At 40.7% G+C, this 288,358-nt stretch overlaps 2 protein-coding genes and 1 long non-coding RNA gene across 6 annotated transcripts in view; all 3 read left to right on the forward strand.

Annotated features, from left to right (window-relative positions):
* The first annotated feature begins 3,925 nt into the window (after positions 1-3,925).
* Positions 3,926-171,448, forward strand: UST (uronyl 2-sulfotransferase). Its single transcript, XM_065835205.2, has 8 exons — positions 3,926-4,545; positions 67,822-67,865; positions 81,837-81,992; positions 89,897-89,976; positions 107,555-107,708; positions 135,497-135,594; positions 137,893-138,050; positions 168,294-171,448. The coding sequence occupies exons 1-8, from the start codon at positions 4,296-4,298 to the stop codon at positions 168,572-168,574; spliced, it is 1,221 nt and encodes a 406-aa protein (XP_065691277.1). The 5' UTR covers positions 3,926-4,295; the 3' UTR covers positions 168,575-171,448.
* Positions 171,449-203,395: 31,947 nt separating this feature from the next.
* On the forward strand, positions 203,396-221,197 carry LOC139827728 (uncharacterized). Of its 2 annotated transcripts, none has more exons than XR_011738646.1 (3): positions 203,396-203,547; positions 216,657-216,770; positions 219,657-221,197. It is a non-coding gene; the product is annotated as an uncharacterized lncRNA (long non-coding RNA). The 2 variants fall into 2 exon arrangements; XR_011738647.1 differs by lacking the exon at positions 203,396-203,547 and adding an exon at positions 215,952-216,021.
* A 17,577-nt stretch (positions 221,198-238,774) lies between these two features.
* Positions 238,775-288,358, forward strand: part of TAB2 (TGF-beta activated kinase 1 (MAP3K7) binding protein 2) — a 63,164-nt gene continuing 13,580 nt past the window's right edge. Inside the window, exons 1-3 of one of the 3 annotated variants that reach the window (XM_065834438.2) lie at positions 238,775-239,234; positions 282,407-282,596; positions 287,617-288,358. The exon at positions 287,617-288,358 is cut by the window's right edge and continues 771 nt beyond it. In XM_065834438.2, the coding sequence (XP_065690510.2) occupies positions 282,495-282,596; positions 287,617-288,358 (844 nt within the window). In that variant the 5' untranslated portion in view covers positions 238,775-239,234; positions 282,407-282,494. Of the gene's footprint in view, positions 239,235-254,598; positions 254,674-282,406; positions 282,597-285,409; positions 285,697-287,616 lie in introns of those variants that run through there. The other 2 variants (XM_071806413.1, XM_071806414.1) reach the window with 2 other exon arrangements.

Genomic DNA, 288,358 nt, shown 5'->3' on the forward strand with positions numbered 1-288,358 from the left:
CTCAGATTACGCGTGCTCAGTAACAGAGAGCTGCAGCACCCCAGCAGCCTGGTGCAGGCATTCCCAAACAAGATACTAGCACGAGCACACAGCCCAGTTAGCAAGATGTTACATCCAGGCCAGCTGAACAACAGAACCAACTGATCTGGGGTAACTTACATTGGCATGGCCAAATGACTCTCTCTGGTGAGTGCTGCCAGATGTAAAACCTTCACGTGCTCCTTCTCTTGCTTGTTGAATTTGTTTCTGAATCCATGCATTTGGAGTTAAGAATTATCTTGGAAATTACCAGGAGCTCTGTTCTCCACCTCTTTGATTGCACTGAGCATCTTTCAGCCCTGGGGAAGCGCCTCTGTGTTCATCGTGTCCTTTTTGTTGGAACCATTGCAGCCAAGAGGGGGATTCAGTCTGAGCAAAAGCTGGACCTAAACTGGATGAGGTCATGGAATGAAACAGACTTGGACAAAGATCCTGGAGCTGAGACTAGATCCTAGGAGGAAAACCAAGAGAGGGACAAGGTCAAGGCAGGCAGAGGATGAGGACTGCTGCAGTGAATAGTGCTCTGAAAATGATTCTGTGTCTGCCAGCACCACGGCACTCCTCTATGATGTCAAGCAGACGACTTGAACTACAGGTGGCCACTGAGCGCTCTTTTTATGCTCAATGCTCTGCTTGGGAGCCTGGGGTCTGATTTGTAGAAGTAGTCAGCGTTCACAGCTGCATCTGAAATCAAAGGGAGCTACGCTTTGAACATACAGATAATGCCACCGATTTCACCAAGGCAAACCCCTGTCATCTCAAGGCTGACAACCAAAATTAATAGACACATTTAACCTTAATCTCTCTGTGTCTCAGTTTGCAATCAGTAAAAAGATTATATTAGCTATATCTCATGAAAGTAATTCATAAGCATTCATCATATGCTCAAGGTACTGTGACAATGAATGCTGTAGAAAAGCCTGCCATGATGTTAACGATTCCACATTACCAGCAACTTTGAACAAAGCCCAAGGACATATGCTGAACAAAGGATTAAAAATAAACTGAAAAGCTACACAAACAGCAAACAGTGTCTGTCCAGTGCGCTGTACAAGGCAGCAGTCCTCTAAGCAAAACAATATTATTGCACAATTAAAGGCTAAAGTCATACCCTCTACAAGTCAAAACAAGTTTGTCTAATAAAATCCTACCTTTGGATTTTCCTAAAGTGTTAACACTTGGCTATTCAACCATAATATTCCTTCGGTGTGGGGATTGTGTTTTGGAATTCAGGGGATTTTTTGTGCAGATGGGTATGTAATAAGTTAAGGATGTATATACATTTGAAATGCTTTATGCTGTGCATGCAAAATTATCCTGGTTTTATTCAAGTCACGGGAAAATTAAAAATAGGGAAACAGTTGCACTGTATCAAGCTAAAGTAAATAGTATTTATTTTCCTACTTGTTGTCCTAGGGTTAATTTTGGCATTTTACTTGATAGCAAAAAGTAGGTGTGATAGTTCATACATGTGAAAGTACTTAATTTTACAGCTAATTCATACATCTAAGTATATGTTCCAGCAACAAAGATTTCTATTTCTTCCTCTTCCCAAGAGAATTTTTTTACCTGTTGACACTTAGAAATACATCAAGGACTCTCTCAACACCGTAGTCTTCCCACTTAAATTTTACTCCATTGATTGGTCTGTTTTTCTGTCTTTTCTAAAAAATAAAAAAGAAAATATCTTCCTAGAGATCAAAGACATTCTTTGCAACAAGAAAAATAAAGATTTATTGATTCACCTTACAGGTGTTGTCTGTCTTCTCATCAAAGCACCCATTTTTCTCAAATGCTCAGTGTAAGTGCTTACTTGTTTCTCATCTGCAACAGCAACCAGCACAATAAAATGAATCTGCCATGCGGTCCTTGCAAGCAAGCCAGTAGATATGGAAGCATTAAAAAAAAATGAAACAATGTAAAACATCCATGGCAGCAGTGCAAGACAAAACATCCTCGGCAGCAGAGCACATTAAGTAAGCCACCGATACTTCCTAAGTGTTTCAAAGCAACATTAATGAGAATTAAGAAGTGGTAGTTTAACTGTGTAATTATAGTTATGCCTTTATCTGGTGAGAGTTGGCGGGTATTTCTGTTTAAAGTGAACTGCAGTCTTAAAAGTGTTACCTTCTGCTGTTTCTTTTTTTTTTTTTTTTTTTTTTTGGTGTCTAAACACTAGCCCAGGGTGGAATATTTATTGGTATCATATTACTTTTCTCCTTTTCAAAGATCAGGTGTCATTCCTAACTTTGTCTTTGCTATAGGTTTTCTGTAAGATTGTGAAGAATCTGTGCAGTGATGCCATAAAACTGTAGCTAACAGGAGATTCTTCTCCAAATGGTCTAAGAAAGTCTGTTCTGTTTGCCAGTATGTGGATGTTTTTTTTATTGAGGAATGCAATGGGATTGGTTATTGTCAGATTCTGGCTTTGTGCTCTTGTCTACACCAGCAACGTTAATTTCCATATTTCAGCACATGCCCTTTGCTGCTGGATGCCAGCAACAAAGTGAAGCCAGTAGTGTAGGTAAGATTTAGGCATTCACCCAAACCTTTCAATGTAAGTGGCAAAAACATCTGAATGCATTCACCTGAGCAAAATTTCCAGCTTCAAGCGTGCAAAGATTATGAGTCAGGCCTCCTAAATCAGGATGCATTTTTTTTAAGCCTAAAAAGGAAAAGGGTGATTGCTTTTTAATTTCTGACCTGGCAAGTTGCACTTGTGTCATGATTTCCTACTTTTATCCCAAACCACAGTGGATACAACTTGCTGCTGCTTGGAAATGAAGAGTCGTGTGTGATCCCACGAGAGAGATCTTGAGGAAGGCCCTCTCCCCGCCTCCAGACAGGTCCATAAAATGAAGCCGTGTCCTGGCAGTACCACCTCAAGGCCTCCTCCCTCCACTGCTGCATGGGCAACACAGCCACACAAGGGAATGAAATGTATTTCTGCTTCAGACAATGCCCAAGGACAAGAATGGCTCCAAATAAGCCATTGGGACATATTGGGGACATATGCTGTATATATAAAGAGGATAAAGCTATTAATCAGCTCAGCGCTGAGTGAACGCCATTCACCCTGTGCATGGTAGGAAGTGGTTCTCTAGGAAAAAAAAAAAAAAGCATGATTGAGTAATTAGAGGCTGCATCATAAGCCATATGTGCAAGGGGGTAAAATTAAGGTTGCATGAGCAATCTTGTGATTTCCATACTTGTCTAAAGCCTTGTCCCCAGTAGACAATAGCCCTGTTTTCATCATACCAGCAAAGCAGCAGCCATGCTATAGGAGGATAGAGGTGCGGGAGCTTAATGCCGCATTAGGTTCATCTAAATCACCTTTCTACCGCTGTCATCGCTGTAACGAGAGATACGACAGCCCCAATGCAGCGTGTGTGGGCCACTGGGGCCCTGGTGCCCAGCAGGTGGGCTGACACCCCTCGGCCGGCCCCCGGAGGGGTGTCCCGAGGCCCGTCCCCGCGGGAGAGGTGCGGGCAGGGGGCCGTGGCAGCGCTTTGGGCAAGCCAGGACCGATCGCTGCACCTCACGGGGCCGGCTGCGAGCACAGATCCCTGCGGCGGGGGATAGCGAGAAGCCCTGCCACAGCCCCTGCCCCACGGGCAGCGGCCCCGCTCCCCGCGCAGCCCCACGGCCCCGGCGGAGAGCCGGAGGCAGGGGCGGGCCGGGGCAGGTGGGCTGGGTCGGCCGGGGCGGGCCGGGCCTCTCGGCAGCCAGGACGGTGGGGCGGTGGCGCCCGCAGGGGTCGCTCGCGCGGAGGCTACGGGCGCGTCGCGGGGACCGGGGCCGGGCCAGGCCGGGCCGGGGGGTGGGCGGGCGGCGAGGGCCGGGGCGGGCGGGGGCGGCGGGGCCGGGGCGGGCGGGGGCGGCGGGGCCGGGCGGCGCGCACAAGTCGGCCGCGAGTTGCAGGCGGTCGGTGGCGGAGCGCTGGCTGTAACTTGACACCGGAGCGAGAGGCCGAGTGGCGAGAGGGAGCGAGAGCGGCGGAGGAGGAGAGGAGCCCCAGGGAGCGGGATGGTGACCACCTCCTTCCCCTCCCCTTAGCGGCGCTCCGCAGCAGCCGCCGTCGCAGCGCCGGGGACTCTCGCCTGCCTGCGGGGCCGGGGGCAGCCGGCGATGAGGACGGGACGGGTCCCCTGAGCTCCCGGGAACTTTGATTGCCGCGGGCAGCGTGAGCTGAGCAGGCGGATGGAGGATGCGCTTTCCCCGGCGGGCTGTGTGACCCGGCGGCGGCGAAGGGGAGGATGAAGAAGAAGCAGCAGCACGGTGGCGGCGGGGACTGCCCGGCGCCCCGGCCCCCCGCGGCGGCGGGAGGGGGCCCGGGCCAGGGCGGGGGCTGGAAGAGGCGGCGGCCCCTCTCGCTGCTGCCGTTCCTCTCGCTGCGCGACTACGGCTTCTGCATGGCCGCCCTGCTGCTCTTCTGCCTGGGCTCCCTCTTCTACCAGCTCAACGGGGGCCCCCCGCACTTTCTGCTGGACCTGCGGCACTATCTGGGTAAGGGCGGCTGGAGGCAGCGGGGACTTGTTGCGGTTCCTCGCCTCCCGTGGCGGCTGGGCTGGGGCCTCCCTCCGGCGCCGGCGGGAGGGGCGGCCGTGCCCCCCCCCGGGCTTCCCGGGCGGCGGGAGCGGGGCCGGGGGCAGCGGGAGGCTGGGGCTGCCCGGCGGGGGTGGGTAGGGGTACGCGGGGCCGTGAGGTCTGACACCGAGGTGAGAAAGGCCGGCGGCGCCCAGGGAGGCGGGCGGTGGGGTGCGCCCTCTCAGAAGTTAATTTTGGTGAAAGACAGAGTCCCCTTGAGACCCTGCCTCAAACCCGAGACAGGTCGGTGGCCGGAGGCGGCTCCTTGCCCGGTGGCCGCGGCCGAGCGCGATCCGCTGGCTGCCGCTCGCCGTCAGGTGGGTGCGAGGCGGCAACTGAGGGTCGCGCTTCGGGGGCGCCCGGGCGTTACCCGCCCAGCGCTTCGCAGCCGCGCAGGTGCGCACAGGTGGGGGCTTTGCCCGGCGCGGGAGGAACGGGGTTACGGATGGCTCATGGCAGACGGTGCTGTTGTAAAAAAAGCCAGAGCAAATACTCACAAATAAACAAAAGCGCCACACACATACACTTGGTGAACCGAGCATCCATCCGTGTGCAGCTGATGTGCTTCTGGAGAGAAAGGTGTGTTAGTAGGGTCGGAGGGGCAGCACTGGGACACTTGAGCTCACTCCCGTACTCTGCTACAGCCTGCATGACCCCGAAGGAGGTGCCCCGGCAGAGCAGGTACAAGCTGTGTGCTGTGGCCTGTAGTCTTCATCCTCATGTTGACCACAAGTCTGCACGTGATTTTTCTTCATGCCCAGTTTCCACATTGCTAATGTCGCTTCCCTGCTTAACCAAGAAGTTGTGAAAAACACAGTGCATCCTGAGGTCGTATAAGTACCTCAGACTGGCAGGACTGTTCAAATAGGGAACAAAAATTAAGGGTTTCCCCTTATGGGAGGATTACCACGGAATAATTTGTGGTGTGAGTTCCCACGTTAGCTGTGTTGCTTGCCTGTGAAGGTAAGCTTTTGGTGGTGAACGCTGTAGAAAGGCAATCTGTAAGAGACAATGTTAGGTTGCATACAAGAGTACAGTACTTGTATGTTGGAAAAATAAGGTGAAAATGCATATATGTTTGTACTTACTAACATATTGGGAATACAATTGTATGTATGTGTTGCTTTTCTTTAATGGAAAACTATCCCATGTCTTCAGTTAACTGGTGAGAGGGTATGAAGAGGACACAGCCAGGCTCTTCTGGCAGGTGCATGGCAGTAGGACAATAGACCAGTTACAACAAAGGAAATTCCATTGTGATATTTGATAAAAAAAATTCAATGTGAGGGTGGTCAAACATTGGAACAAGCTTCATAGGGAGCATAGGGAGGCTGGGGTGTCCGGGCAGATACTGAGAATTCAACTGGACATGGTCCTGAGCAAACAAGTAGAACTTTTCCCTGCATTAGCAGGAAGGGAGGGCAGGGTAGTACCAGGTGAACAAAAGTCCCAGTTCACATTATTCCATGATTTTACTGTAACTAGAGAAATACATAAATGAGAATTCAAATAAGAACAGGAGAACATATTGCCTTTCAGGCTTGGATTTTAATGACTTTTTTTTTTCTTCCTTTAATGTTACAATTAGGAAGAAATTTCTCAATTGTAGTGGAAAAGGACAATTTTTCCACCAAGGTGGAAGCAGGTTTTGTTACAATTGATTGACTCTTCAGTTGGATCAAGCACAGATATTTTTCAAAGCAAAGTCAATGTCATTTTTTTATTTTATTCTTCATCAAGGATGAACATTTCTTGGCTTGTGTGGGAACAGACTGTGAGAAATACCAAGTTATGCAGCTTTTCACTTTGTGGCCTTTTGAGAGATCTAGGAAATAAAACTAGAATCTTCTACCTTAACCCCTCTAGCCAGTAGTTGTGACTCTGCTGGAAAGTCTTCTGAGGCCTGTAAATGAAAGGCTTGGAAACCACTGCATCTTGGTGAATGGGTTGTGATCATTTTTGTGCAAGTGCAGAAAAGCCTTTATTGTGTGTGCTTGAACGTGATGAGCCCCTGGGGAAGGACTGCAGTCTTCTTTGAAAATGATCTGGTTGGTGGTGTTTTTTTTTTTTTTTTTTTAAAGTGTTGGCTCTTCTCAAGAGAAAGTAGACAGATCTATTAATATCTAGCCATTAATGAAATTCTGCACTTGTTATCAGTTAGTATAGGAATTTTCTGTCTGTGCCTGAGTCGCCTGGGATGTTAAGAAGACAAGGACTTGTCTAGCACTCTGTAGCAGACCAGTGGCTGAGAAGAAGCAGAGTCCTTGTGACTAGAGTCTTAGTACCCACTGAGTAAGCTGTGCTGCTGGCTTTGTGGAGAAGTGGAACATATTTTGCCTGAATGCTAAGGTGCATTCTCCTTTCTAAATTTATTTCACACTTCATAGAATAGTTTGGGTTAGAAGGGACCTTTGAAGGTCATTTAGTCCAACGCCCCTGCAATGAGCAGGGACATTCTCAACCAGATCAGGTTGTTCAGAGCCCTATCCAGCCTGGCCTGAAATGTTTCCAGGAATGAAGCATCTACCACCTCTCTGGGCAACCTGTGCCAGTGTTTCACCACCCTCATTGTAAAAACAAAAAAAAGAAATCTTATGTTTAACCTGACTCTCCCCTCTTGTAGTTTAAAATCATTATCCCTTGTCTTGTCATAACAGACCTTTCTAAAAAGTCTGTCGCCATCCTTCTTATAGGCTCCCTTTAGGTACTGAAAGGCAGCAGGCTGAACAACCCCAGCTCTCTCAGCTTGTCCTCGCAGCAGAGCTGTTCCAGCCCTCTCATAGTTCCTGTGGCCTCCTCTGGATCCTCTCCAACAGGCCCACGTCTGTCCTGCACTGGGGGCTCCAGAGCTGGACGCAGTGTATCCTTGGTGTACAGTTTCATTTGGGCTGTCAGAGGGGATCTGTGTGAATGACATTGCTAAAGAGTGGGTGGCTTTATGTACTCAGTGTAGGTTTTGCAAGAATGGTGGTACCCAGCTGGCAAGGTTGGCGAACTATGAACAATTTTTTTGTAAGGAGGTATTCTGCTTGTTTTCCAGGTGACTGACAGAAGCATTTGGAGGAATAGGTATTGGACGTCCGGCCCAGCTAACCACCAAAGCCCTACATATTTGCATGTGTGTTTCATGCAACAGTTGGACTAGTCAAGTCTCATGACAATTAAAAAAATTTAAATCCCCAAGCAGAAAGGAGCAATTAATTTGCAAACCATGTTTGCAATGTGTTAATTTTCCAGTTTCCCTTATTGCATTTAAATCTACAAGAACTAAGAAGGACTAGATGAAAAGAAAAATTGATTTCTCTGTTTAACCACTTTCTGGCCTCTGCAGTGTGGGAGGGCTCATCTTGTCTGGCTTTGGGTTTTTTATTTGCATTGCAAGTTTCAGTGCGCAGCTTGTGGTTGGTGGTGTTACTCTGGAGGGAATGCTTGGATGTTTTTTACCTCAGAAGTTGAAAGGGTGTTCCTAAGTAACAACACAAAAGTTCATTAGCGATCAGGAGAGAAATCACACCTGCATCAGGCAGGTGGGTGCATAAAAGAAAATCTAAGCAGTGTGAAAACACTTGAGAAGCTTTCATTTTGTTCTTTGGCCTGCATCATATGCTGTGGAGGAGGAAGAGGAATAAGATTATTTTTGAAGGAATTAAGTGTAAAGATCGAATAGTTCTGTGGACTTTCCTTTGATCATGATGGGGATCAATGTATTTTTACAATATTCAGGCTATTAGTGATATATATATATATTTTTTTTTTCCTCTTGAACCAGCTTCTCTGGTGTCCTGTCCATATGCACCTCCCTTTTTGATTGCCATACTGACTGGGGAGAATCTGTTGGAAAAAATATTATGGCAGCTCATAGGGGAAAAGGTAGCTGTATTCAGTATTTCCACTTTGCATTGACTTTTCTTCTCTTGTAAAGCTCTAGCAGAGTCATGTGGAGGAAATGAGCGTAGATTAGTAGATATGAGGCTGTGTTTCATTATTTATCCTGTTCTGACATAAAGCTCATAATATAATAGGACAGAAAGGTCTGTGGAAAGCTGATGGCTTCTGCTGTTGGTTCTGGCTGCGGTTCATGAGAACGTGGCTCAGGTTTCACACTGTAGTCATGCCATCAGGATGGATCTGGGGCTCTGCTTTTCAGTGTGTAATCGATGGGGGCATGGATGTTAGTGGTTTATTTCTAAAGAATCTGTGTATGATATTTAAAAGCATGCTGTTTCCAGTAGGCTTAAATTTGCTGTGTGGAGGTGTGTACCAGTCCTGGACCATCTATGAGCTCCAAAAACCAGAAAATTTAAAAACTGCCAGGCTTTCCAGTAATAAACTGGAGTACTGGGACTTGCACAGCATCTATGAGGTCTTGCTTGTTGATTCTGCCAAGGTAATCCTGGCTCCCTAATTGAAACCCAGCTCCAGCAGTGGGAGGAAGTGAGAAGAGTCTTCCCTTAGATGAGTAAGACAGAAATCATAAATCTTGGACAGCCCTGTGGCTTTTGGGGAATGCACTGGGGACTCCATTCCCCTGCAACTGCAGTGGTTTTGCATTGCTTTATTCTTCCCTTCTTTGACGTGTGATATACACATGCTTCAAAATACAGAAATGAGTATTTCCAAGGCTGGTATCAAGCCTCTAATGGCCAATAAAAACAACTAAAGTATTTTGATCTTTAGTATTTGCAATGCAAACTTTTTGTTTGTGTCAATTAAAGCATTTCACCTGTTGAACTCCCCAAGAGTACCTGGTTTGATTGCATATGGAAGGTGCATGTGCTGTGGCCTATTGTGCAAGACAAAAGACTTAAGGTGGCCACTTGTGCTCTCTAAATTGCACCTTACTCTCACACTTCTTGCTACTGGAAGCTCACTATTTTGGCCAGATATCCTCAATAGGCTTAAATTTGTCACAACAACATTTCTGTTTATTTAGGACACCTGTGGGAATACAAGCACAATTTGTTCAAATAGAAGCAGCAAAAAGGAATCTGATTATTTGGAGAGGTTATAAGAAAAATCTTCAGATTATTTAAAACTAAACACGAAATGAAACTTTTTTAAATTGCGGTAGAATGAATTTGCTTTGTTTTGGGAGGGTGTTTTGGGGCTGGTAGTTCTTTGTTGTTTGGTGTGTTTGTTTTCTTCTGAAGCATCTGGCTTTTTATCTTAGATTGTTAAGAGTGGGACAGAAGAGAAAAACTGACTATCCAAAGCAAATAATAAAAGTGACTGACAGTGTTTTGTATACAAATTTTGTTCCTAAGCTGTGTGGAGGAGGAAGCAACAGTTGGTGCTGGGGAGGGAGGGATTGGTTTGGATTTTTTTATTCTGGTAATACTGCATTTATATCTAAAGTGTTGGAAAACAGAATTGTTCAGGGCCAGCTTTTCTAAACAACAGAAGTACCTGGCATGCTCCATTGTAGGTAGATGGCATGCTGATTTTCTGTGGCTGAAAAGAGTTGTCTCCTCCAGTTTTGTTTTGTACATGCATCATGAATCCTTTACAGATTTGAATGCCCTTCAGGTGTGTGAGTAGAAGAAGCACACTCAAGCAAAGAAAGTCAGGTGTAAGGCTGTGATTTACTGTATGGTGACACAATCCCTGTTTTTGTAATGAATATGCTTTTAACAAGGCCCTGGTTATGTTCTTATAGGCAGCTTTTCTTATTGTTTTCAAGACTGCGTAGCATTCTCAAAAGAGGTCTTCTGTACTTTAAAGCATTTTGATTTTTCTCTGGCTTTTCAGTGGATTGTTAATTCCATTGCACTTGGAATTTATTACATTTTAAAATTCATTAACATTGTAAGGAGCTGACAAGTCATTTTAGAAGCTGCTTCCTGAAGCCTTGAAAAGAGATGATCTAAACCAAAATGACAAGTCTTTAGCTATATCTTGCCTAATTAACTTTTCTGTCCTCTTTGGAATTCCTTATCTTTTAGATAAAATATGTTTGGACTATTTATGTTGCTAAGCTCTCCAGTTATAAATCAGCTTTTCTGGAGGACAAAAGATGTGCCTCATCTCCAAGAATCTTTTGTTAAAAGGCTGAATGACTTGCTTATCACTCACAGCTTGTCTGATTTTGAGATTAACAAAGCTCTACCTAATGCATGATGCTGTCAAGGAATACTTTATGGAGAACCAGAATGCACCTCATTATATGACCAACTTGAGCCTTATATTTTTTTGAAAGATGAGGTGGCCACGGGACTGGATTATCCTGGCTGGCCATAAAACACTGTGGACAGTGAAATCATAGCCAAAGTGTTTAAGGCTGTGTGAATGCATTGTGATGATATTCTAAATCTATTTGGAAAATTGGACAGCATTTATTCAGATAAATTTTCGTCTTTCAAAATCAGATTCTGATCTGGCAGTCAGGTATTACGTATATGCAGCTGTGTACATTTTTCTCTTTCGTATTGTCGACTTTGTTGACAAGGGTTTTAAAGGATACATTCAGTTCCTGATGAGAAGGAATACCAATACAGATTTTTCAAAAATGTATTTGGTTTTGGTGTACTTCCAGGTTATATGACAATGAAGTATACACACCTGTGAAAGGCTAGGTCTACTGGTTAATGGAATGCTCCACCTGGGCTCGGGAAGATGACGGAGGCTTCAGTTCCCTGCCCTGACAGACATCAGGTGCCACTGAACAAGTTGTGTGTTAATTCTGTCTGCCTTTAATCCTATTTTGTCCAAAGGACATTTTGAAGATAAATGTGTAACATTTATCAGATATTATCAGATATTACAGTGATCATAGCAGTAGAAATACCTAAAGGAAGAAGATCCTTGTGATAAATCACATTGTCATGGAGGGACTTTGGCCATGTCAACGGGGTGAGGCAGAGCGTGTTAGAAGGGAGCTCCTGTGTAGGCTGAGACAAAGTAAATGGTCCAGCTACTTTTCTTTCAAGGGTATTGCCACTGGTCATTAACACAATCTATATGCAGTTTTACTTCAGGAGTTATTGCTATAATTGGTTTCCAGAGCCTCATCAAAAGGCATCAATTTTTATATTTCATGTGCAGGAGAATGTAACTGGGTCACTTATTTCTTGTTTTTAGTGGTGCTACTTATACTTGATTTGCAAAAATGAAAGTAAAAATACAATTTCTTGAAGCTTTGTTCACCGAAGTGAATGGCAAGCACTTTGTGCTTTATCAGCGAATACTCAGCCAAAATGACTTGAGGCTGTCATGGGGTGGGGGAAATGTAGCTGATGCAGTACTTCTCATAGTTTCATATGAAGTTAGGAAGGGGAAAGATTGCTTTTGCTTAGGGTTTGACGAAGAAAGGTAAGCATTAAAGCCTGCCAGAAAGGGAGGCTCTCTAGCAAAAGTAAATCACAGAAAAGCTTCAACCCCTAATGGTCTGTGAAGAAAATAAAGGCTGTCTTTTTTTTTTTTTCTTAAATCTAGTAAAGGATCTGAGGTTAACTCTACTGCAGTGATTCCTGATAAAACTATTTGGAAATTAATAGCATGTGTCAAAATCAGCAGTGACAGTAAGTGGAAGTTTTTAATTAGTTGTTTAAGCATAGGTCTATATTGTGAAAATAGGTAGAACATATGATGAAGTGGAGGGACTTGATGTGATTTTTTTGGTGCGAATATTCTGTAAAATGGTTGAACAGGTCAAATAAGATCCTAGGACCGTCCCGAGATAAAATCTTGAAACAGTAAATACAACAGGATAAAAAGAACAATGCATTTATTTTTTCACATTTTGTATTTTTCCAGTATCCTCTTCTACCCCTTGTTTCCAGCTGGTCATTGATTCTTTGTCCCCCGTCTTCTTCTGATCCCATCATTTAAATTCATATATTAATAACATGAGAGAGTTTCTAATGTCTTCTGTGTCTAGCAAGATACTGCAATTACTGAAATTTCTTGAGCGTGTTTTGTATGATAATCGCTGTGTTTTTTCGAATATAAATTTTGGGCACTTAAGAGAGCCCCTCCTTCTGGGTTGTTGTCTTGGCTTCCTGTGACAGCACCTGCACATAGTTAGCTCTGGCTCCTGTAAGCCATTCAAGAAGAGCACTGGTGGCTGCTTCAGTCTCATACCTGTCTCTCTGTGTGAAGCCAAGTTTGCAGGTGGGATGTAAGAGTTATGTTTTCATCTTGGACTGGAGAAAAAAGTTCTGTTTACTAGACTGTGGGGGGGAAGTTGGGTTTTTTTTGGAAGTTGTGACTTTGCACCTGCTGCTGCTGCCCGTGAGTGCTGGCAGTGACAGGCAGCCCTCTGCTTCCGCCTTGGGGAGCACGGCCAAGGGGGAGAATGGCCACTCTGTGTGCTCAGGCCGGTGTCTGTGAGCGCTCTTTCCAAAATAAATGGCTGCGCTGTTTTTCAGGGCAGATAGTTTTAAGGATGCATTTACAGCCCTCTCGAATTGGATTGTCTGTCCTGAAGAACTGAGTGGATGAGGAAGGTCCTCCTACTACCCCTCTGTGCTGTGGTGCTTTTGGAAGAGTAAGTTTTGGAGCCAGGGCTTGAAATGGTCCAGGTGCTGCTCATTCTTACCACAGGGGCAAGAAAGGGATGCGCATCCTATTGACATTGGTGAGAATGAGATTCCTCTTTGATCTTGCTGTAAGATTCATAATCACTCTCAGCTGTTTATCTACATTTCCTGTCTTATCAGTGAGGGGAGAAAATCACTTCCAGGCCGTTACAGTTTGTGGTAGGCATATGATAGAAGTCGGATCAGCCCTTTTCAGAGAAGCGAGTCGTCTGTAGCCTGTTGACACTAACTTGTAAGGGAACACCAGGCCTGAGCACGTTGCTGCTGCTGCTTTAGCTGCTGCTGCCACCTTTCCCTGGGCAGCAGAGGTGCTTGCCTGTAAGACTTAATCTGACTGGTGGAGCAGTAGCTCAAAAGCATAAGCTGAAAAGCCTGTAGATTGTTGGGTTTTGCTTGGTTTGTGTTTTTTGGTGGTGTTGGTTTTTTGGTTGTTTTTTTTTTTTGGGGGGTGGGGGGAGGGTAACTTTCAAGTGAAAGCTGTGGAAAATGATGACACATGGCTTTGCAGCAAGGCAAGTTTCCCCATCATTATTGGTGAGAAGGCAAGTAGATTTTCAAACATAGCTTATGTTTATATAATGAGGCATTTGTTTTTCTTTGTTTTAGAATCTGGGTTAGAGAATGTTTGGACACTAGAGGGGTGGATAGGAAGTGGAGAGCAATTATTTGACTGAAATTTATTTAACTCTCTTGCTGTTTAGAGCTGTATTGAGGGAAGCAGACCTTATTTTGTGGAAAATAGATGTTTGGCTTTGTTTGTAAGCATGGAAGCACAATAATTAGGTTTGTATTAGGGTTTCTGAGTACTAATGCTTTAGAAACAGACATTTGGATGTTTGCCAACACTTTCTTCTTACCACACTTTATGATTCAGGGTGGGAGCCATCAGGAGACTGAGATGGAGATCATGGAGCTCATGACAATTTGAGTAAAGCAGCAGTGCATCTCTGCAATTTGTAAACAGTATGTTTTAGCACCCCTAAGAATGTTTATTTTAAAAAGCCTCTACTGGTGAAGTGGATGGCTGGTTCAGATGTTCTGCTCCAGAGAGAAGATGCCAACCAAACATTGCACTCATACAGGGTCACCAACCTGCTAGCAAGTAGCAAATCGCTGAGATGAGCTGCCAGTGGCTGGATTAAAAGCTGCTGGCCAAGGGGATTTGAGTCATCATTTCCATTTTTTTCAGTTTGGAAAGTTGTAGATGTTTGAGGGGAGAAGGTTCTCCCTACAGCTCTCTTGGTAGTTTGATGTTAAGTGTTCCTAAAATACATACAATGTATTTGTGACATAAGTGAATGTTTCATACCTTTTGTGTCATTACTGCTAGAGACTGTCATAAAGTGTCTGTTGCTGCTAGGCAATTGATCAGAATGGCTGATTACTTTGGAGGAAACTCTGGTCATCCCAAAGATTTTTATGCAATATTTCAGCCCAAAATTGAAAGCCTGCGCATGAAATCTAAATTCCAGCTGTGTGCCTTCTTATCTTGTAAGATCTCCTAAACTTTCTTTGGAAATTCTTATGTGGATTAGAATGTGCGTTGCTTTTCTGAATATTTTTTTAATTGTCTGTTCAGATAATTTGCTCCATGGTAGTGACTTGCGTTAAAACAGACATGAGACCTGAAGGCATTAGGTCAGATGGGGAGGTGTGAGAAGAAATGAAGCCTTATGATGTTGTTTCAGAAAACATTTGAGAATTTGTCTCACAATATACCAGTTTCAGTTTCAGATGGCAGAGTAATTTTGTGAATGCCTACAGTAATTAGTGTTATTATGACTTTATATCTCATAACAATTAGCAGGAAATACTACTAAGTATGGCCACTTTTTTGTGTGTGTCAGAAAGGAGTTAAATGCACTACTGATGTAGACTGTTTCATTGGTCTCATGTTCTCTCATTTGTTTTCTTATTGCTCTCCAAGATTTGAACATGTCCTTTTCCTTCTACTTCTCTTGTATTTACAGGTAGTTACTCAGTCCTCTTGTGAATTTCTTACTGTAAAACACCAGACCATGTTTAGCAGGGGATGGTTTTGTCTTGCTGGTGGTCCTGCTTCCTTCAGCCAGGTATTCTTTCCTTAGTGGCTTGTATTATAAAGCAAATACCCTTGCCTCTGTTGTTTGACCTACATCTACAGAAGAAACATCTGAGTCTGTGCATTCAAAATCAGGAGTAAGTAGCATCTTAGAAGTGTCCCATGAGTAGCCCGTGCCTTTGCATTCTTAATAGATAAGGAAAAATGCTGATGAGGTACTTTGAAATACATGGAAAGACCTTGGAGCTCAGATGTTGGTAGACCTCTTCTGTACAAGTTTGATGAGATTGCAGGTAGAAATTGCATTCAGATTGGGCAGTATAGTGTCTAGAAGAGATTTTTAAGTGGGAGAGAACTAGTGGGGGGCTAAGGGGATGGACAGGTGTCTTGTTGGTCAGAAAAATTTTCATGAGAATTAGACTGTGTGGGACTTGTCTATAAGGCCCTGACTCCTTTCAGAGGTTCCCGCTGAAGTCAGCAGGGAGAGGCAGAGAGAAATGCTTGAAGTTAGGTGGGAAGAATCCGGGTCATCATAGTATTTATTCTTAAACATTGGTTGATGACCAGTGGAAGACTTCCAAATGGAAGGAGGAGGAGGGGTAAGGCAAACCTGGAAGTTACAGTAGCAAGATTTTTAGATGGATAGGTCACTTCGTGTCAGTGGATCATTGAAACCCGAGTGCTTGGGATGCCTAAAAACAAAGACAACATAAGGCACTGCAAAAGTACCACTGTGAGGGAATATATGTCCCAACGTGATGAGCGGATTTGATGCCATGTTTGTTTCTTCGTGAATCTTGTAGTTGTGTGAAAAGGGTGTGTGACAATAGCTTTGATATAATTTGAAGTGTTGCAGCAGATATTGTAAGGCAAAGGCTGTGAAATTGCTGACTTCTCAGTTCCTTTCATATCTGCAGCTGATTGTTATTTGCTAGCAGATCTCCCCATACAAATATACAAATTTCTTTTGTGTTGCCCAGTGGGAGATATCACAATAAGTAAATGAAGATGAATAACAAAATAGAAGGGCTTAAGCCCTACCACCTGTGGTTGTTTGAGTTTGTGAAGTTTTTCATTTGTTTTGTTCTGCCGTTTGTGTTTTTTTCCAGTTGTGTCATTTTGGTCATCACTGCATCTGTACAACAGGAAAACAGAGGTAGCTGTATATGTAAGTAAATGGTAGAAAATCTATTTGTTACCATTAGGAACAGGTATGGAGGCAGGAGAGACTGAGATTTAGCTATAATCTGAGGATGCATTGTCACTTACTGGCTGAGGAAATGTTGAAACCAGAGGCAGTTTGGTAAGAAAGAAAAATTTGAGGTTTTATGAATATCAAGGAGTAGCTACTGCAGATTTGCATCCTATGATTATTTCTCAATTAATTCAGTTTTCTGACAGAACTAAATAATTTTCAGCCACCTTCACAGAATACAGAGTGGTTGAGCTTGGAAGGGACTGTTGGAGTTCATCTGGTCCACCCTCCCATGCTCAAGCAGGGCCACCTAGAGCTGGTTGCCCAGGATGGTGTCCGGGTGGCTTTTGAATATCTCCAAGGATGGAGACTCCACAACGTCTATAGGCAGCCTGTGCCAGCACTTTGTCACTCTCACAGTAAAAAAGCATTTCTTGATGTTCAGAGGGAACCTTTTGTATTTGAATTTGTGCCCGTTGCTTCTGGCCGTGTCACTGGACACCAGTGAAAAGAGCCTGTCTCTGTTTTCTTCCCCCTTCAGATTTTTATACACATTGGTAAGATCCATCTGAGCCTTATCTCCAGGCTGAACAGTCCCAGCTCTCTCAGCCTTTCTTCATACATGAGGTGCTCCAGTCCCTTCATCGTCATGACCCTTTGCTGGGCACTCTCTAGTATTTCCATGTCTTTTGTACTGAGGAGCCCAGAACTGGACACAGAGTATTCCAGGTGTGGCCTCACCATCTGGACAAGGCAGCATGATTTGAGAATGTGTGAGGGTGTCCTTTGCAAAGTAGTGGCTTCTTTGAAAGTCTTTTTCAGCACACAGGGAGAGAAGAATCAGGGTAAATACCACATACTTGCATATTGTCTTTCTGTTGCAAATTTGTTCCTTAAATCACTTTGGAGCTGATGGAAGTTCAGCTTGAGAACTGGATAGTACTACCACTCTTTTGCATATGAGGTAGCCATTCTCAGAACTGTGGTTAAATGAAAGCTGAAGTACTAACTGCTTCTCTCTCTTTGAGCTCTTTACGTGCGTCGCTAATGATGAGCAAAACCAATGACTTGATTTCATCCATTCAATAATATTTTTCTGGTGAGTCAGTCAAATCCATCGTGAATTATTTAATATTCTGATAAACAGCCTTACTTTATTAAGCCTGTTGCATTTTCCCCTCTCTAGTTTTGAATTTGATAGTTGTTTCATCTCATCAATGAGGCAAATTTTGGCAAAGCTCTGGGATTCGTTATATCCCAGTGGTCATCTGTTTTTTGCACTATGCTATGTGGAAAGAGCTGACAGCTTCAGTTTGGGGTTTTTTTGTTGTTTTGGGTTGGTTTTTTTGTTCTTGGTGGTGGTGGTTTTTGTTTTTGTTTTCCCCCTGGAACATTTTGGTTACGAATGTTAGAAGCTGAAAGACTTTTGAATAGCATGTAGTATCTTTCACCTTCTGACCCTGTCTCAAATGCAGCTGAGGTTGACAGTAACTGGATCTTATTACCACACTGAGGTGTTCAGTGGCTCATGTGTGGCAAGTTCGTTGTGCCAATGGTTGTGATGCCACTGCCGGCACTGCCACTTTTTTTGCTTCTCTGGCTCAGGGATATGGCATGCCAGGCCAGCATGGGAGCATGTAGCAACAGTGAAGGATCCGATGGGTTTTATCTGGTGGGGAATCTCAGTGGGCTGGTGTGCTTCATTCCGCGTTTCTGTGTGCTTTGATGCTGGCATGTGTGCTGCACAGACTTAGTGCAAGAGGAAAATGAGATTCAGAAAGATGTCACTGAGGGTTAAAAAGCTTTTTGGGGCCCATGGACCCAGCTGTCCCCAAGGTAGGAGCTGTGCCTGTAAAGTAGATTTCTTTGTGCTACCTTGCTCCATAGTTAGAGGTGTTCCTTTGGAGCCATTTTTTCATTGATACAAATATATTACTTAAAACAAACAAACAAACAAAAACCAACAAAATGAAGCAAGCTTGAAATTTTCTGCTAGGTGTCATAGACCAAGAAATGTTCCATCTTCTGCAAAAGAAGCTCCTAAGTGTCCTACTCACGTCCTCTTCTCTCTGCTACTGCTGACTGGAGAGTAACAGCTTTCAGTTTTTATCCTCATACAGCAGTCACCATATAGCTGGTCGAAGAGGAAGGTAAATATTAACACTGTTAGTTTTTTGGTGGTGGTGGTTTTTTTTGAAGGGCCTGGATAGGCCACGTGCCTTTCTTGGTGTCATTTGGCTGATCAATAGCATATCAAGAATAGAGCCATGTTTCCCTGCATTCTTAGAAGGACAAGGGTTTGCCTGGAAACGTACAGCACATCTGACAAAACACTGGCAGCCCAGCAATAAGGAAACTCTGCTGCTTGCCCTTATCTCAGCACTTACCTGCCTCTCCTGGCTGGGGTGGTTTGAGTTTGCACAATCTGTGGGGCTCACATCTGCACAACATTCCTGAAAAGTAGTGAAGTTGGGTTGTTTTGATGGAGCTTCTGATGCCAAAAAAGGTTCAGTGAAGCGTGAAACCAGGTGTACCAAACTGTGGAGTGGCTTTTAGCCAACAGAGCCTCCATCCAGCACAGGTGTGGAAACTCAAGTTTCCATGTCTGCAAGCAGCAAGTTTTAGAGTCTTTCCTCACCCTGTTCCTGTCAGCAGGAAAGCCCACTGCTGCAGAGCTGTGCATTAGGCTCAGGACTCTTGGAATGGCAGGGAAGCATGTGGGAGGCAGTGATAGCTGAGAGGGGAAAAAGTGGGGTGAGAGGAGGACAGGTTGCTGGGTAATGCTTTCCCTATCTAAGCAAGAACAGCATACCTTTTAATGTATTCTGCTTAAAACGAGCTTGCCAGAGACGGGAGTAGTACTGCGGGAGCAGGTAAATGATAAATAGCATGTTAAGGAGCCTGTTCCCACTGAAAAGTATTTCTTCCTGCTTTCTGCAGCTGTCTTCAACACCTCTGTGGAATTTGCTCACTGAAGCCTCTGCTGTGGATGGAAAAAGTTGTATTTGTGGCATAGGTAGATGTTAAAACAGCTGCTTTATGTAGCCAACACAGCTTGAAAGCTGTATAGTCAGCTTCAGAAATGTTTCCTTATTTATTCTGAAGATGGAAATATCTTTAATACAAAGGAGCTCATAATACAGGGGAGTCAACGAGAGGCTTATGCAAATTTTGTCCATCTATTAGGCCCTCTGGCTATTTTTGGCCAAGATTTACACTCACAAATTTCCTTAATTCTGAGCTAATGGTTGCATTGTATGAGAAAAATGATCAGAGAACTTGTTTTCGCATTCTAACAGAATCATTACCGTGTCACAAGCACAAAATAATTATGAAACTTTAAGGCAGATTAGTTAAATGGCTTATGCTCTAGCTCTTTGCTCTTGCAGCGTGATTATGTTTTGGCTCACAAAGTTTGAAATTTTTCTGTTTGCAGGCAGAGCACTGGATCGTAATTCAAGCTTGAAATTTCATTTCTGTAAGAAATAAATGTGGTGGTCTCACATTATTCCGTTGTGAATATGGTCAACATCAAAGAAAACAGGAAACCAACAGTGCTTCAATGTATAGTTAATTCCAAGTTAAAAATGACTGGTTTAGCTATTCAGTTGTAATATGGCCATGGTTAAAATATTTCCTTACTCATACTTTATAAATAACATCATAAGTACGTTTTACACTCTTTTTCTCCAAACTCCCATGCTTTACTTCTGTTCTTGACCGTTTGCACTCCTGATCTCTGACTGCATTGGATCCTGCTCACTGGCCAGGCATCTCTCTTATTTTCAGTAAATCTCTTTGTTTGTTTTAGTGGCATGGTGGTGCATGGAATAGTTTGTGGATTGTAGAACCAAGGACCTCTAGTTCCTGATCCCACATGACTAGACAGATTTCTTAGTACATACCTGTGTATTGCATTTGGTCATATTGCACAGAGGCTCTTAGTAGTATACTGGTTGCACCTGTAGTTTGGAAAATGCTCCTGCTCAATTGGAGGAGAAGGTTGGAGGGAAGAACAAGGAACTGGAAAATTGTAAGCATTTTTTCTCTTCCTTCACTGTGTTTTTGGACATTTACAACAAAGTGGTGTTAACACTAATGTGAGACTTCATGTGTTCTGACTCCTGCAGCTGGAGTTCTTTGTGAACCGCAAAGAACAATTTATAGAAAGTATAAATTTGTGAAACGTTCTTTTGTGTGCTCTTGAATGCATTGCAATTTCTTTGACAAAAAACAACAGCAACAAGAAATTGCTTTACTAGCTTAAAAATCCTGGAAAGAAAAGGAGTTTAGAACTGGGAAATTTTGTATTAGGCAACAAAAAAGTCAGAGTTTGCATTAATGGTTCTTATGTGAGTTTTCCTAGCTTCAGTCTGTCTGTGACACAAAAGTTAAGTTCCTGCTGAGAATTACAAGTTCAGTAGGGCCTGATGTTTATTTTCTTTAACTAGAAATAACATAGAGTGTGTGACCAAAGTAGGTTTATTATGCTGGCATATATTGAAATGTCTTAGAATTTACATTTCATTATTTAATATTATTTTATTTATGCAACTCTATCTTCAGTTTGTTTTATCTGGAGTTCAGTCTGTAGTGCCGTATTTTCTTTTTTAGGAGGAAGGTCTGCTAGATTTATTTCTTCAATGGTAATTTCTTTCCTGCATGTTTTTGACTGTAGAGGTGGTGCAAAGCTTAGATGCTGGGTTATAGGACTTTTTCCATAATAGAAATAAGACATAATCTGCTTCTGGAAAAAACAATATCAACAATACATGTGTGTGAATATATGCATGAAAATAGTTCCAGGTTACACACAGTTTGATCAACATGAAAAGGATGCCACTGTTCATGCACAACATAAAGCTGAAGTGTGTGTAATACATTGTTTAAACCCGTGATTTCTTCTTTGCCTTGCTACTTGTCAGTGTTTGTGTCTTCCCTCTGAGCTAAAAATGAATAAGGAATGAGTATAATGGGCATTAGATCTGCTTTATTCATGTGGTTCAGGTGTGAAATGTTTATCAGTCTCCTGCATCTGTGGTGATCGCTGGCATTAAGCAAGGGTTGAAGTAATTAATAAGTTTGTGTATAAAAAGGACTAAATAACCCAACAGATAAATCGGAGTATTTTGGATCAATCTGTTTCATACAAATTCTTCTCAAGATGAAAATGACTAGGTTGCCTGTGAATGTAGATGCCAATGTGCCTATGAAGCAATTGGTCTGAGTTGCTGTTGAAAGTAACTTTGGTTTGTCCGGGTGCTTTCCTCTTGGAACTTAGGAACTTAGGCAGCAATGAGCATGTCTTGCTCCTGTAAAAAGTTGCTTTATACTTCAAACTTCTTAAATATTTTCATCAGTTGCTGCATGTGAACTTGCTGATGACTTTCTGATAAGATCTGTATTGAATTCTTCCTAGGTGGAGTACAGAGAAACTGTTTAAGCATGCAGGGATGGGGTTAGCCAAAGGGAAAGCCAAAGCCCAGCTGCAGCTGAATCTAGTGAAGGATGTGGAAGGGAACAAGAAGGGCTCCCACAGGCATGTCAGCAGTAAAAGGAAGAGCAGGGGAAAAGAGGGCCTCTAGCTGGATGGGGACAGAAGAGGCTGAAGTACTTAATGCCAGCTTCACCTCAGCCTTTACTGGTGAGATTTTCCTTCAGAAATCTCAGGTGAGAAGACTCAGCCTTGGATGCAGAAGATCAGGTTAGAGAACATTAAAAGAAACTGGACATACACAAGTCCATGGGGCCTGGTGGGATGTACTCATGAGTGCTGAAGGAGCTGGCCAGTGTCACTTCAAGGTTGGTTTTGGTTATCTTTTGAAAGGTAGTGGTTCCTAAGGGGTGGAAGAAGTAAAAGTCAATCCTACCATTAAGAAAAGCAAGAACAGCCAGCCAGCCTCACCTTGATCTCTGTGGTGGAGCAAATAATCCTGCAAACCATTTCCAAAGATTTGAAGGACAAGAAATTGATTTGGAATAGTCAGCATCAATTTATGAGGGGAAAATCATGCCTGGCCAACCTGATGGCTTTCTGCAGTGAGACAACTATCAGTGGATGAGGGGAGAGCATCAGATGTTGTCTGTCTCAGCACTGGCAAGGCTTTTGACTCTTGTCTCCTCTGGCATCCTGACAGACAAACTGATGAAGTGTGGACAGTGAGGCTGACTGGCAACTGGCTGAACTGCCAGGCTCAAGAGGTTGTGATCAGCAGCACGAAGTCCAGACAGAGGCAGTCACTGGTGATGTATCCTGGGTTCACTGCTGGGTTAGCACTGTTCAACGTCTTCATTAATGACCTGGATGATGAGAAAGAGTGCTCCTTGAGCAAGTGCAAGAGAGATGTGGGCTAAGTGGAGCAGGTCCAGGATAGGGCCACTAAGATGATCATGGGACTGGAGCATGTGTCATATGAGGAGGGGCTGAGATAGCTGGGGCCATTCAGCTTGGAGAAGATGTTAGCAAAGTGTACAAATACCTCGTGTGGGAAGTAAAGAAGATGTAGCCAGACTTGTCCCAGCAATACCCAATGACAGGACAAAAGGCAGTGTGCACAGAATGAAATACAGGAAATTCCATTTAAACATAAGAAAACACTCTTTTACATGAGGGTCATTGAACACTGGCACAAGTTGGCCCAAGATACTCAAAACCCATCCCTGAGCACCCTGCTCTAGCAGTCCCCGCTCTGAGCAGGGTGTCAATGCAGGCCAGAGGCTCTGCTGAGTTGCCTTCCTGCTGCTCCATGGGGCTGTGCTCCTGGAACCTGACGGTGTGTCCTGACCCTTCAGAAACTTGGCTAGAGTAGGAGTGAAAAGTCAGCTATAGCGTGAAGCATGGAGAAAATGTTTCCCATCTGGTGCTGGGAAATGAAAGGGCATAGAAAAAAGCATTCATCGTAGTACTGTATTTCTTGCTGTAGATGTCATTTTATAAAATTAAGACTTTGCACATTGAGAGTCTAGTCCATGTAGCTAGCTTTCACTATTTGTGGTGCTGTACTTTATGTAGACCTGTTTAGACTTTAATACATGCAGGCGTTAAGGAAGATGGACAAGATGTTGCTGATTAGTCTAGGAATAGAGTTTGGATCCTACTGTAAGTCTCAGCCTAAAGGAGATTGATATGTTGAAATTGTATGTTGCATTCATGAATCGCTTCTATGACTTGAATTTTTTTTTTCAGGACTCTAGAAAATTATTTTCCAGGAATTGATTAATTGAATGTGGAAAAACATAAATTTTTCTGTTGCAAAGGGAGGAACAGACTGCTTGGCTGCTAACTGCTTAACTGTGGACACTGAATCTTACTCATTTTTTTAAGCTGGAAGGTGAAATATGCTACTGCAAACTTTTCTTGATGGTCGTGTTCTTTGCATAGGTTTCTTTTAGTAGCTGATTGAAATGTACATGTCATTGTGCATCATATCATTCTCAAAGGGTATAGGTAGTGATTAAAGAGAAAAATATATGGTGACTTTGGTAAGAAACTTGGGTTTATGTTTTACACACAGTTAAATATCTAGTTGGACTTGAGTCTAGGAATCAAAGTAAAATGATTTAGACCTACAATTTAGCTGAAAAACCTTTAGTATTGTTTGATTAGCTTCTGTATGTATGCTACAAAATAAAATTTTTCCAAAAAAGAGTCTTGAGTAATGTGTCTGTCTGAGTGGGAGAGAAAGAATAGATAGGAAGTTCAAGAGAGGACGTGTATATGATCATGTTGCTCTTCAGCAATTCCAGTTATCTTTTACCATTTACTGTGATCACTTCTTTTTCCCTTTTATTCTTACTTAGTGTTTTTCCTCTTGGGTCAGTAGGAGAGCAATTTCTTAGAACGGGGAGATAGTACAGTAAATCCATTGTGCCTCTAGGATGTATTAACTCCAGAAGATGATGCTTCAGTCTCCTTGCTAAAGTTGGACAGAATCTAGCCTTCTTGTTTTTGTTTCCCTGACTCCTGTGTGATTCTGTTGTACAAAGGCATGGTCTAATTTCTTTCAAGTGAAAAAATATTGAAGCAGATTTGTTTCAATGAAATTGATACCTCTGGCAAGTTGGATCTAATTCAGATGGCTGTGCCAAGGATGAGTCTCTCAAAGTTTAAGGAGACAAAAGAAAACAAATCTTTTTTTCAATTACAGTTTAATTAAAAAAAAATATAGCAAGCTTAGCTTAAAATTACATGTGGATTGAGAGTGGAATTGCTGTTGTGTAAATCAATTTACTGACATGAGCCATAATGTTCTGAAATTTGCCTTTACACATGTGACATTAATATTTGGCAGTGGTAAGCATTCCTATCTGAAAGAATTTTTCTTGTTTTTTTTCTTTTTTTTCCCCCAGCACTTTCTGTTTCCTGGAGTGAAGGAAGAACAACTTGAGTACTTTTGCATCCCTTTTCCTACAGTCCCCCTGTAATTGTGTCTGTTAACTACATCTAGTTAATTGGTTAAGAGGCTGTAAGCAAGGTTTAAATGAAACCATAAAAGGGTCAAGACTTAAAGGATCTGTGCTGTTTCTGATATCTTTGCAGAGGTTCAGTAAATGCAGTGGTGTTGCAAATTGACAAAGAATTTGTTTGAGTAATTCAAAATTGAGGTGTATAATTGCATTTCACTGTTGTTTTGGGGTTTTTTTCTCCCACTTCTGCTTCCTCAAATGTTTTAATAGATCATAGAAGTCTTTCTTGTGATGTTCTCCTTTGCTTTCTTTATTCTCTGTAGCTCTCTACACTGAGTTGCCACCTGATTCCCTAAAACTCTGAATATTTGACTTAGAGTTACAACAAAAGGACAAACCAGCTAACAGTGACTTCTCTACCTTTGACTTGTAGTCTGCTACAGAATCACTGCTGGGTGAGCGGTGAAGAACACCTCCAAAAAAACCTGACACCCCAAAACTAGGAAAAAAAGGATAATAAAAAGAAAAATAAAATTGATTAAATACTTAAAAGATAACTGGTGACCTTTGTGGAAAGGTACCTGTCTGTTAGAATTTTAGTTACTCAACTAAAGAGGGTGGCAATTCTCAGATAATAGGTCCGTGTAATGGCCCTTTAAAAATGGCAAGTGCTTTGTTGCTCTGGGAGCAGGGACCTCCCCCGTTAGTTGCAGGCCATGCAAACGATCAGTTTCCTTCAGTGTGGTGTTTAAGAAAGAAATGAAAAGCTTGTCTGCAGTTTCGTTGTCACTTCAGCTGATGTAAACTGGGCTCAGTGACTTTACTGGTGGACAGCAGTAGCCAGGCTGCAAGCAAGAGCCAGGCGAGAGGGTCTTCTTGGGAGGAAGGGGCCAGCAGTACTGCACCACTGACCAGAGCTCATGTAAAGCTGATGATCCTCTGCTTTGAGAAATAAACAGCAGCAATAGAGAGAGTTGGGAATACAGATAAGCATTGATACTGTAAAGTGAATATTCAGTCCTGCTTGATTATGGTAGACTCTTGTGCCATTTTTGCAAAGCTACACTTGATTGTTCTGTGGAACTGTACACATGCTGTTGCAAGCAATAGGAAATTTTCCTTAAGTAACCTTTGGATAAGAGTGGTTTCTCAGTCCTTTGTGAGATGGCAACTTTATGGGGCAGCCAGCATTCCTTCATCCGCTGTGTTTGCTCTTTGAGTCTACCTTTTCTCAGAAATGCAGGAGTGTAGCAATAGCACAGAACATTTCTTCAGAAGTTGCACCAGAAATTAAAATTTGTCTCCTTAAAATACATACAGTACCTTACACAATGACTTAATTTTACTGTTTGGAAAAATGATAGTGATGTCTGGTTTTTACATGTAGGAGATTTATTTTTTTCTTAAGTTGTGTCCTACTTGGAGTGTAAGTTCCTTACAAACTGAAGGGAGAAGTTTTGAAGTTAAAAATCTAGATAATCAAAACAAGGTTGTAGAAACAGTGCCTATCAGAAACCAACAGTAAAAACCCAGCACAGATAAATTAAAAACAAAGTTTGAGACCAGAAAGAAGAAACAGCCTGGGAGATGATGTTCATGATTATTATTAAATACAAAGGAAGCTTCCTGAAAACAAACTTTTAGATAGACAAGAATCTACAAAGAAGGAACTTTTTATAGCTATAAGGAAGAATGAGAAATTACTTGAGTTTTAAGCTTATTTCTATCAGTGTCCCATTCTCTATACCACATGAACAAGTATCTAGAAACAACCAGGAATCAGATGATATTCTAGAAAGTGAGCAGTGTTTTAAGCTTCAAGGAGGAATGTTTGAAATTGCAGGAACTTCTGCATATCTCTTTTACTGTTTTCTTAAAGAATTTGGATGTGCATTTGAATCTGGATTTCTGACAGTGAATATCAATATGGTCTATAGATTTTGAAATATAATTGTCATCACATTGCTGACATTTGATACTAACAGTTAAGAAAACCCCATGATCTAAAGAGAACAAATAACCACTGCTTACTGTTGGACTTGCATCAAAATCCGTCTCTCTCTCTCTCTGAAAAATGCAACCGACTGTAGCTGCCAGCTAATGTACAAACAGAACCGAGAGAGGGAACAGCTGCGCTCTGAAAAATAGCATAGCTCAAAGGCAGAAGCGCCTGCCTCGGCTCTTCTGGTGTTTGGTTTCAGGCTAGAATTCTATATTTTGGGGTAATTGTACATACGGAAGTAAGCTTTTCTAGCTGTTTTGTAGAGTTAAAGATTTCTTGACTTAAAAAAAATGTTGTTTTTAAAAGTAACTTCATGCTGGGTTTTTTTTTCTTCTCTTATTTTTGTGATTCTAGCATTTCTTACACGTTTCTGTCACAGTCAGTGTCTGCTGGATAGGGATTGTAGGTCCAGTATTCTGCCATCAGCATCCCCAATGCTACTTTGGTGAGCATATGTTGACCAAAACGGCCTTCTGCCTGGTTTGCCTGGATTATAAGACATCTCATCTAGGTGGTGGTGGCCTAATAAAGTATCTCTACTTCATGGACTTCTGCATTGCAGGATGACCCTTTCATTAAAAAGCAAATAGTGCGTGTCACATTTCAGTTAAGACTGCAGCTGAATCTGCACATGGATTGTGGTTAAAATTAGGGGAACTGTACTATCAGGAAAAAAGAGGTGAGTATAAAGAGTGATACTTATGAAGCTGTGCGTTCATGAAGCTTTTTGTGTGCATGATGGTTTGCCAAATATCACTCTGTATATCACAGAAAGGTACTTAGAGCTTGTCATATGGCAGGAAGTTTTTACGAACTAGAAACTCTTGACTAACCATCTTCTAGCAAATAATAAATTCAATACTGCCTTAAAATCTGACTTCCAATGACTGTTTTAAGTGACTCCAAGTTTTTATATAGTATTCCGTCCATCAGTTATTACTGAGAACTGACAGCATTTTTCTCTTCTTCACGATTATGTGTTTTGTTCCACATGCCACAGGATACAGTATCTTATTTTCGAACTCCACAAAAATAAGTTTAACGCTTTATTTGCTCCAAGCCAAAACAACATTTATTTCCTGTTTATGTTTTAACCAATGTGCTGTATTTTAGCAAGGCTGTAACACTGACATTTTCTAGGTAGTGTAAATATAATTTGTCATGCAGGGAAAAAATTGTGGAGGTTGTTTTAGTTTCCAAAGAGGTAACTTGTTCCTGGGTTCATGTTACAAAGTTCTGGTTTGCTGAGGGAGTAGGTTTTGCTCCTCCCAAGAGCATATGGTGTTTTGTTTTCTGCATAAACCCTGGTAGTTTTCAAGGGCAAGACAATTACAAATTGTTTGCTGTTTCTAGAAACTTGGGTGCTGCTGTTGTCAAGCATGCAAAGTAATGTTTTACACTGGTTTTCAACAGGAACGCTAACATACAGCCAGGATCCGTCTGTCTGTACCTTCACTGATGCCTTGCTCCTGGAAAGTCTTTCCTCTCTGGGAAGGTGACAGGCAGGATCTGTCCCTGGCCTCACTGCCCTGAGGTCTGTCACCTCACCTGGCTGCAGGGCACCCCCTGGTCACAACAGTGGCCCTCATCACTGGGTGTAGCTTTAAGCATGATTTGTCTGATGTACCAACATAAGTGTTCCCCAATAGATGGAGAAATGGTACTAACATGGCCCTTGGTAACAAATCTTGTAAAGGATGTGGCAAAATAGGCATCTGAGTACTGTAACCGTGTCTTTTGGTAATTGCAGGCCATGTCCTGGTCATGTTGTCGGGTGAATGTCTCCTGTAGAGCTCAAGTGGAGTGCCATGTGTGAGGAGAAGCCACCTTCCCTCAGGCTGTGCCAATGGTGTGTGTTGGACTGGGGACGTTGTCCTGCCAGAGCTATGATTTTTCTGGTAACGCGAAGGGCTTACTTAGGAATAGTGTAGTCAGTACTATTGTTAAAACATTGAATTCTCTTAGCTGAGTAATACCAGTTGGATGGATGCTAAATCATCATTGTAGAATGATGAGATGCCATTGTAGGCTGCTTGTAGCTCTTAGGCTGTTGAACGCTACAATCAACATTGAAAATTACTTGAAGGTTGTGGGAGTAAACGCACAGTGGCTTTGTGGCTTATTTACCGGAAGGTGTTCATTTAATCTTACCAGCAGTGGACTTAAGCTACGTACATAATCCTTATCTTCTTCCAAAAAGCATGAACTCCATCTGCAAGGTTCCCAGTCTGCTCTGGGCTCTGACAGAGGCACTAGATGGCCAGCAAGTACCTCTCACCATGGCACTGACTGCGTTTGGACCTGCACCCCATAGCTCTGCATTAGCTTTTTTGGGGTGTGTATTAGGATAAATTGTGTATTGCAGTGAATCTAGAAGCTGTGTGTAAGGCCAGGGGATGCAGAGGTTGAAGAGGGTGCTGTTCCGTGCAGCACCTGGGTGCCTGCGCTGGTGCTGAAATGCACCTGTAGATGTGCGTCCTTTCTTCCCATCCCGAGTTATGGAGTTAACAGTGGCGAACTGATAAACTAACTGAACAAATTAACTGGTTTACTTTGTGAGATATGGAAATAAACTGTGTATTGGCTACATTAAGAATATGTAAACTACATTTACTTATGTTTATCCTTTGTCTTTGGATTTAGATGTAAATGTTGGGAGGCTGCACTTGTGAATTTTCTAAACAATGAACCTCCTGCCTGTCAAAAGGGAGACTCTGGCCTTGATTATGATACCAGATCCCATCTGTCCTAGCTGGTGTTATCCTGCTGCTTCAAATTGTGTTAACACTTGAATGGGAAAGTAAATGTTTGCTAGTTTGTTTTGTGTGATGATAATAAAACCGGCAATTTGAAATTCAAGAGATCAGTTACGTTACATGACTGAGCTCTTTCTGCAGATCTTCGAGAGTGGCATTTACAGAAGCTGGAGATGATAAACTGGATTAGATTTTGGAGTTGCTTTTTAGATCTGTGGAAAACTAATTGCAGCAAACTTCTCCGTTTGAGCACTGCCAAGTTCCCTGGGAGTGCTGTTTTGTCTTTGAACTTTGCAGATGTCAGATGTTTCTTCAGTACATTTTATGGAAGCGTTGAAAATACATGCGTTGAGTAGTAGCTTTACAGAAGCATTTGTAGCATAAAGCTAAAAGTGAAAACACTGTTCTGTCATGTGCCTCTTACCCAGATGCTTAGAGCCTTTGCAATACTGTGGTTAAGATGTTTTGTTTCAATTTTTTCCTGTATGTTAGAGCTGTTGACATTTTAGGAATTTTTGTAGCAACAATTTTGTGGAGGAAAACATGATTAGAGGCTTTGGGTGGGGAAGGCAACCCACATTCTATATATACCTATCCTGCTGGCTTTATTTGATACATTGTTTAAAATAGCTTACCTTTATTTTCCTTTTCGATAAGCATACGGGCTAAGCTGTTTGTTTTTGAATAGTAAGCCACACTGTGGTGGTTCTGGATGTGTAATTACTGGAAAGACTCTGAACATAATCAAAACTGCTTTTTTGGCGTGGTCTGAGTTGGCCCAAAATGAACAGCTTTTTAATAGCACATATCAGCAATCTTGCCTGCTTAGAAGTTGTTGACTTTATCTCTTACACATGAGTTTTAAAATTCAACTGAAGTTTCAAGATGATGTGACATAATTTGCTGAAAACATGAGGGAAGGGTTTTTTCTCTTTGTCAGCTCCTCTTGTGTTATCAAGAGTGGAAAGTTGTAAATAAGCTAAAAAAAATCTGATGCTGAACCACTTCCAAGTTTGGTTTTTATGTTCAGCACCATAAATGAGGCACTGTGTTTGAAGAGTCATTCCACCCCTCTTGTGGGGATTCTGGCCATCGGCAACAGCGTGTGGGAAGCCACCATTTGCCAGAAGTCTGCAGTGAAGAAATTCAGCTCCCCTATTGAGTGTTTGTGGATTAAGCCCAATTATTAGAAATGGTCTAGCTTGTAATGTTTTATTGTTACAAGTGCTTTTTTTTTTAAATGCAAATCACTGTACATCATTCGTTACAGATTGAAGAGCATAAAATTAAGTGCAACTTAAAGTGAAGAAAAAAATGGTGGTAATTGTTTTGGAAGTATCTGGAGTAGGTTTTATTGAAATGAATATGTGTCTCTAGCTGTGGCTTTTGTGCATTTCATACAATTGATGCCACTGCTGACTGAGCTGTATTGTGAAGGACTGGATTTGTGTGGGGAATGATCTTGTGCTGAATCCATGCTCTGCCTACCTAGACATGTCTCTGGAGCAGTGACCTGTGAACACAAGTGGCAGCAGTAATGGTATTGGAACTTTTGGGTGCAGGTCTTACAATTCCTAGAGTTAACCGAGGTTAGAAATCTCCTCTGCTTAGCAAATTTTTTTTTTTTTTTTTCTAATCATGGATCACTAAGTTTTTAGATGGTTGAGCAGAGGTAGAGAGGTGTGAGCTATGTATTAATAATACACAAATCAAAACTAGGACTACAAGAGGGAAGGACCCTACAATCCAATCCCTGACTACTGTAAGCAACTACCCCCTATAATCCATTAAAAAAAACCCAAAAGTTTTAAAGCTAGTTAGGTTTGTTTACTTTTGCATTCCTTCTGAAAGCTTGTTACCAAACAACATGGCTCTGATGTTTAGAAAATTCCTCTCATTTCCAGCTGAAACTTTTCACTCTGGCATCTTTATTCATCTTTGTTCTTGTGGTACAGTCTTTTTGTAGTTTAGATAGCTCTTGTTCCTCTGAGCTTGTAAAAGCTAATGTAGTCCTTTCATGTAAAGCAAACAAACAAAAACAACAACAACAAAACAAAACCCAAACAAACAAATCCAACCACACAGCAGGGTTTTTTTTTTCTGTCAGGACTCTGTTTCCTCTGGTGGTGCTAGTAACACCTTTTTCACCTGTTACAGGGTGAATTACTTGTTCTTTAACAAAATAGACAAGAATGGTTCATGGTATTTTATGTACAGTCTCATGAAAGGCTTTGTTCAGTCATGTTACTACTTCCTTTCCTCCACTGGACATAACTTTCCTGATGCACATTATGCTCCTGTTTGCCTTTCTTAACATTCATTATCATATTTTTTTATAGATATGGACATGGTAATTGATATCCATTATTTCCAGGTGAAAAGCTCTTGTCCTATTAGGGAGGGTCACTCAGCGTGTGGTTTTGTACTATTTAGTTTCACCTCATTTCTGTTATTCCGATCCTCAGCATCACCACAGTTCCCCACAGACTGAGTTGTAATCCTCCTCTTCTTGACAGTTCCTTCCAGCTTCGTGTCACCAGGAAGCTTCATTATAGCTGCCCTAACCTTTGTCCCAAACTAATTACCAAAATTATGCCATTCTGATTATAGATTGCAACATGTTCAAAGTAAGGTTTGTGCAACTTTTGGTTCGTATTATACAGTTACGGACTTCTTTTCTGTCTTTCTCAGACAGAAATGAGCACGTTGAGAGTAAAGGGCCATATTCTGTGTTTTGGTTTGGTGCTGATCTATGATCATTATGTGAAACTGTAACAATTCTGCATTTCTTCAAATATCAAACTAAGATCAAACAAGTCCTTCCCTCTGAATTTGTCATTTCAGTTCCTTATAACTTCAAATGTATTTGTAAAATATGAACACACAGTTGGAAGTTACAGAAGTCTGAGGCAGATGGTAGCAGGGAACACTTGAGGATTAGTAATTAGAATGGGCTAACTGTTACTGTTGCTTTTCACCTCTATTTTGTGTATGTGTTCTGCCCTGTACCTGAAGATGCTCTGTGGCGGCTTATGTATGAGGCTCAGTACATTCCTTCCACGACCCTGGCAGAGCTTGCAGGAGACCAAATTCAAGATAAAAGGATGAGATTCATGCATAAGTGGTTGCTCTGACTGGATCTTGAGACTTGTCAGATCATCAGTTACTTATTTCTTGAGTAGTAACTTAAAATATTTGGAATGTCCCAACATTGATATTTTTTTTTTAATATATATTGGAAAAATCTTGTAAATCACTGAACTAGCTGTATTTAATATTTTTTCTAATTCAATTTTTAAAATATTAAAGTGATATTTTTGACAAATGTCTGTTGAAGGGAGCTTACTTTTGTAGTCCACAATCTTATAAGATCATTATAAAGAGTAAGATTGCTGAACTAACTTAATATAAGTAATTATTTTCTGTCATGGCTGTTTCTATGTATGTGGTTTGGGTTTAGAGATGGTGTTGAACGGTTTAGTACCATAGCGTACTGAAAAGTTGTCTTGAAGGTATGGAGCTGTTTCAACAGTTGCTACAAGATCTGTGAATTTATTGGGGTTTTTTAATGGATAAATACCATGAGTAAAATATCACTGTATTAGGTATAAGCTGCTTACCTTTTCCTTTCCATGTTGGCAGATACATTGCATCTGACTCTGGATATTATTGCCTGCCTTCAGAAGACTGTATTTTCAGAGAAACATTTGGAGTCATTTATGTGAGATATCAAAGTATCTTTCCATCATTTGAAAATGTGATATATTTCTAACTGTTGACCTCTGTTTCCCCCAATATTTTTATATGTCTGCTAAAGCAAATGAGCTGTCACAATGAGGATAGATGTTTCTACCTCGTAAAATCTGTGAGATCTGATCTACTAAGCAAAAGGAGAACTGCACATCTGCAAGAGAAACTTTGTGTAGAGCTTTAATGTGTGGGTGGTCTGTTTTACCTTCTTGTGTTTTCCGAGGTTGCCAAAGTACCTGTTTTATAGCAAAGGAAGGCTTTCTGATGTTTTCTTGTGCTGTAAATAGGCAGTATTTGTCCCTGAATTTGGAGGCAGAGGAAGAGCTAGTGTGGGTTTCAAGCTGGGGCAAGAAAGCCCCAGTAAAAGGACTTGCAAGTGGGTTTTGTGCAAGATTTGCCTTAATTGAGATGTAGCCCTGGAGTGGCCGGATCAGCTCCTGTACCTCCTATTGAGTCAAGCAATTGATAACGTGGTGATGGGCTGCTAGGAAAGTAAGATCTGCTGTTTGAAAACTTTCTCAAATGCCCTAAATCTATTGGGTTTGCTTTCTTACAGCAATTGTGTCTACCTGTTAAAAGACAAAATGACTGTGTAGGTGCTGAGAGGTGCACTAAGCGTTTTGAATTACTGGGGCAATCTGCTCAGTGCTGCTGAAACTGAGCTACAGGTTTGTCCATTCAGGGGCTCCTGAGCTCAGTCCTGACCAGGTGGTTTGACCAGGTGGTAGTGTCTTACCTGATGCAGGAAATTGTGTTAGGTAGTCAGTTTAGGCCATTTTGAAAGAAGTAGTAGCTTAACTGGACAATCGGTATTCCTAATGTGATCATGGATGTGTAGGAAGGTGAATGTTAGATAAATGTTTTTTGGAAGATACGGAATTCAAGAAGCAACTTCTTTATGAGAATCTAATTGCAATGGAATCTGTACGTACATCCTGTGTGGCGAATGGTGTTTGGTGTTTTTAGCCTCTGGAAATCTCTGGAAGAGATTTGCCCGCAGTTCCATTGAGTGGATTCCCCTTTCAGTTCTGTGGTGTTCGCCCTCACTAATGAGGGGATTTGGGTTTGACTTTAGTCTGATGCCCTGAGGTTTGGTTATTGTTGCCTTTGTATTCTGCTGCTGCAGTGAAGTAGAGCCCTGTGCCAGGACTTCCTCTAAGAGGCTGAGCAGAGTAAAGCAGGTCCACAGTGTAAAAGGAAGATAGTATGTATTAATACCACCACCTTTTTATTCTCCGTGGTTGTCTTCTCAACTGTTGCTGTGCATGGATGGCCACCAAGCTCCTGCTTTGAACAGAATGAGTGGTGGATCAAGCTTCAGGGTGGAATAGAAATTGGAGGAGTGAGCTTCCTTAGCATCGGTGGATTTTGCTGATGTTCCTGGGTAAATGTGTCTCCATCTAAAATGGCTTAATACGGAGTTTGTTAAGCAGTACAGGCTAGGCCAGCCACCTTGTATCTGAAATTCTCCATTTTATTCTAGCCTGAAACTGATAGTGCTAAGCAAACTGTGAAAAATGACACTGCGTCATACTTGAAACTGGTTTATTTGAAGTTGCATTGAAGTAAAATTCTAATAGCTTTCACAATACTTCTCAAATCTCAGAGCTGAGGGCAGTAAAAGTTGTACAGTTTCTCCTTAAGAAATCTGACTGATATTTTTGCTGCTCAGTGCAGCACAGGAAGACAGGTCAGCTTTTTGCCTCTTCCCCATACCTTATGAAAAGTATAGATTATTCCCAAATAATGTCTTTGCTTTCTAGCACAAGAAGAAATTCAGTTAATGCTTTAGACATTAGTAGCTCATTCTCTTTGATATGCCTGAGTAATTGGTCTGCTAAGGATTAAGATGCGGTAGGATATCAAGAAATTAAACAGAGTCAGTCCTTTCTGAGGGAGAGTAATGAAGAAGCATTGCCCAAAATGTATGGTAAGGTTGATAGAAAACAATAACTGGAAAAATGTTTAGTCTAGCAACTCTTTCCTCAGCTAAGTTAGGGCTCTTCATTGTTTTTACTATATTTTCCCTAGTATTTAAATTTTGCTTAGAGGGTTTAGCTGGGGAGCAATATGAACTAATTGTGTTACATATCAGAACTTCAGAAATACAAGCCAGAGGACACGGCTCTACAGCCTAAACCGTAAGAACTAGGTAGAGTTTACTAATTAACTGATAGGACAGACAGATGAAAATAACGGTTTTTATTGCATTTAGTTTCACATCCCACTGCAGAAGTAAGAAAGCTAAACTGAAGAGGGTTGAAGAGCAGAGAACGCCATCTGTATCTGTCTTTCAGGATGTATCTGAATCAAGGCCTGTTGAGATCTTTAATGCTTAACAAAAATGACTGAAACAGTAGGAAATTCAGGCTGGGATCTGCTGGTTTTTAGATCTTGTGTTGTCATGTGTGTGCCATATGACTCTAATGATCAGATACATCTCAAACTCAACATGTATGGATGGATTTTGAAGAATTGCTAAGACAGCCTTCCTTATGCAGTGCTGATTGACTGTGCAGATTTAGTTGGTGGGGAAATGGATAATTTTGGTTTGATTGATGAAGCTGGATGGAAAGCTTTGTTCCAGTACGTGCAGGCACTGCGTATGTATAAACTTGCAAGTTCAGACAGAAGTATTGTAAAGCTGTGTGCTTCATACCATGTAATAAGGAAGATTTAGGCATGCAGTGGAAGTGAGGGCAAATAGTAGCAAGGTCCTGGGTTTTAATGGTCTCCAAGGAGATCCACTGTCATTCAGGAAAGCAGAAATCATGGCTGTACTGTTCTCAATAAGGGCAAGTATGTCTGTCATGTAAAAAGCTTACTGGAGTGCTGGAATGTCACAGTTCTACTGAAGATGAGAAGAGAATAATCTGTAGTCTCTCTAAACTTTCTTGAGTTAATTTAGTAATTTGTACACTAATCCAGGATAATAAGCTCAAGCAGGGTATTGTGCTAGTGCAATGAAATTGCTGCAATATCAGAGTGGCTTGTTTCCAGGACTAGCTGGATGTCTCCCACGGGACTTCACTTGGGAGTCAGTGCAAATGTGACCTGAGAGCTTTCTGGTTGTCTGGCCAGGCCACATCTCAGTTCTGGTGAGTGCAGCAATCATTGCATAAGAAAAAACAGTATTGTGTTTAGTTTGTCCTAAGCATAGTCTGCCTTTCTTTGGCTGGATGTTTGATTTTGCTGGAATGAGGAATGTCATTATCATGGCTATAGTCTGCAAATTCAGCCTTCATGGCAGCTAATGAGAGTAGCTGTTCAGGTCTCTCTGTGTAACTCCTTCAGTTAAAGGGAAGGATGAAAAACAGTTGAGTTTTTTAACATTTATCCACTGCTTGTGCTTGGAAGAAGCCTGTGATGTTAAATACTTCTCCCTCACATCAAGTAGTTCTCCCTCAGACCAGATAGCCCTTCTTGTGCAAAAAACCAAAAAAAAAACAAACAAACTTGAAAGGTTTCCCTGTCTGTATTCATGATACAGACAAATCAACATTTTAAAACTATTATATGTGGAGTTACTTATATTTGTAGAAATTGGTACTCCAGTAGGTAGAGAGCAAAGTAGGGATTTAGTTCTCGTAACAATCTATAAAGTGTTTGAGCATATGCAGCTTCTTCTTTTGCATTCTTACTTCCTTATGTGCAGGGAGAAGGATTTAAGCATCAGTGAATCTGCATCAGAGGTGTTGCTTCTGTCAAACAGGTGAAGGCTTCCTCTCTTGAAACAAGGTTTGTTCTCTTTGAAAGTTATTTCTTTGTATCTAGTTTTTCTTATTCCGAGTGGCATGTTTATTCCAGAAAATGGGGGCCTTTGAGTTGTATTGGCTTTACTGCTCGTTCTCTGGAAATTATTATTGTATGAAGCCAGCAGAAAGTTTTTCTGCTGTTAATGTGCTCGTTGCAGTTGTTTGTGAAGTAGGTCAGAGGGGTTTGAAGATACACAAAAAAGATGAGAGACACATGTTGGGCTTTTCATAGTTGGGCGATTAAGTAAGAAAGTTACAATAGCAACAAAGAGGCAATAAACTGCTGCGTGCTGGAATCCCCAGGCTGTGGGATTTCATGCATGTGCTTAAAGGTCTTATTGTAGATTCAAGTAACTTGTCTAAATAATAGGGATTGTATAATAATGAAATATATTACTTCAGTTAATGTTTCCTAGGAGGAAGAAAAAATTGAATCCTTTATTTAGGAAATACCTGTTTCAATAACGGTGTTGTCAAACTCTTGTACTGGGGAGGTGGAAGGATGAGAAGTTGAATTGGCTGTTCCAGGAGAGAGCTTGTGCAGATCTAGAAGATTATGCCAGGAGACCGAGCAATGAAGAATGTGATACTTGCAGTTGTGGCAGGTCCTCTCAGGAGCTGTGATGCCTGCCTTCCCTCCCTGTACCTCCTGCCTACACTTGTTGTTTATATAAGTAATTTTACTCACAGTGACTTTGAGGGCTGTGGTGGTAGCTATCCCATGACCTCTACTCTTCTAGAAGTACAGGCTCTGGGGAAGCATTTTTGTGTTTTTAGCCTTGGAAATAGTTAGGAATAGTTCTAAAACAGGCACTTAAGGTTTGGAGGGTTTGAAAAGGAAATGGTAGATAATAACATGCGAAACAGGGAGGAAAGAGAAGCCTTTGCAGTTGTCCCATCCTTTCTTTTATAAGCCAAAAAGACGAGAGAGGAGAAATGATCAGTCGAAGTTGAGAAAACAATGTTCTTTTAAACTTTCTTATTTTGCGTTCTTCACAAAACAAAAAAAGACTTAGAAAAATGATTGATAGGTTTGCAAGTAAAGACAAGTTGAACCTTTTGATCTTTCTACCACCGATATCTTGGGTCCCTTGTCTGAGGAGTGCTGAGAGTTTTCTGCATACTACTCATTCAGCTCTGGAGGCAGAGAAACCCCCTCATTGTGGGCTGGGAAATGCTGTGGTGGGAAGGAGATGGGCATGTTTGTCTCACTGGCTTCTGGTCATGGCCTTTGAGTCACTTCTCCTATATAGATTTGTCTTTTCAGTTTCTTTAAAAAGGTATGCATGTTTATAACTGTTAGAAACTGGGTGCTCAGCATCATACCACAGATTTAGATACAGCTTGGTTTTAAGTTTTGCTTTCTCTGCTAGATTCTTCATGTGTACACATGTTCTTGTTAGACTTAAGAGAATGTATTATAAAAGTGCAAATGCATAAGTATTGAAATTAGTTTTATTTGCAAATCTGAAAGTTATTATGTCTCATATCTTCCACTGTCTTAACTATGGACACTGTATCAGAGGGAGTTGCCTTGAAAATAAAAGGGGTGAAATCCATAGTGCTCTGCTGAGTGTCAGGTGCAGAAGCCATGTGTTTGTGCATCAGTGACACTACTGTTCAGGTAGAAGTACTGGAACTGTTCTACCTTGAAGACATGAAAAAATTTTCCATTTCTGCCACAGGATTGATGAAGATGAGCATTATGGAAAGAGGGCCAGGTTATTATTAGATAATGTTTACAATTGGGTTTAAAAAAATGAACTTATGTTTTCTAGCTGAGAGGAATAGTTTGTGAGAGCAGGATTTCTTATTAGCTCTTCAAATGAATTCAATATTTCTCTTCTCCAGTGTGTCAGAGAACCCGTTTGCTTTGCTTTGCAGCTTGCACACGCAGCCAGGAGCCCGTCCTCAGCTGCCATTGCCGCAGGGCTGAGAGAGACCAGCTGAAGGCCGTGTGGCAGCCTCCTCCTGTCAGACCCTGATGGTGGTACAAGGCCAGACCTGCAGTGCTGGGACACCACTAAGCATCCAGAGATGTCACCAGTGCTGGCAAGGGCAGGTGTTCCCCATGCGCATGCCGAGGGCAGTAGGAGTGTATCATGGGCAGCATGGCGCGTCCCGACGCACTCTGGCTCCGTAGTGTTTTAAGCCCAAGTGCTGGCCTGCCATCGAGGTTGTTCACTTTTCTTTTTCCAGATGTGGCTTTACTATCTGCACCACCCACTGTGGGCTACGAAGATGTCCACAGTTGCATGTTTCTGTTTTGTCATCAGTACGTATTTTGGCAAAATCTAGGAATGAATGTGTTAAAATGTATTCTTGCTTTCCCTCAGCTTTATGGGCAGCTATAATGATGTTCATCAGTTTTTACGAAAGTAGCTTGTCAACATGAGGGTCGTTCAACAGTGGCAGAAAAGAAATGCGGTTCTTAAGAAGGAATTTCTGATGGAAGTGGAACTGGCGACCTCTGGAAAAAGAATGTTTTTCTTGTTTTCAGGAGTTAAATGTCTGCCAGCAAATCAGTAAGAAACTGGTCCTTGCAGAGGCATTGTCCTGTTCAGCATCTCTTCGCTATTAGTGTTGCTAGTATCAAATATAGTAATTTAAGGAGTAACATTTGGAGAAATCTGGATGTGAAATCACTAGTTCAGATTCATTTGATCTGTATTTAAGAATAACTCAAAATACAGAATCTCTGATAACTTAAAATACAAAGGAGGAACTAAAAGATCTAAGAACCAGCTAAAAATTCTCTGAGCACCATCTTTAAGTGTTGAAAGGGCAGATGGTAAGTATTTATATTTTTTGCCTCATTTTAAAACCTAGGCCCAAGTGATGGCAGGAAGTCTCTGTGCCACTTCTGTGTACATTTGTCTAAGTCACCGTGATAGCACAAAAAAATATGTCTAGTTATGGAAAAAAGAAGGAAGAAATCTATAGAATGCTCAAACACATTAAATACAACAAATAAGGTTCTTTGGGGTTTAAGACATTGTAGTTTTTTTGGCTATGTTCAGTCAAATATTTCTTCCATAAAAAAGACTCTTCAAAAATCATGAGGATATATATGTTTCCATACAAAACATGATGCCTGTCTGATGACCAGAGATGTTAACAGATTTTGTTAAAAGTCATACTTTGACTTCTGCTCCTGTAGACTTAATTTTTTCAAACATAGATGTGTTATTTGGCTTCAGAAATATTTAATGATAGTGACTAACATGAGCTGTAGTTCAATGGCTGTTGACAAAATAGCAGTTTTAAATTATAGCTATTACTAACTTGGTACGGAGATACACTGCTGGTTCTTATTTACAATCAGTCAGTACCTGCTGTCTTTTTGACTGAGACACAACATTTAACATTAACATTTAGTGAGGTGGACTGCAAACTGGCTGAAGGAAAGAAGCCGGAGAGTCATGGTCAATGGGGCAGAGTCTAGCTGGAGGCCTGCATCTAGTGGAGTGCCTCAGGGGTCAGTACTGGGGCCAGTATTATTCAATATATTCATCAGTGATTTGGACAAGGGAATAGAGTGTACTATCAGCAAGTTTGCTGAAGACACCAAGCTAGGAGGAGTGGCTGACGCACCAGAAGGCTGTGCTGCCATCCAGTGAGACCTGGACAGGCTGGAGAGTTGGGCGGGGAAAAATTTAATGAAATATAACAAGAGAAAGTGTAGAGTCTGGCATCTGGGTAGGAACAACCCCAGGTTCCAGTATAAGTTGGGGAATGACCTATTAGAGAGCAGTGTAGGGGAAAAGGACCTGGGAGTCCTGGTGGACAGCAGGATGACCATGAGCCAGCCAGCACTGTGCCCTTGTGGCCAAGCAGGTCAGTGGCATCCTGGGGTGTATTAGAAGGGAGGTGGTTAGTAGGTCGAGAGAGGTTCTCCTTCCCCTCTACTCTGCCCTGCTGAGACCACCTCTGGAATATTGTGTCCAGTTCTGGGCCCCTCAGCTCAAGAAGGACAGGGAACTGCTGGAGAGGATCCAGCGTAGGGCAACAAAGATGATGAAGGGAGTGGAGCATCTCCCTTATGAGGAAAGGCTGAGAGAGCTGGGTCTCTTTAGCTTGGAGAAGAGGAGTCTGAGGGGTGATCTCATTAATGTTTACAGATATATAAAGGGTGAGTGTCATGAGGATGGAGCCAGGTTCTTCTCGGTGACAGCCAATGGTAACGACAAGGGGTAATGCTTTGAAACAGGAACATAAGAGGTTCCACTTAAATTTGAGAAGAAACCTCTTCTCAGTGAGGGTAACAGAGCACGGGAACAGGCTGCCCAGTGGGATTGTAGAGTCTTCTACTCTGGAGACATTCGAAACCTACCTGGACACCTTCCTGTGTAACCCCATCTAGGTGTTCCTGCTCCAGCAGGGGATTGGACTGGATGATCTTTCGAGGTCCCTTCCAATCCCTAACATTCTGTGATTCTGTGATTAAATATTTATGACCAAATGGAAATTAGTCCCAGTCCACAGGTCAGAATTTTTAAAGATTAATCCTGAAAATGAGTTGAACAAGTAGTACTTGGAAACCCCAGTAAACGGCATTGTCCTGTTCAGCATCTCTTCGCTATTAGTGTTGCTAGTATCAAATATAGTAATTTAAGGAGTAAAACTTATTTTGGTTGTTAAAACCTGGAAAATCTTCTTAGTCCTGCAAACATAGACTGGTATATATATAGATTATGTAGATATATCTGTTAAACAATTTTGACCTAAGCAGCAGCCGCTACATCACTAGTATAATTAATGCTTATGCTATCCAGCTTTAGAATCCTTGCAAGTACTTAAATATGTAGAACTACTCAATTGTGTAGGTCAACACTGAAGTTTAAATTTGTGTTATATATAGTGTTCTTTGTCCTGTGTATCAACATGCCCTTCAGACTGATGCTGTGTTAAAAAAGGAATTATTTGCTTCTGATCCATGTGAACGGAAGAACAGTGAGGTGACATTTATTTCTGTGCATACTATAGTTTTGAACGGACACATTTTTTTAGGAGGAAAAACAAACTGGAGGAGTACTGGAAAAAATCTGCAAAAATTATTTGAGGGCTGGAAAAAATACCTTGCAATGTGAAACTTGGTATTGGTTTAGCATAAAGAAGACTGGGACATAACTTGATCACAGTGGACAAGTACCTTTGAAAGGAGAAAATACCAAGGAAATTACAGTACATGAGAAAGTCATAACAGGAAGGCAATAGCTGGAAGCTGCAGTCAGATAAATTTGAATTGGAAATAGCAACAATAATGCAATTATGTGAAAAACTGGGAAAAAACGTAAGATATGTGAAGAGAAAAATCTGTTGTGGAGGATCTGGCTGTAACATTATCAGTAGCAAGTTCTTTGCTGGAAGTCATGTTATGAGAAACATTTTGGCTTTCCTATGCTGTTTGTGTAGAAGCTATGGAAAAAAAATCCACATTTTTTAATTAAGGGAGGAGAAAAATGTTCTGGGAGGTTATCAAAAATGTAGGACAGAAACATTTCTTGTGGCAGTGACTCAAAGATATGTCTTTTCTGGGAAAAAAAAAAAAAATCTGCTAATTTCTTCAGTGAATGCTACAGTTTTAATACTCCAAAAGTAAGTCAGTTTTTTACAACCTCATTGTGGCCCTTTAGTTTTGAAACAGAACTGGCTGTAACAGCCTTTGTCAAAATGTACTTGAACTGTTTTGAGCAGTATGAGCTGCTTTGCTTCTACCTTAAAAAATAGCAGCTCTCACAGAAAGCAAGTGGTCTCTGTAAATACTCTGAGTGGGAGACCTGGCCCATAATTTAGGGATAAAATTTCCTAACCTGTTATACAGGACTGTGATATGAGAATAACCTTCTCCAACCTTTGGGATGGGAGGAAAGGGAGATGTTTTTTTGATTTTTAGGAAAGAATCTGAACTTTATGCGGTGTTTTTGTCTGCCTTTGTTCATGCTACATACTTTGCCCAAGAACTAAACTCTGTGTGCTTGAGCTAGATACTTCTGAATTTACAGCATACAGGTGCTGCAAGGCTTGGTGTTGCAAACAACTGCAGATAATAGTTTATTCATGGCACAGCCTTGAACAAGTAACTTGTGTAAGAGCCAGAAAGAGGAGAGCTCCTGGGCTCTAACAAACTTTGTCACCAGCAGACCTGCAAAGCTGTCGGGGAAAGGAGTTTCCCATGAGCTCTCTGAACAAGCTGTGCAAGTTTTCACTGAGCAAGTTTCTTGACTAGAATGGTTTCCTATCTGCTTTTTCTCCTATGTGATACCCCTTCAAGACTATCATCCCTTTTGGCTGCAAAGGGAGGAAGAAAGGTTGTGGGTGCAACAAGTCTTGGAGACATAAGTGCAAAGGAGGATGCTTCACTGAGCCTCAACCTGATGGAGCCGGGTCGCATTTTGCAGGCGCAGACAGCAAGAGCCAGGGAGGCTGGCAGGGACACTGCAGAGCATGGACAGCAAGCAAGGGCTGCCTTGGGCCACACCAGCCAGCCAGGTCTTGCAGCTGACAGCATTGATGGAGTGGGGCTGCCCCAGACAGGGAGCCAAGTGACCAGCAAAACAATCGTAGCTGCTCCTGGGAAATTTTCGTACATGCCAGGAGAAAGTTTTGCTTGTGCTTGTTTTGGATCTCTGTCTTGAGCTTTTCATAGAAAACAACAAGAAGAGTTAGCACTGGATTGAGTTTGAAGTTTGACCTCCTGAAAAAGTGAAGTTGGAAATCTAAAACAAAACCTGTGAATTCTTGTGGCTTAAGAGCAGATATTTGGTTAACGTTATATACATCCCCAAAACACCTCATATGTCCAAGCGATTCTAAACCTGTACCAAACATCACCATCAGTGTTGATTCCCTGTTTCTGCACTGACCTTGCAATACTTGGGGTCTCTTCAAATGGGTGGCAGTTTTTTCTGCTAATGGCAGCTGAATCTTTTATTCCTCTGTTCTTAATGTTTTGAACAACAGGAAATACTGAGGGATTCTTTCTTCTTATATTCCTCAGTGTAAAACAGCAGGAAAAATAGGAGATTAGCCCTGTGTCATAATTGAATAATCCCAGCTGCCCTTTGTAGATATTGCAGTTAGTCCTGGGCTTTCACATGTCAGCGTGCATATGCCCAGCATTACCAGTGTTAGCTGTGAATTGGTCATCTGCTCGAAGGTAGACTAGAAGAGTGCTTTTGCTTGGGATTATCCCTAGAATGTCACTAAGCAGGCTAACTTTATAAATAGAATGGTTATAGAAAAACAGATGTACTTGTTCATGTGAATGTACTGTTAAGTCAGATGGGATAGGTAACAATTTGGGAAGAAATGTTTTTGTCATTTGAAACTGTGTGACCTGAGGCACAGAAATTATTTTTCTGAATTTAGAGATGACAGTTGCTTCTCACACAGACAACTCAAAATAAATTACATAGTGACTCTTCTCAACCTAACATGGAAGTTAATGATCATCTGTAGTACTTGATAATCTAATTTGAATGTGCATGCTTTGGTTAAAGACAGCATAAACTAATTTCTCACATTTTGAATCTGTTGATTTTGAAACGAACATTTGCTACTTTGGAGAAAACATAATGGTTTGAAATTAGGGTTGGGTTTACCGTGGCTCATAGAATCACAGAATTGACTGGGTTGGAAAAGACCTCAGAGATCATCAAGTCCAACCCTTGGTCCAACTCCAGTCCATTTACTAGATCATGACACTAAGTGCCATGTCTAATCTCAGTTTAAAAACCTCCAGGGATGGTGAGTCCACCACCTTCCTTGGCAGGCCATTCCAATGCCTGATCACTCTCTCTGTAAAGAATTTCTTTCTATTATCCAACCTAAATTTCCCCTGGCAGAGTTACAGGAATTGTGATAAAATTGTGTGGTTTGAGTATTTTGTTGTGGACTTTGTGCTGTATTTTCAGTTTCACAGAGGACTCACAGGTCACATCCCCACCCTTGTAATAACTCAGCCTTTTATTCCCATAAAGCTGGAGATATAATACGATGAGCGGTTTATAGATCTGAAGAAATTTGCCATAAATGCCTGCATTTAAATAATGGGGTACTACAAATGTTGCTGGATTTAGTTACTTTTATTAGACAGCGTAGAGACAACAGAAGCAGCTAATGGGCTTCAGCTGTGCAAAGAAAAGTATTCACGTGGACACTGATGAAAGACTTCTTGCTCCCACCCTGTGCTTGCTGAGATCTGTACTTCTGTCTCAGCTCTTGTTTTTGAGCAAATACTTTTGGAAAAAAATGTGGATATGGTACAAACAAGCAATTTGGTGTACTTTTATCAGACATTAAAAAGAATGGTGTTGTTTTTTGGTTTTTGTTTGTTTGTTTGTGGTTTTTTTAATTTTATTTTTAATAAGAAAAGAGTAGTCATGGTTCCTGTGCAAGGTACAACAACCTGAGACGTCTCTGCATGTACAGCCGCTGGAGGAGGAAGGATCTCATGATGCAGAACATTACATAGCACGTCAGCCAGGGTAGCACCCCTAAAGAAGCTGGGAGAAGAATCTAGTGTGATCTATTAACAGACTAATCCGTGTCTGAAAATATCTGAAACAGATATTTTATGTGTATTCAATCACTTGACTGTATCGATAGCTAAAATCCACTCACCTGCCACAGACTGCTTCTCTGTCTCATTGACAGTAGCAGCCTACCTACATTTTAATAGGGTTTAGCAAGACCATTCCATCTTCCATCTTCATTGTGGTCAATGGGGCAGAGTCTAGTTGGAGGCCTCTATCTAGTGGAGTGCCTCAAGGGTCAGTACTGGGGCCTCTATTATTCAATATATTCATCAATGATTTGGATGAGGGAATAGAGTGTACTATCAGCAGGTTTGTTGATGACACCAAGCTAGGAGGAGTGGCTGACGCACCAGAAGGCTGTGCTGCCATCCGGCGAGACCTGGACAGGCTGGAGAGTTGGGTGGGGAAAAATTTAATGAAATATAACAAGAGATAGTGTAGTCTGGCATCTGGGTAGGAACAACCCCAGGTTCCAGTAGAGGTTGGGGAATGACCTATTAGAGAGCAGTGTAGGGGAAAGGGACTTGGGGGTCCTGGTAGACAGCAGGATGACCATGAGCCAGCCAGCACTGTGCCCTTGTGGCCAGGAAGGCCAATGGCATCCTGAGGTGTATAGAAGGGGGGTGGTTACTAGGTCGAGAGAGGTTCTCCTTCCCCTCTACTCTGCCCTGCTGAGACCACCTCTGGAATATTGTGTCCAGTTCTGGGCCCCTCAGTTCAAGAAGGACAGGGAACTGCTGGAGAGAGTCCAGCACAGGGCAACAAAGATGATGAAGGGAGTGGAGCATCTCCCTTATGAGGAAAGACTGAGAGAGCTGGGTCTCTTTAGCTTGGAGAAGAGGAGACTGAGGGGTGATCTCATTAATGTTTACAGATATATAAAGGGTGAGTGTCATGAGGATAGAGCCAGGTTCTTCTCGGTGACAGCCAATGGTAATGACAAGGGATAATGGTTTGAAACAGGAACATAAGAGGTTCCACTTAAATTTGAGAAGAAACTTCTTCTCAGTGAGGGTGACAGAACACTGGAACAGGCTGCCCAGGGGGGTTGTAGAGTCTTCTACTCTGGAGACATTCAAAACCCACCTGGACACATTCCTGTGTAACCTCATCTAGGTGTTCCCGCACTGGCAGGGGGTTGGACTTAGATGATATTTTGAGGTCCCTTCCAATCCCTAACATTCTGTGATTCCTCCCATGTACTATGTCTAATACTGCCATGGTTTTTTGTGAGTGTTGAGGATTTTGTAGCTTTCAGTACATGTTGTCACGAACTTGACAGACCATTCTGCTCCTCAGTGTCTTGTCACAACTCTCTGTTTCAGGGGTAGTCGGGATTGTGGCAGGTTTTGGATGGTGTTGGGTGAGTTTAAGTGGTCATTCACACCTCTTAATAGAAGGCAAAGGAAGCCTTCTCTAGGTCACATCCAGCCTATAGGTTGCCTTTGAGACATACTTCAAATAAACATTGGAAAGTTGACACCAGGCTTGTGCTTCCAGAGAAACCAAAATTCCCACGAGTGACAACAGAGAGAAGCTACTGACTGTTTTTGCGTTGTCACATCAGAAGTTTGTGTATCGATCTGTGCGTATCAGGTGTGAAACAATATATGGAAATATTAGGCAAAAAACTCCTAGTTACATGCATTTTTTCAAAGTTACAGTTTTATTTGAGTGGCCTTTATGGTACCAGGAACAAAAAGAACCATAATCTGTATTCTGAAGGAAAGTCATTAAAGTGAGGTAGTTGGGAACACATTAGCCCATCATCTCTATCCTCAAGACTTTGAGGATAAACAACCACCAAAATTCAGAAAATATGAATCAGTAACAGCATAACTGTTGCATATCTCACTGCAGTATTTCAATGGGATCACATTCCACATTTATTTTGCACACAACTTTTCCTCAGAAGCTATTCAAAACTTGGATTATGCTTTTACCACCCCGTGATCCTGACATTCAGCAATAATGAGTTCACGTAGTTAAATTTTCAGTACTTAAAATAACAAAAGAAAACCACTTACAAAAGAAAAAAAAAAGCAACCCCCAAAATGAAACTTCTGTTAATTGAATTCAGATGTCTTGTCTGGAGACCATTCAATTAAATACAAAAATAGGATATTTTTTGGTTCAGCAAAAAGGTTCTTTTTGATTTAAATTTGTTTCTTGTTGTGTGTTTCTTGTGTGTACTAAAAACCACCTGGATAGCAAAATATCAGGCTTTTGTCTGTATGTGTTGTCTTGCTTTCCTTGCTTTTCTGCTTATTAAAAAAACCAGGTTGTGTTTCCAGCTGTAAGTTCCATGTCTAGTTTGAGGGTGTTTCAAAATAAATTGTCACTGTTTTTTTAAGTCTTCGTAGATTATAAAGCCTTAGAAGGAAAATGCTCAAAGTTGTCCTACATTCTTTAGGTTGCAGAAAATAATAAGACTTGAAAAAATTCACTTTAACTTTGTGTGTAACATGACTTGATGCCAGAAATTGTATCGCATTGTGAAATTAATTGTTTGGCTGGGAGAAGGAGGTGAGCAGAAGTGAGTGCATTTAGTTGCAAAGTTCTAATAGTGCCACATGAAGCTGCCAACATCTGATAGTTAAAACACTGTTTTCATGAAAAGTATTCACCCTTGTTTAGTAGTTATTTCGTTAAGCTGGGAAGGTTACCAACAGCAGGAGATGTTCTGTGCCCACTCAGGCAGTCACTGGGCAGTGTGGTGTGCTGTTGGGGCACCAAGGAGGGAAAATCAGGAGACAGCTTGTATTTAAAGTGTCAGTGATAGGTGCCAAGGAGTGTTAGTAGAGAAGTTGGAGAATAGGTGCAGAACCTTGTGTTGCATTAGTGAGGCAGACTGCCCTCGCATTATCAGATGCTGGTGTAAGACTGGTCCCAAATGAAGCAGAGAGTGGCTGGGTGGGAGAGGAAGACCTCCCGCCAGTGGGACTGGTGCCCCTCTGGAGACTGGTGTTGGTTCTTGCCTCTGCAGCGGATGCTCCAGTGGGCAGCTGGGCTAGGTCAGTGTGTTTGCAGGTGGGTGCATACTGGGTATTCCTTGTTTTCCAGACGGAAAGAAAAATGCTTCAGTTGTATTTTTGGGAGCTTTAAGCATGCAAATGACACCAGCTGTGGTTCAGGCAGAATGCTTCTCTGCCCTGTGTGCAGGGAGCAGGGAGCTCATTCATGGAGTAAAGCAGAAGATTGGAAATGCCCTATTTCGGATGGTGTCGTTGGGGTGAGGACGAGTCCATGGTACTCATTACTGTTCCTATTTCCCTGGTAGTTCTTTTGTACTTGTGGGGAACATAAGACAAAAGTGGAATTTACCCACTGCTAATGTGGATGGTGTGAAGTTTGATCTCTTGCTCAAACATGCCCAGTGGGTGAATTTACCAACATTGTTTAATTGTTTGCCCCATACCTCCAGCAGCTGCTGCGTATGTGTATTGCATGCTCACTAATGCTCTCCAGTTGCTTGGGTGCCTTGACCTGTCCTAGTGTCAAGAGGGCTTGTTCCCCTGAAGAACTTTCCTCGGACTAATTTCTGCTATGGCTGCCTGTGTGGCCATCGTGAATTCACCATGACTGCAGGTAGGACCGTCGTGCCTCCACATGAGGCAGAAAATCCTGCTGGCTGCCTGTGGGCATGGGCAACATTAGGTCTTCCATGGTGGGCTTGCACAAGGATCCCTCATGGCCAGACTTGCAAAATGCTGCTGTGGGGCTGCTAGCCAGGGCCCTGCAAGGTTTGGCTCATGCAGGTGTCAATGGGGAAGCTGTAACAGGCCCTCTGGAGGAGAATGTGATGGCTCAGCTTGGCCAAGGACTTCAGTTTCTATGTTGAGTAGGATGGAAGCTGAAGTGCTGATGGGCCTGTAAGACATAATTCATGCCCACCTGGCCTGTGTTGTACACTCGCCGTTACTTGTGACAAGAGGCTGTCAGGGGGTTTAGTTTCGTTTGTGTTGCAAGTGAAGTTTATCTGTAGTGCTTGAACAAAAGCTATAATTTTTAATAGTATGTAGTTGGAGTTGTGGATCAGAGCTTTTCTTTCTTGTTATTGCATTAAAACTGCATTCCTAACAGTTGAACAAGGTGCAGAATTGTCATGGCTAAAGTGTTTACAGGAAGTGCAAACATATGATGGAGTATACTGGAAGACCAATTTAGCTGACCTTTGTTTAATTTGGCAAAATCTCAAATATCATTGAGTGATAGTGAGTTATTCAGCTGTCGCTTGGAGTGTTTTCTCTCTCTGTGCTGTTTTCCACTATTGTTGCTGATCAGGTGAACGAATTAGGACGAGTGTTGGAAGACACAGACCAGCAGCAGTAGCAGCACAGCTCTCCCACTGTTAGTACAGGATGTTCTCATCGCACCAGAAGGGGTTTTTTTAAGTATTTATCAGAATAGGGATTTCTGCTAAAGTAAAAGCAATATTAATATGTGAACATACTTGAGTTTTTCTAAAAGCAGCAGTAGAAAGAGAATGCAAACAGGTTTCAGTTTCCATAGAAACAAAGAGAAGAATTACAGCTTTTGTAATTTCTATGTATCCTTTCACACTTGAACATTTAATCGTAAGACTCCAAAGTAACCAGCTGATCAGGGGTCCTACTTCCAAAATGCACGGTTTCAATTCAGGGCTGCTAGAAACAAAAGTACAGTACAGAATTTTGTCTCAATGAATAACTTAATATGTGCCACATCATAGTTTTGAAGCATTCAAAACTTCATTTGCTGATTCAGTCATAAACTAACTAATGTTAAAAACATAATCATATGTAGTATCACACAGTTTGCCATCAGTCATAAAAATGTTACTGTTCCAAGTGCTTCACACAATATGTGGAGAAGCCAGAGAGTGACTGCTGGGAGCAATGGTCTTGCTGCAGTGTTGGCAGCCGCTGGTGGAGCGAGTGGCACGATGCTTCCTAACTCTACTCAGGAGGGAAAGCGGCACCACTGAGGAGGGAGCAGAGGGAGGATGCGGCCAGGGTGTCGGTCTGGGTGCTGTGGGGTGGCACCAGGGGCTCAGTGATGCAAGTGCCGCATTTCGGGCCCACGTACAGCTTGGCGCTGGTCTGCAGAAGGCAGAGGGATGGCCACGTGCTGGTCATGATGGTCTCTTGCAGTGCTGAGGATGCTGTTGGTCTGGACTAGGGTCTAATTGCTGGATGTGGTTGTGTGTCGTTTAGAGCATTTTTTGAGTGTAAAACAGCAATTATAATCAGAAACCTGATAAAGTTTTATAGATGCAAATTTTCCTTACATCATTTATCCTTTATATTAGCACATATTTTTTACCGATGAGAATAATGATGAGTATAATGTTGTTCCTATACCATGGTGCTAAGCTGTAGTGGCAGATATACATGTTAAGGAAGGTGTCTATTAGGAATCAGTACTCTGTTTTTGTGCAACATCTGCTTTAATGCTAAGAAAGTGGAGAGCTAACATTTTGATTACATTGCAGATGATTCTGAAGTAAAGACATTGTCAAAGCCAGTAAGGGTAGAAATACTTTTCAAAACAACCTAGTAAAATAAGGTTGACAGTAAATAACAAGGCAGTTGTGGAAAAATATGTAACTGATGTAATTGCAGAAAAGTAGTTAAAAACCAGAACTGCACAGTGTTCTGAGTACTAAATACCATACTAACAGCGGAAGTAAAGTAAAAACAGGTTGTGTGCCAAATGGCAAAGAAATAAAAAAGACCATGATTTCAGCTGTATGAAAACAGTGTTATGTTAGACGTGAAGATATTCTTCCATTTGTAATGACAGAAATTTTCTGATCATTAAAGACATTGTAGCTGCGTTTCTGACATTTCTGTGCTGCCTTTATGAGTTTCCTGAAAAGTGTGAACTGCCTTCACTTATTTCTGCACTGGAGACAAATTTTGAAATGTAAAATGCCTGGTTCTCCGTGATCATTTTAACAGAGTGTGTAGCTCCTCCAGGATATTGGTCAGCAGCTGGGAGAAGTAAAATGGCCTTCCCTTTTGTGATCTTTGAGTGACTAAATTATTCCTAGGTCTTAGTTATACTATGAAATCACATTTCCCAACCTACCCTGACTGCTTCTGATACACACTGCTATCCTATTTTGTCTATGCAAAGCCATTGCTGGCTGGCAACATTGAATAGGGTAATAAATACACATTAAAGTTTTTGAAGCTTCAGAGTTACTTTATTGCATGTGGTACACTTATGGATGCATGCATGCTTCAGAAAGGGTGCCTTGACTGTCTGGTGTTTTTGTGTTAATATTGTCAAAATATTGCACGGAAAGTGAAGTGTCGGAAATGTCCACCTTATAACAGCTCGAATCTGTGCAGAAAATCCATCTTCAGAGGAGAAACTGTTCTGCATTACCAACACTTAAGTAGCTGGAAAAGTTTCTACTGTTTCAGCACTGGCTTCCAGCAGAAATTATTTTAAAAGTTAATTTTGGTTCTGATGACCTGAGTATCTGTTCTACAGAATGGCTAAGAAATGTAGATCAGGAGGTCCTAGGTAAATGGTGGGTTTGTTTTGTCTCTTTGGTTTTTGGTGGTGCAGTGTGTTTTTGTTTGTTGTTTGGGTTTTTTTTTGTTTGTTTTGGTTTGTTTTTTTCTTGTGATTTGTGCCTAGAGCACAGTTACCTAATGTGATCGTATAACCTGTTTGCTGCTTGTGCATCATATACCTTAGCCACAGCAATGATACCAATGTTGGTCAATGTGTTGGGTCAGCTCTGATGAATCTGTAAGTTGGAGAAACAACTATGGAAATCAAAAAACTCCTCAACAACTGTTTGGCTTACTAATATTTGTTTTCCAGTTCATTTTTGGTAAAATTGGAGAGGGATCCACTAGATTATGTAATGTTTTGCTCCACATTTCTTGGGACACATCTGCACTTCCATTTTTCTGTGTTAGCTCCCACAATAACTTTCAATGTGTTTACATTCAAATATCTCCAAATTACATGTCCAAAGAAGAGCAATGAAAGCTAATGAAGGATCTGGAGCACAAGTCTGATGAGGAGTGGCTGAGAGAGCTGGGGCTGTTTGACCTGGAGAAAATGAGGCTGAGGGGAGACTTTATCACTGTCTACAACTACATGAAAGGAGGTTGTAGCATGGAGGGTGTTGGTCTCTTCTCCCAGGTAGCAAGTGATGGGACAAGAGGAAATGGCCTTGAGTTGCACCAGGGGAGATTTAGATTGGATATTAGGAAAAATTTCTTTAGATCAAGGGTTGTCAGGCATTGCAACAGGCTGCTGAAGGAAGTGGTTGAATCACCATCCCTGAAGGTGTTTAAAAGACACGTAGATGTGGTGCTTAGGCCCATGGTTTAGCGTGGACTTGGCAGTGTTAGGTTTATAGTTGTACTCAATGCTCTTAAAGGTCTTTCCCAACGTAAAAGGTTCTATGATTCTACAGTCCAAACTAAGGCTTGCAAATCCTAGAAGCTGTGAATGTTGTCAGTTGTGAATGCCGTCTGAGACTCTGTAGACATTTAACTTAAAAGAAGTGGTCCTGCTGTTGCTGGTTGAGGATGTGGCCCAACCTCTTGAAGCAAGACTGGCAGTTTGCATGAGGTCTGGGCTTTTCCTGGGGTCTGTCAACCTGCAGCAGCCCAGCTGCCAGAGTAGCCCAGGAGGCTGCAGCGTAGGGCTGAGACTTTGAATGTCAGTGATGAGGTGCTGATATCCGTGTTTCTGTTTGTTTGTTTTTTCTTCTCTTGGGGAATTCATAAGGGATGACTTCTGTTAGTTAATGACTTTCAGTCGTGGTACTTAAAATTTGGCGAAACATTCAGTGAGTGCCATGAGAATACGTGGTGAAAATGTATCCTGTCATTCAGCTGCCATATAAAAAGGGAGAATATCATCAGATCCACAGTTTGAGTGCTACTAAGAAGCAGAAGGCCCTGAGATCTTTTCCTTGACTTGAAGGTGGTGGAAGAGAGTATGCTGAGCCTGCTGGCATCCTTCCCAGCCCAAGCAGAAATGTAGTAGCTTAACACAACATGATATATCAAGTGCAAATTTGCTTCTCTTCCCATGGAGATTACAGGTAGAATAATGTATGATCCCATTATGATGACGACACACTTCTAAAATGGTGAGTGAGGAGGGAGGAGAGAAGCAACAAACAAATCAAAACCAAAAAGGATGCATGAGGGCAAAGATGGCCTTCCTGGTTCTGCTGTCAAGCTTCAGGCTTTTTGTTTTGTGGATTTTTGTTTTGTTGTTTTGTTGGTTGTTTGGTTTTTTTTTTTTTGTTTTTTTTTTTTTTTTTTGTTGGGGGTGGGGAGGGGCAATGTGTGCTCTGGTTTCCTGGTGTGATTCGTGTGCCAAGCCATTTGTTTTAAAAAGAAAATGTAAGCAACCCAGCTACCCAGTTTTCCTCTCACAGTTGTATGTTTCTGGGTCTTGCTGTAAAATTGTGTAGTTTTATATAAGCCTTTGTGCTCACTGGCTACCTGTTCCAGCTGATGTCACCATATTTATGCCTTTCCTTTAAGTTTCCATGAGGTAAAATGGCAGCATATTTTGGGGTGTCTTAGGAGTCAAATTCAACGCTTGTTTACATCCCAAAGAAAGAGTAAAAAGAGTATGTGAAGTCCTGGACTTAAATAAATGAATTAAAAACTCCTAGTGATATTGGAAACTTTGTGGTTTAGTTCATGAAGCTGGTGAGTGCTTGGCCCTACATGACCATGTCAGAAGATTATATCTTCTTTCCAAAGAGGTACTAATCTGAAGGCTCAATCCTGCAAATGTTGCTGGTGTAAAGTTTATCTCATCAGTTCCTCTCATGGCTTTGCAATAACGATTGCACTAAAGTAGCCTTTTGCAGGGGTTTTAGATCAGTTTACTTCTATAATGGCTCTTAGACAGTATGTCAAATGATTATTTGTTTGATTTTTGAGATCACTCTGAAGAAGAAAGTTGCTCTTAGATGTTTGAAGGAAGGACTGCAAGGAAGAAGTGTGACAGAACATTGGAACAGGCTGCCCACGGGGGTTGTGGAGTCTCCTTCTCTGGAGGCATTCAAAACCCGCCTGGACGCCTTCCTGTGTAACCTCATCTAGGTGTTCCTGCTCCGGCAGGGAAATGGGACTACATGGTCTTTCAGGGTCCCTTCCAGTCCCTAACATTCTGTGATTCTGTGTGTTTCGGTGAAGGGAGGAAAACTGACTGGCATGGGAATAGGAGCTCTGGGCCCAGTGGAGTCATTTGAAGCACTTTATTGCTCGTGCCTTGGCTGCGAAGTCACATTTCAGCCTGAGTAAATACACTGATGTATTCTGAAATATGAATATTGGTAGTCTCAGTGCCACAGCATTTTGTCAAGTTTTCTACCCCAGTTTTACCTCCCTACAGTCCCATTTTCAGCTCTCTAATTTTCAACAGTTTGGGCTGGTATATTTTCAGTGCCAGAAGTCTGTCTCAGGCTGATTATCTTTTTTTTCCTTTTTTTTTTTTTTCATTTTTTTTTAATAATTAACTGTTTGTTTTAATATGAGTAGAAAATAATGTGGTGGTTTTGAGAAAACAGGGGACTGATATTGTTTCTTAATGTTTGACAAAAATAATTTCTAGAAGGCTCTTGATTCATAAATAATGTAATATAGTGGAAACTGCTGTGGGAAACAAGAAGAAAACACTGGAGACCTCTAAAATGACTTGTGTGAAGTTGCAATGGAGAGGAGGTATTTTCACAGCTGTGTTTTGTTTGGAGTTAGAGGAGCTGAGGAGCTGACACTCTGGCCGACCATAGCATGAGAGCTTCTGACAGTGGATCCACAAGGATGTCAAGACTTGGAACAAAATGACTTGGGTAGGAAGTATGAGAGGAATTTTGGGGGGCTAGAGAGGGAAATAATGCCACAAAAGTCTTGACATGTGTCCCAAAGCCTAGATTGTTTTCAGGCCAAATACTCTGCAGCCCTGAGAAATCTGCTACAACCATTAGCAAAAGGTTATTTCACCTTCATAGCAGGTTAGCAAATGGAGTGTGACTGCTGCTCTGGCAGTGCAATTCAGTGAAACGCACTCCTTTAAAGTGTGAAGGCTGCATTCAGATTGAAACAGTTTTGGTGTTGGCCTTACACGATTTTTGGGTGTTTGAAATAAAATCCCTTTCTCACAAGAGTCCATTTGAAGGAGAGTTCAGTATTAGTCAGAAAGTACTCTCTGTATTTGGATGAGAGGTCAGGACAGTCCACAGAAGTGTTCAATTCTCCATGAGTAACTAATATTGGTACTTCAGGTAGCATCCATGTATGTGTCTGTCCTGATGATTTTTACATTGCAAACCATTGTTTCTATGTGTGGAGATGCTGGGGTCCTTCATTTTTAGGTACCTCCCTTCAGAAAAATCTGAAAATTAATTCTTTCAAGATGCAAGGTATCCAACCTGCTAGATGCTTTAAAAACATACATATTAAAAAACAAAAACAAAACCAAAACAAACAAAAAAACAACAACAACAACAAAAAAGAGGGGAAAAAAGCCAAAATTTGGGAGCAGTGAAGACTTCAATATGTGGAATGAGATTTGATTTTTTTTTTCCCCCTGTGGTGTTTGTGTGAACCAGTCATGCTAAGTGGGGCTCACTTAGGAGAAGTGAGTTTTGCGATAAGTTGCTGAATGATTAACTCAATAGTTTAACTTCAGAATTACTGTACTTACAGAACCTCTGTTGTAATGGGACAGAAATCCATGTGAAGGAAGACAAAGCCATAAGGAAATTAATGACTGAGATCTGGATTAACTTGCCTTGTAAGAATGTTTTTGCTTAAGGAAACATATAGTATGTAACACTAAATTGAGCTATAATTTAAGTTTCTAATTTAAGTTTCTAATACATGGAAAAAGACAACTAAATGTTATGATTGGGTAAAAGATACTTCTTATATATTAAATTTATATAAGGTTAATTATTGTTTGTATTCTTCTTGCTTTCTCAGCTATAAGAAACTAGAAGAACCCATATTTAGTTGTTAGTCATGAACTTTCCATAAATTGACGTTCAGAACTGCTGCTGTTGGCAATTAGATAAAATTAAACAGTAAGCCTGGTTTAGCTCTAGAGTGTCTTCAAGTTTCTTTTATGTAAAACAATAAATAATTCTCTAGTTTAGATTGCTCTGTCATTATTGGTGACCAAATGTCACCTTTCTGAGAAATGTAGAATCTAATACAGAATAGCATTTTACATGAACCTGAATGTTAATTTCAGTATGCTGCAATTTCTTTACTCTGTACCTCAGCCAAGCTCAATGAGAATTTGTAGAAATGAGATACTGTCACTGAGATGATCCTTAGAAATGTTGTAGAATGATACCACTATTTCTGCTTTATGATTGAAACAAAAAGTTTAATTTAATCTTTCAGCAGAAGTTTAAAGTATTGCCAAAAAAGTTCTGGCATTAAAAAAAGCATTATTGCTCTTGCAAAGAAGGCTGACAGGCATGTCCTAAAAACAAAACACTACCTAATAATACAATAATACATCTAAGTTATACTGTCCTGTAGTATGTGCAAAATTAATACCTTTGTTTTAGCTTTTTTAAACAACTGATTTCATATTGGTTAGGAGTTTCCAAGCCATTCAAGCAAAGCAGAGATTGATGCTGATATATATTTTTCAGTTATGTGCAGATACAGTGTAAAAAAAAAACCAGCCTCCTAATGGAGGAGTACACTTAGAAGCTGAATTTAGACAATGGCTACTATACAGCGATAGTCTACATGGCACGGATGTTTCCTCATGTATTTTAAGATGTCTCTTGTAAGAAGCATAGTCTTTAGGAGAGCTGGTGAGTGGCAGTTAGAGATCTGTTAAACTACCACATCTTAGTGGTGACATCCTGATGTGGTTCTTCAAGCTAAATAAAACACAGGAAAATGATATAAAAAGAAAGAGCACGCCTAGGTAATTGTTACCAGTAGTGAATGTTTGCATCTCAGAGTTCATAAGCGCGGTCAAAGCACCCAAAAGCAGTACTGAATAAACAAACACTTATCCAAGTGAGTCAAAATGCATTTTAGGCCTTCTTAGTACCTTCATCAAGTGAACTACTCACCAGTTAAGTTAGTGGTAAATGTGGAAAGTGCAAATCTATCTGGGACAGGTAGAGAACACGAGAGAAAGAATGCCAGTTATTTCTGATGAGGTTGATGAAACTTGGACTGCTTTTGTAGTTGTATGACACTGAATCCAGTGTAGTTACCCTTTTAACATACAGATGTTAATGCAGAACATGTTATTGCTGAGACTTATGAGACACGGTTTTAATTGTTGGAAAGCTTAAGGCTGCCAGAATTAATCAATACATCTGAAAACTCTTCATGTGTCTGTTGTTTTCCAAATGTTTTCAGTTGAAATTTTGAAAAAGGAAAGCATACTAAATGCTTGATAGTTTATAGCCAAATCTTTGCTATTCATAATCTGGGAGAAAACATCAGTACATATTTATATTTACTGCTGAATACATTTATGAGTTGATGAAAGTCATGAGGATTGTCTTGTCTTTTTCATACAGGTAAGCTTTGTGTATGCATTTTGGGTCTTAGGCTTCAGTGATAAGGGCAGCATCAGATTTTGAAGAGCAAAAGTTCTTGTAACAATACATTCAATTATTTTTTTATAAGGCCTCCTACAGAATTTTTAAGAATCAATCTAACAAATCAGAAATGAGTACAAATCTTGTTTAAGATAATAAGCAATGAGACAGAAGCCAGGAAAAATCTAGAAATAATGATGTTTGTGCTGGACACTTGCAGTGCTTCGTAGAAGAAGAAAATTCTGTCAGAAACATTGAGTTTGAAGTTACCTATCCCATGTACTAAAATGACTCTTCTCAATAACAACTGAAATCTGAAGTAGAAGGTATGTATTGCAAGGGATTGGAATGACAGGAGTGGGATTAATCCTGTCCTCTTACAGTTGCAGGAGGTGAAGGGTGCTGAAATGGATTTAAGCCATGTCCAATGCTCTATGGTTGCTAAATCTTGCCTCTTATTTTTAAACATGCAGTTTCTATATAGAAGTTCTTGAAATACAAAACACTTGCCATGGGAAGTCTTTAAATCACTCAGACGCATTTGTTTGAGACATGGGTAGAAAGGAGTTAAAATGTCCTCATGAACAGAAGCCAGTAGCTGGATAGTGTGAAAATCAAGCAGTTCAGCCAAAGCATTTATAGTAATGGAAAATATTTGTATTAAATCATGTTGAAGTCTAGAAAACCATCTGAAGTTTTAGTATTCTTTTGTAATAGAGATTAATAAAATTTTATGCTAATGTGTCATAAAGAAGTAGTGGCTCATTTAGGTACAGTAAGGTCCTTATCTGACCTACTTATATATTGTTTTACAGTTATAGGCTTCTAACAGACCTTGGCAAGAAATGCTGCTTCTGGTTTTATGCCTGTTAAGCCTTTTGAGGATGGGAAGCTAATAATGGTTGAACAATTTATAATTTTTGAATTCAGAGAAGAAAATGATACAAAGATAGCCACTTCTTACATAGAGCACTCTTGATTTTCAAGAGGTATATAAGTATAGAGAAGAGTTTTACAGTTATTTTCTCAGGGAAAAAAAAAATGGTAGAGAGAAGGGAAAGGAGACAGACTTGTAAAAAGGCTCTTTTTTATTTTCAGTTGTGCTTTTGAGAGCAGATAGAAAGAGAACCTGTACTGTGAAGAAAGTAGAAAACCATACAGATACACAGCTCAATTCTGCAGGCTGCGTCATATGTGGGGACCATTATCCTTAATGCAACTGTCTCTGTAAGGAAGTATGACAACATCATAGCAACTGTATGACTGCAGAGATGTTGTGAAAAGCACATGCAAGGGAAACTCATTTGGCTTTAGCACATTAAAAGTATGAATAATTCTTTAAAGCTATATGTAAGCAGTTGTCTGTGAAGTGTGTTCATTTCTTCTCTGCTAGGAAGGTGCTGCTGGGGTCAGACCACAGACCTAGGCAGCTTCTCGGAAACGTGCCTCCAGGGACAGGAGCTTCAACCAAACGCCCAACAAACAGCCCATTCTGGACAGCATTTGCAGCATAGTACTTAATAATACTAATAATAGTAATAAAAGTCTTCCTTGAATAACTGGTGAATTGCCAGCTGGGTGTTTTCCAATATTCATTGACTTGCTGTTTTCCAAGATTGCCTGTGCAGGAGGGGAAAGAGAGGGATGTATCTGAAAATATCTGCATAAGTGCAATGGACAGGAATAAGCTTAACTCAACTTGGAAGCTTTAAATAATAAAATCTTTGTCTCTGGAAAAACGTCATGCAGAAGTGCACAGCCAGTGTCTGGTATTGAGGTAATAGGAAACTCTTGAGACTGGTATCATCTGAGAAGGTGTCTGGTCAGATACAGATTCCCTGGAGTTTGTAGCCTGAATGGCAGAGTAAAGTGAGACGAAGTGGCCTCAAAGTGACAGAGTCTTCATTGAAGCTTCAGCATTATGTCCTTTATCCAGCCCTCAATCCCATCTTTAACTTGTCATCATTTAGTAAGGAGAGCCTTGCAGGGAGAAGCTTTATGTGTGGAGTTGCAGCCCTGTACTTAGATGTGCAGAGAGAAGTCTCCTGCATTTGGTTTCGTGTGCCGTTCTCTGTGTGGGGCAAAGTGTGTGTGTTGAGAGGGGAAGTGTCATGGCCTTGCCACCATATTTTGTCACACAAAATTTCTTCCTATGCATTGTGCATTCTGCATGGTAGCATTCTCTGCATTTGCATGGTGCATTCTCTGGTGAAGACAAACGACTTGCAAATATTCTTGCACCTGTCTATCTTTCTGGAAGAAAAAGAGGAAACAGAGTAACCCTAAGCTTTAAAAAGTTTCTTCATATGACAATTTAATTAAAACAGATCTCTCGCCAAGCTGGGGAAACTGTCACTGTACATTCAACTGGAATGGAAAGATCTTCCTGAAAAGATTTCCTGGAGTCCTCAAACAGATCCAAAGGAAGGGGATTGGTATTCATCTCCCATCATCTCTCTCCATGCTCTTTTCTGCAGTTTCCCCTTTGTTTCCATTCTGATTTTATGAAGATGATACTCTTATCCAAGTTGAAAATATTGTGCTTGTTTTCACTGAATTGCATCTTGTGTTTTGAGACCATTTCTTTGAGTGAACAGTGTCTTTCTGCATTTGCCCTGGAGTTTCAGCAGATGCCAAATATTTTCATTTGGTATTGTTATCAAATCTAATTCCTGTGCTCTTTAATACATTTTTTCAAGTCATGGATGAGAATATTGAGTGATAGGACCCAGAACAACACCTAGTTGAAGTTTGCTTGATTTTAAAAAGAAAAAATTAATTGAAAACAAATAGGGCTGGCATAGGAGCTAGTTTAATTCATGTATTGCTTCTAAAGCAGCATGGCAACACCTGGGTCATCCCTGGCAGATGCCTGGTCCGGCCTGGAGTCTGCATCCAGTCTGCATCCTCCTGACTTACTGCAACACTTTTCTGTTTCCAGTTTGAGTGTTGGGTTTTGATAACTACTTTCAGAGTACTGTCTTTCAGCCAGATTTTCACTCATTCATTCTCTGTTAGTTCTCAAAGATATTTATTTGTCAATGAAGCCTGAAACAGGCGGTTTCCTGAGTGTGCTACCTGACTATCCTTAAGGCCAGCTCATTTCCAAATGTTTCTAACTGCTCTTTAACTCGCTAGTTTCTATGCTACACTGATCCTTTTTGTATCCAGCCGTAGTAATTTGACACAGTTTCCACTATTCTTCTCATGTTAGCTGGTACGGAAATGAAGTGGGGGCCAGTCTTTGTGTGATGTCAGTGGGTGGCAGCTTGTCTGTCAGACTGTACACTTTTCCCAACTTGCCCCTTAAATTTTGAACATCTTTGCTTGTAGTTGCCTACCTTTTAAGTGCTGCTTCACCACACATTTTGGGAGGAGAATTTTTCCCAGGGAGACCCCAAAAGACACTAAGAAGTGTAGTCCTGTGTGTATTTGTAGAACTCACTATGCATTTTTGTTAAGGTAAATCTTTCTAAGGAAATTAGGAAAAGAATAAAAGTCATTGCAAAATCTCTGGCACACGTTGCGACAGAAGGTGGGATAAAAATCTTTGGGAAAAAGAAAAAAAGGCCCTGTATTTAATCATTGTCCGCTTGCTATGTGATACCAGAAAGCTCAGTTTGAGAACCAGCTGAAAAGCAGAGTGAAGGTGAAAAACAAACTGGGATTTAGTAAAGAGTTAGCTGGCCACAGAGAGAGATCAGTCTTCATTCTCATAGTGAAACGCATAATGGAAATAGTTTGGTTTAATGGCACTTTTTTTTTGGTCATCAGGTTTTCTCTGCACAGTCATGATAGAGCGCTGCATATCTACTTTTCCTTTGAGTGCAAGAAAATACCTGTTGGGAGTGGTTTTATTACTTGATTGATTTTTTCTCTTCCTCCTGCCCCCAGTAGTAATAAAGCAGTTGATTGACAAAAGAAACAATAAAATAAAACACCTGTCTCTACATTTTGAAATGTTTGTCACTTTTCTGTATAAGGTGTGTTGAAGCAAGGCTTAACCACACACCTCGGAGAAGAGCTGTGATTTCCGAGTAGCTTTACCTTCTGGAGACTCCTCTCATTGCAGGAGGGCCATGCCTTGCATGCGCCTTCTCCATCCTGCCCTCACTTCTCTGCTGCTCCTCCTGAGACCAGGCAGGTCAGGCTCTTCCTGGGATAGCTGGGCAGGCAGTGGGCCCTGGTGGGTGCAGGAAGGATGACTGAACCTGCAAAGATCTTGGAGAAGGGTGAGGAGGACCTCAGAGGAGTAGAACAGGGCTGAGAACTAGTAAGAGGATAAGAATGCTGTTTGTAGGTGCGTTAGGCTGGGACCTGTATATACTGGGCTATGAAGTCTTCTGAGTGCTGAAGGCCAGTACACACCAAAAAAAAAAAAAGATGTGAACTGGTGGTCATGGAAGACTTCCAGAGTGAAGATTAGGAGCCAGTGTTTAACAACTGTTAGGAAAAGAGTTTTGGAAGAAAATGTTGAACTGCTTGATATGTATGTAGGACAAATTGACAACATGGGTGCTTGTAGGAGGAAGATTATGAACTTTCTGATGTCAGGCCACCTTGATCTGCCTTTGAGTTTGTAAGATGGAAGGATTTTTCTCTTTATTTGAGGGCAGTTTTAGCCAAGAGTTTCCCTTATCAGGTATTCAGACTGGACTTCATCTAGCCAATGTTTCTGAACATTCATTAAAATGGGTCTTTCATCTTGTAAAATTATAGGCTGGAAAGTCTGTTGTTAGAGGGCAGAAGCAAAAGCACCAGGAATATCACTGATAAACCCACTGTCTGTGATATTTCTGTCATAGTGCTTGCTATAGATCACATCATTTGAATAGATGGGGTCATATCAGAACTTTGATTTTGAATTTTTTTTTTCTAATTTGAATGAAACCACTGAAAGTTGTGAAATTCTTGTTTTTGAATTATAAATTTCAGTATGTTTGAATGTAACAAGTACAGTCAACGTGGAGATTTTTCCTAAGGAATCATTCTATGGAACAAGTTAAGACCCTTAAGTATGTTAAAAGGCAAGTGTATTAATATAAACCCTAATAGATTTGGACAAATTAACAAGTATACAGAAAGTCAGTATTCTTTAATATTTGTTTTCATAAAGGTATTTTTCTTCATTTAGAATTTTTGATGAATGTTCTGCATTGATTTAGAACCTACCATTTTCCAAGCCCTTTGCATCTGTATTCCAGTGTTATTTTTATATATATTAGATATGTGGAATTACCAGTAAGTTTTCAGAAACCATGCTTATGTCTGCCAATTTGTCTCCTAATTGTGTTAGAAGCAGTTGGGGTTAGGGTGTTTTTGGTGTTTATGATTTAAAAAATGAGGAATAACCAAAATGTTTTGAAAGGCGAGAAAGGAAGCAGAAGAAAATCAATTTCAGAATGTTTATTAAAAAAATAATGCTTACTGTACTTTTTTTGTGGTCAGAATGAAAATTTTGACAGGAAGTTAGTCTCGCACAGAAGAAACCGATTGTAGGTATACGGTCTTTTACATACAATGGAAGAAATTGCAATAAGTCACTTTGTATTCTAGTGCAGATTGGTCAGTGTGGTTTTGCTATGTTTTACTATGTTTATCTTCTCCACACACCTCTGAAAGCATTCCCTCTGTTAAAGCTGGTATGGCTCTGCTGACTTCAGCAATAGCAGAGTTTTCTTTTTAGGTTGGATTTCAGCTGCGCAATGTCGTTCTGCCTAAGCTGCTGGGTTTGAGTTTGTAGTCCTCTGCCCCCTTCCTGCCTTTGGACTGCAAAGGGCCCTATGATATGATGACTAGGGACATCATATTATTTCAGATGTGTAAAAATCTGTGAAATCTCTAAGGATGCCCACTGCTCCACTGGTAGGTTAAAAAAAAAAAAAAAAAAGCATAGGGAAAGAGAGACCAACGCTTATAAAATGTAAGAGGTTTAGAATAAACTGCAGAAACTGCCCCCAGCCTGTTGTTTTTGGCAGTCCTGTCTGGCCCAGGTACGTGTTGCCAGCCATAGGCATCCCGTTCAAGTTAATGTTCCTGTCAGTGGAGCCCCCCATGATGTTTTCTATATTGGGAAATTTTTTGTGCTGGAATGAAAAGAACAAGGAAATCGCATAGAATAAACTGATAACTGCCACTGGGGAGCCATGAACTGATTTTAATAGTGGGTGACTTTCCACTTTCTTGCTTAAATAGTTTTTTGTCTAGAAGCAGAGCAGAACTGATCATCTTCTGACTAGTCACTGGCACTTTCATCTATTTAGTTGGTGCAGTTCTTAATGATTAGTGGTTCTTGGTGGGAAAGTTATTCTTCAGCGTCTCAGTTTCTAGACCAGAAGATTCATCAGCCAACTGTTAAACTGTTCCCTTCCTTTAGACATCAGATGATCTAAGGGATGGGATGCCAGTAAAGGTTGTATTGGAATTTTGAGATGGTGACCCAGTGAAAAGAACAAAGCAGGATTTTCACGAAACACATGAAATTTGGCAGTAGCTGGATCCCAGCTCCCTTACACTGCTGCTTGTGACTCCCACCAAGGGAAAACCCTGCTCCAGGAAAACAGTCAAAACTCCACATTTTCCATGTTGGCTTTCTCCGTTCGTCTCTAGTCAGTTCTTTCCGCATGATATCTAAATTGTTCAAATGGAGCTATCCTGCTTTGTTTGCTATCAAAGGGTCTTCAGTTCATATACAGGCCCATTTACCACCTCTTTCCATACTCGTCAGTCATTTTTTGGAAAGATTATTTTTAGATTTTTAGATTTGTTTTTTTTTGTGTGTGTGATTCTGAACTGGACACAGTAATATTTGTCCTTACTTCTGGTCAGTGACCATCTTTCTCTGTATAAACTTGGCTTACTTCAAGCAAAACCCCCACACTTCAGTGATTCCAAGAAAAAAAGGAACATAACCATGAGGTTTCCCCAAAGATTTTGCATACAGCTGATTCACTTAACCTCAAAGATAATAAATTATGGAAAAATTTGGACTGCTTCCATGTATTCACCATGTTTTGTAATAAAACTGAGGGTTGGTTTTTTTTTTTCCTCCTCTGGCAGAGACAGGAGGAGACTGTGTTCAGTCAGCTCAAGTGTGCTGTTGAGCATGTTTGTGGAATGCATAATACCACTGTTTTGAGACTTGATTATTCTGTCTGACTTGTTTCAAATGCCTTAGACTTTCACACTATTACAGGAAGGCAGAATATATTGTAAGGCAGAAAAGGTCAATTTTAAAGAATAAATACTCCTCTCCGGGAAAAATAAAATAAATCTAGAAGTGTCTTGTAAAGCAGCAGACAAGGGCAATAATGTCTTTAGTAAAGCTTTATTAAAAGACTTCAGAGAAGTCATCCTAATAATTTAATGACATAGGTTGTTTCGGGACAATGGACTATATTCTTTATGAGGGAAAATGACCCCCTCTTCTATCCATTTATAATTTCCACCATAGAAAGCTTCTCCTCTTCTTGTGGTACTTAGTGATGTCAAACACATGTCTGTGCCAGAGCATGTGAAAGCTGCATAATAATGTTCTCCATCACAGATAGCTTGTCATCTTGGTATAGTTACAGTAAACACTTGAACTTATGAACAGTGGTTTTAGTATTTATGGTTTTCATTCCAAAGTCCCACGGTTTTACTGTGGGACTTGCTTGTTTTTACTACTTTGTCATCTCTTAGTGGACAATACTTCACAGGGTGACTTTACCTTAGTATTTCTCCATTGTTGCAATACTTGTAATGCTGAATTTTTCTTTTGTTTTTGAACTAACCCAGTATGATACGTATTCTCTGCAAAGCTGGTCCTATGTGTAAAAGTAGCATCCTGTCTGAAGTTCATAAGATTTGCAAATACCCAACAGGGGAGTCATGCTGAATAATCTTATAGCAGTCTCTACTTATATTAGAAAGTTATCTTTCCTGCAGGTTTTCCGCAGAAATATTCTGACCTAGGTGTGCATTTTTGGGGATATTTCTGCATGCATTGAGGCTCTTGCAGTGTGGCCCCTGTTTTGCAAGCAGCATGGAAGCCCAGTTCCATGATCCGATGATCAGTGAGAGCATGTGCAGGGCTGCGCAGGGTTAAGGAACTGGCCCATGTACTCCAGAGCTTGCCTGCTACACTCCATCGCAGCTGGATTTGTTGAGTTATTTTAGTGGTGTGGGGTTTTGTTTTGTTTTGTTTTTTACTCAGAGTAGGCTGTGAATCATACAGCAAAAGGTTTCACTTTTATTACCGAAAACAAATACTCATTTTATACTTGAACCCAAAAGAATTCAGACTATTGAATTGAAGTGGCGTGCTGTGGATGTTGAGATGGGCTCTACAGCACATACGAGCAGGAGCTCAGGCAGGGGATAGGAGCTGGCTTGGCACAGGGCAATGGGGCAGCATGAGGGTAATGTCTGCAGCTTTCCTTCCTCTGCGCTTTGTTTCTAAGTAATTCTGACTAGGTTTCAAATCATTACTCTTAATTTCTTTGATCACTTGTGTCTGTCTGGCAGTTAGTTTCTATCACTGCTAGTTGCTTCTGGATTTGAAGAAGCGACTGCCATGAAAAAAACTTTCATAAACTGGGCTGAAATTGGACTATTATCTTTCAAGTGGACATAGTAGTAACTAGACTGTGCTGTAAAACAGAAAAAGTTATCTCCATGTGACATCTTGTTATCTAGTAGGCATTTGTAAACATGATTCTCCTACTGTGTATTGATGTAAGGTTAGAACAGAGGTATTTTTGCTGTCTTTGGTACGAGGATGACTGAGAGGAGAGGTATGTGTGGCCCAAGGGCAACTTTTAGACGAGGATGACTGAGAGGAGAGGTATGTGTGGCCCAAGGGCAACTTTTAGACTTGCCGTGAGGTCTCATCTTCTGCTGGGACTTCTTGGAAAAGCTCCTTATTGATCCTTCAGGAGAAGGGTTCAGGAAGGACAGTTGCAGGCAAACAGCCTATGGGGTTGTGTGGGAAGGTATATTGTATGTAGCAGTGGGTGTTTGTAAGTAATGGGTAAAAAGTCTGAAATTGTTGCCTTTTTCATTATAGCTAACTAAAAAGGGGACACTTATAAATTTTAGAAGCTTTTTTTTTTTTTCTGAAGCTTTTCATCCAAATTAAAAGAGCATTTTGACAAGGCAGATGTCATTATATCAGAATGCAACTCTCAGTTGATACTGTTTGGGAACAAAGAATTAGCTTGAAGGTTGGTGAGAATCCACGTTAGAAGAGAGATAAGTGAATGCTTGTCATCTCCAAATCAGAATCTGGTGAAGGCCTTTGATACATATTATTTAAGATATCTTTGAGATTAACTGTGTGCACTTGCTTAAAATGTACAAGGATGCAGCTGACCATTTTGTCATGTAAATAATTGAATGCTGTGATTATTTAGTTAAAGTTGCCTTGGTCCATTTAGTTTTATACTAAAATGACAATGTGCATCTAATCTTTTATGAAAAAATATAGCCAAAACAAATTAGTTTTTTTTTCTTGCTAATAAGAAATTAAAACAGAGGGTATTTTGTTTTCTTTGAATTATTTGACATCACAGAACCACTGGAATAGAGATACACTGGTTCTGTGAACTGACAAGTTTTGAAGTTGTGTTGGATTACTTTTGTTTATCTGCATCCTTCTTCTTTTTGTAGGAAATTCCACTTATTTGGATGACCACGGACCACCCCCTCAAAAGGTGAGCTGCTGATATTTTGCATTTGCTTTCTTTTTGCTTTTTTGGTTTTGTTTTTTAACTAATTGTATGTTTACTTTTGTGCAAAGCAGCTCTGCTGGCCTTTCCAGCTTCCCCCCCCCCCCCCGCCCCCAGTGTTCTCAGACATTTGTAAGTAACTTGGGTTAAACCTCTGTGTGATTAAACTAATGAAATTTTTGTCATTGAGTCAAGGGGAGGTAGGATTTTAGTGATGTTTTGTCTGTCTGCACATTCATGCAAAAACATAACTTGTCTCTGTTGGACAAGCATCCTTTAATGGCTTTGGAAATTTCACCAATTGCTGCAATCATTGTTTTTCTTGTGAAGTATTTGCTTGCAAATGGAACCAGTCACCTCCTGGTGAACTACTTTCTTTTAGATGTCACAGGGAAAACAATCCATGCTAGGCGTGGGTTGAACCTCTCTAACTGGTTCATTTTCTAAATCAGTATGGTTATGGCATTGCAAGGATTGAGAGGACAGCCTGACACTGCAGTTGGAGCTATTAAGGCGAGTGAACATGGGCTTTTTGCTGTCAGTTCCTACAATATGGGCTCTGCTGTAGGTGCAATGCTTTCAAGCAAAGCAGTAGGGTATATTTAATGAATGTGCATAATGAATCCATTTATAGTGTCAGGGTACACTGTTCCCATCATGTGTGACTGTGCAGCATTGACTTGTCCCTCACCATCACCATGGCACCTCATGAAATTTTAGGTGAGGACCATCATCGTGATGGGTTCTTCAAGAGGAAAAAGTGAAAACAAGCTTTTAGGGTCTCTTGTTTTATTTTGTTCTACGCTGTGTTGGTTTATTCTCTATAACTTGGTACTATCTAGACTTGGTACTATCTCTCTAGTACTATTCTCTCTAGACTTGGTACTATCTCATGTCTGTCTTTCCAGACAGCTGTTGTAACTACTTTTGTGCAATAGCTATTTAAAAACAAAACAACAAAAAACCTACAAAAAACCAAAAAACCCCACCATTCTCTTACCACTTCTTTATTTCTCTAGACTCTTCATATCTGTAGGTACAGTGTGGTATTTTATTGAGGTATTTGAATAGAACAACTTGCATTTTTGAAGTCTTTATGCTGTGCAGTTGCAACACATGAAGGTGTAGTTTTCTGAAAGTTTCCTTTCCAAATTATGCAGAATTCTCACTGTTATATTGTTACCTATAAAATGCCAAAGCAGAAGCAGGGTGGGAGATTTAATAATTTGCCATAGGCTAATTTATATAATATGGCTTATGGCTTTCTTTAGTATAAAACCTTTCAAGCAATAGTGTTTTAATTGAGCTTAGATGCCTGAATGCTTTTTAAGTCCTGTTGGTCTGTAAGTAGAAATTTTACCTATTTTAAAGTACTCCCCATGAAATGGTGAGATTACTTGGTCCATTCAAGCGAAAAAGTGGAGTCTGATGAAAGTAGTGCAGGATTCCTGCTGGATGTTCATGTGGGTGAGCTAAAGCAGTTACCTGAACATATATCTGTCTTCTAGTTTGATTTTCAGACAGATTATTTGCCCCCCTCTGAGTGCTGGTGCAGCAGGAGTGAGTAGTTAGAGGTGGGGTGGAGTTGAAGAACCGCTCTGAGGATAGTCCTCACTCATCTCTGTTCAAACTGACCATGAAATCACATCCTGAGCCACCAGGCCTTGAGTTAAAATGCTAAACCACATGTGCATCAGTGGGGTGAAGCAGTTGGCTTTTGGTGAGTGGAAGGAGGGTAATGTGGAAAGCAATTCGACTCAGCTTAGTTATCAGTGAAAGCAAGCTGCAGTAGTCTGGGTTTCTTCACCTTTTTGCTGCAAACTCTGCGTGCAGGTGAGATCTGTAACTTTCAGCTGATAAGGTGGAAATTGGTGACATTCTTAAAGTTCAGACAGCTCAATTAAAGAGAGGTGATGTACATCTGATTTTCTTCTTCTTTAACACAGATTACTCACTTTTTCTGTATCCACAGTTAGAGAAACAAGTGGACATAGAAGTGACAAAATCAATCTTTTAAGTTTATTAACCGATATGGGGGGAATCTAAGGCTAAGCAAATGTTTTAGACTTAAAATTTATTTAGTACCCTTTATGCTCTTGAAAGATATTTTCTCTGTTATTTGGGTACCATCTGCTTCTCTTTCCCAGAAGTACAGCAGCTTGCATGGAGTAAAGCATTATGTTTGACAGTTCTCCACAGTGAACCCTCAGCTCCAAAGAGTGAGGCATTGCTGATTCCTGAACTGTATTTTTGCACTTGCATTAGCATTCAGGAATGCCCAGCTGTGCCAGTATGGAAAAGGCTGTAACCTAGATAAGACATTTTAACCTTGAAAACTTTGTTCAGATTTTGGTCTTTTGGGATTACCGATTAATGGTACCATGGATGGGAACCACGCTCCAGTGGACAGTAGCAGTTGGACAGATTTATGCAATTCAGACACTTTCCTGTTTACATTATGAAAATTTCTTTTGCCTGTCTAAACCTGTAATTTTGGGCTGTGTTCACACAGCTTCATCCAGCTGCAGTTCAGCTGTTTGTAGAAAGTCCAGCTGATGAGGTACCTACATAATTGATTGGTTGCATAGGTACTCTTTGATTAATTACTCACAATCAGTAAAGTTATTGGGCCTCCTCCATAATCATCCTCACTCCTACTCACTCCTGAAACTTTGGTGAGTAACTCAGTGGAATAACAGGCTATGGCCAGATATTTTGCTTTTTGAAGCACTTTCATGTGTTTAGAAACATTGATAGAAGATGGATGCACCTTTCAGTCATCTCTAGGACAATATAGGGACAAGCCTGCTTTTCTTGGGTGGGTTGTTTTGTTTTTCATTCTTCTAATCAAAACATGGGTGGGGATTGGTAAAAAGGGCAGATATTAGTAATTCCTGGTATCTGCTGAGGCTCATGTTTTGCGTGGGTATACTCTTGCTTTGTAAATCTCACACATTGCATTATTGGCTAAGTGTAATTATTTACCCTTCTAAAGCTTCAGCTCTGAACTGTGAACTCCGCCTGTGCGAGTGAAACTAAATTTACTGTAATTGTCACTATGTTTCAGGTAGCCTCTATTCATATGACTAGATAAGTGTCTACATTTAAACTAGTAGATGGCTGAGATCAATGAATGGTTTAATTTGACATATAAAAAGGTGTCAGAAGAAATCAATCCCGAATCCAACATTTAAAGAATTTCATTATAAATAGTATTTTCAGTTGTGATGCTCACAAAGCACAGATGACATGATGCACCTTCCTTTAGTAGCACATGCAACAGGCTGATGACAAAACCCTTGATTTGTTTCAATCCTGGTGGTGACTTACCCTGGGCAGCATAACTTTGCCCTGCTGCATACACCTGTGGTCAGTCCTATGTGGCACTATTATGTGAAGCTCTGCAGTGTTTTTCTAATGTCTGCATTATTCATCAGAGGGAATTACAGCCTTCCCTGAATGAAACAAAAATGTGCAAGGGATATTTGATATGTTTAGGAAGTAAGTTTTAGAGTCAGAAGGATTCTAATTTTATGTGTCTGTCTAAAAATGCTTTAAAAACTAGAAATTAAGATAATGAACAACTGTCCATTGCCCAGGATTGAAATGACTGATAGTTAATATTGGTGGTATGTAGTTAGCTGTAGTGGAAGGCCACCAACAGTTGATACACACTGGGCTGTAGCTGCTTTGCAGAATAAATTCCAGTGTTTTGTTGGAAATCGTATTAGTTTTGGCTTTGTGTCATGGCTAAGTGCCAAAACTTTTTTTTTTTTTTTTCAATACTATGTTGGCAGGGGGGTCGTGGTTGTTTTTTTCTCCCTGTGGAAGAACTGAAAATAGCATTTATTCTCTGAATAAGAAGTAGCGTTGTCACATTTCAGGAGATCAGGGTACTGGGCGACAGCAATTTTCTTAGTGTGAGTAGAGAAGCAAAGCTTTGCTCACTGCTGTACATGAATATCGCTGATGTGGTTCTGATTCTCCCTTTAAGGCCAGTTTATCCAGTTTTTCATGTCTTCCTCCGGTAAAGGTTTACCTGACTGTTCAAGATGAGCAGTGGTCACCCTTGCCAGTGGTCTGAAGGTAATGTGTCTGGCACAGGCTGCTTCTTTTGTCCTTAGGCACCAAAGACTTTACCAGAGACTGACTAATCCTAGATTTTCACGAGTTCTAAGACAGATCTGCATGTGCTTTTCTGCAGGTAGGTACAACCTCCAGTAACCCTAGCACACTCTCTATTTCACTACCTCCTGGGTTTTTTTAATACACATCTGAAAATATAAATTTTAAGGTATTTGCAAAGTGATCATTTACTTATCTTTTTTCTGTAGATTGGAGTGATGCCTATGGATGATGCTAGCCTGTTTTTAAATAACACTGTGGAATTGATGTTCATTAGTGACTGGTGATGTTCAGTTGATTTATTTCAGGTCTGAGCATTTCAGCTAATAAAACAGGTATATTTTGCTCCAACATTTGGGCTAGCTATTCCCTTAGCAAAACTCCCTGAGGTTTCTTCCTTCATCCAAGATGGTGAAGATGACCTTTGAAGACAAATTATGAGATCTTTATAAAACCTACTGTTGTTATTGATTGAAAGGTTTTCCCCTGGGCCTTGACAAGATCATCAGGGTTATGTCCCCTTTTTGATGCAGCTGATATGTACGCATAAAGGACCTGTGCACATAGATAAATTACATTCAAGGGCCCTAACCACAAAGATTCCCTTTAGAGTTTGAAGTACTGTTTAATTGTATAACTGAGCTTTTAGCATAGCACAGTCCATAAAATACTGTGATTAAAAAAAAGTAGTATCTACTTCCCTCATTTAGGAAAGTTGGTGAAAAATAATTGCAGAAATACTTGGAATAATTATTGTATTATTATTTTATGTTGTTTTTAAATTGTGTTCTGCTTTCTTATAAATGACAGTATCTCAAGAAAAGAAAAATGCAATTTTACAGAAGATTTCCTCATTGTTGGTAATCAGTTTGAATCCTGCTGAAGCCACAGTTGGTGAATGATATAGCACACTAGTATTACAGAGATATTGCTAAAAGCTAGAATCGAATCTGTACTATTAACTGTGAATGAGGTCATAAAAATATTTGAATAGTACTGAATTACTGATGTATGTTTCTTTTGTTCATATTAATTTATCGACACCATAGCCACTCAATCATGGCCACTTCCATTATCTTTTTATTAGAAAGTGCTGGATTATAATACTAAAGTCCAATTACAGCTGAGTCTGGATGACATAAACCTTTTAGCAAAAGCAAAAGTCTCCCATTTTGGATAGGGGTAGCATAACAGGGTATCTTTTGAGAGTGACAGACTGATTTGGTTGAAGTTGCTAAGCCTTGTGACTCAGTTTGAGTAGCACTCATGATTTTACCACAAGTCTTGTATTTTTGATGCTGTCCTTAAATTCCGAACTGTTACCATTAAACAATTCTGAATCTCAGTTGACCTGAAGGGAAAAAAAAAAAAAACAAACGTGGAACTCGGGATGCTGTGGAGGCTTGCAATACTGAGGGGAACATGCATGTCCAAAAATTCTAGTATTGTTTTGAAAGCCTCATGCTTTGGAGATGAGTTGGTAGGTCATGGCTTTACAAAACTACAAAGTTCAGGAAATAGTAAATAGTGGTGAAGTACTCTAGTAAGGGCTGTGAGCTTTAATCAAAAATGAGCTCGTGAATTCACCTATGAGTGGTCAACAGTAGTGTCAAAATATCAGGCAAATAGAGGGCAGTGTCTTGGCTGGGCTGAAGGGATCTGTGTGAGGCTGATGGTATCACAGTAATTCAGGTGAAGGAGGAGTTTGAGGGAATATTGTAAGGACAGGGCAGGGTGCATATGAACAGGTAACTCTCAGGACAGCACTCATGATGCCCCACCATCTTGGGGGAGCGTGGAGGCCTTTGCTGCTGCCACCATTGGGGATTTTGAGTCGACCCAGGAAGAAGCTCCCTCTGAAATGGAAAGGAGGCCTGCCTCAGTCTTCAGGAATGAGGTTTTGTTTGCCTGAGCAAGCCCGATTAATCGTTTCAGATTGCAGAAGGGTGAAATGGGAGAACTTGATGCCGAGACTCATCTATTATTGCCTTTGACATGCAGCATCTCCAATGTCGCAGGATCTACTTGTGACTCAGATGTGGGCCGTGGTCAGTCAGGGAAGGTATTCTGGGCCTGCAAGTAATTTGGAATGACACTGGGATTTCCACTGTGTTCTGGCTCTGCTGGAAGAGTTGATCAGCAGCACACTGTCCTTGCTGTAGGTGTTTCTTGGTGCTGCTCCTTCCAGGTGGTGACACATTGTCGTGGAGTAGATCTGAATCTGTTAACTGCACAAGCTGTGATGGAGATTCAGTCCCTTTGAGTTCCTCTGAGCATGTGGAGCAAGAGCATCTCGGAGCCAGCTCGTCAGTAACAAGTGTGTGGGTAACAGTCCAGCAGAACTGGCCTGTTTTACGAGTTAAAATGCAGTTACAGCTATAAACAACCTTTACTTCATACTGTAATTGACTTATAAAGTGCCTGTGCACAGTGCAGTGGAAAAGACAAGCATGCTGGAGACATGAAAATAAAATCTGAAACTACTGAAGGGAGCCTGAAGTAATGGGCAGGAGAGCAAACTGAAACACGGTATGACAGATCCTTGGCAATGGTGAAACGGTGACTTGTTGCACTAGCTGTAGCCTAATAGATAGCCAACCACAACAGGTACAAAAGGGTTAAACCTTAATGTGAAGAAAGACAAATGCATACAGAGGAATGAATTATTTAGTCCACCACTCACCACAATCAAATCCAATATTATTAGCTCGCAGGGTGAATTTATGAATTTGTGAATATTACATTGGAAGGATGGAAACTACTGTAAGGTAGTTAGGTTACTTAAGGGAACACAAGTGCCATGATGTATTATAAAAAGTTTTAAAACCAGGCTTAGCTACTTAATGTCTCTCACTTTGTAAGTATCCAATATAAACACGTGTCTTGGATGTGATAGGATTTACTACTTAAACAGAGAATAACTGTGCCAGTGTGTTCTAAGCACATCACAGAGTGTGCAAAACCCTGGACTCAGGAGGAAAAACAGCAGTTTTAAGCTTTACAGTTCCAAGATACATATACATATAATGTGAAGCTGCTCTGGAGTTAAAATCTGGCTTGCACAAATTCTGCAGCTTAAGGGTTTTTTTGATATTGCATGGAGAACCTTCCAATGCAAAGCTGGGTAATTAAAGTGACACCAAAATTCTTAACCTAGCTGTATTCATGGTAGTTCCCTCAACAAATGCCAGCATTAGTGAACCATGTCCTTATATCATTTATCTCCTTTATCTTGTTATGAGATAGGCGCATACCAATAAGACAATTTGATAATGTGATGAACTTTACAAGTAAGAGATGAAAATACCGCTTTTCACAAGAACACTAGTGAGGGTCTTGCTGTCCTTTTTCTGTTCTAATCTGCATACACTCATGTAGGGTAAAGAAGAAAAAGAGTGGCTTTGTTCTGCACCCCTCTCTATACCAGCAACAGTGCTATATGCTTTGATTCTTCTAAATGCCATCCTGAGATGTATTATAAAAAGGGATGTCTGCAAAATATAAAGAATAACTGCTCCATTTTTGCTGGTACTAAGGTGAAAAGATAAAGCATTGTGTCTAGTTTTGGTCCCAAAAGAGGTGAACAAGTTGCAAACTGCAGAGGAAAGCAAGAAAAGTGAAGAGGAGGTTGAAACGCATGCTGTGGTAAGAAAGGGTGAAAGGAAAATATTTGGTTAAGCAGTTACATGTTTGGTAGGGTGTTTCCTTCTCACCTGCTTCATCCCTGAGAAGCTGGAGATGCCATCCCTTGCACACAGCAAGTGTTGCCGAGTGATGAAATCCAGGAGTCCTGCTCATACCTCTGGAGGCTGCCTGACATCAGTGACCACCTGAAACTGCTGAGTGAATTGAGCATCTGCTCTTTACCAACCCATTTGTCTCTTTGAGTACATGTGCTGAATTTGAACGTTGCTGTGACTTCACATACCTGAAATACACCTGGTTCTGCGCTCTCTTAGGCAGGGAATCTTGTGCAGCAGATTGCAGAAGTAGAGGTTTTACCCAGCTGCGAGTGGCTGTTGTAGGAAGATAAATGAGGTGTAAGGTATAAAAATAGGAAAAGAAAATTTGCTGACAGGATGCATCCAAAACTGAAAGCTTGTTCTTTCACCTTTTCTTCATAATTTTCCCAGGTTGCTATTGATATTATCGTAATTCCAATTTGCTATATGTATATCCATATTATCTTGTAATAGGACCTGATCTGAGACTTAATAGGGAAATTTTACAATGCTTTGGACAGAGCTCTTTTTAAATTTGCAAGGGTGCAGTACTTCTTCACAGAATAATTATTGGAAATTTTGATGTTGGCTCTACGGATCTGTTTTGTGGGATGCATCAGGAACCATTAGCTTTGGCAGACGCTTCATAGTAATCCTTTTCTTTAGTTTTAATAAGTTTGAGGACTATGTCTACAACCAGCCTCCTTTTGCTTCTTGTGCTGCCTGCTTATGTTTTCAATTTTGGTACTTAGGGATGTTGAATCATTAGAGAACAGATTTTAACTTATTCTTCCAAATGCATCAGCTGCCGCACAGATGAAATGCTTTGTTTGTGGCGGGGGGTGGAGGGAGTCATCCTTTTTCAATTAAATTAGTTGCTTAATGAAAATTTAACAGAAGAATCTTCTGTTTCTTCTTCTGCCTTATTTTCAGCTCTCCACTGAAGTTGTATGGCTTTCAAACTTCGAAAACAAACAAACTTCATCCTTACCTTTCTTGCAGTTTTTAGTGTATTTTCACTGACCCACAGAGAAGATCATGCTGTCTGGTCTGCTTTAGAGTTGCTGCATTCCAAAAGCTTGTCTCTGTCCCATGTCACTGCAGTCCACACATGGATCTCAACATAACTGATCTATGTGGTTTGGCTGGGGAAGAAGGAGGCTAACTAGTGATTTATTTTGTTTTCTCTCTTTTTCATCTTTCAGTCGTGTTTTCTGCTGGCTTATCTCTGTGTTAGCAATTTTTCATTAAGTTACTATTTGTTTGGAATGAGATTTTGTGACCTGAAGTTAGGTTTGGAATATGTTATCTCTTAGTGGCCTTTGTGTTTGTCTTTCAATAAGCCATGGCAGGCTTGTGACAAACTGTAATTAAAAAATAGACATCCGATGGATCTAAGAAGATATCAGAGCTAATGACTGAACTATATGATCTGTCTTCATGAAACACACAATGCAAGAATAGGTATTCTCTGAAAGTGGTAGAAGATGAGCTTACAAACAAAACGCATGGTGGATAAGAAAATTCTGGAATTTGTTGGTGTAGCAAGTTGTGGCAGAAATTCTTCAGACAACATACAAGGATGTGCCTTCTAACATCCCATATGCAATATGCAGTCTCTGGAGGAGGAGGAGAGATCCTGGAGAGAACTACTGACGACGCTCAATTTTGTGGGTGCCTAACGAGCATCTTCCAGCATTCGTGAGCCAAATGGGCTGTTGCTTTGACCTAGTAAGCCATTTTTAAAATCCTTATCATTCTGTCTGAGTTGGACAGGAAGAAAAATTGAGAGTTTGTGAGATGTGTGGTGTCAGCAAATGTTTCATTGCTCACAAGACCTGACCAGTTTTGTCTGTGTTGGTTGGGCTCATTCATATGAAAAACATGGAACATTATGTGATCACAGGTTAGTGTCTGTGCAGAAAGGAGAAGCCAGGTCTGGCACCTACGTCTGGCCCCTCTCATGAATAAGGACAGGGGATGGTTGGTCATGTGCAGAAGTTGTGGAAATAATAGATTGCTTTCTGGGAATGTGTATCTCTGCTATGAGTTATTTGTCCAGGCAATTGTACCTGGGCTGTGAAATAGTTCACAAATTGACAAAATTATACTGGATTTGGTGCAGTTAAAGTGGAATTATTTAGTCCTTTGAATGGATCCCTAAATTGTTGACACTGCAAGTAATTATCCAGTCTGATTTTTTTTAAATGATGCAAAGGTTCACCTGGATACAGAGCCACTACTGAAGATGGAAGCTCCAGTTTTTGTCAGGCTGAGAAATGGTTCCCACCCTGACACCGGCAGACCTGCCCACAGAGCTACTTGAGCAGTTTTCATCCATAATGCAAATGTATTTTGGTATAAACTTGCCTTTTCTTCTTCTTGTTTTCATTTGCGATGGTTCTTGACATCTTTAACTGTGGAACAACAAAAAACCCACCTCAGTTTAAACTGACAAGTAAATTGCTATATAACTTTCTAAAACCCTTGGAGAGAGCTGTTGTAATTATACCGTGGGTTTTGCTTTTTTTACAGTTGTGAGTACTAATTCATATAAGTCCAAAGTGAATTACATGTTTGATTTGTTTATATTACCTCTGGGCATTGATGCAGTGCTCAGTAAAGTCACTCTAATTATTTTGTGGTTATTGTTACATGAATATCATGCTACCAGAGCATCACCTCAGCAGTCAGTCAGTCTACATGATACATATTCTTAGTGTCAAATAAAATGTAATCCAATTAGCATTTTGTAAACCTCCAACTGCCGTTTGCCATATTGTTTCTGCTAATATAGAGTCTTCTTTTCAAGTGCCTCCTCTGCCATCATCTCTTACATAGTCTGAGTCTTGCTGTTACGTGTATTGTGAGGGGTAAAAGTGCCTCTCTGAAAAAGTTTTGTCTCTTGTTTACTTTGCCTGATACAAACTCCAATTTCTGGAAAAAGCATTTCTTTTTCTAAGAAATTAATTAGAGACTTTCTGAAATGCGGAAAGCAGATTTGCAACATCCAAAGAGAATTGGTCACATTAAACAAATACTCGCTTTTGCACCAAAAGCCTGTGTACTGCGTGTCTTCGTGTATCGGGCACGCTCCCTGGTCCATTGAGGTGTGCAAGTGGAATGGTGACGTAAACAGATGAAACATGAGCAAACCTTCGGCAACATTTCCCTGAAGGTAACCACAACCATCAGCACTGCAAGTGAAGTTTTGATTGCTGTTAATGCTTGTGTTCTTCTGAAGTGAGCTTTGAGCTTAGCGTTTATCTCGAATCTTGTCTGATTTTACCTAAGTGTATTCAGATGTTTACTGAATCGAGGCATTGATATATTGGCCTCCATTAAGCTAACAGTTGTCTGAAGATAATAGCCCTTTATTTCAGTTTTCTCTATCTGCAGTGAGTATTTGGTTATGGTAGGTTTTTTTTTTTGAGGGTTGCTATGGTTATTGTCTGTGTGCTACACGGGAAGGTATCCCAAAAACAAAGGTGAGAACTGGACAAACTTGTTTTTTAGCTGGTAAAGTTGTTTGCATTTAGAATAGAGACTCTACAAAGACCTGCTTTGATTTTATTTCCTTTTTTTAAGAATGGTATTAATAAGATTAATCCAAAGTTACCAGCTAATTAACCCAGGGATTTAATTAGAACTTGAATGGGTGCAGCAAAATTCCACTTGAAATGAGTGAAGTACGAGTGAAGAAAAAGTTTTGTTCCCTATATTGCAAAATGCAACTCTGCTATGAAAATCAAAGCAGTTAATAATTACAAAGCACTTTTAAACATTTACATAATCCTACGAAGCCTTATCATTTATCACATTTCCAGGATGCTAAGCGAACACATGCTGTATGTGCTCTTGCTTATTCACTTGCACTTGTCTGCGTCTACTTCATATTTCTCTTGAAGACTTTTGCATACTTGGACAGCAAAATACACAAAAAGTGTTTGACTAGAGGACAAGCTCCTGTTCCACAAGTTACAGTCTTGTTGTGTGGAGGGCCATGGTAAATGCTGATGTTAGTTTTTGTCATGCAAAGAAATGAATCAAAAAAGGGATGATCCAGAAAACAGTTTGTGTGTTCTTGAATAGGAAAAACTTTCAATATGATGTCCCTGGTGTTATAATAAACAAAATGTGTTCACCTGTTAACCTTGCAGACATCACTAGCAGTTGTTTTTTAAAAGGTTTGCTACAGCTGTAACATAGAGATGTTACATTCGTCACCTGTGGAGTTTTCTAATCATTGAGGCTGGGATTTTGCATTTCCTAGGAAGCGAGGCTTCTAAAGGAAAGATTGATAAGGAATAAGGGGGCTAGGTTTCTCATAGAAAACTATGAAAAACATTACAAAATAGTAAGACTCAGTGTGTTTTGTGGGTGTTATCTGAGCCGAATCAGCAGATGTGATTTTCTGCAACTTGGAAAACCAAGGCTGTGATCACCAAATACCTACACTTTCCCCAGGTAATTTGGAGAATGATGGTTTCCATGTTTATGTTGCAGTGAAGGGTATCCTAAACGCTGCAGCTAGTAACAGTAGTAGTGTTCTTTTGGTCTTGAAATGTAATGCTGATAGCAAAGTGCCAGTATGTTCCCATTATACATAAGGGAATCTGGGAATCCAGATTTTTTCTTTTTTTTCTTTCATTTTTTTTTCCTCTGTCTTCCCTCTTCTCTTCTCTTTTTCCTTTTATTTTTTCTTTTTCCTTTTCTTTTGTTTTTCTTTTCTTGTTGTTGGTTTATTGGTTTTTGTTCTAGTTTTCAGTCTTATTTGAAAGTAATCTGAAGGGTTACCCAAGGAAAAATTTTTCTTCCCTGGTGAAGACCTGTTACAGTGAGAAGTGCCAGAAGCCCATATGCCTCATTTGACTGCTTGTACGCTAGAAATCTTTCTGATGGGAGACTGTGATTGCATCAACAGCAAAAGTAACTATAAGTTGACATGCAGTCACTTTGGCACATGAGCCATTCTTTGTGCTGAACACATGTCGCCTGAAACCAGAGCCCCATGTCAGGAAATATTTTGTGTCCTTTGTCTTAAATAGAAAAATGAGCTTTCCATAAGTGCGTGCCATGTATGTGCCGCTGTGGGTGAAGCTGTGAGCTCCTGACTCAGGCAATGTAAAAGGCTTGAAAACATTCCTCTTGGCCTATATTATCAAATACTGCTGCTGTATGCTATACATCAAATACCTATCTAGTGCAACAGTGTGACTTCAGAATGCCTTTTACTGGAAGAATAGCCCATGGGCATTGTTCAGGAACAAAACAAAGCTGGATACACTGCACTTCAAGAAAGTGAATTCCTGCTTGCTTATTTTAGTTATCCAGGGAGGAAAGCATAGCACAAGAGTTGGCGTGGGCTGGAGACCCTCCCTGGTAGGCAGGTTGGATGTGGCTGTTCTGCTTTGAGGTTTAGTGAGCGTTACCTGCACAGATGTGACCAGACTGTACCAGCTGGCATCCGGGCCACCTGTGGCACCTAGCATAGTTTATTCCACCAGAACATACCTAGCCAGTGGCATGATTTGTTCTCTGAGTGTTTTAGGAAGATGCTTATTTATATTTGAAATTGAAAGAGTTGATTAATTTCAGCTCTATACAACTGGTTGGTGGTTGTTTTGTGTTGTGTTTTTTTTTTTTTTTAAACTGAAGTTTCACAATTCGAGCATTCCTCTTACGTCAACTTCACTTTGAGTTGCCAAACTGTAGTGCAAATTCACTCCTCTTCGTTCTTTGTATGGGAGGTGTCACTAGAGCTGACAGTTTGCATTGCAGTTACAAGCAAAAAGCTTAATCCCTTCCTCATCTTCACTAGAAAATATCAGCAATGGTTTAGTGGTTCTGGAGTAGCTACCGATCGGCATTGTTACCTTAAGCTGGATCATGAGGGGGAAATCTCAGCATGCCATCTCCTGAGCCATGTGATTCTATTCTGAAGAGCTTGTAGCTTGCTGTTGGAAGTGAATTCTCCTGACCTGGATAGGCTCCTAGAAATTCTCCTTTATGTATCTGTTGATTTACGGTCAAAATATTCTGTGATTCAAAGGTACACAGAAACAAAAATACCAATATTCTGACTCTAATTTTTTTGATTTTTATTTAGGTACTTCCTTTCCCCAGCCAGGTGGTCTACAACAGAGTTGGAAAGTGTGGGAGTCGAACTGTGGTTTTGCTTTTGAGAATTTTATCAGAGAAACATGGATTTAACCTGGTTACGTCTGACATCCATAACAAAACAAGACTGACCAAAAATGAACAGGCAAGTGTCATCTTAAATCCTGTTTTCTTATTATGTTTGTGAAACAGAAACAAGGGCCTGTGCTAGCAGAAATCACATTGAAAAGGTGTACTGCTACTTTGACCTGAGTAATCAGCCAGAATTCATCATCCTCTAAGTGGCTTCAGTTAATAGAGAAATAGATGGTAGAGCCAAGAACAACAGCATGTGGAACTAACGAGAAAAACTACCTTCCAGTGAGCCAGCTCTTGAATTTAGTCAGCAAAGCAGTGAGTCCAGCAGAGAGGCAAGCAGGGTTAGTACAAGTGAAGGTAGGTGCTAACAGTTTCTGGGACCTGTATTAATGTATCTGCAGGGCACAGCCATTTATCATATAAGCAGGCCAGCTTATTCAGACCAGCCTTGGGTCTCTTTAAGCAGAGCAGGAGTAAATAATAGCTAACGGGTTGGGGTTTTTTTCTCACTTTCTTAATTCACTTCTAGTAACCACATGCTTCAGAAACTTGTTTCCCAGGGCCATGTTAACTCATGTTGCTATAATCTGACATGTCCTTGATCCTATCTCAGCCTCTTGCTCATCTGCCTTTTTCATGTTATTGCGCAACCCTTGCTAAATCAAGTGAAAATACCACATGAAAAGGGACACCCTTTTTCATGTTCCCTTAAAGCTGTAGAAGGCATTGCTTTTGCAGCTTTGATTCCACAGAAGATCCCGTTTCCAAATTCCTTTGTATTTAGAGTAAGCATGTGCCCTCTGTGAGTACCACTGCCATCAGTGGGTACTGGTGCAAGTAATATAAAAAAACCTCAGACTCCAAAGTGTACAGATATAGTCAGAGGCCATAGACTTGCACACATTGCCCACAGCTGCTATTTTGATCTGCTGATCAGGTAAATGTCTCAATAACTGCCTGCGTCACTCCTAGGAATAGCAGTCTGGAAACCACAAAAGGATGTCTGCGATGAAGAAAATACAGACGTGGGCCTGCCAGTGGCATTGTGCTGTGATTTGGGATGATTTATTTGTAGACTGTTTATGACCATAAGATTGTTACTTTAGATACAGCAGTTCATGGAAATATGGGAGCATGTATTGCTCCTGGAGGTCTGGCCTTCATCTCTTCCAAGGTGGCCACGAGGGTCCTGCCAGCAGCGGGCTCACCTAACCCTACCCAGCACTTGAATTCAGCCCAAGGCAGGAACCAGTTGGCCAGGGCTGTCACACCAGCCCAAAGGCTTCTGTGCACAACTGAGTGTGACACCCTAGCAAAAGGCTGTGGAGGAGGCCAGTGTCTCCCCCACTGCCCCTGTCTCTGGCTGAGGGAAGGGACAGAGCCTTGGGCTGCAGCTACTGCAGCATCCCTCTGTGTTTCCCACCAGCAGCACCACAGAGCCTGGGGAGTTCACAAAAAGGTCCCATTGAGTCTGGGTCAAACTATAATGTGCTACAGAGTCTACCTGGTTACTTTTCCTGCTTAACTGTTGAATATGAGGTAGAGGATTTCTGTGGGTATGCCTACTTTTGTGTTTTGGGTTGTTTGGGTTTTGTTTTGACTATGTCCTCCATTGAGTTTCAATGCTGATTGGGAGGCACGTCATAAAACAAAAAAACTTTTCAGGCATTAATCATTACTGGCTTTTACCTTCATCATCTGCTTTGTTTCAGTTCTGTTCTGCCTTTCTCAGCTAGGCGGATTGTCCTTTGTTAGACATGATACAAGATCACATCTCTGTGCTTTTGTCCAGCATCTTAAGATGCTCCTCCAGAGAGGCCCAGACTTGTTTTTCATGGAACAAGTAAACTGACAGAGGATAAATATCTGCATTACTTTTTGTACTCCAGAAACTGTTAGGTTACTGGACAGCAAATGTACTGGAACACAGATGGTGCTGGAAATATTGCTATAAAACTGATGATTTACTCTATAGATTGCCCTGCTATAACTTGAGTCTCTTTAATTTATGGGTTATTGCCATAGCTACAATAGGTTCATGATTTAATGAGTACTTTTACTGAAAAGTGCCTTTAATCACCAGGAAACATGCCTGGAAACAGTTTCTGTTCTGTCATTCAGGGTATTTGTAGTTGTCTTCTTATTTTCTATGAGCAGAATATGAAAAAATTCTCTCACCTTTGATGCAGTGTACACAAGAGGAAGTTAAGAGAATGAATGGCCTCAGGCTCCAGGTACTGAACAAGAGAAAAGAGAGCTGGGCTGGGCTATACGTTCCCAGTGGGAGCATGGGCTTCTCGCTCTTGATGATATATCTCTCTTCCTTCCATCACTTGTCTGTCCTGTGTTTGATTAAAGCCCTGATCAAGCCAAGACTTTTCTGTAAATATTTAGCTTATGCAGTCTGCTGTTGTTAAATAAATTTAAGCACGTAGGTGTTCTTAATGACTGCAGAGATTGCACATAACTAGAATCCTTACTCTCATTGCCTTTTCCAGTCTCCTTCCTACTAAGAAATTTTCCTGAGTTCTGTGTGCCTGCAAGCAATTAGAAGAGCAGCCTTTGAACATCCTATGGGCATAAGGGAGTGAGTTCTGGAAAGAGATGGATTAATTTGTGCCTTACTGTTTGCTGTAATATTTCTGAGTAAATTAAATACAGAAAATAATATGTAGTATTCATGTGTACAAACTCAGTCTAGTTGATGGTGGCTTTAAAATGACACATTAACTACTGCAAAATGACTTCTTCCTCACCCCTGGCTTCTTTCTCCACCCCCATTTTTCTGCATTTGGAGTAGTAAGAATGAGTATGCTTATAGGTATACAAATACCAATCACATATGGGAGTGACTGATAGTTTATCCTCATATTGTTTCCTTCCACCACTAATCCTTATGGCTGCGCAGCCAGCTTTATATATAATTCGACTTTAACACACTAAAAATCCATCACTAATTTTTCTTAAATGCTTTAAAAGAGAGAAAATTGGTCTTAGCAGCTTGGGGAGCTGAAGTAATTCTTGAAACCATTCCAAATTTTTGAGAGCTGAAAATGAAGACCTAGTCTCATTCCTGTGAGTTGTTTATGGAAATGAATACTGAGATGAAAGTGATATACAAAATACCTGTAGATACTTGTGCCTCCTGGACCCTACATGCCTTCAGTAGAGACTGAAAACAGTATAAAATGGTAAAGAACTTACAAGAAAGACAGAGACTTTTTTTTTTTGTCTTGTTTATATCAATGTTAGTGCAGACCATATTGTCATCCAGCTGACCTCACCAGAAAATCCCAGTTGCCTCACCATTCTTATATATTTTGACCTCAAATTCTCCCAGTGAAACACAGCAGCTTAAAAAAACTAGTAAAGTTTTGGCTGCTGTCTGTGTGAGTTTATTACCTGAATGTTTCTTTTTTTCCCAGCAGAATTTACCTATTGCAAATCTTGAACCAAATAGAACTGCTCTGAGCAGTCAGTGTCGGGGGCTGGCCGATTCCAGAAGAAGAGGGAAAGAAGGTGTCCTCTCTCGCAAGCCCGAGTTGGGTTTTTGTGTAGGGACGATGCCATGGCTGGAGCAAAGCCATCTCTCCACGTTTCTCCCCTTTCGGGGAGGGCCTTGTGTCTCTCAGTGTCTCTCAGAGTCATTTGACTGTGCCACCTGCTGGGTTGTTATTTGCAATGCAGCAATGGCTGAGTACAAATACACAGATTTTGCCGAGCCATTATGGTTTCTTCAGTATGGCCAACTGAGATCCCACAGTGGTGGGGTGGGACAGCAGGCAAGGAAGAACCCTTCCTCTTAGAGTATTGCCTCTTGGTGCTTTTACTCAGGTGGGCTATACAATTCAAAAATAGCTTGTGTTTTACAGGATTTTTCTGTGGATCTGGTCTTCTTTAAAGGTCCTGTTTAAAAGTCAGTGCAGAAAATGGATTTTAGAGAAAAATTTAGAATAAAAGCTTGAGCAAGGAGCCACAGTGACAGAAAGATTTACACTAGGGAGCAAATCAGCATTTAGGCTAAAAGCTCTGTTCCTTACAATGAATTGCTGTTTGAGGAGGAGGGGGTGAAATGACAGCAAATGTGTGTTGACTGCACCACAGAGGTCTTTGCTACTGCTTGCTGTGGTTTATCATCTCTGCAGACTCCTGCCGTGCGGTGTACGTGCTCCCCTTTCCTCAGGGAGCGCAGAGCGCCCCGTAATTGTGGTTCATTTGTGTGTGGTGGCCGAACTAAGGTGGCTGGGCTGTGCCCTGGGCTGTGCTGGTGGGTGCGGGTTGAGGCTGCCACCCCCTATCTCCCCCCATATGCTCTTGTGTCCTGGCACTCCACCCTCCTGGAATCCTGGTTTAGCACCATTAGCTCTCTGGTGCAATGTAATTAATTTCAAAAGCAAATTACTGTTTTTTTCAGCACTGTTTCACACAAACAGCCTAATACCCGCAGGAGAGATCCAGGCAGCAGCGAAAAAGAGGAATGGTTCCTTTTGTCCTCTTATCCTAGTGATCATGTGCTCCTTTTAGTCTTCCTCTGGATATTTTTACAGATTGTCCCTCCAAACAGGAGAGATCCAGGCAGCAGCGAAAAAGAGGAATGGTTCCTTTTGTCCTCTTATCCTAGTGGACATGTGCTCCTTTTAGTCTTCCTCTGGATATTTTTACAGATTGTCCCTCCAAACATGGGTTTATTCTGGTTCATATCTCTCTCTTTCGTCACTCATTCCATCCAAAGGTGCTTGCTTTCCTCAGCTCTCACCCTTAGCTCACTCTTCCTCTCTGTTAGTCCTCTACACTAGTCACCTTGTAAAAAAACAAACCAAAAAACAAAGGAAAAACAATACAAAACAACATCAACAAGAGAAGAGACCTTACTCTTCTGGGAGACATTGGAAGATTTCTCTTTGGGGCTTTTTTTTCTCTTTCCTTTAACATCATCTTAAAAGGAGGGGCAGATCACTAGGTTTTTCTGAACTATATGTTTGGCTTGTTAGGCTGAAATCAGTTCAGCACAGTGGGATCGGAGAGAGACACCCATGGGAAATATGGCCACAATTTGCATGTGGCCATGAGCCATTACAGTTATTTATTTTTCCCTCCTGACATCTGTGTGTTGTTTCTGTTGAACCTTACTTACCCTTTTGGCAGGGTTTTAAGAAGAATGTTTCTTTTTTTGTTTGTTCATATGCGCATTGTAGCTTTATCCACATCTGCTTACAAGTCCAGTTGATCATTAAGTGTCTAAATACGAAGGTACTTTAAGTCAAAACAGAATTCTTTGTCTGCTTTGGACTAAACTAATATCATAGCTCAAGTGGTTGAGTTTGGTAGCAAGAGATTAAAAAAAAAACAATACAGGAGCCAGATGCTGTCCCGCTCTCTGTGCATCTTTCCAGGCTCCCTTTGCACCTGAGGCAGAAGGGCCTGTGCCAGTCCAGCAGCAGGTTGACACAAGCCTGACACTGACAGCAGTTGAAGTGCAATGGGAAACATGGTGGTGGTACGATGTGAATCTTCCTGGTGTCAGCCAATCGATCATAGAATCATGGAATAGTTTGGGTTGGAAGGAATTTTTGAAGCTCATCTAGTCCAACCCCCCTGCAATGAGCAGGGACATCTTCAACTAGATCAGGTTTCTCAGAGCCCTGTCCAGCCTGGCCTTGATTGTCTCCAGGGATGGGGCATCTGCCACCTCTCTGGGCAACCTGTTCAGCCCCAGGGTGAGCTGAGGGGCAAGGGAGGCTTCGGTGGTACTTCTAACACATATGCCCACCCACACATTTATCTAGCAGTATTATATTAAAGCTTCCTGTCTTTCTAAACTCACTTGGATTACTTTGTATGGGTAGGTTATTTATCTTTATATCTCCACATTTATACTCTTATGATACTTTTTCATTTTTTCCAAGATGGAATTACAGTGATGACCATAGTGGCGTGAATAGAGTTTTTATCTCACATCAACACCTTCTTTCTGCCATCTTCCTTCCTTTCCTGATGCAGACCGTTTTTCTCTGTTTGTTTGTTTGATTTGGTTTTGTTTTGTTAAATCACACGTCATCTTTCCATCTTTCTGTTTTCTCTTGTTTCTCTTTTCCTTTCATATTGCCTTTCTTTTGGCAGTCTCTTCTTACATTCCATTTCCTTGGGTTTACAGCCTGTCTCAGACCTAATATGCCTTGATATACATGGTCTATACCCTAGTATAGCTTGAGGTACTTGAACTAGTTAGACAGGAAAAGCCTCATCCTGAGAAAATGGACAAACTGAACCATTTGCTTCAGTGCTTATCTTAGATGTATGTGTATAAAATTGTGAAAGGTAGAGCGAAAGTAAGGAAAAGCATTAGTGTGTGCGCTTTTTTATTCAGTTCTTGAAGTTAAATGGTGTTAACTTGTGTAGTCTGAAAGAAGACAGCAGGTTATGTATCCTAGGAAAAATGGCGAATGAAAGATGGATGAGAAACAGTAAAACCTGACACACAGTGTAAAAACCATGATAAAACATCAGTATGACAAAACTGGGAAATAGAAGGAGGAGAAAAAAAAGATAATTGATGTCACTTAAATGTAGTTTAATATTGGTTGTGGCAGGGACGTGCTACCATGGTCTTCAAGCTTTTAGTGCAGTAACTCATCACATGCCCGTCATTTCATCTTCACCATGTAACAGGCTGGACCCCGTGTTTTTCCTGATTTTGTCTATGTCAGCTCTAGCACTCAAGCTTTAGGAAATTTTTTTTGAAATTAATGTCTCCTTAATAGTGTTTAAGTTTAGTACATGAGTTGATATGACTCAAACAAGAATGTTTGATTCACCTTCTCTTATCTCTTTTTTTTTCCAGTTATGAATGTCTGTTACTTTCTATCTTACTCTATACTACTCAGTTTATAAAATCAGTAAACCTATCATTTAAAATGCATTTGTGTTCAGTGTTCATATTATAGGCTGCATTTAAGCCTGGAACAGGAAATCAGAAGATAAATCTTAGGAAGTTAATAGTAAGGAAGCAAAATTAACCGAAACATCTCAACTCTCTAGCATGATGCTCCAGTAGCCACTTTCAACTTTCTCTAGATCAGGGGCATCAAACTAATTTTCACCAGGGGCCACATCAGCCTCACGGTTGCCTTCAAAGGGCCAAAAGCAATTTTAGGACTGTACAAATGTAACTACTCCTACATTTAAACAGTCCTAAAATTGCATTCTGCCCTCTGAAGGCAACCACGAGGCTGATGTGGCCTTTGGTGAAAGTGAGTTTGACACCCCTGATGTAGATCATAGCTACAGCTCAGCTTACACAACACAGACATTCATACCCATGGTGTGCAGTCTTCAGTATATGCTGTTTACATTATTCCACTTTAGTGATCTGAAATTAAATCACTTATTAAAAACAAAAAAAAAAAAAATTGGGTGAATGTGCCTGAACTAGAACGTGGCATCATCTTCCTAAGACTGCCCATTTAATTTGGACTCTGAATTTGCTGTAATAACACAAGAAATGAAAGTGCTGATTCCTGTATTTAAACAACCTAGTCAATCAGTGCTTTGGCAATGTTGGCGATTTTTATTGTTATATGGTCATTGGCTCAGATCCCATTTTCTTTGACAATTTCAGACATTTGAATTTTGGCATTCTGATGTATAGAGCCAGTGTCTTCAGAGGGCAGCTGCCACTTGCAAAGCTCTGATGCAGATTTAGTTTATGCCTTTCTTTAAACTGATACCCACTTTTGGAAGTTAACAAGCTCTATGATAGCAGGATGGTGTCTTCAGCTTGACCTTTCTTGCTTAGACATGAAGTAGTAGTCATGCTGTCTTGATGACAGTGCTTGGGAGGAATAGTGGGGAAGGAGTCCCTGAGTAATTCAGAGTTGAGAACTACATCATCATATGTTGTTTGAGAGTTATATATGTCTTAACATGCACGTTGACGTAACATGGAAAATTTGATTTGTTAATTTTTTTTAGATGGAATTGATTAAAAACATAAGCACTGCTGAGCAGCCCTATTTATTCACTAGACATGTTCATTTCCTCAACTTCTCAAGGTAAGGCATTTTTTCAGTTAAAAGTCTTTTTCATTGATTTCTATTAATTGTAATGCATAGAACGTTTTCCCTTCTTCTTGGTATATGAGCAATACAATGTACTTCCCCTCCTTGTTTTCTTCTGGCACTGAAAGTCACATTCAGAAGTTGGAGTTTTTTTCCTGCAGTCTCTTTGCTACAGAACAGTTATGTGCAGTATGTTTGAGAAAAGCCAGGATGCTTTTGCATGCCTTTGCCTCCAAGATGATCTTGGTTTACGATGTTTCCAGCCAACACACATGAGATGATAACTTGGGTCTTTAAACTGTCCACTCATGTTTTAACAGTGGCAGCACACTGTTGTGAACGTTTCATCTCTGCATAGCCTAATACGAGACTGAAAACTCCACTGAGTTCATACATTTTGTACCTGCAATGACTCTTCACCAATTTAACCAATTTAATTTTGTTCTGACAAAACAGTCCCCCTTCCACAGGATGCAGAAGTATTTATAAGCCACACAGGCAGATCATGCTCTGTGTCATGGGAGTGCAGTCCCTTCTGGCAGCTATTTAAAACCATGCAGCATTTCTCTAGAGACATTTATAGCACAGAATGTGAAGAAAATTGAATTTGGATGAAACTTCTGAGGAATTTTTGGAAGGACACAAATGAGTGATGCCAGATAGCATTTAGCCAGGACACAGAGGTTAAAGCTGACTGCAGATGGTTATTGCCCAGGCTGTAAGTTGAATTTGGAAATTATATTCAGGAACTATGCCATCTGTGCCACTAGGTTGGACTCCTCACATTTAGATTTTTAAAAATCTGTAGAAGTGTGAATTTTCTACAGATCTTTGCAAGAGCTTGTCTAACTTTCCAGCATTTTGTTTACATGGTAATGTCAGTGCATGTCTTTTGAATGTATGGCTTCAGACATGGGCAGAGAGTGTAGTAGAAAATGAAAATTTGTGAGGGGCTGTTGTCTTGGTTTTTTTTAGAAAATAAAATATTTGCAGCAATTGGAAATTCACTTTATATATAACTTAACTATGGACATGATTTTGCTACATGACAACAAGGAGAGCTGAACAAAATTTCGATCTTCCATGTTATCTGTTCTGATTCCATAACAGTTTAATTTCTAATGTATTGTCTTTAAAGAATAAATCTGACTGGGGTGGGACTTCACATCTTTGGTAAATGATCTCTTCTCTCCACTGAAATGCAAGATCAAACAACTAGCCACACCTGAGTGTCAAAGGAATGTTTCTTGATTAAACTGATTTTTCAGAGATGGTACACAACATTAGGTACATGACAACAAGTTGAATATCGTTACCACTTGCTCCTCCCAAGATTTGATTTTTTTAATATATATATGGTACTTCCTTGCCACATAGGTAACATGTTTTTTTTCTGTAGTGTATCCAGGAGATGAAATCTCTACATTTTTCTTCCAATACAAATTTGTGAAAATATATAAAAATTATATAAGATGTGTAAAAGTATTTGCAGCTTCCTTTTTGGCTGTTCCTTGCAAATGTGGAAACTTCTGTTAGGAGGATGCTTGCTTTAGCTGTATAAAAGTGAAAAGGCTGAGTCTTTTAAATGAGATATCATTGAAGTGCATCAACATTGCTCACTATTGGTTTAGCATTTCCAAGTGTTTTCTGATAAATTAAACATTTATGAGACTTTTAGTCTATAGTTTCAAAATATGTTGGCAGTGTTACATCCAACAGTGGAGTAGCATGCTGAATATTTTCTCTCTTCCTTAATTCTAGGGTGATGTTTTTTAAAAAACTATATTTCATTGAGGAGTGATTTTGCATAAATTTCATAAATATGATTTAGATACATGTTATAAATATTACAGTGTTGTGAAAGTGGCTTAGTTTTACTTGATTTTTTTTTTAAACTTTTCCTTTATATACCATCTCTAGTGGATAGCTGAACTCAAATCAGCTATGAAATACGATTCTTTCCATTTGCCCCAGCCTTTCTGCCAGCTCAGCGCAGAAGCCATGCAATACCCTAGAAAATAAAGGAATGAGGGTTGAAGTATGGATGTGGTGTTTTCTGGCTGACAGCTGAAGACCTCAGCAGCAGCTTGCCATGAGTAGGCAGTGCAGTAGGAGACAACAGACTCCTGACTGCAGGCTTGGGGCAGCTTCAGATCCCTGAAAGGCTCAAAGTTCAGCCTGAAGAACCCCACTTTGGTCAAACCCCTTGCTCCTTCCCAAGGGAAGAGATGAGGCTTTTAACATAACATTGTAGCAGAGCTGTTACTGGAAACTGTGAATTTTTGCAGGAGCAGCCATCCTGGGGACTAGGGCAGTGAACGAACTCACTTCTCTTGTTTGGTATTTTGCACCTCTGAAACCAAGTTTTCATTTGTGGGAAGGCATAAGGAATGCTTTATTCTCCTTCCTTCTTTGCTGCTCTTTTGGTTAAGCTTGAAGGTTACTGTTTGGATAGAAACAGCCTCTTCCACTTGTCTTGCACTTCTCTGGTTGAGTGCTTTCAAGATCTGTAGGAATTACATTAAGCCATTTGGAGCATATCACCAAGGTACTGGAGAAGCAGAGAAAATGTAAGTGGAGTCGTGCAAAGCAGGAGTCTGCTTTGCTTTTGCTTATTGGTGCTTCTCAGCTTCCCAAACAGCAGTAAGAAAAATAAACTTGACTTTTATTTAACATCACTGATGTGAACAGCAGCAATGACAAATCACTTGGATTTCCCCCATTTGCATGCCGCACCTGCTTATAAACCTGTCAGCACTTAAAGCACTCTGATTATTCAGAAAAGCATCGTGGCATTTACTCATGTTTCCAACTGAAAAAAAAAAAAAATACTGTATTGTCTTTCCAGAAAAAAATCTCTAGTGGAAGTGAGCTAAGCCTTCCGTGGTGAGTTTGAGCACATGCCTGTTTCGAGGCACCAGTCGCCTTTTGCTGAACAAAGTTCTAAAAACTTGAAAATCTAATCCTGACCTGAATACTTGCCAGGGACATTTTCCCCTTGTTTCTGAACAGTGTTTTAAGAGGGCCTGCTGGTTCAGCTGAGTGAATGAATCCTCATTTATTCTCCTACATCTTTGGATTGAGAAAAGATAGTACTGAACTAAAAGACAAAGTAGTGCAAAGAGGCAGACAAAAAGGCAAATCCTGAAAGGACTCATTAAAGCAAATCTTACGTGAATTTTTACAGACATAAATCTAATTTGTTACAGCTTTGAACAGATGATGGAAAACTAGGTTCTTGTTCTTCTTTGATGTGAGTGAATATCTACATAGTGCTTGTCATCACTGGAAAATATTTTATTCCCAGTGGTTTGCAACTTCTGTTGCCAGTCTCTCCAGTGCAGCTAGGGCTGGCCTTAGGAGATGACCCAGTACCTCAGAAGGGTGACTGCTCCATCCAGTCCATTTTGGGACCATTTATTTTGGGGAAGGTGGCTCTATTTATTGAATTCTCTGTTACTTGTGAATCCTGAGCAAGGCTTTTCATTACAGCTCTATGGTCACCATCCCGCTCGTTTCATCCTAAATGCTGGACTGATCTGTCATACCTGGCTTTATTGTAATGACCCTACTTGGAAATGTTCTTACATGCAGAGGCAAATGTTTAGGTGCTTTTTGATTTCATACTGGCTGTTGCTACTGGGGCTAGCTCAGCATGGGGTTTTCTTGCTCTTGATTGGAAAAAAAGAGTATACTTCTCAGAAGTCTTCTGTGAAAGCATCCAGTCTGCGTTTGAAAGCATGGAGTTACACCAGCTCTGCCACTCCTTGGGCACTTGCTTCCAGTTGTCTGTCAGCTTTATTGTTGAATTATTGTTGCTAATTTCTAATGCGAATTTCTCTGGCTTTTTCTCCTTATTAACTGAAATGATGTTTTTGTTCCCTGGTGATCCCCATACTTCCACTACTGCCTACAAACACCTTTCACTATTCCTTTTTATCACAGGTATTCTCAAACCTCTTGCCACAGGTGTTTTCCTCATCCATTTAATAACTCAATGACTCTTCTCCCAGATTTCTCCAGTAGTTCCATAGACTTTAATATTTATATCAATGACCTGGATGAGGTGACTGAGTGCACCCTTAGTTAGCTTGAAGATGACACCAAGTTCGGTGGAAGTGTTGATCTGCTGGAGGGTCGAAGGACCATACAGAGGGGTCTGGACTGGCTGGATCATTGGGCTGAGGCCAATTGTATGAGGTTCAACAAGGCCAAGTGCCGGGTTCTGCACTTGGGTCACAACAACCCCAGGCAGCGCTACAGGCTCAGGGAAGAGTGGCTGGAAAGCTGCCTGGTGGAAAAGGACCTTGGGGATGTGGGTCAGCAACTGGCTGAATATGAGCCAGCAGTGTGCCCAGGTGGCCAAAAAGGCCAACAGTATCCTGGCTGGTATCAGGAATAGTGTGGCCAGCAGGAATAGAGAAGTGATTGTGTCACTGTACTCAGCGCTGGTGAGGATCCACGTTGAATACTGTCTTCAGTTTTGGGACTCTCATCATAGGAAGGACATGGAAATACTACAGAGTGTGCAGAGTGGGTGAGAAGCTGGTGAGGTGCCTGGAGCACAAGTCTGATGAGGAGCAGCTGAGGGAACTGGAGCTGTTTAGCCTGGAGAAAAGAAGGCTGAGGGGAGACCTGATCACTGTCTACAACTACCTGAAAGGAGGTTGAAGCATGGAGGATATTGGTCTCTTCTCTCACATAACAAGTGATAGGATGAGAGGAAATGGCCTCAAGTTGTGCCAGGGAGGTTTAGGTTGGATATTAGGAAAAAATTATTCACAGAAAGGGTTGTCAGGCATTGGAACAGGTGCCCAGGGAAGTGATGGGGTCACCATCCCTGGAGGTGTTTAAAAGGCATTTAGACGAGTTCTTTTTGGACATGATTTAATGCTAGAGTTAGGTTACGGTTGGACTCAATGATCTCAAGGGTCTCTTCCAACCAAAACGATTTTATGACTTTGTTAAGTATAAGGATCAAAACTGTACTCTGGATCTGAATCAGCATCACTAATGCTGTAGATGATAGACCAAAAAAACAAACAAAACAAAAACAAACAAGCAAACAAAAAGCCACCATTGCAGTCCTCATACTTACACCTTCTAAAACTACAGTTGTGCCAGAGTGATCTGGGCTTTCAGGGCAAGTTGTTTTTCCAGTGTGTTTCCTAGATCCTTCCCTAGTCACTGTTTACCAGGCTGCCATTTCCTATTATGTAGAAATGGCCTTCACTCCTTATTCTTAAATATGTTATCCAAGGGAAAAAAAATGAGCAACATTATGCATGCAAAATAACTAGCTGCCATCCTACTGCAGTAGATGTTGTTGAAGCAATAAATTCTTAGTATTAAAAAAAAGCCCTTGATAGTTTTGTGTTCTCTCAGAATACTGAGATCATTGGCTTATGTTTGAAAAAAACAATATATCTAAAATCTAAAATATATATCTACACAGCTTCTCACATGCTCAAGGAGCTCTAGAAGTTGCCAGTCATAACCTGTGCTGTGGTCTGCAGTGCACAGGGTAGAGGCACCCATCTTCACTTGTGCAGAATTCAGGAGGTTTGCCCCCACACAGATGTGTGCCCAAAAAGGACACATTGCAGGACCAGGGTGACAATTGTCATTTATCTTTCTCATATTCCTGTTCCTTTTCAAAGTCAATGTTGCATGTATTTAAAAATAAGTTTGGGAGCCATTAAATTAGTAAAAATACTGATAATTTTTTGTCTCTTTCTGAATTGAAGTGTATATACTAATGTTCCTGGGAAAAGCTTCCAAAATGTTAATCAGAAGCAAATATTAAAGTGTCTGTACTGTTAATCAGGTAAATATTTATATGCTGATACATTTGCTAAGATTGCAGGTGTTACTGATAAATCCAAGCAGTACAGAATCTTAGCCTGCAGAGAGACAAAAAGCTGTTTTAGGATAGCCACAGGTTGGTTGCTGTGCTTTATCGTAAATGCAGCTTGTCATCTATTTATTTAGATTGAGAAAAAATGAAGCAGGAAGAAGCTTCAAGTTTGTGGAAAAGCCCCACTTGACCTCTTAGTAGTCTGCAGAATTAAGTAACTGTAACTGCCTTTGGGCAGCTGGACAAGATGCTCGGCGTTTGCTCCAAGTGTCACAGATTTCAGAGAAGCAGAAAGAATGTTTGCAGGAATGCACAGGGGGATAGTGAGGCCACAGCTTTGGGTCAGGGTGAATGAAGGATGGGGAGAATTGTGCGACTCTCATTTTGGACACAGGAAGGCAGCTTTCCCCTCTCTGACACCGAACTGTTATCTTCAGATTACGCGCTCACGGATCCCCATTTGGGCAGAGCGGGAAGCTTGGCTGCTCCCTCCTGTCTCAGGCTGAATGAACGTTAGAGGGGAACATGTAAAAACCTAAAGACGTGTCCCTGTCAGTGAGTGGTGAGTGACTTTTGCGTGTTTAAAGGCTGGCTGATTAGGTCAGGGTAAAGTCATAGGAGGGAGAAGCGTTAGAAAGACCACCCAGAGACAGAAGCAGGCTTTTTCATGTCTCACTGGAGCCATGAATTCTCTACTTTCTGCAGTAGTTATAGGCCACCGGGGAATGATCTCCTTTAAAATTTCCTATGATGTGGTAAGGAGATGCAGAGATAAAGCATGGACTCAATTTAATCTTACATTTAATTAGCCCTTATAATTCAGTTCAGTATATCTTATTTGTTCAAAGCTGGGATGAATTATTGCCCAGCATTAGTATGCAAGGAGTCTTTTCTGCGTTGTTGGGCTGCTGCCCTCTTCTTTCAACTGCAGTTTAATATCTGCGGCGTGTTTAGTGTCTGTGTGCATGTGCTCGAGGGGAGGAGACAACACTTTCCTTTTAGCATAATTTTCTAAGGAAATAAGACTCATACAGTGCGTCCAGCTATTCTGCGTGTTTTTCCAGCTTCCCCACATGCCTGCTTTCTAAACAATTTCTAAACCCGTTGGCCGGTTTCAAACTAAATTTGGAAGGCCAGCAGGAGACTCCCATGCTGCTGCAGGTACATCTGCTGAAGGGAAAGCCGAGGAAAATAGAACTACGGGGCCTTATGCTGGGCCACAGCCAGCAGCCATCTCCCTGTGTCCTGCTTGGAGGGCAGCCCCTTGCTTAGAGCATGAAGGGTGTGGAGGGATGGCTTTTGGGGTGGAGAGAAAGATATGTTGGATCTTCTGCTTTGGAAGGTGCTTGCCTTTGGTCTCTGGAAGTAACTTAAGAAATATTTCTGGTTTTCTGTTGTTCATTAATTAGCAGAGTTAATATATTAAGTTATTGTTTTCCTTGAAAAAGATGGGTTTTGGTCTCAGCATTACTGATTTTTTTTTTAATATTACTCTTTTAAACAAACATAATGGCCTACAGTAACTAATAAAAATGAGTAAATCAGGCTGCTGCAGTGGCAGACAGTGTCACATGCAATAGTCCTGATCAGTTCAGACACTTTCCTTCAACTCTGACCTGAATTCTGAATTATGAGTAGCACATACTGTATCAAGGCAGAAATAGACAAAGAGAGATTCAGTCTGGATAAGCCCAAAACTAAATTCAGTTTCTCAATATTGTTCAGCTTTTTTATTATTCATCAGATTTGTGTTTTTCCTCATGCAGAAGCAGCTTTAAGAATTGCAGTTTAACACAGCACTTCGACACTACAATGTTCTCGGGCACTGTAAATTGTATCTGTATCCAACAAACAAAAGAGGAGGTACATGGTGAAGAATTAACTTGACTGTGTGTCATGTAAGCTGCATGTTTGAAAGCAGGAGCACACTCTGTGCTGACAGCGCAAGTTTGAAAGCCTTGCGTCTTAGACTGCTGGTAGTTTGTAAGGGTGGATGATGCGTTTGCCATTTTTTTTATCTTGCTTTGCCGTGACTTAACTTATGTATGTGTCTCTGGTCCATTGATTTGGAAATAGAATTTCACTTTTAAATGTTTGCATAGACCGGTAAGAGATCAGTAAAACCAGCATGATTCTGTGATGCTGTCTTCATTGACTCAAAACAGAGTCATGGAATATTAGTTGCAACACTCAGATTTATTAGTAACTTGGGGATTCTTGTTTCTCCCTTTCTCTGGATTAAGTAATGCTACACAGGACATAGGTGTTTTGTAGAATATGCCTATGATGTGTTTTAGCTGTGCTCCACTAGCTTTTGAAAATAGCATGCTGGGCAAATGCATGGAGCTGGACTAGAGAGATGCTGCGGTGTACTTCCTACGAACAGCAGTGGCTGAGCCAGTTTGCACTGGTTCTGTACAGCTCAGCCATGGGAGGGATTGGGCTCTTGGAGTGGCTTATTGAATCAGCATCTTGAAACAATGATTGCAGCCCAAGATCATCTACTAAAGTAGTTTCATGCTGTGGATTTTTTTCTCCTTTAAAAACAAACGAACAAACAAACAAAACAAAATACCACCAAACATACACACCTAGGAAGTGTCATTTAAAATATGGTAACAGATTATTTGGGTAAGCACTGGCTAAGTTCCTAAAAGTAGGGAAATGTCAGATAAACTTATGTGCCCAGTGTTAACACTGTGTCTTTATGTATGTTTATTATAATCTACACCTTTTGCTAACACATAATTAAACACTTTCTACCATCATGTGAGGTCTGCCTTGTAAAGTACACTTTTTATGAATGGCCACACGGTGCTGTAATCCCTCCTACATCTTTTTTCCTTTTTTATACTAATTTTTTTTGAATGATGTGAGTGTATAATGATGTTTTTTACTGTGGCTTGATGGAAGACTAAACACAAATCTAACGTGCAGTTTAACCTTTATGTGGTCGAAGGGTTTTTTTCAGGCTTATTTTTTTAGAAAGCATTACTCTGTGGTGAGCTTTTCTACAGGTTTTAAGATAATCTGTTTTAAAATTTGCTTGCCTAGATTTCCCATGTTCTTCACATATTACACTTTTTAGCTTGCATTCAGCTGATAATACATTCTCAGAACGGAGATGGTTGCTTGAAATTTGGTTACGGAAGGTGGGATCAGGCGTAACACCTGAACTATCCTTTTTTACTGTTGTCTGGTTTCTGTGCTCACATTCACACTGTAGATTATATTACTAGTTTGAGAGTAATTTAAGAAAGATCTGACGTTTAGAAAAAGGTTTGAATAGGACAGCAAAACAGAATAAGTTGTACTTAAGGATTTTGGAGCTGGTAGTAGCAATTACATAGATGATCCTGCCTTTAGGCAAGAAGATGGATTGTGGCAGTCCTAAGTCATTTCTAGTCTTTCTCACTATTGTGTAATGCACACTACAGAGTATCTAGATTTGAACCTAAAACCTTCATCTTTCAGGAAGAAAATGTAAGTCTTGATTCAAAATCACCATGCAGAACCTGCTGCTCTTTGTAAATTCTTCAGTACTGAGTTGGTTTCTCAAGTTGTAAACTGAAAGTTACTTTACCTCTTAATTCTTCTGAGAAATCCAATTGACTTATTTTCCTTGGATCTCAGACTACATTTGCCCACTATTCCCCTATGCAAGCTTTCATATGTAATTTCTTACATGCCATGGTGCAGTCATTTCAGCCTTCTCTGTGTTTTTTTCCCTTCTTATTTTCTTTTCAAGCTAAAGATTTCCAGTTTCTTGACATTTTTGTATTGCAAGGCATTATTTTTTCATCCTTATTGTGACTCTGCAGTGAACTTTGTGCATTCTTTCCTTAAAATGGACTTTGTCAGTGGCCACATCAGTGCTGTGCCAGGTCTTTGTTTCTCTCTGCTCCTGCTTCTCAAAAAAGGGAAACTAGGATTATTTATGGCCTATGAGGTCTCACATGTTCCTGATAATCTGTGGAGGCATGCAAGTCCTTGCCAGAATGGCTCCTTCCCTGTGACTGTCTTCTGGTTCTAGGTGTTTTGAATTTTCTTTGCCATACTACAAGTGATATTTGCTTATGTCTTGTTTGCCCTGTGGCTCAAGTGGCTTTTCAGCAGCAAACCATTTCCTTCATTATTCTCTCCTTTTGCAACTTCATTTTCTGAAAGTGTTATCAGTAGTTTTGCACTAACCTTCTGAGTCACAGGTTATCCTATTAAACTGTGTAGATTCAAAGACTCAAGCATTATGATATCCACAGCTCCGTATTTTATAGTGATTAGGTAAAATTTCATATGTGGAACAGGTCAGCCATGTTTTCAGTTTCTGTTACACTGATTTTTATATTTTGTACATTGTATACATGATATGAACCACCAAGTTACAGTTTGGTTTGTTTTGTTTTAATTACACCCAAATTACTGTATCTCCATTTCCATAAGGACATTCTTAACATTATCTTGAGTAGCTCTCTACAAAAGCCATTTCCACAAGACAGCTGGAATCACCCGTGACACTCTTGAGAAATGTATTCATACAAGAAGCTGCATGTGCAGTGCTGAGTGCTTTGCAACATGTTTTGTGTTATAACATCCCTAAAAAGTCAAGCCCCAAGATTTTATGTGAACGTAACTATCTCAGCCAAATCTGTGATCTCATCCGATGTTGAAGGTGTATCTTTCCAACACACCATATTTGTTGATTTAATACTTTCCAAAGAGCTGTATCAGCTGTTCTACTGTTTTCCGGGAATTTACTGTAACAATTTGTAATTAATTTTCCTGTTGCTCTATATAATGTGCAAAATTTGCATCTCTGAATTATAGTGAAAGGTTAATTCGAGGTGCAGAGAAATCCTGAGCCAGACCTTTGGAAAGTTTTGAATACAGGGTATCTGGAATTAAGTAATTTGAAATAATGCAGAGCTTGATTGTAGCTGCTGTGAGTGTTTTGTAGAGAATTAGTGTTGTCTCTTACTTGTTCCCAGCTGTAACTTTGCATCACATAGATGAGATCCCAATTAGTATGTCCATCTCAAGTGTTGCCTTTACTTGAGTTGGGGATCCTATGCAGAACCTGTCAGGATTTGTCTCACTGTTCTTGCTGTTCGTTATGCATTTATATATTAAAATACTTTGATGTCCTCAGCATAATGAAAGGCGTAGGGAAAAAACCCCTCATTGTTTAGCATGCATGAATGTAAAAGACTGACAGAAACACAACACAAAACATTCTTGGAGATTTATAGGATAATTAAATAGAGAAATATAAGGCTTAATAGTGTGATATTTTAGCCATTCACTGGTCTGAGGCAGTTTACTAAGCAATTGCCAGAGGACTCAGTTGTGATTTTTACAATGACATTAGACAGACACATCACTTTAGAAGCTGAAATTTCTACTATTGAAATCACAGCTCCAGAAAAGGTAATTAATGACCAGAGTGTTGCCGGTTTGCACTGTTTTACTGTTAACCTTGAACCACTGGGCATTTTGGAACCCCACGCACACCTCCCATTCAAGGCCACCACAGCCAAGGGTGCAGTTTTGAAATAGAAAGATTCATCTCAACTCACTTTCCATTTTTCCCTCGTAATTCCAAAGAAAAGCCTGGAAACATAGCCACAGGGTAGGGTGAAGGTGCAAAAGCTGGAAACAAGGCACTACAGACAAAAGCAAGAAGATTAATTCCTTAGTTTTGGAGGCTGGCAATACCGTTTAGTCCCAGGCAGGCAGAACCTCAGCCTGCTCCTCTGGGAATCTTTGCAGAGAATGTAGCAGCTTGTCCTTGAGAGGGTCCTTGGAGCACCCCCAGAGTTGCCCACCGCCTTGTGTGCAGAAGGGGGTTGCTTTGTCACAAGTGCGTGCTAATACAAGATGCTAAACTTCCATTTCAAGTTACCTTTTTCAGAAGACAGATTTTGATGTGATTGCATCTTATTTAAGTCCTAAAAAGGTGAAAGTTGTATATTAGCACTTTTACGTGATCTCCCTGTGAAGCTGTGCTGCAGAGCAGGTGATGGAGCCATAACATAATCAATGTGTAAAGCTTGCAGGGCAATTACTCTTCCAGTGCATGATTCTCATTTTTACAGAGCTGTAAAAGGAAATTGTGCTTCCTTTCTAAGAAGGACACAATATGCCTGTCCATATTAATATTAGGTGAACGTCAGTTCTTGTTTGCTTCCATTATATTGAACTTCTAGCAGCCAACTAATTTGTCTAAGGGGAGATGTTTTACATTAAACAAGTAAGAGGCAGCCAAAGTTCTTATAGAGGATAGGCTGGGAGTTGTCTTTTCCTCGAGGAATGTGGTTTGCCTGCAGGGATGGAGGAGCCTGCTTCTGCTTGTGCAAAGAGTTTTGTGCTGAACGGAAATGCAGGCACCTCCTGAAGTGACGTGACAGGAGTACCTTCCTATTTAACCTTTCTTAAAAATTATTGAAGTGAAAAATCATAGAAGCTGAGAGATCCTCCATTTTACAGCTAAGCAAATAACTTTGGTTTATTTTTATTTATTTTTTTTTTTAACTCATAAGGGGTTTGTAACAGATCTTGAACAAAGATTTTGCTTATGTAAGTAATAAAATTGGAATTCATTGGAGACATTCTTCTAAGGGGCAGACTTGCAACATCTGGCATACTTCTCAGGCCTTTTTATTCAGTTTTATTTAAAAAAGGATGGGGGAATATATTATTAATGAACCTAAATATCATTGATTGAAGCCTTCAAATATGCTAATTATTTTGATGAGAACTCTAAAAATATACCTGTCACAACAGCGCGGTTAAAGCTACTGGGATTTAATAGTGTATACTAAATAAATAAGGAGAAGTTAAGTAGAGGAGAGCACTGCAGAGGATCGGTGTGTATGTTTTCAGTGCTCTGCTGGAGTGGTAGTGTCGTGGCCACCATCTCTACCCAGTTGTGGAAACATGCTGCTGGGCATGAGAATGATAAGGTACCTTTATTATCATGCAGAATCCAATCCTGATTGCACTCAGAGCAGGTAAGCCTTCTGCTCAAGCTTAGGAAAATATGATTATGTCCTTTTTTGAATCCTTAACAATAGATATTTGAATATAAATAAGATGACATGGTGTATAATGAGAGCACAATATGTTACTGTTTGCAAGATCGTTTTCATGTGGATGTTGTTAATTTGAAAAGTTTCACTCTCTAGAGCTAAGGAATATTTGAGATGTTGTGATTGATAGGTACCTAAAAATATGCAGAACATACTTGAACAAATGGAGTGTTGATTTCCCCCTTTTTTTCTCTAAATAGCTTAAGGTTATTGATTTTTAACTAGTAGAATTCTTTATGCCATGTGAGTGCTGCTTAGATTCCATAAAAGAGTCTCAGTACAGTCTGTAAAAACAAATGGCTGGAATTTGAAGTATTATAAACTATGTTTTTTAAAAAATGCAGATTTGAATAAGAGCCAGACCAGACTTAATTTTTCTAAAGATTCCCTGCTTGTTGCCTGGTGGAGCAACTGGAGCTGGTTGTAGACCAGGCTGGTTACAGTGTGTAGGAAGTCAGAAATTTGAGCTTGTCCTGTGTTGGTGGGGGGCACAGTCTCCATTTCAGAAATGAGAAGTTCCTCTGTAGCTCTTTGTGAAAGACTGACCTCCCATCTCATCTGTCCTCTTGGGACAGATGAGCGTGCATGTGCCTCTTCTTTCAGAGCTGTCAGTACTGAATTTACAGTTCACGTGTTCAGGGACATGACCTTACCCACAAAAGGACGGGCTCTGACACTTTGGTGGGTTGGTTATGCAATCCACCCCCTCCTTTTTTCTTCAGAAAGACAATATGTGTTGAATATTTCTATCTAGCCAACTAATAGCTGTCTGCTTTTGATTTTTTTTTTTTTTTTCTCTCTTCTAGGGAGCATTTAGGCTTAGCATCCTCTACAAAAGCCAGGCAGGATGTCCCTGCTCTCTTGATTCTTTGGATCTTGTAATCTTTCTGTAATCTGCTGCTGTGGTCATCACTTCTTGCTGTCTTCATTCCTTCCCCTTTTCTTTGCTCTTCTCCACTCCCTTCTGTCTTTAGATTATTGCAGATCTGCATCAAGCAGCAGGAAGATAATATGTTCAGTAATTTAGGTGCAACCTATTCTTGCCAGCAATTACACTTGAAAAATCTGTTTCTCACAGCTACCCACCATGGTGTTCACCGAAAGCTTTCTATTTGAATAATTATTGACAAAGCTTAATGTCCTCATTGTCCTACGGTAATTGCAAGAATACTTTTTTTTTTTTTTTTTAATGTAGGTTTTATTTCTGCATAAAGACAAAAAGCAGCAAAGACGAGCTCAGAGAAGAATTCAGGGTACTGGTTTCAGGATACTTCCCTTGCACACCCATGTCCAAACTGGGCTATGCACTATGCAGGAAGCAAGAAGCATCTGCCTTCTTAATTGGATTGTTTGAAAGTTTTATGCTGTCTGTGCAATTTCAAATTATGGCAGTGAACCTGCAACATTGAGGTCAATGAGATTACCGATATGCATAGTTATTCATAAGAGAAGCCGTTGCAGACTGTATTTAGTGGTCTGGGGAATCATGGAGAATAAAAATCAGGTTGAAACTATATGAGATTTTTCTCTTTTACTAGAATTCATTTTTTTAAACAGTTTTACTGGTTCTTCAATATTTATGAGGAGCCCTAATCTTTTATTATACATATTTAATTATTCATCTAACCCAAGAGTTAAAGAGAAGCCAAGAGGATTGTCTTGGTGTGGAGCATGTCTTCAGTTTTCTCTCTTCTAATTTAATATTTTACATTTTAAAAGAAAATATATAAATTGTGACTCAAAAAAACATCAGAACAGCATTTAAATACTTAAATATGGCTATGTCTTCAAGCTTCCAAAAATAAAGCATAAGTTAGTGCTTAAGTAAGAATTGTTGTCCTAAGTTGAGGGAACAGAAGGAAGAAACATAATTCAAGTTGCCACACTACGTTGATGTGCACAAGTCTATGGGGCCAGATGGGATCCACCCAAGGGTTCTGAAGGAGCTAGCAGAGGTGCTCACCAAGCCACTTTCCATCCTTTATCAGCAGTTCTGGCTAACTGGGGAGGTCCCAGTTGACTGGAAGTTGGCAAACGTGAGGCCCATCTACAAGGACTGGAAGGAGAATCCAGGGAATTACAGGCCTATCAGTCTGACCTTGGTGCCAGGGAAAGTTATGGAGATCATCCTGACTGCTATCATGTGGCACATACAGGACAACCAAGTGATCAGGCCCACTCAGCATGGGTTTATAAAAGGCAGGTCCTGCTTTACCAACCTGATCTCCTTCTATCACAAGGTTACCTGCTTAGTGGATGAGGGAAAGGCTGTGGATGTTGTGTACTTAGACTTCCATAAAGCCTTTGACACTGTGTCCCACAGCATTCTAGTGGAGAAGCTGCAGCTCATGGCCTGGATGGATGTACTCTGCCATGCATAAAGAACTGGCTGGAGGGCTGGATCCAAAGAGTTGTGGTGAATGGAGTCAAATCCAGCTGGTAGCCAGTCACAAGTGATATTCCCCAGGACTCAGTCTTGGGGTCATTTCTGTTTAATTTCTTTATCAATGATCTGGATGAGCGGATTGAGTGCACCCTCAGTAAGCTTGAAGATGACACCAAGTTGGGTGGGAGTGTTGATCTGCTAGAGGGTAGAAGGACCATACAGAGGGATCTGGACTGGCTGGATTGTTGGACTGAGGCCAATTGTATGAGGTTCAACAAGGCCAAGTGCCAGGTCCTGCACTTGGGTCACAACAACCCCAGGCAGTGCTGCAGGCTCAGAGAAGAGTGGCTGGAAAGCTGCCTGGTGGAAAAGGACCTTGGGGTGTAGGTCAGCAGCCGGCTGAACATGAGCCAGCAGTGTGCCCAGGTGGCCAAAAAGGCCAACAGTATCCTGACTGGTATCAGGAATAGTGTGGCCAGCAGGAATAGAGAAGTGATTGGCTCCCTGTACTTTGCACGGGTGAGACCCCACCTTGAATACTGTGTTCAGTTTTGGACCCCTCATCAAGTGGTAGGATGAGAGGAAATGGCCTTAAGGTGTATCAGGGAAGTTTAGGTTGGATATTAGGAAAAATTTCTTCATGGAAAAGGTTGTCAGGCATTGGAACATCCTATCCAAGGAAGTGGTTGAATCACCATCCTTGGAGTTGTTTAAAAGATGCATACATGAGGTTCTCAGGGATATGGTTTAGTGACAGTGTTAGATAATCCTTGATAATCCTTGAAGGTCTTTTCCAACCAAAATGATTTCATGTTCTTGAATCAGGCAAATCCCAAGTTGAATTTATCCTATGAACTTCTCAATCCAAAAAGGTTTTATTTTCTGCTTTATCTCACAGCATATGTAGTCTGTAAGTCTGTTCCATAGCATAAGTGTCCATCCTTCAATTTTGACCGTGGAACAGTGTAAGCAGCTTTTCTTTTTTACTTCATTACGCCCATTCTCCTGCTGCTGTATATTGACATAAAATATTCAGTCAATATTTTAGCACTGTGAAAACACGGTATCATCATAGACCTTCTCAAGCTCCCTTTTCCTCCTTTCCTCTTTTCGTATCCTACCTATTAAACTGAAGATGTTTGTATTAACTACCAAGAGGAGGCAAACAAGAGGGTAAAGTTGAGCTGATGAGGTTACTCTGGTTTACCCTGTTTCCCTGAAAATTATACAGGTTCTTATATTAATTTTTGCTCCAGAACTTACTACTTTTTTACACTTATAGCTGCCTGGACACATTTTAAATTGACTTTTTTGTGAACTGTAACTAGGGCTTATTTTTGGAGTAGGGCTTATATTTCAAGCATCCCAAAAAATCATGCCAGGGCTTATTTTTGGGGTCAGTCTTTTTTTTGGGGGGGGAAACGGGGTGTCTTCTCATCTCTAAATTGCAGGTACCTCTGCTGCATTTTGCTTTTGTGTGGAGCCTGATCACAGCTGGTTTTACCCTTTCATTTTCCTTGGATTTGTATGTACTTGAAATTGATACTTAATTTCTCTTTTGAAGCAGGAATTTTCATATTGACTTTTTAAAAAATAGTCTTCCTGAAGTGCAGTACAAAGGTAGGCCATTGCATTACCCTGAAATAACCTCAAATCCAACCAGCAGTGCAGGCTGGGGGTGAAAGGTCTGCACAAGATACAGCAAATATAAAGATGAAAATTCCGTGCATATCTGTCAGTTCATCCAAAGGAAGTATTTTGAAATAGGCTTGAATGTTGCAAAATCGTTTGCATGTTACAATGCTCACTCTCCAGGTGAAGGTGATCCAAGGCTGCCTTATGGCCATTGGTGTCAGGCGGTGCTTGCTCTGATGTTACTTTCCAGGTTTGAAACGTGTGGAGAAGAAATGCTCATCCTTAGATTCAGCTGCAGAAGGTTCTTCATCTGAAAACAGCAAGGAGAAAACTCAAGAAACAAAACTTTCGACACAGTGGAAAAAACAGTCTTAAAACAAAATGTTTGTAGTACACAATGTGATATCATACTGACGATTAATCCTAAAGAAATCTTGCATGCTTTTACAAAGTTTTGGTAGCTAGTTGTAAGCTTCTCAGTTTCACTCCTAACCTTGTAAAAAATCTGAACTTCTGCAGAGAGTAAATTGAAAACATTCAGATGAGAGATGGATGCATGTGCCTGTGTGGAACCTTCTGATGAGATTCACCTGTTTTTCTTCCCACCAGGTTTGGAGGAGACCAGCCAGTGTACATCAATATTATTAGAGATCCCGTCAATCGATTTTTATCCAATTATTTTTTTCGACGTTTTGGAGACTGGAGAGGAGAACAGAATCACATGATCCGTACCCCCAGCATGAGACAGGAGGAAAGATATCTGGTATGTTAAAACAAAAGGCTCTGATTACTGATTTCCCAGCATCATTACATAATGCTGATGTTCAAACTGGATGCTTGAAAAGTGGGAGACTGAGGAATCTTCCGTCTTGTGTTTTTTCCTCTGTTTTTTTTTCTTGCTTGATCCTTAGTTTGGTCAGCTTTAGTATGTAGAGTGTTGCTGATGAATTCAGTGATCCAGTTTGATGTTGTATAAGCTGACAGCAAATCCCAGGTTGCCACCATCGAATTACGGTCCCCTCACTGCATTTGATTTGTACTTTATAGTGGTTAGGCATAATAATTCTGCCTAAATTCAGCACTGTGAATATTCAGACAGATTTTTAGGTTGAAACTGTGTCTGTAACTGTGCAGCCTCAGAGGAAAATTGGGAAAGGGAGCAACTCAGGCCAAGCCTCTAAATGTTCTTGCTGATAAGTTGTGCATAGTGTCCTTTATACCAGGGCTCTGATCTCAGTTCTTGGTTTGGTTTTGTTGCCTTTTTGGATTAAGAAGGCAGCAATAATGCTGGATAAGCTGTTCATAATAAATTTTAATTTTGCACAACTGCTGAACTGTCATAACACCTGTCAGCCTTTGTCACAGACAAGGTCCCATGGCAGTAGGCATTCTATACAAGCTGAATCAGAAACACAGAAGCTAGGGAGGTGGTTGGTTTGTTTGCTACTGGTCTCTTTGCATGGACACCAACACCTCCCTAAGAAGACAAAATGGTGGAATTAATTCTTAGCCTCTCTATAATGGAGATCCAGTTTGATTGGACTCAGCCTTCAACCACATGTGAACCTGCAGAATGTTCATACAGCGGTGACAGGACAGCTTGATGATCTACTCCAAAATGTTTCAGGCCAGATATAATGTCAAAGCAAGAGTGGGCTGTGGCTTCTGGAGACCAAAGAGAGAGGATGTTTTGATGATGTTTTGGAGGGACAGTAGAGTACAAGGTGTGGTGTGGATGAGCCATAGAGCACAGCTCTGAATGACTGCCACACAACACCTTTCAGTCCTAGCTGAGGTTAGATGGGTCCAAGGAGGGCTGGATATTTTTCCGTAAGACAGGGCTGTATTGATTTCTTTCATACTTTACTACTGTTGTTTGTTATGCAAAGCCCTGTGAACAGACAATTATGAATAACTGAATGGACGAGGGTGTCAGCGTAACTATGTATAGCCTTAAACTTTAATGGTGTCTGCTGTATGGATATAATGATGAAAAGGGTTTCTTATTTGCTATATGTCTAGAAATACTGAAGAGGTCCCTGCATCAGCTGAGCAGGCTTCAACCTCCTGGTGTGCAGAGTTGGAAGGCAATCCCAACAGCTTCCTTGTCTGTGACCAGGACAGGGGGGTTACAGAAATGAGTGCGAGGTGGATGTTTTATTACATTCATTTTTTTTTAGCACTGTCATGTTTTCTTTTTTGAAAATGCTGAAAATGAGTGGTACAGTCTGTACTTCATTCTGAGTGCCTCTGCTTCTTATTTGAAGTGGAACATGCATTGATGAGCACCTCTCGTGACTGACTGACTCTGTAAAAGCTGGTATTAATCCAATAGTGTCTGTGGAGTTTAAGATGTGATGTGTACAGGCAGTGAAATTTTACTTCAAGCAGAACTGAAATGAATAGCTCTAATTCCTGTTGTTCATTTTGGTTTAAAAGTTAATAGAAACCACCTTGCATTTTCGTTTGCATTGGGATATTCTTTAAGAAATCGATTATTTCCATGCATACACACATGTCCACATACACAGATCAGTATGAAAGCTAAAATGAAAAGGAAATAAAAAGTGGCCATCTGAGGACAGTAGTTATTTTGGTCAAAAGGCAGTTTGTTGGTCTAAGGCACCAGCAGCATTTGTGCTTTTTCGTTTTGTTATTATCTCTTGGTAATTCAGTGTTAGAATCACAGAATGTCAGGGATTGGAAGGGACCTCAAAAGATCATCCAGTCCAATCCCCCTGCTGGAGCAGGAACACCTAGATGAGGTTACACAGGAAGGCGTCCAGGCAGGTCTTGAATGCCTTCAGAGTAGGAGACTCCACAAGCCCCCTGGGCAGCCTGTTCCAGTGCTCTGTCACCCTCACTGAGAAGAAGTTTCTTCTCAAATTTAAGCGGAACCTTTTGTGTTCCAGTTTGTACCCATTACCCCTTGTCCTATCATTGGTTGTCACCGAGAAGAGCCTGGCTCTATCCTCGTGACACTCAACCTTTATATATGTCTGTAAGCATTAATGAGGTCACCCCTCAGTCTCCTCTTCTCCAAGCTAAAGAGACCCAGCTCTCTCAGCCTTTCCTCATAAGGGAGATGCTCCACTCCCTTAATCATCTTTGTTGCCCTGTGCTGGACTCTCTCCAGCAGTTCCCTGTCCTTCTTGAACTGAGGGGCCCAAAACTGGACACGGTATTCCAGAGGTGGTCTCACCAGGGCAGAGTAGAGGGGAAGGAGAACCTCTCTCGACCTACTAACCACCCCCCTTCTAATACACCCCAGGATGCCATTGGCCTTCCTGGCCACAAGAGCACATTGCTGGCTCATGGTCATCCTGCTGTCCACCAGGACCCCCAGGTCCCTTTCCCCTACACTGCTCTCTAATAGGTCATTCCCCAACCTCTACTGGAACCTGGGGTAGTTCCTACCCAGATGCAAGACTCTACACTTGCCTTTGTTATATTTCATTACATTTTTCCCTGCCCAACTCTCCAGCCTATCCAGGTCTCACTGGATGGTGGCACAGCTTTCTGGCGTGTCAGCCACTCCTCCCAGCTTGGTGTCATCAGGAAACATTTTTGGAATCTGTCCTCCATCCCTCCTTGGCAGATTTTGCCTGTCACTTGCACTGCTCATAGGGGGCAGTTGCTCTTGTCAAAGTAATGTATAGGCTACCTGCCAGTGAAATTCATTTTAACAGAAGCCCCTCATTTCAAATGTTAAGCATTTTTAAGACTTGTGCTATCCAACCACATAAAATATTGCATGACTGCATTTTAATCTCTTCCTGAGTGGTGCAAGGAAATCTGCTGGCATACATTTTAAACTCAGGTAATGGATTTTGTGGAATGGTAGCCTCAGAAGTCTGCTAGATCAATTGCCTGATCTAGCTATGAAGAAAGTAAGCAGCCAGTCTTGCCTCCAAGCCTGAGCCAGTACAGCCCTTTAGCACAGGACTGATGACTGGCCTGATTGCTGGCTTCGTACCTTTCACAGTTCTTCCCCATTTTTATTTTTTTTTTAATTGAAAACTCAACATAAAGCATTGTTTTTTTACAGGGGACTGTTTAAAGAATAAGCCTAAATTTAGCGTGTTTGTTTCTATATTGATCAAGGTATTAAACCCAAGAAATCTGGGATGAGGTATTGCCTGACTGTGAGCAGATATGTGAAAGCGGGAGAAGGATATAGGAAGCTTTTACTTTTCCATCATGCCTCTGATCAAAAGCTAGGAAAATACAAAACTGCTGTTTGCTCCACAACATTGAGTTGATTGCCAGCGAACATGAGAAGCCTTGTATTGACAGCACTTACTGGCTTACACGATGGACTGGAGAAGCTGTACATGTAGCTCCTCTGTTTTACCAGGAGAGACAGGTTTGCCTTCAGAAATGTGTATTATACATCTTTTGAAACTGGGATATTAGGTGCTAATTGTGTGTTTCTCAACCGTGATGTTCCTGCCTTCCCACCTCTGGGAAGGTGGTGTGGGCAACTGGGAACCTTTCCAGGCCATCCTGGCACCTTAGTCAATAGCTGCCAACACTGGCCCTCTCCCTTGAAAAGCTGAGGGGCAGTGCGTGTTTTCTCTCAGAAATCATAGTGTGAAAATGTGGGAGCTCAGCACATCTATAAAGTGAGCTCTTAAGAGAGGAGAAGCATTTGCAGATCAGGTATTGTGCCTGATGAACTCCTGCTTGGCTGTGGGGTTGTTATATCCTTAATGGAGGCATTCCCTCTCCTCAATTCTGATTCTTAAGAAAAAAAGGGAGCACTGTTTAACTGAAATCTGAACTGCTGACATTGCAAAGATCAGAAATGGAGACAGAAATTTCCACCATTCACTGATCATTTGAAATTTTCTCTGAATAGAGCTTCAGGCTTTGACTCTGTTCCAGAGAAAACAACCACTCCTTCAGGAGTCAGATAAATTGTCTTAAATGTTTCGCTAAATGTCTGTGTTTACCAAAATTTAATTGAAAGCCAGAGTAGAAAACAAGCCCTTTATTCACAAGTCAGATATGGCAGAGGCAGCTGCTGCCATGTGAGACTTTCCACCCAGATCAACCAACCAGTTCTTTGCCCTGACCCAGTGCTTTCTCTGCTGGAGTGAGTTACTGTCAGTCACCTGAAGAGATCACTTCCAAGCTTCCCCAAAGTAAACAGTGGCAACATGTTAGCTTGGAATAGGGCAGAGAGGTGGTGGTCTGAGTCTCAAGCACATTCATGTGAGAGTCACCCTACCTTATGGTTCTGTAAGATGAGATAAATTCACATAAGTTAATTTAAGTCCATAGTAGTGAATGTGTTTGAGGTTGACCTAGAGTACTGCAAGTAAATATACTTCAATAAAGCAAGCAAGCCCTTATCAGTGCAGCTGGTACCAAGCAGAAGAAAAATATGCACCAGGTGATTTAGTTTAAGGCTTAAAAGTGCAGAAGATGGCAAGTACTCCTGATAAAGAAAGGGACTACCATAAATATTTGAAAACGTTGTATTAAAATTGTCCTTTCCAGAAGGTTTGTTAATAATTACCTGTATTTATTACAACTGCAGCGTGAGGCATCAAATATAAAAGGTATGTATGGGGTTTTCATTTTTCCTTAATACTTGCTAAACCTTTGATCTAAGCTAAGGCTGAAGGAGTGTGTGAAGCACTGTGAGCTGTGTATTGTTGCCTGGATCACAGGAAATCTGGTTATATGCGATTCTGATCTGTGTTAGGCTCATGAATAGTATGGCTCCTAACTCAGTCAAGTGTAAGATCTAAATATCTTTGAGCTAATTTTTCGGAAGAGAGAGGTTTTGTATAAAAAATGATCATTCAGTAAATTACTAAATTCTCACCTTCCTATAGGACATTTCACATTTTCGTTATAATTAGCAGTTGAGTTTGCACCACATCTCTGTCATGCTGAGCATAGTCTTTCAGCTTCACCTCTGAAAATAAATATGCTTTCTTCAGGTAAAAATAAAAATATTTTAACAATATTCAGCCTTGGTTTCACTAAAGATTACTCATGCAAGTAATCCCATAAAGGAGCATCGGTCTTTTTGTCTTTTAAATTAAATGTTAAAATATTTGTTAACAGCGTCTTAAAATTACTGTAAAAGAGGGAAGTAAAATTCAAAGAACATCAGGGAACTTACAAGTCAAATTTCTTGCAGTAGAGACCTTTCTTGTGGCAAAGATTGGCTTTTCTTGCTAAGTATTTAAACCAATGTTGTTTAGGTTATTTCATGAAGTTCAAACAAACTTACAGAAAAAGCTGAATTTTTAAACTCCGTAGAAAAATTTTTTGTATTCCTGAATTTTGAGAATTTATATTTGAGTACATTGTTTTTAATTAACATACTAAAATTGGCTAGGCATATTTAGTGAATTATGTTTATCTCCAAATTTTTATCTACAATGAAAAATAGTCTTTTACAAGTTGCATTGGTTTTCTGCTGGCAGCTAGCTGTCTGGGTTCCTGTCTTTATCTGGATAACAGAAACATTTAACCATGGCTAATTGTATTGTGAATTGTCATCAGTAGTAACACATTGAGCTTTCTCCTTCATGACTTTAGGTACATTTCGTGGAGCTTTTCAGTCTGCCAGGGACGTGGCCTCCAGGAGAGACCATGGTATGGAGTCCATGCCTGCACCTCCTGACTGTCACTCTTGTGTGTTTCTGTATAAAAAAAAGGCAGTGGGAGGGTTGCCTACCTGCTGGTTTGGTGAAGAGGTTTCATATGTATATGGGATTTTTCTGCTGAGTACGTCACAAAGGGGCCACGTGTGTTTGTTGATTGAAACTTGGAACTTTTGGGGAGGGTCTAGTGAACTTGGTTAACATTATTTGTATTGGAAATCTAAAGGCATGCAAAGGTTAAAATTATTTGCCTATGTCTGTGCAGCACAAACCAGAGTTAAATATATACATCAAAAAGTGCAGCTGGGTTCTGAGCTGTAGTTAAGAGACTAAACATTTTATGCATCCTCAATGTTTTCCCTAGCTTACACCCGTACATACAGTAGTCATTTTGCTCCCTGTGTTATATGTTGGTGCTGAGATGGTTTGAATCAATCGCTGGACGTCCCACAAGGTGTCCCGATGTGGAGTGGAGCTGCTTGGGGGATCCCACAGTAGCATCAATCTCTGTGGTGGGGATGGGGCTGCCAGGAGGGCATGGCAGAAATGCAGCCACATGTCAGCTGACCCCCACAGAACAGTTTGCTGCTTCTTCCCTCTAATGAGAGCTTTTAATAGTCTCCAGCTGTTCCCTTTTACTGCATTAACTCTCCACAGCAGAATTTCTGGCCCATTTTTGTAACTCTTCATCTGCTGTCTGTGCTCTAAAGCACCATCTTTCCCTTAGATTCTCCGATTTTGTATTAATAATTTATTGAGCCACAAAGTTAATGATAATTCAGACCTCAGCTGGAGAAGAGACTGATTAAACAACTTATAAAATGTAATATTAAAGGAAATGTTTTCATGGCTAGACATTTACTTTTCCGTGACTTTAATTTACAAACCAATATTTTTTAATGTTCCCCTGTGGAGTTTGCATTCCAAATATTGCAGCTTTATGCAATTATATGAGTGTGAGAAAATATGCCTTCCTAATCTGTTTTCCTTTACTGGTCTGAGCCAATTACACGTTGTAAATAAGCAATATACCATTGGTTAAGGTTGCAGCACTAAAATCTTTCTTGTAATTCATAATGCATACTTATATTAATCGCAAAGAAATAAAGGAATGGTATTAATAAAATCTAAATCTTTTGTCCTTTTAGTGGAGGCAGGATGCAGGATAACCACAATATTTTCATTCAGAATGTAAAAACTTGAGGTATTTTTTTCATACAACATTCTACTGGTCTGAAAATTTATAGCTGTTGCAAATGTCTAGAAAATACACGAGAAATCAGAAGCCAAGTAACAGCAGAGTCTCAGTCACTAAGTACTTACATTCTTATTTAAACTTAATGTTACTACAGGGTCTTAGCACCACCAATAAGCAGTATGTTATTTAAGACCTTTATATATATAGTAATTTGTTTAAACACCTTTTAAGTAAGTTGAGAATTATGAATCTTCATTTTTATGGTGATTCTGCCAAGTTTGTTATTTATGCCTTTCTGAGCATGAATACAAGATAGCTCTTGATGTTCTTTTTTGGTTTTTTACATATTGTGGTAGCCTAGGGAACTAGTTTTCTCCAGTTTCTCTATAGGAAGCTATTGTTTGTAGAGTGGAAAATCCCAAACAAAGAACAAAGAGTCTAATATATTGATGCTGGCCTTCTAAGGCCACATGAACTGTATAAGAGAAAAGAATACGTCCATGTTATGTTTTCAGGAGATATATTTTCGGAGGTTGAAACAAGAACAGAAAGGAGCATTATTGTGTAGCCCAGGGATAAAAGGCAGCCTTGCTTTTAGTGAGCGCAGGAAAGTGGTTTGGGGAGTGGGGGGAATAATCCGTATTTCACATAGAAGATGATGGATTTTCAGAAGACTGTTGCCAGACAGGAATGTGATCTTGTGTGTGTGGTGGATGATTCTACCATAGCATCATCTCAGTTCTCAGTAGCACTCAAAAAAAGACAAATCAAAAGCAATAGAGAACAAAACATAGAACCTCATTGTGTATAAATCTGTGTAGCGTGGCTGTATTTGACTTCTTTCATTTCTCATGTGTGACCTCCTGTTCCCAAAATGGGTTTGGAAGAACTGGAAAATACACAGAAACAGGGAGGAGCAATGATGAAAGGATGGAATAATTTCCATACACGGATTGATGAAGATTAGGACTCCAGATGAGGAAGAAATAAACAAGAGAAAGGATATGAGAAGACATGTTTGCAGGAGGCATGGAAAAGTTGCATCACGGATGATTGCTTGTGGGCTGTTTCAGTACCAGACCTAGAAGATCTCAAATGAAATGGGCAGTTGCCAGATCCAGGAAAGAGCAGAAAGATGCAATGGTTTGGACAACATGTAGTTAGGCTGTGGGAGTCCTTGCTGAACATTGTTGTGGATAACAGTTTATATGTATTCAAAAAGGAAATATTTTAGGAAACATTTCTTTACAGAGGGGATCATCAAACAATGGAATGGGCTCCCTAGGGAGGTGATCAATGCCCCAGTCTTGTCAGTGTTTAAGGGTCATTTGAACAGTGGCCTTAATAACATGCTTTAGCTTTTGGCCAGCTTGGAAGTGGCCAGGCAGTTGGACTACATGGTCATTGTAGGTCTCTTCCAACTGAAATATTCTATTCTACTCTGCTCTATTTTAAAATAGTAAATACGTAGCCCTCAAAGGTTATTAATGATGAAGGCAAGATCTCTTCATCAGAAAATCTCTGATGAGTACGTAGCCAGAGCCTCAGGTGTATCCAAAAAAGGGTCCTGTGCATACAGTAGATGTTCCTCATATCCCATACTGATTTTCTGAAATTAGTGACTGCTATGGGAAAGTCAAAACCAAACTTCATCATTACATAGTTAAAAATGAATTCTGCTACTATGTGACTTATATAAGATAGTTACCATTAGAGACATATCTAGTTGAATGCATTGTATCTTGACTTCAAAGCAATTGAGTGTTCTTGAGTATCATGCCATAGTGCCTAAGGTTTCATTGTCTTACAGCTCTGCTCATCAAATGAATTTTTTGCGATTTCCAAACTGATGTTTAAGCTCCTAATTGTTAATGTTGTCATGACTATTCTCAAATTTATCTTAAAAAGCTAAGATACTAATACATTTCAAGTATGAAATTAATCTACAATGTTACTTTATGAACTGCTAATAGCAAAGGTACCAAAACAGAAGATGTGAAAATCCTGAAGAGAGTGGCTTTAAGCATTTTTTTTCAGTGCATGCTTTCCACAAAGTAGAGTCTCTTGATTTTGATGTACAGTAGTTTTGGAATGGGTGAGTTTCAGGTGTTTTGATAGTTTTTGTGAGTCTTGATTTGAGTATTTGCGTTTTCAGTTCTCATGTATTCTGTTAATGTGAAAGCAACAGGAAGACATATTTAAGGAGACACTTTAATGGTTCCCAGTAAGTGATGACTTAATGACAGCTGGCAAGTAACCATTGCAGGTGAATAGAAACAAGAGAATCTGTGTGATGAGAATGTTATCTTCAGTGCATAGTCCAACATTTTGTGCGTTGTGAAGGTGGGGAGTAGTCTTTAGCAGTCGTCAAGTAAAATTAATTATATATTTATATTTTGTTTGTCTAAAGTTGAAACAGAACGGTTTTTAGAACTGCAGTGTTTTATCATCCAGAAGAAAAGAGTGCCTCCAGTTTCTGTTTCAGTTAGTATAAATTTTCAAATTGACCAGCAAATAGTCTGTTTTTAAAAGATCATATAGGGGTGGAGGGGTGTATATTTAGAAGCAGAAGTCTGACTTTTTGAAATGTTTGGTGTTGCATTTGTGTTTAATTTAAAATGTTTTCAAGACTTGTCTAATGAAATCAGGGTAGCCTTCCCTAGAAAACCCTATAAAACACCCTTCTATGTACACTCCTTGCTAGGAGTAGACCTGTTTCCGTTTCCTTGTTACTTTATGCTCTAACCACCTTAAATGAAAACTATTTTATTGGCAGTGTGATGGGGAAGGAAATGGCAGAACCTTTTAGTCCTCTTGATAGAGGAAGGGCAGAGAGAGGCAGCCATCCCCTTACTGCCAGTATATTGAATGTGTTCAGGCTGTGGCATGATAATGTAATTTCAAGCAGTCAGATATTCACTCTGTAGGTGTCAGATCCTGCAGGAACTGACAACCCATGAGAATAAAACTGAGTTTATTAGCCCGTTTTATTCCTTGTCTGTCATTCTCCTTCCTCTTTCCTTTTTGTGGTTTATACATGAGTTTTCTGGCTTTTAGCATTGCCAGTGAAGTGAAATAAAGTAAAATCCTGATCTCTGTAACTCATTAGCTAAAGCAAAGCTGAAGCTCTGAGCTGGTGGATGGCAGGGAGAATTCAGGGTGGTGGGGTTAGAAGAACTGCCTGCCCATGGTGTGTGGCTGACACGGTGATGGATAGCCATGTTTTTCTAAAAGTATCCAAGATTTTCCTGGGCTTTAGGTGTTTGTTGTCAATAAAATATTTTCCTATCATGTAATTTTTGGTAGTGGTGTGGACTCTTCTGTTGACTGCAGAATGACTGGGTCACACTTGTGAATTCTGTATTTTTAAGGCTCTGAAGTAGTTTATTTTGAAACCACACGGAAGCAGAGATGGCATGTTGCAGGAAAAAAGGACATTTGGTGCCCAGACATACTCAAGACTTAGTTTGTCCTAATTCTTCTGAAGTCTCCAGGGTTTATTCTAGGCTACTGTCATGGTTTAACCTGAGCTAGCAATACAATCACAATAGCCACTCCATCACCCCCCTCCCCACTATCCCAAATAGGGCAGCGAATCAAAAGGGAAGGGAGAAACTTGGGCTGAGATAAGCACAGTTCAATAAAATAACAAAATACTAATATACTACTAGTAAAAAAATATATATATAATAGAAATAGAATATAAAATAAAAGATACTCAATGCAATTCCTCACAAACCTTGTCCGCAACAAGCAGCCAGTCCCAGTAAGCAAAACCTGGTCCCAACAGCCGATCCCAGAGAGAGAGAAGAGGAAAAAGGCAGAAAGGCCCAGAGGCCTCTGCAAAACAGTGGGATGGCAAAAGGCCAAACTAAACGTCTCAAACAGAACTCTCCCAGCTCTGACAAAGAAAGCGAAGAAAGTCAAGAAGTGAGAGAGAGCAACCAGAAGATCCCAGCTCTCCTAAAATATGAAGCATGACACTGATGGGATGAAATACTCTTATTGATCGGTCTGGATGTCAGTCAAGCTCTGCCACATCCATGCCCCTCTTCCTTGACGCCTCACACCTGTAAGCAGGGTGCTCAGAACGTCCTTGGCACTCAGACCAGAGCAATTAAAAACACTGACTCTGTCCCAGGGTGTTATCTCTTGTTCTCAAACAAAGTTCAGATAATGACCATGCTAGCTATGAAAAAGAAGGGTTTCTAACTGCATGAAGACAATTAACTCATATTCAGTCAAACCGAGTGAAACCTTGTGCCTGGTTCCATCTCATATGGACCCCAGGGCCTGCTGGAGCACAACTACATGAAGACAATGTAGCATTAGTAGTAAGTAAATGTAATGAAGAGATTTAAATTTTAAGGGTCTTGTCTTCACAACATTGTGAACACAATGCACTGCATACTGAGTAGTGTTTATTTTTTCTCTTCATTTAAGAATAAAATTGACTACAAATACTGACTGACTACACACACGCAGATAAAGAACCTTTTGTACAATAGGGAAAATGAAGCACAAAGGCACAAATTTAGTTTTTGTTTCTGTTTCATTACAGAATGAGCAGATCTGAACTGGGGAATAGTTCTTTCCAAACAACAGGTGCTGGCTGTCTAGTCTTGCACTGTTTACTTCAGTATGCTCCTGTGGTGTAGAAATGTGCATTCATGTTTCTACAAAACAACAAACCAAATGCCATAGGTTTGTGTTGGCAACTGGATTGGGATGTTCTCTCCAGCTCCTTGGCCCTGCCTGGCAAGTAGCTGGTGTGCTTTCCCACAGGACTTCTCTTCAGGTGTCAGATATTCCAGAAAGCAGATTTTCCATCATGGCATAAAGAGTACTGCTACAGATGCCTCTGTTTTTATTTTTTGTCCTTAGAGTTTTGTATATTTTTTTGTTTGTTTCATTTTTTTTGCAAGAATGTTACTTGTGTTATGAGGTTATCAGCATACTAACGCCTTCAGTTGAATTAACATTTTTAGTATGGAGGTTCCAGGCTTGCATTAGATGTCCTCTCCTACCATTTTTTTACTGAGGGGGAATATGGAAGGATGAAGGACTTCAGACAATGAGGTGATGGATTGTCTTCTTTGCCAGACAGTTGCTTAGTGCAGGAGCTTTGGGAGACTAATGGCTTCTGTGCCCTGAGACGAGGATGGTTTCAAACCACATGCTCTAAGGTGTCTTGGCACCTTAATGAAATGGAAACCCAATGGAAATAACTCCAGGCATCTGAGGGATACTGATGCTCACAGGAGTCCTTCAAAAAAGTCTGCACACCCTGATTCCTTCAACGTTTTTGTAGTGGATGTCACTTGAATTCTAAAGAAAAGTATAAAAGCAGCTTTGCATAACTTGGTGAGATGATGTTGCCAGAAGAAAACATGAGGGAATAGACTGTGACAAACTGCAAACCTGTATTTGTTGACATTGTGTTGGGGTTTGGGGTGTTTGGCCATTGTTTCCTTATAGTCAGCCAAGTAAGGAAGGCTATTGCTATCAGGAGCTCATCTTTTTCATAGTTGTTATTATTCCAGCTTATTTAAAGAAAGAAATGAGAGAGCACAAGGAACAGGTATCAACTGTTTCAAATGTGCTTTTTTTTTCTTTAACATGACTATTTAAAGTTGAATTACCTTACTCGAAAATACACGTGTCCCTCACCAATTTGCTGAAGACTGTGTGGTTGTGAGCTGTCATGGGAATGGTGGGGGCCTGTCTTGAATAAAAAGGTACAATTCCATCTTTCAGAATAAGCGGCAAACCTTCTCTGTCAGTTGAGAAAACACATTGCCCATGAACAAGATAGGAAAATTCTCGTATAAAGTAAAAGCAGTGTTCACTTCTTCTGGTTTTATTCTAAGCATTCTTTTATTTTTTTTTTCTTGTTGACTAGTATTTTCAAAGCTCCTCTGTTCCTTGTAACTATAGTTGCTTTACATAAAATCAAAACCAAACACCAAAAAAACCCGCAACAAAGGGTGTTTAGCTGATTATTTGTTGTTCTGGTCTCTGGAAAATGGAGTCCCATTGTTTCAGCAAAGCTGCCTACTGCTCAGTGAATTATTGAAACACAGTCTAGTCAGGTTACCTTGAACACAATTTTTTCCTATGAACTTTAATCCAAGCAAAGTAAGCCACTATTCATAACTGAGCTTGTCAGGAGTAATTTCCTTTTTCTTGAGGAAAAATCTACTAACCAGTGGCAAATAGGAAACTTCCATGGTGAATATGGACTGCTAAATGAGATTTTTTTAAAAAAAAATTTATTTTCTGTTCTCTTTAAAAGAAAAAAAGGAAGCGACCAGAACTAAAGTTCTCATCAGTGGTTGAAGGAAAAAATAAAATCTAATCCAAAGAGATGATGTCTTTGATAAATAGGAAGAAAAGAAGCAGATTTTACACTTTTTGTTCTCCTTCCAGCAGGGTTATTAACCTCCATTATCTTATAATTGATCTTGTTACTTGCTGTGCTTTTTGAAGCCTTAGCACCTGAGATGAGGGCATTGAAAGATTCTGGGTTCCCATATGGGGAGGAAGGCATGGTTTTGTTTTTCACAGTGGTAGAAAGAACTTCAGCACATAACTCAAGATTCAGAAAATAAAAAACGAGGCAAATAGGAACATCAATTATGCCTCTGAACCTTATAATTTTAGGAGTGTTTAAATACTTGGAGTTGTCAATAGTGTGATAGTCCTGTCAAACTGAAAAGTGGAATCAATATGTTTGTTCCATTTTGTGGCTGCCATGAGGAATGGCAGTGCTGCGAATGATGCTGAGGATCAGTAATTTTCCAGAAAAGCATTAGAACTGTTCAGCACGGGGAAGTTTATAACTAGGGAAAGGAAACAGAGGCAGCAGAGCAGAAACCACCCCCAGCTGCAGCAGCAGGGAGGCCACTAGCAGAAGCAAGGTGGTGGTGTTCTCTGCTCTGCACCTCCTTCTGCATTTCAGCCCCGAGAGATGAAGGGCGAGATTCAAAGCCAGGTGATGCTGGGGAGAAGGGTGATAAGAAAGCAGAATTAGAACACAACTCACACTTCTAGCTCTTTTCTGAACATTCAAAAGGTTTGTGGTGAAGTGCCACCACAAATGTAGTAGGTGGAGGGGACGTAAAAGACATTTAGACCTTACTGCTAAGAGGAAGACAGTTATTTTTTTTCTAAAAGTCAGTACTGTGCTTTTAAGATTTATCGGCTGACTTAAAACAATGGGCAAAACCAAGTAAATTTATAACCTGTACTGCATTATTATTGTCATATACCTTCTTCTTTCTTAATGGAGAGGTCAGCAGCAGGTTTCTTTTTTGCTAAGCAGTGTATTTGATGTGACTGGATAATTTCAGGTGCACATCACAAGCTGTTGCATACAGTCCCTCTCCCATTAGCATCACTGAAAGGGAATTGTATCACTGGAATTCATGACAACAGATACTCTAAGCTATTAATGTAACTGAGCAGTATATTGAAATAAAACTTTGAAGATGCAGCAGCTAGCCAGTATTCATTTTCTCTAGTTAAAATTTTGCAGCAGATGCAGATGAAAGAAGCTTAGTAATTAAAAGAAACACTGCTTTTCTGAAGCATGCAATATTTTTTTTAGATTTCTTGTGGCATATCTTTCCTTCTCCATGTGTATACTCTTTCAATTTGAAGACTTATATTGAATAAAGTAGGCATTTTCCTCCCTGATTCTTTTCACTTGAAATTCTGTAAAAATATATGCAAATAGAATAACCTCTCTTGTTTGTTTTGCCTCTGTCTTGGTGGGATGTACCAGAGCAATAACATTTAATGTTCATTGCCAATTAAATTAATTTCCTTTTGGCTCATGGGTTGCTTCTTTCTGACATTTTTAACATCCAGAGTTCTAATACTTGTTTTAATAAGCCTCTTTTACACTCTGGTATTGTTGGAAATATTTTTTGTGGACCTCTACTAAAAATAGTGTAATGCTAGCTTCAAGATGATGTGGCATTCATAGAACTTAAATGTGTTTCTGTTAGCCCAAACCTCAAAAATGTAATTACTAAAATTTGCTGAGCATAATTTTTGTGCATGCAGTCAAGCTTTAAAGGAATGAGAATATTTGACCGGGGAAAGAAAACGTGAGAAAAAATGTGAACTACAGAAATGCCTTGTTATTAAAATAGCTGTGCCTGTATTGTAGCAACGGAGCAATATTTTGAAACACGGAACTCCTGTGATATCTGTGGAAATGACATTGTGTCATATGTAAAGGTGTGAACTTTCTGCTTTAACGTTTCTTGAGACATGAGCACCATCCTGCCCAGCCGGGGAAGTCAGTACCTGGGCAGAGGCTAAAGGGTTGCTTCACCTCCAGTGTCCTCCCAGCTCCTGACATTCTCCTGCTTACCAATTTCCTGAGAAAAACACTGCTTCTATATAGATCGACCTTTCTTCTATGAATATATCTTTTATCATTTCCTTTTTAATTATTATTAAAGACTTAGATTTTGTTTTAAAACCAGTTGTACCTTTGTCATGCAGAGTATCCTGTTGCAAGAACGTATGCATTTACCACCACTGAATTTCTTTTAGCATTTTATTGCCTGATCAGCAAGGATAGGGCCCTTGTATAACTCCTTGAGGTCAGATTTCTTATCTGCTCTCATTATGATTCCCTGAAAAATTCACTGCTTCACTGTTAACCCTTCTTTGTTATGCATGAGAGATGTTTTGGCGCTGATGCTGTGCAACCCTACTCAGTGTCTCAACCGACTAATAAAATTAGCCACTTTATTCATCTCCTTAGCTTCATGTGTTTTTTTCAGCTTCTCCACTGTTTTTTTTGTTGTTTCCCTGAGTATTTAGGAACACAGGACTGTGTTTATCACATCTTTAGTGACTGAATCAAAGACGTTGAAAACTGGAGAGACACAACTTTCTCTGCTGATGTTGATTCTTCGCCTTCTTCATTATAGTGTCATCTAATACTACCTGGTTCTGGCAATCTTCTATTCCTACTATCCATTTTTTCTAAAGCATCTTTGACTGTCATTTCAGTTCAATACTGTTTTTCTCCTGACTTACATGCTCTCTAGAGGGCCCTTTTTTGTATGTGAAAGCATCCCAGATCTGCCGTGGTGTTTTTTGTGGCATGATTTTTCATTCTGAGCAATCTGTAGTGCGTATCACTGCTCAGTTGCGAGCAGGGCTTGCTCTCAATCCAGGATACACCGAGTCTTAGTATTATAATGTGCTTGACTGGACAGTGAGTCTTTTAACATATTAACAGTGTGGTGTATTAATAGAGGTGATGATCTGCAGTGTAGCACAAATGATTTCTGGGATCCAGCATTTCAGGTCAAACAAAAGATACTGGGCTTCAGAAGCCAGAGGCATGAAATTATTCCTTAATTCCCTCCATGGCGCTTTCTTCTTCAGAGACACCAGCAGGGTATTTTGTGCTTTACTCTGAGCTGAAAAAGCCTGAGTTAGAAAGTGTTCTGGTTTAGGACTTGTACGAAATTGAAGAGAGTCCAGAAGATGATCTTAAAAAGGAAATACTGTAGAGAAATGCAAATCTCCAGATGAATAAAAATGTGCTGTGAAGCAGATGTCCTTCAGTTATTCGTTGTGTTCATCAAGAACAAGACTAAAAGGAGTTTCCTTAAGTTACATTAAGGTGTTTCCACATCAGATAGCAGTAAAGGTTTTCTGACAGTAGGAGCAGCAAAGCACTGGTAGGAATTAGAGAGAGATGTGACCATGTTTATGAACAGATTGGACAAATTACACTCTGAAATTTAGATAAGCTTGGTTCTCCCCTCGCAAAGGCTGGACTAAAATGCCTGTTGAGGCTCTGGGTTTGCTGTAGCAGCCGTCCCTCCCAGGACGGGCAGCAGCCAGGGCTGTGCTGCATTGCCGGGTACGGGTGCAACCACCCTGGCAGGAGGATCCTCGCCCACCACCTGCATGTCTGTCCACTTCAAGCCCACTGACTTCAGCCTCATAGTCAGCTCCAGGCTGAGACCATCATCTGTCAGAGAATATCTTTATCTGTACTCGAGAGTTATCTTTTCTGAGTGTAAATTGCTGGATGTATCTGTCAACTCACCGCTTTTCTCACAGGCATCTGCTGGCTGGGGTCCAGCAGTGCTGCATTAGGGAGGACTGAGAAATCCCTGAGGTCAGGGGTGTTCCCTGCTCAGCATTTGCAGAATTGAATGTATGCCATCACTAATTGACTTTATTAAGGGTCATCATCGGAGCAGACTAATTTTCCAGGTTCTTTTATGAATAGGTGTTAGTAAACAGCATTAACAGATGTACTGTCTCCCTGCTGTTAGTTGCTACTGGGATTCATTCTTGATTGCAGTGTAATGATCTGTATTTTTGGTCTTCCTTGGATCTGTGCCCTCTGTAACAGGATGGTTATTTAATGCTTATACACTTCTTCCAGCTGGCAGGCACTCTCCCTTTTTTGGCATGATTTCTTTCTATTTTTTTCATATATTTCCCATGCTAAGACAGTTTGAGGTGAAAAATACAAAAGCAATGGAAAAGATACAAGAAAGTGCCTGTTTAAAACTGTAAGGTGATTCCATTCTAACTGGTAAAACTGGTATTTGACAAATTAATAATACAATTTCTCGTAACAGAGAAGAGAGAAAAATATCCGCCTATGCATTTTCTCCATGTTATACATCATTATAAGTTAGAAAATTGGGACTTACAAATGTGTTTAATGTTTATCACAATCCAAATAGTAGCCTTTGTGGGCATAGTTCATCACCTCTGTTATGTTAAAGCCAGAAGAAGTTTGTATATTAATTAATAATTTATGTCTCTGCTAAATTAAAATGTAGACAGCAGAAAATGCTGTTTTATTAGCTGCTGCTTCACTTGCTAGGATGCCAGGAAGAAGAGCTGAATACATTGTTGGCAGGAAAACCAGGCAAATTAGCTCAGCCAAAAGAGTCTGTCAAAAAGAAACAAGTGGGAATTAAACTTGGCAACCTATTTGCTTATGTGGTCTGGGGGAAAAAATGAAAAACACGTATTTTGCTGGACAAGATTGGAAAGTCAATTCAAACAAAATGCAGAATTATCCTCTACCACCAAAAAAAAAAAAAAAAAAGGAAATCTGTGCTGATGTACAGACAGCACAGATTGAATCTAAACAAGCCATAGGCTACCCTAGGGTAGCTTTAAAAAGCCAAGTTTCCTCATTAGAGCACAATTAAAGCACAATTAAAAGATTACTTACATGAACCAGCCTTCATATCCTAGCATTTAAAAATATTTTCTCTTTTTCTCCAGATTTTAATAATAGAATTTTCTCTTGAATAATTGTACACTTGCAATACAGGCTTTTTTAATGAAAGAAAAGTTATCTAATACTATGAAACAAAATGAAGTTTCATTAACTTGCAAGTATAAATGTCTAGCCTACTGATGCAGTTACTGAGGAAAAGTATCAAGCTTTGAGAAGAGGAATAGAAGGGGTTCTCATAATAGAAATTTCTAGTAATAGAAAGGGTTCTACTAAATGGGGTTATGTCAGGCTGGCGACCAGTCACTAGTGGGGTTCCACAGGGATCCATCTTAGGGCCAGAACTATTCATTGTCTTTATAACTGACTTAGACTCAGGACTTGAGGGATTGCTTAGTAAGTTTGCCAATGACTTGAAAGTGGGAGGAGCTTTCGACACTCTTGAGAGCAGAGAGGCCCTGCAAAGGGATCTGGGCAAATCGGAGAACTGGGCAATCACCAAGCACATGAAGTTCAACAGGAGCAAGTGCCAGATTTTGCACCTGGGACCTGACAACCCTGACTGTACATACAAACTGGAAGACAAGATGCTGGAGAGCAGCTCTGTGGAGAAGGATCGGGGGTTCTGGTCGACAGCAAGTTGAACATGAGCCAACAGTGTCCCTGGCAGCCAAGAGGGCCACCCGTGTCCTGGGTGCATCAGGCACAGCATTACCAGCCAGTCAAGGGAGGAGATTGTCCCGCTCTGCTCTGCGCTGCTGCAGCCTCACCTGGAGCACTGTGTGCAGTTCTGGGTGACACAGGAGAGAAAAGATATTAAGCTACTGGAGAGTGTCCAGAAGAGGCTATGAAGTTCGTGAAGAGTTTGGAGAGGAAGCCGTATGAGGAGCAGCTAAAGTCGCTTGGTTTGTTCAGTCTGGAGGAGACTAAGGGGAGACCTCATCACAGCTACAGCTTCCTCTCAAGGGGAGGAGGAAGGGCAGGCGCTGATCTCTTGCCTTTAGTGACCAATGACAGAACCCAAGGGAATGGCAGGAAGGTGTGACCGGGGAGGTTTAGGTTGGACATTAGGAGAAGGTTCTTCACCCAGGGGGTGGCGGAGCACTGGAACAGGCTCCCCAGGGAGGTGTCACGGCCCCAAGCCTGACAGTGTTCAAGAAGAGACTGGACAATACTCTCAGACACATGGTGTGAACTGTGGAGTTGTCATATGCAGGGACAGGAGTTGGACTCGATGATCCTTGTGGGTCCCTTCAAACTCAGGACATTCTATGATTCTATATTCCTTTTTATGCTACCTCTGCTGATATTTAGGGTTGATCTCAAATCATCTATACTTGATAAGGGTTTGGTAAGCTTCCCATCACCTCTCTCAAATGTATCATTGATGTGCCACCCTGGAGCGTGTGAAACAGAAAAATTTTGTAATAAATCTGTAAGCTGGTCTTGTAACTGCAGGTGAGGTGAGATCAGAAGAAAGCTGTGGGGAGTTACAGCACTGCTGCTGTTCAGTGGCCTGGGGTGGTGGTGTGCTGTGCACACCCCCAAAGAGTTGGGGCAGCAAGGAGGTGACTGTATGCTTGTCTCGATTAAAGCCATATTTGTCTGTGAGAACAGCAATCATACTACACATGGTTAATGGCAGACATATCTACTAAAACCTCCAAGTTTGGATGCTCTTTTGGGTACAGAGGTAGGTTCAGTTTCAATCTGGACATATGAATTGGTGCAAACTCATTCCCTGGAGGTGAAACTGCGGGAAATAAATAAGTTAATTAATTAATTAATTTCCAGTCTTCACAAGGTTTTATCAGAAGCACCAGAAGTACTTTTAAATTTTATTTGCTTAAGTCAACTAAGAGCACTTGCAAACAGTTCTCTCCACCCTTTCTCAAGATGGCGGGTGGACTTCCCCCTGTCTGGAGGGAAAGAGAGCTGTCTGGCCTGTCTTCTCCATCCGTTGGGGTCTCTGGAGACTCAGAAGAGGGAAGTGTAGCAGTCCTGCTCATGAGAGTGAGTGCTTTGCTAGAGAATTAACAAAAATGCTTCCTTTCCTTTAATTTTGTTTAGCTTAAACATTGGAGAACTAGAGGTTTTTTCCAGTTTCTAAAGTACATTTTTCTTTCTTTCTTTTTTTTTTTTTTTTCAAATCAGAGACCTTTATGTTCCCCACTTTTTAGTGTATTTTTTCTTGTACACATAGTTGACTGACTTGAAGCAAACATATTGGTGTGACTCGCTACCCAGACCAGTAATGCTGGAGAGGGAATTTGCTCTGAGAGTGTGAACAAAATGTCTTTGGAGCCTTTTGGCTAGCAATAGCCTGCCTTGACAAAAGGTCAATATGGAGAAGAGCTGAAATATGGTCACTTGAATGTGTCCTCTGTCTGTAGCTGTCTGTTGTTTCCCCATAACAACTGTGTATGTGTTAACTTTTATGAAAAGTTCTTTCAAAAATAGCCCAGTGAATAATCAGGAAAACACAGCAGGGTCCAGTCTTCTCAGTTGTCCTTGTTGTTTTAGAGGAACTCCTCAGGGGCTTTCTGCAAGACATCAGGTTGGCCTTGGTAGCCCCTGGCTACTGACAGCGTGTGGTGATTTCTTCTCATCCCCAGGACTTCTGCTCACCTATGGGAAAGCCAGTCAGCCATAAGAGAGAGGTTTTATTGGAGCTTGTAGGTAAACACCCCCTCGTGTCAAAGCAAGTGGTTGACTGATGATTTGCTGACAGAAGTGGTGGTTATAGGAAGCATCTGAAAAATTGGAAAAGAGGAGAAGGGAAGAGAGTCTGTTTCCAGGTAAATAATAAGTGAAAAATTATTTGGGGAGGGGAAAAAACCAGCACATTTGTACAAGCACATCACTTTGTTTTACTGGACAGCTGTTCTTTTGAACTAACCTTTAGATAAGATGGCTGGAGGGCAGCAGCTTGAATCTAATGAACTGGCTGTACAGAATGCTTTTGCTCATCCAAAGTGCTGCTATGAGGAGTCCCTGAAACTTCCTGAAGGATGTTTTTCTGATCTTCTGCACAGGCTATTAACCTATCCCATTCTGTAGCAGGGCACCGGGCCTTGCAGAAGGACAGGTGATGAGAGGGCCCTTCTTTTCATTCTCCAGTTGCTTTTGCTGCTGCTTTTTATTGAATAGGTGATTTAGATGAAGGCAAATAGTGTTTTTTTGAAGAAATGATAGTGAGGATTTTCTGGGAATTAAAGAGATCAAAGTTTTTTTTTTTAAAAAAGCATATTTCAACTCCTGACAAATACACGCAGGAAAGGAACTTTAATACCTGCAAAGATGTGAAATGACTGCGGCCTTTCAGGAGCTATACAAAGCATTCAGAAGTGTATCTCTTCAAAAGCAGACACTCCAAGCTAGAAAGAGTTGAAAGGAATATTACCTGTGACTAGAAACTAGTTTTAAAATGCAAACCTCAGCTCTGCTTTCAAAAGTTGAAACTGTTGAAGCAGACAGTGTACCTCTTGGCCTTCCAGCAGGAAGGCCATGGTAAAGCCAGCTAGAAGACGATGTCTTTGGGGAGCACAGCCCAGGCTGTTCAAGCACCCCAGGCACTTCACCATTTTGTGCTTCAGTCCCCAAAATCCTGTCACTGGCTTCCACCAGCTGTAGCATCTGTCTTCACAGGACAGACCTAAATCTGTTGCATGGACTCACCAGAGGACTGGCTTTACTAGATGTCTCTGGTCAATGTAGTCTTCTCTTTCACAGCAGTTGAGATCCTTGTCACTCCTCTATAGGATGAAATGCAAGTCCCACCTCTTCTGTCTCGTCAGTAACTACCCAAGATCTGCCAGGTAGCTCAGAAGTCCCTGGTATCCATGGATTGCAAAGTGCCACAGACAGAGATGCTGGGACCATGGGTGTGTTTTGCAGCAGTGGCAGTATTTGGGGGTAGGGGACAGGCTGTGACGATGTGAAGCTGCCACATGCTCTAGTGATGGCTTCCCAGTCATTGCAATGACCGCAGTGGCAAAATCATTAAAAGAAATTAACAGGGTGTCTGAAGTCATTAAACACGGCCTGTGTCACTGTGAGGGGGATATGCTGGCATTACAGCATTTCTGTGAGCAAGCCCTGTGTTGTTGGCTCTTTTGGTAGAAGACCAGAAGGCAACAGAGGGAAAGAAAAGGCTTTCTGTTTGTTTTTGAGCTGGTGAACCATGCAGAGGAATGAAAGTGCCCTCACAGCTGGTGCAGGGGACATCCGGGACAGAAAACCATGATTTGGTTGGCTAGATCAGCTCTGCCATCTTGTGGAGCTTCTCCCTGAAGTGCCCACTCCTCGCTCTGCAGCCTAACAACTGGTGTCCCATTAGGCTTGTCCAGCTTGCTGTTCTGTCCAGAGGACCATCATCCCACCGGTCTGGCACAATCCAGCCCACCTGGCAGCCCTCCTTGGAGGGACTTGGTGCCACAATAGCATGGGCTGGGAAACACTTGGCTTCAGTTGTGCTGGTAGTGCTGGTTTGGGAAGGGATGCCCAGCACCTCTCCACCCCACAGCAACCTGCTGTGAGTGCCCTTAGCATAGGTACACAAAACGGGACCAAATGTGTCCAGAACTTGAAAGAAAAAGGTCATCTTGCTGCTGTATGACTCTAGTTACCTAAATACTGGATTGAGATAGAATAGAAACTTTGAATATCACCTGGTGAAGTAAAAACCTCTTTAATTAGGGTTAAAAATGAGCATTGCATTTTGTTTTATTTTCTTTAAATATATGTAAATAACTTGTGCTCTTAAATAACATTTATTAAGTCACATTACATTTGTATTTGAAAACCTTAATTCCAACTGTACCTTGACTTCTCAGTGTCTCCAAAGCAAGGTACGTCTTCCTGCAACCTTCGAGAGTAAGAAGCTGTTCTTTGCCTTCTTTCATTTCATATTAACACTTGCGAGCCATTTCCTGAGCCGTCGTGTTTACATTTTCTTCCCTCTTGCTGTGACCACCCAGAGCTCCCTAACTAGGGGTCACAGAATGCAGCAGATTTCTTTTTTATTTCAGTGTTGTCATATTTAGTTCATATGATGCAATGTTCTCCTCGGGATGTAATGGTCAGCTTGACCTCTTCACAAACACCAAGCAAGTATGTGAGAAAACATTTTACAAGCCACAGGATTCTCAGGGGCTCTCAGTAGAGCAGAATAATTTTCCTTGGCTGGCGACAGTGAGGACTAGACTGCAACACTGACTGTAGCAGCGTATGAAGAGCAGCCTTGTAAGCAGAAGAGGTCACTGTAGACTGGGCTCACTCACTGGTTTTCCACATCATTTTATTTCATTTCCTTTTATGGAAACTTGAAAGGTATTTATTTAGGTCACTGCTTCCTCTGTAGCCTCCATGACACACCTCAGCTTCACATCTGCAACCTTCAGACTTAAGTAAGGATCAGGCACCAGGGCTGGGCTGTCAGCAGCGTCTCCTGGATTCACTGGAGTTGCAGTATCCCACTCAGGCAAGGCATGGAAAGACTCATATTTTTCATTTTGATTGTGAGAGAAGGAAGGGCCATTTCTTTGGCTTCCCATAGGTTAATGGCTGATTAACAGGAAAATACTTCCAAGGTGTGTATGTATTTGAGTTATGATTCTTCATTTAAAATTTTTAGGGATACTAAGAAATGCCATACATCCATGGCAGAATCTGGTGTTTCTGTAATTTTTTGATTCCGACACTGAGGATCAAGAAATAGGGAATACTTTGAAGCCCAAGAATCATTCAACAAAAATAAATAAATGAACAAAAAAACCACCAAACACGTTAGGTGTTTCTTCTGAACAAAAAAAGAGGTGATTATTTCCTCCAGTGCTCTTAGTTTTTTATATGGGGGTGGGGAAGAACTCTCCAATCTCAGATCACATCTTTTTGTATATGGTGCAGTATTTGCAATCAGTTAAAGAAATTCACTTAAGTAAATTGCTTATTGTTTTACAGAAAATACTTTAAAGTTTGTTCTTTTTTGTGTTAGCATTAAAATTCCCAAAGGAATTTTGTATTCATAAGGTATTTTTAATCACATGCAGACTTTCTCCTTCATACGTTGCATGTATGAGCTCAGTAGGGCAAAAAAAATGGTTCATTTGTTATAATTTTTTCAAAATATATTAATAACACACTATTGATATATTTCTGGTAGATGAGTAGTCTGGCTCATTGACCAATTAATAGAATAGAGTACACTGTGATTTTTATAAGAAAGACAATTTTACAGAAGAAAGAAATAGACACTACCAATTTACCTTTTCAGCCAAAATTGTAACAATAGAAAAATATAGTACTATTAAAAAGAAAGGCTGTTTCTGTTGTTGGTTGCAGCCCCAGGGCTGCTTCCCGCATGTCCCTCTGCCTGCTGGAGACAGAAGCCCAGCAGGATGTGAGCGGTGTGGATTGTAGCCAGGAGCTGAGGAATAAAATAAAATTCCTCTTTCTTTATTGTGGAGGAGTATGATCAAAGTAGCTCTGTTTCTTTCTTTCTCTCTCCTTCTCAGCTGTATTTGAATAATCTTTTTTACAGGGCTCTTCCAGTGATTTAAATGAGCAAGGCTGTCATCTGTCACCTTGCAATTTTTTGTGTCACATAAAGGTCTTTCTGCTCTGAAAGATGTGTCCTGCTGGGAAAACATGCTCTTACTTGGAAATGTAGCATTGATGTTGCTTGGGCTAACAGAATAACACTGCCTAGAATAATGAAATTTCACCTTAGCTTTCATGCTCAGAAAAAAAACCAGAAATTCCTGTAAGTCCCAGCAGCAACCAAAGAGCAGCTTCCTTCAGCTCTGGGTAAGTTTTGGAATGACCAGCACACCTCAGGCCAACCTCTCTTTTGTCCCACCTCTTAGTTAATAACTGTGATTTCACATCTCATGGAGCTGCATAATTATTATCAAGTAAAATCTCCTCTGAGGGGATAAGTGGTGGCCGGTGATTTATTTCACAAATTATTAATACATTAAAACAGGGAAGGCAAACACATGCTGCGAATGCATCAGGATGCTCCAGCACTGTAACGTGGATCACAGCGGTGGTGGTGAAGTGCAGACTGGGAAGGGCCAGTGCTCTTACTGCAGAGTAAACCTGGTGCTTCTGATGTCAGGAACATCAAATGTGTGCCCTTGTATGGTGAAAAATTGAAGGTTCCTATAAAAACATACCTGGCCTTTATCTTGAGTGCATCAATGAGGAGAAGGAGAGATTTTGCTCTCTCATCCTTTTGCATTCCTTCCACAAATCAAATGTTAAGGGAATTGCCACTCAATAGTTTAGTGCTGTCCCACTTGTTTCAGTGACCCTACAAGCAGTTTACATAAAAAGGAATACTAAGAATCTCTTTTTGACTAAATATAAGCTGTTCAGTTGTTAAAGCTGCAGGATGTTCCACATGAATTCACATTGCTTTTATCATATCGATGTTTGTCCAGCCATATTAATCAAAAATTGCTTTCAGAAGGACTAGAACATCCCTGTTATGCTTCTGGATTGGGCGTTGATACTTATTCATCTCCAGGAATATTTTCTGACTCACTGTATTCATTATTCTTGCAAAGAAGCAAGTTTCTTTGTTTTGAGTTAATGTCACTTCATCTTTGTATAGGAGCAAGGAAAGAGAAACAGCTCTTAGTTGGGTGATACTGATGATTTTTAAATCGTGCATAAGATTTTCTGCATTCTAATTAATCCATTAATCAAGTGGAAGCTGACTTGGACATAATTTAAAGTATTTTCAAGACAGTATTTCCAGTTTTTTTCCAGTTCCAAGAGATTTATGAATTCATTGCAGGTCTCTGCATGTTCTTATAAAAGCTGAAAATATGCATCCCTGAAAACATCTCTGGTGACGTCTATAGTAATAGCACAATAAACCTTTTAAGAACTGCAATTTTTAATTCATGTTTAAAAAGAAAAAAAAAAAGCTATTGGGATTATAGGAGGGACACATTGCCTGTGCCACCTTACTGTGCCACCAGTAGATTTCTTAGTAATATTCGTAGCATTGAGAATGGAGGGCTGGGTGGCTTCAACTCAGAGCCTTGAATGTCAAAATTCAGGTCTTCACCATTAATCTTCTGGTAGGTATCTAAGACAAGCCCTTCTCTATATGCTTGAATACACTGGTGGGAGCAGGGGAGGTGCGTTGTTTGTATTCCAGTTGGCAATCTTTTTGTTGTTTTCTTTGATGATTCCTCTCCATGTGATTTACTTCCCAGCCCAGGATCTTCTGATGTGCTTATAAAATCTGATTTACATATACATAAGACAGAGGAGGAAACAGGAATATACTTTAAAAGGCTTACGGACCCAGTTGTGACACTGATGGAGTTCAGCTTGAGGGCTGAAATTCTGGGAGGAGTTTTTCTGCTCTGAGATCTCAGAAGCGGATGCAGTAGCTGGAGGCCCGTAGCCAGTACCTGCCGCTGCCCAGGGGAGCCGGAGATGCTCTCCCTGGCTCCCACTCTGCCCAGCACTTCTGTCTGGCAGAGGACATGTTGCCCACTGAAGTGTCCTCTATCTCATTTTATTTACTCAATGAAGTATGAATTGGTTTAGTTACTGGTTTGATGTTGATGTGTGTCAAGCCTATTGCATTATAAAAGCATGCATCTTTGAATAAGAATGAAGATTGGTTTTGCAAAGATGAGATCCTTTCATCTTTGTTTCCTTGCCCTTTTATTTTGCCCTGTGCACCACTTTGGAGTCAATGGGTCTGCTTGCATAGTACAGGTCTCTTACACTAAATAAGGATTGGGGAATTCAGTCCCGCTTGCAGGTACATTTATTATTGTGCCAGAGTGAAACTAGAAATGGAATACATTTTCTCAGGGTGCTGTAGCTATGCCTAGTCTTTGAAAAATGATAAATAGCTACTAATTAGATAAGCAAGATGTCAGGAAAATGATAAATACTTTCTAATAAACCCTCTTCTCAGTGAGGGTTTACACAATAAGCTCAATTCCAAACATCTGAGGAATGTACGAAATTGTAATCGAAAGTGATGTATGTTTTTATATCAAGAGTAAGCTGTGCAAATTACAGCTTACATTCGTTCCAGTCATTGAATGAAGCAGAATAAAAAAAGATATAAAGAAAATAATTGTTGTCTCAGTTTGATTTATTCTGGCTACTTCAAGTTTCCCCCAGGGTGTATTTAGAACAAAGAAGAGTGAAAATAATCTCCTGAATATTTTAAATATAACTCAGTATGAAAGTTGATCAATGTGTCCCATTCTGAATCATTCAGTAATCTCTAGGACAAAAATCACTTGTTTTTTTCCTACTTAAACTTTCTAATGATATTTAGAAGTAGACAAATTGACTGGTAGATGACTTTTTAAGGTATTTGGTGTAGCCTCAGCACAGTTCTTGGAGGTGATTGCATAAAGTATGAGATAAAGGAAACACCTGTTAATAGAGAAAAGAATATGTGGTATTCAATCTCTGTTTTGTTTTTCTTTCCACAGGACATTAATGTATGTATCCTTGAAAACTACCCTGAATGTTCCAATCCCAGGTTATTTTACATCATACCATATTTCTGTGGACAGCATCCAAGATGCAGGTAAATATATACAAGGTATCCCGCTTTGTTCAGAAATAGCTATTGCCAGCGTTTTGTCAGAAACTGGTAATAAAGAAGCAACAGTTATTTTGAAGTACAAAAGAAAAGTGTAATACCATGTAGCATTATATGTGGAGTAAGGATAGTAATGCAAATGTAGTACTATTCTTTTTTCTTGGTTTAATACTTGAATAATTCATCAAATCTGGATGTAAACATGTGGATTTTTCTTTTCTGGGTTGACAAGGTGAGAATGGCAGTGACTTTATGGACTCATTCCTCATTTTACCTGCACTGTGATTTTGTAATATACATTTTAGCTCTGCTCAGATGCTTGTATCAGGTCTGTGTCTGAGAAATTCCAGGTTTCTATGTCAGTGTAAGAAATAGTAATCATGCTTAAAACTATGTGAAGTGCAGCCTTCTGCTGCTGTAATTAAACTAGTTCATTTTTATTGTGTCTATTTATGCTATTCTCATAGTTCTGTATTATTGATACTGCATAGTAAATTTTCATGCAATTACATGTGACTAATTTTAAAATCCTTCTTATTTCCAAGTACTTTCATATTGTTGGTAACAGCATGTTCTTTATTAGGTTTGTTCAACTTCAAGGTGTTCTATTTATTTATTGTTACTACTTCTCCATAGTGGAACACGCACATGTTCTCAAAAATGTCTTTCAAAAGCCATGCTTATTCGTAGAAGCAATACCAAATGAAAATGTGTTCGTTCTTATGTCTCAGTTTCAAAGTACCTCTGCTTTAAAATCTTGCTTTAGTTTTATGGCATACGTGAGGGTATGATTGAGAAGCAAGACACATTCCTTACTTCATTTTTGTTACACTGTTTTTCTTAATGTATTTTGGCCTCATTTGCAAATGCTCATGTTTGCACACTTAACTTGTATATATGAGTAATCCCGTTAACAACAGTGGCATGTCTGAATACTTGCATCACATACCTCCATGGGGTTTCTGAGCAGTATATTGAAGTACTGTTTTGTAGCTTGTTATAGATGTGTCTCCTGTTATGCCCTTGCGCTTCCTTCAGCTGCTTCCTAGTCTCACAAGGAGGTGCAAAAAGGAGGCTCGTAGTGTTTCTTAGGACACTCTGTTCTTCCAGAAAATGGACCAATGCAAAGAAGGTGATAGGGAATTAAAAACCTGCTCGAAGTCTGCTCTAGTGGGAGTGTAGAACAATAAGCTTTTCCGCGTGTCATCAAACGAGCTTCTGACAAATGTTAGAAGTTCACTATCACATAGAATTTGCAGTAGCCTAATGCAAGTCAAGGCAGAGGTATGATCACCAGCCCTTCTCAGGTAGCCTGTGTCACGCAGATGTTCATCATACCAGCTGGACCCTGGGAAACAGCTAATTTCCTTTATTTTGAGACACTGGCATTATATCCCTTATCAATAGTAGATGTTGATCACTACTCCCAGGACATAAATTAATACGTTCATCTAAGAGACTTAAGATTTATATACTTTTAAAACCTAATTGTGCTTGCATGAAACTATGAGAGAAGCATAAAGATGTTCTGGTGTCCTAACAGCTTCTCCCACTGGGGGAAATGACAGAATAACTGATCTTCAAAACCAGTATCAGTCAGAGCAAACAAATGTGAATCCTGTAACAGAGCCGCAGGGCAGCCAGGGGTAGTGGCAGGGAAAGGGAAGCTCATAGAGACTTTGGCAGAAGTTAAAATGAAGAATAAGGTGGGAAACAGGCTGGTGGCCTCCTGTGTGGCATTTGCTGGGCAACAGCAGGCAATGATTGCCAGCAGCAGTTCTGCTGTTGTTCAGGGACACAGCATTGTCATATGCAGGGACAGGAGTTGCACTCAATGATCCTCGTGGGTCCCTTCCAACTCAGGACACTCTGTGATTCTGTGACACCACCACCCCTTCGCACCCTTTGTCACCCAGGGAAGGCATTCCTCCCATGAGATGGGTTGTGCTTCCAAGTCAAAATACAGGAGTTCACAAGTTTGAGCCTATAAACAACTCGGCAAAAGATAACATCAGAATGGAGCACTTCCATGCAGTGATCAACATCCTTTTAATGTGATTGTGTGTTTACATGCCAAACCAATTATAGGTTTTGTGTGGAAATGCTCGGTAAACCACTCAGGTTTGGTGTTTGTTTGGTTTGGTTTTTTAATGTTCTGTGCTACATACAGCATTGAACATTTTTTTTATTCACTTGTGTTCTTGACTTGAATTTCTCAAGTAAATGCATATTTAAACTCTTTCTTTTTTCCTCCCTCTCTCTCCTTCCATTAATTTCATACAGGGAGCCTGGTGAATGGGCCCTTGAAAGAGCAAAGCTGAATGTTAATGAAAATTTTCTGCTTGTGGGCATTCTGGAGGAGTTGGAGGATGTGCTGCTTTTATTAGAAAGATTCTTACCTCATTATTTCAAGGATGTGCTTAGCATCTACAAAAATCCAGGTAACTTTTTCAATTAAAAAGCTATTCTTATAGAAACTTTGGCAAGATCTGCATGGCTGGTGAAAGGCATGTGTTTATATCTTGATTCAATGAAGAGTTTTAATTCCTTTTTAGGGAACAGATTTGATTGATGGAAAAGGGTACGTATTCTGCTTTTAGTCTTGATATTGCTGTGTGGTTTTCATTCCTGGGCAAGTACTTGGTGCTACAGTGATCTTGCCACATGCCAGAAAGCTTCCCTGTTTACCACTGAAATGGCTTTTTCTTCTTTTAATTCTGTCATACTTGGCTCTCAAATAATACTGTCAAAATATTATCAAAATGTTGTCAGCAATATCTACCTAAGTAAACCTTCACAAAATGGTTTGGGGAGATGGACACTTTGGAAATTCTCCAGTACCAGGATATTTATTTTCCCTCAACCTTGACTAAGAAACTCCAGTTAAACTGAGTTTAGATAAAGTACAAATAAGAACACATATTTACAGCACTTTAAATACAAAGCATGCTGAGGAAAAAGACTTAGGAGACTTGATTAAAGAAATGAAAACAGAGAGCACTTAATCTGCCACTTAATTTGGACCCCGCAGTCAATTTGAAGGGGTTCTCTCTTCTCCACATCAGTCCATCCCTCCCAACACTTATTTATAGCTAACTTATTTAGAACACAATCTTGTGTCCTATACCTAAACCAAGAAATATGTTCCTGTGGGGCTGTACATGTCATTCTGGCAGAATTGATATCCTGCTTGCATTTGGCTGAGCCATCAACATCGTATGGACCAAGGAGGGGTAAAACCTCCCTTCTTGCTTGGTGATTCAGTTGCATTCACGTCAGTGTGAAATGCCTGCAGCCACTGATATATGCATTTTGTACCAACTTGTATATTAAAATCAAATGGATCAAAGACTGAATTTTGTTTGTAATGAGTGCAGCTGGTGGCTGGCTTTTGACTGAGAGCAGCTATCAGTGCTCAGTTACTTGGGATAAACTACGGGTTTCTGTCCATAACTGGAAATCATGGGTGACTGTGCACCAATCCCTGCTTCCAGGATGCATCTTTGAAAATTTTGTATTTAGCAATGATATCAGTGTTACGGAGAAAGTGTAGCATCCCTCCTCTAAACATGATTTCAGTGGGTCATCATCTGCCTGCAGCAAGGCAGTTATTTAGAAGGTGTGTTATTTTCCTATGGTGCTATATCCAGCCATAGAGCTATTTTGATCAATTACAGGCATAAGGAGAGCATTGTATGGTATCAACATAGGAGCAGTGCCCAATTTTGGATCAGTTATTTCTCTTTTATTTATAAATTAAAAAATAAAACTTAGTGGAAATACGTGGAAGTCTTCCTAAATGTCTGCACAATTCAGGCCCCAAGGTTTTACCATGGGGATATTAGACAAGAGGGAGGCAGGGGATCAGTAGAGGGATGCTCTTTTTGCAACGAGCAGACTTTTCCCTGGGAATCTGCAGGACTTCCTCAGCTGTTTGGTGCACCGTAGATTTTCGTTTTTCTTATGATGGGGGAAGGTAACAAACAGCACGCAGGGTCTCAGTTTTCATCAGGGTGCCCTAGAAATTGTCAGGTGTGAAATAATTAATCTCCCAGAATTGTGAAGTGCTGGATAATCTTTGTGTATATTCCAGTATCTAGGGAAGATTTGATCCCCTGTTTCAGGACAGTGATTTCCTCTGGAATTTCAATGTGTGAGACCCATCTTGTGTCATGTCTGAAGATTTCTCTCTTTACTTCAGTATTTCCCGTGTGGATTAAACTTTTGGTTTATTTTTCCCATTCACTTATTGACAAAGAAGAATAGAAAGGAAACAGTTTCTTTGTGTCAACTCTCTCCTCCTCTTTTCATACATGCTATGTTTGGGTTTTTTTTTCAAATCATAATTATTTTCATGTTATTTCTGAGTTGGTGCTAAGCTTACAAAAAACTTAACAGAATCAACCAGAAAGAAAAAAGAATTGCAAGTTCTCTTCAGGGCACCTTACACCTGATCTGCAACACCCTCTGCTGTTGCATCATGAAGTGCTGGGAAGAAGACATGTTCTGCCCAGCTGTGTGATGACCCCACAAAGCAGCAGATAATTTGGGCCAAAACTGACCTTTTGTTGCAACTAACACTTGCAGATTAAATTTACAGTTTTATCTGCTGACCTGCTGCTCTACCTGAGATACTCTTATGGCAGTCTTTCCTTTTTATGTATGAAGAAAGTAAAACTTTTCCAGAACTTATCTTTTGTCACTTGAATATATTGAGATGAAAAAAACAGAGTGAAGGGTCATGTACAGAAAGGTGTTTCATTTCCAGGTCAGTGAATCTCTGCACCAGACTCCACTACAATAAGCATAATCTAAACACAATTAAAAGCACCTACCTCTTGCTGTAGGAAGCAGACTGCTGAATGTTATCAAACCCATAAAATCACATAGGCATTTAGTATATGTCACCAGGAGTTCTGGGTTAAAGCTCTTCTTTGTCTCAAAGCTGGGACCCTCTTCCCTTCTTACAGGTTCTCTGGGCAGGCACCAGATCCACTGCAGCTCCCATCCAAGCAAACTTCTTATTATCAGGAGCCTTCACTATAGGTTGATGCTAACAGAAATCAGGAAATCTGGGAACTTTGTCTCATCTCTGCTTCTTTTAACCATGCAAACTATATTCAAGCTTCTTTGTTTCTTCTGTGTTTGTAGTAAAATTCCTCATCTGAGGCAGCATGCAACAATGCTTGTTAAGGAACTCTTGCCCAGTGTCCTCCTCCTAGCTAGAGAACAAAGCCTGGAGCCTTTTTACCTTCAAAAACACTTTGTTGCCATTGTTCTGAAGCAGAAGATCAGTAAAACTGGCTCTATTGATCAGAATGGTAGTGGGACATTTACATGAGAGAGCACAGAAATGTGAGTACAGGTGTCTGTCTATATATGTAATGACACAGATAACTGCTTAATGCAAGATGATTTGTCAGTGATGCTAATGATTTGTTTTACATAAGCTGGCAGAAGTAAACTGTGAAGAAAGGTAAAATAGAAAAAAAATTAGAGAGTGAAATGCAGTAGACTTGTTCAGTCATTATCACTAACAGTTAGTTACTGAGATTTTTAATATGTTTTGCCTGCCAGCTGTTGTGTATTTGTTCTGCACTGGCCTTTTCTTTTTGATGGTGTCACATTTTGAAATGCACACCAATTTTTTCTCAAATTTTGTGAATTTTAAAGAGTTGGCAATTCTGCAGAACAGGAAATTTTAGTGTCAGAGGACATGAGGAGGATAAATTTCTTCATTGCATTAACAAAAACATTGCCTTCAGCTAATCCATATGCCAGATATTTTGACTTGTGTGTTTTATAACAATGCACAACAAAATGTGAAAGCTCTTTGTGGTACTAAAGTTTTCATTGGAACCAATCTGGTTTTATCTTGTAGAATACTTTAGAGCTACAGGCTTCCTGTTTTTCTCCTTTTCTACTCTCTCCTTGAAATTAAGTATTTTCTTAATGTTGATACCAAGTCAAGAATTGCAAAAGGACTCTCTTTTTTTGTTGCTTGTCTTGGCCAAAGTGACAAACTCTTCCTGTCCTGATAGCCAGAACTGCCTTTGACAAGAGATCAAAAGGGAAGGGCAGGAGGAGAGTGGCAGTCAGATTGTGCAGTTGATGGACGGATTGATACATGGGGAGAATAAATTTTTATGTATATGGGTTTACTAGATTTCTTTGTTAGCACAGTAAAATTAACTCAAAATTCTGTCTTTTTTTCTCCAGCATTGGAGCAGATAGGATCCATTTGCAGAACTTTGTATTATATTTAGTTCAAAATTTTGAAGTATTCCTTAACTCTTTGAAAGGCCTGGAATAGTTATAGTATAGCTTTATGTATAAAATCTCTCCTTGGTCTCAGGAGCACGCTGAGAGAAAAATAACTGGTCAGTCCTGTTACTTTTTGCTGGCCATAGCTCACTTCCATAGCCTGGCTGGTAATCAGAACACAGATAATACTTACACGGTTTCTTTTGAAATGGCCACATGTGGGTTTTATATCTTTGTTGTTTTTAAGAGGCAGAAAATACACACTGTACACAGCAAAACATAGAATCTTCTTCTACCTTGTCAACTTCTGTGGCATGGGGTAGAAGTTAACAGCATTTTATGTAAAAGAATAGGCAATAAAATGGTTTTTGTCACCTCAGAAATAACACATATCCTCTCACCTTTCTGCAGGAACTTATAAATTTTCTTTGGCACCAGAAGCCCTATAAAAACACTTCTTCCCAATACCAGGAAAAAAAAAAAAAAAAAATCTTTGTTTCTTGAAGGTTACATTTTGCATGGAGAATGTGTAGAACTTACTCCAAAGCAAAAGACTGACTTAAGGTTTTCAAACATTGAGTTTTACTGAGTGCAATGAAATTACTCATGCTGTCAGCTGGAAGAAATTATATTGTTCAGGTGAACTGTAAAATGTACTTTTTTGTTGTTTTTTGGTGGTTTGGTTTGTTGGTTTTTTTTTTTTGAAAATGCAACAAAAATGTGATTCTTCTTAAGAATCACATTTACAAGGAATGTTTTAAGCTGTAGTAGTAATATTATCCCCAATAATATAAACTTGCTGATGTTTTAAATCCATTCTACTCATGAATGCTAGTGACACGGCCTTGACGTTTTCTATTTATAAGCTTCCCCTTCTCTTTACACACAGTAAGGAGAGAGTTGCTGCTATTTGTCTTTATTGTAAGGCTGAGTTCCCATGAGGCAGTTGATGAAGTGTTTTTTGATGGAGTTAAGAAAAGGGTGGGATCAACCCTGAAGTCTTTGCACCGTGCTGAAGACTGCTCCTGTGCTGGGGCACGACTGAAGGTGGGACATGCCTTCAGATGCTTCTTGTGCTAGAAGTGAAAGAGAGCATTTTCCCACTCCTTGTCAAAATAAAACTCTCTGCAAGTGGAAAAGGCTGAAAGAGGTTTTTCTTTCTTTCCTTATCCCCCTTCCAGGCCATCACTTTGTTAGCAGTGCTCCCTATATTCTGACTGATACCTTCAGTACTAAATTCTTGTGGCAGCCTTTCTCCCACCCTGTTCTTGGGCTGCTCTGGCAGTATGTGGATGCTACGCATTTGGAAATATTTAGGAACTAAGGGTCATTGCTGGAAAAGTTGCTGTGATATGAAGAAAGCAAAGGTAGGGCAGGAGGATCCCATGGTGTTTTTTTTTTTCCTCTGAGAAACTGGAATGGATGTCTTTGCAGGTATAACCTCCGAGAGCAAAAACACTCAGTAAGAAATGTTGAAAGAAGTCATAGAATTATGGAATGGTTTGGGATGGAAGGGACCCTAAAGATCACCTGGTTCCAACCCTCACTGCCTTGAGCAGTGACACTTTCCACTAGACCAGGTTGCTCAAACCCCCATCCAGCCTGGCCTTGAACACTGCCAAGGATGGGGCATCCACAGCTTCTCCGGACAGCCTGTTCCAGTGCCTCACCACCCTCATGGTGAAGAATTACTTCCTTATATCCAATCTAAGTATACCTTCTTTGGGTTTAAGGCCATTACCCCTTGTGCTCTCACTACCTGCCTTTGTAAAAAGTCCCACTCCAACATTTTTGTGGTTCCCCTTTAGATACTGGAAGTCTGCTATAAGGTCTCCCTGGAGCCTTCTTGTCTCCAGGCTGAACAACCCCAGCTTTCTCAGCTTGTCTTCATAGGAGAGCTGCTCCAGCCTCTGATCATCTTTGTGGCCTCTTCTGGAGTTGCTCTAATAGGTCCACATCCTTCTTATGTTGGGGGCCCCAGAGCTGGACACGGTACTCTAACTGGGGTCTCATCAGAACAGAGTAGATGGGAAGAATGATCTCCTTCGACCTGCTAGTCACACTTCTTTTGATGCAGCCCAGGATATAGGTGGCTTCATGGGCTGCAAGCACACATTGCCGGGTGCTGTTGAGCTTTTCATCAACCAACACCCTCAAGTCCTTCTCAGGGCTGCTCTCAAACCATTCTCCATTCTTGTGCAGTGCCTTTAAATAGTGATTTTATATTCTGCCTTTGTTCAGCACAAATGAAAGGGAAGAAAGAATGAGGACAGGTGATCTGCAGCTTCTAATAGTCTGCCTGCTTCTCATGAGCCATACTTTCTGGTGAGGGTTGTGACTGGTATGTGAAAAGGGAATATATTGGCTCAACTTTCGTGCACAAATGCACAACATTTCTCTCTCCTACAAACATCTGCACTTTTCATGTGAGAATAAAAGCAGCTTGGATTAGATTCCATTTAAATGCTGAGATTTTTTGCATCACTTCTTTGCATCCACTACTTTACTAAAACAGAGTTTGCGAAAACTTTGAACACGTACAAATGTTCAAAAACTTTGGAGAGTCCAGTCTTTTTTATCTCACACTCTAAAACAACTTTATGCTTTCCCTAAATAATACTCTCAAGAGGATTCACTGTGTATGACAGTTTTCTACAGAAGAGGAAAATTCTAAATTTCTTGTGGAGGCAAAAACGTGAGGTTGGACTTGGCAAATAAGTAACCACGTAACACTTCTATAGCACGTTCCCATCCATTATGTGAGGCAATCTGTATTTGCGGCTTAAAAAGTTTTGTCCAGAAGGTGGTGTAATCTCCCTGCTTTTTCAAGGACTTTCAGGGGATTTTAACATCTTGCCATGTGAATTTACATTCTGCCTGGGTGGCGTTTTCTTCTTTATCACCCAACATCCTGTTCTGAAAATAGAAATTAAAAATAGAAAATGTGAACAAAGAGTTTCTTTCTTCTTCTTCTGAAGTCTGAACTTTCAGAATTACAGAGAAGAACGTTGTAAAACAATGTGTTTGCTAAAACAGGCAGTTTAAGCTCTAGGAATAGTTTTTAATTATGTTTTTGTTTCTTGTAAAACAAATTCCCTGTTCACTGTGTGCAAGAAAGGCAGGAAAAGAGGAACAGCCACAGTGAATATCCCAAGGATGTTTTTTCACAATTAGATCGATGGCAGCTGGGATGTTCTGCACAACTAAGCTGCTCCTTGCTTTGCTTTATGAAGCTGAAGGTAGTCTCAAAAGCTGTAGATACATTATTTAGCTATTCAGCCATGGAAAATAAAGGTTTGGAGAGCAGGGACAAAACCAAGCTGCCTGATGTAGGATGCCTTTAAGTTAGTGGATGCACTGATCAGTGATAAGCACAATCAGTGGAAATATCCTTTCTTTTTCTGATTCCATAAAAGGAAAATATGTTGGTTTTTGTCTTTCAGAGGTTTCGAATCCCATTGTGAATGAACTAAGCAGTTTTCAGAATAGGAGCTCTTGGAAGGATTTGAGCAGTTCTGGGCTGTCTCATGACTTTGTGTTTTTCAAAAGATCCACTATGTCTTTGGAAGATTTTTTGCAGAAGCTGAACTTCTCTGTGGCAAGTTCTGCAGCAAAGATTGACAGCTCCTAACAGCTGCAGTTCTTGTTCTGCTGAGGAAGGTGAAGCCACTCCAGACTATATGTGTGTTGCATGAGAGACAGAACTGTGGCACCAAAAGATTTATCCAAGATAGTATCAATCTCATTGCTAAATACAAGCAGCAGTAAAGGTGTGGCAAGAGAGGGGCATGGCTTTCCAAGCCCACGTGGAACTTGTAGGCATCCAGGCTCAGGTCCGCTGTGTTTACTGTTCCCTGCTGGCACGTACTTCTTGGATTGAGTTAGCTCATATGGGCATGGTTATGCAGCAGAGCATTTGCCTGTAAATACATCTTGTAGCCCAAAATGAATGGTGCATTTTCAGATGAAAAATGTGATAACTGACAGCCTGACTTGACAATGACACGCTCAGTAAATCTGCTCCCTGAGCTTATGGTGCAGGGAAGCGCTATATACAGGTCCATTTGCCAAACATATGACTACGGTTCTGCTTTCTCTTAGAGTCAAGATGACTGGTTGACTTTGTAAGTACAGCAGCACCAACAATAATCATTTAGATCAGGTGAGAAATTGATTTCATATTGGCAGGCTGGGATGGTGAGAATGGTACATGAACTGGAGGGGAATCAGCAGGGCCAATGCTGATCTACAGAGCCCCTGCCCAACACTTCTGGTGTTCAAAGAGGTTGGCCACCTTCCAGGTCTCACCATGAAATATGGTGAAGAGGGATATGGTTTCTCTGCTTGCCAGTTACACTGTAGATTTTTAGATCCTTATTTTTGGCTTGGATCTTCATAGCCGTTGAATTTGCAAAGGCTATGCTCAGAATGAGTTGTAGTAGAAGGTGAAGGCCATGTTCCCTTAAATCATCCTTTGAAAAACCTATATCAAGTGTTTTTCTGCTACTAGAGTTTCAGAACATATGAGCTCATAAACTGGCTCTGACAACCTACAATGTATTGTAGTGATAGACTAAGTATTTTTTTCATAGTTACTGAATCTTTGTGCTATAATGTAGATTGTATATACAGAATTTGTGCTTTGTAGTCTGCTACCTTTTTCCCATTCCTCTCCACCACTTTTTTCATATTACTCTTTCCCATCAACTGGCAGGGTCTATACCTGAAGACGAATACACTCTTTTTTGCATGCTGTAGTTTGAGCCTCTCTGTCATGAGTGGAGTTTCCCCTCTCTAAGCTTTCTCTATAATGTGTTCATACCTGTAGGATTATGAAGGCTGAGACCACTGACAGCATTGTCTTCAGCTTTTAGTGCAATTCCAAAAGAATTCAGCCTCCAGATTTTGCATTTCATCCCACATCTTCGTGATACTTGCTTTGTTTCAGTTTCCTTTCATTAGATCTACTGATGGGCTGTCTGATTTTGGACTAAACCCACACAGATGTAATTTCATACTTTGTTGCAGTAAAAACAAAACTTATTTGTGGTCTAAATCCCAAGGGGCTAGTCAGACAAACCCTTGCATCCCACATATCAAGAATTCAAGTGTATTTTTTTTGTGTGTCAGATCATTTTGAAAGGTTGGTGCTGGTATCTTTCAAGCAACTGTCATGTTTATCTAATGAGCATGTCAGTCACTAAAGACATTATGGTTTGTAACAGTGCTCCTGCTATTCATCTGAGGTTGATTCCCTAATGCATCTTTTGAATGCTTCCTGTTCCTAGTATAACAAAATGAAAAACTCATGGACAAGCAGCGTTGTTAAAGCTCTGGCACAGAGGGAAAGCTGCATTCAGATACAGCATTAGCTATATCTCATAAATAATTCAGGGTCACTGATGACAAAATACCACAAACTTTTTAATGACAGTTAAGACTTGCAACAACAGTTAATTACTTCTTGAATAACTTACTGAATATAATCATAAAGCTATTTTAATCAGTAACATTTCAGCAAAACCTCTGTTACAGCTTCTACGTTAAAAATAAGCATTTGAATAAAAATTATAGCAATAACAGATTATGCAAATTGCCTCTGACAACTTTGACCTCTATTGAGGCAGCAGAAGACACAGAGGAGGAGGCAGATGGCCATTGAATCCCAGTTAATAGGCCTCCTTCCGTTCCCAGCTGCAACTCCAGTACATTTGCACAGGTCTTCATTTGACTTACATGGAAACAAGCAAGTTGCACAAAGTGGCTGAGGCTAGAATCTGAAAAACTTTTGTTAATAATAGGACCAAAACAACTGAGAATTTAGTTTGATTTTCATTGTGTCCAATGTTACATTTTCAGGGTCAGTGTTTGGGAAGAAACATCTTTTAACTGAAAACAGCATATTTGCAATTTAAGACACAGGAACAGTATAGAGCAGATCTCAGAGCTGACTATTCACTTTGCTTTTAGAAGCATAATCGTATTGTAAGCCTTCAAAGAAGGCTATTGTATTTTTCCCTCGGGCTAATAATAGGTTCTGTCCATTGTTTCAGTGATAGAATTGGCTACAGGTTAAAGTGATTATTCTTATCACTGAGGCATCTTGCAAGAGCAATGCAAGTACCATGAGACAGTATCTTTGGTTGCTCAAAAATGTTTTGAAAAATATTGAAGGTAAAGTAACTACAGAGAAGAAAATTCATTATTAAAAAAATATTTTACTTGTAATTCATGCACAGTGGAGATGAGCAGCCCTCCCTAGGGAATTACTTGGGTTTTCATATAAACATTGCAATTTAAAATCAAGTTTTTACAGTGATAGAAATGAACTACTATAAAAATTAAAATGCTGTAATAATTAAAATGAGGAAAACATGAAGGAGCGTAAATTCTGACAAGCTAGGTGTGAAATTATAGCAAGGCGCTTTCTGGCATGCAGCTTGCTAAAGGCATTAAAGTTAATACTAAATGGTTTTTTTCGACCATATCAGAAGTAGGTTGCTCACCAGGGAGTTGGGAAGAGGGAGACCGTGGGCAGCAGGCAGAGGTGGCAGGGAGGCACTCTCAAAGAAGAGACATCCCCAGAGTACAACTGTAAACAGATCAATTACTCCCAGAGGACACAGTGTATTGCACTCTACGTTGTCTTTAAGACCACGGTTATTACTATTAGAAAAGAAGGGAAAGAATTAGTAGAATAAATGTCAGCAAAGTACAAGGGTTGGCCCTTGATTTCAAAGTTATAAAAATTAAAATGAAGGAAATGTATTAGCAGTGTAGCTCTCAGCTGCTACACAGGAGTCATTTTGGAATGTCTCCCAGCCATTGCTCCTGAGGGGATCATCTGCTCCCTTGAACACAGCTTCACACCAGGCCTGTGCTCCTTCCTCCCAACCCCTTTGCTTTACCTGCCCTGGACACAATCTGCTCTTCCAAGAGTGAGTCTTTCCTGGAGTTTATGCTCCCTACTTCCTTTCCTGGTTGGAATTTCCCAGCCTTTTTTCATCTGTCCCTCTCAAAAACTTGTTCTCCAAGACGTTTTTTACTAAACATGGCTGGGAAGAATCCTTTTTTGTTATTTTTCTCTGTTCTTGGAGTGGAATGACAAATTTACATATGTAGTAAGAAAGAGCATCCTCCTCTCCACTGCTCTCTAGGGTCATCTTCCCTGTCTCCTCCCATTCTTCCAAATTGCACTCCCTTTGTGTTCTTTAATTAGTATCTTCTTTCCAGTGTGCCGCTTTTTCTATCTCCAACATTTGCACAATTGTTACTTCACTTTATAAATCTCATCTTTTTAGTTGCAATTGTACTGTTTGGACTCAATTTGAATAACTTCTTGGTGACTTGCAGATGCCATCTATAATGCAGATAACTGATTTAGTGTTAGGATGTGGCGGTTTTTTCTCCTCAGCTATCTTTCCTCTTTGGAAGTGTCAGGAGTGCAGCTATCAGCTAGTATTCATCAAGGATCTCTTTGAAATTGCCAACTCTGCAGCTGATGTTCAATCAGCAGCTATTTTGGAAGAATGGAAGGTAGTTAACATTACTCCCAGCTTTTAAAAGGCTGCAGTGGTCACTTGGACAGCAACAGGAGAAATAATTCAATTATTGACTGGTAGGAACCATAATAAAGAACGGGATTAATAGACAGTTGGGAAGAGTCCGTATGGTGTTTGTAGAGCCTGACAAATCAGCTCGTTCCTCAAAGGAGTCAGCAAGCGCAAGGATATGCTGTGGTACAGTTGTGATTTTCAGCAGGATCTCTACCCAAAAGCTTTTAAAGAAAATGAGTTGTCAGGATATGAGACTGTTCTCCTGCAGGATAAAATTGGTTAAAGAGGTAGGCACTAACTGTTTTGTGGTCTCCACTTACTTTAAACAAGCGGGGGAATCCCACAGGGACTGCACTCCAGCCTGGGGTAAATGTTCTCATAAAAAGATGCAACTGAGGTGAGAGAGGTCACTACCAATATGAAATTACCAGAAGGCAAAAAGAACAACACTGAAGTGTTTTAGTCATCCAAAGAAAGCAATGCATTTAAATTCAGCTCACATGCAGTTGATGAGGTCTGTCCTCGGCACTCGAGACTGCCATACAGCGATGCTGTGGGTCCTGGTCTGTGTCCAGGTTGGTAGGAAAGTGCTCAGATTGTCAGATGGGTGGGTATTTTTTTCTGCACAGGGAATCAGCCCTCTGCAGATCACCCTAGCCACTGGGCAGCAGCATTTCTGTGGCAAAGAAATTTTTATGCAAAGCTAGATCAAGCCATGACTCAGTTTTTTCCAGATGGTGGAAAATGGTGACACAGGACAGAAAGTCTCAATACTGGCTAAAAGGCTAAATCTGAAGAGCAGCTGAAGGAAAGACATTCACATTTGAGGTGCTGCCTTAGGTGCAAAGCAGGGAGTTCATACAGCTGTAGTGCTGAGCTATGTTTAATTGTAGGTGATTCAGGAGCATCAGTACATACCTGGTCTTGCTCTAATTTATCTGTTCTCTCTCAAGTCCCATGTTCTGGCTAGGCAAAAAGGTGGCGAGGATGACAGTGAAGCCAAATAAAGGTAATTTTCTGGAGAAACACCAGACCTCATTTGCCAGCTATAATAGACTTACCAGAGGAAGAAACAAACTGTTGAGTTGGTCTCTGGTTTTGTAGCAGTGAGCAGCAGCTGTTTTGGTAGCAGTAGCAGCAGCTCATATAACAAATGTTTCATGATGAATGTGAACAAAAGCCAGCCCTGAAATTCCAGCTCCACTATGTACGCATAAAATATAAAACCAGTTCAAAATAACATAACTACTCAACTTAAGGGATTTTTACCCCCCTTCTAAATAAATTCCATATGAGCATTAGTGTTTGGTCTGCTTGGTTCTCCAGGGCTCACCCAGAAAACATTTTTATCATACAGGCTGAGGGCAGAAAGTGAGCATTAAAACAGACCAAGAATAAAATATTTTTGAAAGGAGTGCACGTGCAAAGAGGTGTTTGGTTTGGGGGAAGGTTTGGAGAATACCAAACATTCTTATTGGACTGAAATTACTGCTGATGTTTGTGAGTTGGCTGAATTCACTTGCCTCCAAAATAGGTCTTGAAGGAATTCTTCATGCACCTCCATGCAATTTGGTTACTGAAAATGACTTGTGGTTTTAAAGGCATCTACATGTTAGAAGAGCATTATGCCCTCTAGCATGGATGTCTTTCCAGATAGCTAGTGGGAGGATTTCTGGGGAATGTGAGTTGCTGATGAGTGCATACTCAGGGGAAATGAGAGTATTGAAGAGAAAGCAAAAAATAATAATTGGAGGCTCAAGAGAAATAGAAGAGGTATCCAGGGAGAAGTGCTTTAAATTGTCATCTTCCTCCAATTGCTCAAGTTAAAATGACATATAAACCCCAGCATTTACCCATCTCTCCCTGCTTTGCTGCTTGCTGAAAGTCTGGAGCAGCATCTCCTGCCTGCCCACACAAGCACTCCTGCTCTGCTCTCAGGCCCTGGAATATTCTTTTCACAATCTCTCCCCATGGCTTTCTTTGACTCCTCTGGTCTCACTTCCCTGTAACTATGGGATTAATCAGCTCTGAGCATCCACCATAGAGAGAAACCTTATTTCTTGTGTTCTGCGAGATCAGTGATAAAACTGTGTACCCTGTTGCTGTGCCTCTTGCAGTATGAGCCCATCTGATACTTTTTGTGTAGTGAAAATCTTAGGGTAATTGTGGGGGTCTGTCTTTTTCCATAGTGTTTCTCTCAATTGAGTTTTGGAGGGTCTGTGAAGTTGTGTTACTGTGTGATGTATTGCTGTGCTTGGGTACACAGGGACCTGTGAATCATTATGAGTATTACATCTTTGGCATTACAGAGCATGCAAATGCGGGGTTTAGAACAAAATCTGTGTGCTTGTCTCAGTCTTTGCTCCTCCTGCTGCTTGACTGCTTTGATTCATTTCCAAACTGTCAGCTACATGATCTGATGTCTTGCTTTTTGTGGGGTGGATGGGGGAAAAGGAGATGGATAAAGAGCACCATTGGACCTAGCAGGAGAAGAGGAAAGCGAGGGTGGGTTGTTCTCTTGTTTGCTTATTCCTAGCTAGAAAAAAAGTGCAGCAAAAGCTACTGGGAGAACCCAGTGGCCAGTTGTGTTGGGCCTGTGCTGGGGGAACACATGTAGCATGCTGACGTTGCTGCAGCAGAGTATTTGGTACATGGCTCCCTTGCAAGGAGTCCCCGGTGCTTTGCAGAACTGTGCTCTCGTGACTTGCGGGATGTTAGCAAGTTTGGAGGTATATTGCTTGGGCAAGAACCTGTGCTTTTTCTGTTACATAAAATGGGAGTGTGAGATTAATATGTGGCTGATATATAATATACATGTCCTAAAAGCTAGTGGAAATTATACATGACAGGAATGACAGCATAGCCAAAGCACATTTATTTAAAATGTTGAAAGAAAATATTCACAGAAAACTCTGTTTTAACCTAAATACCAATAAATATTTTGCTGGGTATTGAAGTCTTACTTTATTTTTTAAGTTTTCTTCCACTCTCCACTGTCCCTGTAAGTGCCCTGCCAATCTCAACAGTAGCTGTGACTCATCTTTGAAGGATCTTCAGAAAACTGACAAACCTGGTTTACTTCACTGGCTATTGACATTACTTAATATCAGGTGCTTAAATAATGTACCCGGGAAACTGAACTCTGCATGATCAGTGAAGAGAGGTGAATGACTGTTTATCTCTTTGGGGATTCATTTGATGCCCTGAGTGGCTGCCTGGAGTTCCACAGCAGGAATATTTCTCAGTTGTGCTGTATACGGGTGTACAGTTGGGTAGAGATGGATGTTGTCAAGGAGTTGGCGCACAGTAGTGTTTGTAAGAGCAAGGATGAAGTATGCATATAAAAGCAAAGTTTGTATCATGCCTTCTTAGTGCTCTCCTTGTCTATCCATTAGATAAATCTGTGCATCATTGAGTGTTATTTGATCTAAGCTTTTGGTGGAATAGTTTGGGGGTTTTCGTGGGGTTTGTTCAGGGCTTTTTAGCACCCTTGGTAGTATCTTTTCCTGCAGCATTTCCAGAAGCAAACTCTATGACTCCGTTCCCTGTGGAGAAAAGAAACACAGCAGAAGGCCAGGACTTCCTTGCCAAGAGCAAAGGAGATGGATGAAGAGGAAAACTTGGTCTAGTAAACTCTCAAGAAACTCCTGCATGGTCACCAAAGCAGCTGCTAGAAGAACGCTTAGAGTGAATAAACTGCAGAGGACAGGAAACCTGGGGAAGGCATTTGGATAGTAAAACTATGAAGGAATCCTGAAGAGGGTGAAGCATGGCAGGACCAGCTGGGGTAGGGGAGGATGGTCAAACAAACCAGCTCAGGTACTAGGCAGCGAGGTAATTTCACCAGCTGCTTCTGCCCTGTTCTTTCCGAGGTTTTTTTGATGCAGCATATATGAGATGTGTCTCTGGTCTTGCACCATCCACAGCTTATATTTCAGTGTTTGAGAAGTCCTCAAGCTGCTTTTCCGCACTGAATCCTGGTTCACAGGGACTAGTGTTTGTCCAGTTTTGCCATAAAGGTATCAGGTAATAGTGCTTTCTATGTCTTCCTTAAGGTTATTATTTCTGGATTTGTGGATATTTTTGGTGAGGGTTTTTTTTTCCCTCTCGATTCTTATCCTGTCCATTCGCATTCTTAATTTAATTCGGGAAGTGGTAAATTCACTGTTAAATTTTGAGTGCCTGTGATGGTAATTAAAAGGCATTAGAGACAGGATACAATCTGGGAATCCACTTTGAAGAGGTTTTCTGATTTTGGATCCTTAGTTTAGTCCATGACTTTGTGTGTTAAACCAAATTATTTTCTTTAACAACCAGGTGAGATGCTTAGCATGGAGGATGTACAATCTTTTTAAGCACAATGAAACAGTTTTCTTTTGTTGGGACTATTTTGCTTTGTTTGCAAATGGAAAATTGTTCTTTCCAGTCAGCACAGTGAAAAATGATGAGTGCTGTTGGTGTCCAAGCCCTTGAAAGAAAGACATTATCCTGATAGACACATACACACACACACACACATATACACACATCCTCATATACATGTATATACTTCCTGATATTACTGAGAATAGCTCTTGTGGGACTGCAAACCCTTTTCATAGTCAAGCGTTTTCAGCTCTTATTAGCTGAAAATAATAGGAACAAATTGCAGCTTGCACAACTTTGCCTGTTAGTTGCCACTGTACCAATGCCGATGGCCGAGAGCGGTAAAACCTTGGTCTGTCATCTTACACTTTAGCAAACAGCTTACCGAAAATGCCAGCCCAGTTCTTCTAGAACTTTTAGTGACAGAAGACCAGTGAAGTTGCAAAGCATGTAAGTCTGCATATCGAATTTCAGCATTTACTTGGCACTGCCTTCTGGTGCTGGTGGAATATATGGCATGTGGTCCCTGGTAGGCTCCAGTACTTCGTGCAGTTGCAGAGCACATTATTTAGCCTATTTTAAGGGCAGACTCACCCCTCAGCCAAAGGTTCTGCTTTGAATTGCTGGAAATTGTTTTCCTTGGTGCATGTTTTTGCAAGCTACTTGTAGAAACGAATGGTTTAAGTTCTGCTTAATTCAGCTGTTTAGCTCACACGCTGCTTCTATTATCCTTCTGGACTACATCTTGGTGCACACCCCACTTGTTCAACGGGTTTTGTTTTAACAGAAATAAAAAGCGCATAGACTCTTCGTTTCTCGTGTGCAGAAAGGGAAAATCTCCAAGTCCCACACATCTTTTCATAGTGTATACACATGTGAGTAATTTTGTGAAGGAATGGCACATGATACATTGGTATATTTTATTAGCAATTGGTAATGCCAGACCAACATTTTTATTTCAAAGTAGTGGCAGGACTTACACAGATTGCCACTAAAATCAAAGGACCAATCTAGCACAGCATCCCTGTTCCTAAGTTCTGGTAGACAGACTGGATAATCAAAGGCAAAAGAGATACAACAAAACTATTTTGATAAACAGATGTCACCCACTTTAAAGTGTTGAATCTCAGTTTAATTTTTCCCATGCTACATAAATAGTCCCTTCACTTCCTTCAGCGTTGTGGTTTTTCATTTCCCACTGTTATTCGGACCAAATGAAAAAAAAAAAAAGTAGTTATGAGGACTCTATATTTGCTCAGTTAAGGGGTTTTCAGTTCTTCAGTAAATGTACTTAACAAAATTAAATGCTCTGGGAATGTGCCAGAAGTGCTGTCAACCACTGTAGCAAGCAGATGGATGAAGTGTCAGCTGAACGTGATGTGCCCGAGTTACCGTGTTTGTTTAGAAACCAGTGACCATAGTCACTGGCCACACCAGAGTAGCCTGTAAGGAATGTATTTTTAAAGAGCTCAGAGTCACAATTTCATATTCCCAGCACCTTTGGACTCACAGGAGAACTTGGCCTCCATGTAGACACTGAACTGGGTTCTGTGACCCGTATACTCAGAACTAAGACAAAACCCGATTGCCTGCATTGGGCTCCCAGTGGGTGCTGAACCTGGGCCTTGGGGCCCTGCCACCAGGTGTAAGTGCGTATACACATCCAGCACAGCAGGTGTCCCTCCTATGTAAACATACATTACGCCTCCTAGAGATTAATTTTTTTCATTTCTTTTTTTTGGACAAGCCTTTACAAAGCTCCTTTTTTTTTTTTTTTTATTGTTTTTGTTACTATGGAAACCCTGAATGTACCATTCTCTCAGATAACTTCTTCATCATGTTTTCCACAGAACTTCATTAAAATTTTCTGTTTGGGTGTTTTGTTTGTTTGGTTTAAATCAATAGCACATTCTGTCTGCAGACTTTAAAAAGATGATTATATATGGTTTTGAGACTTCTTTGAACTGTTGCACAGGAGTGAAATTTCAGGCATTTATTCTTCTGGTAAATTTAGCGAATTGAATTAAGATTACATAGATTCACAACCAGATTGGTTGTTTTGAGGAATATCTGTTGAAATGGGGCACTGAAATGATAACTCTTGTTTCTTAATGATATTTTCTATGTTTACCAAATAAGTTAAAGTTACTTATATGTTCCCCTCTTGCTTTTAGAATTAGCCTATGAAGTCAAAGAAGTCTCTTGCCCTGGAATTGCCTTTATGTTAAAGAAGTAATCTCAGTCTGTGCTTTGGGATAAGCAACAGTTCAAATCTCTGGTAAAGACACATAGGTTATAATTTACTTCTGATTCTTAAATATGAAAAAAATTAAAACTGGATACGTTGTATGGCTTTTTAATCAAAAATTGCAGCATTTTCCATCAATTATTTGTAGCTGTAATCACACCATCTCAACAAGGATCTAACAGAATTTGAAAAGGTACAAAGCAGGAACAAGGGAGATGGTCAGGGACATGGAATGTCTTTCATAGGAAAATGAATTTAATATATAGACCTCTGAATTTGGAAAAAAGACAAGTGAAGTGGGACAAACAAAAAGTAGAAAAAGTTTGAATGCAGAATGATTAGTCTTGATTTCTTAGGGAGAATCAGTTTTTAAAAGTTTAAAATAGACATAAAGGGTTGGCAGTCTTTGTGTGGTTTGGCTTGTTGTGTTTTTTAAACCAACAAATGCCTACAGTGTGGAACTCCCTGCAGCACACCATGCTGATGACCAGAACCTCGCTAGGATTGCAAAACCACTGCATTTGTGGAGAAACTCGTTGTGTCACTGCATTCTGTAGCCCCCCAGGCGGCTCCTGGCTCAAGGGGTGCAGAGCTGCTGAGCACCAGAACCAAGGGGAAGATGAGGTCTATGCCTTGGCCACTCTACCAAGCATCCACTACTGGCCACCATTCAAATACTCAGTAAAGTGAGTAAGTGGGTACTTCAGCTGATCCATTGCACCAGTTACATGCATTATGTATTTTGTGTGTATTTCAAGTTTTGTGGAGACAGATGTGTAAGGTTTGCCCACACCTGACAACAGCTGCTTTTACTCTGCTGGCTCTGGGTGGGTTCGAGCTAGCGTTCTTTAGAGCAGCTGTGTTCTGGACTTGTGTCTAAAGGGAAGCTGACAATACACCAGGATTTCAGCTGTTGCTGAGCGGAGCTCACACAGCATCAGGACCTTTTCTGCTTCTCGCTCTGCACCCCCAGTCAGTAGGCTGGGGACAGGTAGGAGGCTAGGAGGGAAGACAGCCAGGACAGCTGACCCAGAGTGGTCACAGGGATGGTCCGTACCATACGGCATCATGTTCAGCAGTAAGAGCAGAGGTGGAGGAGGAAGAAGAGGGGTTTTAGTTTCCGAGGTGGCCATTGTTCAGAGACTGGCTGAGCACTGGTCTCTGTGGGAGATGGTGAAGGATACCGTTTGCATCGCTTATTTTTTTCCCCATGTATCAAACTGTCCTTAGGACTTTTGTCACTTCCGTTCTTCCTGTTCTCTCTCTCATCCCATGGTTTGGTCAGGGGGAGTGAGCAAGTGACTGGTGGCTGCAATCAACCCACCACAACAGGGTTTCTCTTTATCTTGATGCAACTCTTAATGTTGCATGTCATGTGAATAGTGTTGGGAGCCTTTATTTTGCCACTTCTAAAGATTGCAATGTAGCAAATGGCAACGTTCTTCAGGAAAAGCCTGGTTTGTTGCAGGTTTAGGGGTTTCTTTAGTAACCTCACTCACTCCAAAAACTGTTTTTTCTTGAAGAGTGCTTCCTGATTGCTGTCACATCCTTCCTGGTTTCTGTCCCATTTTATCCTCATTTAGAGGGGTAAGTGTTTATGTGTGCCCATAAATACTGAAATGGAAAAAGGCAGTGGGTCATTTTATCTCCTGTTTGCTTAAGGACAAGGGAAAGTTTCAAACGGTATAACCTTGAAGCATGGTAGTCATTATGTCAGGGTTAGTATTGTCATTAAATCAAAACAGTGCAGTCATCCCGGAAACTTTAATACTAGCCAGTCTCTCTAACACTGGAATGAAACTACTAATTGAAGCACTGCAGATGTAAGACAATTTGTAGGACTAAGTGCAGGAGCAGTGGCTTTTCATACTGTGTAAACCTCCCGTTCTGGTTCATGGATATTTTCACAGTACTCAGCTAATTCCTTTAACCTGCAATTGAGAATATACTGAGAATATACTTCCTGTAAACGAGGCGATAGATGACAGAACCATGTGCCCATGTATCTCTTTCCTGTCAGCACAGTGACTTTAAATGCGAGTGGAATTAAAAAGGGTGGTTGAGCAAACGCCATTCCCTCAATAGATTGCTCTTGGCACTGACGCATGAGCCAGCATGGTCAAGGTGTGCTGGAGCTGGTCACGTAAGTCTTTGCAGACAGATGGCAAGTACTGTGGAGGTGGTTGTCTTTGCTGCTAACCTGGTGCAGAGGCATGGGGTGCGTAGGGAGGCCTTCATTTGCACAGATCTTTTGTGTCATAAATGGTCTCAGAAATGCCATTTCCCCCTCCTTCAGGAGGAAAATCTATTGCCGAGAATAGAGAGCAAGTACATGAATGCATAAATCTCAATGGTGTTTGAACAGCATCTACGCACCTAAAAATGTCCTATATTCATTTATATTAACCCAAGCAGATTGAAATGGCACTTGTCCTTGGGACCTGCTTCTGAAAACTCTCAGATGTATGAATAATTGCTAGAGAAAGTCTCCTGCCACAGCTCACTGAGACACTATGTCCTGTGATGCAGCCTCTGAGGTAGCCCACCTCACCCAGGCACGGTGATGCTCAGAATCAAATGTGTCGCACCAGACCTAGGGGCTTTTTTCTACCTTTTTCAAGTCCCTATCTATCTCCTGTGGCTGTGCTTCTAAAGAAGTGCTGAGGTTGGTGTGAAGAGCCACTGCGTTTCTGTTTAACCTCTGCAACAGCATCTGCCTCGGAAGTTTCAGGGAGGGACACAACCTCTCAAGTTGCAGGAACCCAAGTGTCCCAAGCTCCCCCCATGGCAAAGCAGGGCTGCAGGCTCTGTTGCAGAGACAGCAAAAAAAGCCAAGGTGTGAATTCACCTTGATGTGGATTTAATGACTGTGGAAATCCAGCAGGAGTCTCAATCCCTGTGAAGTCCTGGTATAACTAAACGTTTGGCTTATTTATTCATCAGACTGCTAGGTGCATAGAAATTTCTGTCTTTTTGTGAGTGAGGATGCTCACCCTTCACATGAGCTGATTAGTGCTGGCATGGAGGGGAGCAGTGGGCTGCCTGGGCCTTCCTGGAAGGAGGAAAGATGCGTTCTTGTTTCTGGTGATAGTAACCTGGGGGGATGCAAAGACTTTGGCAGCAGGAGGGCTTTAGCCCTGTTGAGACATTATACTTTGCCTTCTAGCCTGAATTGTAGAGGATAAAGACATTCCCTCTCCAGGAAAAGCATGGGGTGAGAATTGTATTAGCCACACTAGGAGGCTACTCTTCTCTCCCAGGACTTCCAGTTAATATAATTCCTCTTCTTTTTAGTTTTTTCTCTGACTGAAACAAGTCTGCCTGTGTTAAACAACGGACCTTTTTCCTCGGTTTTGGCCAGAGGAGGAAGTCTTTGTCCCGAGACCCTGGCACATGGCCAAGGCAGTCGGGCTCTGAGCCAGGAGGGGGTGAACTTGAAAGGAACAGTGTGTTGTTTCTGCTCTGGTAGCATTCTTCCTTCTTCGCCAGCGCCTCAGCCTCTGGCTGCCTTCAGTCACTCATTATACACAAAAGAACCTAAGGGCAAAAGAGAGAATTTTCTCTTGACCGCCTGTAACTTGTAATAATAAGAAATAAAGCAGTTTCAGGGCTTTTAGTTATCTGTGTGCAGGCATAGTTGGGAGAAAATCTTAAAACTGGCAGTTTTCTCACAAGGGAGAACTGATTTTTTTTTTTTTTTTCCTCTCCATTTTAATAGCAGTTTTCATATAGTAATGTACATCTTCCAGTCCTCTATACCCTATTAGTGGTTTTACTTTGGCAGTGCATAAATTTTACTATTAGCCATTACTTCAGTCCTAGTTAGTAGTTTTGCTTTTGTTTCTCAGTAGTTATATAAAGCAAGAAGCAGTCAAATGTATGCTCTAGGAAGACAGGAAGAGGCAGCACGTAAAATTAACATTTTTAAGGCCATTTTTTTAATAATGTAGTGTTACTTCACATTCCTGTAAGGCCTGATACTGCAGAGTGGTGACCACTAGGTATGAACAACCGACAGCTGGAAAAGGTAGCAAATTAGGTCTTCAGACATCTTCCTGAAATGGCGTGCACATTGAGGTATCTCAAAGGTACTGACACAAAGGCTTTCAAAAGTGGTGCTCTGACACGTGCAAGACTTTTCGAATTTGCATCAAGGAAAGATGTAAATGGACCATTGGCTCATTCAGCTTGTCTCTGGTGTGCTACAGGCCACACACTTTCTCTTACTTCTGCACAGAGATTAGTAACTGGAGTTGGTTAAATTATCCAGCATTGATGTAAAAATATCAAGTGATAGCAAATCAACCCTTTTTATTTTGTTCTAGTGATTAATCACCTTCATCACTTTAAAAAGCTGTGCCTTACTTTCAGTCTGCATTTCACTGGCTTCAGGTTCCAACCCTTCAGTATCCATAATTTTCTCACTGTGAAAATATGCAGATGCTGCAAACAAGTCACCTCTCAATCTTCTTTTTTTTCTTTTGTAAACTGACCAGAATTAATTTATCATCCTTCTCTAAAGTGTCCCTTCCAACCCCAGTATTCATTCTGAGGCTGTTTTCATACCCTGTCTGATTTAGGATGTGGTTACAGAACTGGATGCTATATGCCAGTGTTGCACTCATCAATGCTATATATGGAAATAAAGACACCTCCACCTCACTCCATCCCTCGTAGACATCTTAAGCTTCCACAGCACGTCTCTCCCATCTCTTCCTTTTTGTGGACAAAAATCACAGGTCTCAGTCTACTGTGACTTTAAGCGCAAAGGCAAGATGCCTGCTCTAGGTTCTCAAGTCCCAGGCTATATCTCTGCATATTTTCTGTGTAACATAGCTGTGGTGAAGTTTTTCCTGTTCATGAGTGCTGCTGAAATTTGTCTCAATCACTGCAACTTGCTCTTCTGCCTGCAAAAAAGTAATAATGTTAGTATCTGTCTATTATACAACACTGTTCACAGGCGATCTGTAAGAACCTGGTTTTAGATTGTGGTTTTGTCAGATGTAGATTTGACTAGATCCATTCAATAATACTTATACAGCTATAAAAGCTATATTAGAAATTGCACATGAACTGAACTATAGCTGTTCTCTCAGCAACTCAAACTAGAGAATCCTGGCATTTCCTCTGCATATGACTTTGGTTTTGGCACCTCCAACTCTGTCTAGTTCAACTTAGAAGTTGCTTAACAGCAATAAAAGTACCTGGCCGCATTCTTAGGAGAATCCACCTTTTCACTCTACCGATGTGAGTTAATTTTCAGCTCTTTTTCTTTTTCCCTTTTGTGTTAACGTTCCTTAACTGGGAATGCAACATTAAAGTGTGCCAAACAAACGAGTCTCTTAGAAGATCTTGTTGAGATTTGTTATGTGATCATGAGTGAGATACAGCAGGTTTCCAGGCTGGGGCAGCAGCAGAGGCCGTGTATGGTACAGGGGGGTCGGCTGAGGTGTCCCATGGGGCTGGAAATCCACGTTGTTGGATCCACAGCTCTGAACTGGTGGGAGTAAAGGCAGAACACTGAAGTTTCCAAGAGGAGAGCTGGAGATTTCATGATAAATACTTCCTGGCTGGAGAAGAGACCTCTGAGAGTGTAGCTGTTTACAAAGTATGGAAGAAGTTATATATTTGCACTGTTGAGTGTGTTGTAAGGCAAGTGTTTCATAATAGTGATATAATGCCTTTAATAGCTTAAGTAGTATTTCAGAGCACTGTTGGATGCATATCACTGTTACGTTGTCCAGTTGAGAGCCATACCAGTGCAATATATTCCAAATACATGTTGCTTGCACACTGTAGGAAGGGGTTTCTTTTGTTATTTTCAGCCTTACTGGCCCAAGGTACTTCTTACATTCATCACTAATGTTTTCCTTTCTTTTTTTGTTGTTCTTTTTAACATGTTTCTTCCTTGTTCTGAATTGTGCCATACCTCCTCCTTGGTGTTTACATCCTTGAGCATTAGTAGTTGTTTTATTATGTGTCTTTTAGATTATATCTGTGAGATCTTCCTGGCTAATCTCTGTTTTGGTATCCCTCTGTTTTTATTTGCGAGGTTATCATTCTCTGAGCTCCCTGCATTTTGTCCATGTTAATGTTAATAATGAAATTATATTAGGCTAACAGTGACATTATTCTTCCCTCTGTTTTCCCTGTTCATTGCAGTGGTAAGAAAGAAGAAAGAGCATTACTGTAACCATTTCACCTAGTTCAGTCTCTGTCATTGGCAGCCATCATTTTGCAGTGTCTGTGCTAATTGCAGTCTGATGTATTTGCTCCCAAAATCTCTGCTGGATCAAGAGGACATCCGATTTGCCTAGGACTGCAGGTCTCTGGAGTTCTGGGTGTTTCCTTGACCCCTGGAGAGCTGTCCTTTTAGAGAGATCCTTATCTAACCTTTAGGAGACAGGACATAGCTGTGTGCCAGCGGGCTAGAATTCTTCTAGTCCCCTGTTGTTAGGAGCCATTCCATGTCATCAAAGCAGCACAATAGACAAAGCAAGCATTGCTGGTGAGCCTGGTGTAACTGTCCTCAGTATGCACTAGTGTCTAATCTTTATCTACATGTTGTTAAAACTTAAACATTGTTTTGTTGATGTGCATAACTGAGAACAGAGTAAACTAGCAGTAAGGAGGTTAATAATTGGGATTCATAGTATGTCAGACAGGCAAAGCTAGTAGATGCTATGGGACAAATTACCACTCACTTTTTCATCAGATTTGTTTTTCAATACACTTCTTCCTGGTCTGTGACTCTCTGGTAGGTGTTCTCCACAGTCCCTGCTTTCCCGTAGCCAACGTGAGCCAATGCGAGGTGCTCAGTTGTGCAGCATGGCAGCAGTGCACCAGCACCCTCCTCCCGCTGGGCACGGGGCACGGGGGACGTGGGACCTGCCCCAGCCCCACGCGCTCCTCAGCTGCAGCAGCGCCATGGCCATGGGAGAGACAGCATGTGAGCCAAACACATCAGTATCACATCTGTTTGTCCAAAACTAGCCTTTCCCAGATATCCTCCAAGAGCCAAAATTTCAAGTTTGAAAAGCAGATCAATGGTGCCAGAACATTTTCTGCTGAGCTGCAGTTTGATATTCAGGAGGGAGATCATTTCTAGCATAGCCATCAGAGCCCTGTTTTAGCACCGCAGCGATCATTTGAGCGGCATATCAAGCAGAGGCCCTCGCCGATTCATACGTCACATCCAACCACAGTGACATACATTTCTTTCCATTTTAAACTGTGGAGAAGTAGGTATGTGCTGCAGCTCAGCTGCGTACAACTGAAACGCAGGGCCTCCCTGTGTAGTTCCAGGAAATGAGTTTACTGTATCTGTGACAGCCATCGTGTTCACACAGTCCTAACGTAGCACAGCTCGGCATGAGGTTTTTCCACCACAACCTTTGCCAGAGGAGCGGGTGATGACGCTCGCCCGCAGCCGTCCTGCGCTGGCTGCAGCCTGGCTTACCTCTCCTCAACGCATTCCCAAGGGCGCTGAGCTCCCTGAACCTTCATCCAGGAGCAATTCTCTGCCTTGTGCCAGCCGAAACGGCGGGGTGCTGCAGAGACCGTCACTCCGAAATTCTCTTTTGAGGTGGAGAATGCCTTTAGGATCATTTTGTCTAAATATGGCAGTCCAAGGTTTTTTGAGCCATGAAGTATAAAAACCGCTTTTCCCTGTGGTTTGGATTGCTGCAGTAAGTAAAGCAAATTTCTTAGGGTTTGGTTTTTTTTAAAGAAAAAAGAAAAAGTGACAGTGGGGAAAGTAATGCTGATTATTCATCACCTGGTAACACAAAAGAATTTAATTTTCTCCATCCATATCTGCATACCCTGTGTTTCATCTTTATTCAAGGCATGAGCAGCCTGCACTGGGAGGTTGGGTTACTGTATAGTACATTCTTTTTAGTAATTTAAAAGAATGCCAAAGCAAACACAGTTAAAAAAAAAAAATAACCCTATAAGGTAAATGGTGTAGTTTGTTGCCCTCCATATGGTTAGCTGTCTCAAAGGTCGTAAAATGGGGGTCCTTTGGTGGGACAGCTGGGTTTATGTAGCATATGCAGATTGTTGTTTTGGCTTTAAGCCAGATCTGCCTAATTTTTCCATTTTGCTTCTGTGATGAGGAGAGGTGGTTAAGGTGACTTCAAGGGGCAGTTCTGTGATTTCATTCATATTTGTATTAAAGAGCCTTCTTAGAGTGTTTAAGATTAGAAACCAGTCTAAATAAAATTCAAGTGCAAAAAAAGAGAAAGTAGAATTCACTTGTATTATCAAAAGGCTGAGCCTGCAGTCAGGCACAGCCCCAACTCACACCATCTGATAACCAGCACCTCCCAGCTATTTAGGCACCGTGGTTACTGGTGGTTACGCTGCAAGGGGAGCCAACAGAAGCCATAGAAATCTCTGTTGCTCCTGTGGCCTTCCAAAGCCTGGGTGTTTCTGTCTGTACATGTGTATACCTCTATACACATAGGTGTGTGCATAGACCAAAGAAGAATAGCATGCATCCAGGAATCCTCTATGTCATGACTGCTGCAAATCCTGGTAACGAGCTGTTTTGCTGTTTTCTCACTGCTCGCCACGAGGGTGGAACGCAGTGCCTGGCTGCTCCCTGCCTGGGACACCACCACTAAATTCCCTTGTGACTGGTCCTGCCCCGTGCCGATCACCTCCCCAAGAAAACAACCTGGTGCTTGTCACCTTGTTGTGGTTGGCAGCGCTCCTGGGCCCAACACGAGTGCCCCGCTCTGCTGGGGGAGCAGCTGCCAAAGGGAGCTGGGGCTGCAAGAAGGGGCTTTTCCCAATTAGAGTCCTGGAGGGACCCTAGAAGTAAAGAGCTTTTTCCAGCAAGGTGAATGGATTTTTCTGTGACAGAAATAACCTATGTAAAATAAAAATGAAGTTGGCAAGCAGTATAAAGGCTTAAGCTTAATAAATGCAATATTTAGTAGTCTATATTTGCTGCTTAGTTTGTAAAGAAAACCAGACTGCAAAGCTGGTGGAAGCTACCAACTAAGCACCAAAAAAAGAAATGTCTTGAAGTACTCAGTCATCAGAAGGCAGTTGCCGTCTCATCTGAGGACAGACACTGAGTAGTGTCCTTCCTGGAGTGTATTCATCTCATAATCATCAATAGCAATGTGAACATGTCTGAGAATTTAAAAAGATGAGACATTTGCTGGTCTCTTCTGGTCTCTGGTAAAGATGGTGTAGAAGAGAATAAGCTCTTGGGGAACGTAAGTATTTTCACCAAAAATAATCTGCCTATTCACTAGCGACATGGAGTGCTTTCTATGCTAATGTCTATTTTAAATGCAGGAATTTCATGATCCTTCCTTTAAACTTTTTCTTAGCTAGACAGCACATTAAAGATCACTTCTTTATTTTGATTTAGGTTTTGTATATTGTAATCATTTTACTCCTATCTAAATAAAACTATACGAGTTAATAAACTGTGAACAGCCAGTAAGCATAGAGCATGTATCACTGTAATTAAAGAACAAAGAACTCTGTGTACTAAGTTGTTTAATTACTTAGATATATAAGTAGAGACAGAGATTTCAGTGTAAAGAACTACAAAGTTTGGTGTACAATCTCCATTTATTTACAGAGCAGCATGTTCTAATTTTTACCAACTAATGAAAACCATTCTTTCTTTAGAAAAGGAATTAAAAGTACAAATGCAAAATAAAATTAATGCTTTACGTATTTTTTTTCTGTGATTTAGAACAGCATTATGTTTGGTAACTTGTTAACCTATTCTCTATTGTATCCTTCTTACATTTCAAATTACTCTGCTGTAGTTGGTAAGCAAAACTGAGATGGAGAAAACCTCTTTCAGATGTAACTTTTTTCTTCCTTGCCAGGTGTGTGTCACACAATGAAGTCAAATGAATATGCGAATGTCCAGCCCAACAGCACTTGCTGTCTCACATAGTATTACAATTAACAGCTTTCAGTTGTTTTTTCTTTAATTCCTTTACTCTGAAGTGGGAAAATGTGTGTCCATGGTCTGAAAATTAGAATAAGTTTATGTGTGTGGATATTCTAGGCTATATGAACATTAATAATTTAAAATTTAAAGAAAGCAGTTCATGTTCACATAGCTGTGCTTTACCCTTCTGTTGTACTTTTCAAGATTCAAGATCTTGCATAATACTAACTTTTTGTCTAAAGATCATTGCTGTTGCGTTTGCTAGCTGAATTTACTCATCTTTTCTTACCTCTTGAAATAAGTGTGTTTCCTTTGGTTAAAATTCCTCTCTTCCCTAAAAAAAAAATAATTCTTGCTTATTTCTCTTAGGTGCTTGTGGAATCACAAGAACAACTCACTTTTTTCTATTAGGAAGCATTGATCCATCGCTTAGCCTCATGTGTAAGCCATTGTGGAAGCGTGTTTCTCTGCAGAGCTGCTAAGCTGCTCAGCTTTGCTGGCAGGTGCTTCAGAAGAACTCGCTTAGGACTGCTCCCGGGAGCAAAACTCCTGTTTTGATTCAGGGACTCTCTCTGGAAGTGAGGGTGGTTGCTGCTGCTGAGACTCCAGAGATATGAAATGTTCTTTGTCATCTGCTTCCTCTTTCTAAGTTTTTCCTTTGCTGTTCTTCATGGCCTGACCCTTTTGAATTCCTTCAACTTGCAGAACTGCTATTACAATAAGCAATAAGTTTCCATATCAAAATCCAGCACTTCTTCACTGCAACAGTTTGTCTATGTAATCACGTAGAATATGGGGATTTCTGTTTGGCATTTGAGGCAGTGCAAATAGAGGATATAAATATTAAGGAAAGAATGAGCAGCAGAAGCCAAGACATTATAAATTCTCATGCAGACCTTGCTGTTGTAGCAGAGAGCAAGGAAGTGAAGTAAGGACTGACAAGATTAATTTTAATCTGTTGATTTTAGAATCATGGAAAATGGCCTTAAGATGTCCCCTAGCCGAGTGTCTTCCCTCAGGAGAGAATCGATTAATCTGCTCTTCAAATCTTCCAGAAATAGAGCTTTTGTAACTTGTATGCTCTACAGAACTGTCTTACTATCCTTGCCATGAAAAACGTTTATTATTAATGTCTACCTTGCCTCTCTTTGCTTCCATGCAAGCCCCTTCTTCTTGCCTTGTCTGAACCCAGGTGTATTCTGAGGCTATTCCCGTCATTTCCATGGGCATTGTGTTCTCTCAGAGTAACACGTGAGGTGTACTGGATTGGAGCACTGAGCTTTTGGAAAACCTAATTATAGAAGCTATAATAGTACTTCATCAGTGTAACGTTCATCTCCACTGCTCCTAAAGAAAGTTGCAGTTTTTAGGGGGGATACACTGATGCTACAGGTTAGTAGTTTCAGCTTTTTTTGTTCTCATCACAGCTGACTTTCAGTTATGTTTCTGTCTTGGAGAAGAAAATACTTAGGGTGATCTGGCAGCCTGTTGCTGTCTGGTAGAAAACAGCAAAATCAGTGCCTTGAGAGTTTGCTTTACACCTTGTTCAAATACATTCGCTTCCAATGGTAGAATATTAAGAGAGGGGTCGAAGAGGCAATTCAATATTTTTGTTAGTAACTCTAATTCTTTATCAACAATAAAGGTGTTTTATTGCAGTTTACCAAAGCAAATGTTGTCAGGTGAAGAAAAACATGCTGAAGTCTTCCAGTCCTAGGGCACAACAGGAGGATGAGTCTAGTTTAGTGAACAGGTGTAACAGGATGAGAAAGTCAACAGGCACATTCAGTCTCGAGTTGTCGTGTGGCGATGCCAGCAATGTTTTGGTGCTAGCCTGCCTGAGATGGGTTCAGGTTGATATGTATCTGTTTAGGTTAGAGCAATGATAAAGCACAACTGAGACACCCCTTAGCATGCCATAGAGGAAATAATTGATTAGCTGAGCTCAGCTGTGTGCTGGATATGTATTTCCGAAGCCAGGCAAGATTGTGGGTTTATGTAACTACATGGACGTGTAGTTTATGCTTATAAACTGTATGAACCAATTTGCACTGTTAGGTAACCATTGCCAGTTAGGATCTTCGGTGACTGCATGCAATGCCAAATGCCATGTATGAACTAGCCATATTTAAACATGCAAGTCTAACTTCAAACATTTATTTTTTTTTCATCTCTTAAAAGTAAATCCATCATTAAGGAGACAGATTGAGCTCATTTGTATCAATGATGCAGTAGGGCCATGCCTTAATCATTAAAAAAAAAAAAAGTTTATGTCTGGTCTCATTAATCAGCACACACCATGTTGCTTGTTTTTATTTTATAGAACATAGGAAACTTGGCAATCTGACTGTGACAGTGAAAAAGACCGTCCCATCTCCAGAAGCAATACAGATCCTGTACCAACGCATGAGATATGAATACGAGTTCTATTACTATGTCAAAGAACAGTTCCACCTCCTAAAGCGCAAGTTTGGACTTAAGTCTCATATCAGGAAACCACGTCCCAGGCCCGAGTTCTTCATTCCTTCTCCCTTGGAAACAGAGGAACCTATAGACGATGAAGAAGATGATGAAAAATGGCTAGAGGATATCTATAAAAGGTGATGGATGGAAGAGCTATCCTTTCTCTTCTAGTGACCCCTTCAGCTTAAGATTTTTTTAATTGTTATTAAAAGTAATTCCTTGAGGAACTGAGTTAATGCGCAGCAGCATTTGAAAGTGAACAGAGGAGACCATTCCCACATGCTGGGGCCATTAGGAGATACCTGGTTTTGCAGGCTTGTTTCATTATAGGGTGTTGGCTCTATCTCATCCTTGCTATATAGCATTGTTGAAGAGAGAAGTATCTACTGTCCATCACAAAATAACTTTTGGAGTGCACAATAGTCCTCTGGGAACCCGCAAAACATAAAAGAATAAATGAGGCGGTCTTGAAAAGTGAATTTTACAAACTCATGTCTTTCTTTCTCCAGAAACAAGTCTTTTCATTGCATATCACTACAGCATTGGCTACCGGCAGTGTGCAGTATGGGCAGTGAGCCGTGTGGGAAGAGTGTCTCTTTCTGCCCAGAGCACACTGGTGTCCCAGTGGTACAGCTAGAGCCATCGCCGTGTCCATGCACGTGGAGGATAACAGGCTCAGGAGCGGGCTAGGTAATGGCTTCTGAATTACCTGCTGTGGAAGGAGCAAGGCTGCTGTTCTTGCAAATTAATATTAGTGGGCATAAGGCAAGGTACAGATACTAGATGGTTTTAGCAAACCCCTCTAGTTCATAGAGCAGAAAAAGTTACCTGGTCAGTGAATGGCAACACCTGGGTGCAAAGCATAAGGCAGGGTTACCTAAGCTGTAGAGTTTTGTTTCTGCAGTTGAGTATGTTTCTATTAGACTTTGAAGGAAAACGTGCTGTGTATGGTTTTTATGTTCAGGAAGGGTATTTGTAAATTTTTATTCTTCATATGGGTCACAAATCCGAAGAGATACAGGAAAAGTCACTCATTAAAAATGTAGATGATCTGGAACTGCTAGTAAGCATGAGTGGTATTTCTGCAATCTCAGAGTTTCATTGTTCACATCAGAAGCTGAACGCAGCTGCCCCACCATTGCAAACACCAGACTTCTAGCATGGCTAGAAGTTAAATTGACAATACAGACATACACGACATCTCTAGGTGAAATATTTCAGAATGATAAAGCAAAGAAGGTGGCATACACTGTGAAACCAAAGCCAATTCAGTGATAGGTTGGTAAGATAGTCACTGTGAAAGTTACCCTTGTTAATGACAATTATTATCAGCAAACATTAGGGGAAAAGGAAATAGCTCTGGTATGTGACGTGCTGTTGTCTCTCAGGTTGGTGTCCCTGGGGTTCCCTGTGAGGTGCAGGCTTGCTGGCTATTCGACAGCCAGCCAGGGCTGGTGACGCACAGGCCTGCCCACAGCAATGGGCAGAGCTATTTGGCCACCTACTCCAAGGCAGAATAGGGGAGCTTGGGGAGGGGCTTGATGAAGCCTTGGCCTCTCATGCATCTCTATTGACCAGAAGAAGCTGAACGATTAGAGGATAATAGCAATAAATTCCTGTCCCAGGGCACAGGAAAGAAGCAGGGCTGAGGATTTGCAAGTCTTGCCAGGACGAGCCGCAGTAACAGCCTCAGGGGCGATGTACCTCTATCCAACTCACATCCTTTCTCAAACATCTACCAGGCAAGTTTTGCTTCCTATTTTGTCGTTGCCTCAGCAGCTTATCTGCTGACTGCAAGGTAATCCTGCAGTTTGAAATAATAAGCAAAAGTTATTTTGTGATGGACGAGGCATATAAACTCGGGCTAAGCTCGAATGTTCTTTCCAAGGGTTTTCTCTTCCATGAGCCTGCTGAGAGCCCATGAACGTTATGGCCCATCTTCATCACCAGTCAGTCTTTACTGTACCTACATGTAGAGAACGAAAATAAAGAAGTGTAATCGTGTTAAGATGCTAACTTCTAGAAAATATTATGTGGAAGATTCTGTTCTCATTGTTAACATCCCAGGTTGGTGGTAGTAATGCACTACCATGGGAGACTACATTAAAGAAAGCTGAAAATGGCACAGATAACAACTAACATACTAGCTAAAATACAAATCTGCTGCATTGTATATTTTAAGTGGTTTCTGTGAAATTACATTGAAAGAGTAATGATTAGTTTACACACTGTGGAGTTGTTACATTTTGGAAAGAAAACTAATATTCGCACCTTTCATAACTTCTGTTTGCATTCTTTTTACCAACATTGTAACAGAATAATCAGTCACTTAACACAGTCACCCTTCCTGCAAGTTCACTGCCGCTTACCATAAAGTCTATTTTAATCTGTTTATTTACTGGTATCTTCAGCCATCACTACTTATAACCTAAATACAAAACCTGTTTAATGATTTACTTGCTAGGTTTTAATGTTGTTGTATTTTTCATAACAATCAACCTGGCCTCTCCTCCTTGAATGGTACTTCATAAATTTATCTGGCACATAGTGTCTAAGATTCCTGGTCCTACAGACTCTGTCTGTCATGAAATATGTTTTACTTTTTAAAAGGTACGTTTTAAGCTGGTTAATCTTTGACTTATTTATTGAAACTTTTCAGCACATTCCAAATTCTAAGTTGCTCAGGAAGAAGTTGATTTAAATGATTATATTTTGGTCTGATGAATATTTCTTATTCAAAAAAAAAATCATTTTTGTAAGCGTTTAGCCCACGACAGCTTTGTAGGAAGTGCCATGCATGTACTTGTAAATCTCTGTGGAGGGAAAAAGGTGGGTGTTTGACATTTATGAAAATAAGAAAACATATGTGTACATTAGCTTAGCTATAAATGAAACCAATGTATGTTTTGGGATGAAATATTCTTTAACTTATTCACTACCATCTCCTGAGATATAAATAAGCCATATGATTATTTTTCAGTCCAGTGATGTTTAAGAATAAAACTTGTACTTTTCTTCCTTGTACTGTAGTCCACTTGCTTACACCAGTTTTCTTGCCTGGGTGCAGCAGTGATGGGTGAGAGGCTGGAGCTGCACCTTGCAGAACAGGGCTGGACACAGCTGGGTTCATCATCTACAAGTCTCACCTTGGCAGTGAGACTGGGACAGGTCGTGCCTGGGTTATTCTCTGTCCCAAACTGTTGGAGGTGTGAGAGTCAAGGTGGAATTATTTTACTCACTTGAGGTGTGCAGTAAGTACCCAAAATAGATTGTCTCCTGTGTTTTATGGCTGCTAAGTAGCAAGAAGTTTTATGCAGGAGAGAAAGAGCTTGGTCCCCATTCACTGCATTTTACCAGATGTGGTATTTGATGGCCAGGCAGTAAAGCTCCAATAGTCCAAAGGGATGTTATATTAATAATATAAGTGAAATATCAGTGCTTTCACACTGAAGAGAGAATGAAGCATTGTTAAAATGCAGCGCTCTGGAAAAAATAAATTTTAGTTTAAACTTTCAAGTGGCAGTGACAAATGGTGCAGTTTTTTTCTTCCTGTTTAATTTAGTTCTCTTCCACATAAATTGTGATGATGCAAGGCTAAGTCAGAGTGTCTACAATGTTCTCTACTTCTGTGCAGAGAAGTAGCTCAGCAGAACAGAAGGTAAGTGAAACTGATGGTGTATTTGAAGCATTTTAATTTCTTTGTGAGTCTTTATCATTGAACCTTTGATGAATTGTTTGAATGTTACAATACAGAATGTTACATAGTATCATAAAGACACAAACAAAATTACACATTTTAAACATTGGAGAAGAGATCTGTGGATTCTAGCCATTGAATTCTTCCTCCTTTCAATATTTCATGTAATAAAAATATTTCATGTGAAGTAACAAAGGGAACCACACTGCATGCCAACTTGGATCCTCTTATCAAATGAAAAAAAAATTGTCTGCCAAAGAATAAAACACTACATCCTCTCAAAATAAAGGTCTGTAATTCCCAGTTAAGGGGAATGATGCTCTGATCTTTCCCTCGATTTTAAGTAAGGGAATATCTGTGACATTAGACCATAGCCTAAAACAACACAGCAACATTTTTGAGAGCTACAATACTGTAATAAAATACCACAACATTCCTTCTCTTTAATTTTTAAGGAATCAGCCTTTATTGCAAGGAGTTCAGCAAACATATAAAACACTGTTGATCAATCCGCTTGCATGATCCAAGACCAGATTAAATAACTAAGTGTTGTTACATATCGACCTCCATACACAGACTCCATGGGAAAAAACAAAGAAGTGTTACCAAGCCTTGAAAGTCCCTGTCCAGTGGTGCTGGAACCACTGGGACCACTTTTGCACAATCTGCCCCAAGGGGAGCGTTTGCAAAGTTGGGCTCTGCTTCGGTGCTTCCAGGTGTGGTGAGAAGGCTGCTGGAAGGCAGCTCTCTGAGAAACAGCCATTTCAGGGGTGAAAAAATCCCCTGCAAAATATTAGAAGTGAATGGAAGGGATCTTGTTTTGAAGGTCAAAAGTTGAATCTCAACCAGTATAAATCAGTTGCTGATGTCTCACAACTGTAAAACTGTCATACATTTTCTTTGGTTTGTCCAGAAATGGCGCTGCACACCAAGCTGCAGCATAAAGTGAACTTCAAAGCTCAGTCCTAAGCTTTTGAAAATAGGTGTGTGTAATGAAAGCACCAGCACAGCACAATGGTTGTGTCCCAGCACCCATGGCTGATACTGTGATACTGGAAGAGCCTGGAGATGGATGGAAGAGTGTTCTGGGGGGCAATAGGGAATGGTGAAGCTGGGGGAGGTTTTCTGCAAATACATATTTGGCTTTCCAGATGCTGTAAGATGGTAAGATTTGACCAGTGGTATATTTGAATGCGGATTTTGAATATAAACACGTGGATTTCCTTTTCTGAGTAGGTAAAGGAAGAATGCAAGTCTGGTTTTGTATTTAACTAATTGCGGCTGAAAGAGTAAGTTAGTAACACCACCGTCAAGCAGGCATAGTTGGACCGTGATTTGTGCAAACTTTTGTTGTCCTTTTGTTCCCTTCTTTGGATCCAATGGGCAAAAAGGCCAATGGCAAAGCATTTTGCCACACCACGGGGGGAATTGGTGCTGTGGCTAGAAGAGATTAGCAGGAATACATGGAGGTGATGCTATTCATAAGAATAACAGTCTAAATGCTAGGATGGCATAGAGCACCCAGCAGAAATGTTGCACAAACTGCTCACTCTCTTTATGGCTTTGGAAGACTTCAGACCATGTTTCAAAATCAAATGCTGCTTCAGATTTGTGATTTTTATTAAGTTGGCATTTTGGGGCTTTTCCCATGCACTTCTGAATGCCATTCTACCTCAGAAACCTGACAGAGTATAAGCACACAGCCTATACCTGTATCTGATGTGCAGGAGCTGATCTGAGACATAGATTTGATCCTCCAGCAAACCTCTCTCCAAGTTGAGTGCAAGGCAGGAGCTGAGTGAAACAAATCCTTCTCAGCACAGCGGTGCCACTGGTGAGCGGAGTAATATTTAGTTACTGTGCCACAAGGGAAAGTATTCATGCAGTTTTCCAATTTACCAGGCCATGACAATACAGGAGGCCTTAGATAACCTCAGGGCTCACAGGAGCATTGTCAGGTAGCAAAGGCTAATTGCATCTCCCAGTTTTGAAGTCATTATCATCTCCAGTGTGGGTTCAGGAAAAAAACAGAGGCTGGTACAGTCTGTGGCAGATGAAAGAGCGACAGTCCAGAGTGTGGCTTCCCAGGGCACATGGGAATTTCTCTTCTAGGAGCCTCCGGTCTAGTTTTTGTGGTGGTAAGCTCAAGGAGGGGAAATCAACTCTAGTCATTAGTCTCTGATTCCCCAAAGAAAAGACTCCCAAGATCATGCTGGAGAATTGTGCTAGAGGCGGTGGCAGTGTGGTACCTACACTTCACTGAAGGGCTGTGAGCCTTTTCCATTTTCACTTTATCCATTTGTTTCTATTTGAAAAAACCATAGGCCGTATTTGGTGTATTTCCGAAGGTCAATCTGTGTAGGGTATTTCTGCACCAACCATATTTTCTGAGTGTCTTGGAAAATTATTGTCTTTATCCTTTTGATCCACAGTGGAGGTAACAAAGTGCTGTTATCCCCATTTCATACACTGGAAAGGGATACAGCAAGTGAGTGAGCAATATTCCCAATGTCACACAGGAAGGTTGTGAAAAAACACCGATTATAATTTAGACAAGTGTATTAATCTTTGAAATTTCTTTACTGCTCTTAAGATCAGTCCTGGATTTTAGAAGGCAAAACAAGTACTGTTGAAAATTTTAGTTATATGGAGTTGTCTCCCCTTATGTTTTCCCTAAAACTCTGCAAACTTTTCAAGTAACCACCTAAACATGAATGACATTTTAGCCTTCAGCAGACCATTTATGTTCTTTTGGAACAAAGATTAATTCCTAGTCTTAGCTATTTAGTTGCATAGCACCTGCAGAATTGGCATGGCTGTAAGTAGCTTTATGTTTGGAGAAGGTGATCCTGTAGCAGTAAGAGCAGATAACCACATGGATGGGTGGGTGAAGTCACATCTCCCAAATTTAGCTGTTTGCAAGAATATGGTCACATTTTCTCCCAAAATACGTAGTGCTTTTAACCTACCTGAAAAGTCATTAAACCTGTGTTCATATATGTTGTCTAAGTTGTGTTTTCCTTTGTTTTTCCACAGTGCTTAGAGACCCAGAACGTGAAGCGATGCCTTACTGTTCAGCAACCAACACCAACACAGAGTGAAAAGACAGTTCTCACCCAGCTCACCGAGTAGCTGGTTTTGTCTGATGTGTCCATCAACAAGAAAGCCTCCCCAGCTATCAGACAGGGGTACCTGCCTCTCAGCTGGGAGATCTGGTGCTTTCCCTTCATCTCCTTCCAGTCCCTCCCTTACCTGAACAGCATATGTTGTTAAAGCTTTTGCTGACGTCTTCTGGGGAGCATCTTAAGGAACCGTGAGCAAACAGGGACATAGTCCAAACTCCTGTGTCCAAGTACTTTATGGAGGACCATGAGCTGCTGAGCCTTGCTCTAAACTTTGATACTGGGAGAAGGCTCTTGAGGTTGAGCCTACCTTGTAGGTGTCAGCTTCATTCCTGCTCCAGATCTAGTTTCTGCTCTGAGTATTAGGGCGAGTCCTGGCCTGTCTGTTGAAATAACTGTGGCTTAGCAATGCCAAATCCGTCCCCTCTGGCTTCAGGCCGGAGGCTGAAATATACTGGCAGGTGAGCGCATCAGGGTGCAAAGAAGCCTCCACAGTGCCAGTCTTCTGACGTGAAGAGACGCTCAGTGTCAGCAGCAGCCCTGGAGGCTGATGTTTGAGCGGGGAGAGGGAAATGGAGCCAGTTTCTCAGTCATAGCTAGCTGGTGGGCATTTCTGCCAAATCTCCCTTGGACAAGTTTGTGCTAGTCCTGTCAGCACTTGCTGTGGGAAAAACCTTTCTTCGTCCACTGCTAAGGACAGAAAGCTGGCAAGGAGAGCCCAGCAGCAACTTTCTTCCAAGGAGGCTGGAAGGATGCAGGGGAGATGTGAGGGTGCAAGGAAGGGAGAGCAGCAGCCTCCTTCCTGCCTCCCCACAGGGGGCTGAGCTCTGGGCTGGTTCTCACCAGACCCAGGCACAACAGTACTGATAGAGGACAGTGTTGCTCCTTGAAGCAGGAAAACCCAGCTCTTCACAGTGGGGTTTCTAGTCAGAAACTCTGCTGTGAAAACTCCCTGGAGTCTCGATGTAATTGTAGCTTTCCAGCAGGTTTTGCCCCAAAGAAAGTGATTTGGCCCATCAACGTTGGCTGGAAACTGAGCTTTCTAGTGACTCCACAATCCAGCCCTTGTCAGTCACACCACTTGGGTCCGTGCATGGGACTCTTTGTGATAAACCTCACTGGAATTTGGAAACTGTTCAGCAAATTTGACCTCTACTTTGTCTTATAAATATCACAGTGTCAAGCAGCATCGCGCATGTCTTATCACTCCAAAACTGGGAGAAGGAGATGGAATTATTATGTGGTCAGCTCTGATTTTCCAAAACAATATCTTTTGAGTCAAAGGAAAAAGCTTTTTGCTTCTTGGAAAGAAAAGAGAATGTCCTCTTTTTGCCTGGGGGAGGGTCCTCTCAGACTTACTCTGATCCCTCCTCAGCATGTACTGGTCACCCCAAAGGAGCCCAAAGCATTTTCATCTTCCATAGGTAGAGCACCATGGCAGCCAGCTCCAGTGAGGAAGGCAAGATGAGAGCCAGCCCCTTTCTCTGTTCTCACCATGGGAAAGGGAACGAAGGCGTCGGCAAAACCTTGGCCAAGAACAGCTCTGACCGGAGTTATGAGCTTCTAACTTCTCTGCAAAATAGATAGAAAAGTGCAAAACAGATAGCAAAGCTTACACTGGAGCAATCCAGTGCAAACAGGGAAAAAAGCCTTTAGCGCCCAGTTGGCATCTTTTAAGAAAGCTGCTGCTTCGTGCAAACATGAGGAAGGTCAAGCGCTTCTTTTCCTTAAGAAATGTATGTGGTCTGGCAGTGCCCCCTCCCCAGCCCCTCCCTTGCAGCGCTCCCCGTGCTGTGCCCGTGCTGTGCCCATGCTGTCGCAGGCGGCAGAGAAGGACACAGCGGCATCTCTGCCTCAGGAGCCCCACACAGCTGGCAGCCCGGCTTGCTGCCGAATCGCTGTGTGGCCCAGCCTAATTGCTTAAAGCTTTCCTTTTCCCCTCACCACGAAGGCTGGAGTGTAGTATTTATCTACTCTGCAGAACTTTTATGAGAATTGGTACAGTTTTGTAGAATTCCTGAATAACAGGGATCACAATAGCTGCAGTGCAGCCAGGCTTCGCAAACCCCAGCGCCTGCGCTGTTTGCCTTATTTACACACCGTCTCTGCAGGCAGGAACCGTGCTCCTCTGCCTCCCACTGAGCAGCAAGTGCCCCAGCCTGCTCAACATCCAGTTGAGGTGCAACTTCAGCCTCCGCCTCTCTCCTGTGTCAGCCCCAGGCTCAGAAGGGAGCCCGGACACCACTGGAAGGCAGCTGAATGTAGCTGTCTAAACCACTCGGAAACTTTGCACTAGTTTATATTCCCCTGGAAATAAAAAGGAGGCACTGAGAATTTCCCTTGGGAAATTATCCACGTGGAAAACCTCCTCATTTTACTGACAGACAGCGAGCTGGGAGAAGTCATTTGAAACAGGACAGGGAAGGGGTAGATGCCCCATCCCTGGAGACATTCAAGACCAGGCTGAATGGGGCTCTGAGCAACCTAATCTAGTTGAAGATGTCCCTGCTCATTGCAGCACGGTTGGACTAGATGACCTTCAAACATCCCTTCCAACCCAAACTATTCTATGATTCCCCAAAACCTCCCTTCAGGTTTTGGCCAGCCCTGATGTACTGTGAAGCCAGCAGTGTCATGTCATATCCTTCAAGATTCCTCTTACAGGCAACATTTAAGATTAAATAGTAATAGCAATGACTAATAGTAATGATAATAATATTGTGTTTACCTCACAGTGTTAATGTTCAGCTGAACAGTAGATGCTGCAATTGAAAACAACCAAAAAATGCTTTGTATGCAGAGGAAACCTTATGCAAGAGGTGGATGAATGCAAGATAAACTGTGGGAGCCTCTTGCTGAGGGAGCCTAGGCTGCAGTGCTCAGTGCCTGGGCAGTTGCTAGCTTTTCCTTCTTCCCTCCCCTCCAGTGTGTGCCAGTCATTTCAGTTTAGATGAAACAGTCTTTCAGAAAAAAATAGCAGCAAAGCCAAACCCAAGTATCCATTGTTTCGTCCAGCCTGTCCCTCCAAAAGCAGTTTGCTTTAGTATGGTGAGTCAAAGGTATTGCTCCCTTACTCATCGTTCCCATTTGCATTTCTCAAGAGGAGACCTGGCAGAGAAATCATGTGGACAAGCCCTGAAGATTGCACTGGGACTTCATTGCTCATTCTCAGGGAAGCGACGCATTAGCTGTTTGGGCTTCAGACTTGGACTGCCTAAATGGTGGTTGTTATTTGCTCAGGGCCAAGATCTTGATCCTGTTGAAGGTGCCACCCTAAAGGGAACCACAATCTGAAGTAACCAAGTGGAGCAAAACCAGGCTGGCACACACTGCAATGGCAAGTTCCCACCACAGCACTGCGGTTAGGCAGTTAGCATGTGTTAGGTTTCTGCATTGTATAGGAACATAAGCAGGCATATGTGTACAGCCTCAAAACACTAGCTATGGCCCTCTGGAGTTCCACAGGGGTTTTAGACACGAAAGACAGAAGGGTTTTGTTTCCATGAAGTTTGAAAGAAGTTTGGAGACCAGAGCAGAGAAACTAAAAAAAGAGGTGAGATGAATGATGAGGCATAAGGAGCAGAACCCGGTACAAGGGGAGATGTGGAAAGATACTCCCTGTGCAGGTATGAAGCAGCTGGATATCCATAAGGGAGCTGGCAGAAAGGCCAGTCACAGCCTCTCAGGCTCCACTCTGCCTGCCCTTGCCACTTTGACTTTGTGAAAAGCCCACACCTGATAAAAAATGAGCACACAACAACAGGGAAAGGATTCAGCCCAAGTCCTGACATAGTGATGGGTCCAGGTGAAACTGCTTCATAACCCTGGAAGTCATTGGCTTTCAGGTGCTGGAGCCAGTCTGAGGGGATCCTTTCTTCCTTTTGGTTCCCATCGGTGAAGGCCACTGCTGGTGCAAATTAACTGCTGCTGCACATTTATAAAATGAAGCAAGGCTGCCTATAATAGTTTCAAGCTTTCTTCTAGCAACTGGCCAATATCAGCTTTGTTTAAATGTTTTCTTCACCTCTTAATCTCAACTTTGTGCCCTCTGCTTCTCAAGAAAAAAAAAAAAACAACAGTGCCAAAGTCCAGGGAAGCTCTGAGCTGACTCACTTGTCTCAGAGGAAGGGATTTTACCCCGGCTGCTGCAGTCCCCTGTTCCCACACCTCATGGGTCTCTGCATTTCTGTGCAGAGCCTGTGCTCCACAAAAATGCACTGCAAGCTTTCAAAGAATGCATCTGTTTATATTACCTCTCCCTGGCCCAACATCCTGTTTGGGGAAAAATAGCTTCTATAATGAGAAGCGGGGGAAAGCGAACAAATGATTCTTCATGCAAGAGGTGAAGGTCTTCCTTTTCCCCTTAGCGGCTTCTCTGGTTTGGGGGTGGGTTATTTTTTTTTCTTTTGTTTTTTTTCTTCCCCAGAATTACTCTGGAGAAAACAGCGAACAAACCGGGCCTCGGAGGGCTCCATTGGGGCCGTGCCCCCGGGGCCGGGGTCGGGCGGGCACTAGAGGGAGCCGCCGCCACCGCCGTGAGCTCCCGCCCGGGCAGGGGCAGCAGCAGCGGGGCTGGCCCCCGCTCGCAAAGCAACCCCAGACACTCGGATCTGGCTCCGTGGTTTCCCTTCGGATTAGCAACCCCCCGCCCCGGCTTGCTTCGCGCCCCCTTCTCTGCATCTGCCGGGCCCCGGTACCTGCGGGGCCTCGGGCAGCCCGGGGCAGCTGGCGAGGAGGGGGAGGACCAGCTTTTGGCTGAAGTGAACTGCCTGAGAGAGCCCGGACAGAGCCAGGGCTGCCAAACAAACCGTTCTGAGAGGGAGCGAGCATCCCGGCACCCAGAAAAGCAAGAGGTTCCAGGCGGGAGATGATGTGAAATGCGGCAGGATTTCGAAGAGGAAAACCAGGGAGTGGCTGCGTCTCTGGAGATCACAGCAAGAGCAGGCTCACTCGAGGAGGGAGGAAGAGAGAGGAAGTGTCTTGCTGCGTACTGAAATGATAATATACAGCTCACTTTCAAGAGCCAAGCAAAGAAACGAAGTATGTGAAAAGTCCTTTCCAGGCTGGGGCTTCAACAATCTTTGATGAACAAATGTAAAACCTGCAAAACCATATTCCCATGGACTTTTGGCAGTGAAAAGAACAAATTAAACTTCTCCACAGATGGTACCTTTCTTCTGGTGACATCAAAGCCCAGGAAAGATGGATAGCCTAAACCTTATCGCTTTCTCTCAATACCATTGACTGTTAGAACCCCAGCTTTGCAGGGTACGTTTAGAAGCATGTGACTTGCCCAGTCTCACACTTCAGGGACAGGAACCTAGATCTCCTCCTAGCACCTCACTTTAAATAGGAGTCTTCCCCCCCATACCTTCGCCCCTTCCCATTACCTCCAGCAGCACCGTACAGAGTAGTATGGGCAATTATCATTAGGTGAACTCACCCATGGTTCCTTGTTGTTCACTTTTTTGGTCCGGACAGAACGTAGATCCTGCGGTACAGGCACAGAGAGAGATTAGGTGGTTTAAATCTTATGCCTCGGGCCCCTCTCCAAGGAAAAGCTGTTGCTAACTTACAGCTGTCTCATGCTCTCTATGGAATGAGAGGGAAGTCCATTCAGTCTGGTGAAAATAAACCCACTATCATAGCTGGCATTCTCGTTGGTAGTCTCAGTGCAGAGGCCAAGGATTTGAGGGCTGTGACACATGAGGCAGCTCACTCCTAAAGAGCTTGATCTGGGTTGAAGCGTGTCATCAGAAAAGCATGAGGAGCCTTGTGCTCCTGCTGTCAATACAGTACTTGCCCTCTTCACACAGACTGGCTTTCCTTTTCTGTCCTGCCAGTCTGGCACAGGCATGGGAATCTTGTACTGTACATTCACTTTAAAGGAGAAGGACACCCACTTTCCTCTCACTAAGCCCAAGGACTCAGCCATCAATCCTGCAGCTACCATTTTGCCATCACCATTTTCCCTTCTCCTGAATAAAAGGTTGTGTCCTCTCCTCCTATCCTGTCTACTACCTGGCAGGCACCTTGTCATCTCCTCTGTCTGTTTACCCTCCTGTCTTACTCCTCCTGGGCATGAAGCTGAGTTCCCAAGCAGTACCTGGGTACAGTGACACACAGCTGGGCACACTCTCAAATGGATGAGCAGTGAGAAATGGGCACAGACATCGTTGTGCTGATGGCCCAATGAGGAGGATTTGGGAGTCCCTGGAGACATGACTGCCCCACGCTGCACCCCAGGGAAAGCCCAGGGTTCTGGGCAACCACCACAATTTTTTGGCTCCTGATGGCAGCCGTGAAAGGACTTGAGAAACTCCCCTTGAGTTTGCTAGTGCTGCAACATCAGCCATTTGAGCATCCTCTAGCAGTTGCACTTCATTGAAGAACAGTGCTTCTGTTTTGTGAAGCACTATTGACTGCAGGGCCACAAAAATAATGCTCACATGTTTTATTTGTCACTCTTTACATCACTTAAAATGAAGCTACTATGAGACATTGTGAAGAGGGATGTCAAATAGAGGAATTAAACCTTGTCAAACAATTGTTCAACTCACTGACTTGCCACAGGTGTAGCTCTAAGAGTAAAGCAGTTGTCAGGAGCTCTTCCAGGAGCACAGCAGTAATGTGGCTGTGTACATACTCTGCCACTGTCAGCCTTCCCCTCCAGTTTAGCATCAAGAGCAAGTCTAAGGCTGTGCAAGATGCTACCTCAGGCAAAAAGTGTTGACTGTAATAAGGCTATTTATCATACGATACGAGAAAGCAGAAGCTTTCATTATAGAAGCCTAGAGGTTTTTATATTTGTTGTTTAATCAACAGGTCTGAGAGTTTATACAGACTCATCCTAAGGCATGAAATCTCTGTTGAAGTGGATTTCATAATCTTCCCAGATTAATTCATTTAATATGGTAAGCATAAGTGTAGGATGCAGCAAATAGGCCAGAAAGACACTATAAGATAAGAAAGTACAGTGAGCAAGACAGACAGGGGATACACCACCAACAGAAATCAGAACACAAAGAAAAGCCTTCTAGAAGAGCTGTCATACATCAAAACTGATTTGCCACCCTTACATCGCCACTGTAATGACTCACATTGCACAAGCTTTTCCTCATTGACCCTAATCCAACAGCCACTGCCCCTGTGGGTGAAATTAAGGAGGCAAATGACCCTGGGAATGACCTGCAGGCTTTTCAAGTGGAAGAACAATCAATTAAAAAAGAAAAGTTAAAAATAAGAAGTCTGCTTTGAGTCTCCAAGCTTTCCCAGGCAATTACGGGTGGCCTGGTTTGATCTCTTCTCCCTGCATTCACTGACATAGGTGTTTTCTTGATACAACTTCCACACTCTCACTGTGAGTCCTCCTCAGAGCTAAATGTGCTATGTGCTCACTCTCCAACTTGGAAAAAAAAAAAAAGAACACGGAACAATGTAAGCAAGGAGTGCTCCAGGGAGGCCATGTGGACAGCTCAGCAGCCCCTGCAGCGGCCAGCTCCCGCACACCTTCCTCTGAAGGCTATGGGAAGGGTTGTAAATTATATAGTGCCAAGAAAACGGGAGGCCTGCAGCTGTTTTGGGTCCTGAGGTGAGGAAGTTAAAAGAATAAAAGAATTAGAGGCAGCTCTTTCACGTACGTGATTAGTGCAATGGAATGTCAGATTCGGCAAAGAAAGTTTTCTTATCAAGCTGCAGATTTATTAAATGCGTTCCAGACTTGTATTTCTTCATTCAAGTTTAACAGAGCTGTAATACTTAATATGCCCTTTAGCAATTTAATACTCTCTTGTACAAATCATTGGAAAATTTAAAATAGAAAAATATGTCCAGGCTTAACTGTAAGAAGAAGGGGAACTCTGTACAAAAACAGAGGAGAAAGAATGCATGGGTAAAGCTGAATATTACCGAATATCTTACCACATGTATTATTCTGCAGGGTTATTAGTGTGTGCACTCTCATCTGCAAGCCAAAGGAGGAACTAGCAGTAATAAGTTGCAGAGCAACAATTTTCAGCATCAGGGCTCGAGACTGGCATCACATCATGCCCAGAAATTACTCCTCAGGAAACACGTTTTATACATTTTTTTGCCTTCAGAGAGCACAAATGTGTGTTTCTTCTTTAAGGAAATGAAAATCAGTTGTTGGTGCTGCTTATAACAGACAGGAAATATTGCTGTCAGACATCATACAATTGCTTGCACAATAAAAAGAGATGTAAACATTGAATTGGTACATCGAGACAATAAAGAGAATCTTTGTTGGAGACAGAGAGAAGAGAAGCCTGTAAAATGGTAGGCTGCTGCATAATTACATGTGAACATAAACACATTCATACAAACATATTTCTGCATAAATATTTTGGGTCTCATACCCTGTGTAAGAAAAGTTGCTTTGAGGCTCTATGTGCCCAAGGTGTGCAGGGGTCTGTCCCAGTTCAGCAGGCATGTGGGAAAGAAGGGAAGGGCTTTATTTTGCAGTAGTTAATTAGACTGCTTGACTTTTGTTTGGTTGGTTTTGGTGTGGGGGTTTTTTTGTGTGCTTTTGTTTATTTGTTTGTTGTTTTTGTTTAGTTTGGGGGTTTTTTTTAGGAGTAGAGGCTCTTAAAGCAGCCTGCCCGCCAGATTAGCTGCATTATATTAATAAAAGCATGCTCCTGAATCTGTAACGGTGCTGCACAGGGTCAGACCAGAAGACGCGATGATGGTGCCTGTTGAATGCTACAAGGGGACATTCCCAGGACAGAATCAAGGTGCAGGAAAGGGACAGTTACAGACGTGATGAGTGCATCCATCGTGATCTAGGTGCAACTGGTACAAAACTGTATCCTGGCCACCTCTAATGACACTGAATCATTCTGTCAGTCTGTTGCTGCTGACCCAGATTGACTGCCAGGAGCCAGCATGAGTCAATGATGCCCACAGATCACAGGGCCTTACATCGGCTGGGAAAAGCCATCTCTCCCAGGGGACAAACATACTCGGAACATAAAGGACAGCGCGATTAAAGATTTGCCAAAACTCACGAACTTAATTAAGCAACAGCTGGGACCAGAATCTCCCCTCTCCTGCCATAGTCACACACTACCAGGCCCTGAGACATTTTTAACAATTATTGTTGCCTTCCGCTGGCCACCTCAGACTAACTCTTTCCATACTATTTAAGGGCTGCAGGACTGGAAGTGACCTCCTGAATCACTGATCCCAGTCCCTTCTAATTGGAGGCAACAGCATCATATGAGCCTAGTCAGAAATGCCTCAAAGTGAGTGGGGTGGTGGGATGTGATGAGTTCATCCTTCCAAATCCCAGAAGCAACACCCAAGCAGTTGTGGCAGTGATTGTCTCTTGCTCAGACATTAAGGGAAGACTACAGTTGCCTGTTAACAAAAGGAATTTGTGCTGAAAGGTGTTTTGTTTTGCTTGTCATTTTCCTGACTTGATTGCAAAAATGCAAGTGAGGTGGGATCTGGGTAGAGCAGCCACTCGTCTCTCCCACCACGCTAAGCAGCAAGGGCACTGAGTGCTAAAAAGCAACTTGCCAGCATCTGAGACCTCAGAGAGTCCTATTGAAGTAGGAGCTAGTACAATATATTGAATATCAGAAAGATCTGGTATGTGGTAATGGGGCCTAATTTAGGCATGAACATGTTAGCAATGTCTGCCTTTGAAAAGCACATATTTCATGGCCTCTGGGATACACAGAATTTATTTCCTGAGCAGTGGGAGAGGGCTTTGATTCTCCTCCATTAGTCTGTACCTCCCACTTCACCGCATGGCAGCCTGACTCTGTGCCTGCAGGAATGACAGGAGGGAGGACCTGGTCAGTTGGTGGTTCTGTCTCTGCTGGGTGCAGGTTTCAAACAGATTTTTTTTTCTTTCTTGTCATCTGATCCACTTGGTGGAAGGCATGTCCTGTTGCATCAGCTCTCTTGTTCACTGGGGAAAACACCCTGCAATGCATTTCTCCTACCAGCCCTTTCAGAGGCCATGAGCTAGGGAGCAGCATGGGAGCAGCACAATGTGCTTGAGGTGGGAATACGTGACCAGAAGAAAGAGAGGGGTGAGCAGAATTGCTTGGATTTTGAAGGTGGGTTAGAGACACAACTGAAACAAGAGGTATAGGGCTGTCACACCAGCCTCTCTACAGACCTTAGAGGCAGCTGGGGGCCTAGGTCACCTCGGTGCTGTTTAAAAAGTTCTCTTGGGCATAGGCAATATATAAGAGAGACTGAAAATGGGCCAGAAGCACGGGGCGGGGTGGGGGGGAGCGGGCAGGTAGGAAGGAAAGAACTTTGGAAAGAAGCGTATGGATGCTTGCAGCAGCTACTAAGCCAGAGCTTGTACCAAGTGTCATATTCACGTGGGCATGGTGAGGCCCAACGGCATCTTCCACAACAGCATGGCAGAAACAAGAAGCAGGCATTCAGGACTTCAGCCCTCCACAGAAACAATCCTCCTGTGAGGGTGTCCAAAGAAGCTGCCAAAGGACAATGGCAAACAGCTATGCACTAAAGAACTAAGGCCCCTTAAATATCAAATAGTGGTTTATCTTGCTCCAAAATGCAGGAATGAAACTGAGTTTTGTGTCACCATGGAATTTTGACAAGCTACCAATAAAACCTACTTTGTAGAAGCTGGCATGGTTTCCATAGTTGATATCCAAAAGCTACTTAGAATTATCTGCAGCAACAAAGTGAGGGTAACAAGCGAAATAGATTCTGTTGTCGGGAGCAGGAAAGGGGGGTCACATAGCTCAGATGGACTGAGGCAGATGATCCAAGTAGCTCAAAGGTTTTTGTAAGTTTCATTTTCAACAAATACCTACCAGAAGAATGTATTAAAGCTGTTTTGTCAGGAAGAAGGAGGCAGATTACCTGCATTCATTGCATGGATCTTATTCACATAGCATTAACAAGCAGCTAGTATCACTGTAGCTCAAGTACACGTTATTTTACTCACATTTAATATTTTTAAATTAAAAGTAACACTCTTGTGAGTCCTGCTATTTAGGTTACTATAAATTAGTGTGGATTAGGAGTCAAGATGTAGAATTTATGTACAGAAAAAGAAGTAGTGTCAACCCTTGCAGGAAAACAGTGCAGTCCTAATGGATCAAGAGGTCAATCATTCACATCAAGTGGGATGTAACTGATAAGTACAAGAGAAATTCAGCACATTCCCAGGCAGTAAAAGGTCTTCAGCAATTGCACTGTGCACCTAACAGTGGCAACAGTGGTACCACAACTATAACACAGAAATAGCCAATGACAGGAAAACTGGTCTTGAACAGTGTTAGTCACAGTCAAGTCCGTCTTTATTTTTTTAACATTTTAAGCCTAAGCATAACAAAAGGGTGCTTCTTCAGTTTAGTGTTTTATATGAGAACTAATGTTGTTTCTATCAGCAGTTTGTGGATACATGGACATGTAAGCGTGTGAATGTGTCCATTGAATGAAAAGGTTTCACCTGGACAGTCCATCTTTCAAGGTTGCTTTGGGTTAGATTGTGTACCCCAGTTGGATATGAGATGCTGTACCCATGGCTTTGTCTTTAGGAACGTGACACCTTTCTGTTCAGGTGCTGCATGTTGGTACTTCCCCATGATAGCTCAGCAAAAAGTTCCAGCTGGCACTGACAAAATCATCAGTAGGTGTAAATGCAAAGGAGGTGGAGGCTCTATTGGCATGGTTATCCACTGATCCCCACCCTTGGATTTTGCTGATAAGGGCAAGACTTTGCCTCTCAGACCAGAATGGTCCCTAGTCCCCTGAGTGGAGTGCAGGCAAATCCACTTGCATCGTTGGATCATGCCATGTATTGCTCAAAAGCCTTTCACATCTCTTGTAACAAAGTGCTGCTTAAGACAGGTGGCAAAAAAAAAAGAAAAAAATAGAGAGGAGCAAAGAATTGGATGTGCAAAGTCTGCTGTTAGTAGCTTGGAGGTGACAGCAGTACTAACAGGACTGGAGAGCTGCTGCTTTTTACAAAAAGAGCTGATTTCTGGGAGTCTTTTTGATGAGCATTCAGATCCATCACAAACACAGATGTGTTTGCTACTGAAACTTCTTGAAAGAAGATGGGAGGAAGGCTGGGGAGCATGAAGATGGCAGATTGCTTACCTGATTTTGCCTTGATACAGTGTATTTTTTTCTCTGCTGAAAATGAAATCATATCTCTTCTGAATGCCAGAACATTACAGCCAGTGAAATGATAACTACTGAGATGAAGACCAACACTAGAAACTTCCAGTATGACCCAGAGGAAGGACCTAATGCTGCCAGGACAGCCACCTGTGTGAAAGGCGTACATCAGCTTTAACTAGCTCAGGGCTAGCAGGCTGAAACCCTGCCTACCATCTGCCTATTTCTACTCCAAGTTTCCTTGCACAGCAAAGCAGCAAGGGGAAGACTGTGTTTCTGACCAAAGAGAGTGAAAACAACAGAGCATTTCACCTGCAGTGTAGAGATGCTGGTTCCAGTAGCTCCCTCCCTGCTCTGCAAACTCATTTTGAACCCGCAGGAGGCTTTATAAGTGACATGGAAAGTTGAAGCATGATCCAAAAGTGAAAGGAAACATGGACAGTAAGTACTCTCCCTACAAATATTGCCTGACTTTTATCCTTATCCCATCTATCCCATTACTGCTAGAGCTACTCTGAGTGCTGACTCTCTTTCAAATGATTAAACCCTGTCTGGGCTTGGGGGAGGAGAGGGTGGTTCAAACCACAAAGAAAGATGTGAGACTAAAGGTCAGACAAACCAAACTGATGTTTCAACACCCAGTTCACACTGGGCTATATGCTCAGTTGGACTCTGTGTCCACTAGATATTTATAAAGAATTCCCTCAGTCTTAGTCTTGTGTGCACACACACGCACAGCCCAGTGAGACAGATCAGTCTCATTAGCCCTGTTTTGAACTGGGTTTCAGAGTCAAGGTGCGATGCCAGGCTCAGACGAGGTCAGCAAGAGGGGCCCCTGAATTAAGACCCCAACTCATGGCACAGCGTTCTCCAACTTGCCAGTGGTTGCTGGGACCATTGTGAAAGGTGGCAGCAAGGTTATGATGGGCAAACCTGCAATCAGATGAAAGATTCTTGTTTCCTTAATTCACGGTCAACCCTCCAATGATCACTGGAAACAGGAGGGGATAAATGGAGATACAGAAACCAAAATATTTGCAATTTTGTGCTGAAGTAAGTTTGTAGCTTTGTGTTTTATTTTCAAGGATAGGTGTTACACTCACTGTGTTGAGCACAAAGTATCTCTAGGTTTGAATCTGTTCTGTGGGATTAGAGTCACTGGATTTGGAGACAATCAGGCTGTTACTTGAGGAGGACAAAGAGGTGGCTCTGTCTGAATGACGCATTCAATCTTGCTAACTCTTTAGAGACCTTTCTCTAGAAGCGGAGAGCCAGAGTCCAGTTGGAGTACAACCACAGCCTTAGAAAGGAAAGAAGCAGAGGCAGGTTCTGATTTTTGGCAGCATAAACCCACCTCTTTCAGGGATGCAGCAGCCTCAGACCTCACACCAGTGAGACTGAGCCTGGAATGTGTTTTTATTTTCTCACTGAAACCAAATTTGGGCCATATTAACAAATATCTAAGGAGATGCATATGTATGTATGTCTTTAATTACTGGAGCACTATGGCCTAGAACGCCAACGTGCTCAAGCACCCTGCTCCCTTAATCATTTAAAGTGCTATGCATGCTGCTTGGATACCTCCTAACACTGTTTGCTAGATCAGATATCAAATAGGAATGCTAAACTTTGAAAGCGGGCAGCGGTATGCCTTGGTAATTGCCCTTCTTTCTGAACAATGGAAGCCTGCTGGATAGGACAATGATTTATTAGCATTACCTCTCCTGCCTTCCCCCTTCTCCATACGCCATTCCAAGCAATTCAATCAGTAATTTTTTATCGCTATATTTTATTGTGGCATACTTATCCTAGAGGACTAACAAATCTGTGCCCCTAGGAAATTTGTATTCTCATAGTTGTTATTGGAATCCAAAATATTTTTCTACCATTGTTGTGTGGACATTTTTCTCATTCTTAGAGCCACAACGTTTTGTATTGCTGCTCTGGCTCCTATCCCCTTTACTTCCATCAATAATAAGAAATTGCTGGAAGTTAGAAGTAGTCCTGCGGCTGAGATGTGGCTTCTGAGCTCTTCGCTGCTGTGACCATTAGGACATCTTACATGTGCCAGTAAATCCAGATGTGATAGAGCAGGATTTGGACTGGAGCTGCCCACAAACATTAACCAAATTGCAGGAGCTACTGCAACAGAGGGCTGCTCCCTACCCCACAGACATCACTGCTTACATTTCATTTCTAGCTAGTCTAGGAAATTCATCATCTTTCATCTGGTCTTTGACTTTACATTTGCTGAGTTGCTAAAATAGTATCAGGAAAAAGATCTCAGTGTGCACAATGATCGAAAGTCCACTGGAGCCCATGGCTGCACGTGACCTGCTCAACCTCCACTGCTGCTGCCACATGCTGCTGATTGATGCTCCAGACCAGCAGGCACTTGCCATCTCCTCAAAGCTATTGTCTCTGAATCTGGAAATAATAGCCCAGCAGGACTTCTTGAGCATACTTGCAAGACTGAGTGACAGATCTGCTTCTAAGAATCATGAAAATTGCTGCTCTTTGTAACAGGGCAATTTTAGCCCCTTCTGCATTGCCAATGGAACTTAAAAAGCCTCATTCACACAACTGCCACTCTTCTCAAGACACTGTAATAAAACCTCCCAAACTGGAATGGAAGCAATTGACATTTGCCAAGTTCATGTGTAAATGATAGCTTTTTGTAGTGAGCCAAATAAGCCACCGGAGCAAGCTATCCAAAGAAATTTTTCAGAAATAGCTGAGTCCTGATGGAACAGGTCAAAACTAACCACCTCTTTCAACTTCAAAACCTATGAAGCTATGGTGAAACATGGCAAAGCGCTCAAATAACTCTTCTTTTACTGCAACCACGATATGAAAGATACACAAGATAGACAACTACAGTCAGTCTTACTGTTAGTATATGCCAAGTCAATCTCTAATCTCTTTAAAGCTTTCCCCTTGTTGCTCCCCTTATAGACATCATGACTGCACTAACCTTGAAAAGAGATATTTTTTTAGGGGTTGATTGGTTGTTTCAAAGTGATGGCTGACCTGTGGGAAGCAAACTGTGTCAGAACCAACCTCTATGCTGAATAGATATAGGTTTAATAACTTACTGAAAATGTGACGGATGTGCTCCAAATGGATGAAAGTTGTTACCAAGAGAAACTCATTTTATGTTTTGCAATGCAGTGAGCAATACATAAACTTTTCATTCATGATCTGCTAATGAGTCAGTATTTTATCTTTAAAGCGGAGGCTAACATATTTTTTGCTTCTTTGAAGAGTGTCTTCCCCTCTCGGTGGATGGTAGCTTGCAGGTAGACCACATTCCCATAAAAATGGCTGGATTTGGCTCATGAGCCAGGGGTTTGGTAGATGCTTTGGGATTCAACCACAGCAGACGTGGGAGGATGCTGATGTGATGCCTACGATGCAGTCTCTCCACAAACAGCAGCCTCTGGGTCACATCCACATGCCTGCTGCTTGACTGCCTCTGCAAGCACAGCCGGGGCTCTCCAGCTCACCCGCATGAGGTGGAAGGAAAGAAATCTGATACTGAAAGTGGTCACGTTGCCTCCCTTTACAGCCGGTCTAGATATAGCCATGTGCCTGTCATCATGTTCCTTCTTTCCATGCTTATTGTTGTTTACATTCATCTGATGGACTGGCCAAAATAAAGCACCAAGCAAAGGTGTGCCTGCTCATTTTTCTCCCTCCCTATTCAATGGGCCAAATTCTGCCCATAGTTCAGCACGGAGAGGTGTCCTCACTGGGGTCTTTCCAGGACCACACTGTACTTGGGGTCCAGCTCAGAGACCAGCTTCTCATGAAATGAGAAAAGCAGTTGTTCCCACACCAGCTTTGCTTTGGGATGCAATGAGAAAAGTGTATCTGCACAGGTTAGAAACATTAACAGTACCAGTCTTTCCAGTGTCGTTCATGCTTCCCGTGCCTTCATAAATATTTTTCAAAAGCAGGCTGTGTCAATGGAAAACGGCTCCTTTGTATGAGGATGCCTGATCTCAGTTGTTTTTATGGAGCTAGGCGTCCAGTCCAGTCACCTGTTTGGAGAAAAGCGGCAGAAAATATGGTATTACGTCAAAAAGCTATTTCCTAGTAAAATGGCATCTTCCTTGGCAAAAGCTTCTTAAAACAAACACAAAAGGCACAATAGACAAGTTTCTCAATTCCAGCTTTGTTATGGACCATATCTGCCAGACAGCAAGCACTGTTGGTCACGCAGTAAGTGACTTTCCCTTCCTGCATTATTCCTGCTCTGAGATTCTGCACACACTCTATGTATGTTTACGGATACAGCTCTGTGATTACTTTGGAAGTGCAAAATACTTGGCGTAAAGGATTGTGACCGAGTTTCCTTGGCTCCAACAAGTCGCCTCAGTAGCTTCAGTTTTGGATAACCCAGAACAAAATTTTTGCTTCAAAATACCATTCAGTTTTTTAGCAATAAAACAATGGTCTCAGAAGGTGCTCTCTGGTGTTGCCTGACCATCCAACCTGCTGCCTTCAGGGTTTAGGAATGAGACTGATAGAAGAATGCAAATGCACATCTGAAACTGGCATTTGGGAGGGTTTCCTGGCTTTGATTCCTGCTTTGTGGAGTCCTGTTGACCAGCCAGTTGTCTGGGCATGAGTGTCTGAGTGGTCTTGCCTGGCCATTTCAGTGTGATCCATTAGTCAGTAAGTGGGATACAGTCTGCTCCTTTGGAGATGACCTTGTGCTGGGATTTAAGGTTATTTGTTGCTTTGGGTTTACTACAGGCTCTTTACTCTCCGCTACCTTGTACCTGAAATGTACATTTTTGTACTGTCTCCCTTCTCCTTTCTACTACCCACATGCTCCTGCTTCTTCTGGCTCCAGCTAAACCTGCATCAGCTGACTCAAACTTCTGCTTGTTGCTGAGCTTCGGGCTGCTCAGGACTTCTGCAAGAGCTCCACACTATGTGTGCAGGGCATTGGTGAATGAAGAGTTTTGTATTGGCACATTAATTACCAAGGGGCCTGGTGCAGAACAGGAAATACAAATCCTTTTCTTATATAAACACTTTCAGTTTGGGTTGGCTGAATACCTGGATACAAATTCTCTATGGGTTGAGATCCTTTAGATTTATTTATCCAGTTATGTTCCTGTTTTTTAATTTAACAACTCCCCAACTATCATCACTGTGGTAGAAAAAATACTGATATGCAAGGTACAGGAGATAATTTTATGTTCACTTTCAACAGAAACTGAGAAATCTATTCAGCCAGAAGTGTCACTGAACAGGTCTGTCTATTCACACACAAAAATGGAAAAACTACATTCTCTATTTCTTCTGCTTTCCAGAATAGGAACTTAAAACTCCTCAGACAAAGGTAAACAGCAACTGTTTTTTAAAGCTCTCTCCATTCTGATAAGAATATTTTGTTATAGAAAAAACAAAACCAAAATCCCCACACATAGGGAAATTGGAGGATTTATAATCAGAATACTGCATCCTACATAGCGTCTAATTGCACCAGTATCAGAGAAGAAATACTGTCAACACTGAAAATAGTCTGAGCAATACTGCTTTGAGCTTTTAATAACATGGAGTGTCAAATAAACAGGGTTTAGGGTAAACACAAGTATTTGTTAATTATGTCTCATTAAGCGGAAAAGAGGCAGAGGCATTCCAGAGATAAAAATAAAGTATCTGGGTTAAAACAATAGAAATAGATTAGGATTGAGAAGTGTGTCCATGAAGTTGACTATTTGTCTGCCTCTCAGCCAGCCTTACTTTGTCACTCTGCTTCTACCCTTCCTTCCATTTTGCTCTTGTTTCCAGCACAAAGCTGTAGACTGAGACTCTGGGAGGGCTGGGAAGGAGCAGATATGACTAACTGCTTTATTTAAAAAAAATTCTGAAGAGGTAAGATGCCCTTACAAGATAATCCTTGTCTGAAAAGTATTTCTAACAAAAGGGTATTGTGTCCACAGAGGTAAATCTTTTGGTTTTCTTTATACTAGATAAAGATAATTAGTCACTGGACTGAAACTTGATAGTAGCCTGCCTGTAGCAGCACGACAGTCAGTAAGGGCAAATGGAAGACACTGCTGATGAGTCGTAGACATATTCAAAGAAAAAAATTGTTTCCTGGATATGAGAGGATTGGGAGAAAAAAAAAAAAAGTAGATAAAAGAAGAATTATTATTAACTTAGAGACAAGTGTATTTGACAGTCATATAAAACTGATTTAGTAATTTGGTAAAACTGAAGAGAAAAAGAAAGCTTGAGTTAAAAGGAAGCAAACTAGGACCAAAATCAGATGTAAACTGATCCACACAGTTGCAACGCTCACTCTCAGTTAAATTTTCAAAATTTAGTGAAATTCAGAGCACGTCATACAAGAGTCTGAATTCTCTGCTGAAAGGGATAGGTTCTTCTATAGAATAACCCAGATGCCAAAACTTCAGATTGTATGAATATTTTAGTGTGTCTCACAAAATTGTCTCCAGTCATCAGGAGCAATATTCAAGTGAAACAAACTATGCATTAAAAAGAGAGAAAAGCTTGGAGCTTTAGGAACATGGAAGATGTAAAAAGCAGCTGAAGACAGGTAAGAATGGGGCAGCTGTATTTCTCCAATAAGCAACAATATGACTACTTTGATGGAAGGAATGTTACAAGAGGGAAACAGCGCCTTGATAAAGATGATAAAAGGATCAATGGTCATGTAAAAAAGATAGAGTTATTCTGTTCTTATCTGTGTTTGGAAGCCAGAATGCTAATGCGCATAAGTGCCTTCTTTCCACTCACAGAAGAGGACTATATTAAACCACACTGACTCAGAATTAATATTTTGAAAATCAGCAGACCTAGAAAACTTGCAGTCAAGAGACCTACAGAGATGATGGAGAAGTTCCTGGCCTAGAAATACTCATTTTTAGTGAATCTTGAAACACCAGAAGGACACTACAACAATGCAGATTGTTCAGCCAACATCACAGTAGGTTACCAGCACACTTGACAGCACTGTGCTCAGTTTCCTTGACAAGGGAGGGATCCTAGGCAGCAGAGTAATGAATTGTTAATGAAATTAGATGGGAACATAGTCACTAGAAGTTTGCACCAGTTTACAACATAGCATTCCTGTAAGAAACTGATGATATGCAACGTCTGTGTGATTTCTTCCAAAGGGATTAACACAGGGCTTGAAACCACTCCAAAGAGCTCATTAGCTGGTTCCCTTCAGATGGGCGTCCATAGGCAGCAGGTTATTCAATGCTGCTTAGATATGACCAGGCTGAACCAACAAGCAGTTAGATTGTAGTTTGACTACAACGTCTCAGGCATCAGTTGTGGGTCACAGGTAAGACAGAGGCAAATTCAGTCTTACCACATTGTCAAAGAACTGTTCAAGTGAGAGACACGTGACTGATCTCTGCTGTAAAAGAGGTGAAAAACGTCAGAAAGGTACTTGATTTAACCTTTCAAAGCCAAGCCAGGCAATCAGTATGACTCAGAGCATGTGGGCAAGAGGCACAAGCAAAACACCTAAGGGAGTGGGATCTCATTAGTAGCTGGAATGCAAGTCAGCTTCTGAGAGCAAATAAAAAAAAAAAAAAAAAATCCCAGAATAAGAAACAGAAAATTTTACTACCCAAATCCAGTTTGAGCAGGCATGTACTTTTATCCCTGTGTACAGTATTAGAGAGATGGTTTCAATGCCCACAGTTTTAGAAGGTTGTTGAAATATTGGAAAGGGTGCAGAAAACAGCCACAAAAATTATGCAAGGTCTAGAGAAAAAGGCCATAGCGAAGATTTGGAGAACTCAGTCTGTTGAGTTTAATAAAGACTTGTAAGAGATGAGAAATGACTCAATTACGGAGGATGTTTCCCTCCTGGGGGAACATGTCATGGACTAAAGAGCTCTTAATCTAGGAGAGAAATGTGCAACAAAAGTCAATAGCTCAAAGCAGAAGCCTGGCAATTTCAACTGAGAAAATAATCAGAAATGTTTAACAGTGAGCATAAGCCTTAAAACAAATTGCCAAAGAAAGTGATCAGTTCTTCATGTCAAGCTATGGTCACATCAAAGTTCCAGGCCTTTCTAAATGACCAGCTTCTGTTAGGCAATCCACTGGGCTCCTTATGAGAATAAGTGTCCAAAACCTAATGGCCCTTCCCAAGGACTGAAACTTACCTAGCTTAGAGAGGCTCAGGCCACATGAGTTATTGACCTCTCTAACCCTCATTCCGTGGGTCTAAGAGGCTGGTAAATGTGAGTTTAAATTTTAAAATTCTTATTTACCAGCCTTATTTGTCATCTCTCTTGTAAACAAAAACTTCCTGCAGCTTTTGCCTGTCTGTACTTGCGCCATCCCTGGAGACATCCAAGGTCAGGCTGGACGGGGCTCTGAGCAACCTGATCTAGCTGAAGATGTCCCTGCTCATTGCAGGGCGGGTGGACCAAATGACCTTTGAAGGACCCTTCCAACCCAAACTATTCTGTGACTCTATGGGTGGCCAAAAAACTGTCTCTGCATCTCTGGAGATGCAAACTCTCTGCTGAGTGACTGTCTCCTCGTAGCTAAGTACCCTGCAATAGCAGGGGCTTTTCTTTTCTTGGACTTATCCATTTTCCTTGAAAAGGGGTAGTTCCTCTCTATCTGTCTCTCTTTTTCTCTACTTCTCTCTCTCTCCATCTCAAGCCACAGTTGCCGAGTCTCCTGGAAAATATTTTCTAGCTTCTGGAATGGATTATTATTCCTGCTCGGTGCAGATCTTCTGTACTGTATTTCTCTGGATGCTTTTCAGAGCCTCTTGGGGCCCACTACTTCCCATGGTCTGGCAAAATCCCTGACCACCACTTGGGACCTTGATTTGTTTATTTTAGCATTTATAGGGGAAAAAAAAAAATTAAACCAATCGATGCCAACCATTGGAACAGAACACAAATTTAATATAGACCAAACACATTTCTGTGCACTAAAGAAAGATGTAGAATAAAGGCTTCACCCAACGTCAAATTAAATAAAGGCCAGAGTTAGAAGTTTTGTCTTGCAACACATTCTACAACTGTCCAAACTACATGGCAAGAAGCAATAAATACTGGAGCCAAGGGCTTGGGGGTATGTGTCCTCCTGCCTGATCCCAGCAGCTAAGGCCCAGAGATGGACAGCAGGAGCGTTCTGGTTCATTTCAACTATTGTGAAAATATAACACCCTCAGGGCAGATACCAGCTCTTGTTGGGGAGTACTGGGCTGACGAGGCACTCAGCTCTAGGAAAGCTAGTGTCTTAAATAAGCACATGTGGCACAGCCCTCAAAGTAGCCCTTGCCTCTCACCTAGGGCCCTACTTTTCTGGTACTCTGTTTTTTTACTTATCTCCTGCTCCACACAGGAGGTGGGCTGTGGGACTGTCTTACTCCATTGTCTTTAACTTGATTTTTGCACCTCTATCCACAATCTTCCCAATTTGGGACATTCCTCTGCTTTGTTAAAAAACAGGAGGTAAAGTAATTGTGTCACTGAGGCATCTGGGAAAAGCTATCCTACACTTCATGGTGGTGTGCACACCCAGGTTGAAAATGGTTGTTTTCCTCAGCTCCCTTTCCCAAGTCCCTGGTGTTGCTGTTCACCCCAGTAGGGCTCCTGGGTTTCCAGCTCTTAGTTCCATGGCTCAGACAGTGCCAAAGCCATTGTTTTTTGTGCTGGAGATATGTGGTTTCTGTGCCAGAATTTTAAGTAAGCCATGAAAAAAATATTAACATTTTTGTATAGACTTACACAACTTTTTCCATGAAGACCCTAAAAAATGGCAAAAGTCTTGCCTTCTCATTAGCCATAGCAAATTGTATGGTAAATGTGTCTTCTTAAAGGAGCAAAAGTTTGTCCAGAAAGAGCATATTTGCAGACCAGAGATGTCCTGAAGGACATCATGCATACACCTCCCACCAAAAGACCTCTGCAGAGACCTAGCTAAGTAGGTGGATATGAAATCTGCTTTCGAGGCAAACTTCGGTCTACAAGCACAGCTGCTACTGCTCTTGAGCAGTCACAAAGCATGGCTACAATGTCAATTAGGTTGGGGGAAAAGTCCTACAAAAGGACCAAGTGACCCCTCTGTCTCAATGTGGCACCACTTTTTACCAGTAGTTATCTCTTCCATCCTGAGCAAGAACAGTTGTCATCGCCAGCTGTGCATGCAAACTCTGGGGCCCACTGCTCTTCACTGCCTCCCACCAAGGGCGTCAGCAATGCTCCCTGTGCTCTCCTACCAGGAAACACTATTGCACATGAGACCCCTAACACTTTATGACGTGCTTTCAGCCTTTGCATGTGTATCAGCATTTTGTAAAACACACAGGGATGGAAACACAGATGCCAAATGCTTTGAGCAGTGAGACTGATTAGTGGTTCAAGGTTTGTCCTGAGGAAATGCTTGCTTTTATAAAATTGTGGGTCGCTCTCACTTGTGTTTGAGCTACCTTCATTGGTCAGGAGCTCAGAGGTGTCCTGTGAAATCTGCATGGACCACCATGTGTTTTTGAGGTTGATGGGTGGACATACACCCATTACAGAGACTAGCTGTACAGATGCTCAACAATTAAGCTGTTAGTGGACTCCTACACACTTGTAAGGTACACAGGGCTCTTGGAGTGCCTGCCAAGTTCCTCAAGTAGTAACAGTTCATGACACTCTTGAGATATCTGCCAGATGCCGACACAGTGTTCTGAAGTTCCTATTTCAGGACATAATTTTAAAAATACTTCTAGCTCAGGATTTAGATGCCAAAAAGCATTTGTGTATGAATTGTAATGCAAACCATAAACCCAACAGGCAACATCAGAGACTTCTCCTTTTGCAGATTCAATGTGACTAAGGAGTGTTAGGAAAATGTTTCTTTATTGGCAAGAAAACAAATACATTTTACTGTCCCATATGTGCAAAATGAAACAACTAATTAACATATATCTGGCAAAGAAAGAATATTTTTACCTTCCAGCATTGCCCACACATCCCAAATAATCTATTGATTGCAACATTTATGAGTATTTCACAGGGGGGCAGATGGTGAACGCTCTGCTAAGCACCAAGTTTGGCGGACAAGGAGGCACTGCAGTTTTAGTATAATAACTGAATCAGCAATTCAGCTCAGCCTGAATTTGCTCATGTTTCTGGAGAACACATTGGGAAAGCTCAGTGGCCTAGCAAAAGCTTTAACATAGCTGCTTTCCTATCATCAGCTGGCTGGCATAATCACTCCCAAAGTACTAATATAATCCTTACCCTTTCAGTAGATATTAAGCAGTAGAAAAGCAGTCCCAAGAAGAGACATATGTTTGCTTTGCCTAATATAATATCTACATTTATAGATTTAAGTTCAATAAAGAGGGAGTAACTGCATGTGTATGTTGTGTGTGTGTGTTTTTAGCACATTGGCCCTTCGATACTGACTTTTGCTTTGTTTTTCTCAATTAAGATTCTGGTGGGTATGAGGAAGTGTTAAAGCAAACAAGACATTAGCCCCATTTTTCCCAATATGTTTTTTACAGGGGAAATGCAAGGACAGCAATAAGAGCATGAACAACAGAATGCAGCTCCCACCCCTGCAGCAAGCCATCCTCTGTGCCTGGTTTTAGCTGAGCCACACCAGCCTCTGGGCCAGAATAAAGTATGTATGTTATTTCTGGGATAATGTCAGTAGGTCTTTGTAACTGCTGAATAGATTTAGATATCTTCTTTATCAAGTCAGTGTATGTCAGTCCTCTGAGTGCACTAATAAGCATTAATGGCCTTGATCAGCCTCAGCTGGGGCTTCCACCCACACCCATGAGCCCAGAATCTTCATTTAAGCCCAGCCTAGGGCTGTTAGTCCTTGGCTTAGCTGTGTTGGAGTATTGATGCTCTCCAGGTTGTCTATGTCTTTGTTTTACTATAGGCCTTGCTGACCCAGACCTCAACCTGCAGATTGACATCCTGGCTAGACCTCAGCACAGCTTTGTTGTTGTGGACCTCCCCAGCCATGAATAAACTTGATCTTGATCTTAACCCTAACCTATGGATTGAATTTCCAGCTTGACCTCAGACCTGTCTCATGGCCATGGTATTGTCTTTTGGTCTGGACTCTCGGCTGGTTCTGACCATCATCTCCAGGTGTGTCCTGCTCATCTCATTCAGATACTGTGGAAGCACTTGGGAAGGTCACTGTTTTGGGCATCTCTCTCTTTCCCCCTTCTTCTTCCTTTGTGGTTTTCTACAAAATTAGCTTTAAGAGGCTGTTACTCTCTCAAACATGATTGAAACTGGCTAGGGTGTTCAAGAGTACTTGGGGAAGGGGCTGAGAGGCAGATGGGCTTTGTGTAAGCCTTTGTTCCTCTAAACTCTTGCACTATTAAGGGAGATTAAAGTGCTCAGGGAGTGGAGTTATTTTGCCTCCTTCGTTGTTTAACTCAAATTCATCCAGCAAACACTGTAATGATGTATTAAGTGTATTTAAAATATTTTAAAACCACAGGTTTCTACTTTCTGTTTTCCGAAGTGCTGTGCAAGATCAGCATTTTACACTGAGTTGTGATAAGAAGGAGCTTCTAAACAGCCATTAAGCTGTATGAGCATATGAGGAACTGCTCATCATTAACTTACAACAGGGGATTTTTGCAATTTTGAAAGACTAGCAAGTGTAGTTAAAATCTGTCCCTCTCTTTTTCTTTTATTGCTGTTTCTACAACAGCCTCAAGTGTAACCAGATAGTTTTTTGAGACCTCTGTCAGCAAGCAGAGTTTAGTGTCCAGGCACCAATCCTAGTATTATGGGAGCTTAGAGGCCTTTGAGTGCGGAACAAATTGGTTTTAAAAGCAATAGCAATTGCTAAAAGGATCACATTACGTTAATAGATTCGAAAGCTTACACTATGAGCAATGCAGCAGATGAGAGTCGATGATATAGACAAAGTACTTTGTGAGCTGCTGGGAGCAAGACAGGTCCTGATTATGGCATTGACAGGAGTGGCTTGTGGGGGCAGCTGACACCTCATTAAAGTCAGGGCTTTCAATCCATCCACCACTACCATGGGACTCGAAAGGGGTGCAGGAGCAGCAGTATCAGTCACAGGCTGGATGAGGGAACAAGGAGAGCCTGTATCTGTACAGTCAGTAGCACTCTGCACTGACTCACCTAAATGCTGCTGTGATAAACATAATAGTAATTAACTCTAAAAGGAAAAGAGAAAAAAAAAAAAAAAAAGGTAAGACCCCTGAGTAGAGGGAACTTTAAAGAGATCTGCATAACCCTGACAAAAGAAACCAAGGCCCAGATCCCCAAGGCTGTTGAGATATGTGTCAAGTGGCTGAATAACTTTTAAGATCTCAGCCACAGTCTGAAGAGACAGAAAAAGAACTGGCGGTCTACTTAGCTGCTGCTTGACATCCATTTTGAGAGGAAGCCTGAAAGGCTGAGCTGTCAATATTTTTCAGGATGTTCATGCTATTGGGAATTTCTTGTGCTTTTATTTGCTGTATCACAATATTCTCATTTACACGTGGTATACATATCACAAGTAACTTGAAATGCTAGATGTTTCTTTGCTTGGCTGCCTAAATGCAGCAACACCTTGTCTGGCAGACTAAAGAAAAGATTAAAAGCTTTCTGGATGTAATTCCTTGCCATGATCAAATCAAGATCTTGATTTCCTCAAACACAAACTCCTCATTAGGACCACACTCTAGCAGCAATGGTTTATGTCTCTAAAATAGAATAGTTATTATTAGCTAAAGCCAAAACATAGTCAGTCAATCAGATTCTTGTTTGGGGATGTTATGGATGGTATGTAAAATGAAGTACTAATAGTTGACAAAATAGCACAGCAATGAACTTCTATTCATAAATTTATGCTTGCTGGTTTCCAAACTATTGTTAATGGCCATTTCTTTCTGGATGTCAAGAAGGCAGGGATGGAAAGAAAGAAAAACAAGAACTGGTAAACTAAATTTTAGAGAGCATACATACACAAGCATACATGTGTGCACATACATTATCACGTGTGTTTTGTTGTGGGTTGTTTGTTGTTTTTTTTTAACAAGTGAGATAATGCCCTGTCCATTCTAAGCGTTGCTTTTCTCCTGTTCTATCTGTACAAAGGGTTCTTACAGCATTTATAAAAAGATACAGAAGATGACAAGAGGAGCAAGTGGGTATAAGACACAAGAAAAGTGTACAAATCATGTGGACGCATACTGTGTGGGCAGTGTATGCTGCCCCTTTGTGCCCTATCCACTGCCTTTAACAATTTACAAACATCCTACTGGCTCTCAAATGGCTGTGAGGATGGTTTTGAAAATGTCAGCCAAAGATAAGCAATACAAAGGTGTCCACAGGCTGGCGGAGCAAGATCTTCAAAGATCTGAACTTTTGCTATTCATCTTAATGGCATGTTATTGCTTAAGTCATGCAGCAATGTACAGTTTAGTAATGTTAACTATTTCATTGCTGGGTAAAACTTGCAAGGAAAAACTAGTATGATGAGTAATAGGAAGATGTCCACCAGTCTCTCTCACTAGCATCTCATTTTGGCTTCACTTCTGAGCTTCATATTTGTATTATAAAGATCTGCTTGGAAACTATTTGCTCTTACATAAGCTGATATTCTGACTGTTCTGTTGTTTACCCAACAAACTGCATTTACATCACAATTTGACACTACTGTGACCATTAAATGATAAAATTTAAGTTCCCAAGGAGAGAAAGGAAAGCAAATATCAGGGTGATAATCCTGGACTATGGGAGAGGAGATTCCATTGCTTCAGGATACTGTGGGAGGCTGCCACAGAGCAGCAGAAGGATGTTCTTTTGATCTTCAAGAGCTTCCTTGGTGTACCAGAATGGCCCATTCCAATGGGTAAGGGAATGAGCAGTCCTGACAGGGGACTGGCTTGGGAACAGGGAACTCCTGGCTGAAACAAACTGCATCCTTTAAGGTTTTCTGAATTTAACAGGATGAAGCTTTGAGAAACCTGAAAGTTATCCCTCCTTCACACAACAGAGGTTGGGTGGTCCAGAGGTCCCTTCCAACCTACATTATTCTGGGGTTTAGGTTTATGCTGTGCCTTAATGAGTGTGTATTAAAAAGGTAAAGTCTTTTCAGTTAACAAATGAAAGATTCCTGGCCATTGTTTGAACTGAATATGCTGCTGCCAATTAAAAATGAGAAGACTGTCTGATATTTCTGTGGTTCTTCCTATGACCTTTTATCCTGTGCAGCTTATTCTGATTCTCCACTGTACTACAATCACCTATAAATTTCATATGCCAGCAAAGATCAGCAAGAGTCATGCAAGTAAAGGCAGACAAAAAGGTTGATCTGTGCTTTCTACAGTGTTGTGCCTCTGTAATTCTGCAAGTTTTGGGGCAGATTCTGTCTCTGTTCCACTAGAGGAAGCAAATGTCTCTTCCCCCATCGAAAATAACACCCAGATCTTTGAAGGCAGGACATAGGTATCTGTCACACCATTGCAAGGCATCTTGAGAAAGCATGGCATTTCAATATGCTTATTTCTTGTTCCTGCTGAAATGGGTGTGTTCTTCACAACCTAAGGTGGTGTGATGGGGCTCCAAGTTGACTAGAACATTGAGGCAGACCTGCCAAACTCTTTTTTTTCTTAAGCTGGGCACTCCCAAGACTGTAAAAGACCTTTTAAACTCTAACATGAGTTTTGTTTTAATAGGAATTAGATCTCGTATCTTTTAAAACAGACTGAGACAAAACAGAAATGAAAGCATTTGGAAACTGGATTCCTTCTTGCCTACTATGTCCTTGTAGGATTATACAGTATCTAAAAAACTCACCTGAAAAATGCAAGGGGCTGATAAGAGGGGAACTATCCGGCAAGGGCAGGGGGGAGGTTGGAGGATATAAACTGTTGAAGGAAGTTTATTTTAAGACCAGCTTGGCACTGTACATGTGTGGTGAAAGAACACCACGTAAAGAGAAGTCTCTGGCTGAGTTTCTAGGGTTGATTTCTTCATTGGTTTGTGTTGTGTTCTTTTTTTTTCTCTTCAGCTTTAATGCTTAATACCATATAAATTGCACATGGCATGATGGAAGAACTGGCCCATAGAGGAGATTTTGGTGGTTGTCATAGGAGGACGGAATAATGAAAATCTTCAGAAACGGCTACAGTAGAGAAGGTAAGAAAAGCTACAGGAGATAGAGAAGCCTCAAACAGTGACAGAAAGAGAAACTGAAATGGAGGAATGATTTTACCATATGATAAGATGTTGTTTTGTAGTAACATTTTAAAAAACATAAGAAGTTTGAATCTACATTGTACGTAGACTCTTCTAGAAAGGTAAACTGCATGTAGGAAAGAAATTATTTGGTAAAAATTTGTTAACGTAAGAAAGTAGCTTTGCTCATAGGTGCTTTTTCTTTTTAATGGAAAACTGTAAGAGGCACACAGATGTTTTTCAAAGACTTAATTCATTCAGTTTAATGCCATGGAATGCCACTGTCACGAGGCTGTTCTAACACCTAGTTTTGGCTCTTACCTATTTTTAAACTGGAATTATGAAACTAAACAATCAAAGACTCTAACAGTACCTATTTAAAGCAACGGTTACTAGATGGACAGGGAGAGAAAACTATACAAATACCTTTCTCTTCTTCCGCTTTTAAAAGAACTGTGTGCATAGAAAATGCTGCAGACACTGTGGCCATTCTACTCCAAACCACAGACAGCTGTGCAGAGGAGAGCCCAGGGCCATCCCCGAGTTCACCAGCAAATACAGATCTGCGGCTGCAGAGCTCACCAGAAGAGGTGCCACACCACCAGTGGCTGTGGTGGCAAGACAAAGACCTGGTCAGGCCAGGGAGATGCTGGGTTCCTGATGGTTTATACTGGCTGGGAGGCCTGGGTGTGAGGGGAGAGCACGGTACCCAGCTGCCAGTCACAGTGGCAGCCTGGAGTCCCAGAAAGGGCAGGTATGCATGTGGGGAGCTCACAGAGCTATTCCTTAATGAGTCTGCAGCATGCCGGTCTTTAGATTGGCATGAGTCAACCATTTGGTTTTTAATCTCCTCCCCTGCATGCATAGTGACTATTCATGAGAGGATTACTATGAAGTGCCCGGAAACTAAGCGGCATGTTTAGGATCTCATGGCTACGTGAATGAAAGTCACAGGCGAGCTTGGATAGCACAAGCAAGATGCAGCTTTGTTCGCATTTTCCAAAAAGAAACTTAAAAGACCAAATACTCAGTGTCACACTCTTACTCGCATTTATCCAAACTCATAATGCAGCATCAGCTCTAAAAATTTAATTGGTTTTGACAGTATGTAAGCGAAATACCTCACATGGGTGTCACCTCTTCAGGATTGCCTTGTTCTTATGGCTCAAAAAGTCAAGCAATGGGAGCAGGTGATCACATCAGCTGAGAAAATAGAAGAGCCAGTATCTTCTGCAGATCTCATTTTTTAAAATGTTCTCAACAAGCATATGCCTGCCTGAATTTACCCTGTAAGACAATATAATACTCAGCTGTGTAACTACAGAGTTACTGCTTGCCAAGACTCCTGTAAAGCTGAAGTTTTATGTAGATCCAGGTACTTAAGGCTCACCCTCGTCTCCGGGGCATATTTTGCAATGCTTCGCAGTTAAAGTTACACACATATGCTCAGCAAAACAAGATCTCTTCCACTGGGGATGAGGGAAACGGGTGCATGGCAGCTAACTACCAGTCTAAAGACAGAGGAAAATGAGTCACAGTCATTAAATAGGTCGCTTCCACTTTTTGCAAAAGTCCTCTTCTAGTAGTCAGGTTAGCCTCTAAAACAAGGAACTGTCAGGGCTCAAGTTTCCTTCTGTGTTTGCTATTTCTGCTCCAGATAAGTGGGGAAAAATAAGGGAAAAAATCATGCATAAAAATTGGTGGTTTTAGCTGATGAATGTATGATTGTGGATTCTAGTGAAATTATTCTAACTCCCACCGGTTGAACATGTGGGTTAGTTTTGTTTCATGCATCTACGTAGCTTCTTTAAAAAACAACCAACCAACCAACCCTCTACAGCAGCTGCATTGGCTTCTGCTATTATTTGCTTCCCTTACCAAAAAAAAAACCACACACACAAAAAAAAAAAACCAAACAAAAGAACAAACCAAAAACCTAAGCAGTTCAGTAAAAGATGAAAACCCTTTATTTATTTTTATTTCAAATGAAGTCTTTGAAATGTGAGTTTCTGCTAGAAGAAGGAACACAAGCTTATCTGTAGTGAGTGGGAGGTTGTAGTATTAGATCTTCTTTCAGGAAGCCTCTTTGACCTCAAACAGAGGGTCAAAGCATTTTGGTCATCAAACTCTTCAAACAAGGCATTTCACAGCATTTGAAGATGTAGAGATAACAATGTTTTTTCAGGAAATTTCTCAGAAGAGGGAGGGGTGGTGGTGTTGTTTTGCCGTAGCAGATAGACTGCTGTCTGGAGACACTGTCCTTGCTGGAAAATTGATTATGGTTTAGTTTTGAAAGGGGGTGTTTCCTCTGCTTTTAGTTACCATATTAGGTGTTCATAAGAATAAAACCCCTCATTTCTCATGTTCCAGCTACTTCCCTGAGAGAGCTCTGTGTCACGATTTACTGAATGTGAAGTAAGCTGCTGCTTCTTTTTTTCCCTCCCCCTCGAGGAAACAGTTGCTTTAGGACTGATTCTAGTAACTTGATACCACTTGATGTATTTTTGCTGGAATATAGAGCCTACATAAATTGCACCATAAGCACATTTCTTTATAATGGAAGGATCGGGAAGCTGCAGTTTGGCAGGCCACTTCATTGGTGTGTTTTTTTTAAGGTGGATTTTCCAGACGCATTTTTAACAGATGATATTGGAGACTTTTGCAAAAGGTATTAGGAATATGCAGTTGTCACTGTTTGTACAGAGCATCCCACCTGTAGACAAAATAATATGTATTTGGAAAAGATCCTGCCTGACAGATATGGCTCTATAAGCTAAAAGGAAAACTGCTGTTATTTACTCTTCAAATGTGCCTAGTTATTTATTAGCAGTGTTACATAAGCCCAGAGAATCCTGCTGAAACTGAGTACAATCTTCGCACAATCTCAAATAGAGATGAAAACTTAGTCTCCACTTCCACACAGATTAACTGACAGAAAAATACACAGAGCAGTAAAATACGTATGCGTTTTAGTAAACCAAAATGTCCTTCCTTTCTGATTGGGACACAGTTGTTGATACAGTGACTTATTTAGATGCAGGATGGACAGATGTGACGCTGCAGCATGGTGTCATGCAGGCAGGGGCTCTTCCAGTGCTGATGCTGAAGACCAGAGCTTCCAGCAGGAAAGTTTCCTCCCAGCTGAGAAAAAGATCTTATAGATTATGGCTAGAAAGCAATCAAGCAAACCATCTGGATCTGCTCCATGCAGAGTGCATCTGGGGACTTCACTTCCATTTGAGCGTGTTGTTCCTCCTCAATAAAATGAGCCTGTGCTCCAGAAACTTATATTGTTGCATTGGAAGTAATGTTTATTAAAGGAGTCAGAGAGAGACTGAAATCCTTTGGCCATCCCCAGGCCATATATAGCAAGCAACGCTGTGAGAGAAGCTTCACTGTGCTGCCCTTCCAGCAGATATTTGGACCTTGCAGGGTTTCAGCTCAAGGGAAAAGGAGAAATAGATCTTCAAGCCACCTTTATTTCCTTTTTTCCCTTGGGACACTGTCAACAATGGTGCCAGATGAACTGGACAGCTGCCAATAACACTAATGCCACAGCTGCTAACCAGACTCACCCAGGTGACAAGGCAGTATGTCAGTGCAGCAGATCTGGCCACAGGTCCACAAGGCCACGGGCTATTCCTCAGCTGGTGAGAGCCTTCCTATCCTCCTGCTGTCTCCAGGCACTCGGCCCCCAGTACCTCCCGCACTGCGAGGGGCTGCTACTGTATGAACACTGCAGCAGCATGTCCTTTGCCTTGAGCCTTTCCAAGGCGCCATGCTGCTGATGCCTTTGCGAGGATTTCCTGACAGCTCTGAGAAAAACAATTCTTCATAAGGCCAAGACTTATTCCTGCTATCAGCAGGAGCTGCCTTCCCTTCCTGCATTCAAACAACAGAGTGGGAAACCCTGGTCAGCAACTTCGACATGGGAAGCATTTTTCAGAGATTTTAAAACTTGCGTTGTGTGCCTGGCACAGGCTGATGTTCTGGGGAATGCTTCAAACTATTCAGACCGTGCAGCCTCTGAATAAGAGAGCTCCATTACAACCCATTAAAGCTGCCAGACCATTCAGATTTGATCACATTGTCATTACAATATTACCTGTCCCCAAGATGCTGCACAGTAGCGCACCTTCTGCCAGCTCGTCCCCTCGCTGTGGCGCACGAACGCGTGGTGCCTGTGTCTGAGCTGTTTGTCAGGCTGTGCTGCAGGGGAATTTCTCCTGATAAGGTAAACCCTCATGCTCTGCCCAGAAATGGAGCCCAGCCCTCCAGAAGGAAGGAAAGAAGGAGATTCCCACTTTAGTCCTTCCACTGGAAAGAATGCTGCCCGGTGATCAGATTGAAGTAAACAGGAGATAGGAGGCTGGAATGCGATTCTTGCCTTATCAGCTGCTAGGCCCTGCCTTGGGAACCCTTTTGTCATTCCTCATTTTGTAGCATTTATTATGGGCTTACCAAGCATCAGAAAAGCTTCTGGGCTTTGGGCCTGTGCTGCTAAATTACTTGTGTGTTGATGAATGAGCACTTTAAACTTACAGCACATTGCTTCATCCATCTCCAAAACTCTTTAACAGGAATTTTACTGGGCTCCCTGGAAACTCAATGTTCATAAATTGCTTTGAGAGCCTTTCATCAAAGGCTGTAAAGGCACAAAACATATCTTCTTGTCATGTACAAACAGTGTAATAACCATAACTCCAGGTTATAATTCTACAGCCAAGTACTAAAGAGCAGCTCAAATTCACACTGCTCAGGGTTTGTCTGCCCTGGAGCGAGGTGGCTGCATCCATGATGTGCTGCTACCTTTGGCCCAGGTTTCCTCTAGGTCCCGTGTAGCATAATTGTGGCCATGAAACTTTCTTTTCTTTTATGTATAACTTTTTTGAGTTCAAAGTCTCTGAAATAACCTGATCTCCTGACAAATTACTCAATGAGAAGGTCTTTCAAATACAGTCTTAGAGGCTCTTGTTCAAAGAAATGGTTACAAGAAACTAAACCATGCATCATCAGATAATAATTATCATAATTAGGTTCTATCCCTTAGTCTCATGCTTTAACTGTTCAAAAATGAGGGTATAGCCTTAAAAAGCCCTTTTTAAAATATATGTTTAGCATATGTGGCAGCGTGGTTTCCCTAGGCAAAAGACCATCTCTGCTGCTTGCTAACTGCTAAGGAGGAGCTGGTCTGCGCCTGTGGGAGGGATTTCCCCAAAACTCAGCACCTGGGGATCCCAGCCCTCAGACACTGACACTTTGCATACACCTCCAGCTCTGGTGGTTGCCGCCAGTTGTCTTAGCTTGCATTTATCCATAGCCACTAGTTCTGGGATTACTTTTTAAAATATTTTGTTGGTATTTTCATAATGTGTAACAAAGAAAGGGGGTGTTTTTTTGAAACAAGTTTTCCAGATCATATTCATTTGTCTCCCAAATTCTTAAATGATGGCAGCTGAGATCACACTTCTTTTCTCACAGATGCCTACAAGGGCCAAAAACAGACTTAAGGCAAGAGGTGTAAAGGTGAAACATGTCATTTCACTGTAGCTGTGCAGAAAACAGTCAGGTGCTGCAAACGGGTATTAGGGAAGCAGCACAGCTCTAAAGGGGCATGTGTTGAAAGAGCCAGGGAGGTAACACAGCCACTGCAGAGGTATGAGCTTGTGTCAGAGAAGTCCTTCAGCCACAGGAACTCCCAAAGATCCAGTAGATTTGAAGATCTGTCACGTTTGTGTTCTAATAAAAGTGGGAAATTAATTGGGAAGTAGTTCACTTAACTGGATTTTATTCTTTACTAGAATGTTACTCCTAGTTTTGGTTGAGTTTTTGTTTTTACTGCCTTGATGTCCTCCTGTTACAAATTTAATGTTTCCTTTTTCGCTTTAGTAACCTTTTTTTGTTGGTGTGCAGGAATCTGAATAAGAGTTAAGTTATCCCATAGGGACACACAAAGGAAAGACAAGGACAGAATAAAACTAAAAAGAGTGCTTTGGTAGAAAACATGGTATATCTTAAAACGCATAACTGGCAACAGGAAAATTGGTCATGTGGGATTTTTCTGGAGAAGACCTTTCAAAGAAGGCTCAGAGACAAGCTGAAGTAGTCACCTAGGGGTGCTTTGAGATTTATGTACTGATTGCAGCCTAGTGTGAAAGCATTCAAACAGTGTGAAGTCCATGCACAGAATCACAGAATGTTAGGGATTGGAAGGGACCTCGAAAGATCATCTAGTCCAATCCCCCTGCCGGAGCAGGAACACCTAGATGAGGCTACACAGGAATGTGTCCAGGCGGGATTTGAATGTCTCCAGAGTAGGAGACTCCACAACCTCCCTGGGCAGTCTGTTCCAGTGTTCTGTCACCCTCACTGAGAAGAAGTTTCTTCTCAAATTTAAGTGGAAACTTTTGTGTTCCAGTTTGTGCCCATTACCCCTTGTCCTATCACTGGTTGTCACTGAAAAGAGCCTGGCTCCATCCTCGTGACACTCACCCTTTATATATTTGTAAACATTAATGAGGTCACCCCTCAGTCTCCCCTTCTCCAAGCTAAAGAGACCCAGCTCCCTCAGCCTTTCCTCATGAGGGAGATGCTCCACTCCCTTAATTATCTTTGTTGCCCTACTAGTTCACCTGGTCAATTCCCAAGGAATAAATTATTACTGTTCTTGTTTGACATCACATGGAACAGGAATCCAACACTAATGTTTTAAAAATATGGAATAAAAAACAATTTGGCATTATATAGATCTCATAGCTCTAAGATGGTGCTAAAATACGTTATTTGGCTATGATAACATGTCCAAGTCTTACCTGTTTCAGATGGAACATGGTTATGGAAAGCTAACTGACAAATGTTAATCAGAATGTACTAGACGTTTTCCATCCTATCAATAAAACATCAGTAAAGATATTCAAACAACAGGTTACTTTCCAGACAGAATAAACAGCAAAGTATTCATGACAGAATTTGTACTATATTGTGCAGTCTATGCTGCTACGAAACATAGCAATTCCTTCTGATTTGTGGATGTCAGTGAGAGATCAGCATAGCTTTATTAGCAAGGGGGGAGTACATTGTTCAAATAGAGTTAGATATAAGTAAAAGACATAATGCATACATGCATACATCAGAAATGCATGTAATATTTGTTCTTTCCTATTCTATGCATTCAGAATTAACTCTTTCATGCACAGAGTGCACTGAAAGATGGGGTAAAGTGGCAGATGAAATTCAGTGATGAGAAATACAAACCAGGGGACACAGGGAACAAGAAAAAATAGCTACCACTGCAGAATGCTGGGTACTAAATTCCTTACTGCTCCTTAGGAAGGGGACCTTGGAATGACAGTGGCTAATTCTCTGAAAACAGTTGCATTAGACTCAGAAAGAGTGAAAAAAGTCTCTAAGAAAGGAAAGGAGAGTTAAACAGGAAACATCATTGTTTCACCATGGAAATTTATCATCTACCTACGCTGTGGTTATTGCAGGCAGTTCTGTTTCTCTGTCTCGGAAAGAGCTGGTCAAATGAGAGAAAAGTCAGGAAAGAGAGATGAGATGCTGGAAATGTCTATCAGAAAAAGGATCACCCTGTCCATTCTGCTTCTGCTCTGTCTCTAAGCATCCACTATGGTCCATGATAGGAAATAGGATACTGGATCAGACCAACTGGTACAGATATTCATACTGTCCAAGGCAGCACTGATTATGTGAGGTAAGTAACACCCAACAATTGCCAACAGAAAGTGAACACCACTTACAAGAACTAAGTTTGCCAAAGAATCAGCCAGCCTTAACATTGCATTATGTTGACCAGAAGTGTCAGCAATAATAAAATTAAACACAGAAGCCCAGGTCATGTTTTTTAAAGCCTTTACAAATAATAGTAACCTCATTCAATCAACAGAAGAGTGATTCATTGGATACCTGTTTTCCTTACCAGGTTCTTTCTTTCTTTCCTTCGAGGTTGCAGAACAAATATAAGAAACAAATCATCAGGGTCTTTAATTTACACCAAAATTACAATGACATTATTTACAACAAGGAAAAGTTATAGCTCCACTCAAGGTGGAAACGTGAAACTTTCTAAAGCCAGTGACCTATTGCACCCGAGGAGTGAAAGCCCCACTCCAGCAGGTCGAGGCCCTCACAGGGGCCTGCTGCAAGAAAGCTCCTCAGCAAAGGAGGCTGAGGCACTTCCAGAAACAGGGCAAAAAAATAGTAGTTTTTATTTCAGTATATCAAAGCATTTCCTATTTCCATTTCGAGACAGATGAACTTTTGACAAATAGCAACCCATTCGGGTCCTGTATACCCCTTGATAGCCACGGGGCGAGTGCTTAGCAGGGACTGTCTTTCCAGATACTTTGCCTCAGAGCAAGGGCAGCAAATGTCAGCACCTGAGGGGGTCATGACACTTTTGTAAGGCTGTGAAATAGTTAAATACATAAAGGTATTTGTATGTATTTATACACATAGAAGAATACATGCACACACACTTATGTATTCAATATATTCAAATAGATTGCAATTTTTGAGCAGAAATTGTGCAACTGGATCTGTGTGACAGTATGCAAAATTATTCATTTTCTATGTTTCTTCAGCATTTCCATCATTTTTATTAAACATTTTTAATGATTTCTCTCTGAACTCTTATCAAATGTTAGCATTTGCCTACAATGGTTTGTTTCAGTAAATGAACATAACTGCGGAGTAAATTTGACTATGGTGTTGTAGAAACTTTTGTGTTTCTGTTGGTGAGTTTTCACTCTGGGGAAAAAAAAAAGAGGCATTTTCTGTTGGAAAAGATTTCCCATATACAAATTTTTTGCTAACTTTAATAAAAAGTCAAAGAAAGGAAAACATTCCTGTCTCTTGGCTCTTGCCAGCTGCTGCTGCTGCTATTTGTTTTTAGTTTGTTCCTTTATTTTTATTATTACCAACCATTTATTAGCGCTGTAGTGTTGCCCAGAGCCTCCCCAGGACAATCATAACTACACTTTGCAGCATGATTTAGAAACAGACAAGTTGATACCAGTTCTCCCACCAAGACCTTGCACTCTCAGCACACAGTCAATGGACTAAAGCCAGGGAGAGCAACACAATAAAATTGTTCTGAGCTTTGGGGTATGTATTGTGAGCAAACACAACCAGGGGGATTATGAACAATCGCAGGCAAAAACAGTTGGAGGGGCTCAGATCTGCATGCTGTGGGCACTGGTATATCCACCTTTCTAAGAAGAGGAAGGGGCATTCCTCAGCCAAAACAAAGGCTTTTGTTCATCCTCCAGGAGTGGCCAGTAACTGGATTCTGGAGAAGGCTTATCCTGCACCTTCAGACTGTGTGTGACAGCATGTCACCCCCACTCCAGGTACATGACCCTGGGCTGGCAGGATAAGGCACAGCCACCAGCATGGGAGCCTGGGTGTGTTTCTTCTGTATTGAAGGCTTCAGCAGGGGTCACCAAAGGGGGAGCATGGGGCCCTTGATAGGAGAAAGGATTCGTGAAGGCAAGAGCTCATCTGGATTTGAAGCCTAAACAAAACAAAACAAAACAAAACAGAGGGGAGTTAGGTAACCAGTTACAGCAACAGATGAAGTTTGGAGGGTTTAGGAGGGCTTTGAGAAGGAGAGAAGTGTGTGATCTTGTACTATTTTGAGAGCATGGAGGGTTTGTGAGAGGATTGATGGTGAAAGGAGGGAAGACGTCAGCTGGGAGAAGGGATTTCCTTGCCTACTCACTACTTCTGAAGGTCTAGTCACTTGGAGGGAAACTAATCTCAGATAGTACACCAGAAATTAAATTTGTGGTTTTTTTTTTTTTTTATAAATACACTGAAGTTGGAAGGAAGGTATTAAGAGGCTGCAGACACCTTCTATTAGAAGACAGTAGCTAAAAAGTGTTACAAACTTGTTGAGTGGAAGGAATGCAGGTGGAAATGTTCAGGACTGAGTAGCACAGAGGGGATCAGTAGCTTTGCAGCAAACGAAGCTCTGGGCAGGACTGGGAGGGCTCAGCTGGTAGCACCTGAACCAACAACAAGGCAAAAAAGCCAGAAGTAATCCTGAAGTAGGAGAAAATGCAGGAGTAAAGAAAATAAGGTTGTAGGGCACTGGAGTGAGACATGCCTGTCAGGATGTGGCAGGAAACAGAGCTCGCTAAGCCCATCCGTCTCCCGCTATTAATAAGAGTAATTCCCCTGAAGCTAATGGAGTTGGTTTGACACTTATTAGGTGAAGATAGTGAGGGGATGAAAGAAGATGATGATGATGCAAAAGAGAGCTCTGGAACATAATTCATCCCTAAACCTGCCAGATAATGTCTGGCTTGGTCTGGGCCATGCAGTCAAGGATACCAACAGCAGGAAAATAACTCCATGACTGCCATGGTGATGAGGCTGAAGGCACTAAAGTGAGTTATTAACTGTAGTTTTATGTCTACAATGGCATAACATTTACCCTGTAAAGACCTAAACTGATAATAACTAGTAACAACTGTTTGTGGCTTGTTCAATGTAAATTAAGCCAACAATGAATAAAATATAATCAGATATGCAACAAATGCTAATTAACAAATTAGAGACACTGAGACAATCATTGGCAAGCATGATTAGAAATGCTTAAATACTGTAGTAGCTGCAGAGCACATGTAAATTAAGTTAAAGGGACAGTTTTGGTGACAGAGAAGATAAATCTAAAAGGTAGTAAAATTAGCAAGCAAAATATATTCTGCAGTGGACTCAGAGAATAGTACAGGGACTAGTATTGAGTTGCAACATATCAGATGTTTTGTTTATAATATCACCATGATTTCTGCCTCTTTATGAGAAAAATTAAAAATAAAACAACCATGTTCAGGCCATGTAAGTAATCATATCTGCAAAACTCACTAAGACAAGACTGAAAGAGCACAGAAAGTTATCATTCTTTTTGATTCAATAATCTGGAGACACCTGCCTTGGGAAGGTATTAAACACATTATCTGCAACAACTATTTATACTGTATGAAGGATGAAATCCAAGTAAGCACAACCACTTACTGCAAGCAAGGGTAAACTGGTATGTTAAACCTAAAATTTGCTTACAGTGTTTATATTAGCCTCATACCATGAAAAACACAATTCATTGGAATAGATTTTTTTTTATGGTATGTTTCTTTTGGCTGTTACAAGTTGTCCTGTAACTTCGATCATGTAGATAAAGAAAAAAAGATTCTACCTGAAGAACTGCTGTTGTCACACAGTATTTGTGTTGCTGATAAACAGGAAAATGTTTGCTCAGCCTCTTATTGTAAGGCCATCGTGAAGCAACAAGTGGTTTCTAAAACGGAACTACGTTGCTGTAGCCTGTATGTTAAGGCTAAAATCTGAAAAATGAGGTGTGAGATAGGAGTCTTCATGTTCACTCTCTTATCCCTTTCTGCCAGAACCAAGCTTCTGTGTGGGAGCTATGATGCTGAAGTCTTCATACTTATCCCTCTCTGCTGGCTGGGTGGAACTGTACCCTCTCACTATCTAAGTCAGGTTTTCATGTGACCCCTGCAAATCTATTGTCTTTCTGCTTTTCCCAAATCCAAATATTTAATTCCTAGATTATACACACAAGGGGCATCAGTCAGAGTCTTTTATAAAAACTCCAGTGAGAAAGGAGAAAGAGTTCTCTTCCTTTCGTATAACACGGGATATTTTTTTTCCAGAATAATTTCTTTCTGTGTATAATTTGGTTCAAACGAAAAAAAAAAATCTTCTGAAGACAAAATGAGTGAAGGTTCCTAGTTTGAAAAATGCATTTTCTATTCTGTATTTTTGGAAGAGATTTTTATTGTGCTTCTTTCTGTTTGATTGTTTTGTTAGTGGAGAAGAATTCAAGGGAATGAAATTAAGCCTATGAACTAGTATCAGTAATCACATTAAACATGGGAGAATTGAACTAGCAATCTCCCCCAGCTGTAGGCAGTTTGTGAACTGCCAGGCAGTAAATCCATTGCCATCTACCACAGAAAGAACTGTTGCCTGGTTTCCTTTCCCTCTGCTTTGGGATTTGCTTTGCATTCAGTAGATTGCTTCAAATCCTTGCCCACATTCAGTACGAAGGCTGCAGTCCAAGAGCAGCTGAGAGTTTCCTCCTTTGCAATCACTGAGCAGGGCCAGGCCTTTGAGTATTAAATATGCTTCAGGGGACAGGCACAAAGAAGTGATCAGGTGCTGGGGAACCTCCCGTGCTGCAGAACTCAGAAAATAGGTCAGCTGTCCTTCAGCTGCCTTGCAAAAAAAAAAAAGGGGGGGGAGGGAGGGAGGGAGGAACAAACTTGTTTTTCTTTACTTCCTATCAACATTGTTCCAAACCCGAGGTGGGGGGGAGGGGAAATATCCATCTCCTACAAGCTGCACGAGGGCTGATGTTCGGATTATCGGTTGTTCAATCTTTCTTCTACTGTGAGTTCTGGGCTGCTGGGGCTGCAGGGGCTCAGTGCGCCGGGGCAGCGGGAACGCTCCCAGGCGGATCCCTCCTGCCAGGTCCTGCCAGCACCGCGCTGTCGGGGCACTGCCGCGCTCTGCTCCTGCCGCCTTTCTAAGCAGAATCACAGCCCTGTAGAAAGACCTCCTTTCTCTACACTGGCTTTAATTTCCTCACTAATCCTGCAAACAGGCGGGGTTTTTATTTTCTTTTTTTTTTTTCCCCCTTTGTACAAAGAAAAACTTCTCTCTGAAAAAGAGGGCTTGTACTTGGCATGTAGCATAGTAACATGAGCATAATAAACAAGAGTGGCTGTCCCCATAAATAATAAAAGGAATGTTTCTCCTCACATGGCAGCTTTTCAGAGGAGAAAAGGCAGGGAATAGGTAGTCCTGCTCTAATGCGCACGTCGCAAGCTCTAATCCCTGCTTCTGTTGTTTTCTTTGGCAAGCCACCAGCCAGTGGAGCAGGGGTACCTCTCTGTTCTGCATTCCCTCGTAACTTTTATTTTGTTTCTTATCTCCTGTGCCTTGTGCCTGCTGGAAACTAGAAGGCTGCTTAAAAACATAGTTATATTTCTTCCCTCTGTCTGTGTGATGTTTTACATTCTCAGGATGATGGAGCTGCGTTCTGCTGGTGATGAACTTGGACTCATAGTACCAGCTCGGAGGTGAAAACAGACCACTCTCAGCTTCACATCATGCAGATTTATGTTGCTGCAGCAAAGGTGATGAGCTTTTGATATAAGTGAATAACTGTATCATTGGAAAAAGTTTCTGATGTTGTTTCAGCTGCTTAGGTAAAAATGTTAAGCTTTCTCACCATTACGGACATGATTTACTGGCATGTCAAAATTTCCCTTTTCTGGCCACTCAATTCAAACTTTGAATTTATTGTAGTTGGCGTAAGTCTTCAGAGCCATGTGTGAGCTACTGCAGTAGCTGAAAACACATGCAAATTATCCTTTTATTATGGTTGAGATTACAACATTAAAACAACAACAACAGAGAAAGGCCTGTGCAGAGAGTATCATAAATAATTTAGCTTAAGTGAATGCTGAAATTAGTCAAGGCACTGCGTTGCTTGGCTCCAAGAAGTCTGTTTGCAGCCAGATATGTAGAGTACCCTCTGGCCAAAGCTTAGCCTTTCAAAAATGGAAAGCAGGGAAAACAATATGATCTTATTTTAAAGAAGCACGTTGGAATGATCTGCAGGGTTAAATATACCTAGACAGTCCTCCATGTCATAGCTCCAGTGATCTCGAGAGAAAACAGACTGTTTATAAAGAGCCATGAGCTGGGGAAGGAGATAATGAAATGTGCTTGTGTATTATTGGCAAGTGCTCTGAATGGCACAGGCCAGCTAAGTGCATACAGTATTATCTTGCATAATTATTGGGTCACTGTACTGTAAATGAAGTGGTTACTATACTTAGCCATACTACTGCACTCACTGCCTGATTAAGGACTAGATCCACCTCTCACTCAAACCAGGCTGTATTTACACTCTGTTCAAAGGACTGAACTGGGGCCTGGCAGTTCTTCTCGGGGTAGCCTTCATTTCTGAATATCTGAGATGAATGTGGTGACGAAATAGTGACGGGCATTTGTAATCATAGCAGTAGGGATGCTCCGGCTGCAGAGGTGTCTGGGGAGCCTCCCGGGTTTGGGAGCTGGTTGTGGCCGGGCACTGCGCAGCCTTTCCCAGGGAGTCCAGGCCTTGAAGACACAGCGAGGCTGCAGGTGGGCAAAACCAAAGAGATGACTTGGAGGATTTCAGAGAGAGCAAGAACTGATGTGAACTACAGACTAGACTATTTCACAGCTACTGCTTAGTCTGCACAGATCAGAAACCCCAGAAAATCTCAGCTGGGGAGCAAGTGTGTGTTTTACACACATTGCTTTAAATGTTGATAGCACGTGCAGTTAGAGTTTGGGGAGAAACTTCTGCCAGCAAAGTACAGGAGATCAGGGAGCAGGCCGTTTGGGCACTCACAGATTTAAAGACAACTCTGACAGGCAAAAACTGCATTCTGTGGAAGGAGAAAATCTGAAGGAGCTTTTTACTATGGGCACTTTCAGAACCAGCCTCCTTAGCACATTTAAGAGTCCCAAAATGACTGTGCAGTTGAATTAGTCATGGAGAATGCAGGAGACCCCCAAGATCGCCCAAGGCAGTTAGTTAAGCAACAAAATGTGTGTGCGCACGTACCCTTGTGCAAAACCACACAGCTACTGCGAGTTTAGCAGGCTATTTGTAGTGACACAGGACTGCACTAAGGTCAAGAAGAGAGACTGTGAAAACAGGGAGTGAGAGAAGGAAAATAAGCCAAGTTTATAGACTGAGATGAGACAGAAACAAAGGCCAGGAACTGAGATACAGAAATGGGAAGCAGAAAATGCAGCAGCAAGAAATGAAGTTGTGAACCGAAGACAAACAGAAAGAGAATGGAAAATGAAAATAACTTGAATATTTTTGTTGGTTAAAGGAAGAATAAAAAGCTTGAGCCTTGGGAAATACACAAGGTGAGAGAATAGAAAACTTATGTAAATAAAGTAGTGGGAGAAATTACTGAACAACACTAACATGGCAAAGGAGATGAGAAATTTGTCCCCAGATGCTAGTGGCAGTATTTTCTCTCAGCTGACAGGTGAAAAAATAGGTTTAATTCTATATCCTTATTGCCCTTAACCATGCTACCACTTTTTCCAAATGGTTGTTTCACTATGGCAGGCCCTTACCAGTTCTTACTCTGAAAAGTTTGCAGTATAAGAGTAAATATAGAGATAAGTAGAAGTGTAGGTTTTATCTATATACCTGTATCACCTGATGTATTGCTAATGTTTTTCAAGTCCCACAAAAATGCTCTGAGTTACTAGACCATAAAGTCAACTTGGAAAGGTTCCTGATAACTGGGGCTTCTTTCAGTTCTGGTTTCATGGGAGAATGTAAAGACAAACCCTAAATGCTAAGGGATTCCAGTGCATACAGCCATCCTCCCAAAGGCAATCACAGGAGCATTCCTACTGCTATGATTACAAATGCCCATCACTATTTCGTCACCACATTCATCTCAGATATTCAGAAATGAAGGCCACCCCGAGAAGAACTGCCAGGCCCCAGTTCAGTCCTTTGAACAGAGTGTAAATACAGCCTGGTTTGAGTGAGAGGTGGATCTAGTCCTTAATCAGGCAGTGAGTGCAGTAGTATGGCTAAGTGCAGTAACCACTTCATTTACAGTACAGTGACCCAATAATAATGCATTGCCTGAGTGCTGTAAGAGAGAATTTCCTCTGCCAGCCACTCCTGCCCTCTCAGTGATGTCCCCCATCCAAACAGGTGGACATGAGGAGGGAATGGTACTGCCCTCGGAGAAAGAAGAGATGCTGAATATGCTTTACGTAGCAAAGGATCTACAACACCTCTTCACATCTAATGCATTCCTAATGCCACTTTCATAGAGGCAGGAAAAGGCAAAAGCAGTCCCCTTTTATCAGTTCCACATGAAACATGAAATTCTGGGTCAGATTCTTCTAACCATGTGTGTTTTAAGCTCCATAGAAATCTCTTCCAAAGATTTAATTCTGTTTGTAAACAATGTTTTTTTCCAAAGGACCTGGATCCAAGGGACTATTGAAAAAAAGAAGCCAAGATCTGACATGAAACCTGAGAAAAACTTCATTAAGATATTCAGCCTTCATATCACCTGAAGAGGAGCAGTGGAAATAGAGACTGAACCCATTCACCTCCCTTCCCACGCAAGCTGGGACAGGGCTCATGGCAGAAGCAGCTGGCCTGGCTGTGGGCACACACGGGGGAAGTGGTCTTTAGTGGTCTTTGCTGCGGGTGCAGAGCACACTGCAGCTCACCCCCTACCACTGGACTTGGACTTGCTATGAACCTTGCGTACAGATACAGTGTTGTGAAATACTGTGGTAAGGGTGCTTCTATCTCCTTCCTTCTTGCCTTTTTTTTTTTAAAGCTGAAGACTGCTGGTGTGGACCTTGGGAGCCCAAAAGTATGTAATTTTTATCCAACAAAAATGAATCTTCCAGCTACATTGAACCAGTCCACTTACGGTAACTGGCAGGTGGTTTTAATTCCTTGGATGTGTTTATGTGTTTCAGAGATGACTAGTTATGAAAAAGGTAGCTTGATTTTTGAGACTGAGAGGTGCAGCTTTGTAACATTTTAAGTGAAGTCTGAAGTACATTAGCAAGAAGCATTTCCAAAGCAACTCTTTCATGAGAGCTGTTTGCTTTTTCCACTTTTAAAGACGCAAGCTTGCTTTAGGTATTTAAGATGAGGAAAAAAACCTACCTTATTGCACAAGACTATTTGCCTTATCAAGTCGTGTTCACCCCACAAAACCTGCTACAAGTCAGAAAATCACAAGAACATGAACTTGGTGTTTCTCATCAGCAATCTTCATGTCTTTCCTTATGGAGGAGTCCAGATAAACAGGAGCCCCTCGTGAACACTAAGGTGAGGTCTAAACAGGTGTTTCAACAGTCAGAAATAATTTTTGGACATTTTTGATCTTCAGTAATCTCCCACATAAAACAAGTTGCCATATCTCAATAACATATTTTTCTGAATCCTTACAGGGTTTGTTTAGGATTGTTTCGAGGGAATTAAATTATGCCTGCAATTTAAACCTGCAGTGTGTGCATGCAAGGTAGAAGTAGGTTGCTTGGCGGGAAAGAGTTATACATTCAGTAATCTTTGTATATTTATTTGTTCAGCATGCTAGCTCTTGTGCTATTTGCTGGGAAGGAATGCCTGCACAAAAAGCTATGAGGTGTCTCAAAAAATCCTAGAATGTTTTGAAAGCCTCCCCCTTAACTTCTGATTGAGGGAATCTGTAGAGGTTTTGGCGCATTATAAATCTGTGTTTACTGGGGAAAAAGACAAAAACAAACAAAAAACCCACCACAGCAAAAACAAACAAACAAAACCAGCCCCACTCTGATTCTGGGTTTATGTCTATGCAAGCATGAAAGTATATGCCATCTGCAGTTTATAGAATGTCAAGTGCTAACAAATCACAATAGATTCAAAACAAAAGAAGACTTTAACTACATTTTGGGTCAAAACATGTACAGTATTGAAGTCTAAAAATACTATGCAATTCGATCTTAAGAGAATGAGAAGCTCCAAGCTTATTCCACATTGTTCCAACTCTTCTCCTAGAAACTTGAACATAAACTTTGTGTTTAAATATAAACTCACCTCTGGATTTGGTCTATTCTCCTTATTTATTTTATTTGCCAGGCTCGTGAAAAGGTCATGTGCACAAAAAGAATGCCCTTCTCCTAAAAATTGAGCTACTGATGGGGTTGTTCATGCAGAGCACTTAGTTTCTTTGTGCCTCTAGAAATGGAAAGCAAACTCTCTTTCTAGTTCCTCAGTCTCTTTTTTCACACTGTGGCATTTCTTTTTTTCTCTCTTAAATGCTCATTCTGGCCTTTGGTTACAGACGCACACTCAGTAGGGAATATAGATACCTATCACAATTTAGAAGTAACTTTGGCACAAAACTCTTGTTCTAACAAGATAAAATCTTTCTTTATGAAGTCCTTCCTAATATCAATAGAATAAGCTGGGATTTCTTTACATATTACTTGTTTTAATCCTATTTGCCCCTCCTTTGTATGCTTCCTGAGAACTGGGGCAGAAGGACTTTGGGAATAGAAGATTGTTTTTTAGTACCTGAGGAGCCCTAGGAATTTCTAATTTTTTGTACACACTTCAAGTTCTGCTACCACCTGCCCAGGACAGCTGCCATTGATGCAACTGAGCATCTGCACTGCTGCTTCCACCTAACCCAAACCTGAATTCACCAACTAGGTGGCCCTGGTCATCTGAAGGCCTTGTTTCCATAAGGATATGCTGAATTCAGCACCAGTGCCATGATCAACTTTCCTTGTGGATCTTCTGGTCTGTGGCCAGTAATGTGTCTTAGTAGAGAAGTCAGCTAAAACTGACCTCTACCAGGAATGTAAGAATGTGAAAAGTCATCTTCATCAATGCAACAGCCCCAGAAATGTTTCTCCTCTATGTTAGAGCATCTCTGCCCTGCCAACACTGCATTTAAATCCTTCAGACTCTCATCTCCTGTCCTAACATGGCCAGACAACTGGGAAAAGAAGGGAACCATAAAGCAAATAGTATTTTGGGGAATGGTGGGAAGGAAATACCTCACTGATTCACTGAATTGGCTTCCCAGAGCATTATAGAGAAGGAGCAAGTACTACCAGTGACCTCCCTCTAGTAAGGTGAAGAGCTGGCAAGCTCTTTCTCTCTTCATTTCTCTTTCTACACAAATTGTTTTGGAGCAGATGGAGCTATTTGCAGGTGGTAAGCTGGGCTGTATTGTATTTTGTGAGGAAACATTCAGGAAGCTGATTCTGCACACAGCAGCAGGAACAAAGCATGTGGTAGGGGGTGGGGCGGGGGGGGCAAATTGGAGATGAGCATAAAGGTAGCAACAAAAATTGCCAGATTTAGAAGTTTGGAAATTTCACTGATAACCTGAGTGTTACAAAATTGGTTAAACAGTAAACCTATGAGCTGCTTTCTTCTGCTCTGGTGGAATACAGAGGCTTATTCTGTACTTGCTGACCTTTTTTATTTTAATTTTTTGGGTTTTTTTAATGTGGATGAGGCAAAGGAAATCCTCAAACAAAGAGCAGGATTGAATCTTTAAAGCGTGCTACAATCTTTTGGTTATTCCTCCACTTTATCACTGCATACTCAAATAATATTTGCTGGCAGTTTAGAGACTCCACAGTTGCTCTACTCTCAGCACTGCCTGATAACAGGAGATTTGTGAAAATGTTTCTCTGCAAAAGAGAAGCGGTTGGACAGAAACAAACTTTTCACAGTGACTCAGAATTATCTCACTGGTAAGTTTAGAGAGAAAAAACTTTTTAAAATATCCTGCTGTCTTTGGAACAAATGGTGGTGGGAGGGAAAACAATACTCATTTCCATTGTAAAGTATTAGTTTTTAAACAGAAAGAAAGAGGTATTTAAAGTGGGGAATCGTGTTTTTCATAGGAACGCTTCACTTTCTACCAGTAGTTCTAGAATTTCCATTAGACAGAAAAACAAATAACAAGGCTGCCAACCACAGAGATGAAAGAAGCAGCCAATGGAGAGAAACAGATTTTTACAAATAGTACAGTGATGACAAAATACCAAGACTCATTGACAGCATTTTCAAAGCTTAAAATTATAGTTAATGATGATACAGTAGTGGCTCTCTGACATTCTAAAACACCATGGTACATGGATGTCTCACTGTATTTGCGGTGTACTTCTTCTCTAGAGAGCAACGAACTTAGACTGATCCTGCTGTTAGGTGATAACAGCCAGTGTAAAACAAATACTGTCTCAGGCTATAGCATAAATTGGATCAGGCGCTCCTCTGTACACTTTGTTATCAGCCTGCTGGGAGCAAATATAGCACCATAGGATCAAGAGTTGTTAGTTCAAGTCAGGACTTGGGTGACTGAGCAGGTGGAAGTTTTACATGTCAGATGGAGGAAGCTTAATGTGATATTGAGTAGCAGTTACATAAACTCTGCTAGGGTGTTACTGCTCCTTTACCAACAGGCAAGCTGCAGAGGCTAGGGAGTTTGAAGTGGATAGAAGAGTCAGGTAGTCCACAGCCACAAAGCTTCTCTTTAATTTCTGTTGGACTCAGGTTTTATCAGCAAATGGTTGATGAAGATTTAACTGTCAGCACTGAAGTGCTTTGGTTTGGTTTAAAGTGGAATTCAGGTGCCTAACTGCAGCCATGCAGCCTGCAAAACACCCAGCCTGGTTCCTTACCTGCCTCTCCATCCGAAGGCACACCAATTCACACCACAGCGGCAGGTTTTGCTCTCCCACACTGTCGGTAGGCACTGAAATGTGAATGAGACACAGGATTTCTCATTTGCTCATGGTGATTTTGTTGTGAATCTCATCTTGGAACACTCATGCCTCCTGCACCACCTCTGAGTGAAATGCACTGACAGCATGGGGACAACACCTCAGGTATCACTTCTGCCTAAAACTGTGGCACTGGGCTGTAAACACATGCTCTTTCTTCCTCCTTCCACTTTTGACTCCAAACCCTTCTTTTTCAATTTGAACTATGCAATAACTCAGGCTAACAGATGGGATCCAGGAGGCCCTACATGAGAATTCCCTGGGGTGGGGCGGGTGTGGAGACCATGCATGTAGGAGAGACTTCAACAAGGAAGTTGAGAAGGATGCCAAATCCTAGTTGTCTCTTTTCTGCTGAGTGCTGTAGGCTACCATGCAAAATGTAGCTGGTGAGAATATTGATTGGTGTCCTCTGGTTTAAAGAAGTGCCAGTAATCAACCATTTGAGGAAAGATAGAACACAGAAACAAGGGAGGGAAACTATAGGTAAAAAATGGTATTGCCTCTAATATGCAGTTTCAGGAGAAGAGTGTTTAACACTAAGAAATGAAAATGAGCACACCTGGGATGGCAGCAAAGCTGAAATACGTGAATGTGCTTATTTGAAGAGTGAGACAGAGATAATACATTAAAATAACCAGTATATTGGAAGAACTAGCACGTGAAATGAAATCGAGAATAAATAGCTGAGACTTGGTCAGATAGTGAGGAAAGGACATAAATAGCAAGTACTGTGCCTATGGATAATATGAAGGAAGACTACAACATAAGCAGTTAGATCTAGTGATCATATCTCAACCCAATGCAAGGCTTGTAAATATTGAAGGAAATATTACTGACGATATTGAGAAAAATTAAAAATAAGGTAAAACACAACATATCCTTTAGGACTAGATTATGCCACACTGGTGAGGTATGAGCCTTTACCAACTGATCTTCTTGCTGACAATGTGTCATGGTTTAACCTCAGCCAGCAACTAAGGACCACACAGCCACTTGCTTACTCCTGCTCAGTGGGATGGGGAGAGAATTGGAAGAGTTAAAGTGAGAAAACTCATGGGCTGAGATAAAGACAGTTCAACAGGTAAAGCAAAAGCCTCCAGGAAAGCTGAGCTCCGTCACACTAACAATTACAATGCCATCACTCTAAATGTCTCCTCCTTCCCTCTTCTTCCCCCAGATTTTATTGCTGAGCATGATGATATATGGTATGGATTTTCCCTTTGATCTGTTGAGGTCAACTGCCTCAGCTGTGTCCCCTCTGGTCCCTTCTTGTGCACTCCCATATCACTCGCTGGTGGGGTGGTGTGAAAAACAGAAAAGGGCATGACTCTATATAAGACCTGCTCAGGAATAACTAAAACATCCCTGTGTTATCAACACTGTTTTCAGCACAAATCCAAAGCATCACCCCATACTAGCCACTATGAAGAAAATTAGCTCTACCCCAGCCAAAACCAGCGCACAAGGAAAGCATTGTATCCAGTCCATCTGGATGTCAAAGAAATACACCAGGGACAGCAAAAGTTAACGCAGCACAGATTAAAATTAGTAGCAGAAAAGGAAAGGTGGCCAAGGGACCAGCTAAAGAAGAGACAAAACAAATAAGTGAACAAAAAAACCACCACCACCACCAACAACAAAGAAGCAAAATAAAACCAAAAAAACTAACAGCAAGAACAACAAACAACCCCAAAACAAAGCAAACAACAACAACAACAAAAACCTGAAAAACAAGAGGCAATAGGACAGATATCACTGGGGAACAGAAAGGAGATATTTAAGGTAAAAGTCACTACTGGCACAAAGTAGTGTAAACTGCCCTAACTAAATTTACATTGAAAACTTAAGAAGTTTTGAAACATTAGAGGAGAGAGCTCTGGGAACAGCCACCCAGTCAATATAATGGAAACACTGTTTTAAGACAGAACTTTGCAAACAATTTAAAGCTTGATAAATTATAGACTGCACAGCTGACTCTGATAACAGGCACCTGGGTTTGATGAGCCAGGAGATCCTTTCCAATCCTTTGTATGTAAATTGGAATACAGGAGTTGGAGTACTTGTGGACCAGTCTTCTCACTGATAATGCAAGAGATTATGATTTTGAATACTAGATAGCATTAAAGAATAAAGTGACTTGTTCTTTTATCACCTGATAGTCTGAGGGAAGAGGTAAAGAAGAGAGGTATAGACTTCTGTGAACTGTAAAACTTCTTAAAAATTTAGATTTATTTTTTTAATTTATATTGAACAACATTTTTTTGCATGTGTCTAACATGGTAGTATTTTGCATTGATAAAGGAGTCGTTCACAACAGTAAAAATTGAGATAAGCTAGCAGAAATATTTGCACCTTACTTACAAACCTTTATTGTATAACTAGAATAATGTATAGTAGAAATAGGCCTGGGGAGGAACTTATAGAAGTAATTCAAGCCATCCCCTGTGGGATGAACTATACCCTACAGCAGATGACAGATGTTTATACATTAACCTGTTTGTAGAGATCTCCAAAGATGGAACTGTGTGAACTCCCCTTGCTATTGCAATGCTTTTGTTGCACTCACTGTTTAGAAAGGTTCACTTAAGGTCTAGCCACAAACCTTGAAGCAATTTAGACCCTTTTTTTCGTAAGTGACTGTTCCGTATTTGAAGATTGTTATTTTATCTGCCTTCAAGCTTTTCTTCTCTTGATCAAACAGCACCAGTTCTTTCTATCTTTTCCTCATAGGTTGCATTTTTCTGACTTGTAATCCTTCGTTGTTGCTCTTCTCCGGTTTCAATAAAACTGATCTAAAGCCATACTGAACTCTGAACGCCAGTGCTGAGTGGCATGAGATTACTTTCTGTATCTTGCTGACTTTGCTCTTGTTTATAAAGCCTAATATGACATTGTTTACTTGGAAGTTCTTCCTGTTTTAAAAAAGGATCACTTCATGAAGGTGAGAACACGTGTCCGCCAGGCACTTTCAAAAAAAAGAACTGAAACAAACTAATGTGAACTGGGTCTTAGTAGAAACGTTTTTAATAAGCTGTGAATAAGAAAATTTAAAACTGTGCACTCAAAAGGCATAGGTTTTGAGTTTTAAAGGAAACACAGAATCACAAATAACAAGGACAGTAACCTGTTCATAAGTTTAAATCTAAGAATTGTAGAACTTTGCCAGAGCACACTGTTAGAAATAAACCAGTAAACATCAGGAGAAATTTTAATTTCTTTTGTTTTAAGCATGTTGGAAACTAAAGGATTCTAATAATAGTTGGAATTTTATCTAATACAAGGCAGAAACGTTATGTTGAAAGTATCAAGGAAGAGAAAAAATATTCATATGATGGAACTTTTCTGTATTTTGAAATAATTCAGTGATGCATTTGATCTGTTTCCCAGCTTTTGCTATTGTTGGAGTGAGACGTTTCTGTGTTTTCAGGTCATTTGGTGTTGGATGCATGCCAAATGCCAACAGCTCCGTGCTCCCTGTGTGCCTCCATTCAGCCTGGGTTTCCTTAGTGCATGCCAAGGAATCTGTTCTGCACTAGGGGGAAGGACCCATCTCCTGCCCAGGTAATTCTGCTGGTCTCTGTTCTTTGGAGAGGTTTTGCTATGTGTAGATTTGTTTGATACTAATCTGTTTTTTGCTGTGCTGTCCTATATGCTTGCCTTTAATTGCGACATTTGTAATGTCTCCAGTGTTAGGCGGATTGCACCATATTTATTTTTTTCTCTTAGCACAGAAGGAAATAAATAATTTACAGTTGAACATCTTCCTACAGAATTAAAATGTTGGGAATTGTCATGCCGAACAGATGTCCTTACTGACGGTGTTTCAGGCATTACTCCTGACAGGAACCTCTTGCTCACTTATTCTTCTTTGTCTTTCCCATAAAAATAAGACAAGAACATTACCTCTCCCCCGCCCTTTACTTTGCCAGGGTAGTAATACAAACAGTTCTTGCACATGCAAACAACTGCCCTGCATTATGTGATGTGATTAAAAGACAAATCGTCCTGCTTGCAGTATCTGTTGTTCACACACTCTTAAGCAGAATGTCTTTAAGGCACATGTTGCCACCATGGCCCAGGTACTGTGTGTTGAGTGGTGACATGAGAGAACACTGCTCATGCAATCACCTTGATCACTAAGGGCTCTGTCTCCAGGAGGGCTGCAGAACCAGCTGGGGCTGTAGCTACGTGCCACAAACGGCTGTCTGGTACCTTCTGCAGCCTGGTGTTCCTCCCACAACTTTTGCACAGGTTGTTATGAGCCAGATGGGAAAGTTACTGCATACACAGACAAATTTGATGTAGCACACATCGCTGCTCTGAACACATGATGCTCTGAACAATTTTGCTTAATGCTACCTGGAGTTGCACCACAAACACAGGAGCTCACTACAGGCTACACTAGCCAGCTCCACAAGGTCAGTGACCCAAAGCCTTCAGATTTACGTTTGAAATGCTCTCCTAGCTAGTACTAAACTGGGAATTAATGCTCACAGGACCACATACTTTGTGGTCTGTATTTATTATTTGTACCAAAATCGCAGAAATGAGACCTTTTAAAATACATAACTGATTTGTTAAACAAGTTATTTTTAACTACTGATCTTTTCCTTAAGTAGAAATATTAAAAGCTGTATTAATTTAATGCTTGGCCAGGTAACCAGAACAGAAAGTATCTATCTCTGCTAGCTACATTACAGCGACACTGGAGCTGTGCTCAGCAAAAGGTTTTAAGTGTGTATTTGAACGCTCTGATTATCTGATCTGTATATTTAAAGGCAGGGCACTGGATTATCTCTAGAAGACGTAAACTGATATGGATACTGCAACTCTCCTATATTTCAATAGCTATTTTCAACCTAATTTCAGTGCCTTAAGTGGTATCACCACAATACTGCTAAAAGTACTTCCCAAAGTAATAGGCATATTTTTTCTTAAAAGTTGGGTCAAATTATTTCTGCTTCAAAATTATCCACTTTTTATTGTTTCTCTATCATAAGATGGTTAGAGCAATTTCTAGGAATTGTTACAGATCTATATGAATAAAAGGCAATGTTGGCCCCAAGATATCCATGGAAGAGTTCTTCATTTTAGTGAGACAACTGCAATATGAAACACCTTATAAGAAATGTAGGTGTACTATCTGCAAGCCAACTCCTTTATTGCAACACATTGTCTTTTAATATTGTACACTATTATTTGATTTCATCATTTATGACAGCATATCCTTTAATTTCAGCTGAAAATTACACACTGTACTGCAACTCTTTTCCCCTCCCTTTTACATTTCTATTTGATTCCATTCTGAAATGATACCAGGTACTGTTTTTTCATCGCTACATTGCTTCAAGGGTGACTACTTATATGTAATTTTCCTGTATAACTCATTGTACCTCTAAAAGAAACAGAAAGTGCTTGTAGTTATATTGCCCAATTACACAGTCACATGGTCTATGTAATTCTTTTTTTGAAGCTGCATTATCTAAGCTGCAAACTACAAATTTACTTATGCTGCAGGTATGATAAATAAAGGCTGTAAATTAAAGTACATGGAATTGTGACTCAAAATGAATGGCTTGTACATCCTTAAACTAAAAGTTGGATACACTAAATTAATGATTTATCACAGATGAGCAGCCAAAAGGAAAATGGTTATTGAGGGCATCTTGACTTACACACTTTAAAAATCACCTCTGCCCTCCTCTTGTGCAGACTGCTGTGTTACTTGTTCTTTACACAGGTACCTCATGAGTCTCAGATGCACCAGCTTACCAATGTGTCTTTGTTGTTTTCCACATCTGTTATAGTTAGGAAAACTATAATCAGAATAATAACCAAAACCTGACTTTCTTTTCTGGGTCCTTTGTTGTATGTTATTTTGAGGGTTTTTCTCTCCTATGTAAACTGATGGGTAGAAGCTAGTTTAGAATATAAAATACTGATTTGCAACCCCAAAATTCCTAAGAGCACTAATCATACTTGAAACACACTTACTACTTGAATATCTACTGCCTTGGGAATGCACAGGTGCTTTTGTAATTTAATATATGCATTGCCTTTGTAGGTCTTCATTGTTTGGAACAAAAATTTGTGCAAAATACTGTTGCAAGATTTCTGAATAGAAATATTACTCCTAAAAATAAAACTGAAACTCTCCAAATTAAAACCAAAGTCTGTTTATGCTATTGGGCATCAGGTATTTACAAGTGAGCTTACAAATGGCTTATTATACAACAAATAGTTACTAACAGTAGTATGAATCTTCTGGTTTTCTCAGGGTGATGGTGTCACTAAAATAAATACTCACTGACAATTATTTTAATTGGTAACAGTTCAATGCATATATAAATTTCAGATGACTACCAGGTATTGGATTTTGGTAGCTAGGAAATTGAACTGGCTGAAACCTCAATGGTTCATTGAACTTGGTTACATGAAGCTGCAATAATGGGTTTTTATTCCATTTTGAAACTGTTTTCACTCCCCATTGCTGTTGGAAGACTATTTCAGAATGTCATTTCTGTGATTAGAAACTTGTTTCTAATTTGTACTTTAACTGCAGCCTGTTACCCAGCACTGGGACTGATTCTGACAAAGATTAACTGAAACGGGTAGGAGTTTTGCTTGGAGAACGGCTGATGATTAAGCTTTAAAATATGTGGTACATTAGGAAAAAGCTCTCAAACTGGAGACCTCAACCTGATGGGATTTTTTTTATGGTTCCATTACTGCAGCTATTTAAAAACACAGCACTGAGTCAACTGTTGGTGAATCTGAACTGTCATCCTGGCCATCTCTGAAACTGTTCCCTGGGCTCCAAGCTGTGCCTGGCAACAAGTGGCGAGCACAAGCACCTGCAGGCTGTATGCTCGGCAAGCTTGTCCCCTTCAGAAAACGGGCAACAAGGAGAGGGCTGCTAAAGATGGGAGAAAAAACTAACTGGAAGAGGAATGATCATGTCTTGTGAATGGAGGACTTTCCTTTGGAAAACATAGAAAATACAATGCACATACGTTGCTTGGTGATTCAGGTGTGAAGTAATGCTAAAGCAATAAATGAAGCGGTTGTTGCGAAAGAGTTTCACACATTTTCTCTGTAAGGGTATTAGTGAGAGGACTGCCCGTTGGTACAGCTCCACTGCTACTGGGAAGAGCCAAAGTGCATTTGCGGAGCAAGCTGCTGCGACCACTGCTGTCTCCATATACAAGACAGATCTGTTCTGAACAGGGCCAGATAGCACTGCACTTAAAACACCAAAAGAGCTGTATCTACACTAGAGTTCATACTTTGCTGCACTGTTGTTAGCAACAGAAAGTTTTTGCTGGAAAAAATAAAATGAACATAGACACAGTCTAGTAGAATTGTATCCATTCTGCTTTTGCAAATGATGTAAGTTGTCTTTAAAGACTAGACTACAATACCAAATATTTAGAGAGGTTCTTAGCCTTAAAAATAAATACACATCAGTGCACAATGCATACAAGATAATTAGTTAGCTGGCCTTTATTTATATTTATATAAGCAATTATATGACTTGTTGTGTAAATCATTTGAATAAGCAAATTCAGGTGCGTGTGTGTAATGAAACTTAGTGTTTAAAAAGCATGGCCTCCTGTCTGTCCTCTTCTCCAGGGAATGCAATGGTACCTCTGGAACAGCCAGGCTGTTACTAAACAGTGGGAAAAATTGCTTTTGAAGCTTGTACTTGCAAAACATTTTTTTTTCCTTGATGGGTAGTTTAATTTGCTTTCAGGGATGCAAGGATGCAAAAAATGTTCTTCATCAAATTAAGAAAAATGAAGGTGCTTCTGTAGCAGACTAATTAGATAGCTATCTCAAATAAATGTTTTGTTTAACGCCTGATTTCTTCTTTAAATACATAAATACCAGCTAGTGTTTTAAAGCTTCTGTAGCTGTGAATGGCTCTGCTGTCCCTCACTGCAAGCTACGTTTTTATTACTTCTTCCCAAGAAATTTATTTTGCTGACATGGGCCCTAATCCAGTGAAGTGTTAAAACATATGCTTAATTTTAAGCATGTGAATAAAGCCAACAGAACTGTTGCTATGCCTAATTTAAGCACGAACTTGTGTATGGCTTAGCTGGAGCTATAGTTTCTGAGTTTTCTTAAAGATTGTATGTATTTTGCAGAATTGGCACCCTCGTCATGGAAGAATAGACTTTCATGAGTTTTTAAGGTTTGTTGTTATTTATCCAAAAATCTTGAGAAGAAAAATATACCAACAAGTAAACACTAAAATTTTGGACATTAATGCATTTCTTTAAATACATACATTATGCAACCCCCAACAAAGTTCCCACCATTTCATCTTCCACCTCTACGTGACATTGTAGTAGCTGAAAATGGCCGAGATACTAGCTGATTGTTTTCATGAATGACCTCCTTATTTTCTGTACTGGTTTTCCTAGCTGTATTGAGCTTGCATTTCAGTTTGGTGACGGGATGATGAACTGATGTGTTAGAAGTTCAATATTTCTTTAAATTTTGCTCTGTGATACTGAAACATTTTAAAACTGTGGGTACAGAGAAGTGGTCTTTTCCCACAGATAAGTAAAAGCTTGAGAGGTGAGAGCTCAATTTGGAACTTTAAAGTCACAGAGGTAGAACAGGAACATGGTGATTTTGATGCAATAGCTAGAGGATAGTTGGTTTCATAGTGAAATGTATTCCTGCAGTTTTCACTCCTGCTGGCAACCTCAGACAGACCTAGGGCAGGGTGGACCTGGAAGCTGAGCTGCCTCTCCTTACAAGGGCTTGCATGAGATCCAGGAGGAAACAAACCGGTACAGTGTGTATATAAGCTTACATGACTGATTCTCTTTTGTTACACTGGTGAGTTTTCTGCAGAAATGGAGAATCTGGTACTGCTTTTCACCAAAATTGAACATTTTTCATGTACACACACACACACACATATATGTATATATAAACATTAGAAAGCTCAGAGTTATATATTTGAAAAAAATGGGGTGGCTTAAAGGCTTTGTGTGTTTCATTTGTACCATGCAAGTTGTCAAGCACCACGGCTGAAGAAAGAATGTGGAGAATCTGCACTAAGGTTTAATTTTACTTAATAGCAGGCACAGGATTTGTTCAGAGTTTTATTATTGGATGAGGAATTAAGGTAATTACAGCAGTGCGGCAGAAGGCCAGAAGATGATGGAGAAATCTAAAACCATGAACCATTTAGGTTTAGAGAGTACTTTGGGTAATTTTTAAAATATACTAGCCACCTACCAATAACCCCCTTGGCATTTGGGGTAATTTAAATATGCTATAATTATTGCACCTTGTGTGTTACCATATATTAATATAATCAGATTAAGTATATAGCAGTTTGCACTCAGTCTCACATTTACAAAGTGTGTAAAGGAAAGGGATTTGGCTGAAGTCAATGAGACAGAAGAGGTTAAAATCAGTAGCTGGAAAATGAAAGAGCTGTAAGACGTTCTGCAAGGGTTTTTACTATGAAAACATTCATGCCTGATTTGAATCTGGAACAGGAAAGTCATTTGTTTGGACTTCAAGGTAGGTTTCCTGTCTCAAATCAGCAAGTTATACCTGTCCAGAATAACACTTAAACCCATTCTTTGCCTCAGATTCCAACGTGGCGTAAAGTTTAAGCAAGTGGTTGAAAGGTACCCTGAATAACGATGGGCTTTAGCAGAAGATGAAGTGTTTTGCTGAATCAAGACCCTAATGACATGCAGTGAATAAGTACCAGTATTACATAATTCTCAAGAAAGGCAGAAATTTATTTTTATCATTACTTTCCACTGAATTTCCCACAAAGCATAGGAAACAGTGGATTTGGGAAGAAACATAACCAGTATTTCTTTGGAATTATCTTTGAGCCTCAAATCATCTTGGCTTTCTATATTTTATGTCACTGAGTTATAAAATATTTTCATAAAAGAGGCATATGGTAGCATTAAATAATACTAAATTTGTCTCCCTAGTAGGTATTGACTCAACTGTACGTCATGTGAACATCTATAAACTTTTATTCATACATTTTTAATTCTGTTATTCAGAGCACTGAAATATCTGTGAATTGTTGATGCTATCAACAATGTACTTTTTCTGACTCAGTCAAAAGAGTGATTTAATATGGCAGTCTTTCCCAGTTTTAAAACAATTATTTAAAAGACTTCAGAATTGCTTTGGCTAGGCTAAGATCTTTTCCTTCAAGGTGTAAACATTCTTCTAAGACACTTATGATCAATATCATTTCAGTTTGTTGGGTTAATAAATAGCCTACAGTAACATTCCACTGTAACAGAGCTCACTATGCTTTTAAAATTGAAATGCCAGGGTTGACTGTTTCTCTCAATGGATTTCCCTTATGCAAAGGCCCTACCCAAATCCTGCAAGGCTGCTGGAACTCATGAACCAGTAAGGCACCTCTTAATTGTATCCTTATCTCAAATGTCATGTTTGCTCTCTATGCCTAAATAGATGAGCTCTTAGAAAGTGAAAAAGCTGGTGCTATCTTAAAGAAAGGAAGGAAGCAACCTGGAAAACCAGGGAAGCCTCAACAGTGATAGCAAAGCTGTTTGTGTACTGTGGACTGAAAAGTAAAACGTCAGGGCACAACAGCTTTTCATAACTGCACACATGTGCAATCTAAGGAACCAGAGTTCACTATACTCTTTGAATTGTTTGACCTGAAACCCGTTTCTTTACCAAAACATTTTCTTCTACTTGAATGATTGCACTTGTTTGTTATTTTAGGGTTGTTCATAAATTCTGAGCTCCTAGAACTGATGTTTCTGATTAAAGAATAGTGGTTTGGGTTTGTTTTTTAAAACAGACATAGAATTATGCTGACATTTAAAACAGGAGGAAAAGATGGTAAACTAGAATTTTGACGCTACAGTTTCCGACACATACCTCCAAATAAACATTAATAGCTGGACTACTCCTATGCTGGAAACAAAAATGGGCTTTTAAAAGCTATTACATAGTATAAGCACTATAGGAGGGTGGGGGAGACAAGTGCTGTGAACCTTCACTTGAGCAAAGCTGTGCTGTGTATTGATCCCAGCTTTGGCTGTATGCTGAGGCTCTGCAGTTGAATTTGCTTCGAAATCCAGCAATATCCACTTGTCTACAACAGGCTGGGCAAATCATTGCACTGTGGCACACAACTGATAACTTCCGGACAGCACAGAAAAAGTACAATACATGAGTCTTGTGAAATAAGGTGAAGTTCGTATTTCCTTGTCATGGTATTAATTCAAATTCCTTTTTTTTTTTTTTTTTTACAGGAGAAGCTGTGGATGTAACCTCAGACTGGGAGCTTCCAAGGACTGCCCTTTGGCCAGTGAATGCTACCTCTATTTTTGTCAACCTAAAGACTGAGAGACTTTTTGCCTAAATAATGAAAAAGAAATGGCCAGATAAATGTTCAAGGGAAAACTGGTGTTTTTAAAGCTGCCAATATCACCATTTTCCACTGTAGAAAACTAAGTTTAAACTCAATTTCAGAAACAATTATGCCAGTTGTTGTGGATTGTTTTTAACTGGCTTTGTTCTCTTACCTTTTCTAAACAGCATTCTCAGGAAATTTTAGCATTAGAAACGTCAATACCAAGCTGACAGCATTGACTGTACTTTGCAGAAACACTTTTCCTGTACAATATGTTTAGAATAATTCCCCAATCCTATTTATAATTTCACTTTCTAGCAGTGAAGAACATAAACAGTTTGATGAAGGTTTTAAAAACATGAACACATTCCTTGTATGGCCAAAAAAAATGGTAATATCTAAAATCCGCAGGGAAAGAAGTAAGGCTCTGAACAGACTGGACCGCTGGGCAGGCAGGTCCCTCTGCCTCACTGGTGACTGAAGCCTTGATTTGCATCACGGTAAGAGTTACACCCACATTGTAATATTAGATGCATCCTCTAAGTTCTTGTTACAGATGCACAGGAAAAAGAGTTTTGTTCTGAATCTTGGTACACAACGATTTTCTTAAATACATCATTTTTTGATTTTGGAAAGGTGTTAAAAAATTATTCACAAGTAGTGCTATAGAGGAAAGAAGAGCAGCTTTACCAATGGGCTCAGACACAGTGTGGGGAGTCTGGGAGGGAAGGGGAAGGAGGGTGCAGCTCACTCACATGGTCCCAGTGCTCAAGCATTGCAGTAAATAGTGCTGATGGAGCAGCGAGAGACAGTCTTGCACTTTCCTGTGGCAAATCCCTGTTTTAGCAACTGTAGGCAAAAGGGTCAAATATTTAACTTGGTATTAAACTTAGCAAAATAAACTCAGTTTCTAGTGCACAAAACGTAGTCATGTAAGTATACTATCCTATCTGTCTGAAAGGTCAGATATGGCTTAGCAAAGTTTAGAACAGTTGTGCTGGAGGAGTTGAACAGCAGCATGCTTGAGTGGATGAGCAGGCATATCATCAACTGCCTACAGCGTGGGTCACAAAAGAGAAAGGTTTGATTAATGCATCTAAGCAATTACAGTGGAACAACCCCAGTACAGCTCTCTGTGACCCGATTTTTCCATTGCATCTTCTTTCTAGATGCCCCATTGCTCATTTCTGTAAGGGACTATATCTGTTTCTGGCTGAGTTTAGGAAAATACTATTTTATTTACAATTAACAAAAAAATCTTGTCAGATTTTCAGCCCTGTATAGCCTTGAATCAATACAGGCTAAGTAATACACTTTGGACATGCTTCATGTGCCATGCTGCTGATGTACAAAAAAACTGCAGACTGCTGTAGCTTATGAAAACAACTGATTATTACTGGAATGTATATACACACCTATATTTCCACATTTTATGCAGGGAAAAACCTATCTTCCTTTTTCTCTTTTTTCTTTCTTTATTTTTTTTTTTCTCCTCCCAACATAAGAACCCACTGTTAGACCTGGTGGTGTCATGTTCTCTCTCTCTCTCTGCCAACTCCAAGCAAAGCCAGTCTGTGCAGTTGCTTACCCTGGGATTCTCGCTGTTTGACAATTTTAACTAAATGCAGTTGAAAGGGCTTTTTTCACTTGTTAACACTTTCATTTGGAAGACATATTTTCAATCATTTCTGAAAAAATCCATTGTCGCAATGCCAAAGTCAACTTTATTTCTTGTAACAGAATACTTAGCCTAAATTGTCACAAATAAATTAGTTCTTGCCTAGCACATCTTAGTTTTTTATTAGTTTATGTCATTTTATCTTATGATTGTCAATTGGCCAGTCTGACAGCTGGTGAACAAAGTGTGGCCTCTCATCACACTGTTGCAATGGATTGTGCAGCTTTTAAGGTCTGAGATGACTATGGTCTGGCAGTTTTGTAGTTCCTTTCAGACACTGGAGCACGCTGGAAATCACTGGTGCCTCTGGGAGTTAAGGTGGGGAAGAAAAAATCTCTGTTGATTTCTGCACAGGATCACTGTTGTATGGGGAAATCTGAAAGCCCCAGCACATCCCTTTCCCCGCTAGGCCCCCTTCTAGGTTGCAGGGTCTCGGGCCATTATCCTTCCACTGCAGGTGATAACGATTACTTTTAAACTATTTCTGTTTCTGACTGTATTTTGTGAAGTAGGATTACCCAAGAATGGATGGATTGTCCATTGTTAGCGTAAGCAGCACCTGCTCACTGCAGGATCCAGGAGATGCAGGAAGAAAGGAAATACAGGAAGAGTAAGAAAGAGTAAGTGGTGTAAGGTATCACACTCCCAAAAACCAACTGACTTACTAGATGATTTTACAAATTCAGCTGAAAGTTGCCTTTTCATTTAAGGTGCAACTTTATGAATGATGAAATAAAAAGGCTGACTTGAACGTCCCAGTAAAATCAAGGATGCCTGTCTTCCTGTCTGAGAAGGACAGGTCTGCACCTTATGAGCTATGGGGCCTCCTGCGCCCAGGCATGGCAAGGCTCCCCTCCTGCCAATCAGGGCCTGGCTGGTGCTGCATAGCGGTTCGGGGCTCCCTTCAGCAGGTGTTGGTGGCTGCCGAGCTGAGGGGCAAGAGGGCTCCACCAGCCAGAAAACTGGTCCCTTCTCTCCCATCGGCATGTTGGAATCACGCTGAATTATGCCTCAGAGGGATGATGGAAATCACATACTGTGTACAAAGCATGAAAAAATTTAGAGACAGCACCATTTCTGACAGAAGGCGCTTGTTCCCTTTCAGAACAACTGTTTCAGATATAGGGGTGGGTTTTTTTAAAACTAGTAGAGCCATTCCTAGTTTCTTTTTCCCCAGCAGATGCTACGCAGCCTGTAGCTGCCCTTCCTCCCTCAGCTCTCTTAAACCCTTCTCCGTTTCCCGCCAGCCTCCCCTTTCTCAGGCGGGCGGCCCACCTACCCATCCCCGACACCGCCTCCCTCCCCTGGCGCCGCGCCCGCCGGAGCAGTGGCCACAGCAAAGGGGGGGAGGGGGGGCGGCAGCCGCTGGGGCAAGAAGAGGCGAGGGAAGAGAGGGCCGCTACAGAGAGTGGCAGCGCGGGGTCGGGTCTCGCTGGCGGCCCCGCAGCCCGAGGGGCGGGAAGGGTCCCCTATCACCCACGCGGTGGCCGGTACCCCACGCGCTCCGCGCGCGTGCCGCGAGGGACGGGGCGGGCGGCACGGGTCGTCCACCCTCGCGTGGCGGCGAGGCGGCTGACCCCTCCGCGCGAACCCCGAGCGCCGCAGCCCCCTCCCCCCACGCCCCACCCTGGGGGCGGTGCCGGCGGAGACCCCGCCCCCGCAGCAAACACCCCCCCCCCCCCCTCCTCCCTCCACACCGCCCCAACCGCCCGGCGCCCATTGGCGCGTGCCGCATCCCGTTAGCACTCGGGGCCCGGTCTCGCGATGCTGGGCCGCCGCCGCCGCCATATTGTGACACTATTTTGATTTGGAGCGCAGCGAGCAGGGGGAGGGGGGGGCCGGGAGCGACGCGCAGCCGGAGCGGTTCCAGCTGAGGACGGGAGCGGCGCCGCAGGCACCCACCCACCTACCTACCCACCCAACCCCGGCCTCGCCGCTTCTTCCGCCCGCGGCGGCAGCACGGACCCCCCCTCCTCTTCCTCCTCCTCCTTCTCCTCCCCCCCCGGATCGGAACGGCGGCGGCGGGAGGCTGCGGAGCGGGTCGGCGGGGTCCCCCCTGCCGGGCGGAGGCGGCGCTGGTGGCGGCGGTAGTGGCGGCTGCTGCCGTGGTGGGGGAGGCGGCGGAGGAGGAGGAGGAGGCGGAGGAGGAGGAGGAGAAGCAGCAGCAGCAGCAGCAGCACGGTAAGGCTGACCCCGCTGAGGCGGGCCTGGTGGCTTCCTGGGCTGGTTTCCTGGCGGGATGGGTCCCATCGCCGGGGGGCTGCAGGGAGAAGCGCAGAGGGATGGCCCGGCTTGGTCCGCAGGCCTCAGAGGGGCCGGGAGCCCGAGGCGCTGCCGTAGCCCTGCTCCTCGCCCTGGGATCTGCCAGGGCGAGGGCAGGGGAGGCCTGTGCACCGGGAGGGAGCAGCCCCCGGCACCCCGCTCATCCCGGTGTGGTGGGGCGGGGTGGGGGTGGGAGTCAGCCTCCCCGACGGGGTGGGGAAGGGAGGGCAGGGACGGGACGAGAAGCCGCCGCGCAGCGGGGCGTCCAGCGAAAGATGGAAACTTATTTTCCTTCGCCAGCCGCTGAAGCTTCTCCCGCGCGGGGAGGGATCCGGGGGTGCGTGGCGGCGGCCCCGGCCCCGGCCTGCCCCGCGGCGGGGGCTGCGGCGGTTCGGGGAGCAGCGGAAGCAGCCTGGCCGCGGGCTCGGCTCGCCGGGGGCGGGGGCCTGGCCGAGCGCCCAGCAGGTGACAGGTGTGAGTGCGCCGGGTGAGACACCGCCATTTGGGGATGAGTAACAGGGTGTCAGAGGTGCGGTGTTTTGGTGCCTGGTGCCTTTGCGGGGGCTGGCTGGGCTCGATTCCATGTAGAATGTACTCGGGACGTTAGTTTCCATTATTCAAGTCAGTTTAGTTGTTGAGTAGGAATTCTTGAAATGGTTCTGATAAGAGGGATTTCAAAGAGAGGAGATGCATATGGTTTCTTTTTTACTTTTTCTGTTTTGTCCCTCTGAGAGACCTGGGAATGCTATGCAGAGGTGTGTAGTACTTCGTCTCATTCATTGAAAAGCTTGTATTAAAAGCCTGAATGCTCAGTTCTGTTAGATGTAGCAAGGCCTTCAGGGCAGGGACCTTGTGTTCTCTGTACTGTACCTCATAGCTTTTAGACCCTGGTTTCTACCAGTAGATGTTTCTGTATGAGTCATAGTAAGTACATACTTTAAAATGGAATTCTGAAGGAATATTTCTTAGCAAGGAGGAGGTTTCAGGTGTGTTTTTCTAGTCATAATAAGTTTGGGGTATTTGATATAGACTGAATAAAGCTGTTTCTGAAGTTCGTCTGTAGAATGCTGAAAATAGGTGTTGCATATAATTTTCACTGCTCTGACTTATGTAGATGTTTGAGACATACATTAAATACAGAGTAATTATCATATGTTGCTCAAATTGTTTCGTATCAGAACTTTAGCCACCAAAATGGTACTGCACATGTATTACAGTATAGGAGGGCTAGTGACTGTGTAGTAATAGCACTATATTCATGATTGGCCACAATTTGCTGAAATCAGGAATAATTTTCAGCTTAGCTAGTGATTTACCAGATAACCAGGCATTTGTGTTTTGTGCACATTTTTCAATTATTTATTCTTTATCTATATTATTGTAATTAGGTTTTCTCAAACCTCAGAATTCTGATATCTGCTTTCAGCATGAGGGAAGTCCCACTGACAAATTAGGAGGCACTTGTCATCAGCTTCAGTAAGTTCTGCTCTTCAATTCAGACCGAAGTTTCAGTCACTTGTGGCTGTTACCCATATGTTAAACTCATGGATGCTCATCTGTAGGTAATACCTTGGCCTGCACTGCTGCAGGATGGATGCTGAGCTGGCACTCTATTTCTTTTAAAAACTGAGGAAACCTGTGTGTATTTTTTCATGTTGCTTCACAGGAGAGCCAGCAAAGGGGAGAAAGGCTGTTGGAGGAGATACTTGGTTTGGGTCATCCCAGTTTTGTTTCTGAGAGATGTATGATAAAACATCATCCCTATCGTTACATGTGAAGGCAGTGCCATTTTCTTGCTATGCTACCCTTGCTTACGCCAGCTTTCGAAGACTTTGTGAAGCATAAACCCTTTTCTCTCTCAACATCAAGAGAAGTCAAAGGGTTCTTCTCTCTTCATTTAAATTTGCTGATTTAAAAACAGAATTCTTGAAAAGGTGCATTCTTCTCATGAGAGTGTCATGGTAGAAACTTCTCTTTTCCAGCAGTGACGGGGTGGAAGAAGATAGTGGTTGTTCTCACCATGGCATTGCTTTGAAGGCTGAGGTCCTGTGTTGTTTTGCAATGGTCTTTGGCTTTATAGATAACTGATATGCTTTTCAAGACTTGTAGCATTAAACCTGTCATCTGTTGAGGAGATTATTCTCAGGTTTTTTTTTGCTAGAGAGGTTAATGACCTTTTGGCAAACTACTTCTTTGTGAGAGTGCACTTTGAAACTCTTCATTCTATTCCAGGTGCTGCCTCCTTATGATCTCCATGGCCGGAAACACTGAAAGAAATAAGTTGGTCAGATGTGACCTCAGATTTATTAAATGACGATAAATTTAGGACTGAGGGATCAGGCTGATCCTTTCTGAACTGCTGCAAGCGGAATGCTGAAAAATGTTGCTGTTGGTGCTTTTACAGGAAATAGAACAAAAATTCCAGTGATTCAGAACTGGAGTTTTTTTTAAAGCTATACTCAAAACTCAAATATTTAAATGATTGAAATGAAAGTTAACTTTTTTCCCCACTAATGTATACAATGATTCAAGCTGGGTTTTTTCTCTGTAATTGCATAGTAGGTTATCTCAACTGGAAAAATATATGCTTTCTATTTCGAACAGGAGAAATGCTGGTGGATATTCTAAACCATCTTGAGCCGTGCTTAGCAAACTCATCTGGATTGGATTCCACATGTTTAAATGCAACTGTGAGAGCAAGAAAGCTGTCAGATTCACAGTTGGATAATATTTTTATAAACTCGTAATTGTAGGCAGAGGTTCCAGTATAACAGTTGTTTCAGTTTCACCTGCTCTTGAGAATGCTTACCAAAAATCACTGTCATAATATTAATGCTGTCACTGACAGAAGTTTTTTTAGGCCTTTTTCCTCATTATAGTAAAATCATTTTAGTTGAACTGATCAGCAAGCTCAACTCTCATGCAAGAAAGTATTCCTGATAGTATGCAGATGTTTGCTGAGTTCTTTCTAGCTTTATGTTATGCTATCTTTGGATTTTGGTATTCCTTAATTGGCAGTAATCTGGTTTCTAGTGAAACCAAGTGAAATAGCTTGACATAATTGAAGATGAAAGAGCTGTGTTGTTTGTATTTGGTATGCTAATGTTCAAACATTTCTGTTGTTGAGTGAACAGCATCACTCATGATGTTCTTGTTGCCATAGGTGCAGTTAAGGTGTAGTGAAATCATTAATATTTTTTAAATGTGTTACGGGTTTTTTTGGTGGCAAGAAGTTAGACATGAGTTATGGTAGTGTGCTATTAATAAATATGTTTCGGTTAGTATCTGGCCACATAATTTTACAAGAAAATATTATTTTGTTTAAAATATGCATTATATTCTTAGAAAAATGCTACATGTAATAAATTTTTGTAGCAATATGGAGAATGTATAGCTCTTTCCTATTCTGAGCACAGATGAAGGTCAAAGTTCACTGTCTGTAATGATGAATGGTTTAAAACTCATTCACATCTTAGTTGCACTATCAGCCGGTTTTAATTTTTCCATTATTCGAAAATAAGTGTTTCAGAATGGATGTAAATATTGTTCTCTCTTTAGTGGTCAGAAAAGCTTTAACTAAGGAACACGCAGCGGTAGGAAAAAGACCTCATACATTTATGTAGGTTTCATATACGAGCTTTTGAAAATCTAAAAAACAACAAAAAAACTGTACACCTCTTGTCAAGATATTGTTAGGCTTGCTAGAATTTACATAAAAGGGGACAAAGCCATTATATCCGCTCATTACTTAGATGATTTTCTTAAGTGGGATAAACACTCAAATATTGAGTATCTAGTTTTTTCCAGAATTAATCAGATTTGGTGCTATGTGGTGCTGGCTGGTTGGTCTACTGAGGCTGCCAGTGGGGAAGGCAGAGTGCCACCTGCTTTTCCCCTCATTGAAGGCATGAATTAAGAGTTTCTTTTTTCTACAAAGCTGCCAGTTCTCACAAATTTTGAGACTTTTACACCTACTTTAGAATGGTTGAAGGATGCAAATACTTATTAAAAGGACAAAGAGGACATGTAAATGCAGTTTCTTAAAGAAACCTTAGTTAATTGGATATGCTAGAAAATTTTTTTTTGCAATTTAGTTCGGAATCAACTGTTCTCACATGGATAAGATGTTGAGATGCATCTGTTTTCTGTGTATCTTTTTTGAAGTAATAGGGTTGCTGTTGGATTTTATGTCTGTGTAGTATATAAACAGTCTTTTATTTCCCTTTTTAAGAGACACAAATCTTGAGCAATTTTGTTTTCTTTAATTCTCTATATCAATAACTTGAGCTCATCAGCTAATATCAGCAAAGAAATTAGCCAAGGGTCAAAGTCTGAAAGATTTTTATGTTTTAATAATATGTAACAAACTTTGTTAAAATTGATGGCTTCATTGAACAAGATCCCCTCTTTAGGGGAAAGTTTTGCATGAATTTAGCAGTTACCTGTATTTAGCCTGCCAGTTAGCTGGCAAACAGTTGTCTGCGGGGTAAGAACTAGATATGAAGCGCAGTACTCTTTTCTTCAGTCAGTAGTTAGAGGACATGAGAGGTTAAGTCTATTGTGGCTAGTGCTTGGAAGAGAAGAGGGGTAAGATAATAGTCATCTGGGATAGAGGTGGAATGTGACTACTTAGAACACTGGGGCATGTCTGAGGCAGAGTGCAAATCTATGGGAAATGGGGCTTTGTTAGTTCTGCTATTTATAGGATGATGCCTTTAAGAGGAAGGTTAGCAGCAGCTGCCCGTTTTGGTTTACTGAACAAAAATTATGTTACAATAGGTTCTTAAGGAGATGAAGGTTGTGGGGAAAAAAAAAAAAGGTGAGATGTAAGGTAGCTGAACAGCCTGCTGGGCTGCTAAGATTGTGTTGTATCACTGGCATTCTTTTGACTCCTCTGACAGGACCTCTTAGGGTGAGGTGGCCATTAGATGTTTGGTGCTACTGTTGCATACACACACAGTCTCTGCTGCTGTGCCTGCATGTGTGCCTGTGTGAGCCTGATTGCTCTGACACCTAGACTGATGCAGTGCACATAGCAGCTCATGACAAGAATGCTTGCAAGTAACGGAGGAGTCACTTAAGCTGTGTAAGAAATAAATGTTATTCTCAAAATACTTTATCTAAAGCATTATTTTATAATTACATTGTATATAGTTAATGGTTTCTGCACCTAAAGTGACTTAGATGTTTGTCTCATGCTAATAGTATAATTTAGTCGTGTCTTTGTGTGCTGTCATGTGCAATGTTATATTTAATTATTTCCAGATCTAATAGACTTATCTGTGAGGATGAGCCATCATAGTATCAAATTGTTTTAATAAGCCTGAAATTATTTGGTTTTTATTAAAGATTTATCACAGACTAAAGATTTTGCATAGTTAATTGAATCTTGATGTAAGTATTTGTCTGGCATACCTCTGTTTTGTAGATAATGCTGGTAGAAATGGAAAAGAAATCACTGGCAGATGTGAAATACTCTTAACAGCGAACTCTTAGTTTTGTCTGTATTGATCAAGAAGATATTTTGCTATTGTCAGATATTTTCATAGGTGACTTCTCAAAAGATCAAGTATAAGTATGTTTAGGGAGTATTTCTTAGGAAAATTCTTAGGCTGTCAAAGCTAGGGCTTTAGAATGCATTTTTGAAGGAAATTGCATTGTATGTGTGTAAATATACCTTTTGTTGATCCATCTATTTATCAATATGTTCTCAGAATATTTTTTTAGTTAGTTTAACCTGCTGTAAAAACAAGACACAGTAAGTTTCAGAATCTAGCCACCCTACAAGACATTAGTACTTGTTATTGATCTGATGCCTCAGAAGCTGTGACTAATGTGTACATCCAGATAAATAATCTGTTTCCTGAGCTGGGGGGGATTGATTTCTACTTCATAATGAAGGTTAGAAATGCAGACAAGTATTTTTGCACATGAGTCTTAAGCCAGATTTTCCCAGGTGGAAAACATGAACATGTAATTTCATCCTTTGTCAATTCATGTTGTGTTTACATCTTTAAGAAGAGTCTCTACCTCCTGTACCCATGCTGGGCTACGTATCAGTTTTTACAGTGCTCTCCTGGTTTTTTTAGCTTTTTTTTTTTTTCTGTTTGTTTTTTCTCGAGTCTTTAAAAATCTGGTCCACGTGGAATTAATCTCCTCCAACCACCTTTTTACTGATATCCTATTGTATTTGTAGGTGAGCTAGAAAAGGAGATCTGTTCATTCATATCCTTTCTTCACACAGAATCAGAGAATGTTAGGGATTGGAAGGGACCTCAAAAGATCATCTAGTCCATCCCCCCTGCCGGAGCAGGAACACCTAAATGAGGTTACACGGGAAGGCATCCAGGCCCTTGCCTAGGCAATATATGATCTATACAATTGAAACCTTAGTGCCCTCTTGTTTATACTTCTCTGGCATTCTTTTTTTGTTCTAGTCTTTCTTCTTGGAAAGTTTTCTTCCTTCTTAAGAGACTAGTTCAGCACTTGTCATTTCTTTTTCATTCTATTTCCTCTTCAGAGTACCAGTTGCTGGGTTTGTTCCTGCTCCATTTAGGTTTCCCTGAGAGAATGAGAGAAAAATAGAGTATCATGGGTTCTGTATTTGGATTTCCTTCTATTAATTCAACTGATTCAAACTGCTACTTTACATTTGTTGGACAAACATTTGATTTTTGAAGGGGAATGGTACATTATCTTTCTCAGACAGCCTTCTTTAACAGATTTGAGCCTGGGAATGGGGAATCTCCAGGGGCTTAGCATAAGTATGCTTAAAAAGGCATTTTAGGTTGATAAGTACAAAACAGTATGTTTCACATTGGCTTATGAAGTTGATTCAGTTAAAAATTTTGGTGTCTTATTGCTTTTTTAAAAAATACTGATTTGTCTTTGGTAAATGGGAATAAGATTTTATATTTTATTTATCCTTTGGTATTGGCTGGAGAGCTTGACTTGGATCAGACCCTTTTGTGCAAGGCACATTATAAATATTTATTAAATAAGTCAGTCCCAGAAGAGTTGGCAGTACCATGAATAACAAACCTTGTTTACCAAGATGCATATATTGGATTAGAAGAGGCATTTTGCTAAGTATTTGTCTTACCTTTCATCTATTATGCCTGTTCTTCAGTAATTTTAAACTGTGCCAATCTAAAAAAAAAAAAAATAAAAAAAAAACCCCAACCCCAACAACAACAAAAACCAACCAAACAAAAAAACCCTGTCTTTAATAGCTGTAATTCATTTAACTGTTTTGACACACAAATTTTAAGATTTATGTGAATGATTCATACAAGAATTATCAAATTACTTGAGTTAGATCATCATCAGCTTGTATTCATTGGTAGCTACTTAGGGTATGGGTAGGTGTATCAAAGCTGGGAATCCTGTTGAAGGTTGTGACAGTGGATCAAATCTATGATGTTTATAGTCAGGACTTCAGTCAGAATGAGAACATTTTTTTGTAAAATGGATTCAATACAAGGAGCAATTTGTCAACTAGCAAACTTTTAAGTAGTATAATTTTGTTGTGTATCTGAGCTAGGACTTAGCTATATGTAAAAGAGGTTGCTGAAGAATTAGTTCTTGCTTCTCCACAAGAAGCATATTTTGATCTTCCCTTCTGACGCCTGAAGAAGTACAACACTTTTTGGATTCCTGTTCCACAGTATCTGGTGAAGGAGGATAAAATAAATTGTAAGCAGTGGGAGAGAATGGTCGTTCAGATTGTGGAAATTTCTGTTCTCTCCAGCCTCTTGTTTCTAGTAGGAGGTATGGTTTTTTTTGTGTGTGTGTTTTTTTTTTTTTCTTCCCCTACCTGGGATTGAAAACCCCTGTGGTTTCCAGACTGAAAGGAAAAATATCGATTCTCCCAGTAGTGCTTTCATACACATATTGCCAAGGGGGAAAAAAAAAAATCAGTACGATAATCTGTTATCTTCACTCTTCTTGTGATGGTGATGTAGGTTTTGTCAAAGCTGCAAGTGGTACCAACATGGCTGCATTGTTTTGGGTGCATGAAAATCTTGTCCTTCCATAATGTAGCTGTACGCATGCAGAGTTTGCTAGTGCAGCTGTGGTTATACATGCAAAATGGTGTTATCTTCCACCTTAGCTTGGCTGAGTAGTTTTGGTTTATTGATATAAAATATGCCTGTGCTGCCATGAAAGGAATGCTTTAACCTCCTCTGTCAGCATTTCTATGTGAATCAAATACTCCTAGAGTAGTATAACAAAACAGTTTTGAGATAGCAGATTTAAAGCAAAAAAAAAAAAAAAGGAATGCAAGCATTTGTGAGCATCAGGGGCCAGTCTGATAGTTTGCTGTGACTGAAGAGGGAAGATTTTTCTCACTGACAAAAGCAGCTGGTCTCTGTTACTCGTCTCATCCGTCTGTAAGCCAGATCTCTGTATGTACTAGGGGTTAGAAAACTAACCAGAAAAAGTTGATTGCTATTTAACCGCCTTAGGTGATCTCTCGGAGTGAGACCAATGCCTTGATGCTGAGGAGCTGTTAGATCAGTTCAGTAGTTTCCTATAACTTAACACTGAGGGGATGTTTTGCACTGCAGCAGTGACAGTATATGGATTTACCATCCTTTCCCCTTAGTTCACTGATGTGGTTTATAATATGATCTCACAAATAGGTTCTTCTGCACAACTGAGGTGTGGCAAAATAGTAGAAGAAGAGATGAGTTTATGAAGCTGGTGTTGTTGATGAAGAAAGCCTCTTGTGAAACCGTAGATCTAAGAGCAGGGCTATGATAGACAAGCAGGAAGAAGTCATCTCTGCCAATCTGTGGCACTGCAGCTGTTTAGAGGGTCACCAACTGAATCTCCAAAATAATACAAATGGCAGCTAGCCCTTCAGAAAGTAGGACAGGAACTAGTTGAACTGACTTCACCTCAGCAGTGGATACTGCCACTGTGTGAAATCTTCATGAGTGGCCTACCTGGGTTAACAGTGGTAACAGGAACCTTCCTCCTGTCTCATGGAGATAATCAAGGAGTCTTAAATGCTTTCAGCAGGCATGTTTTAATCAGTGAGCTTTAAGTGATGGTTCCTCTAAGAATCCTAGCAGTTGTCTCTTTGTCAATAAGAATGGCTAGGTTTTCCTAAGGTGTTTAGTATTTGAATGTTGTAGTCCAGTTTTGCAATGGAATAGGAAGTTCGCGTCTCCTTGAAACTAGTGAAAGTGAGGCTAATAGATAAGCATAACTGCAATGAGGTATCCAAACTATGGAAAGAGAGAAAGATTAAGAGAATAATTTAGAAAAGACGTGCAACACTTCTCAACATTTGAGGAAAGATGTGGTTAAAATGGGATAGCAAAACAGATGTTTTGTAGAGATATTCCTGTTTCATCAGGGTACTACAGGGGCGTATTGTTTGAGCTGGCCTAGAGTTAGAGACTTTTGTAACTTTTAATGGTTATGAGAGGAAACTGGTAAATGAATTAAATTATTATGTGCTATTCAGCCATATTAGTGAATATAAAGTTTAGTTTAAAAAAGAGCAAATTAAAATTTGTGTGCAGGTGTCCTATTTCTTTAAATTGCAGATTTTGCGTGGATTGTGGAACATAACAGTAGCTGCCAGCCTAGCCTGCACGTTCAGATTTCAGGTTGGCACAAACGACTTTTCCAAGCTAAAGCTTATTCTAAGTGTCCATCTGTGTACAAAATGCTATATAAAACACAAGTGTTGAAGCCTTACTGATGTGCTGAAGTTTGACACTACTTCTTTCTTGTTTCTTGGTTGTGATTATTATATTGGTTTTGCTTAAATTTTTGTTGTGGATTTTAGTTCCAAGTAAATCCCTTGTGACAGAGAGTATCTTAAAGTCGAAGTACCACCTAATGGTATTAGCAGAGTTGATGGAGCTACAGGCTTCCTTCCTGTTGAAACTGGCCAAAAGAACAGGCCAAACTGTAGCTTGCGTTTCTTCAGTGTAGAGCCCATGGCAACTCTCCGGAATGTTTTTTCCACTCCCCATCAATGAGTAGGGAAATTCTTGCCAACTCAAATGAGATCTTGAGACTTGCAACTTAACATAATATAGTTCATAGTGAAAAAAATACTTTAGTTAGGGAAATATCCAGTGTTATACTAGCATGAGATTTTGTTAAATAAAAAAGTTTTCATTTGCTTTGAAGTTTTTATGAGACTTAGAGCAAAACAGTATTTCATCTTCATCTGTATGACTTCAGGCTGCTGCCTGTTTGTGATAAGGGCAAGTCATCACCTTATGCTGTCATGTCAATGAATGTTGCAGAATGCCTGCAGTGACTGCTCAGGCTGTCAAAATTCACTGATTTCAAAAACACTTTCTCATTTCACATCTTGCTATTGCAGTACAGCTTCTTGGGCTTTCTGATGTACGTGCATTGACTAGGATTTTAAATTGATTTAAGAGAAACCTAGCAGTGCAACTTTGTTTGCCTTCTGAACTTAAAAATTTATTTGTCACTACTTCGTCATCCTTTCTGAACCTATTGTGAGAATGAAACTATATGTAAGTGGGAGGAATAATACTTCGCTATTTATTTATGGGAAAAAACCCGTGCATTTATGACAAAATTAGAGCACAAGTGGTCTTTTGTACCTTTGTTCATGCCAGCTCCTGTGAAAAGTCCACATCTGCATTTTTAAATTATGCCTGACTGTAACCCACAGCTTAGTATTTTTACAGGACAAGCATTAGAAAATTATAACAGGTGCAAAATGGAATCCTTCAGAAGTATGCAGCTGAGTATAATAGTTACGAATCCTCTGCCACTTATCTACATGACATTGTTCATCTTATCTTTCCAAAGTTGCTCTACTTCTATTAACAGGCCTCTTATCTTTGCAAATGCAAGAAATGTATTAGTACACCTAAGTTGTGAAGAGCTATCCAGACTAGCAGAGTTACTTTTCATCTATGGAGCTCTAAATTACTTGTTTTTATAAAATTGGATCTCTGCACTCTCTTTAGTTTCCTGAAAAAAACTGATATCTGGCTACATCTGTGGTTAGAAGAATAAACTTAAACACTAAGGCTTAACTGTTCTTACTTCTGTGTACTTTTTGTATTTCTGCTATGAGGTGTCTATTCTTTTCTCAACTTCCCTCTATCACTTTCCTCATCTGCCTTTTTCAGAGCAGGTTATTTTTAATTTTTTCCTTTTGACTATCTAGCTGTCTTGTTAAGCTATACCTGATGTCAGAACCTTTGTAAGGAGATATTGTTTAAAGTAGAAAAGGTAGATGGTAGGTTAACTCGTAAAATTATTAGTGGCCATCATTTAAAGGTTATAAGAGCAGGAAAGAATACGTATTGGGAAGCCTTGAACGCTGGAGGAATTTCTGCTCTTCCCAGCTTTCCTCTCCCCTGTCCCTTGTTACTCTCCTCTCCCTGAATCCTGTGTGGAGTAAAGTGCAGGAAAAAAGATTAGTGTTAGACCCTTATGGAGCAGGAAGTGCAGTGATTGTATCTTTCTTTGACTTACAGAAGGCTGGAGAACAAGTTGCATTCTTCTTTTCTAGGACCTTCTGCCAGTGTAGTTTCACAGGTGAAGATAACCGCACTTTGTATCTAAGTCAAGCTCTGTTAGCCCAAAACTATGGCAGGCCAGCTTCTTCCTAATATGTGCAGCCTTCCTATCCAAGGGCCTCTGTTCCCCTGCAAGAGAAGCGGATGGGCGGAAAAGGGGACTTCTGTGGCCATTTGTTTCTTTATGATACTGCATTAAATAGTTGAATATCTTTCTTCTGTACCTCTTGATAGTAGCCTCCTTCTCGGACATGTCATACCAATCCTACCAACGACTTCTCCTGCTCTCACTTCAGGTGCCCTTTTTTAACACAGTTGTTTACAATTAGCTGCTCACAACTCAAGGAAGTGGTTTGCTGTTATTAACCCTTTTTGTGTTGCTTCTGTAGAACTTGTATCTTCCTTCCTCTTACCCTACTGGCCTACATTGTTGTTTGTAACAGCTGCCAGAGACAGCTTTGTATAGTTGGACTAGATGTTTAACTTCCTAAATATTTACTCTAGTGCTAAGGTAATGTAAAATCAGAAAAGTCTCTTTTACTGTTGAGCATAACCTTTGTTTTTTTCCCCTCCTCCTCCAAGACTGCCCTTGGGAAAATGTAAGGGTATGATTTGTAAACCAGTATTAAGCTGGCTCCACTTCTTTGTCTGTGTTCATACTGGTATTCACCTGACTAAAAGCTAAACTAGCAGAAAATTAACACTACTTTTTTTTTTTTTTTTAATTTCTACTGGTTTTGTTCCATGAAGTGGCTTGCTGCACAATCAGATGAGTGCTGGCATTGGCTTAGATCACAGGAGGGAGAGGGGGAATGCATGCCTGGGAGCAGGTGGAATGACAGTAACAGTATTGAATTGTTCTGGAACTGCATTTTAAGGAGTGGCTGAAATACCCAACCTTACTGTCATTGAAACATTATGAGTAAACAAGTCAAGCCCCTGATAAAGACAAAAAAGGAATTTATATTTTTGCCAGAGTCAGCTTTCACTTTTACCAGTGACACCTCTGTTGTGTGTGACACTAGCCTTTTTGCCCCTTGAATAGGAGAGAATAGTATGAGGATTACTGGGAAATCTCAAAGTTCATGAAATAGACTGAGATTATTCTCATGGTCAATCACTCAAGGTAAATGAGAAGAGAGTAGAAGTTGCCCTGTTGTTGCTTGGCTAATGATTAGAGAACAGGAGGGAAGTTGGAGCTCATGGTACTTGGCTGCTTGGTTATCTGACTCCATGACTACTGGTCCAGTTGCTTCAGACCTTTCACTCTGCTTGCATCTCTTTCTGTGGGAAATAGGACATGAGACTTTCTCTTTCATACGTAACTGCCTGATAGTGGTCATGCATTTTATCTTTTTTATTAATTGGTGGTGAAAGTGCTTTGAAAATGGTTGATGTACTTTCAAGGAGCAGGTGGATTTTTTTTTTCTTTGCTCATTAGCCTCCTTCCATCTACCCACCCCTCAGCTGATCCAATTGCTAAGGAATGGAAGTTGACCATAAGAGACTTCACCATTTTGGTGGCTACAGGACAAGGTGTTGCTTGTCATGCCTGAGGAGAGTGAGAGAGTTGCATTTGATACTACCTTGAAGTCTTGTCCTACTGTGCTAGTTGCAAGTGTAGTTGAAAAAGTTTTTAAGTGTGGTAAAATGAGAAAAGGGTAGTTTGTGATTATAAGTAATTTTTTTCAGGATATTTTGGGTAAAATAAAGTACAGCAATGCACAAAACTGTTCTGATTGATATTTGTATATATCTTTTAATCATACGTTTGTTTATGACACTATATCTTTAAGCCTGCTGTTCTCAAAAGGTGACCTCTTTGAATGAACTCTTGCATGTACATTTTCCCCAGATCCTTAAAGTAACCAAAAATGTTTGCCCCCATCGGAACAACTCCACTTTTACTTCACTGAAGAGAAACCTGTGGCTGATTGCTTTATCCAGTCATTTTCTAGCTCAAAAATACCTTTAAATTTCAGAAAGAAATAATTTTCTGTGACTTATACTTTTCAGTTTGATATGGATTTAGGCTGTGACATGTATAATAATTTTTACCTGGTATGCTTTAGTTGATATGTGAAATGTTTTAATGTGCTGATAATGTTTATTTTCTGGATTGAAGTAGTATGAGCATTTCAAAGTGGTATTGTCTGTAATGAAACATTGTAATTGAAGCTCTTGAGCAGAAAGAAATATGCTGTATGTGAAAAGTGTGCAAAAGAAGGCAGAAACTGCTGTATTTGAAAAGCTGGATTTGATGGATAGGCCACTCAGAAGATATGGAATTGGCTGGATGGTTGCACTCAAAGAGTTGTAGTCAATAGCTCAGTGTCCAAGCCAAGACCAGTGATAAGTGGCATCTCTCAGGGGCTGGTGTTGGGACTGGCACTGTTTAACATCTTTGTTGGTGATGCAGACAGTGGGATTGAGTGCACCCTCAGCAAACTTGCTGACAACAGTAAGCTGTGTGGTGCGGTCAACATGCTGGAGTCAAGGTATGCCACCCAAAGGGACCTTGACAGGCAGGCCTATGCGAGCCTCACTGAGTTCAACAAGTCGTAGTGCAAGTTCCTTCATGTGGGTTGGGCCAATCGCAAGCACAAATGCAGGGTGGGCAGAGGATGGATTGAGAACAACCTTGAAGAGAAGGACTTGGGGATTTGGTTGATAAAAAGCTCAACATGACCCAGCAATCACAGAATGTTAGGGATTGGAAGGGACCTCAAAAGATCATCTAGCCCCATCCCCCTGCCGGAGCAGGAGCACTTAGATGAGGCTACGCAAGAATGTGTCCAGGTGGGTTTTGAATGTCTCCAGAGTAGGAGACTCCACAACCCCCCTGGGCAGCCTGTTCCAGTGTTCTGTCACCCTCACTGAGAAGAAGTTTCTTCTCAAATTTAAGTGGAACCTCTTGTGTTCCAGTTTGGACCCATTACCCCTTGTCCTACTGTTGGTTGCTACTGAGAAGAGCCTGGCTCAATCCTCGTGTTGCTCACCCTTTATGTATTTGTAAATATTAATGAGGTCACCCCTCAGTCTCCTCTTCTCCAAGCTGAAGAGACCCAGCTCCCTCAGCCTTTCCTCATAAGGGAGATGCTCCACTCCCTTAATCATCTTTGTTACCCTGCACTGGACTCTCTCCAGCAGTTCCCTGTCTTTCTTGAACTGAGGGGCCCAGAACTGGACACAATATTCCAGAGGTGGTCTCACCAGGGCAGAGTAGAGGGGAAGGAGAACCTCTCTGGACCACCCCCTTCTAATACACCCCAGGATGCCATTGGCCTTCCTGGCCACAAGGGCACAGTGCTGGCTCATGGTCATCCTGCTGTCCACCAGGCCCCCCAGGTCCCTTCCCCCTATGCTGCTCTCTAGTTAAAGTCATTCCGCAATTTATACCGGAACCTGGGGTAGTTCCTACCCAGATGCCAGACTCTACACTTGCCCTTGTTATAGTTCATTAAATTTTTCCCCGCCCAACTCTCCAGCCTGTCCAGGTCTTGCTGGATGGCAGCACAGCTTTCTGGCGTGTCAGCCACTCCTCCCAGCTTGGTGTCATCAGCAAACTTGCTGATAGCACACTCTATTCCCTCATCCAAATCATTGATGGATATATTGAATAATACTGATGTGGGCTTGCATCCCAGAAAGCCACTTTTTAAAAACAAACATAACAAACAAACTTTGGTGTTTTCTAGATTAATCTTTTTTTTTGAGAAACAAAGTATTTTTTTTCCTTTTTTTAATAGTTGGAGTGGATGAACTCTGGATGATGTGGAAATGAAAGGGGAAAATAAGACAGAAACAAGGACAGGACTGCAAGAGTAAGACAAGTTCCTTTCCTTTCAAATCTCTGTCAGATAAAACTGCCGGAATGTGTAGAAAAGCATTATCCCTGAATGTGAAATTGAGAGTCTGTGCTGAGTTTACAACTGTTCAGGAGTCCTAACCTTCCAGACTAGTCTTACTCTTTTGCCTTCCATACTGTTAGGAAGAGACTGTGTAGAGCCTGGTATCTTCCCAGACACCTTAGAATTTTCCAGAAGTTAGCCATTAACTTTTAATCTGCTCCATTCAAGGGTATAAATGCTACTTGTTTTGAATGAAATAAAGTGAGAGAAAAAGAAATTATACTGCTAAAAATCCCTTTCTTCTGTCTTGTCTGAAGCCTTTCAAAAAAGCAGAGCTCATTTTTATGTGGCCATGGCAGTATCTTTTTTTGATTAGCGGTTCTTTTAAAACTGGACTTGCAAACTTTTCTAGTCAGCTTCATGCTGCTGATGACTATAATGGATGTAAAATTACATTTGTTATAAAGTTAAAATTGTAAAACTATACAATTGAAATTTGTGTATTCTGAAGGGTTTTCACAACTAAGAAGTAAAATATGGATCTGAGCAAAAGCGTCACCATTGCATATCTGGTGCCAAGCTTGAAATTTTTATTTTTATGAATTACCAGGTACTTGTACAGCTCAGTTAACTTGATAAGCTTTGTTCTTGCTTCATGATGTAGACAACAGATTTTTGGGTTTTCATGGTGGGTTTGGGGTTTTGTATGGGTGGGGTTTTTTTGTGTTTTGTGTGTGTAGTGGTTTTTTTTTGTTGTTGTTTCATTGGTTGGTATTTTGTTTTTTTTTCCCCATGTTGGGATAGAAGTGTGGATATGTTCACAGAGTCTCTAGCACTTGGACTGACTTTGGTCTCTTTGCCTTAGTTTACTTGCAGCTTCAGACGAGCTGATTAAAATTTTAAGATGATTAGGGGAAAGATGAATTGGTGTTTAGAATTAGAACTTTCTGTTCTCTTACCAGACTGGTGGATACCAGCCAAGTTGCTGGCAGAAGACTATTAATGGTTTGTCTTAACTCTTTTGAGATACCTTGAAAGCTTGGAATCAAATATGTATGATCTTCATAGTAATTCAGTATTTCAGACTGTATTTTAATCACAAAATGATAGGAGACCAAGAATTATAGAAGATACCTAAAGTCAACTAGGTGTTTATTTTTAGAGGCTCAAGTGTGTTTAAGTGTGTATGTGAAAGTGGTAGGTTTGAGAAACCAACTTGTTATGAATTCTGTAAGCAATATTGGTATGGGTAGGTATTTGATAGCTGTAGCAATGGTTACTTTACTTACAACTAGCAACATGTTATTTGACTGTTAGCTCTAGAGTTCAGCAGTCATTCTGCTTTTTTTTAAAAAACTGGAAATAGAGTGCAAATTTAGCAGTTCCCTCCTCTTAACATGGGAAATATATTCCCGGCTGTACTCTTCTCCTGTGTGTGGGTTTGTATTGGCACTTCTTAGGTCCATCTTCTAACCAACTCTCAGTCTGCCAGAGACTAATCCAGGCTCACCCTCCAAAAAATCACTTTCCATTGTACCAGTGGATGGAATTGCCTCTTGGAAGTGTACACTGAGCAGAGGCACCAGAGAGAAGGTGTCATGGTGGAGGAAGGGAGGGCAAGATCTCTCCTGAGAGGTGGCAGGAGCTACCTGTTGAAATGGGTTGAACTGGAGGTATGAGGGGACAGGAAAAAGAGGACAGATATATGATGGAGAAAGTTCATTTAAGAAAGCTTGCTAGCTTTTAATAGATCTTCTGTTAACCTTTTCATGGCCTTTTAGATATGTTTACCCAATTCCTTTGGACTGAAAAATTTGAGGAGTAAGGCAGATTGCTAACATTGCTAATTGTCCTATTGCTGCTGAAGTTTGAAGTCTTTTCGAGGAGTTATAGTGTAGCCCTTACAAAAACACAGGGTAACTGGTATTGTGAGATGTTGTATATTTGTAGTCGACTAGTTACTTCATCACAGCATGGTGTTATTGTTTAACCCCAGCCGGCATTCAGGCACCACATAGCTGCTCACTCATCGCCCCCCTTCAGTGGGAGCGAGGAGAGAATTGAAAAAAAACTCGTGAGTTGAGATAAAGACAGTTTAATAGAACAGCAAAGGAAGAGAGAAGAATTATAAAAAAATATACAAAACAAGTGATGCACAATGCAGTTGCTCACCACCTCCTAACTGATGCCCAGCCTGTCCCCAAGCAGTGATTCTACCCACTGGCTTCCCCTAAGTTTATGTACTGAGCACAACATCGTACGGTATGGAATATCCCTTTGGTCAGCTGGGTCAACCGTCCTGGCTGAGTCTCCTCTCAACCTTTAGTTCTCTCCCTGCCTTCTCGTTGGCAGGGCAGTAGAAGCTGAATAGTCCTTGACTGCTTAGAAACAACTGAGACATCAGCGTATTATCAACATTATTCTTATTCTGAATCCGAAACATAGCACCATACCGGCTATGAGGAAAAACATTAACTCTGTCCTAGCCAAAACCAGGACACACAGAAAATGTGCTTACATATAAAGGTGCTGTAAACAGATATTACTATCCTAGCTTACAGTTTCTTTTCCCCTCCTTTTCCATTGCCCAGGATTTGTTCAGAGAACAAATGCAGTAGAATATTAACTGTTTATGTGAAGGACGGAGATCCAGTATGAGGTTTTGTGTGTGAACTGGTGAAGGAAACAGTAAATAACAGAGTACACTTGTTCCATACAAACAGGCAATGATGGAGGGGGGAGCAGTTTGCAACTTCTGTTTAAAAAAAAAAATAGTTTGTAAGAGAATTCCTTATAGCTCCTGCATAGTATTTTGTGTGAAGTGTGTGCAAACCTCTTGTGCTTTTTACACACTTGGAAGGTAGTATTCTTCTATTTTATTCTGCACTATTTAGGTAATGCACTTAATCAGGGAATGCCAAAACATTTAAAGACCAAGGATGTCATTTCATAAGCATTTCTTTCCATGTCAGCACTGGCATGAGCTGCCCTGACCTTATCTTCTTATTCCTGCCTTGCCCCTGAGTTGCACTAGTATAGCTAGTTAACGTTCCAGGTGGCTATGCAGCAAAGCAGATTGTGGAATTTACCATCAGAAAAAATATTATTTTTAACCTGGATTGATTCCCTGACTGGCCTCACTGCTCAGCTGCATAAACAGTTGTGCCAGCACAGCTGAGCGATGAGGACTGCTTAAGCTGGTACTACAGTGGAAAAAGTGTTGTGAAACTGTAGCTTATGTTTTCTAGGTGTTTTGCTGGTACAATTGTACTATACTGGCAAAATATTCCTCACACAGATGCAGCTTTCATCAGTACAGTTTATTTTGATTGTGGAATGGAGAAAAGTATAATTGTGAGTTTTGGTCTGATGCTTCTGTGTTGTCAAAATATATATATGTAAGTCTGTCAATTCTGTATAAAAATTATTAATCTTTAATGTAAAGATGGATTTGAACTATAGTGGATCATTAGAAATAGGAAGAGCTATAAAATCAAGGTATCTGTTGTTTATTTGTGCTGTCTGCTTGGAATAAGTGAAATGTTAAGATAGTTACCACATCAGTATTCCTGCAGATGATGAAAGATTAATAGGGATCTTTATTTTTTGAAGGTGAGAGGAAGTCTTACAAGAAGTGAAATTCGCAATTGTAGATACAATAAGAAGCTAAAAGTTCGGAGAGGAGTTTTAAGATTTGAGTAGATAATATGGGATTTCTCATGAGTTATTTTTTTGTCATACACACGTTGGAAGGTGGTTATATGGCTATTGAGTCCATTTGGGAAAGAAAACACCAAAATGTTTTGATTCTTTGTCTAGAAACTTGGGCCCTCCTATTACATATCAAATTTCCTACCCCCAGGCAATAAGATTCTTTAGTTTCTTTTCTGATCTGGTCATTCTATAATATCATTTTAGCTGTCAGTTTGACTTCTTAGTCTTAAGTTATAAATGGGCAAAAAAAGGGCAAGTATTCTCCATTACTTAGAATTGTTGAAGAACTTGAATTTTATTATGCTTTGCTTTTAAAATTTGTGAGTCTCCATATTGCTACCTGCACTATACAGTGAAGAATAATCTAAAACTATTGTTAACATTTCTTTGTATTTGGGTATCATTCAGCTAAAGTGGGCTTCCCTCAACCATATTTGACTAAAAGTGTATTTATAGTACTAAAAAAAAGTGACTGTATTTCATATTTTTTATTCTCTTTAAGTTGGTAAATACCTGAGATCACAAGTGACTATAAAACAATTTAAGTGATTTTGTTTGGTAATTAGTGTTTGGGATGCCTTCTGCCCAATTTAAATTCCAAGTATTAGTTTGGAATGGGCATTGTAATACAGGGACAATGAGACATCCTAGATTTTGAAAGACTAGTCGAGTGCTCTAAACGCTGTTATCAAATGCTACTTGTCATGTAATGTTAGTGCCAAACAATTGCAAATCAATTGAGAAATGTAAGTTAATGTTACAGTAGAAATTTGCTTTGTATATTCCTTTAAGAGTTCACCATCCTTATGGCAACAACTGGAAAGAGCTTTTTATAATTATGCAGAGTTTAGGGTTTCATTAAAATGGGTGGGGGGAGGGAGAGGGGCAAGTAACTCCTAAGCTTTTACGTTTTATGGGTTGGAAGGGAAACACATCTGTTCTTTGTAGACAGGTTTTTTGCTGACTCTTTGTAGCTTTCTTAAGCGCAGAAGAGAAATTTGAATATGTGGATACTAATCTGCAGAAGAGTGAAATTGCTAACATCACTGATACTTGCAACAACTGCGTAATAGTTCGGAAGCTATAAAGAGAACTCTTCCAGAATTTCTTCTAAAATTGGAAGAAGGCATATAAGCAACTTATTTCACCATAACGGTAGTTTCTCTTGCTCTTAAATCCGTAAGAAATATATTTCTAACTTCCAGTGCTGTTTTATAAGATAGTTTCATTTATAGAATTTTAAGTTACGAGAAGAACTGTCTGTTGTGTTTTTTACAATATAAACTGAGATACAAGTCATACTTTTTTAAAAATGCGGGTTACATTTATTGTTGTAGAGTTGAAGTAATTTGTTGTTAGACTAGTTTTTACTATGAAACATTATAGTGGATATATTTTAATCACCTATTATACGTATTATTTTTGCTGTTAACCCAGGCACGTTTCATAATTCTTCATTCTAAATTCATATATCTGAAATGGCAGTGTTTGTGGTAAATTTTGCTGTTCTAGAGTACATTGGTTCATTTTGTTCCCAAAAGATACTGGTCTGTAGCTTGCATCTCAAGTTGGTAGTATTGGTATTGACATCTGGTTTGGATTTGGCTGGAGCAATCAATCCTGTTAGGACTCTCTGATGATAAAAAGGATTTAGTTTACTGTAGCTGAAACAATGAAGCAAGTATGAATATTTCAGAATATGTTTTCACGTGGTGAAATGGAATAGCTGTAAGCTTATTAGATTGTAATTACTTATGATAACCTGTGTTACCCTATGAGAAATGCAGTAAATTCTGTGGAAGACTTGCTTTGCATTTTACTTCCTTCCTTGGATGCTGTCCCATGGCCATCATCACTAATCCGCTCTTAATGGGACTAAAATTAGTCATGTGTTTTAAATCTACATAATTCTTGTTGACATAAAAGGGCACAGTATGGTCAAAATTCATGCTTCAATGTATTGAAAATTTGTCCAGATGTGATTAGTTACTGATTGTTACACACCAATCAACCAAGCTGCTGTATCTATCCCGTGTGGATCCCAATGAAGTGTTTTAGATGTCTTGGTCAGTGTCATTAATACTATTACATAATAACACGAGGTAAGAGGCCTCATCATCTGCAGACTTGTTCAGATTCCAGGGATGCCTGGAATTTTATACCGTTTGATTCCCTCAGTGGCCCAGTCACTAAAACTGCTCCTGTAGTACCATGACAGTGTCAGAATGAGGATGTGACATTTACAGTGGGAGATTACTGACTTCTTTACAGCTTAAACATAGCTTTAAGGATAAGGTAGAAGGACATTTAAGCTCAAAGGAGTTGTAGTCTTCCAATGTAATTTTGTAGGCTGTTGTCTTTGCTTCTGTTCTGAGGACTTCTAATGTAGTGACCAAAAGTGATTGCGTGTCCGTATGTTTTGATACTATTCAACAGGCTTTCTTGGAAGATCTGTAGGATAAGAGGAAGCCACAGTATTTTGAAATGCTTCTAATTGGGTTTTTTTCCACATAAGGAATTAACTATACCACCTCGTTTAAAATAACCATTCATTTGCAACATGGTAGTAACTTTTATTTCATGGAAAGTGTAGCAGTTTCCATTCCTTATTGGAAAGAAGCTGTTCTCCAAGGCAGGAGGTGTGGGGGAAATGAAGCTTAAAAGTCTGAAACCATTTCGTTTTGGTCTGGTGTTGTGTTTTGAGGTTGTTTTTTTTTTTTTTGGTTGGTTGATTTTGTTTGTGTTTATTTGGGTTTTTGTTTGTTGTTGTTGGGTTTTGGTTTGGGTTTTGGTTTTGTTTTCCACCTTAGTTTCATAATGACTGTTGCCTGTAACAACTCATAGTAGCCCTTTTTGGTATCTGCATGCTTTTTCACTTCCAGGCTTTACTGTTCTTTTAACCTATAGATGGCCATCCTGCATCTGTCCACAAAAGCAGAGCAAGATCTGCCAGCAGATGTGACATGGAAAGATGTCAATTTTTTCTGAACTTCAGTATATGATATTGAGAAAGGTTTTCCACTGTCTATACTGGCATCTAAGACTTTCCTACTGTGAAAATATTGCTAGCAGTGGCTTCGATTTTTGGCATTAAGAAGTTCGGCATTTAAAACTTGAATTTCAAATATTTAAATGGGTTCTCTGTGATGTCTAGAGAGGACATTTGTCTGGGCTAGAAGGAAATAAGTCTTGCTTAAATTGAACTAAATTCCACTGAAATATATGAACATCTAGTTAGTGAAGAGGGCCCTGAAGGTCTCTGGAAGAAAGAGCTGAGATTTACGTAAGCTGCTGATTAAAGATCTGTATAGAGCCCAACAGTAGCAAATAAATACTTGGCACAGAGGTTTGAATTTAATTTGGGCTCAGTATCACAAAATGTGTTGAGGCTTATAATTTTTAATATAGCTCTTCCTTATAGCATATTCAGCCCCATAACTTTGACTTTTCTCTGCGTATTTCTCCCTACTTCAGTTTCTAAAGTGGACAGCTGTCAAACTGCATGCTTTTCTCCACATTCTGCAAGTTGTGTGTGTGTGTTCACAAAATAATCAGAAGTACGTTGAAATGTTGAAAGTATTACACATGTAAAAGTAGAGAAAAGGTATTTCTATACTATATTTCTTCAGATACCTATTTTTACTTCATTTAAAATAAAATTGTAGATGCAAAAGCACTGTAAAGCTTCAAGTTCATTAACTTTGTTTTAGGAAAAGTATATTTCAAAGAGCAGCTGTGAATCTGTATGGGCTTCAAAGTGCTTCCCAGTGTGTCAGTCTTCTCAAAACATAGGCAAAAGGCCTTTTTCAGACTGAATGCAAGAGCAAGCATAGCCAACATGTGATTATTCCTTCTATTCAGCGCTCGTGAGGATGTGTCTGACAGACTGTCTTGAGCCTGCCATTGCAAGAGGTGCTGACAAACTGGAGCAAGTTCAGCTGAGAGCTGGTTAAGATGGTTAGTGATATATGTGTGGAGAGGCTGAGGAAACTCAGCATCTTTAATGTGGGGAAGTGAGGACTAAAGATGGACTTATGTATAGTTTTCAGTTGTTTTTAATGGGAATTACAGTTGAGGTGGTGAGCAAAATGACAAGAGATAAGTAATAAATTGAGATGGGGAAATCCTGATTAGACATAAGGAAAAAGTTCTTTTAGTGGGGGTGATTAAACACTGGAGGATGTTTTTTCGGAAACCTAGTTGAATCTCTATCCCTGGGGATTTTTAGAGTTTGGCATGCACCTGGTTTGAACCTGAAGTTAGTCCTGCTTTGAATAGGTGTTTGGAGCTGTTGACCTCCAGAATTCCCCCCTTTTTCAGTGATTCTGTGAAAGTAGAGCTGTTTTTTATTGCAGAGTATTCCAGAATTGTAAATACCAGTTTAGAAAACATCATAGATCAATACTGTTTTATCAGGGATGCTGTTGGAAGTCATTTGAGACAGAGGAGTTTTAGATTATATAATTCTAGTCTGAGTCCACATAAATCAACACTAGTGCTTCCTAGATAGATGTTTTTACATGTTTCTTAGAAATGTTTTTGATTTGTTGTGAGGTGGGGTTTTGGCAGTCACTGCTTTTATGCACCTATTCTAGTTGTAGAATTGCTTTAATATGCAATCCCATGGAGAGGTAATCAGAGTGGAATATACAACTGATGCAGTCATATCACTGATCTGATGCTGGCTGCTAAAGTAATATAATGCATGGCTCATAACTCACTACCCAAATTCAGTTTTTGGTCTAGCCACACTTACAGGGTCTGTAATTCAGATTCTTAATTACAGTTCTTGGAAAGCGGGTATAATTTATGTCAACCTCTTTCATTGTTCCTCTCATTGTAATAATGAAATATTTGATTTCAGGGAATCCAATTCCAGCCATTTGCATGGTAGGATCTTCAGTGTGCCCTAGTATCCGCTGGATGCGATATGGGGGAATGTCCCCTAAGACAGTTTGAGCTTATGGAGCACCTCATTGATGCTGAAGCATAAAATTTGATGCAGAGAAGAGACCAGCAAATATCATGGCCAGAGCAAGGAAGATGGCAGCACTGCAATGTCTGGGAGCAGAGCAGAGGGAGAAGAAAAGATACGTTTTCTTACTGAAACTTTCAGTCTTCTCAGCTTTCTCATGTAGTTTCACCCTAAATATCTAAGCGCTTCATTAGTAAAGAAGCATGCATGGTTTATTGTCAGTGCCAGATAATGAACTTGCAGTACAAATCTTGCATGTCATAGAAGCCTCAGATCTTCTTATAGAGGAAAATTCACGGAACAGTCTTATCCTCACAGTGTGTGAAAATAGAGATAGTGCATTTGTTGAGTATTCCTCATAAGCAGGCTGGAAATTGAGGCTAAAAAAGCCCAAAATAGACTCTGTGGTCCTGTCCTGGCTAAGGTACTTGTGCTACAGCAGACAGCTGACAGATCTAATAATGTTAATGCTGGAGCTTCATTGTTTGCATCTGCAACAATGAGTAGCCTTTGCACTTGGTTTGAAAAAGTTCATAGAGATTTGAGGCATATGTATTCAGAGAGGTTCTTTTGTACTCCTCCAAATGCAAAATAGGCTTGATCGTTAATTCTGAAATTACTTGGAAGAGTTGAAAATCAGAAAACTCTTAGGTGCCTGACTAGCCAGCTTTCTTTTGTATTGAAGCCAGTAGAATTTAGCTAAAATATTTTGAAGTAGTGTTTTCTTTGGCAGGGGGAAGGAATAATTAGCAAAAAGCCTTAAATATTTGGTAAAACTTGAAGTTACTATTAGTATGTTCAAATAAATGTTACTTAATTAACAAAGAACAGGAAAGTTACAGATATTCAGAAAGAGTGTGACTGTACCTGTGGAGTCCTTAATCTGAATGAGTACAATTCTCTTTTTAGCAAGTGATTTTATTTTTTTTTTTTTTTCGTTTTCGATGCATAACTTTTTTTGCCGTAAATCATTCTCTTAGTTTGGTGGTCTGAATTATAAGAAAAGTCCTCCTTTTGATACATTATGATTGATATCATTACCATCCTGGACCGATGATTTAAGTTACTTGATTATTTTTAGATTATTTTAATTGAACTGATTGAAATTATTTGTTCTTTAAATATGGATATATAAAATAAGTTACTTGCATACAGAGCAGGGAACTCAGAGCATTTTCTGAAAGGAGTATGTGGAAAGTAAAGGGAATACTTGGAGTTACTCTTAAACTTTTTGGATTCCTTGTGGCTTTTTGTGACACATGCATTCACTACTTGGTGAATGCCAGAGAAAGTGTAATTTGATCGTTGAGCCACATTTGGTAAATACTAGTTTTGTGGGGACAGCCTGTTCTGTCCATAGGGGAAAAACTCACTGCCAAAATTTAAAAGCTTTCTCTTTTATTTGGTTCTGTGTTCTTTTGCTCTAGACTACTGAAATACAAATACGTGTTACTTGTGACACTAACAGCATCTGTATTTGCTTTAGTTGTTGTATTTGGAAAACAAGTTTTCAAACTAAACTGTTGAAACCTGACTGAATAGTTACTTAGAGAAAATATTTTGATAAAAGATTTTGCAAAACTTTCTCTAAGGTGATCAGTGAAACATTAAAATCTGATGTCATGCCCATAGCCTGCTGCTTCTTGGCAACTGTTTGAATACTTTCTCAGTTCTGGTATATATGAAATACAACTATTTGTGTTCTCTTGTTTGATGCTTTCTTTTAATAGTCCAAAGCTATTTCCAGTTTGTAAATGGTATATTTTTAAAACTATGAGTCAGTCTTCCACACATCATTTATACTGCGAGTAAGGATGAAAACACTAGCTGAAAGCTCCTTAAGTGTTAAATTTGTATTCCTTCCATTTGGATTGTAAGCGAGAATGAAGTACCTGTCTTGCTAGACATACTTCTAAAAAGCATTCCGAAAGTTTATTTCTTTGGCACTGCATAATATTTTTTCCCCTAGGGAAGAACATCAGGGAAGAAGGCAAGTGTTAGCATTCTGTGAAATAGTTTTTCATCTTCAGCTTGTAGTTCTGAGAATGATTTTAGCTGACACAGCATCTGTCAGCTTCCCTTGTTCCAGTTGGCAACAAGTATTTGACTGGCAGAGTAATGAACAAGGCTGGGAAACTGATTTAGGTTAAAATTAACCTAACCTGAAAAAATTGGATTGCTAAATAGACAAAGATATATTCTGAGTAAGTAATCTAATTTTTTTCATACAAGTGCTTGCTTAAGGGAGAAAGTGGAAGTGCCAGCCCAGGTACTAATGCAGAGAAAAGCAGGATCTTACTCTTGAGAGCACGTGGACCTCAGGCTACCTTAAACGCCTTTTGTCCTAATCATCATCCCATGCCTGGCATAAATCAACTTAAACTGCCCATATGAACTATTTGATATTAGTATTTCGTAAGAATATTTTGATACACAAGGAATGATATTTCCACAGTGTAATCTTAATTGCCTGGTTAATTAATGTTACTGAGTTACAAATACAGGCCAATAGCTTAAATGTCATTTACATCTTCATTGTAATGTAAGTGAAAGGATTTGGTTTGTGGTAATGAAGGCTTAACCTGTGGATGCAGATTCAGTGGCTTGAAAAGCAAATGCTTGTGTGATGAGGACTATACATGACTACTAGGAGGAAGTTGTATGGTGTCATGACTGTACATGGCAACAGGAAGAAGGAAAACAGCTTGTTCCTTCTTTCTCTAGTGCATTGCGCTGACAGTCTATACACACAGCTATGGGTTGGTGATGATCCATTTTAATACTTTGAGCAATGGCCTTCCCGTAAATGGGATCACACGTTCCACCACCAGAGCATCAAATTGAACTACGCTTCTGTGTGGCATATAACGTGCATTGTTACATAGAGGTAACTGAACATTTGTACTGTGGAGGAAAGAACAATGAAGATGATATGTGATAAATTTGTTTTGCTCTTAAATAGTACAGTTTATAACTTGTAATAACTTCTGGACTTGCTACAAATACTGTTACTCAAGCTATCCTTGCTATCTTTTTCCTTTTCTCTGAGCAGATAACCCCGCTACTGCCAGTGGTACTGCTCTGGAATTTTCACTTCCAACACTTTTCTTTTGAGTGGTGTTTTGTATAAACCAGACATTCTCAAAGTAGTCTGGGAATCACAGTGAAATGCTACGTGAATGTGGCTTCAGCAAGCTGAATGGGAGAGCTTGTATGCTCTGTATACCAGCACTGACAGTTCCTGGTTGTGTGACTGCTGTAGCCCTTGCTATAAATTTGTGCAGAATGTTAGTATTCTTCTGCAAGTGTCTGCTTAGCATATGGGGAATCAGAGATTTTGACCCTATGACCTGGAAAAATTCTTGTTATTTCACAATTTATAATTGCTGCTATGTTCTAAATGAGACCAGCAGAGAGACTGTCTTGATAAGACTGGAAGATACGAGAGTTCAGAAGTGTTGAGTTTTGCATAGTGAAATACAAAAGAAAGATGATGAATGAGCTGCAGTATGATAAGAAGAGAGAAACTGTGTCTTTGGTTACATTCCAGTTTGTTAATATCTGAGCGTGCAGTTCTATTCCTGGCATTACTGTGGAGTTATTGCAATATGCTAGGTAGGATTTGAGTGATGCGAGTGCGGATACGCATTGTATGGCATAGTTGTGATGTTAGTAATTTTTTTTTTTTCTCTTCTTAACTTCCCAGTGCTTGATAGTTGTTTGGGGTTTGGTTTGGTTTGTTTTTTCAAAAGTAATGTTATTTTATGTGGAAGTGTGAAGTCTTCACTGAGTTAAGTTACCATTAATGTAGTCTGCTCTGTAGTATATGTATCAACTGTTGAATGCTACATACCAATTTAAGATACAGATTAAGAATAATTATTTTAAAATATCTTTAAAGTTGGTACTATTTCTGGAGTTTGGCACTCGTGATATGACTGAATCACCCTTGAATTCGTAAATAATACAAAGTATCACAAGTAGATTTAATTTACCTTTGTACATTCATGCTTTTTTGAGGCCTTTTATTCAGCTATTGCATTGGTCTGACTTTTCATCTATAGAATATGATAAACTGTATGTAACACGGCTGTGAGGTCAAAGACCCAGCAGGAATGTTCTTCATAGCAATTTTCTTGTTCATAGTAGCTTGATTGTAGCAGGCAATTAGAATTCTAAAGACTTTTTCGGTTATTGTTGTGATAATAGCTGTTGTCAGTTTTTAATTTTCATAATGAGAATTCCTCAAGGTAGAGACCTATCTTGCTTGCCTTGTGAAATGTTATTGCATCTCCTTGGCTAAGTTAGGAACTCAATAAGTTTCTTTCGAAATTGTATGGGTTTGGGAGATTTTGGTACTGTGCCATGGCAACTGCATTCAAAAGTATTAGAGTCAGTGTTGCCCTTGCTGCAGTAGAAACAACCCTTGGAGCAATAGAGTAAATGAAGGATGGAGAGATCTTTGACTAGTTGACTCTATTCTGGGAACATTACAAAGAAAGTTAACAAGTAAAAAATGGAGGCCAACTTAATTAAATCAGGGAAATAATTAGAAAAACTTCTTCATAAAATCAGGAAACAGTCTGTACCTTGTGTGCCTAGGAAAGAGATGCAATTTTTTTTTTCCATACATGAATTTTTGGTCAAAGCAGCAAGAAAAGTTCACCTTATTTTTTAGAAATACTTGGGATGACCTTTTTTTTTGTTTCAGAAAATATCACTGTTGATACACCAGGTGTGCTATAACAGTATCTTAAACAAATATTATAAGCAAGCTGTTTATTTCCTCTAAGGAAAAAGGTAGCTCACAGGTTAGAAAAAGGGATATAATGTAAGAAAACAATTGACATACCTTGTTACTACCAGGATTATTGTGAGTATGTTTTTTCAGTGTAATGGTATGCATACAACCTGCTTTACAGCCTGACTTCAGCAACATCATCTAATTGTAGCGGGGGGGGGGGGGGGGGACGGGGGGGGGACGGAAATCTTAAGGCATTATTTAGTGCATTGGATTTTGATGCAGTTAAAAGAATTGCAGCTATCTTTGGTTTGGACATCACTGCTTCACAGGATGTTTTCGGTCTGAAGGGCCGACAAGATCTAGGTAAAGCCACCTAGTTCAAGCCACCTGCTGTGGGCAGGACATCTTTCACATGATCAGGTTGCTCAAAGCCCCATCCAACCTGTGCACTTACAATGGGGGCCATCTGCAACTTCTCTGGGCAACCTGTTCAAGTGTCTCACCACTCCCATCATAAAGAGCTTTTTCCTTATGTCCAATCTAATGTACACTCTTTTACTTAAAAACCATTACCCTTCTTCAGAGTTATTTATCTGTAGGTATGGGCAGTTATGGAGATACTTTGATTCTGGAATGTTGTCCCTAAAAGCTGACCTGTCCCTTCATCTCTGATTAGCTTCATTTCTGGTGTACAGTTGTAGGATAATGAAACTTCTTAGCATTTTTTTAGCAGTACTTGCTTTAGTATGGGTCTGAAGCACAGAAGGAAGTCTCTGAAATACCAGTCTAGTCATAAGCAAAACCACTAAAGATTGGGTTACATAATGGAAGCTTTGAGATGTGTAATGCCATTGCTGGCTTCTGTGTTGAACTGCTGAAGTTCAGATATTTGCTTGGGTAGGGAGGCTTTCCCAAGCTCCCAGCTGTGAACTGACTAACCCAAAGCACGAATCAGAAATGGAACTACTTGACAAGCAGCTAAAACATGGTACAACAGTGCTTGTCTTATTTATGCTCTCGTATGAATTGTGAAAACATATGATAATGCTGTCAGTGGGAGCATACTAAAAGGGCACAAAGTTCACTCTCAGATTTTCCTCTGTCAAAGTGTGACAACAGGATGATTTTACATCCAACAATTGTAGTTCGTTATAAATGAGAGCAAAAGCTTTATATTTCATACATGTAACTTAGTTGCTCTTTCATCTTTGAATTGTCAATATAGGAAAAACAATATTCCACTTTTGGTTACAAAATTGAAGAATTTTTTCATGCATAAATCTGACAGTTATTTCAATTTCAAACCAGTTGTGTTTGAAGTTCCTCTCTGATAGTGTTGCCACTGAGATGGGTGTAGTAACAGGACTTTTATTTAGTTCTGAATTGAAGTGATGACACTTCCGGCTGTTTTAGAATGAGAGCTAAGATACCTGAAGTAACAACAAGCAATGCATAACTTTCGTTTGTGAGAAACTCAGTAGGAATGTTGGAATAAAGAGTGATCTCTACAATGCTTCTGTGTTACGGCATAAACACATTGTTTGGCAGAAGCTGTTGATTACTCAGTGTGTGAAACCCAGCAGTTGTTCTTTACTTAAGTGTTTCAGTGTGGATTTGCTTCTCTTTGCTTTTTTAAAAATTCAATTTCAAACTGTTTCCATCTAAATTTATTTCTTTAAAGTTGTACTTCTGTCTTCTAAAAATAAATTGTCTGTGTATAATTTTGAACAGAGCTTTATATTGAGGAAGCTGGAGATATACCTGGTCGTGTAATCTTTTAAGACCAAAAACCATCCTGCTCTTCGTATGCATCACCTTTTATATGGTCATATCCCTTGGTGGCTCTTCAGATAATCATCATGTACATCAGTGTTTTCTGAAAGGTTTGATACCTAGTTTGTGTGCTGTCTTGTTTTGGTTTTAAACGGGGAAATCACTGTCAAAGTACTGCAAAATATCTGGGGTTATGACTTCCTAGAAATCATTATTCCTGTTTCATCAGATGTCTGCTTCATTTAGCTGACAATTTCTGAATGAAATACGGGTTTAGTAAATGTAAGCTGAATCTTACCTGGATTCAGTGAAACTACTGTGGGACTGGAAACTCAAGAGTTCAGAGTGACAGTTCTGGAGCAGCCAGTCGTGGTGGACTCTGGTTTTGAGTGGTGGAACCAGAAGCTTGAAAGCCTCTGCAGCTTCAGGTCTAATCAGGGTGTGGTTTCATACTATTGAGAGGGTGTTTAGAGCCAAGAGGTTTTGAGGTGGGCTTCTGTGTATGTAGGCTACAGGGTCTGGCCCTTTGGCCCAGAGTCAGCTGTTGCAGAGGTTCCTGAAACTATTGAATGAACTTGTCATTCATGGCCATTTTATTGCTGCTGTTGGCAGTAGGTTACTGGCAAGTTCCCTGAACATCTACAGCTTTTTAGGGGGCACCTTGTTCTAGGAAGAGTTCGATCTGATTTGAACTGAAGTCAGGTATAAAACCTGGAACTTTACAAACTGCTCTGGAGCCAGCTCTTTTTAGAATTGTTCTGTGTGTAGAATAACGATTAAAATTAATGAAAGCAGAGGGATAGAAATAAACTGAGATTTTTCAAGTGCTTGTTACCCTACTTATTACTGTGGTCACGACCAGCATGTGCAACACTTTTCTAGCTTTAAAGTATTATATTAAGGACTTTTTTTACTATGACTCTCTGTTGCAGCTTTTACCAAGCTATCTCCTACTCAACAAACTAGGAAGTAGTGATACGTTGGAAAACATTGTAGACTTTCACAGACAATGATATTCATGGAACTAAATATGGAGAAGAAAAGCCATAGGTGGGAGCGAGAGGGAGGAATAGGTGATTAAAGTTCCAGTATGCAGTCTTGTAGTGAGTGATTGTCACGGAGACACCCCGAGGCTAATTTAAGAGACAACAGGGTCCAAAACAACTTTTATTAAACCGGTGAGAAACAGGGTTTTAGCGCTCCAAAAGTGACTTAAATATAGGTTCGGGTATCAGTTGAGGAAAATTATTAAGGGGCAGCAACTAGTACAACTGGCGGTCCACAGAGTACATGCACGTGGCTTCACCCAAAACAATGCCGGAACCACCCCCAAGTCCCAGAGGAGTACACACTTGCCTGAACACGGTGCGGGATTATTCTTAAAGAGATAAAGGTAAAGTGTACGCTCACGATTCCGCGAGGGTTAATTTACTTACACGTGCGAATGTGCACGGAATACTACACGTGCTTATGTGGAAGCACGGGAGGAAAATACACTCGCAATTGTGCGAGGATAAATTTATAATACACTCGCAATTGTGTGAGGAAATAAAGTTCCACTCGCGATTGTGCGAGGAAATAATTTAAAGTACACGTGCAAATGTGCACGGAATAAAGTTACACTTGCGATTGTGCGAGGAAATAATTTTATACGTGCTTGTATTAAGCACGGGAAGTTACACGTGCATATGTGCACAGAAAGGATAAATATACTCGCAATCCTGCGAGGGTTTTACTCACACCCGTGGTGGCAAGGCAAGCGGGGTCTCCATCCCGGGGAGGCGGGGTCTCGGCGGCAGTATCTTCCTCGTGCTCCGAGAGACCGACGACAATGGGCCCAGTCTCGACGAGAGTCCCGTTTTTATACTGGCTGATCAGACCTGACTGTAGGCATTCTAGAAGCTTCTCTGCACCCCCACACCGTGTGTGGGGTGCCCCTGAAGCCTCCAAACATCCCCCACACTGGTCACAGGTGCCCAGCAGCTCACTGGCGCCTTGGCAATCCCTTCTCCTAATGGCCCTGGCCAAGGTGCTCTGGGCCAAACAAAAGCAGCTGTTAGCTTCAAGTAGCAGAGAGAGGGAGATGTGCCTACTCCCTCCATACTGAAGGAGGGGTTGGGAGAGAGGGGGGTTTGCATTCTGCCACAGTGATAGGCCTGGTGATGTTTACAGGTACTGTGTTCATAACTCTCATTACGATTCAGAAGATGGATCCTGGATTCGTTGTAGTTACCTGAAACTATTTGCTCAGTGTTCAGCAGCAGCCAGAAGAGGCTGCAGAGGTGTTGAGTATCATCAGGAGGATACTGAGGATATGCGAAAAACTGTCTTTTTGTTTATCCATAAAGCCCCGGTGAGCCCTCCTCTTGAGTACTGGGTGCTACAGTTCACGTATTTCAGGAAGGATATGTTGGTATTACAGAAAGTAGCAGGAAGATTTATTTTTTTTTTCCTATTAATCAAGGTGAGAGCTCTTGCCTTTTAAGGAGGCACTTGAAAGACTGAAGCTTATCATTCTGGAGAGGTGAAGGTTATAGGAAGATTTATGACTGAAGCTTACAAATCTTGAAGGCAATTAATCCAGAACTGTTACAAAATTCTGCAACTTCAGAACTATGTTGCACTCAAAGCTTCTAGGACAACTGGACAGAAAGAGTCTGAGGAAGATCTTTAGTTGATTTTATTATTACTTTTAGATGCACAAAGTAGTAAACTTCTGGAATCCTTTGCCGCAACGTATTTTGGAGGCAGTTCTGCAGGTTAGGAAAAGAAATTTGATTAATACAATGTCAACAGGTCTGTAAAGAGAAGAGACACGGATCTGCTCTCCAATTTCCTTAATCACAGTTATGTATACTGAGAGGAGGAGAGGAGCATACTACAAAATGGCTCAGGCTTACATGTTCTTCCTGAATATCACTTTTTTGTTGCCCCTGTTGAAGACAATACTGAGCTAAAATAACTATTTGTTTGACTTAGTGGGATATTTCCCATGTTCTTATATTAGTGTGCATTGTGATCAGAGAATCTGTAGGAGACTATACATCTAGTTAGATTTAAACTGGTGGCTTAAAATCATCACTTCATTTTGAAAGGCTTTGAATTTTTTTGTATTTGTCAATAATCAGTCAAAATCAAATTTTAAAGGAAACCTAGTCAAGTGAGTTGAAAAGAGAAAAATGACAGGCTTTATTAAGCCTATATTGCTTATGTATAGATTATGTCGTTTTTTTGATAAAGGTTTGTCCTATAGGTAAGTGTTTTCCTGCTTCTTTCTCCAATTGGCATTATTTTGTCTAAGTTTTTTTTCCCCTCTTCCTCCAAATCTCGGAACAATGGCACTAGAAATAATGCATACTCTTCAAAATAGCTATACCTAAATTCAGCAGTAGACTCCAGAGGCTTCATAGAGGATTATATTATGGAAGTTATATGTTGCAGCCGTAGTAGAAACTTGAGGGTGCAAAAGGAAAAAAAAGTGAAATGTGCTCTGCTGCTTTCTCATGTTGTTCATCTGTAGAAGAAACCTGATACAATTGCAGTTGGGGATGTGATGGTTAATACTTGCTACTTAGACTTCCCCTGAATTAATGATGGATTTTTCATGCATTGGGAAGTTGACAAATGGAAGCAAATGTGTAGATGTATAGAGAAGAAGAGAATAAATCTGCTTAAAGGTGGAAAAAATTGATTACCTGAGTAAAATTGGCATGAAGGATGCTAAGACTGGAATCTTAACACAGGCAGAATTTAGATTTACTATGGAGTTCATTAATATAATTAATGGGTTGTGTAATGCCATTTTTACTTTGTCTGCTTCATTTCCATATGACATCCTACAGTTGCCATGAAACAGGTGCTACTAGATACATGCCAAGCGTATGGTTGGTTCTGAGGTGGAGAAAATGCTTTATCAAGATGTATTTATAAGATTCTGAGTCTTTGAAGTTTCTGAGTTTCATTAAGGAGTGTATTTAAGATATACATGGCATTCAGTCATCTTGATTTTTATCTTCACATATATTCCGTGTGCAACTTAATGGGTAGAACCTCTGTTTTCATATTAATATGAATACCTAACAAATCATTAGCTGTTTTTTACCAATTAATTGCACTTTCACTGGATTTATTAGGGAATAAAAATGAAGAAAAATAATATGCTTAGATTTTCTCCTTGTGACCTTTTCATTTCAACTTGGTGAGAGAAATTTGATTCTGGGAAGGACTGATATGTTCTCTTCTTAACTCAAAGGCTAACTTGTGGTGCAAAACTTTTAGCAGTTTTGGAAGAACTGTGTGGATGGGAGGGCACATGAGAAGTGTTGGTCTTAAGCGGTTGGGTCTGCCGTTGAGAATAACCATAGAAAGAATTAAAAATAGCTTCTCAGACATCTTAGATGCTATTCTTTCCTCACCTCTACTGTGTATTAAGCAAAATAAAATTGGATTTTTACAAATTTTCAAAGCTTTCAGATCCAGATTTCTGCTGCTAATGCGTTATGCAGGGAATACTGGTCAAATTTCAAACTCTCAACTTTAGCAATAGCTTGAGATGAGCTTGATAACGGTTGTCATAGGTTTTTCTGTAATGAAACCATACTCCTGAGGAATATAGTGATCTGAGAAACATATTTTTAAGGTGCTCATGCATGAGGTTTGCTAACATATTGCTGAGCTATGAAGATGTCAGCTCTGCTTCAGTATGATCTATAGAAAGGCCCACAGTATAGGAAGGTGACCTCGTTTTTTATTAATCTCTAGGGAATTAAAAAAAAACCCACAAACCAAATTTATGTAAAATCCATGGATAGAATCCCTTAATGTGCACATTACTACAGCTGACCTAGCAAGAATTAAAATAATTCACAGTTACAAAAAAAAAAAAAAGAATTTTTTTCAATTTGTGCAAAATGAAAAGTACAACCCCAGCTAACTAACTTTTCTTGAAAAAGTAATTGTATAAGTGCTCATAGTTTCCAAGGAAATACCTGACAGATTAAACATCTTTAAATGTTTAATAGGTGCGCACTTTTGCTATGAGACCCATTATAGTAGATTGTTATTCAGGCCAGGATTAAAAAGACATTATGAAATGTGTTAAATGAAAGTTTTTTCTGGAAATGAATATTTGCAATGAATTTGGAAGAAGAAAAAATACTAACTCGTGCTTCAAGGTATGAGTTGCTTCCATGTATGGTCACTTAAAATAGGTTTTCAATAGGAACAGATTATTTCTTGGAACTGTTGCAGAGCTTACCATCTTCCTCTTATCGTGCCCGTCACTATTTGACACAAGTGTTTTGGTCTAATCCATTCCAGTATTGTGTTTGAGGGATAAATAACTCCTAGTCATACTTATTTGTGGTTCTGATTTTTTCAGATTTATATTCTCCTATTCTTGTTTGGGTTCATAAGAGTGCAGAGTAGAGAACTGGTAAATAGCTGAATAGAAGTATCACTTTTAGGAGGTTAAGGATGAGGCCAGAAACTGATTTTGATGAGCTTTATTTATTTATATATTTATGTGTATATCATTTCACTTCTTAATCTCTTTTGAAGAGAGAATATGGCACTCTGTGATAGATTGTTCTTGTTTCTGTATATTCTCCCTTACACAATTAGTCTAAATTTTAAGTTTAATAAAAAAGTGTGTGGTAGGCAGGCTGTATTTGATTTCATGTAAGCATTCAGAAAAATGTGTGTTAGATAGGGGAGGAAAGGCTATTTAATTACTTCTTACTGTTTAATTTCTAAATGTGTTTTATACTGTGGCTTCACAGAGAATCATAGAGTTTTGATTGTGTTGTTCTTGAGGTGTTGGTTTTGGGGTTTGTGTTTGGTTTGGTTTTCCCCTGTTGGCAAGTTGTCAGCTTTTTAGTTAAGGCTGTGAGGCTGTGCCGTCCTTCCTGGAGCCAGAAATTTATTTCTTTAAGGAAAGTTGGCCTTATGTGCAATGGAATTCTTGGTTTTTTGTGTTTTGTTTTTTTTCTTTCCTCTATTTGCTAGGCACATGTAGTGGGAGTTCCTAGACTCACCTTTTAACAAGGAATTGCAGGGATGGGTGAGGAGAAAGGATGGACTAATAGGTCTGGAAATCTGTGTGTTAAGAGGTTGGAGAGGCAGTTTGCAGGAGGAGAATATGGCACTTACAGTCTGGGGGTTGTTTTGGTTGTGTTTTGTTGTTTTGTTTTCCCAAGCAATAAGAATAAAAAAAATATACCTCAACCTAATTCCAAGTGAGGGTGTTAACATGTAGCAAGGAAGTATAAACTTGCAATACTTGTTACTGCCAAAGTGTGAGATCCTGCTTAGGATGCGTGTTCACTGGGTAGAGATTCATAAGCTTATAATGTGATTGCCAGTCTTAAGTATAGACCTGAGACCTTATTATATTATTGAAAGAGAGCTGAAAGAAATGCTAGCAATATCTCTATGAGCCATGCTTTATAGTTTGAGCTGTTCAGTGCAAGGAAATCCTCAATGTAAAGTGTGATTTAAAGTTGGCTTGCATTTGAATTAGCAACTTAACGTGATACATCAGCATTTGGGTCTGGCTGAAAAGCAGGGTCTGTAGAAGGTTTTTAATATTTGTCTTTGATCTGGTAGTTGGATACGTTTGGATAAGATAACAAGAAAAAAGCATGGAGTGGGGGAAGATACTGCTCAAGAAAAAAACGTGGAGTAGGAGAAGAGAAGACTGTTTTCCTTTTTTTGAGTGCTCCAGTGGATAGAATAGTTTGGGAGAACTGGGGAACTGCTCAAGTCCTGCTGAAGGAAATTGAGATAAGTGTAGAGGGGTCGGAGTTGGGTTGGTGGTGGTTTGTAATTTTTTTTTTTTTTTCCAGTAATCTTTATAATTTTTTATCTGTTTCTGCTGTCTTTTTGCACCTCTTGGATCCATCAAAAGAAATATCAGGAGTCCCTTGGCAGTGATCTCAACAGGTGCTTCAGCAACCTCTACTGGTCTCGTATTGCAACTTGTTGCATCTAATTTGCTGTCATTACAGCAGTCTTCTTAGCACATCTCTAATGTGCACCATTAATTCTACAAGGAAATGTACTCTACATTCACAGCACTCTTTTAATGAATATTGACAGCCAGTTTTCTAAAAAACTTTTAGATGGATTACTTTTATAGCATTTTTAGCCATGTGAGTAACGTGATTCAGGGCAATGCATCTTCTATAAGAGTCGAGTAAAACACAGTTCAGATTTGATCACTTTAGAACTACAGAAAAACATGAATCATTTACTTATTAGATGTAGCTGAAGGATAAAGGCAGCTGTAAAGATTTCAGTAATTTGATTTTGGGGGAAGGCAAAGGGCATGCTGTTCACTGTTGCAGTGTTCTACATGTTTCCAAAAGCTGTTTCTAGAGTGGTGACTGACGATAAATGGGACTTCAGTCATTGCGAGTGCGTCGTAAGTTCAACTGGAGTTGTTCAATACAGCAGTTATGTTAATATTCGCACAACTGTCTTTGCTATTTCTTATGGTATGGACTGTATGTGAAGTTGCAGTAAGAAAAGTAATAAACAAGAAGTGAAGATAGCAGCTGACATTCTGTAATGTTTTGTTGAGATTTTGGTAGGTATAATTACGTCATAAAGTCAGTTTTGGCAGAATTTACTCTGAAGAGCACTCGCATTATAAGCATTTTGTGAAAAGTCAACGTGATAAGTTTAAGGTTTGTATTGAAGAATTGTCTTCTGTTGAAAGTGTGCTCTGTCAGAAGAAAGGAGATTTGAAAATTTATTTCTTAACTGGCTATTGGTCCAGATTTATAGTGGCTTAACATGTGGCATCTGAATCATATATCGCATTAAGTTGTCTTTGAGTTCTTTAATGAACAAGATAAGCAGTTTATTTTTTGTCTCCTACTCATGGTTCTGAGTAGCCTGTGGGAGATGACGCATTGTTTACTTTCGTATTGATAGTTTTCACAGAATAAAACTTCAACAGGAGCTCTCCATCCATGTTCCATCATGTTACAATTGCCAGACCTTTTAAGTTATCTGGGGATCTTGCCAGTAGTCTTTGAAAGAACACAACTAATTAATTATTCCGTTTACTTAGTATTTCTGGCATATGTGAGCAGTAGGATCTTTGTTGTGCATGTCTCTTTTCAACAGTTTAAAGTCACACTGAAGGGTTTTTTGAAACAGCTAAAAGGAGTATGTATAAGGATTAGTAAATGGACATTACTACAAAAATAACTTCGTATTGTACTGCACTCCAGTATTTAAAAGTTTTCCTTTGTAAGTAAACCCTTCTTTTAATGGGTTTAGGAAGAGTTTTTCTCTGAGTTACCATTGCTGGATGTAGTTCCTGCTGATAATTAATTTCTTTGAATAGATTTTTTTTCAGTTTACTTCTGTAATGCTGTATTGCCATTATTTTATACCTGAGTCTGAATGAAGCCAAATCTTGCTATCAGCAGTTTCCTTTACCTCCTGTTGGTACCCTTTTCTTCTATGCTGTGCTACTGGCCATCTAGGCTGCTTGCTCTTGCTTTGGTGCCTTTTATTTTCCGCTGGTGTATATATAACTTTCTAACAATAATCTGGATGTCCTGCTGCCAGATTCCGAGTTCCATGGCTGACAACAGCGCTACGTTTTCATTCCTTAGGCTTGCATCTGTCAGAATAACTTTTAGGTTCTTTAAGCTTTCCTCTGGCAAGATGAGATGGATGTCGAGTCCTTTTTATAGTTCCTTTGCAACATCAAGAGTTGGGAAAAAAACTTTTAATCTGTCTGTACTAAAAAGACCTCATGAGGCTTCCTGTTCTGCCTCTTGGGACTTCCTTGAGGCTTATTAATAATCTCTAAATATCTTTGAGCTCTGCAGTAGGTTTTTCATTAAGTGATGTTTGCAGTGAGACCTTAATGTTCGTATGACACAAGTACATCTTTCATATGCTATACTGGCAGTGAAGCCATAGAAGCTACTTATTGTAATTGGAACTGAAGAAAAAAAACAACACCTTTTTTGTGATTGTGGTGGATATACTGCCTTCAGGAGTTATGAGTGTGTTTTTCTGTGAATGAAAATAGTGCGAGCGGAGGCTATTGCATTTCTTTTCTCCCATACTGCAGTAAAAATAATGATGTTCTAACATGTTGACATATTTGGTGCTTGTGTAAAAAAAAAAAAAAAAAAAAAAAAAAAAAATTGTTAGTAACTTCAGTAAAATGGTAGAGTTAACTCTGCCTCTTCCTTCACTAACTGCATGCATTTTCTTGGTGCTAGGCCACCAAAACTTTAAAGTACAGTAGTAAAATAAGCCATCGCCCAAGTATTGCATGCTGCTAACAATTAACTGTGTTTTGCAAACATGGGATGATATGCTAGAAGTCATTTTATGCATCATGAAGGTGCAGAAAAGCTTCTTTGCAACCCTTCTTTGAATTTTAAGGTAATTTTTATAATACCTTGCTGTTTTGGAGTGGTAAATGGCAATTGTGGTCATTCTGCATTTTATCAAGAGATTGGAAAATGAGTTAGAATACGAAATATTTTATTGAAATTAAGTACTGGGGTGACAATGTGGAATGTTCTTCTGGTTTTCAGTGTATTGAATGATCGTTTTTACTCTATTCTCTGTGTTTTTCATTAAAAGAGCAGATACATTAATCTTTCTCCATGCAGCTTTTGCTGTAAAAGCTGTGAAAGTGCTGTTTTGCCGATTTGATTCATCAGGCAAAAGATGGAAATTTATATAAAGAGAAAATACAAACTTTTTAGTACTGTACAGGGAATTTGAGATGGAGAGTATGGAATTTACTCTTTTGCTAATGATATTTCTTGTGGTATGGGTTGCTTTTAATGTAGGTTAGAGAAACGGGAGAAAAAAAAAGAGGTATTGGGAGGATCAAGGGGAGGTTAACTGTTTAGTAATAAGTTTAATGGGCTACTCAGTATGAGAGGAGTGGAAAAATGTCACTTCATACTGAACTAAGGCAAACCAGTTTTCCTTCTTATTAATAGAATCCTTTGTTTTTCTGGACTTGCTGTCTTCATGCCAGCTTTGAATTTTAGTTTGAGAAGCATTGTGGTACAGTTATCATTTATAAATAATTTAATTCTTTAATTGCTGAATTTTGTGTGTGTGTGGTGGTTTGTTTTTTGTTTTGTTTTTGTTTTTTTGTTCCTGCTGAAAAGTGTTTTTCTTAATAGTTGCTTAAAATAAGGTGTTGAAATCAATAGTGTTTTGTCACTGCTCAGATTTGTCTAGCATTCCTGAACTACTGAAGAAATAACAGGTGTGTGTTTTTAGTGAGGCATGGATTCATTCATTTTTAAAATTGCACTACCACTGCCACGGAGTTGACTTTTTCAGCATTTAAGAATATAAGATTTTGGAGCAGTGTCAACCCAGCTCATGTTTTCTGTCAGAGTACATGTATTTCCACAGTTGGGAGGAGGATCTGCAGTCGTGGTTACTCCAAGCCAGGGACAGGTGGCTGCTGAAGGCAGGTGGAAGAGAGCGTTTGCTGCCTCAAAACTTTATGAATTGGTTGCTTTAAGCCTGTGTAAATGTAAACATGCTTTAGCATAGTTTTAACAGTACATGTACATGCACACTGAACATTGTGCTAGACCAATGCATGGGAGGGGAGAGGAACTCTTAGTACTTGGTGTTTGAAGTCTTGTTTCAGGATTTCATTTTAACTCTTGCAATTCTTATCCCTTAATTTTAACTACATTAATGTTATATTTAATTGAGCTTTTTTCTACAGTAAAGTAAAAGCCTGACACTTTTTTCTGGTAGAAAATTAATTTGTGATTATATCAGAGCATTGATGAGACTAAAATGATGAGCAGATGTTTCCTGGAATATTCTTGGGACTTTGTCTTCACTCTTTTGTTGATTAACAAGTTGGTTTTTTTCCTATGTGTAGTGCATATAGATGAAGTCTTCAGAGTAACATATATTTCAGGTTGGTTTGATTTTTTTTTTTTTTTTCCCTTTTTTCTTCAGAGCTGTTCTTAAATTGTTGGCAGAAAGTTGAACTGGTTAATGTGTTGCTTTTCAGATCATGTTCAGCTGTCAATGGAGGTTTGCTGCTTCAGTCCAATTAGCAGTTGACCGGTAATTGTATTACTTCAGGCCAGAGAAGATGTAGGAGTTTAAAAAGTCTTAAAATAGACTGGTTCATTACTTCAGTCCTGCAATAGTGTTACACCTGTGTTGTCAAGCCTGCTGAAAGTCACCTGCTTTGTGCTTTCCCATCAATTCTTTGCAGTTTTCCTCCATCTTTTCGGTCTTGAGAGAAGTTGTACCATTGCACTACGTTATATCTGAATCACAAGTGGTGTTAATGCACTAGAAGATCGCGATTAATGCTTCCCAATTAACTTGCCACTAGTCCCCTTTTAGCACACAAAAGTACAGGCACATAAGCCCATAGGCTCACTTACAAAGTGAGTGTCTCAGTGGGATTGTAGAGAGAGAACTCTGGCTGATGGGATCCAGGGAGCAGCACATACAGGTGCCTGGTGGCACTGGAGGCAGTTCCCTGCTGCAGGTAGCTGTGAATCAGCACGTGGGATAACAGTGCGTGTTGAATATGAGCCAAAGCAAAAAGAAAAGCAGGTAAAGAAGGGAAGGAGAAATCTAATAAATTGATGTAGGTGTTTGAAGAAGATTTGCTAACTTTGCTAACAAGAGGTAAATGAATTTTGGAGTTTACTACTCTCTGTTTTCTGAAAACTATATGGGCACATTTATTTGTAATATACATGATGAAGATACCGTTCCATTGCTTAACATATGCACGCGTTCTTCCAAATTTAATTGGTTTAAATTCTTCTTGGTAAAAGCCTGTGGATATTATATGGCCAGGGTGGATAATTTGTATCAATGTGTTGATTGGGTGATTGTGATATAATCTTCCTCTCATTGCCTTCAAAGGAGAAACAGACTTGGTTGAAGAAATGTGAGTTGTTGTAGGGCTGTTTCTCAGAATATTGAAGTATGTTGGGTAAAAAACAGGTAGACTTGCTAGTAAATCGTTAAGCTTAGAAGCACTGAACTTCTAGCCACAATATTCTGATAGTACACCGTAACAGTGGTGATGAAGGTAACAAAAGCTGAATGAACACCATCTTCTGATTTTTGATGTTGACTTGTTTATGTTTGTTTTTTAAATAAGTAAAAAATGCTATTCTTGGAACCATGGATTTTAATACTTTGAATCAAGTATTTTTTTTATTCATAATATATTTTTATAATGTCACTATAAAAACTAAGCAGGAAACTGGTCAGGAGATGTGTCTATTAATGGGCAATTTGCAAGGTTTTGAGTGCATGAAGGACAAATAGTTAGCCAGAGATGTTGCATGGGAAAACACTGATATAAAATACAGACTTATATTTCATAACTGGAAAGGGGGTTTGTGTGTGTGCATTTTCTTCTTGGTGGTCATTTTTTGTTGCGCTTTGTTACATCAGAAGCATCTGCTTTCAATGTCTTAAGTTTTTCTTTCCTTTTCTAGAAAATGCTGGGACAGAAGAGATGAGTACTCCCTTTATTAAGGCCTAAAACTGCCTGTTGAAAAACAATCCTGACCAGGCAATATACGAATGGCCCAAGGAAGCCAGCAAATTGATATTCAGGTTTTACATGACCTGCGACAGAAATTTCCCGAGGTACCTGAAGGTGTTGTATCCAGATGCATGTTACAGGTCAGTGTTCTGTTAATGACTCTATGAGTAAGCAGTGATGCTTATTTAAAGTGTTAAATGTGGATGTCTCATTTGAAAACAGATTTTTCTTCCTATTTTCCTTTTTGTGTGAGACAGATATAAGCAGCCAATTTCTTTATGTTGTGCAGCTGGCTAAGTGTTAAACTGGCCTCCCTTTTTCCGTCTCTAGTCAGGGGTGGCCCAAGGTGAACAAGCCTGTAAATCAGTGTGTGCATGGAGACTACCATCTCAGCAATCAGTATGTTCATGCCTTTTGGCCATCTCAAGAGCCAAAAGTAACTGTGGCAAAAGGAGGGATGCAAAGCCAACTTGAGTCCAGCAGGGACAATTTAGGGCAGTGCTACAGAAATGCAGCTTTGTTTTGTTTTGAGGGGCAGGGCAGGTCCGGAAGCAACTTTGCTACCTTGTCTCCATCAGGCCATTGCCTGTGTGCAGGTTGCCCTGCACTGTTTTCCAGTCCAGCTCCCTTGACTGCAGAGCCAACGCTGGTACCCTTATGTACCTTCTGCAGCAGGAAGCCTAGGCGTGCAACACAGGCACAGCTAAGCTCTGCTACCAGGTGGACTTGATTTGGTTTATTGTAGCTTTGGATTCCACACTTATATACCCATATTTTGTATTAATTTCTGCTCTATAACATCACTTCAGTTACTTCAGCAGATAAATTATTATGCCACTCCAAAGCCCAACATGGGAACACCTGAATATCTAGAGTTAAGAAATGCTCATAGACATACTTAACTATGTTGCTTAAACATGTTTGCTTTGCATTTTCCAGTGATCCCAAAGCATCCATACTGATTGAATGTTTTTCATTATCTAAGATATTCAAACTTTGAGTACTCTGGATAATAAGAGGATGGTCTGAATATTTATATTGCTCATCAGTAAACACAACTTGACTGGAAAAGATGGGTCATGAGTTCTCAGAAGCTAGCTATCTCTCCAGTATGGCTAGGACATCTATGGTTATGATGCAATTGCGATAAAAAGAATGTCGATTGTCTTGCTTTTTATATGTATTTTTATGTATGAAATATATATATATGTGTCCTTATATATATGTAGTCACCACACACACATGCATCCAAACACAGTGTTTGTATTGTGACTATGCCAATTTAATGTTTGCATTTTCAAGACTTTTTCATGACTCTCCATTCATAGTAGACTAAGCAGCTGTGAAAACTGCAGTTCTTTGAGAGAATTGTTTTTGATCTGGAAGAGGGCAAGGACTTTAAAGTTTCAAGTGTTTTCCAACCCTTTCTCTCTAATTATTTAGTCGAAGAGGAAGCTGAACCGGACAATAAATTGCCTGTATTTGTTCTCAGGATTGTACACCACCATTTTTATGTTAGTTCTCTGTAGGACTAGTCTTATAGTATAAGTACAGTTTTTTTCTTCAAACATGAGAACTGCTTGTTGAGCAAGGTTAATGAACCTGATAGAGTGCATGCATCAGTAATCACTTTTTGAATGTAATTCTTGATAAATTTAAAAGCTAGTGCTTGGTTCTTGAGAGACACTTAACAGTCTTTATAACATTGAATATGATGAGTTTGGGTTTTTTATGAAAAGGAGCCTTATAACTGTGAAGAAAAGATTGTGCAAGTGCCATATTTTGACAGAAATGTGGGGGGAGGGTTCAGATTTGGGGGAGTGTTTTAGCTAAGCTTTCATAAGATAATTTTTCAAAAATTCCATAGGGTGATTAATGTTCTATATGTGCACTATTGTTACATTAGAAGGGTACCTTTTCTGTTGTTCACTGAGAGCTTCTAAGGCTCATTAATAAAATCTGTCATGTTGGTGGTTCTTTGAAATTTCATAAGCTCTGGTTTCTCTGAATCAGGTAGCTTCTAGCTATGCCACTCAGCATGTACTTGGACTGCTCATGAAGATTGAAAAGCAGAATCTGACAGTACTTTTGCATGTGTTTGCAATACTGCTGGAACACTGTCTGAATCCTGAGTTCTGCCTTTTTGTAGTTGAGCATAGTGAAAGGAATTTCTGATAAATGCAGTGAATATGGTTTAGGTCAGCGAGAGGTACTTAAGGACATTATGAGATATAAGAAATGCTGCATTTGACTTGCCCCCACAGTACCTGATATGCAAACATCATGTGTCAGGATGAAGTTCTTTTTATACCAGGAAGCATAAGAGATTCCAGGAGAGAACTTGACAGTTTAAGCAGTTTAGAGTGATACTGACCAAAGGCTTTTATAACAAGAAGAGTTACTCCATATCACAGCAAATTGTGCAGGAAAACTATACAGATACTTCAGTCCTCTTCCTTGAACTTTTTAGCCAAACACTTTGAGCTTGTTTTTAAAGGAAAGATTATAGCATTATATGCTTATAATGAAAAAGTTAAGGATAAACAGAGTGTGCAAATGTCTTGAGGTGAGTAGTCTGCTGTTGAAATATCTGAACAATATCTAGTATACTAAAAGCCAAGGACCACCAAAAATCTAATAGGATGAAATTTAAACATGGGCAATCTAGGGAATAAAAAGTTTTATTTCTTTCTTGGTCTGACAGTATTAAATGTTCCTGAAAAGTTTTGCATCTCACTGTTCTTCCCAACAAGTCTCCTGCATTCAGCTCACCCTTTCTCCTAATTTAAAGGAGTCACTGCAGCGTCCCCAGTCTGTGGGCATTGTCCCGTTTTGCTCTTTTTTGTGTCTGGAGCGTTCTGTAACCACCTGCTCCTCGAGTCTACGTCCTCTCCTTGCTTCCTCATTTCCCTCCAACATTCTTATTCTTTCTTTTTTTTTCTTTCTCTTTCAGGGTGCCAACATTTTAAACTCAATTGGGACATGGGCAGAGCTAAGATGAGGGGTATTGTTTTGCTGGAATATGCTCATTTCTGCCATCAACCGGTTCTCTGATCTATAAAGAGCTAGAAGCGGTTGAAACTCTGCCTCTGCCAGCCAGAAGATGCCAGGGGTTCCATGTGCCCTGTTTCCCCTTTCAGTTCTCCAATTTGCTCATTGACGTCACTGAAATTTTGGAATTGATTGGATGCAGTCTTAAAAAAGAAAAAAATTGTCCAAAGAAATGCATTCAAGCTGAATGTAAGGGCCTTGCAAGCTTGGCCTGTTCCTTTTTGGTTTGGTATTTTTGGCCTTTCTGTTAATAATTTTAATTCACTTAAGTTCATGCAAAATCTGCCTTTAAGATCTTTCTAGCTTGTTTTTCTGTGGCATCTTATCTTTTTCCCTTTTCTGGCTCCTTTTTCTCCTTTGCAACAAATACAAGCCTATTGTTCTTATCTTTTCTTACCCTCTGTTCTGTCTATGTGTGATTCCTTTCTTCACTACTAACTTCATTTGATTACTTTGTCCTGTGGTGCTTATTCCAAACTAGAGCCAATTTGATCCACTTTTGTATCTCTCAAGACTTTTCTGCAACAATTCTTATATACAGTTGGCTAGTTAGATGACCTTTAAGGAATCCTGTTATTTTAGAAGGCTTTGTGGCTGGCTTTTTTGTGTGATTTGTGGTGGGGGTTTTTTTGGTTTTGTTTTTTTTGTGGGTGTGTTTTTGTGTGTGTGTGTGTGGGTGTGTTTTTTGTTTTGTTTTGTTTTTTAAGAATTCAGAGCTGAATCTGACCTGTATAAATGCACAGTTTTGGTTTTGTGGGTGAAGTTTAGATTTATCTTCCTTCACCTGCTTCTGTCATGTCTGTCTTTTTTATTTCTTTCTTTTTTTGGGGGGGGGTAAATCTGTGAGGTAAACACAGTCTTGGTATGTCTACACAACACTATAACCTAATATTCTCCACCAGTTTAACAAAAATAACTTGATACAAAGCATGTAGCATGGATCAATTTGTCTTGCTTGTGTTATTCTTTAACCGATAATGTTACTACTTGGCATATGCAAATCATTCCTTGATCATATGCATTTTTTCTAGTAAATGTTTCTGTGTGCTGGGTGAATTTGACACCTATTTAGTTTTAATAATATCTGGACCTCAACAGATGCTCTTCTGGCTGAAAGTATTAACTTCTATTTGGGCTGGGAGACAGTTCTATAAAAAGAGTAATATGGACAGAACACAGTATCAAGAAATTATGCCACTGTTGCATGTTTACTCTTTTCTAAAAATCCTTGTGTAGGAACTAAATTGGAAATTGGAAAGAACCAAGTACGTTATTACTAAACGTGGAAAAAGAGAAGAGAGATTAGAAGTTTGCTTCTGAAATGTCTTTAAAAAGCAAATTAGCTAGATTGTGGGTTTTGTTTCAAGTCATCCTATTACAGCTTTTATAAAGTAACTTATACAAATGTATGTGTTTAACAGCTTTGTGAGCAGTGGTTTAAAATGAAATTTCAAGTGTCCCCTGGGTTTTCCATTAATAGTTTAATCTTGCAAAAGAGTAATTATGCTTTATACATATACTGAGTTTTTAACATTTCCTTTAAAGTCATGTACAACTCCTTGCATCAGCATGTTTCTCTTCTAAATAAGATTCACTTTCCATTTTCAGCAAGAGATAATGCATAACTGGTTTTGAAGTATTTGGGAAAACATTTAAAATGAACATGTATTTTGATTTTTTTGTTTTTAAGTCATTAATTAGTAATACACGTGTGCTGTGAGTCAGTTCCTTCTGTCATCTTCCCCCTCAAGCCAGAGACTTGGTCATTACTGAAGGCTGTCTGGAAACTGAGAAGGAATAGTGAAAGTATTCATCTAAGGTGTATCATATTGTGTGGTGTTAGCTTGTCAAGGTCACATATCTCCCTGTCACTGCTTCAGCAGCAGTGCCAACCTCTGCTCTTGGTGCCAGTGACCAAGTTGGTGTTCTCAAAATAGTGAAGTTTCACATGCAAGCCCCTTGTGCATGTGTAGTAGCTATGTGAGCCAGCCACCTAAAGCTTTCTGTTTGATGCTAGCTACATTGACAATTTTTGAACGGTGGTTGGATGCATATATATCTGTGACAATATTTTATCAGTAATGTCAAACTTTCATCTGTCTTTTATAGAATAACAATAATTTGGATGCCTGTTGTGCAGTTCTCTCTCAGGAGAGCACGAAGTATCTCTACGGTGAAGGAGACCTAAGTTTTTCGGATGACTCTGGGATTCCTGGACTACGAAATCACATGACATCTCTTAATTTGGATTTACAGTCACAGAATGTGTATCACCATGGAAGAGAAGGAAGTAGAATGAATGGAAGTAGGACTCTAGCTCACAGCGTTAGTGATGGACACCTTCAAACCAGTCAGTCCAACAATGAACTGTTTCAGCAGGAACCACAGACAGCACCTGCGCAGGTTCCACAAGGATTTAATGTCTTTGGGATGGGTAATACAGTTAGTACTTCTAATCCAGGGCAGCACCTTGGATTTCACCTAGGCAGCAAAGGAGTATCTAACTTGTCTCAACAAACGCCCAGATTCAACCCCATTATGGTAACTTTAGCCCCAAATATTCAGCCTGGTCGCAACACCCCTACATCTTTGCACATACATGGTGTACCTCCTCCTGTACTTAACAGTCCACAGGGAAATTCTATCTATATTAGGCCTTACATCACACCTCCTAGTGGTACCACTCGACAGACACAGCAGCAGCCAGGCTGGGCATCTCAGTTTAATCCCATGCACCCTCAGCAAGTCTACCAGCCTTCGCAGCCAAGTCCCTGGACTACTCTTCCTACATCCAGTACTATGCCACATACCTCATTGCAGCACTCAACGCAGCCAAATCAGCAAGGCCACC

Source organism: Patagioenas fasciata, chromosome 3 (genome assembly GCF_037038585.1).
Source record: "Patagioenas fasciata isolate bPatFas1 chromosome 3, bPatFas1.hap1, whole genome shotgun sequence".
In the NCBI taxonomy this organism is placed as follows: Eukaryota; Metazoa; Chordata; class Aves; order Columbiformes; family Columbidae; genus Patagioenas; species Patagioenas fasciata.

Excerpts from the sequence above, each read along its gene's own strand:
- UST (XM_065835205.2), top strand. The coding sequence starts at position 4,296 with ATGAAGAAGAAGCAGCAGCACGGTGGCGGCGGGGACTGCCCGGCGCCC. Across the intron at positions 135,595-137,892 it reads GGACAGCATCCAAGATGCAG|GGAGCCTGGTGAATGGGCCC; the intron begins GTAAATATATAC and ends AATTTCATACAG. Across the intron at positions 138,051-168,293 it reads TAGCATCTACAAAAATCCAG|AACATAGGAAACTTGGCAAT; the intron begins GTAACTTTTTCA and ends TTTATTTTATAG.